The sequence below is a fragment of the Vipera ursinii genome, assembly GCF_947247035.1.
Source record: "Vipera ursinii genome assembly, chromosome: 8".
Taxonomy (NCBI): Eukaryota; Metazoa; Chordata; class Lepidosauria; order Squamata; family Viperidae; genus Vipera; species Vipera ursinii.
In genome coordinates, this window is record NC_139519.1 from 10,824,560 (window position 1) to 11,112,917 (window position 288,358).

A 288,358-nucleotide genomic window follows, 5' to 3' on the forward strand; every position below is an offset into this window, starting at 1 on the left:
CTCAAGATGTTACTGGAAGCAGCAACATTTCTGGGACACTTCTTGCCTCTTCAGTAGATGTCATAAATATCCCTCAGAGGCTTCAGATACTCACTCAAGATCTCGTCACTTCATGGTTGGATAATTGCAATGCACTCCTCATGGAACTGCCCTTGAAGGCCACCCAGATGGTGTCCAGAAAACCTTGAAAACCTTACTCTGGTCTCATGCTTTTGATGTTTTTTTTTATCTGTTTTGTGGCCCCTGTTTTGTTTTGTTGATTTTGCTGTCAGTGTCAGGTGCAAAAGGATCAGGACCATATGTTAAGTTGCAAGTCAAAAGATTTATTCCTCAAGTTTATGCACAACAAACTAGTCAACTAAATTCAGTGCTAAATCGGCACCAGAGAAAGGACAATGGAATTCAAGAGGGGTTGGACTTACTGTTTGTGGTAACATAATGACTCTAAGCTGATGACACATTTAACTCCATCCCTCAGCTCTGCCTGACCTCCTACAGTTTATGAGATTATTTTAGTCTGGGCCACCTGTATGATATATGTTTATATGTTTTCTCTAGTTTTGTACATTGCTCAGAGTCCACTGGAGTTGGGCAACCAATAGAAGCAGATAGATAGATAGATAGATAGATAGATAGATAGATAGATAGATAGATAGATAGATAGATAGATAGACAGACAGACAGACAGAAAGACAGACAGACAGACAGACAGACAGATGAAATGTCCCTCATCAATTAACTGTAGGGTTGGATAAAAAGGCAGTCTGCATAGAATGTCTTCCTACATTTTCATGGAGACTTCACCTTGAGAGAAACAATTCCTGGGTTTCATCTGAGAAAACTTGCCCAGTTTCAATAGTTAATCACTAACAGCTTTGGGAATGTCATTGACAGATATCCAGTTACTTATGGATTAGTGCCAAGCCCTTTGTTTATGCTGAGAATCTCCTCTTTTGATTCTTGAGGATGTCCTAAGACCTCAACCCAGGCTCCACATAGATGTGGGGAGATATCCAAATATCCAATGGGTTTGACAAAAGCTGAGGCTGATTTCTGCAGGAGAGGATATTGATGTCATGTCTCCCTCTGCCTTCCCTGCCTTTTCCGACTTTTACAGCAGGAAGATGCTGAGTCATTCCTGCAGCATCAGCATCTCTCTTTAACTTCTCTCTGGCTCTCCGGATCCCATCTCAGCAAAAGGCAGAGAATTGGAAAGCCAGACATTCTCCTTTCTCAAGCGAGGCTCAGCACCATCCATGTCACCTTTTCCTTAGGACTGCCACATTTTTACCACTCTGTGAATTCATTAAAATAAAATAAAATCCAATTGAAATTAAATTAAAATGATTGATTATGGCCACCTATCCCACAATGGTGATTCAGGGTGGGAGTATAAAAATGACACATTTTTATTATGTCATAAATTCATTGAAAAAATAAATTAAAAGGGTTGAAATGGCCACCTATACCACAGTGACTTGGGATAGGTAGAGGAGTATAACAAGGAATAACAAAATTGCAACAGACCATCCTAGCACGTGAGAATAAAACAATAATTCCATTCAGAAAGAAACCTGTGAGCAGCAATAGAGATTACCTAGACACCTGATCCAAATGCTGGGGAAGCACCCAGATTTTCCACACCTTCAGAGAAATCTAACAGGGTCAAAGTCATCTAGCTCTGTGGGGGGGGGGGGGAGAATACAGGTGCTTGTACAGCATATCTGGGCTACAAAAATGAGAGTGTGTTTATAGTCCCATCTTTATTATTAGGCCTTTATTATAAATAACTCCGGGCAGTGAACATAGATTCTTCCTCCTCTTTTCTCCACAACAATAACCCTGTGAGGTAGGCTGAGAGAGAATGAGTGGTCCAAAATCACTCAGCTGGCTTTTGTGGCTAAGGGGGGGGGACTAGAACTCACTGTCTCCTGGTGATTGGTCCAAAATCACTCAGGCGCCTTTTGTGGCTAAGGTGAGACTAGAACTCACCATCTCCTGGTGATTGGTCCAAAATTACTCAGCTGCCTTTTGTGCCTAAGGTGAGATTAGAACTCACCGTCTCCTGGTGATTGGTCCAAAATCACTCAGCCATCTTTTGTGGCTAAGGTGGGACTAGAACTCAGTCTCCCAGTTTTTAACATGGTGCCTTAACTGCTAGACCAAACTGACTCTAGGTGACCAGTGGATGGGCAAAAAGAATTAAGAGTTTTATGTACTTCTGCCACTATCTGGTTATCTGGTTCCTTTTTCCCCTGCCCAGTTCCAATAGCCTTACTTTCCTGGGGGGGGGGGGAGAGAGAGAGAGAGAGAGAGAGAGAGAGAGAGAGAGAGAGAGAGAGAGAGATGGAGATGTTACCATTATCGTAAACCATTTTCCTATTATGGCTGTAACTCTGCCAAACACATTCATTCCCGATCCTCCCTTCTCCCCCCTTCCCCATGCTTTTCTTGGAAGGTAATAGATTTTCTTTCTACTTTAGTATGCTACAGTAATTTATTACTATTGTCTATATTCTAGGCCTTTGCTTCTTTTCTCCTGCTTTCTCTTTTAACAGGAGGCCTCTAGGGCACTGAGTTGAAGTAGAAAGTCTGGAGAAGGCAGCTTAGCCTGAAATTCTGAAAGGACACAAAGCTGGCGAGAGGGTTCTTGGTCATGCAGGGTCAGATCTTATGCGACTCTTGCTGTTTTCCACCACAAAACTCTGATGGATCATTTCAGTTTTAAGTTTAGCTTCTTCCTCCCCAAAAGATTCCTGTCTGAACGATTTCAGTAAGATACAGAAATGTGTTGGACCATCTGGAAGAGAATGCAAAATTAGCTTAAAGTCTGCTTTACTGATTCCTTCTTCACTCGTTTGCAATTGAGGTATAGGTATTGTGGGAGGACAGCATCCCCCTCCCCCGAAAGAAATATTTGGGGGAATATTAAAAGGCAGAATGCTATATTTCCCCAAAGGATCTTGAAGGCAGAAAAGCAGGCCCAGTTTTCTTAATAGCCCCAGGCAGAAATGTAGAAATGTAGATTTGGTGATTTGTTCAGGAAGACTAGAGTCAGGAAGCTTGGAGCTGATGAGATTAGAAAGACAAAGACCCCTAAAATCTACATCCAACCTCCCAAACTCTTAAAAACATGACCTTTAGGGAAATAGGATTAACCCACCACCATCAGAATACCAAAAGGAAATGCTCAGAAGCTCAGGTCAAAGTTCATGCCACAGGAACAGGAAACAACCTCAAACACAAAAGCCCAAGAAGGTATAAAAACCCACCAGTCCCAGCTACATATGGTCAGCTTTCCCAAAGCCACATTTCTGTCTGGTTCTGCCCTTCAATAAACTACCACCTTTTTTCTAAAGCAGTCTCCATTTTGTTTATTCCCAGCTTGGACTGCACCCTGATGAAGATTTTTCTTTCAACAGTATCTAGATTCCAAAACACCTTCAGTATAGTGCCAGGAACCCTTTGTGCCCTTTCATACTTTATAACCTAACCTCAGATGGATTTCTTCTGTAGGAACAAATGTGATAGTACTATCTTTTTTTTATCAAATCAAATCATTATTTTTTATTTATGTTGGTATTTGGAAAATTTATATGGTATGCCTATTTGGTCATGATGACTCAAGGCAGCTTATAGGAAATAAAAACACAATATAAAAGAAATAAAAATAAAATAAAATATAATGGTGATAGCAATAGTAATGGCACTTAGACCTATATATTGCTTCATAGTGCTTTACAGCCCTCTCTAAGCGATTTACAGAGTCAGGATATTGTCCCCAACAATGTCCTCATTTTACCGGCCTTGGAAGGACAGAAGGCTGAGTCGACCTAGAACCAGTCAGGATTGAACTGCTGAACTGCAGACAGCTGGAAGTCAGCAGAAATAGCCTGCAATGCTGCATTCTAACCACTGCACCACCACAGCTCAGCATAATGCTTTTATTAATTTTTATTCAGCTCTTCTTTGAGCCTGTTACTGGAAGTCCTCAACTTATGAACATCTGTTCAGCAATTGTTTGAAGTCATAGTAATGTCATTATGTCACTTAGCAAAGACAGTTCCAATCCCAATTGTGGTCGTAAGTCAAGGACTACTTGCAATTATTTCTTCTGCTGTTTTATAGTTGTTGAGGATTGCATGTTGTTTAAATTATTGGAAACCCCTAGGAAACATTTGCTTGTTATCATGGTATACTTTTAATAAATACATTCACTTTTAGTATTTTATTGTGCACATAGCTACACATGCACACGAGTGGAAATGCATTGCACAGTGTCTGAGCATGGGGAATTTCAACTACCCATTAAGAGTGTCAATGAATCTTCTGCTATTAAGCTAACGGTCAGACTGATCCTACAATACAGTATGTTGCCTTTTAGTAGGAACATTAAAAACCTGGCTTGCCTTATAGAGCCATTTATCAAAGAGCCAGCATTTTCATTTTGAGAGGAGGAGGTTTAAAACTCAAAAGTTAAATTTCAAAGATTCCAAACCAGCACTGATGTCATTTCCATTCATTGCATTAAAACCATAAAACCATATTATGCCAGGACCTTGGCTTTTAGACTGCCAAAGTCTCTCTGTTGTTACAAATGCATATTATGATCCATAAACAACAAGTTTATCCTTTGGTATAAGCCATAATTATGTAATTATGGTTTAGCCATTCTGCAAAATGCTAGCCTTTTTTTAAGAAAATGCAGATTAGATTAGATTAGATTAGATTAGATTAGATTAGATTAGATTAGATTAGATTAGATTAGATTAGATTAGATTAGATTAGGATAGATAGATAGATAGACAGACAGACAGACAGACAGACAGACAGACAGACAGACAGACAGACCGACCGACAGACAGACAGACAATAAGTAGGCAGGCATGCAGACAGACAGACATGGACACAGCTTGCCTGTCAAGTATACAGATGAGATATAAAATCCATGTCTTCATAAGTAAAGATGGAACTTGGTTGTGTACAAAGTTGGAAAACACTGGGCCATTTAAACCTAGAATTCCGGAGATGCTGTGAACCAAGACTAGGAGAAACCCAGATCTATCGTACCCCCACTAATTTCAAATTAAAGTTTGGAATTTCCGGGATAAAGGCAAGTCCAAGTATGAGTAAGGAGAGGATCTTTGTTTCAAGAAGATTCTATTTTGATGTGGTTTTCTTGGTATAAATGCAGGAAGGGTTTACTGTTGCTTTCTCCTGCTTGCTATGAAATGAATCCTTGGCCATTATCACTTAAAGAATTATTCACCTCCAGCATCTCTCCACATTGCTGTTGCCTATTATAGAGACCTGCTAATAGGATCTAGCTAGAAATCTCTGCTGGGTTAATTTGCCTGAAGCGTGTTGTTGTTAAGGCAACAACAAAACTGTGAAATAACATCATTACAATAAACCTGAAACAATAAGTGGACCCATTAAACCAAGGTACATATTAAAAACGAGAGTTAATGTAGCATGGAATCTTAAAGGCAGTCTGAGAGTTGTCCTTATCCTATAAACGTTTTGGAGAGCAGTGATACCTTTTTCAATTTTTTGAAAGCTGCTGGACACCTTACAGCAGGGGTGTCAAACTCAATTTCATTGAGGGCCACATCAGCATTGCGGTTGCCCTCAAGGGGCCAGGTGGGTGTGGCCAGGGTGGGCATGGCCTACTGGGTGGGCGTGGCTAGAGTGCATATGGCCTACTGGGTGGGCATGGCCAGCTCTACATCATTCGCATCAAGGGTGCCCATGGGGGCCCGGGCAGGAGTGGGACAGATCTGAGGGTCTCTGGCAGAAGGAGGGTCTCTGGGCCAGGGCCAAGGCAGTGGGGGCCATTCCCTCACTGTTTCCAGGATGGCTTTGCGGGCTGCATGAAACCACTTCACGGGCCTGATCTGGCCCCCGGGCCTTGTGTTTGACATGTCTGCCTTACAGGGTGCTGCTACTGAGAAGATACTATTCCTGACCACTGTAGTGTCAGCCAATTCCCTCTGTAGATCTTCGTGCAGAATATTGAAAGAGGCTTTCTTTTAGGTGCTTGGATCCTAAGCCTGTTGATCAACATCAAGAGTTGAAATTTGATCTGGTGAAGCATTGGTAACCAAGCACAACACTTTTCATACAGTACCAGGTTTATGTGGTCCCACTGAACAGTGGGAGAGCTGTGTTCTGCATCAGGTGTATCTTCCATAGTTGTCCCATCTGAAATGCACTGTGGTTGCCCAACTGAGAGGGAGTTTGAAGATGCATTGAGATGAGACCAGATAAGACCAGAAGCATCAAGATGAGACCAACTCAGAGTTTTTCAAACTTGGCAACTTTAAGATGAATGGACTTCAACTCCCAGAATTCCCCAGCCATTTTCAAGTTGCCAAGTTTGAAAAACAATGAGCTTGCTTAAACCAACTAATGGAGCATCAGCCCAAACTGGACATGGTACCTTCTTGGCAGTCAGAACTTCTGTGTTATAGAAACAGCCTGGATCAATTCCACTCCCACCATGCCTTAACAGATGGATTTCCTTCTGCCGCTCCTCAAGTCATTTATTCTCCTAAAGCACGGGAAATGCCAGCGCTTGTTATCCCCTTTTAAGAGATGGCCTGGAGAGTCTGCCTTTGATAATGAAAACTCACCATCCATCAAGCATGCATTACGCTGTCAGGCTTTCAAAGGCTGATATAATCATCTTTTTCACATTCCTTGCAACAGCAAAAAAAAGCCCACACAAAGAAAGGCACAGAAGTTTTTAACATGTGCATTTTTTTTCCTGATTACTAAGCAAGGTTTGCAAAAGGCATATTGTTGCTTTCACAGTGATCATCTTTGGAAGTGCATCAAGCACATACTCATTGCACTTTCCTTATGCAAAGCAGACAAAAAAGAGTAAAAAGAATTGAGGAAAAGAAATTAAAGGCAGGAATGAAAATAAATTAAAATTATATTCTCCTTCTCCTTCTCCTCCTCCTCCTCCCCTTTTACCATTTTGGATATTGAGGGAAATACAAAGTTTGGTTCTTGCATTTCCAATGGCCTCAACTGTTATTATTTGATGCTACTGTTGCGTAGCATCTTTGATATTGTTTTTCCATCTTCGTCTGGGTCTAATTTATAGCAACACCTTTTACACCAACTATGCTTCTCCATATCTTTCCAGACTTGCAAATGATCTTTCCACCATTCCCATTCATAGCCTTGGTACATTGCCTTTTGTTCTTTAAACTACTTACTTCTATCTTTCAGAGGATCTCAGCAAATGTATCCAACCCCTAGTTCTTCCTCTCAACCTGCTCATCCTTCTTTCATGTATTTCTCTTGTAATGTGATCCTCACTCATGCTTTCTCTGTCTGGCCAAACCACCTTTGCATAAAGGAGTACCCAGCTTCGCTGCAGCGTTAGCAATGGACTACATAAGCCAAAGGCAAAGCTAGAACATTTCTTCTTACAATGGTTCTGCAGATTCTCAGTGCTGCCTATTAACAGCCATGAATCATGGGTAACCTAGCAACTTCCTACCTCTTGCCTCTGAGCTTGAATTGATCCGGAGCAATAGCACTTTTTCTTTTTCTACTTCTATATACAGTCTTTATTTGATGAGCTAGAGCAGAGGTCTTCAAACTCGGCCCTTTTATGACTCATGGACTTCAACTCCCAGAATTTCTCAGCCAGGCATGCTGGCTGAGGAATTCTGGGAGTTGAAGTCCATGAGTCATAAAAGGGCTGAGTTTGAAGACCCCTGAGCTAGAGGAAAAGATGAAGCAGCAAGTGGAAGACATAATTAGCAAGCTCTTTGGACCATTGTCTCCATTGTCTCTTGTATTGGGAGGATAAAATTTCTGGTTTGATCCTTGGGCAAGTGTAGAAAACACCATTAAGTTGGCAGTCGTTGACTGAAGTCGCACCCCATTAGGCTACAAAGCAATGCATTGTGCACATAGCCACCCTAGTTTATAAAACAAGTGTTTCTCAACTTCTACAGTTTTAAGATATGTGGGCTTCAACTCCCACAAAGCATGCTAGCTGGGGAATCCACACATCTTAAAATTGCAGAAGTTGAGAAACATTACTGGAAACTGCAGTTTATGGATTCAACTTGCTGGAACTCCTCCAGCTTCAAAAAAAAAAAACAACCAACTGTTACCCAATTGTCCTACGACTATCAAAATAACTAAACCTCCAAAATAATTGTGCATAAAACTGCATATTAAATACATACGTCTCAAAAATAAGATGTATCACAGAAGAATATCTCTTATTGTTGCTCTTTTGGTTTGGTTTGGTTTGGTTTAATTTGGTGGCTTAAAGTTAAAAGGCAGGACAACAAATTGACATTGTTAACATGGCAGAAGAGGAAAGTAATTCAACACATGAGTACCGAGAAGCCAAATAAATTATATTTCATTTTCATTAAGCTGAGTTGAAAGTGCAATGAAATCAAGAGTCACTGGAAGTTGGACAGCATGTAAATTTAACAAATAATGGGAGAGAGTTTGGTGTAATGGTTAAGGCACTAAGCGAGACAGCAAGAGATTGGGAGTTCAAATCCCACCTTAGACATCAAAGCCAGCTGTGTGACCTTGGGCCAGTCACTCTCAGCCCAACTCACAGAGTTGCTGTTGTGAGACAATAACAGGAGGAAGCTGTGTTAGATATGTTCACTGCCTTGAGTTATTTGTAAAAGAAAAGATGTTGTTGTAGTTAGTTGTGAAGTCATGTCCGACCCATTGCGACCCATGGACAACGTTCCTCCAGGCCTTCCTGTCCTCTACCATCTTCTGGAGTCCATTTAATCTCACTACTACTGCTTCAGTGACTCCATCCAGCCACCTCATTCTCTGCCATCCCCTTCTTCTATTGCCTTCAATCTTTCAAAAGAAAAGATGGGATACAATTAAATAACTTATTATTATTATTATTATTATTATTATTATTATTATTATTATTATTATTATTATTATTATTATTATTATTATTATTAAATTGAAGTTCTGTTCTCTCTGCATTCTGGAGGACAGTTCTACTCACACCCCAGTGTGTCTCTTGTCTCTAGAACAGGGGTCTTCAGACTTGGCCCTTTTATGCTTTGTGGACTTCAACTCCCAGAATTCTTCAGCCAGCGTGCCTGGCTGAGGAATTCTGGAAGTTGAAGTCCACAAGTCACAAAAGGGCCAAGTTTGAAGACCCCCCCTGCTCTAGAACAGTTGCTGCTGTGATGATGTGTGAATCCAGTCATTGGGGCTTATTTAAACCATGGTCAAAAGAAATGGGTATGAACATAGTACCTTTGCTTGTCAGAGAAGCTCATATGTTCAGTACATACTCATGAATAAGAAATGCTCTCTGTCTTGATGATTTATATGGATTTGAGAATTAAAAAGGATCAAAGAGGAAGGGGGAAAAACAAGGTGACAATCAATATAAAGGATAAAAAGAAGGGCTGGATTTATAATTCTATGTTTTCTTTCTTTTCACTTTTATTTTCTCATCTAATTTTTTATATTTCTACGGTATTGAGAAAAAATAATTTTAAAAAAGTAATGTTCTTTCTCAAATACACACATATTTTACCTCAGATGCTTTTTTTTCAGGAAACAGACATTTCCCCCCCTAAATCTTAAGGGAGAATTCACAAAGAACCTGTGAACCGGTGCTAGGAAAAGGACATTCTCTCATTTGATTCCCCCAACCTTATATTCAAGGTCACAGTATAAAAAGTCTTTGTTCCAGAAAAAAATTGCTGTATCTCTAGAAATAGGTCCACCATCTAGCCAGTATTAATATTGTTTCCTTCCTTTATTTTTTCCTGGGTGTTGCTGAGTCAAGTCTTCCCTTTCCATACACAGAGTTAATTCTGTGTTATTTCAGCCTTTACCTATTCTTCAAGCTGGGTCTTTGTGTTTGCATTATCATCTTCTGATCATTAATTGAAACAACTCTGTTTTCTCTCTTTGGAGAAATTTCTAGTTGCAGCTCTCCAGTACCACGTTGTGGTCTGCTTGGAGCATTACGTTACTTTTTGCATTGTCTTGCTTAACAAACCAATCCCAGGGAGACAGGTGTTTGTTGACTTGTGGACTTCGACTCCCAGAATTCCTCAGCCAGGCAGCCATAAAAGGGCCAAGTTTGAAGACTCCTGCGCTAGACCAAACTGGCTCCAATTAAACGTATCCTGGGTCTGGGTGAATCAAGTCACTTGCTACCAGGCACATTTCAACAAAGTGTCCAAACAAAGCTGCTCCAACTCCAGCCCTTAATGTTCATCGGTGCACTGTGCTATTTTGTGGCATGCAAGTAATAGCTTTTTCATCTTTGAAACTATTCAAGTTGATTCCTGTCTTAATAGCTCATAACATGCCTTCCCTGATCTGGTCAACTGCCAGAAGTACAAACTCTTATTTCCCAAATTCCAGCAACGATCCAGAGGTAGGAAGTCTAGTGATGAATGTTGTGATTTAGCAACTTGGTGAGTGACAAGGTCATCCTGTCTATAGCATTCAGTTTAATTGGCAACTTTGGAGTTCCAGAACTTATTGTTTTTGTAATTCCAAAGGAGAAGACTCTGTGTCCCCAGTTGTGGGAGTGAGCTGTCTTCCAACATGCTGTTTTCTCTCTCTCTCTCTCTCTCTCTCTCTCTCTCTCTCCCTCCCTCTCTCTCTCTCTCTCTCTCTCTCTCTCTCTCTCTCTCTCCCTCCCTCCCTCCCTCCCTCCCTCCCTCCCTCCCTCCCTCCCTAATTACTTCCCAATGCCACTGTGCAATGGATAAGTAGCCTCTGGGAATTTCTGCTGGCTGAAAAGGCAGCCCTTATATCAAAAGTAACCTTGATTTGATATCACCAGCAGATGCAACTCCTTTTTCCTGTTGCTTTGGTTCAATTCCTAGCATGCTATATTTTATTTACTATGTTCTACAACCTTGCTTATGCAGAAGGTGAGAAAATGTGGCTTTCATTGCTGTTGTTTATCATTTCAGGACATTTTTCATCTTGTCCTAGGTGTTTCCTTCTCTATCTCAATCTTCACTAAGATAGTATCTTCAATCTTTCTGATCAGCTGAGTCTTCTTATCATCCCTGTTAGTCAGTGGTGAGTTCAGTTTGTTTTGCATCCCTACCGTGTTAGACATTTTCTCTTCTTGCCATCAGCCTTATAAATTTGTGGACTGGTAATCGCTGGTGCTGTAAGTGTGGGCGGAAATACAATTGCAGCATGTATATGGCTTGAAGCTAATCAGTTTTTGCTTTTTCCAACAGCTAATAAATTAGATTTATTGCATTTGCTGTAGCTATGTGCTTATGTACTGTACATTATTTCCCCTGGAAAAGAAAGTCAACTGGAAAATATAATAGCCTTCATTCCCTAAAACTGCTTTGGATTTAAATTGGTTTTCAGAGTCTCACTCTGGTCTACAAAAGATGTCTGTCTTCCTTCCCAACTGGAAATTTCATTAGGATATACCACTGATCCAACCTGGATTACAGTTCCTATCATGCCCTGCCAGATGGGTTGACATGGTCACCCAAGTTACTTGTTTGCCACTTGGACCACTAAGTTACTTGTTTGCTCAAAAGGCCACACTCTTGACCTGATTTTTTTATCTAGACGGTGGTTGGATGATCTTGGTGGGGGCTCTCCATTTATTATGCCCCTGTCATGGACCGATCATCATCTCCTGCGGATGGTCTTCCGTTTTGCCACCCCCCGCCATGGGGATACGGAACCAATTAGATGGTACCGCCCCAGACGCTTAATGGATCCTGATAGATTCCAAGCGGCGCTGGGGTCCCCACCTGCCTCCATTGCTCACAGCTCGGCGGATGCCTTAGTGGAAACCTGGGAAGGGCAGCCACTGAGGCACTTGACCGGGTTGTACCCTTGCGGCCCCTGACCCGGCGCAGATCCCAGCGAGCTCCATGGTTCTCCGCGGAGCTCCGGGAGATGAAGCGTCGGAAACGGGGCCTAGAGAGCTGTTGGAGGTCGAGCCGATCCGAACCCGACCGGTTGCGGTTAAGAACCTATATTAGGTCTTATCTCGCAGCGATGAGGGTGGCGAGGTGTAATTACTTCTCTACCCTCATTGCGTCCGCAGATAATCGCCCGGCCGCCCTGTTTAGGGTGACTCGCTCCCTCCTAAATCAGGAGGTGAGGGAGGATCCCTTGCAGGGTCGTGCTGAGGAATTTAGTCAACATCTGTCGGATAAAATCGCTCGGATTCGGACCGGTTTGGACTCCAGCTGGGCAGAGTCAGGCGATCAGGACACGGACGGTCTTGTCAATGTTATCTGGGAAGAGTTTGATTCTGTGACCCCTGATGAAGTGGACAGGATTATGGGGAGGCTGAGCTCCTCCACATGTTTGTTGGATCCGTGCCCTTCCTGGCTGGTTTATGCAGCTAGGGAGAGGACACGAGGCTGGCTCCAGGCGGTTATATCTGCTTCTTTGAGTGAGGGTTATTTCCCCACCGTCTTGAAGGAGGCGGTGGTGAGACCTCTCCTCAAGAAGCCTGCCTTGGACCCAGCTGTATTGAACAACTTTCGTCCAGTCTCCAACCTTCGCTTTCTTGCGAAGGTTGTTGAGAGTGTGGTGGCGCATCAGCTCCCTCTGGTCCTGGATGAAGCGGATTATCTGGACCCCTACCAATCGGGTTTCAGGCCCGGGTACAGCACGGAGACGGCATTGGTCGCTCTGGTGAATGATCTCTGGAGGGCTCGGGACAGGGGATATTCCTCTGTCCTAGTCCTATTAGACCTCTCGGCGGCTTTCGATACCATCGACCATGGTATCTTGCTGCGGCGTCTCAGGGGATTGGGAGTGGGAGGCACGGTTCTTCGGTGGTTCTCCTCCTATCTCCTGGGACGTTCGCAGTCGGTGTTGGCAGGGGGGCAGAGATCGGCCCCTAGGTCTCTCGTTTGTGGAGTTCCTCAGGGGTCAGTTCTCTCGCCTCTCCTGTTCAACATCTACATGAAACCGCTGGGTGAGATCATTCGTGGTTTTGGAGTTGGGTATCATCAATATGCCGATGATACCCAACTTTTCTTTTCGACCCCAAACCACCCCAGTGATGCCCTCGCTGTGATGTCCCGTTGCCTGGAGGCGGTTCGGGTCTGGATGGGGAGGAACAGACTTCAGCTCAACCCTGACAAGACTGAGTGGCTGTGCATTCCAGCATCCCGGGACATTCAAAATGTTCCATCTCTTTCTATGGGGGTTGAGCTCTTACCCCCCGTGGATAGGGCTCGCAACTTGGGAGTCCTCCTAGATTCACGGCTTACCCTAGAAGATCATGTAGTGGCCGTGACTAGGGGGGCTTTTGCCCAGGTTCGCCTGGTGCGCCAGTTGCGGCCCTATCTGGACCGGGATGCCCTGTGCACGGTCACTCATGCGCTCGTGACCTCTCGCCTTGACTACTGTAATGCTCTCTACATGGGGCTTCCCTTGAAGACCACTTGGAGGCTCCAACTGGTACAGAATGCGGCCGCGAGAGTTGTCTTGGGAGTTTCCCGGTACTCCCATGTTACACCTTTGCTCCGCGAGCTGCATTGGTTACCAGTTGTCTTCCGGGTGAGGTTCAAGGTCTTGGTTATGATCTTTAAGTCCCTACATGGCATGGGTCCGGGGTACCTCGGGGACCACCTGCTGCCGGCTTCAACTCCCCTCCGCCCTGTGCGTTCCCACAGAGAGGGCCTCCTCAGGGTGCCTCCGGTCAGGGAATGCCGACTGGCGGCCCCCAGGGGGAGAGCCTTCTCTGTGGGTGCCCCGGCTTTGTGGAACCAACTGCCGGTGGAGCTCCGGACGGCATCGGACCTCCGAACTTTCCGTCGTGGTCTGAAGACCCATTTGTTTGAATTGGCCGGTCTGGCCTGATGGGGGAGCTGGGTTTTAAATTGTCATTTTAGATTGTATTATTGTTTTTTAATTGGGCATTGATTTAATCTTTGTTTTAACTTTTGTATAGTATTGTACTTTTATTTATATGCCCTGTGAACCGCCCTGAGTCCCCAGGGAGAAGGGCGGTATATAAATTAAATAAAACGTAAAACGTAAACGTAAAACTCTTCCTAGCTTTTATTTTCCTTTGCTAATCTTCAAAGTTTGTAATCCTCAACTTGTTTACTGTTTAGTCATAAAAGTTATTTCATACTTTTTTGCATGTGTCCTTAAGAATTAAAGAAGCTTTTATTAATTTTGGGCATTCCATGAGGTTTTGGTTACAACATTGGTTTCCACACAGACCAGGGGTGTCAAACTTGCAACGTCATGTGACATATTGCAACGTATCGTGGCTTTTTTCCCTCATTGCCGTCAATGGGGTTTCACTGTGATGCATCCGGCCCACGGGCCAGCAGTTTGACACTCCTGACACAGACATATCTGGTTGAGGATGAAAGAAACAGCTTCTAGCACATTCCACAGGTTGAAAGGTTAAGTGGGATGCTGGGGTGGGGGGCATGGAGAGGGAGCATTTGTTCCATGTGAGCCAGCATTAGACAAACTGGACTGAAATGACAGGAAATTCATGCAATATGCCCTTTGAAGATGTTCCCTATGTATCAGTGATTTGCTTAAAAAGGTAGAGTGGTGGTTCATCCCAAAAGAAGTTGGACCCAGATTTGCATGGAATGGGTATAACTGTTAGAGAAACGTAACAGAATATGGAAGAAGCTCTGGCTGGCTGGCCAGCATCCCAGACAGGAATCTGCTATATTGTAGTCATCAGAGGCAAAACACAGTGTCTTCTTTGGAAAAGAGTAAGACACCCCTTTGTCTTTTTAAGCATAGTCATCTCCCCTATGCAGCACAGTCATGGAACCCAGCTGCAAATCCTGTAAGTAAGGTTGAGAAATTGTCCATCTGCACATGTTGGTACACCATGTTGTCTTGGACCTTTGGCCCATGTTGGCTTGGAGATGATGGTAGCTGGGGTCCGGCAATATCAGGAGGAGCCCATTTTTCCTCCACCTCAAAAAACAATCCTGGGAATAGCTCACATTAAGCACTAAGGCAACATTTGAGTGCAATTTTTTTTTCTTCTAATATGGAATTGCTGCATAGGGCCAAGCTTTATTGTGGTCGTCTTGCATGGAAATGACGATGCTTGTGGGTCAACCCAACCACTATGGTTTGGGAACAATGCTTTATGGCTTTGCATAATTCCTGTATCCAGTCAATTAGGACTCGTTAAAAGAGAAAAAACAATCAAACCGTGACTTAACAAATTGGGCAAAAGAAGTCAGTCAGATGTCCCAGCGGATTTTACTCCACTAGTTGTTACTGACTCTACGGGGCAGGGCTTACCTCCATTCCAAGGCCATTGAGCCAGCGTTGTCCAAAGGCATTTCCATGGTCCTATGGCCAGCATAACGTCAAGGAGTGCTGTTATCTTCCCACCAAAGTGGCACCTTTTTATCTACTCACATTTGCATGCTTTCGAGCTGCTAGGTGGGCAGAAGCTGGAGCGAGGACGGGCGCTCACCCTGTCGCATGGCGCTCGGGTCTCAAACCTGGGCTGCTGGCTTTACAGCCAACAAGCCCAGGGTCTTAACTACCGTAAGGAAGTGGGGAAGGGAAATTTCCCTTGAAGCATGTCTCATTCCTGATTCACAGACACACCACTATGTTGGTCATCCCTCCCTGTCCCTGTCTTTTTTCCCCCCAAGCCATCTGTTCATGCAGAAAGAACTTTCAGGGTCTCTCTATGTCTGCTGTGGTGAAGATTAAGAGAATCGCCCTCTCTGTTTCAGGGTTTTGTGCTCAGAGATCAACCTCGCCCCCCCCCCTTTGTCTGATTTCCACCCGACCTATGCAAGTTAGTGCTGTAATCCAGACATTGCACCAAATGATGTCAGCCTTTCTTTTTATGTTCTGCCTCCCCCCCCATCCCTGCCCATGACTCAGAGAGATCTGAATTGATGGCTCTAAGAAATCAGGTGGGGGAGTCAGCAGGGGTGTGGGGGGGGAAGCTTTTGTCTGAAGGGCAGGCTGTGATAGCTGCGGCTTTACCAGGGTGTGGCCCGCCCAGCTATACTGCAGTCTGCTCTGCAGAGAGATTTTGCATCGTGGCTCAGCCCTTGCAGAATTTTTCTCCTTGGGTTAACTCTCTGTGCACCAGTGAGGGAAGAAAGAAAAAAAAAACTTTTATTCCTGAATCAAGTAATTGTTTCAAGGGTCAGAGACAAATATGCACACCTGGGATCAAGAGAGAAGGGAAGAAGGAGGATGCAGCCGTAATCAGAGATACTTGAGAACTTTCCAGTTGTCTATCACCGTTATAGTGACACGTTTACTAAGTTTGCTTAGAGGTAATGCAGGTAGTTCTCAACTTACAACGGTTCATTCAGTGACCATTTGAAGTTGCAAGAACACTAAAAAAAAAAGGGACCTATGACCGGTTTTCATGCTTATGAACGTGGCCGCATCTCCCCATGGTCACATGATCAAAATTAGGACCCTTGGCAACTGACTCATATTTATGACAGTTTCAGTGTCCCTGGGGGGAGGGGGGAGGGGGTGTCATGTGATTCCCCTTTTGCGAACCTCTGACGAGCAAAATCAATGGGGAAGCCAGATTCTCTTAAGAACCACGTGGCTAACTTAACCAATGCAGCGATTCACTTAACAACTGCAGCAAGAAAAGTCGTAAGATGGGACAAAGCTTACTTAACCGATGTTTCACTTAGCAGAAATTTGGGGCTCAGTTGGGGTCGTAACTCGAGGACTCTGTAATTGCATGTTAATTGAGTGATACAGAAAATTCTGGCAGAATGTGGCTTTTTTTCTACTTTGCTTTGACTGGGGAATTCCCATCCCTTTTGGAGATCGGTTGGCCCATGATTTTGAGAACTGCATTCTACTTTCAAAAAGTAGATAGATTGAGGTTCACCAAAGGGTCTGTCCATAGGAGAGAAAAGGAAGACCTCCAGGTTGGACTCCTAGATCTCCAAGGTCCCTTCCCAGTCCTAGGATTCTATGAATGTGGCTACTGAAATCCCCTTTATCAGATTCTCTGTAGTGGGATTAATAAAATAATAACCAGTGCATTGAAATTATCTCTATCCCTATCCATTTTATCGATTGCCCCAATTTTTAGTTGTGAAGCTCTTTTTAAAAAGAAGAATATAAAATACATTTTTCTTTCCTCCTATTAGTGGTCATGTTGCAGTGACCAATCTGGAATCTATGAATTGCTGGGATTCTTCTCAAGAGTTAGAAAGGCTTGGCTGGAACAAACAATATATATTTTCTTCTGTCAGTTTGCTTTCCACTTCAAATGGCGTTGGAGAAGAATGCAGTCCACTCCATTTGGGGAACTATAGTAATAGTTCCTTCTTACTTAGCTTCCCCAACTAAAGGGAAGCATGAAGTCTATGTGTTCTTCTGGAATGGTGTTCTTCAAACTTGGCCTATCTCAAAGGGTGGATGCATTCAAAAATGGGATTGAGTAATATATGCTGCATCTGAAGGTGGAAGTTCCACTGAAATTCTATAGCTCAGAGTGATTGGTCGACTTGCACTTCAGTGAAAAACATAGCCTCTGTAGGAGATGACCAGGCTGAGCCTGAGGGAGGGGTCAAGCATGTCATCAGTCTCGAGTCTCTGTGTGCCCACAAGAGAACCCATGTCCACCTTGAATTCCTGTGACTCTTTTCTGTGACCAGTTTGCTTGGGCCGCTAGTAGTTCAGATTCTTGTAGAGAGATTAAGCTTGCAACAAAACTTTATATCCATTTGAACTTCCTGGGTCGCCTGATTTCCCTGGAACTTGACAACCTCCTTGCCAAGATCAAAGTAAGATTCAACCAGGGTCCAGATGCCCTTTTCATGAAAGGTGAGGGAGACCCATTTTGGCTTCTCCTTCAAGCAACCCAAGGTCTCCTCTCCAACCAAATTTAGTAGCAACATCTTTCCTTGGTGGAGAACAGTTTGTGAGCCCAAAGGATAAAAGCCCTTGTCTGGGAAGGTCTCAGATTGCAAAAGAAAGAGGCAGAAAATTGCCCTGTGGACCTAATGTGGTCTGATCAATAAGTCTAAAGTAAGCTTCTCAAATAGATTGCAGAACAAAGAAGCCAGGAGCTTTCCAAGGTTAGAGCAGCAAATGTGTCCCTTTGGGAGAGAGCTGAGGTGGGTTTGGGTTGTCTGCATCTTCGGAAACCATTTTTCTTACCGAGTCTTTGGCAGACAGATGGGGGCAGTGAATGCATTACAAAAACCAAAGAATAATTTTGAAAGCATATTTGGCAACAACTGCTTGTTTTCTGTTCTGACTGTACAAGTGGGCATTCCCACAAAATGCTGAAGGTCTAAAACATTGCTGCTCAGAGTCTGAGCATCTCCAGTTGGACCAGTGAAAGTAGGACAAAAGAAAAATTATCAAAGAGAAATTTGAGGAAAATCCATGGTTCTCCAGGCAAATTTGTAGTTCAACTCCCATCAGCCCCAGTGAACAGGAAAGCTGGTAGTCTATCAGTTTGGCCCAAGTTTTACTAATGTGAGGAATTTAGAAATTGGAAGGCATAGTTTTGCCAGATGATGTTGCAAGAGGCCTAGTTTTTCCTCTCCAATATTTCAGTTTATGTGCTATAGAATGACTAAAATTCAGATTTGCGGTCAAAAATACATTATGTCAACATGCACACAAAAAAACACCTAGCATGTTTCCATATAATGGTAATCAAGTTCACTTACAACAGGGCATACCTTCTGTTAGCTGTCTGGAAACTGCTGTACATGTAAGCTTATATCCAGTCAGCTAACAGTCAATACTAAATTGCCATTGATAAAAGTTAATGGAATTTAAGGGGGCTAGACCTGGATCACTTGTGACAATGTAATTAGTCCAAACTGATAACTCTCTTAACTCTGCACACAGGCCCTGCCTCTTCTTCTCTATGATAGGCCTCCTTTGAAAATTTGTTTTCCATTTTAATTTCCCACAATGCCCTCAGTATCACCTCAGTCCAAAGCCTTGTGGCAAATGTCAAGGCTTATAGCTACTACATTCTTCCACCACTTTAGTGCTACCAAAGGAAATTCACCAATGTAATGCATAGGAGGGGGTCCATCTGAGGTCCTGAGCTGGGCTCCTCCAACCAAGAAGCATCTTGAGGATGGGTACCAGGAATATCCACAAAGGAGGACAAAACCCTAGGAATGAAAAATCCAAATGGGAATAGTTCCCAACTCAAACGCTTGAGTCCAGTTTGTATAATGGCTACCCTAAACCAAATTTGCACTAAGTTGGCTTGTTGGCTGAAAAGCAGCAGAACTTTCAGCCTCTTTAGAGCAAGGATCTATGGGCTTTGTGGGTTGGTTTGGTCTTTTGGGAACCCCCTTAGAGCAGGGTTCTTCAAACTTGGCCCTTTTATGACTTGTGGACTTCAACTCCCAGAATTCCTCAGCCAGGCATGCTGGCCGAGGAATTCTGGGAGTTGAAGTCAAGTCATAAACGGGCCAAGTTTGAAGAACCCTGTCTTAGAGCTCCCCACAAATTGTGCTGTGATAGTAAATTATAGTGAATTGTGACAGTGCAGGTTCCCATTGTTTTCACAGTCAAACAAATGGCGCCCTGTTTACAGCCTTGACTGTGTTAGTGTGTATTTTTAATCTTTAAAAAGAAATGGGGGGAAATACCCACCTTACCCCTCCAGTAATGTCCCTTCTATAGGAGTGTTGACTTGTTTGGTTTTGTTTTAAAGAAAGAATGCTGCCCTGTGTAGATAAAGTTGCTGATCTCTGCTTTACAGGGCTATTCTGACAAGTAAAGTGACTTTTCCATCACAGCAGATGGCATAAATCTCCAGCCTTTGCTGATTCATCTCTTCCATTTTTATTCACTTGCAGGGGTGTTACTGCCCTCAAGTGCCCAGCTGCAGAAAAGACTGGAAAGCATCTTTGACTAGCCTGGAAGAGATTTCATCCAGGGACTTGACTAGCAGTGAGCTACAGAACCAGGTAACTGGATAAACAGCTGTTTGGTTTCTTTAACAGAAGATCAAAATGGGAAAAATCTGAAAAGAATATCGCACTCAACAGCACGCAAGCAACTCAAACCTGAGCATGCTTAAACATAAAAAGTATTTCTTTTATTTCTCTCGTAATTCCTCCCTCTTCCCTCTATTTGCTGGCTTTTATTCGGTAAATAGTGTCCTCATTTTAATCTTCCTTTCCCCCCCCCTCTCTCTCTCTTCCTTCCTTCCTTTCTCTCTCTGTCCATCACTATCCCCTCTCTGTCTATCTCTGTCTCTCTCCATCACTCTAAATCTGTCTGTCTGTCCCTCTGTCTATCTATCTTACCTTCACCCTGATTAAAGTGAGGACATTAAATTGTTTTAAAAAGAAGACAACTGTGTTTATGTGTGTATAATTCTTACTGGAAAAAAATTAAAAGAAGAGAAAAACCAGTGCAAACTAATACGAAGTAAGTGGAGAAAGAAAAAGGAAGAAAATCAAAAACAAGGCCCAAAGTGCACGAAGGTAAAAGAAAAATAGAAAAGAAAGAAAAAAAGGTAACAGAGATGTGGCTTCTGATATTCTTCACAACAGTTGTAAGGAGAAATATATTTTAACCTTTTTCTCTAAAGTTGCATCATGATTCTCTTTTTTCTATAAAATATCCTGTCTGATCATCAAAGACATAAGTCACTTGCTTTTTTTTCATTTTTACACAAAAAGTTCTCTCTTTTTTTTTTTAAAGAGGCTTTTCTCTGATTCAAACTGCAGATTTTTTTTCTGAGGCCATTTGTTTGTACATGACTGGGTTCACTGTGTAAGTGTTTAGGTGATTTAATGAGAAATAATTCTTCTGCAGAAGAAATCAATTAACATTTATTCGGTCAACAATGAGCAAAATTGAAGAGAACAAAAACAGCGTGAAACAATAATATAGTAGCAACTAGTAGAATAAAATCACAGAATATAACATTCACTCCTCTGCAAAAGAAAAACTGCCAATTCACTCTCTAAAGAAATTCTCATTCATTCAACCCAAAGAAAAGCATCTTATGTATACAGATAGCAGATTTTGGGCAAATCTTGATTTAATGTTTGGGGGAAAAAGAGAGGAAGAATTGTAAAAATGCCAATGGGGATTAAGCATGTTCACTAGAGACTGATTGCCAGAATGCACACCGGCAGAAATATGGACAAACTGAATGTTAATTGAAAGTATTGCGCAGGTGAGCTCCATCTGGTTGGAGACATTAATTCAAAAACGGATTGTTTTTGCAATCCAATTTGACAAATTGAACCAGTTCGGGAAATGCAGTTTGCAAAACTGATTTCAATGATTTTTTGCATGCACGGACGTCTTCCTAAACCATCCTATCGATTGGAAGGCATCCAATTCCATCTGAATCAATGACTCACTTCAGAAAAATCAATTAGATTCGGGGATTAAATTGAATTGCCTTTGAATGCAATCTCTAAGTCAACATTTTTGCTACGGCTGAAATGCAGAGTTTCTGGAAAAGGATACGGCTGATTGGAAATACGAACAATGCATTTCTCAGGGTGCTATTGTGGCAGCTAGTTGTAGGTATTGTCAACGCCATCCAGCTAAAACGGGATCGGTCCTTGCTAGTCCTGAACCATGGCAGAAGCACAAGGTAGGGATGACATGAAGGTTGGCGTGTGTAGACTTATTTTAGGGAGGAGCCTAAAATCTCCACTGATGGTCACAGGTTCCAGAAGTTTCTATTACTTAAAGGTAGGAGGAAAAGAGCTTATTGGTTTTGAGTCATCTGCTTTATATATAAAACCTTTTCTGAAAGACAGGCAGGGTTTCTTGTAAAAGAGTCTTAAACAAGAAAGGTTGGAGAGATAATTATTATTATTGCAGTTCATTGCACAGTCAGCCAGATGTTCAGAATGGAGTCAGCATTTTAGTCCACCTATCGAGTCCTTTCCAAAGGGCTGGGAAAGGGAGATGTTAATGCTTGATGGTGTGAAAGGCCTTGTTGCAGGGTGTAAGCTTTTGCCAAGTAAAGCTGCCTTTCGCAATTGACAGATAGTGATTTTGTCAATGCCGATGGTATTCAAGTGGTGCTCCAGATGGTTTGGGATTGCAACCAAGGTGCCTGTTGCTATTGTACTATCTTTGCAGTTGTTCTATTTCTATTTGTAGAAACAAAATTTTGTATTTTGTTATCTTCTCCAGTTCCTTCTCTTCTATTTGGCTGTCTCCAGATACTGTCCACCATCCAGATTATTTTGTTGTTGTTGTTGTTTTATCAACAGTTGTTATGTCTGATGTGTTATGTGGCAGGTGCCTGCCTGTTTGAGGTCTAAAGTCTCAGACCATTGCAGCTTCCTCATTTTCTATGATTATCTTCTATTTTATGGACCTGCCAGTTCTTGCTTGTAGGCAAATGTTATGTCCTGAAGATCTTCCAATGCACTATTGTTGCTGCTTAGTCATACTGTATTATTATCATTATTATTATCAAATTTGTTTGCCATCCTGCTCGCTGTTCAAGGTGACTCTAATTTGGAAAGGTACTCACTAAAAGGCATATTTGCCCAGTCATGAAAGGAATTCAGCTTGCAATGTGACTGTAGTTCAGGGTTTTTTTCCCCTCTTCAGTTTGTGTATTATTTTCTTCAGATAAAATGAGTCTGAATTTCCAATGGCAAGAAAGAGATCTTACCTATTTTACAAACAGAGATTTGTTCTTACTTGGTAAAAAGGTAAAGGTTCCCCCGCACATGCGTGCTAGTTGTTTCAAAGCCGAAGAGCCAGCGCTTGTCCGAGGACGTCTCCGTGGTCATGTGGCCGGCATGACTAGATGCCAAAGGCGCATGGAACGCTGTTACCTTCCCACCGTAGTGGTCCCTATTTTTCTACTTGCATTTTTACATGCTTTCGAACTGCTAGGTTGGCAGAAGCTGGGACGAGTAACAGGCGCTCACTCTGTTACGCGGCACTTGGGATTCGACCCGCCGAACTGCCAACCTTCTGATCGACAAGCTCAGCGTCCTAACCCACTGAGCCACCGCGTCCCTTCTTACTTGGTACATGGAGTCAATAGCATTGGAGGCTGCTAGACTTCTGCAATCTAATATAGTGCCTTTAAGAATCCCTGTATTTTCAGTCTGGTTTTCTCATAACGTCCTCTAGTGTTACTGTTGTGCAACAAACTGTCTTTAAAACTACTGTATTGGGTCTGTTTTCACCAGCTTTTTAACTCAATGGTCTTGCCTACTGCCCAACATCTGTATGTCTCATCTAGTATTTTCTCCAGGAATTGACGTATTTTTCTGAAAAACTGGCCTCAAGCCACATAAGGATTTTCTCTGTATAATATAACTGAAAAATGAAGGTGGCTTAAAAAGTCCTTTTCTGGATTTTAACCCCATTCACCACTTTTGGCCATAATTGATAGCCTGATAAGTTCTCCTGTTCGATCAGGGGGCTGGACTAGAAGACCTCCAGGGTCCCTTCCAGATTCTATTCTATTCTATTCTATTCTATTCTATTCTATTCTATTCTATTCTATTCTATTCTATTCTATTCTATTCTATTCTTATTCTGTTCTGTTCTGTTCTATTCTATTCTATTCTATTCTATTCTATTCTATTCTATTCTATTCTATTGCTATCGCTATTTATTTTCTATTCCTATTTCTAATTCTATTCTATTTCTATTTCTTATTCTATTCTATTCTATTCTCAATAAAGATTCTATTTTTTCTATTTCTATTCTATTTCTTTCCTATTTCTATTTCTATTCTATCTCTTATTATATTTCTATTCTATTCTATTCTATTCTATTCTATTCTATTCTATTCTATTCTATTCTATTGCTATTTATTTTCTATTTCTATTCTATTTCTAATTCTATTCTATTTCTATTTCTTATTCTATTCTATTCTCAATAAAGATTCTATTTCTTTTCTATTTCTGTTTCTATTCTATTTCTATTCTATTTCTATTTCTAATTCTATTCTATTCTATTCTATTCTATTCTATTCTATTCTATTCTATTCTATTATTATTTTTCTGTTTCTATTTCTGTTTCTATTTCTATCCTATTCTAAATCAAACTACCTGCATGCTAAAGGATATACTCTGAGAACTTCTAGGGAGGAGCTGCCTTGATCTCCCAACCAACTATCTAAACTTTCCTGTCTCTTTCTCTTCTGGAATGCAAGCCCTCCCTCCTAGGAATCCAGATTACATTCCACTGCAGGCGTGCCTGATACAAAGACTTGTTCTTAATCCCATCTAATCCTATCGTTAATGTTTACATATACCCCGATACATAAATTAACCACAAAGAGTTGAATTTGTTCCACATTTGAGATTAGTGTGTTGGATATAAAGGTGTCTGGGCAGGGACAAATTTTAAAAAATGTCAGCATGACAACTGTATCATTGAAGTGTCAATCTTTTCTGTTTTTTAATGCGTATGTGCAATACATATAAAGGAGCATGCAAACATGCATTCACTTTATCAATTGTGAACCCTATCCTTGCACATGCTCTAGTTGCTTAGTTTATAGCATAGTGATTTGTGATTACTTGTCATGTTTATTCATGTTTTATTAGAGCTGATGGAACTAATCTCTTGGGTTTCTTTGGGTTTGCACATCTTTCCAAGTCATAATCAAATGGGAAACCTAAAATTAGGATTACCAGGTTGAGCTGCAAAATCCAGAACCCCAATGCCTGTCAAAGTTTTGTTTTGAGTTGGGTTAGGCTGGGGTGTTGTTTTTTTTGTTGCCATCTGCTGATTTCCTGCTCAGGGGGTTGGACTAGAAGACCTTCACGGTCCCTTCCTGCTTTGTTACTCTGTTATCCTGTTATTCCCTCTGTTAGTCTGATTATCTAAATTTTGGCAACCTAGGTTCAGCTAACGTGTGACTGGCCAGTTTGTGACTCATTGTGCATGCTGAGGTTTCATATAAGAATTGTTAAGAGAGAAATATTGTACATTTCATCAGCCACCAAGACTGGACCAATGCTTATTGCTCCTTAATCTTGAGTTCAACCTGAGACCTGTTTCCAAATGATGTCTTTAACCAGCATTTAGTCAACTGAATGTGATTTTCCTGCTTTGTTCAACAGGCAGGGTCACAATGCAGTTACAATTGTGGTTAGGCTGTGTTCAAACAACTTGATTTAAACTAAGTACTGAATTTACCTATTTTCTTCTCAAGTTCAGTCCTCTGAGCCTTTTTTATCCAAATGTCCACCACAAAAAAAAAATCTAGCCAACATTTAAATTAGCCACATTTTTTTAAATACACATCTGAATCTAACGTAGGCAATGAAGTTACCAACTCTTTTATAAAGTTTTGAGTATGCTAATTACCATTTGTGCTGCACCATCATACTAAATTGGTAAGATTGATTGAGGCTTTTATTCAGACTCAGCAAAGATGGTCATTGGGTTTGATATTAAAAGGCTTATATTCCAGAGAAATATGATGGCAATAAAGTCACCATGTGTGCCAGGTGGCAAGTCGATAAATCATAAACCTAATTAGATAAAAGCCAGTGGTTAAATCAATACTGTCTAGTTTTTCCCTCTTGTTTTAAGCTCTGTTAAGTGAGGGGCTTTTTAGATGATTGGTTTTAGTTTCTGCAAATGTGGAATGTTGATATATAAGCAGAATTAAATAAGGAGATTTATATAAAATGCTGATGAGAGTCAACTGATAGATCAGGCACTCTGATAATGATAAGTTATAGCTTAGGTCAGAAATGCAGTTAGCCCTTGACTTATGACAGCAGCTAAGGACAAAATTTCAGTTGCTGAGCAAAGTGGCTGGTAAGAGTCACACCCAATTTTATGACTTTCTGGGCATACTTGTTAAGCAAATTGCTGTAAGTTGTTGAGCAAATCACATGGTCATCAAGCAAGCTCCCATTGGCTTTATAGGAAGCTGACTGGGAAAGTCGCAAGTGGTGATCCCATGACACTAAGAAATATATCCTGAAGATAAGCCAAGATAGTAAAGGATCCTCAGTGAACTGTGGGCTATTTGAATGAATGAACCTTTATTGTAAAAGTACAACCATGTATACATTGAGATTGGCTGAGCCTCCCTTCGTGCCCCACCACCACCACAACTCACAGTGACAACAAACCCCACCATCTTGTTACACCGTGAGAGCTAATTGCACAGCGCACCGGCCTCGCAAGTCAATCATACATAGAGTTATTTCCCATTCAGGAGCCTGACAGCCCATGGATAGAAACTGTTCTTCAGCCTGTTGGTACGGCTGGCTATACTCCTGTATCTTCTACCCGATGGTAGGAGAGTAAAGAGATACTGACCAGGATGTGAGTCGTCCCTGAGAATTTTCCTCACTCTTCTAAGGCAGCGAGCCCTGGCAATGTCAACCAGTGGTGTCAGGGGACAGCCCACAATGTCTTGTGCTGTGCTCACTACCCTCTGTAATACTTTCCTGTCCGCGGCTGTCAGACCAGCATACCAAACCACAATACCATACGAGAGGACGCTCTCTATAGTAGACCGGTAAAAGAGGGTCATTAGCTGTTGTTCTACCCTGTTCTTCCGCAAGACCCTGAGAAAGTGAAGCCTCTGTTGGGCCTTTCTAGCCACATGAGTTGTGTTAACTTTCCAGGTCAGATCTTCACAGAGGTAGACTCCCAGAAATTTAAAGGAGAAGATTCTCTTCACACAGCCCCCCCGCCCCCCAATGTAAAATGGGGCAGGTTCCTCTCTCAACCAATTTGAGGAATGAAAGAGTGGCTTAGCTCAGTGGTTCTCAACCTTTCTTTCATCATGGACCCACTTTATGTATCTTTTGTGGCCATCAATCCCCAGGACTTAACTCAAGATTTAAATCATAATATTTTTGCAAGCCTTTGAGGACCCCCTTTGATTACATTGTGCTCCCCCCATAGGGGGCCCTGGACCAAAGTTTGAGAACCATTGGCTTAACTCTCAGAGAAAGCTGTGTCACCCCTGATCACTAGGTTTCTCTAGTTTTTCATGCTAGTGAGGCAATAGGAAATTGTGATAATATAAAATTTGTTTGCTATACAGCGGGTCTTAGACCATAAGTAAGCATCGGACCATAAGCAAATAAAGAGTTATAAAAGAGGCATGAAATAACATGCGTGAATCAAAAGAATTCTATAAAATGTAGCTATTAACAGAAATGCTGGGCTCTTTTTGAAAGTGTCTGGAAATTGCTATAGAAGGAAAAAAAGAATGTACTTTAAAAAGTAAAGAAAAGAAATATGTACAGAAATGAGGTCTTCCTTCATCACAACCAATGTATACAATTTTAGTAGCTTGTATTTAGTAACTCATGAGGAGCATCCGTCTGGAGCACTTGTGGGTAATCTCAAGTACTCTCCTTGTCCAGAGAGGAGTTACAAAGGACGAATCTATTCTCTCTTCTTTCCATCACAGTCAGCATCTTCAGTCATGTCTTCCTCAGAGGTTTTGGCACTCTTGGTTATATTGAACAGCAGAATGAAAGATGCGTCCTGTAACCAAGAGTCATTTGGGAATGGGCAATATATAAAGAATCAAGATGGCAGCTTTGACTGCATGAGAGAAACCTTGCCCCTTTTTAATGTGTGTAAACATGGAGAAAAAGGGTGGAACTTTGATCCTGGGAGCACCATCTCGACTTTTCTGTCCCTCTGTGGATGCCCCTGCAATCTCAGCCACATTGAAAAGTGAGCCAAAAATGGGAGAGAGAGTCAAATTATAATAGAGCAAAGATCGCAAGACTGTGAGGCCAATACACTTACCTGGAAAGGGAGTGTTTCTGACCACAAAGGCAAACCAATCCTTACCTCTAGGCCAGGGATAGGCAACCTTGGCTCTTTTATGACTCGTGGACTTCAACTCCCAGAATTCTTGAGCCAGCATGGCTGGCTCAGGAATTCTGGGAGTTGAAGTCCAGAAGTCCTAAAAGAGCCAAGGTTGCCTACCCCTGCTCTAGGCCATTTATATAACCACAGAGTCCCTTAATTGCTGCAATCCTTCATCCAAAACTTTTATATCCCACTTTGCTGGCAGAGTGGTTAACCGGTCAACCTGTTATTATAGTGAGGCAGACGAGACATGCACAAAAAAGAGGGAAAACAGGTTTTTAGTGTTTGTAAACTTGAATTTTATTACTTTTTAAAGTTGTTAGAGAAGCTAAAGATTTTGTTTGTAAACAAACGTAGCCTGATTCTTGTATTTCCTATGCTGTGGGAGGTGCCGAGCCATAAATAAATGAAAACTAAAAAAAATAGGATGCCACAGGTTAAGTAATTTTTAAAAAGCCTTTATCAACATTGGTATAGCACAGCCTCCTTTATGACCTGCGGAATTCAACTCCCAGAATGCTGGCTCAGGAATTCTGGGAGTTGAAGTCCACAAATTGTAAAGGGACCGTAGTTGCTCACCCCTGATGTAGCAATGGAAGGCAGTTGCGGGTTTGTGAACAAACTGGTTAAGTACCGTATGTTGTGTGAAATGAGCAAAGGGTGATAGTGATCCATTCTCTGATTGTCACTCTTCTGTTTTCAGTGGACAGGAATATCTAGGCAACCTCCCTTAAGTAGCTGATAACAACTTGGTATGTATGTTGTCCCTGGATGATAATGCAAAATATTCCCTTGGCTGCTTCCTTCTAAATCAGTGTTTTTTTAAAAAAACTTGTCAACTCTAAGTGTGGACTTCAACCCTCAGAATTCCTCAGCCAGTATGCTGAATTGCGGAATTCTGAGAATTGAAAGCCAAGCATCTTAAAGTTGATAGGGTTCTAAAGCCTCCTCTTCTTGCATTAATGAGTAATAAATGGTGCTTCTGAGCAAGGTAGGATTGTAAGAAAGGTAGGATTGTATGTGTATGACTTCAAAATGCTGATTGTGAGGACTTGTTTCAGGCTAGGGGTAGGCAGCTATGCCGACTTTACAACCTGTAGACTTCAATTCCCAGAATTCCTGAGCCAGCATGGAATTCTGGGAGCCGCTATTGGAATCTCACAGAAAATTTGTTATACTAATTGGTGTGTTCCATATTTCTGCCAGAAGGTGGCAGTACAGCCCTGCTTTTCATGCTTTGCAAGTCTCCAAAGAGGAAGTTTCAATGTTTCAGGCATGGAAACATTGCAAAGTGTACAGTAGGCAATATGCATTATAACATACATTCAACCTGAAAATGTACATTAAGTCCTTTTGGGGGAAATGTAGCTGATGGGCAGAATAGTAAATGTTTCATGACAATCGGTATTGTTTACACAAGTTGACAAAATCTTGCCAATGCAGAATATAGGATGCTGGCATAGAGGTCTTTTTTTTCCTTTCCTTTGGGAAAAAAAATAGGCTTAATGAAATCCTCCAGTGTCTTGGATACTGTGGAACAAAAGTTGTACACTTTTTGCAAATTCCTTTACACTCATTTGTTATTCTTATTTTTACCAGGGACGACCACTAGATGGCAGCAAATAAATATAGAGAATTCAAACTCAGCCCTGCTGTAGGGATGGCCTCCTAAATCTTTGTCTTCATTTCCCATCACACTCATCCCTGACCTGTACACAGATTAGGAATGATAAGAACTGACTGCACAGGGGAGCCCTTTTATTTATTCATAGATTTTACTATCTGCCTTTATCATGTACAACTCAAGGCAATGGACACTTTCTACATTGCGATTTCTCAACAGTCGTTTTAAGATTTTTGGACTCCAACTCCCAGAATTCCACCGCCAGCATGGCCATTGATAGGTATTCTAGTACAGGTAAGTCCTCGACTTACAACAGTTCGCTTAGTGTCCGTTCAAAGTTACCATGGCAGTGAAAAAAGTGACCTATGTCCTTTTTTCACACTTATGACCGTCGCGCCATCCCCATGGTCACGTGATCAACATTCAGACGCTTGGCAACCGACTCGTATTTATGACAGTCGCAGAGGTCACGTGATCCCCTTTTTGCGACCTTCGGACGAGCAAAGACAATGGGAAAAGCCAGATTCACTTCACAACCATGTGTCTAACACTGACGGTGATTCGCTTTAACAGCTGTGCAAAGAAAAGTCATAAAATGGGGCACAATTCACGTAGCGAATGTCTCACTTAGCAACAGAAAAGTTGGGCTCAGTTGTGGTCATTAAGCTGAGGACAGCTGGTACTTGACATCCATACGCTTAGAAATGGCTGAGGTTGGGACACTCTGCTCTTGAGCATGACCACTGGTGGAGTTGGTGGGGGGGATTTGTTTCATACATCTTCCTGTCACTTGGGCTAAAATAGGAAACTGGCAGGGCTCTTGTCAATGTTATGGGGTTGAAAAAGAAGAGAAGGCAATCAACCCTCTTCAGAAGGGAGCAACAGACCAGGAGACCCGGATAAAATACTGTAGCTGCGAAAGGCAGCGGTCGGCGATTAGAGGGGACATGGAAAATTGCAAGTGGAGTTAGCAATAGCAGAAGCACTTAGACTTATGTGCTGCTTCATGGTGCTTTACAGCCCTCTCTAAGCGGTTTACATCGTGCCCTCAACAATCTGGCTCCTCATTTGACCGAGCTCAAAAGGATGGAAGGCTGAGTCAACATTTGAGCCTGTCAAGATCGAACTGCTAGCAGTGGGCAGTTTGGCTGCAATACTGCATTCTAACCACTGCGCCACCATGGCTCTTAGGAATGGTTTAAGTCGGGTCCCCAACCTTTTGGACACCAGGTACTGGTTACATGGAGAGAGGTTTTTCCACATGGTTTTGTGTCCTGCCTGCATCCTGTGGATGGGGCTTTCCTTGTTTGGGTGGACTGTTTGCTGGCATGCTTTGGCCTGGTACTGGTCCATGGACCGGGGGTTGGGGACCCCTGGTTTAAGTTATTCAATCATTTGTACGCTCTGGATTAGCCCTCAGTGCAGCAAAACTGTATGTCAATCACTACTTCTGTGTGTTCTTGTAAGGTTACTTCTGTGTCCTAAGTAGTGACAGGATCTTCTGCTGACCTCGTTTTTCCAAGCATTGGAGATATCCTCTCTGCCTCTTTCCTTCACAACACGTGTCCTAAATATCGACCATGTTTTAAGCTCCATTGCCAAACTTGCTAACCATCCTTATTTCTTCCTAACTTGGGCCTCTGCCCATTGGCTCAAATCTTTTTCACCCAGAAAGCTATTTCCAAATTCTAAGCTCTTTGTAAGTATGCACAGCATGCCGTTCCATCTGAAAATACAAACAGATCTCCATTTTATCTGTTTGAGCAGTGTGTAAGAAAGGGCCTCCAACCCACTTCAGACTGTTTATCTTTCTTTTCTAGCATTGTCTCCTCCGGCCTACTGCAACCTGGTGACCTCTGAACAATTACATTAGATTCTTATCTACAGGGAACAAGGAGGTTTTGTTCAATGTGCCTGGGGGGAGGCACTGAACTTGGGAACACAGTTCTCTAAGTGGCAGGACTTTCCAGGAAACTACTGTTTTTCCTTCATCTATTAGTTAGGCCAGGGGTAGGCAACCTTGGTTCTTTTATGACTCGTGGACTTCAACTCCCAGAATTCCTGAGCCAGCTATGCTGGCTCAGGAATTCTGGGAGTTGAAGTCCACGAGTCATAAAAGAGCCAAGGTTGCCTACCCCTGAATTAGGCGATTTAGGTAGAAATGCTTGAGAAGGAAGGACACTTTCTGCAGGCAACGATTGTCTCCTGGTGAGCTCTAATCTCTTGATCAATTTAAGCTGATCCAGATAAATGTTCCATCTCGCTTCCTTCGTATGTAAATGCTGACCAGTTTGAGACCAGTCCCACATCTCATGAAGATGATTAGGGGACTGGAGGCTAAAGCGTAGGATGAACAGTTACGAGAACTAGGTCTGTCTGGAGACTAATGAAGAGAATAGCTAGGGATGACTTGATGGTGGTCTTCTTACGACTGAGGGGCTGTCACAACAAGAGGCTGGCCTATTCCTCAGAGCACCTGTGCTGGCTCAGGAATTCTGGGAGTTGAAGTCCACGAGTCATAAAAGAGCCAAGGTTGCCTACCCCTGGCCTAGCAGTTAAGGTGCCGACCTAGAAACCACGAATAGACTTGGGTGACTTTGGGCCAGTTAAATCTTCCTCATTCCAACTCAATTCACAGGGTTGCTGATGTGGGCAAAATTGGAGGATGAAGGAGTATTGGGTGAGGGGTCCCGGTGCCCTCTGAGCTTGCTTGCTTTCTTGCAAACATTTCATTACCCTAACTAGGAAACATCATCAGTGCTAGACTAGGACTGGTGATGTGGTCTAGTTAGGGCAGGGGTAGGCAACCTTGGCTCTTTTATGACTCGTGGACTTCAACTCCCAGAATTCCTGAGCCAGCCATGCTGAGGGGAAAGAGAGAGGTTTCCAAGCTGAGCCATGTTGGCTCAGGAATTCTGGGAGTTGAAGTCCATGAGTCATAAAAGAGCCAAGGTTGCCTACCCCTGAGTTAGGGTAATGAAACATTTGCAAGAAAACAAGCAAGCTCAGAGGGCACAAGGGACTCCTCATTTCAACCCTGAGCTACAAATATTCTCCTTCATTGGGAATATTAGGTACATTCACCACCTTGAGCTATTTATAAAAAAAAATAAAGATGGGATATACAGACTTAAAATAAATTAAAACAAGTCCACTGGAAATGTGAAGCTTTCCTGGTTTTACGAAAAGCTCACTCCTAACATCCAAGCTTGGGTTACCCCTTTGCTTTTTTTTTTTTAAAATGCAGCGTCTGAATCTCCACCTTCTGAAATATATCTTGTCAGTCAGAAATCCCAGTCAGGTGAGCCCTTCTAATCCTTAAATCCACTTTGTTTCTGATAAGGAGAGCGAATCAAGGAAGATAGGAACCACCACTTATTCTAAAGTCCAGATTAAAATGCAAAGGGGGGGAGGAGGGGAGGGAACTGGGGTGTTTTGTCTGATTTTAAAAAGAGCTGTTGGGTCCCGCGTGGATCAGTTGAGGCCAACAAGCAGCAGGCTACTTTGAAGAACCATGATGAGCCACTGCAATGAAAGCTTGCTTGTTTAATTAGGAACTGGGTGTATCAGTCCTCTCTAAGATGACTAATGCTGCATTCATGTAAGGTGCCCTCCAGCTATATTTATTTATTTTTTATTTTAATTCCATTTATATCCCGCCCTTCTCTGAAGACTCAGGGCGGCTTACAAGCTTAGCAGTGTGTGTGTGTGTGTGTGTGTGTATTCCTGAAACAACTGACCAAGTCTAGCAGCTGTATCTTTAAAGCTGCAGTGTATACTTTTTAAAAAAATGTTTGTTTTACATTAAAGCTGCAACGACTTTCCCTCTGCTGGAACAATGTAGCTGTTGGACATTGCTGACATTCCAAGCCACAAAACAAGATCTCCAACTCTTTTTCAGGTTACGGTGGCTTGTAAATGCAGCCTGTGTGCCATATCTGGTTTTATGCACATCAGGAAATGTGGTGGAGTAATCTATGGTAAACCTAGGTGTGTCTTGCACACATTGCCCATGGTAGGTGGTTCTCCGTAGGCACTAGACCAGATCTAAAATGAAATCAGTGTCTTTTTCTCGACCTGGTTCTCTTAAGCAAAGACCAACACAAGTTTGAAATAAGTTTAGAACTTTCCCGTATCTTAGAATATCGGGTAAGGCTCAGCTTAGACATTTGGTTGGGGAGGATGGGAGCTGTAGTTCAAAATATCTAAACTGGAGCAGAGCAGTGGAGAAAAAGATGCTAGGCACCAAACCAGTGCTTCTCAACCTCTGCCCCTTGTAGATGTATGGACTTCAACTCCCAGAATTCCCGTGGCTGGCTGGGGAATTCTGGGAATTGAAATCCACACATCTTCAAGGGGCTCTGGTTAATAAATGCTGTTCAACAACAAAATTATTTCCAAGGGCAAAATGAATGCAGGTAGTCCTAGACTTATGACCACAATTGAATTTCTGTTGCTAAGCGAGACATTGGTTAAGTGAGTTTTGCCCCATTTTATGACCTTTCTTACCCACAGTTGTTAAGTGAATCACTGCAATTGATAAGTTAATAACACGGCTGTTAAGTGAATCTGCCTTCCCCGTTGACTTTGCTTGTCCGTAGATTGAAAAAGGTGATCACATGACCCCCGGGGTACTGCAACACGTCATAAATATGAGTCAGTTGTCAGGCATCTGAATTTTGATCCCGTGACCCTTGGGGGCATGGGGGGGGAGAAGTGCTGCAACGGTCGTTAAGTGTGAAAAACGGCCCTAAGTCACTTTTCCCAGTGCCGGTGTAACTTTGAACAGTCACTAAAGGAAGCGTCGTCAATCGAGGACTACCGGTGTTGGCCCAGTGGCCTCGTTCCCAGGCAAGGGAAGGGCCAACAGGCTTGGAAGGAGGGGGAGGGAGGACCCCAAAGATGGCAGACGTCTCAGAAATGCCGGGGGAGACACCTCAGAGGGGGAACCCCAAGAGGGCCTCCTTAAGTAACACCAGCTGCCTGCAATTAGTGCAGGTTCGAGTCCCACCAGGCTCAAGGTTGACTCAGCCTTCCATCCTTCCCAGGTAGGTAAAATGAGGACCCAGATTGTTGGGGGGCAATAAGCTGACTTTGTAATAATGCCGCTTGGGGTGTGTGTGAAAGCCCTAGCAAGCAGGCATATACATAGAATGAAGGCTACTGCTAAGCTTGTAAGCCGCCCTGAGTCTTCGGAGAAGGGCGGGATATAAATGGAATTAAAATAAAAAAAAATAAAGCAGGCCATCCCCGTGGTCTTCTGCGCCGGCAGCTGGGCAGCCCGGCCTCGCGCTAACGTCCGGAGCCGGTGCGCAGCCAGGAAGGCGGCGTCCTGAGCGGCCGAGTCCTTCCCATCCCGGGCAGGGGGAAGAGAGAGGCCGTCGGAGCAGGTGATCCCGCCCGGCAGAGGCGGAGAGCGCCCGCCCTTTGCTCGTCTCGCTGCCCTCGGTGGAAGGCGGGCCGCTGGAGTTCCCAAAGCTGCCCGGGAGGCGGCGGCGGCGGCGGCGGCGGCGGCGGCTGGAGAATTAAAACTTGGGCAGAGAAGAAACGGGGAAGGCGCAGCGGCCGGCCGACCGACCAGCCAGCCAGGGAACCCGAGAAGCGGCTTAACTCCAACTATGGCAGGCGAGCTGGAGGCCAACGAGGCCGGCGGAGGTTGAAGCGCCTTGGCTGGGCGAAGCGGAGCCCGGGCTCGGCCAAGAGCAGCAAGAAGCAGCCGGGGCGGCGGGCTCGGCCAAGCTCCGCCCGCAGTCCAGCATCGGCATGGCTCGCTGGATCCCCACCAAGCGGGAGAAGTATGGCGTGGGTGAGTACCCGGGGGCCACTCTGAGCTCCTTTCCCCCACCCTCCCCGCGCGCGCCTCCCTGTTTCCCACGTGCAGGATGCGTGTCGCCGGCCCGTCCCTCGCCTGGAACTTTCCCCTGCAGTCCACAGATTGTCTGCGGGGCGGATCTGTCTCTCTCTCTCCTTCTTCCTCCCATCAGCTCGCCTCCGTCTGTTCCTTTTCTCTCCTCCTTCGTGCTCGGCTCGAGAGGGTTCAACTCCCGCTCGGATACTCGGCTTGAGGGATTCCGGTTTCGGGTGCCATCCTGGTCGGTTCGCAGCCGGGGAATGCGAAACGTGACCCCACCCTCCGCTGCTTTTTTTTTCCCCTCCCTCCTCTCCTGCACTTTCTCGCAGCCTCTCTTTATTCCCCCCCCCCCAAGTTTGCCAAAGCGCCTTCCAGATGGGCAGGGCCACTGTTCCCATCATCCCCAGCCAGCAGGTAGACAGATGGGAGTTGGAACCAGCTGTTCTCTCTCTCTCTCTCTCTCTCTCTCTCTCTCTCTCTCACACACCCACACACACACACACACACACACACACACACACACACAAACGGCTGTTTAGTTCTGCTTTAAAGTGCTTTTTATCTGTTGCGTAGCTCAGAAAGGGGAATAGATTATTTTGTCCATAGAGGGGAATATTTGTAGCCCAGGGTTAAAACTGGGGGTCCTTTGTGCTCTCTGAACCTGGCTGTTTTTGTGCAGATGTTTCATTACCCAAACTAGGTAACATCATCAGTCTATGATGCCCTGTATAAAGATAATCATATGCAGCCTCCTCACTGTGTCTGTGGTCTGGTTTGCTGTGCTTGTATTTTGCTTGTGCAAATAATTAATAATTACATTGTAACATATCCTGATGATGTTACCTAGTTGGGTAATGAAACATCTGCAAGCAAACTAGTCCAGAGAGTGCAAGGACCCCACAGATTTTGTTTTCCTTTTTTCCCCCACCCCATGAGATTTTTTTTTTTAGTGTCAGGGAGCTTCTGAGTCACCTTTGGGGCTGCAAAGAAAGAAAACAAAGGGGGGGGGGGTTTGGAATATTGTTTGTGGTGGCTTAATTAACCTCCAGTGCAGAGGTGGCACAGCCTGATGGGAGGCACTCAACCATAAGTATTCCATTACTTCAGATTAATTAATGGGAAACACAGACATGGGCTGGTTTGGGGTGGGGGAGGGTTGATGTGAAAGGGGGTGTACTCAAACAATGCACCCTTGACCTTGATGCTATGCACAAGGCCACCTTGCCATGTCCCTTAGTCCATCAGAAATTAAATCGCAGCTCAGCACTATCTTTCTCCTTAAGCCATTTTCGCAGAATAACAAGAGTTGGAAGGGACCTTGAGGTCTTCGAGTCCAACCCTTGCTCAAACAGGAAACCCTATACCGTTTCGGGCAAATGGTTGTTCAACAATCTCTTCTTAAAAGCCTCCAGGATTGGAGCACCCACAATTTCTGATGGCAAGCCATTCCACTGATTGATTGCTGTGATTGTCAGGAGATTTCTCCTTAGAAGAATTTTCTCCCCACCCCCCCACCCTGCTCCGCTATCAAGTGTTTTGTGTGCAATTCCTGGATCTAGTCTGATGAGCCATCATTATCTTGAGTTTTCCCAGAACTCAGGGTCACTTTTAGCCCAAACAAGACCTGGAAACTCCTCCTACCACTCCTTCTGTTTTTTTTCATTCACCATCAGGTTTACTTTATTATATCTGGCCTTTTCTTCCGAGAGCTGGTTACTTGGAAATCAAGGTGGGCAGCAAGTCAAGGTGTCAAAGTCAAAGTGAAGAAGATGTGTGCCAACTTCTGGTGCTTTCCTCAAATAAAAGATCCTGTGCCTTAGGAGCAGTTTCCAAGCCAGTAGCAGCCACTAATTGATGACTGAAATATTTCCAATGTCAGGACCTCTTTGATTCACATCTTGTAATGTGTAATAATTCCATTGAAAATCATGAATAGGCCTGAAGCTGCATATTCCCCACCACAAAATATATATATATATATATATATATATATATATTTCCATGTTTTCAGGGCTGAACAAGGAAGCCTGAATTCAGGTTCCTAATAAGTCAGCACTTGCTAGCTGATGCTGGGCATTTGCGGTTTTCCAGCCTGATCAACCATAAAGGGTTACAGTGAAAATCCAAGCAGAGTTGGAACAGCTTTTTTTGCTATGGTTGTTAAGTGAATCACTGCAATTGTTAAGTGAATTATATGTTTGCTAAGTGAATCCAGCTCCCCCATCGACTTTGCTTGTCGGAAGTCTGCTAAGAAGATTGTAAACGGCAATCCAACACCCCAGGATGCTGCAAGCATCATAAATATCTGCTGGTTGCCAAGATCATGTAACCGTGGGATGCTGCAAGAGTTCTAAGTGTGAGGACTGACTGTAAGGTCCCTTTTTCAGTGCTATTATTACTTCAAACAGTTGCTAAACAAATAGTTGTAAATTGAAGGGTCTGAAGACTAAACATATAAGGAACGGTTGCTGGAATTGGGTACGTCTAGTTTAATGAAGAGAAGGATGAGAGAGGACATGCTAGCAGTCTTCCAATATCTCAGGGCCTGCCCCAAAGAAGAGGGAGTCAAGCTATTCTCCAAAGCGCCTGAAAGCAGGAGAAGAAGCAAAGGGTGGAAACTAGTCAAAGAGAGAAGCAACCTGGAACTAAGAAGAAATTTCCTGACAGTTAAGAACAATCAGAAATTGTGAATGCTCCAACCCTGGAAGTTTTTAAGAAGAGACTGGACAGCCATTTGTCTGAAATGATATAAGGTTTCCTGCCTGAGTAGGGGGTTAGACTGGAAGACCTCCAACTCTGTTATTCTGTTACCTGTATCTTGCTATCTTTTTCCAGCAATCAGTCACTAGTACTTAACATTTTCTTTATGAAATTTTTCAGTCTTATTGATATTATTGCCAGGAGTGGGACTCTCCTTTGATTTCTATGGATCTTAGGAAAAAACACAAAGCCTTTTAATTCTCTTGTCAAAATGGCTGAGTTGCCATAATAAACAAGACTAGATGCATTTTGGTGTGTTGAAGGAGTATAATCATGAAGTCCTTAGAAAGTTTGCTTGTTTTGCCCTGGCTTGTTTTTGGATTTGGTAAACTGGAGTTAAGGTCTAGCGCATTATATGAATTCAGCCAGCATGGCTGGCCTACTGCTCCTTGGAAATTTGACATCCATACGTGAAGACAATCACCGTCTTCCATTGTTCTTTTCTACCAGCATCTGAATTAAGGTACCAGAACTGAAAAATTTCTACTGATCTCAGAATTGCTTGCATTAATAGTACAATCTTCTGTCATTTTCCCAACCCTCCCTTGGAATCATTTCTTTTTAAGGAGATACACTTGTTAGTTAAAGATGGAGTTCTGGATATCCCAAAATTTGAGTTATATCTTTAAGTATATATTTAGGTAACCTGTATAGATTTTGTGGACGGCTGCACTTAGTACACAGGTTTTCAACCTTGGCAACTTTCAGATTTGTGGGCTTCAACTGCCAGAATTCCCCAGGCAGCATGAATGGATGGATAAATAGATGAATGGGGAATTCTGGGAGCTGAAGTCCACAAGACTCCTCTGACTTAATATATCTTTTCCTTTCTGGAGAATATTTAATACCCATGGACAACACCTTTAGTTAATGGGACCGTTGGATTCAAAATGTCACAGATAAAATGTACATTCTATCACTTCTGTCACTTGACTGGAAAATTGTAGAAGGATATTTCTGGAAATCTGTATTTAGATTCTTTGTCTCAGAGTATATTGGTGATATATAGAAGATGTGGATCTTTGGATGGATGCTGAGATTTTTACTGTTGAACATTATTGGATGATAATGTTGAGTTTTTATCATTTCCTGTGTTATATATATATATAATTTGTCTTTTGCTACCATTTATACCTACAACTTCTGTTGATGTTCCATTTGGGGTAATTAGCATTTTCCAGTTTCACAGATATTGAAGTGATTCTAATTCTTAGGGAAGCTGCATTATTGAATCTTCAGTGAGTTTGTTTGGGAAATTCCCCATTAGAATTGTTGTTGTTTCCAACAAAAATTTTGTACTTCTGCAATTCTTGATTTTCCCTCCAAAGTTACTACTTACATTTCCTCCTTGTGTGTGAACTGGTGCTTTCTTAGCTTGGAAGGGAACAATAGCATGTACCATTGGTACAGCCAAAGCAGAAGAAAGGTCAATTAAAGAGTTAGAAACAGTGGTAGCGACAATTGACTTAAAAGGTCTTCAATCAAATACTCAGTTAAGAGCAAGTATGTACACTGGGTGAGTGGTTGATCCATTTATGCCTTAATCTGGATGATTTAGTTTTTGTGAGCTGTGTGTCGCTACCTATTACAGTTGGCAATCTGAGGTCTACAATGTAGCAGGTTGTACAAGCCCAGCCAATTCAGTAAGGCATGTTTAAACAAACCACGGTTCCATAGATTGTTTGAATGTATGGGGAAATAAGCAGTAACTAATGAAGGATCCAAATAGATATAGGTGGTCCTTGTCTTACAACAGTTCACTTAGTGATCCTTGAAAGTTACAATGGCACAGGGAAAAGTGACTTATGACCATTTTTCACACAACTGTTGCAGCATCCCCATGGTCATGTAATCAATAATCAGATGCTTGGCAAGTGACTCATCTTTATGACGTTTGCAGTGTCCATGACCAGCAAAGTCAGTGAGGAAGCCATATTCACTTAACAACCGTGTTACCAACTGAACAGCTGCAGTGATTCACTTTACAACTCTAGCAAGAAAGGTTGTAAAATGAGGCAAAACTCACTTAGCAACTGCCTCACTTAGCAACTGTCTCACTTAGCAAAAGAAATTTTGGGCTCAACTGTGGCCATACGTTGAGGACTACCTATGCTCCCCCCTCCCCCTCTGTTTTTGACAAATCAGGGTAGTAATAATAGCCCCAAAAACATAAGGACATATTGACAATAATCCAAAAAACCCCTATCAAAGTCTGTACTGGTTCACCTTTCTGATTTGTTTTTTTTTAAATACCTGTTTAAGTGGCTGGATAATGGTCCAAATAATGTTTGCCTCAGTAATATTATGAAAATTAGAAATTTCAAAGTATCTATTATCCTGTTTAAAAATATGAATTATTTCTCCCCAGTTGTGAAATTTGGGACCAATTGAATCATAGAGTTTGAGTCAGGATCATGCTTACGGCGGACACATTGAAATCAGTGTGGTAAATTAGTCACGGCTAACTGAAGTTCCATTGATTTTCAGTGAATATATTAAGTGACTAAAACTGAATCTAATATATAGGAACTTTGAAAAAAGAGGAACTCTTTATGTATTTAACCATCACTTCAAATTAATGTAAGAACACAAAGAAGAAGAAAGGGTTAGCAACGGAGTGTATTGATGTATTTTGAGATAGAGTACAACTGAAGTATAGTATTATTTAGATCCTCTAGTGAACGGTTCCTCAGCCTTGGCTACTTTAAGACTTGTGGACTTCAACTCCCAGAATTCCTCAGCCAGCAAAGCTGAAGACCACAAGTCTTAATGTTGCCAAGGTTGAGAACCCCTGCTCTAGTGATTAACCAACTGCAACTTTGTCTGGAGAAAACACTATCAAATTCAATGGAATTGCATCCCAACACCTATACAGGGAGTCCTCAGCTTATGACCCCAGTTGGGCACAACATTTCCAGGGGTGTACAATGTGTTCATTAAGCAACTCACATCTAATTTTTGGACCTTTATTGCCACAGTTATTAAGCAAAACCAGCTTTCTCCACTGACTTTGCTTGTCAGAAGATCTGACAATCTTGTGAGCCTGGGAAGATCACTGATAGGAATCATGTGACCTCAGGACACTGAAGCCATTGTGAATGCATGCTGATTGGCAAGCATCCAATTTTATCATCATTGCAACAACGGTTTTAAGTGGAGGACCAGTCCGTAAGTCGCTTTTTTCAGCACTGCCGTAACTTCAGATGCTTGTTAAACAAACAGTCTGAAGTTGAGAACCATATATAAGATTGCAGTTTGTGAAATCTCAATCTATTTCTCTCTTTCAAAACTTTTTGCCATTTTTATTAGTTTATAATATAAAATGCAAAAATACAGAAAAATAGGAGAGAAAAGGGAGGGAAAGGTGCAAGGAGAGGTGTAGAAAAGAAGAGAGAAAAGAAATTCTTTTTCTCTCTCAAAACTTCTGACTATAAGAATGACAAAAATAGAAAATATGAAATAGCAGAGGTTCTGCTAACTACAGCTTAAACAGTTCATGCTACACACTAAACCAAAGAGAACACAAGGGTTTGGTTGACATAGTATCATTGCCCAAAGAAACAAACCTGCATTTGTTGGGGGCAATAAGCTGACTTTGTAATAATGCCGCTTGGGGGGGTGTATGAAAGCCCTAACAAGCAGGCATATACTTAGAATGAAGGCTATTGCTGAGCACATTGATTTGTGCTTTAAATTGTAAGCCGCCCTGAGTCTTCGGAGAAGGGCGGGATATAAATGGGATTAAAATAAATAAAATAAATAAATAAATTAATGGAATTGACTAATTGAACAACATGCTAAGATAAAGGCAGGGTTCCCACACAACACCAAACTACAAGGTCATTTAAGCCTCGCTAGTGTGTGTACAATAACTGTAGAAAAATGTCAGTATGTTTCAGTTATATTATATTGGAAGCGTGTTATTTCTCGGTGCCTATTTCCCATCCTTTTAGGTTGGGTGACTAATATGGGAATTTTAAGTGGAAATTTGGTGTCTTTCAGGGAAAATTTTGAGTACCGGTAGATAAGTGCTTGCCCGCAAAAGGAGGAAAGTTTAAAAGATTACGTGCTGTCCCTTAAATTTGTGGCCAAATAAATGTAATCTGAGCTGATTTTTGAGCAGCCCTTGGACTCCTCTTGTTTTGATGACAAACCAAAAAAAGACAAAAGAGGAGAATTGTGTTAAGCTTCCTATTACCATTTAATGCAGTTCCGCAGTGGGAGAAATGAATGGAAAATCCTTTTTTTTTCTGTCTTGGTGATACAAGACTTTGACTGACATTTTTTAGTGCATCGTCTGCAGTTATAAAAGCTGCCAACTTCTGTTGTTGAGGAATATGAACTAGCATCTAAGTGAGAAAACGTTTGTTTGGCTTGATCAGTCTTCAGATTTAGCGGTCAAATGTTGATGTCTAGCTTTTACTTCAGAATGACCCCCTAGGTCAATATGGATGAACAGCATAGTTTCTCACTTTCTCTGAGCTTACGGTATGTTGATTCAGTAAAGATGCCCTGTTATCAAGTTCTGAACTTACTTTCAGTGTATATATGAAGATGGCTCGCTGCCTTATCTAAATGGAAACAAAAACCATATTTAATCTGCACACCTTCAAGTTAGTCTTTGTCTTCCAGTGAGTCATTGATTAGCTGGCTTTCCCGTATGGCTTTTCAGTTTTAATTAATATTGTTGGTATATAGTTAGATGCTCTTGGTATGGTGTCATTGGAGCTAAGGTATCCTGCCTCGGGCAGGAGATTGGATTAGAAGACCTGCAAGGTTCTTCCACTCCTATGATTCTGTGAATGAATGAGTGACCTTGGAAAATATTCCAGTTAAATGGGAAATTGGTTGTCTCTTTGGAAGACTAGAACAGCAGCAGCAGAAAAAGTACAGCTTCACAGTGCCTTACAGCCCTCTCTAAGCAGTTTACAGAGTCAGCATATTTTCCCCCAATAATCTCAGTCCTAATTTTACCAACCTTGGAAGGATGGAAGGCTGAGTCAACCTTGAGCCGGTGAGAATCGAACTGTCCAGCTGCAGTCAGCAGAATTAGCCTGCAATACTGCATTCTAACCACTGTGCCACCACAGCTCTTATAAAACCAATCATTAATTGCAGAAAGAAATCAAGATCTGCTTTATATAGTGAATGAGTTTAAAAAGTAGAATTCTGGGGCACTACTTTATTTCTCCCAGGACATGCTGATCAGGCCATTCTGGGCTCAGTTTAGCAGCTTCTGGATATAAATCTCCTCAAAGTGTTTCAGGGTACTCCAATATGGTCCCGAATATTTTACAAATTGCTGCTAATGAAGCTTTTTAATAGTATTCCACAGTAATGTCACCTCTGGTTGTAAGACAGGATTTTCCCCATCTTTGTAATTTGCTTATTCTGTTTACTTTAAAAAAAAATATCTGTTTTCTTGATGGAGATGGATCCAGTGAAGTCTTTGCCACTCGATTCTGTCAGAAAGAAATAAAACAAAAGAATTTAATTGGAAGCTTGCTTATTACTCTAGAATCTACAATAGACAATTCAACCAAAGCAAGAATAATATACAGCGTAGGAATGATTTGCTGCTCAGAGACTTCTCAATATCTTTCCCATCCTTGAAATTCTGAAATAATCAGGCTAATCATTAATATTTATAATATTATCATTCGCAACTTTTGACTTGGAAGATAATTCTGACTTTGATCCATGGAAAATAGCTGCTCTATTTTAAGACTATATTCTAGCTTGGTGGTTCTTAAACCGGAGGTAATTTCACTTAAGAGCATAATTTGTGCATATTTTGGGGGTAATGGAGCAATTTGTAATTGCTAGTTTATGAGTTGAGGATCCAATTTGGAACTGCCACTGCTCAGATGCTTGTGTGAGTGAGACAACAATCTCTTATTTTTAGAGCACGAATGAAAAAGCAAAGGTATCTCAATGTATTCAAGAAGTTATGCTGTGACATGTTAAATGATGCAATTTGCAATGGCTCTAAATTTATGAGGTAGAACAAAGCTGTTGCCTTGGGGCAAAACGTGGGAGGTGGCCACACTTGGTGGGAAGGGAGATCCTTAAGTTGTGTTTGAACTTTCTTGGGCTCTCCAAACTACATGTTGGCCTAAAATGCATTGATGACTGTTATCAAACACTGCCTTAAAGAGCTTAGTAGTATTTTGTGCATGGAGTAGCAGATGATGGTCTCTTGTTCTTTGACATGTAAACAGAAAGTCTGGTATGACAGTATAGAATAACAGAATAGCACTTTGAAGGGACCTTGGAGGTCTTCTTATCCAACCCCCTGCTCAAGCGAGGGACCCTATGCCATTTCAGACAAATGGCTGTCCAACCTCTTTGTTAAAACCTCCAGTGATGTAGTGCCCACAACTTCTGAAGGCAAATTGTTCCACTGAGTGATTGATCTAACTCTCAGGAAATTTCTCCTTATTTCCAGCTTCTGTCCATTTCTTCTTCTGTTTGGGAGAATACGTTGACCCCCTTTTCTTTGTGGCAGTCCCTTAGATAGTGGAACACTGCTATCATGTCACCCCAGTCCTTCTTTTCGTTAAAGTATTTTACGTCTATACTAGGCATCCTATGAGGATTATCCTTTACGTAGGACATGTTCTACTTTATTTTTTGGAACCCCCTACCCTAGCTCTTTCTGTTGATTGGGGAGGGCTAACCTCTTCTCCTCTCCCTCCCCCCCCCACCACATATCCACAACCACAAATCTGACCTTGATGGTATCACTTAAAGCCAAGGCATAAAGTAGAGAAGAATATAGCCTATGTAATCAACCTGGGAGTGTTCTTATCTTAAATCAGAGTAAGAGTGGATGGAAAGAGAGTGGAGATACCATTGTGTAAGGCAAACAACAGAGTACAGTACATCTACAACTAAATTGGAACCCTGGCAGTATGGTATAATTACCCAGGAGGTTCCCACTGCAGAAGAAGATTCAACCCTAGCTTTGCTCTATATCTTGTTTTCATGACCTGCGGCAAAAAATGTTCTTCTCTTCCAAACATTCAATATTTTACCTAGGACAACTTCTCCTCTCTCATTGCTCCTACCTCATTTTATTTAATTCATTTTGCATTATATTCAAAACATAATGACAGCTGTCATAGGCCACTTTTTACGCGGCCGCACTGACAGCTGTCAAAAGACTACGCATGCGCAGCCGCCACGCGGCCTACAAGTACACGCGGCCGTTTGACAACTGTCAAACGGCGCGCATGCGCATTGCAATTCGAGCTGTCAAAACCGCGGCAAGCCCTCAGCGGCTGCCGCAAGCTGTCAAAGTTGGCGCATGCGCAGTGGCGGCGGCGAGCTGTCAAAACGCCGGCCGCGCGCCAAAACCAGCTGACGGGATCCCCTGCCTGGCTAACTAGCTAGCGCTGTCGCTGGGGAGATTCTGCCCTAACAGCTGACCAATCGGCCCCCTGTTCTTGGCGGGAAAACGCGCCCAGCTGATTCACTGTCCCGTTTGACAGCTGCCTATATAAGGCATGTTCTTCCCTGTTCTGTTGTCCGGGCTGACTAAATAAACCTGTTAATGAAGACGCGTCTCCCTTGTCCTTCCTGCCGATAATCTACATTTATTTATATTTTTAGTCCACCCTTTATTGTTTTTTTTATAGCAATAGCTTTTAAACATATACCACTCTACACTATAGTGCTTTATAGCACTCTCTGAGCAGTTCACAACATCAGCATATTGCCTCCAACAATCTGGCTCCACATTTTATTGACCTCGGTAGGATGGAAGGCTGGTTCCTCCCTCCCCTTATTTTTCCCAACAACAGCAACCCTACCAGGTGAGTTGGGCTGAGACAGAGCGACTGGCCCAAAGTCTCCCAGTCAGTTCTTATGCCTAAAATGGGACTAGAACTCACAGACTCCTGGTTTCCAGCCTGGCACCTTAACATTAGACCAGACTGGCTGTTTAACATGTACTTCATTAAAAAAAATATCATAGCAATTCAGAGTTGATTCCAAGTCCAACCCAGGGTGGTTTGAAAGGTTCCTTGCACCTTATGCATTAGAAGTGGAAAGGATTCAGTTGCCCTGTGTTTGCGGCTGGTAAACATCATTCTCGTCGTTTGGCTTCATTCTTCATTTTACCTCCCTCTCTTGAATCTCTCCATCTTACTTAGATGTTGAGTTGAACAAATTAATGATAGGGCATGGTTGCCTTCTCTCTGGCAGGCCGTTAAATTGTGGCTCCACAGGGTATTTTGTTATCTCTCAAACTGCTTAACATCTAATGGGCAGTGTTGAGTGATTTCATACAGAGATTTGACTTGTTGTTGTTGTTGTTAACAACATATTGATGTCATTCAACACCACCTTCTTTTTTAAAAAAAATCCCTGTAAAGTAGTGGATATTCTGAATCCGTGTCTGGGTGGGGCAATCAACTGGATCAATAAACACCTGGATTTACCTTGGAGAAAATCCCATCGGGATGATCTTTCTTTGCCAAGCCACGTTACCCAGGGCTCTTGGCTATGGCACATAGGCTTCATTTGGTTGTTTGGCTTTCACTGCTTAATTTTTAAAGCCTCTTGTTTACGAAGCAGTGCAACGCTATCTGCAGAGAGAGGAACTCCGGGGTTTGTAGAATTATCTCTTTTTTTTTTAACAGAAACTCTTGAAGAAGGGAACTAAAATAGTCGTGTGATGATTAAGCACAGCTAAGGATAATAGAGTATTGACTTATTATAATGTGAGTGATGGGTAAATAGTAAGAAATCTGTTGTAAATCTAAACAATTTCATTTTGCTCCAGATCCTTTTATTAGAGGGTCATTTATTTTCCCGTCCTTCTGATTGCTCTCTTTTTTGCTCAGCAAGTTTTTGGGGGGAAAAGTAAACTGGAGGGAAGCAATGGGCTAGTGTGCAGTCCAATTTTGAACAACCAAATTCGTTTGATTTAGAATTTGGGGAGTTGAAATTCAGTGATCTCCACAGTACTCAATTAAGGATAACTGAGCGACATACAGATGACTCCAAAACAGCTGGATTTTGCTTGAGGGAATTATGTACCCTGCTCCCTTGCTACCTAGACAAAACAAAGGCTCTGTGTCAGTGTTTCTCAACCTTGACAAATTTAAGATACATGGACTTCAACTCCAAGAATTATATATTTTGTTTGGGGACAAGTGGTGTTTGTTTTTTCACATTTTGTTTTCCCCCATTCTTACTACAAGGCTGTAACCAGCCTTCCTTGCACTTTTCATTCTACTGGCAGATTGTGGGAAATGAAGAATTTGTGTGCGTTCTATCTGGCTAAGAGAAATTACTATAGTATCTTTGTTGCACCTAATTCTGACTGTCTCTTTGAAGTACTAACGTGGTAGTTAAATGCTCTGAATAAGGAGGAGCATTGTTAAACTGAAATACATAGCTGTGGTGGTGCAGTGGTTTTTGCTGGAAATTGCCAGTTCTAGGCATGGCAGTTTTTAACAATGTGATTTTAAGACCTGTCCACCTTCTTCTGGATGTATGTGTTTTCACTGCATCTCAGTTCTTTGTAGAACTTGGGCTGTTGATTAAATCAACTTTCTATCAACATATGTTGCTAAAACTTCTGTGGGCAGCTTTGCTTTTATGGTAGCTTCTTGGTGACTTCTTAGCCTCTTTTTCTTTGGAAAATTTTTATTAGTTTTTATAGGGTTGGGGAGGGGGGTTAGGGGGTGGGAATTAGGGTTAGGGTACAGGGAAGGTTGGGGGTAAGTGTTGGGATTTCACCCAATAACATTCAATATTTGGCAAACAGCATATTGTCTGGGGAAATATATATGAATAGAAATGGTAAAAGTAATAATTGATAACAATAATAAGCATAGTAAATTATCATAAACAATACTAAGTTTTCAATGTATAGTATTTTTCTTACTCAAATAAATTCAAAGTTACATATCACATTCCTTTCTCTCTAACTCGCGTATCTATCCATTGATGAAATTTATTCCAAGTTCTATAGTAAACTGAATGCCCTTTTTCTTTAATCTCTAAAGTTAATCTATCCATTTCTGCACAATCCAATATTTTCTTGATTAATACTTCTTCAGTCGGTAACTTTTCATTTTTCCAGTATTGGGCACACCTAATTCTCGCTGCTGTCAATACATGTAACATTAAGTATCCGCTCTCCTTGTCATAGTTGGGGCCTATCATTCCTGACAGAAACAATTCTGGTTTCAATTCTATTTGTTTTTTAATCATCTTGTCCAACCATAAGTGTATCTTAAGCCTTCTTAGCCTCTTTTTGTTACAGATTGTTAGCTGTACTGCCTTTGTCCATTTTCAGTTTGCGGTCGTTGTAAATATGATATGCTTCTCAACAATACAACATAAGGGGTTGGCATAAAAACAGTGGGGTGGTATCTTTAAAAAAACCATACATGAATTGCAGAGATCTGAAATAAAATAGACAGGAAACAAATCGTTATAAGCAAGTTTAAACACGGATCCATGCATTATGAAAGACATTTAGAAGGTAAATGAAGTACGTATGCAAAACCAAGGAAATGAGTTGTTCAGGACAATTTTAGTAAAAAACAAAACAAAAAAACCCCCTCATCATCTCTGACAATTGGGTGTGTTGATTGGGCGGGACAGTTACTGTAGTGTAGTCCAGGTTTTGATGTGATCCAGTCAAAGTTAGCTCCTGGCAACAACATATTTTTGGTTGCTTAGAAGGTGAGCCAGAATTGGCGGACCTATCGGAAGGCTAAAGAGGCAGCCCATTCATTTGCTTTAGCCTATTTGTTTTATGAAATAATACTTTGTGTCTGATCCTGACCTCATCTCCTTCCCTTTCCCCCCACCCCCCCCCCATGTAAAAGGTTCCTCCTGATTAACTGCTTCTCCTTTAAATAGCACACTATCTAAGTTTAATTTGGCACCCTTTCAGTTATTCTTTTCCTCCCAAATTTGTATTTGGATCCATTAGACTAGAGCATGGATTCAACTGACACTTAATTACTTTTAGGATAAGCTGTTTAACATGCCTTTTGGTGCTGTCCATAGGGTTTTCATGGCAAAGATACTGGAGTGGGTTGCCATTTCCTTCTCCAGTGGATCACGTTTTGTCAGAACTCTCTGCTATGACCTGTCCGTCTTGGGTGGCCCTGCACAGCATAGCTCATAGCTTCATTGAATTACGCAAGCCCCTTCGCCAGGACAAGGCAGTAATTCATGAAGGGGTGGCTGGATGGAGTCACTGAAGCAGTAGGCATGAGCTTAAATGAACACCAGAAGATGGTAGAGGACAGGAAGGCCTGGAGGAACGTTGTCCATGGGGTCACGGTGAGTCGGACACAACTTCGCAGCTAACAACAACAACATTTAACATGCACCACTTCTGAAGTTTCTTCATAACTTGTTGTAAGACCTTTCAGTGATTATACAAATGTTTATAACGAAATAATGCCACATATTTTAAGCTTTCCTTTTACGTGGAGGAGGCTGGTGATTTTCTGGAGCCCCACTCTGGGTTCATGGTTAACTGAAGCCTTGCAAGCTAATTTCCTCAGTTCAAGTTGAACATTTTTATCGTATCCATCACCCCAAGTGCCCCCCTCCCCCGTTTAACAATCTTCATTGTCTGCTTCTCTTTGTGGTTTGCTTTTTCTCCTAGACAATGAATTCCCTATTCAGCTTGATTTTTTTTTCCTATGCTTGGCATAACTTTGAGCAAAGGGAGGAATGTAGCAAATAAGAGGCTTTTTTGTCTGGGAAATTTCAGTGCTGCCTAAAATGTGCTGTTTTCTTCCTTTTTGCTCTGTGTCTTCACAAGATTTTGTACTTCTCCATCCTCATGGCTGGTTTTACTAGCACTCTCATCATAAAAATTCATGCACGGCCTAGGATCCTGTCTTTTCTTCAGTTTAGAAGCGTACATTTATGCTGGCATCACTTTTATCTGCTAGAGCTAAGCCATTGTGGTCTTTTTCTCAGCAAGAAGCTGGTAATGGATCCACAGTATATATAAGAGAGCATCCAAAATATGTGTGCAACTTGATTAAATCTGAAAATGCTCTATGGACTTGTTAAAGTGTACACACATTAATGCCAAGTGTGGACTGACTGAGTGATTGATCCATGTATAGATCAAGAAAGGAGAATTTTGAAATAAGGGCCATGATGCGTGAATTGAAAGGAAGGGCCATAGAGTCGCCACGCAAAGTACCAGCAGTAAATTTTCCACAACGGTAATAATCGAAGATATCATATGAGCTTTGATTCTTGTTTTTATTACCCTGCAAAGCGGATAAAGACAGAAACAAGTAGCTAACTATTAAATATTGCTAATGCTACTTGACTTTCGATTTGCATAGCATGCTGGGGCTATTCTTCAAAAATGCACGGGGTTTTTTTCCCCCTATCTTGCCCTCTTTGATATGGTTAATATCTTGCCATGGCATCTCAAAACTTCCCCAGAGATCAAAAGGTCTTTGTAGCAGTGAAGGACCTTCTCTTTAGGCGTTGCTTAAGGGTCCTCTCCTCTTTCCACTTCTTCTCAATAAAGTCCCTGTTGTTTTGCTCAAAGCTTGGCAAGTAGGTCGCATAGCAGCTCTTTCTTCCAAAGGCAGCCCAAATACCACTTTTAAATTGCACAGCTCGAAAGAGGGCAGTTCTTTATCCCATGCAATCCTTTGTGATTTTCTTTTCTCTCTTTTTTTTCCTCTCTCTCTCTCTCTCTCTCTCCTCCTTTTCTGTTCATTCTTTCCTTTTCTTGCCCCAGCCGTGTAATAAGGCTCGAGCGGTTTGGTTCAAGGGCAATCAATACAGCTCTTTGTTCTGCTCTGAAACTAAGGGAAGGCCTTCTATCAGGTTACTGGCTTGAGCCAAAATGCCACTAGAGAGGCGGAGTGGCTTGCTGAGAAAATAACTCTTCTTGTAGTTGGCTTGAAGATTGCAAGGGGAGGGGCGGGGTGGGGTGGGGTGGAGAGATTTCTAAGCCAAGTCTAAGTTCATTATTTCATTCAAAGAGCTCCCACAGATTGAATGCAGGCAGACACGCTTCTTGTGTTTCAAAGCCTTTGGGTTCTTACCAACCCTTAGGGGGATAGAGGTTGTTAAATCTTCGCTTCTAATTGGAGTTGACCCACACAACTTGCTGCTTACGTAAAAGGAAAAGAGAGGGAAAAGTAACATCTTTTTTCCCCCAATCTAAAATAAACATTTAAAAAGATGTAAAGGGGTGTTCATGATAGAGGGGGGGGGGAAATCTCTAGGGAAATAATGTAGATCAATGTGAAAAAAACACTTGTGTGAAACAAGCAATTGATAAGCTGTATACGAGCATCACTTCCCTATATTTGTGTCATATAAAAGAGCGGTTGGATCTCTGGTCTGTTATTTTCCGTCAGAACAGGCTGGCTACTTTTTTGCAGCGGGGTACATCTGTTTGCAGCTTTACATTTTTTTTGTTTATTCTGTCTGCAAGAGCAACAGGGGAGGCAGGTAGCAGCAGAGTGCTGTTGGGCTAAACGTGAGAATTCTGGGGGTCTGTATTTTTTTTTTAAGTTGGGGAACCTTTAATAGGCAAAATACTGCATTCAGGACTAAACGCACTCATTCTGACCCTTTCTTTAAAGGATTAAAAACTGGGAATATGATATAATTAATGTAGATTTCTTCTAGGAAATACTAGGATGCTACGTGAGAAAAATCCTGAGAGATGGTGCAAAGAGGCTCTGCCTAGGCCAGGGATGGGCAACCTTGGCTCTTTTATGACTTATGGACTTCAACTCCAAGGTTGCCTACCCCTGTCTAGGCAGATAAGAGAGTGCCTAGCCCACAGCTACATAATGGGTAGAGAATGGAGTTCAGAAGCAATCCTTCCTAGCTTCTCATGCTGTAAAGGAGACAGTAAGAGATTTGTACTTTATATTTAGATAATATGCAATATTCTGTAAATGTAGGCTTTGCAATAAAGTAAAATTAGCAAATCTGGTCATGTTTCCTGTCTGGTTTTTCTGGAAAGCTTGTCAGGAGCAATGTAAGAGCTGCCCATCCCATCCCTGCCACTTATCTGTTGTAGGGTCAAGAGAACTCAGAGCAGAATGGGAGAAGCCCAATAGACTGATGGATTGGACTGATGGTTTTTATAGTTAAAACATTGATGTTGAGACTCTAGAATGAGTACAGAGAAGAGCAACAAAGATGATCAGGGGACTGGGGGCTAAAACATATAAGGAACGGTTGCTGGAATTGGGTATGTCTAGGTTAATGAAGAGAAAGACGAGGGGGGATTTGATAGCAGTCTTCCAATATCTCAGGGGCTGCCACAAAGAAGAGGGAGTCAAGCTATTCTCCAAAGCACCCCAAGGCAGGACAAGAAGCAAGGGATGGAAACTAACCAAAGAGAAAAGCAACCTTGAACTAAGGAGAAATGTTCTGACAATTAGAACAATTAACCAGTGGAACAATCTGCCTCCAGAAGTATTTTTAAGAAGAGACTGGACAGCCATTTATTTGTCTGAAATGGTATAGGGTTTCCTGCCTGAGCAGGGGTTTTGACTATGACCTCCAAGGCCCCTTCCAACATCATCATCATCATCATCATTACCATCACCATCACCATTATCATTATTATATGGGGGTGGGTGGGGATGTTGAGTAAACCGTGCATAAAAAGCTGGCAGATTTTGTTGGAAAAGCTGAAAAGGGAAAGTTACACTCAGCTCTTGAAGTCCTTTTGAGGGGGAACCACTATAAGCATTTGAAGATACAACCAAAATCAGGGTTCTTGCACCAAATTTCGGAGTGGGGGTGATCTGGCCTGTTATATTGGTGCTGGGGAAGACAGATACCAGCTACAGACTGCTTACCGCTGTACTAGAAAGAGCAGCAATGACGCAATCATGGAAGCTGTTGCTGCAGGCTGTTATACGTATGTGGAAATAGCCACACCATTGTTTGCTTACTTATTTATTCGCTTAAAAGATTTAAACAACCACCCAGCTTATGTGACATAATCCTACATAGTTCACAAGAGTAATACAAGAGTAAAAACAATAACAAGCATAGAAAACAACAAACAGAACAGATAACAATATTATAACATTAGTATAAGTGGTTTTCCCACCATGAAAAATAGACTGCAAAGCCCTTCCCCAAGAATGTTGTAAATCTATGTTTTTCAAGACACCTCTGGGATGTGTGGACTTCAATTCCCAGTGTTCTCGGAGTTGAAGTCCACACATCTTAAAGGTGTTGAGGTTGAAAAATACTGTTGTGTTGTAAATGAGTACCTTTGTATAGTGGGGGAAACTTAAGTTTGCAAGGAAGAGAAGGTAAGGAGAGTCAAAGAGGGAATATAGTCAATAAAATCCTATGTAATCATGTTTCATTTTCCATTGGGCATACCTTCAGTCGCATAAGGGACCATCTCTTGCTCATTGCAGGAATCCAGATTAAATCATCTTTGACAGATGCTCGTCTAGACCGCAGTTGAAGAAACCTGGTACCTCTCTGGCTAATTGCTTCTACAGTTCAGTGGCATTTCTTATTGGACCATTTCCCCTAACATTTAACAGAGGCGTATTACTCAGTGGCGTAGCGTGGGGGGTGCAGGGGGGGCCGGCCGCACCGGGCGCAACATCTGGGGGGGGCGCGCTCGCACTGAGCTGCTCAGGGAGCCCCAAGGGCTGCACAGAATCGGCTTGGCTCCGCTCTCGAGCTGCTCTTTCTTGCAAAGCGAAATGAGTCCGGCAGGTGAGATGGGCGGCCACATAAACTGAATAAAATAAATAGAAGCGGCCAACTCTCCGCCCAGGCTCAGGCCAACCGCAAGCGCCCCGCAGGCGCCCCGGCAGGTTTGGCCGAGCGAAGACGGACCCGCTGGCCGGCCGGCCTAGCTTTGTGCGCATGCGTGGCTTTATTTAGTGGGGATCACGTGCGAGCTTGAATGCAGCGGCTCTTGCAGGTCGGAGCCCCACCCAGCCGCCCTCGAGAGGGACCCGGAAGCATCCCGCATGCGCGCGACTCTTCTTGGGAAGTCTACGCCGCTGCGGGGCGCGTCTTTTCAGCAGTGCCGTGACGTCACCGCCCGCCCGCCCCTCTATTTCCGCTTCCGGTTGCCTTGCCCCGGGTGCTGACAACCCACGCTACGCCACTGGTATTACTTTTCCCGAAGCATTATTTTGCCTTTGTGATATTTGGCAGAGATGGAAAACCTGAAATCCATCATGTATTAGTACATTGCAACTCCTCAGGAGGCTATGATGAACCGTGTTACACTCTCCTGCTTGCTTGTGCTCCTGAAATTCAGCAGCAGGTTCATGATTTTGAACAGCAAGATGTTTAACTAATGTGTAAGAACAAGCCACGAAACAGGTGAATTCTAGGAGAAGAACAGGCCACCCATTAGGTTGTAGCACAGATGGTTTATTCAAGCCTAGACACGAGATTCTGATCAACTAAAGTCCAGTACTAAATTGGCATCAGATAAGGGCCAGCGGAATTTAGGAGGGGTTAGACCTCTGCATTGTGTCAGGAAAGCATCCAGCCAGTAAATGCTCAGCTCCATCCAGTCGCCCTGACTCTGAATTAAGGGATTACAGGATTGTAAAAAAAGGAGAGTTGGAGCACTTGTGTGGGAATGCAATGATTCTAACTGATGATACGTTTAACTCTGTCTCCCGGTTCTGCCTGTTCTTTTCCTACATGAATCAATCCATTAATATCTTTAATACACCTAAACTATTTTACTCAAACTCCAAATCTATAAAGCTCCCCCCTAACATGCCCAAACTAGTTAGACCTAATGACCTAATCTCATCGCTGACCTTTTTATATACTTTGGTATATGTATTTTACTACCTGTCAAGAATGAAACTTTGGCAGCTATGTGGCTCTTTGTTTCAATTTGCCATTAGAGTAAGGGGCGGGGAGGTGTTGCTTTAGAATGGGTTAGATGGAGAAACGAAACCTCTATGATTCTGCTGAAGACCATGAGAGCTTGAAACCTTTCCAAGGACCCCGCAGCAGGTGTGGAGAGGAAGCAAATGGTTCCCATAACAAAGTGAAATGGTTTATATGGACTACGTGAGAAGGTGGCAGTTTGGCTGGAGAAATTATATTTTAATTTTATGAACTGATGTCCGGGAACCTCAGAGTTAATTTTGCTTCGATACTATCATCCAATAAACACTAAGATAATATTTAAATGCCATTTTAAAAGTTTATCAGTTAATACAATTCAGGCTTGCGGAATCTAGGGTATAATACAAATGTTGAATCCTTAGCCCTGCCCAAATTAAATATTAAACCAGTTATAATCCGAGGAGAAGAGTAAAATATTTTCAAGTAAAAACACAGTAGCTTATGTATGAACCAGGAAGTTCCTGGCAAAAATCTCCAACTTGTCATTCAATGACCGTTGAATTAAGTCAGTTGTTATCCTCTTAACCTTCCCTTCCAAGCCAGGTGACAGCAATGAATGAGCCTGTTAGTTTCACTTTCATGAAGAACTTCATAAATTTGAAAAAGTTTCAGATACAAATGAAAGAAAAGTCTTATCTGCCTGCCAAATTCAGGAGGTATGTAAATTCAACACCATATAATATTCTTCAAATCTCTTCCCCTAGATCGGGTAGGCAACCTCGGCTCTTTTATGACTCATGGACTTCAACTCCCAGAATTCCTGAGTCAGCTATGCTGACTCAGGAATTCTGGGAGTTGAAGTTCATGAGTCATAAAAGAGCCAAGGTTGCCTACCCCTGCCCTAGATGATGAATTGAACTGTTCAATTTCCTCCTGTTTTTTATGGTCAACACTTTTCTATGATATATCATCTTGATGCATTCCTAGGAAATGCACTCAATGTTATCTTCTTAACAATTCTGTAGGTAGGTAGAGAAAATGAAATTCATCTGAAGTTCATTCAACGGCATCATAACTGAGTGAAGATAATAGCAAACAATACTTGTTTTTCTTCCAGTTTGGCTTGCTCATGGACGATGGGTTTTTATTTTGCAAAGGTCCAGTTGACTTTCAAATTGACTTTTCTTGTTAGTTTGGTAGAAGAGTACTTTGATTAAAGTTTTTCTGCTTGGATATGCCTCAATAAATGACTATCTCTACCCTTTATCATACATCAACAGGATTTTTTTTAAAAAACTGTGACCCTTTAGAAAAAGAAATGACAGCTTTCATTAACAAGGAGGAAGAAGAAAATTCTTGTTACCATCTTGAACAAGATGTATGCTTAATTGGTATAAATGCCGATTGTATGTATGTCCAGTTGTACTGAACTGATACTGTATTGGAACATTAGATCAGGATTCATTATTCATTACTGAGAATTCTTTCTGATACAGTGGAATGTATTGGTTAGAATGCAGCCCACTGTTACCTTCTATGAATATCACAGAACTGGACTTTCTTTTTTCTCTTTGAAGACGTTTCGCTTCTCATCCAAGAAGCTTCTTCAGGTCTGTTTGGATGTTGAAGAATGTATGGACTTATATTCCTTGCAGACAGCTTGTCATTTGCCATCTATGTCAAAATTGAACAGCCCTCTCTCAACCGAGGAGGAGGGATATGACATCATCTATCTCCAGTCTACAACACAGTCCTTTCAACAGTTCCAAGAAGGCTCCACACCCATTTGCACTACTCAGGTGACCCTGAAGACACAGATAAGCCTCCAGGTAGCTTTAATGATTCGCTAAAAGAATACAAAGGAATAGCTGTCAGCAGGAGTATAAATCTTTCCATTCCCCACCATCTAGTCAGAGCTGAAGAAGCTTCTTGGATGACGAGCAAAACGTCTTCAAAGAAAAACAAGAAAATCCAGTTGCTTCAATGAAAAAAAGCATCTTTGGTACGATCTGCATCTTTTGAACTTCATATCATTCTCTTTAAGACTGACAACCAGATTTCAAGAAAGTTGAATGGTACATGAAGGTTAGAATTATAGAGAATCCTGGCTCACTATTACAGAACAAGTATATGTTTTGCTTGCTTGTCCCTATCAGCCAGTGCAAATAAACAATCCAGGAATTGATAGGAAAAGGAAATGCAATATAGTGTTGTGTTTAAACTAGTAAGTCCATATTTGTTGTATTTGGGGTATAAGGCAGGACAGAATAATAGAATTTCACTGGGGAAAAATTCTTTTCCCATAATTCCAAATAAGGTGAAAGCAAGTGTCAGAAATCTACTGGCATTCTTTTTCCAAAATTAAGCATTGGGAACAGGGAAGAATATCTGAAACAAACAAACAAAAACAAACTACTGAAAATTTGACCAAACAGGGACAGTGATTTAAAAAAAAAAAACCCATACACCAGGGTAATTTCTTTTTTCAAACCAACACAAAGTGACACACATGCACAAAAAACACAAAAGCATATCAATTTGCATTTTTTTAAAAAAAAGATTCTTAAATCATTTTATTAACAGTTGTAGAAATAAGTTGTTGTACAGAAAGGCTTTGTTATTCAACATTAGGACTGTAAATGATAAAAACCCTCCTGATTTGAATAGCAAAGTACTAACACTTACAATAAAGCAAATGAATTTGTGGTGATTCATAGTCCCTAATCAGAAACAAACATTGTTCTTATTTTAGCAGTTCTAGTTTGTCTGGGAAGCAAAAAAGCATGGAATCCTTGTTCCAATATAATCCTAAGCGTTTTCTTTCAGACTAATTTAGCCTAGTCTTCCTCAAACGCCATGTCCAGCTAGAGCAGGGGTGTCAAACTCAATTTCATTGAGGGCCGCATCAGCATTGCGGTTGCCCTCAGGGGGCCGGGTGGGTATGACCTTGGTGGGCGTGGCCTACTGGGTGGGTGTGGCTAAAGTGCATATGGCCTACTGGATGGGCATGGCCAGCTCTACATCGTTTGCATCAAGGGTGCCTATGGGGGCCTGGGCAGGAGTGGGACAGATCTGAGGGTCTCTGGCAGAAGGAGGGTCTCTGGGCCAGGGCCAAGGCAGTGGGGGCTGTTCCCTCACTGTTTCCAGGATGGCTTCGCGGGCCACATGAAACCACTTCGCGGGCCGCATCCGGCCCTTGGGCCTTGTGTTTGACATGTCTGAGCTAGAGGACAAACAAACAAACAGACTACTAGTCTGTTCATGAGCCCCATAATTAGATTGAGTGAAACAGAATGAAGCTACAGTTTAGAAGTTTTAGGAACTTTTGGGGAGTGATTTCTACAAGGCTGTAGAAATAATCAGTGGAACGACTTGCTTTCAGAAGTTGGAGGTTTTAAAGAAGAGATTGGACAGCCATTTGTCTGAAAGTTGGGTTTCCTGCTTGAGCGGGGGGGGGGGGGGTTGGACTAGAAGACCTCCAAGGTCCCTTCCCACTCTGTTGTTCTGTAATTCTGCTGTTTCAAGGGACATAACTTTGTGTCTCTCTCTGCAATATGCAATTGTTTAATGTTTCAACAGACATTTCCCTTGATAAGGAGTTTCCTTGAAATGTGTGGGGGGAGCCATATCTGTTGGCACAGCTGACTTTTTAAACTCTCTCCCCTCCTCACATGGTGGTTATTGATCCCTTGTGTTTGCGTTCTCATGTGAATCTGCCCCGAGCATATGCTGAGCCGATGATGGATAAGGAAAATACCACCTGCACGGCTCTTTTCACACTGACAACATTAGTCCCAACTGTAAGAACAGGGCTAGAAAACTCTTTGTTTAAAAACTGAGGATGCAGGAGAGGCAAAGAAGAAGGCTTAAAATAGACCTCTGTTCATCCCACAGCCAGTTCTCGAAATATCCAGTAAACCTTCGAGTTGCCGTTTATTGCAGTGTTATTTATAGTCGCTATAGTTGAAAGGGAACATTGCAAGTTTATTATTTCCTGTGTGGTAAACTATGACCACTTTGTTTATGTTGGCATTAGCCCAGGAAGTAATATACCTAATTATGGATGAATTCAGTGTGTTTCCTGGTTAAGTTCTTATAAACTTACGTCTTCACACACACACACAAACACACACACACACACACACACACACACATACACACACACGGAAAAGTATTTCATAGATGTTCTCAAGCTGGATAGCCAGTGTCATGTTAACATTAACAGAAGATAGAATAAAGATCACATGAAGTACTAGTGCTGCTTTATAAAGCGTTAGTAAGACCACATCTGGAATACTGCATCCAGTTTTGGTCAGCACACTATAAAAAAGATGTGGAGACTTTGGAAAAAGTGCAGAGAAGAGCAATGAAGATGATTAGGGAGCCTGGAGACTAAAACATATGGAAAACGGTTGCAGGAATTGGATATGGCCACTCTAGTGAAAAGAAGGACCAGGAGATACATGATAGCAGTGTTCCAATACTTAAAGGGCTTCCACAAAAAGTGGGGGTCAACCTGTTTTCCAAAGCACCAAAGGCAGGACAAGAAACAACAGATGGAAACTAATCAAGGAGAGAAGCAACCTAGAACTAAGGATAAATTTCCTAACAGTGAGAACAGTCAACAGTGGACCATCTTGCCTTCATCTCCATCACTGGAGGCTTTTAAGAAAAGACTAGACAGCCACTGGTCTCAAATGGTATGGTTGTCTCCTGAGCTGTGGGTTGGACTAGAAGACCTGCAATGTATCCTTCCAATGCTGATATTCTATGTCTGGGGTTTGGGGAGACAATTTTCACCATTTCCAGTTATTGGCCATGCTGATGGGGATTGTAGTTCAGAAGATTGGCAGAGCACTAGGCTCTTTGGCCCATGATCTACAGCACAGAAAAGTTATTTTAAATGTCTTTACTGAGGTTGGTTAGGTATAATTTTTAACGACAATGTCTTTGACTGTATACCTCATGTGAGTTCATTTAGCATTATTCCTTCTTGAGTCGTATAGAAATGGGCTGGAGCAACTTTGCAGACAGAGTTAGTGAGAAGAGAGGAAATCCAGGCTCTTTTGTCTTTCAAGAGGTCCAATTTTTTTTCCTGCCTTTTCTCCAAGAGTTCATAGCTGTTCAGTTACATTGATCCTCTCAATGGTTTTATAAGCTTGACATTTCCAAGCCTTAGTTTAACTCTTTATCTGATGGACATCCCAAGTCTGCAAAGTATCTACGCCAGGGGTGCCCAGCACTTTTCACTTTAAGATCTGTGGACTTAATTCTGGCTGTGCATTTCTAGAAATTGAAGTCCACAAGTCTGAAAGTTGCCAATGTTGGACACCCCTGATATACTCCAGAGATGATTATTAGCCCAAGGAGCGTGATGGCTATTTTACACATTGATCTTGAACCATTTAACTGTCTTTAGTGCAATTTAATCCGCTAGTGTGAATTAGTAGCTTGAGCAAAACCCCCTGATGTGTTTTATTTAATGGGAGGAGGAGGATGCTATTGTAAGTATTCCTTTTTGAAATTGTATCCACCTAAGACGCGTAACTGCTTTGAAAAATACACTAAAGCTTCCTCCTTCTGTTACGTATTCAAGATGGACAGTGAATAACATTTATATGTTACTTATATGTAAGGGTGTAGGTCTACACATATGATGCATATAGTATGTTTTAAATGTGTTGTGTATGTGTACACCTTGAGAGGAAGCAACTAATTTTCATTTTTAATATGTGCTCTTGTGCCCACAGGAAAAAATGACAATAAAGGCTATCTATCTATCTATCTATCTATCTATCTATCTATCTATCTATCTATCTATCTATCTATCTATCTATCTATCTATCACAGAGACCTTATGTTAAACTTTGGTGAAAAGTGAACAGTTTGGGCACCATTTACATAACAAGACTGGTTCTTGACTTGCCTGTTCTCTCTAGAGTTGCCTTTAATTTTTTTACTTGTTTATTTATAACATTGTGTCATGACAACTCAGATTAGCAAAATAGCACTTAGACTTTTCTGTCACCCCCATAGTGTTTTATATAGCAGTCTCTTGGTGGTTTACAGAGTCAGCATATTGCCCCCAACAATCTGGGTCCTCATTTTACTGACCTCAGAAGGATGGAAGGCTGAGTCAACCTTGAGCCCCATCAGGATCAAGCTCCAGGTTGTGGACAGAGTTAGCCTGCAATACTGCCCCCAACAGATTAATAGGTAGTCTATGGCTAGGCAGCCAGTAGCCCAATAAGAAAATGAGATGGATGGTAAGATGTCTAAAGCACATCCATTCCATTTCTAAATGTCTAGGAACTTGAAGGGAAGGTTTATCTTGCCCACCTTGCTTATGGTAGACTTGTGTGAGTCTTTCAGAAGGATCCTATGTCCTGGGAGTTACTTAAGGGTGGTAGTTGAAGATACTAGCTTTAATCTCAACTAATTTATGTCCTTCCCTTTTCACCTGTTCTTTTTGTTTTCCAGCCATCTACAATTACAAAGCAGTCCAGGATGTGGAGCTCTCTTTACAGGTTGGAGATACCGTTCACATCCTGGAGATGTATGAAGGTAAGCAGGCTCTGGATTGCCAAGAGGGAATGGGAAGGGCTCCTAGATCCAGCACCAGACTCTGAGGTTTATATTTCAAGGTAGGGATCAACACCAAGGTGGAAAGAGACGAGGGAAATCCCAGGTGATGAAACCCACAGTTATACAGATTATTACTGTATCAAGTTCCAGAATGAGTAGTCCAAGATCTGAAGCAGGAATTTCAAATATAAGAAGCTGTGAAGAGCAGTATTTTTTTTTCCCCAACATGGCCAATCAGTTGCTATATGATCTGGCTGCTCCTTTCTGCAACTTCTGTAGCTTGACTCTGCTGTTTTAAAATTTCATTGAGTAGAAGTGTATACGTGCTCCAGTATGCAGGTAGTCTCGATTTACATTTCATTTAGTGACTGGTCGAAGTGAAAATGGCACTGAAAAAAGGGCAGGACCGTTTTTCACACTTATGACTATTGCAACACCCCCATGGTCACATAATCAAAAATCAGACGCTTGGCAACTGACTCATATTTATGACGGTTGCAGTCTCCCGGGGTTACGTGTTCCCCTTTTGCAACCCTCTGACAAACAAAACTCAGTGGAGAAGCCAGGTTCACTTAACAACTGTGTTACTAACTTACCATCTGCAGTGATTCACCTAACAACTGTGGTGAGAAAGGTTGTAAAATGAGGACAAACTCACTTAACAAACGGAAATTTTCAGCTCATTTGTTGAGGACCAGCCTTGGTGGAGCAGTGGGCTAATGCCTCCTTAAGTAACACCAGCTGCCTGCAATTAGTGCAGGTTCGAGTCCCACCAGGCTCAAGGTTGACTCAGCCTTCCATCCTTCCGAGGTAGGTAAAATGAGGACCCAGATTGTTGGGGGGAAATAAGCTGACTTTGTAATAATGCCACTTGGGGTGTGTGTGAAAGCCCTAATAAGCAGGCATATACATAGAATGAAGGCTACTGCTAAGCTTGTAAGCCGCCCTGAGTCTTCGGAGAAGGGCAGGATATAAATGGATTTTTTTTAAAAAAAATTGCATTGTGATGATTTTTGGCCTGAGCAAAAGATGCATGTGAGAACAACTGCAACAAGGAGCAGTTCTGAGTGTCTCCAAAGTTCTTTGAATACTCAAAGGCAAATGTTGAGAAGTCCACAAAGCAGGTCATGATGGCCACAGATATAGGTACACTTGTATCTGAACATAAAGAAACTGTTGTGCTTTTGTAATTAAATGTAATCTTAAATCTGAGTTCACCTCTGGCATTCTAATCACTGTGATAATCTCAGTGTAGTCAGTCCAGCATGTGTGGAAGATGATCCATTGGGTCAATAGGGGAGACTAAATTGGATCCCTTTAGTGCAGGGGTGTCAAACTCACAACATCACATGACGTGTCACGATGTACCGTGACTTTTTTGCCATTGCCGGCAATGGGGTGGGCGCGATTTTGCTCTGATGCATCTGGCCCACGGGCCGGCAGTTTGACACCCCTGCTTTAGTGGAATTTTAACCCATTTGCCTGAATTTATATGGCATATTGTGTGCCTTTGGATTGATCATTAGTAATGGATCCCTTGTTATACAGCTAACTTTCCCTGCTAGAATGGATGAGCGACTTCGTGTGTGATTCATCCCATGCTTAACCTCCAGTGAATTTCATATACTTCTTGAAAGTTGCTATTTCATTCTTATGCTCCAGCAGACCAGAGAATACAATTTGAACTAATCCACCTTGGCTGAGTGACGTGAGGATTGCAAAGGGATGCTGAGTCTCCATTTTTATGATGCGCTCCATCCTGCCAGTGTTAAGTGAGGAACTGCATACTTTGGAGTCACCAGCAAGTCAAGCCGGCTGCTGATTTTATTTTCATGCTGGCTTCTTGACATTGGAGAGAGCCAGTTATAGCTTACGTGCAAAAAAAAAAGATTTTTGTTACGGATTCTGTATTTGCAGATGCATTGAGGGGAGTGGGTCCCTTTGTAGTGGTAAATTTAATACAGCAGAGAACCAGGGCATTGGCTGACCTTACATATGGGAAAGAGAGACAAACAAACCAACCTATTGATCCCATTCCTCAGGAGCCATTTAACCCAAATGGTTAAATCAGAATCAGCACTGCCTGTCAGGAAGAACAGCGACAATATTTTCCTCCTATCCCCAAAGCAAGGCAATGTGCTTTGAGGGCCAGTTTGGTTTAGTGGTTTGTTGTTTTTTTTAAAAATCCCATTTACGGTATATCCCGCCCTTCTCCGAAGACTCAGGGCCGCTTACAATTTTAAGCACAAACCAATGTGCTTAGCAATAGCCTTCATTCTATGTATATGCCTGCTTATTAGGGCTTTCACACACACCCCAGCGGCATTATTACAGAGTCAGCTTAATTGCCCCCAACAATCTGGGTCCTCATTTTACCTACCTCGGAAGGATGGAAGGCTGAGTCAACCTTGAGCCTGGTGGGACTCGAACCTGCACTAATTGCAGGCAGCTGGTGTTACTTAAGGAGGCATTAGCCCACTGCTCCACCAAGGCTCAATTTAAGTCACCGAGCTAGAAAGCAAGAGATTGTGAGTTCAGCTCCTATCTTAGCCACGAAAGCTTGCTAGGAGACTTTGAGCCAGTCACTGTCTCTCAACCCAATCTACCTCACAGGGTTAATGGCTGTGGGGAAAACAGAAGGAGGAATATGGGTTGAGTTATTATCCGCTTTGAGTTATTTGCAAAAATAATAAAGGTGGGATACTATTACTTGATGTTAATCCCTGCCTTGAGAAACTTGCCCATAAACAATGCTGTTTCAAAGTACTGCTGGGAAAAGTTTGTTTTTGTTTTTTTTTCCCCAAGACGACATACAATATTGGGAAGTCAAGGAGAATGTTTTGTTTTGTTGAAAAAAGGGGAGAGGGTCAATCTTTTGAGGAAGGGAAACTAATCTTCATTTTTTTCAACCAAGCAACATTTTTTGTGTCTCTTTCTCATACGCAAGATCAGTTCATCCTCTGTTTTTGTTTTTGTTTTTGGCATGTTCAATCTGTTGTTATGAAGTCATCCATTCCTCTCCACTCAAAGTGTTCAAATGGAGAGCAGTTGCAGGAGAATTCTCCAAGTTTCTTTTCCTGCAAAGAAAACTGAATTGAGACTGCAGCCAGCATTAAGGCTTAAAGCCCCTATATTTATCACTATATGTGATCCCACTCTTTTGGGTAAAGAAATGTACTCACATACAAGCCTGAGTTTTTGATGGACTTTTTAGAGAAGCAGAGCTGGAAGTCCTTCCTGTAAAGGTTTTCCAGTAGGTTGCTGGAGAAACAGTGCATCTAGATCGGTGTGTTACCTTGTAAATTGAGTATGTATGGGATACTGAACAATTTGGGGAGTTATCTTTAAAATTTCCACTTCATCGACTTTTAGCCAATGGAAATCTTGTGGATGGACTGAGTCATTCATACAAATGAATAAGGCCAAGGTTCGGAGAATTTGTTTCCTTATTTAGCTGGTGGTAGTTGCAGTGCAAAGTGTGAAGACCATGCAGTTAATGGCTAACCTCTCCATTAATACCGTAAAACCGGTCTCCGTTGATTATTTATTATGTTTGAACATTGTCAAATTTCATAGATCCTTGCTTCATTGGTACAACATTGGAAGCCCTAATGTGCTATTATCTATTATATCTGCCTGTCTGAAATTGCTTTTTTGGCAAATGTATATACTAGTAGGATACACCTTTTCTTAGAATCCTGATGCAGCTAAATTTATGATATCCACAACTCAGTGGTGGTTGAAGAGGAGAGGAGAGGGGAGGAGGAGAGGAGAGGCTTAAGAAAGAAGATAATGGCTCCAACAAAGAGGCAACTAAACAAAACATTGGATGCTGAATATCTGAGAGCAAATGAGAATCATACCAGAGGAATGTAATGGAGTCTTTGGAACAGGCACATCTGGCCAGCTGGGGACCTAAATAAGAACCCCTGATAGCATCTCTTGTCATCACATCTGTTTTATGTCTAACTTGCTTGGTTGAATTCCTGGGCTTTCTGATTTAGGAGGCTTTTCTGTATGTGGCCATGAGATGCTTGGAGCCACTGTGTGTATGTGTCACAATGGCTATTGTGGTCCATGGCAGAATTTATCAAATGAGCTGAAACTGGTACAGTTTGTTCCAGGCTGAAAAGGGCCGGAGCTGGCATGTGGCTTGTTTATTTCTCAATGACGACTGTTCACAGCAACGGCAGCATCCATCTGGGGCGACACCACTTGCCTTGTTTACAGCTTTGCGCAATTTCTTGAATTGAGTTGCATGATCCATGTTGACATCTTCCCCACCACCACCACCCCCTTCTTTGCAGTCCCAGAAACAGCAATCCAGCACAGGACCAATTCATACTCTGATTTCATATTTCTAGTTTATATATATAAAAGGTAAAGGTTCCCCCGCACATGCGTGCTAGTCGTTTCCGACTCTAGGGGCCGGCGCTCATCTCCGTTTCAAAGCCGAAGAGCCAGTGCTTGTCCGAGGACGACTCCGTGGTCATGTGGCCGGCATGACTAGACACCAAAAGCGCATGGAACGCTGTTACCTTCTCACCGTAGTGGTCCCTATTTCTCTACTTGCTTAAATTTTTTGGATTGCTAACAAAGAATTAAAGGGAGACTGATATGCATTTCAAATGCATATCAGTCTCCCTTTAATTCTTTGTTAGCAATCCAAAAAATTTACACACACACACACACACACACACACACACACACACACATATATATATATATATATATATATATATATATATATATATATATATATACACACACATACATACATACATACATACACATACATACACATACATACACATACATACATACATACACACACACACAATGTCAGCTGGTTATATTGGGGGGTGTAGCACAAATTTCATATATAGTGCTCCTTCCTCCGAAAAAAATGTCCTTCTCTCTGGCTAGCTAGTCACGGGAGTGGCTTTATGTTTCTCAAAGGCTCCTTTATTATATTAATTTTCCTTCCCTTCCAACTTCGGATTCTCCTAATTTACAATATTGATATTTCCCAGTACAGATAGTCCTTGACTTACTGCAGTTCTTTTAGTGACCATTCAAAGTTATAACAGCACTCAAAAAAGTGACTTATGGCCATTTTTCACACTTACAACTGTTATAGCATCCCCATGGTCACCTGATCAATATTCAGATATTTGGCAACTGACTCATGTTTATGATGGTTGCAGCGCTTTTTGCAACCTTCTGACCAGCAAAGTCAATGGGGAAGCCAGATTCACTTAACAACTGTGGCAAATGGGACACAAAACTTAACAAATGTCTCACTTAAGAACAGAAACGTTGGGCTCAATTGCGGTTGCAAGGTGAGGACTGCCCGTGTTGCATTCTTTATTCTAAGAATTTTTCACAATTGCTTAAGAATGATCTCTGTGTTTTATTTTATTTTTTTTAAAAAAAGCAGTTTAACTACTTTAAATGTGGTTGGAAACAACCCATATGCTGTTTTATCACAAATTATTTGGGTTTGTTCTAATTTCTGTACTCTCAGGAGATTAGTGATCAACAAGATGTTCTTTTTCAGTAGACTCCTAATTAAGAGATTCTCGTTTTAGGTATTTTTGTCAACCTGGCTAGTGGATTGGATCTTTGAGACTACAAGCATGTTATTAGTGTTCTCCAGACTGGTTTCCTCTGGATAGATTGAATGACTGCCACCATAATCCCCAGCCAACATCTGAATCATAAGGGATGTAATCCAAAATTTATAAACAAAGTCGCAGAAAGAGCAAAGCTCCATATATGACCTTTTAAAGAATTGAATTCAGACATGAGTAGAATTGCAGTTTAAATCTTGTTGAATTTTAACTGTAATTTAAATTGCTTGCCTGCAAGAGATTTTATCCGAATGTTGTTGAAACTGGTTCCATGTTTATAAAGCGCACGTTTGCAGAAACTAAATTCTGAAAAGAATTTATGATTGTAAAATCATTTTTTGCGTATGTTTTCTTCTTCCCTGGCAGACTGGTACAGAGGCTACAGTCTTCGAAATAAATCCAAAAAGGTAGAGTGGCTCCAAATATTTTTTTTCCTCTTGTGTCTATACATTAATTCCTCTGAATCTTTGCTCTTAAAATTTATTTGGCATTCCTGACGCAACTTCATCTTCCAGCGGTATTTGGATACATCTCCTTTCTCTCAAGCTTTTCCTAAACTCTGGTAGCATTTTAAAAAGAATATTTCTGGGTGTCATGCATTTGACATTTTTGTGATCTTGCTGCCTACCTAATAGCTTTTCAATCGGTACTGAAAACCTCTCAGCACTTAGCCACACAATAATTCAATATTAATTAAGCAGAAGGGAAAGAAATCTCTGTGCTTCTGGCCTTTCTGATTTAAAAAGCTGGTTCTCTGACGTCTTGAGGACACTATTTGGTGAAAGCAGCAAGAAGATCATCAAGGAGGCATACTTATGGTTAATGCATAATGTTATCTGGTTCCTCAGATCCCTTGAAGATTGGTAGGAACTAACAGATTATGAAAAATAAGGATGTAATGAAACTATCCTGCAGATTGAGTTAAGAGTTAAGCGTTAAATCTTGTTAACGTTGTGCCAATCTAACAGCAAGCGCTTTTACCAGGAGCACATTCCAAAACAAGTGTGTAAACAGCAAAAGCCTGGATTAGAAATAGAACCAGTTTGTGGATAATTGGATTATGCTGAATGTTTACAGCATTCAATCTATGGGTCACGTGGAGCCAAATTTTGAGGTCACCGTTCGGTTAATTACTATGGAAGATGTGGGTGTGTTTAAGTAAGTCACTGTAACTGATTTTAAAAAAAATATGATGCAAAATGAGTTCATATTTGTGTAGCCTTGATTGTGACAAATTCAGTTTTGCATGATGCAAAATTTATTTTGATTTCTTCCATCTTCTTAAGGCAAAGAGTGAAAAGTTCTACCAATGAGGTATTCTATACAGAATGCAGAAAGGGAGCAAGGCTTAGTAAGACAAAATAATGGAAGGCAAGAATTAAGAAAATATATCTAGCTAAATCTAGTTTTTTTATCAACACTACTTGCTAAACATCTCTATCTCTTGCTCTGTTTTCACAGCATCTTTGCTTCTATATTGTTTCTATATTGCTTGCCATTTCCACCTTTAAACCTCTCACTTGAAAGATCTCATCAGCTTCAGACAGTCCTGACTTTTTCAGGGTTCTTGATCCTTCCTTTCCTTCTGACCCATTCTCCTAACTTTGATAGGGTTCAGTATGTACTGAGTGCTGTCAAAATTCCAAAAATGAACCCTACCCCCAAAGGTTGCCTATCTATCTTAATGGCGATGCAGCAATTTTCAGGACTGATCCTACTAAAGTATGGGGTGGCCTACAAGGGTATGGAAGAAAGAGGGGACTCGAGGCCACAGATTGCCCACTCTGGACTTTTGTTCAGTTAATAGGAGTTCTGGGTTCAATGACTATTTCACTCAAATTTTGACAAGTTTCTGAAAGATCCATAGGGCTTCCCTATCCCCATCCATAATTGTGATTTTTTTTAGGGCGCAGTATTAATTTCCAATTGAATACAATTCACTTTGGGAGGCATGATAGAGAGAAATGGTTTTGTGTTTTCCAAATTCCTTTTCTATGAATTATATCCAGATCCCGTACAAATTGGAAAGGTGCCTTTAGATTTCCCTGGCACGCTAGCAAGCCAGAATCTAACTACAGTAGCTACTTTGCACTCTTGGGTATCCTCCAAGTGGAATAATCAAAGCTTTAAACTGCTTTGGAACCATTTCTATATTGATGCTTGGCGTGAAATGCATCAAAGGGTCAGTAAGTCTCTCTTGATCTGTGGAAATTGTTCACCACAGCAAAGTAAACTTTGCAAGTGGTTGGGTATCTCATTCTCAATGTTTTCCTCAGAACTTTATAATTCACAGTTCATTTATCTTCCTGGAAGACTTTCTTTCTGAGGGAGGAATGGAGGAAACTCCATCAGTCTTTGAGCTGTTGATGTGCATTTTCTTCCGCTGGCAAAAATAATACTTAGCTGGGATATCAGAATGAGGGATCACTAGAACCTCTTTTTAAACACCCTCAGCCAATCTTTTTCTGATGGGGGCCAAAAAAGAAACTAAGAAGCATTATGGAATCTGAAATGTACAATTTTGGGGAAGGACGTTGATTTTTCAAAACTGACATTATTAAAAGAAACATACAAGTTGATCCGCTTTGTGTGTTATTTATTCCCCTAAATGTGAAAAGTTTTCCTGTTTGGGTTCTGAATTTCTGTAGCTTGCTTTTGGGAAGGATTATAACCTCAATTCGTATCTGTGGATTTATCCAGAACAAAGCATATGCCAATGGGAGTCACTCAGTGTGACTTGGGCAGCCACGTAACTTTTAAATGCTGTATATTAATACAAAGGAATAGTTGCTTGCCTAGTGGTGGCATTAGCTTTAGAGCTTAAAAAATAGAACACATTTCAATCTATATTTGGACATCAAATTGAAGCATGAAAACTGATCTTTTAATTCAGTAGAAGTTTGTTGATTTGGATAGTTGGTGCAATCAACAAGGAAGGTGACTGTCTCTGCAATTAGACTGTCTTGAAAACCAGTGAAAAATTGGAGGCAGAGTTAATTAAAAGAAGGAATGGGGAAGCTGCATGGTTTAGCCGTTTATTAAAAGTTTTGCTGCTTATGAATATACTTCCTCTAGGACTTACATATCATGTGCATAAAATTAAGACCAGCAGTGGGAACTGGAATTCTCTAAAGCTTTCAGAGGAAATGATTTCTTCTCTTCCCCTCTTCCTCTTTTTCAAATTACCATATTTATTAGCATGATCCTTGCATTAGAGAGATTCTTCTTCTTAGATTAAAACTGCTGGCACAGCTTCCTTGTGCATCATTCTAAAAGCTACCAGTGCTAATCAATTAAGATTGCATTGAAAGGAGTTCTTTATGGAAATATTCCCCCTTCTCTGCCAGAATATAAATGAATATAAAACCATCCCACAATGTTTTTTGTTCTTGTTTTGAGTCGTTCAGTGATGCTGCATGCTAGCTTTCCTACTAAAAATGTTCAAGATGATTAGGATATCAATAGAAGGCAATATCTCTTGTAGCTCTCGTGCTTTGGATCCTAAATGTAAGGAAGATAGCATCCTATAGGTATTCCAAGAGGCAGCTCTAGCGTTAGGACCAACAAGGCAGGGAAAAAGCAAAGGTTTGGAAGGATATGAAAAGAAGGAAGTGGACCACTTTGTCTCTGACAGTTCAGAGAACTTCACATAGCCAATATTGTAGTACCAATAGAAGAGAATATTTGTAACTCAGGGTTGAACTGTGAGGTCCTTGGGGTTCTCTGTGCTTGGTGGTTTTCTTGCGCTTATGACTTACTACTTTTCTTCCTTGTTGTAGTAGAGGAAGAAATTGATCGTCGAGATCATCCTAAAATCAACCATCTTTGAAAATGGTAATTTGGAAATGGTAATGATTTTGCAATCCATGATGGTAAATAGAGCTGTTGGGCTAGAGTTCCTGCAGTGATTGAAGGTTGAACCTCAGACTCTTGCTTTCATAACTCTCTACCCTTTTGATAAAGTCACCATTTGTTTTGTCTTTTGTTTAGGGTATCTTCCCATCAACCTACATTCATCTCAAGGAGGCAACAGTGCAAGATGGTGGGTGAGTAGCCAAGATCATTTTTTTTTAATTTTCAACAAATTCTGGAGTTCCAGACGTTTTGAGTCGTAAAGATTCCATTTTGTGAATCAAGTTCTGCAAACAGTTGTCTGCATTTATTTCTTATGGTATTCACAAGTTTTGTTTATACAGAATAGTTGAGGACTGATATGAAATAGTGCCTAGGAGGTGGAGAGGTGAGGCTGAAGAAGGCTTCCTTTCGATAGCCCCAGACCACATCCAGAATGAGCCAAGTTAAACTTTGGGAACTATTTAAAGCAATAATTGATGAATATTAATAAATAAGACATGCCTAATACAGTATGTGGACAGACAGACAGATAGATATAGATATAGATATAAATAGATACAAATATAGATAGATATAGATGTAAATCTAGTAAGTCATAAAAATAGTTTGTTGGGTAGACCTTAAATGACCAACAAGAATTTCAATCACTTTTCCATAGACAAAACGAGACGGTAATTCCTAGTGAACTTCCATTGGTCCAAGAACTCACCTCTACTTTGCGAGAATGGCTAGTCATCTGGCATAGGCTTTATGTGGTAAGTACAGAATCTCTCTATTGGGCCACCATAAGCTCCCTCCCAAAGCAAATAACAGGTTCAGGTGGGTAAGCCTTATTGGCTATTATAAGCATAGGAACAATTCTGGAAACCATAAAGAAGCCTATTGGAGGTGGCTACATTTTGATTTATGTCCTGCCTTTCCTTCAGAAACTCAAGCTGGCATGCATAGTTCTACGTCCATGTTTTCCTTTAACAGCCCTGCAAAGTGAACAATGCTGGCTGGAAGTATACTTGGGTTTGCTTATATCTTCCTGCCTTTCCAATTTATCTTCAACACTCCAGTGTGATGGAAGTATGCTTGGTATACTTCCATCAAAGTGGAATGTCGAAGATCAATTGAAAAGATAGGGAGATATAACCAAATACATCCTATGCAATGATCTAATATATGGGTGATTCATTTGGATTTAGTCTAACCCTTTGAGAAATGAAAAAGTGGAAGACTATGAATTTTCTGTAGGGTCCTTTATGCTCTTTGAGCTTGGTTGTTTTCTTGCAGATGTTTCATTACCCAATTAGGTAACTTCATCAGTGTCAGAAGATGGGTAATTCTCCGCTCATATACAAGTGGCTTGTCCTATCATTGTTGGTGGGAGTGTTCTTGGTGGTTCCTTGATTAGGTTGTTGTTTACTGTTTGATTGTTGATTGTCTGAGATGAGAGTTCCTTCATTGGGATACTGTTTGATTGTTGATCTCATATTAATCCTGGTGTTAAACTGCATAACTGAGTGTTGATTGCTAGCGTCTGCAAAAAATAACCCAAACCTGAACTCAGAGAGCCCAATAACCCCATAGTTCCACCCTAAGCTACATATATTCTCTTCTATTGGTATGAGTTTCCTATTAGTACAGAATGGCTTTGTTGTGTTGTTTAATTTTCTGTTTCTCATTTCTCATCTGCTCTAGGAGAACAAAAGCTCTCTCTTTCGCCATGTACAACAGATGACCTATAGTCTGATTGAATGGCGATCCCAGATCCTATCAGGCACTCTTCCCAAGGATGAGTTGGCTGAACTCAAGAAGAAAGTCACAGCCAAAATCGATTATGGCAACAGGTAACATGGGCTGTCTTTTTCAGGCTTCAGTCACATCCTCAGATTGAACAATCAGAGGTGCAAGTTTGAAAAGAAAATGTTCTTGGTCTGTCTTCCTATGATGGGTCAATTCATTGAGCTCAGAGTCTCCTTGATCTCATGAGCCCAGTTCTAAAATTGGAATTAATGGACTTATTTAAAAAGGTGAAGTTTGGGCTCAGGCATTTCATTAGGATATATAGAGCAGTCTAGTTACTTGAGTGTATTTTGTTGATTTGCTCCATTTTGTTTTCTTGATTTTCTTGCTATTCATTTACTTTTTATATTCATATTGTCAGCTCCTGTTATTCATTTCATAGATGCTGAGAATCCAGTAGAAGCCCTCTGGTTGCAAAGTGTAGACTCTACCACCAGCTAAGATCCCTCTCTGTTCTTCACAGTTGTGGATACCAGCAATGTACTGGATATCTGAAACTGTATGTTTTCAGTCCTGGTTCTTTGTAGAAACTTTTTTTACCACCCACACCCCACATCCTATTTTGCACATAGCATATGTTTGTATGCAGGATCTTCAACTATCTAAAGTCACAGATACCATTTAAATAAAAACATACCTATTTTTATCAAGTTGTGAATCCCATTTCTGTGTGCACACCATTTTATTTTATCTTGCCATTTCATCTTGGATCCTTCTTTTCTTTGTTCTCCTGCCCTTTTCTAAATATGTCCTTTACAGTTGATACACCAAGCATGATTTCACACTAGATTATGGGACAAGTGGCACATTGAGTGAATAAGCACAGTGTTGTCCATATGTCAGAGCTAGTGCTTGAGGAACAGGTGCTGGAGATTTTTACTCTCAAAAGCTGTAGAGGATGGAGATACCTCCACATTCATCAGGCACCTATTTTCTTTTGTGCAGAAGAAACGTGCTCCAATAGCTTGGCACTTTTAAAATATGTTGGACTTCATAACTAGTAGGAGAACAGAGCTGATCTGGAAGCCAAAGACTCAATTCCTGTAGTCTACACCCCTACCTTCTTTCATTCATTCATTCATTCATTCATTCATTCATTCATTCATTCATTCATTCATTCATTCCTGTGTGTGTGGTTTTTTTTTTGCATGTGTGAGTGCGTGCGTGCAAAAGAAAGAGAGAGGCTTGTAAACTAAGCAGAATCAGGCTTGATTATAGTTGGATGACCATGAAATGTCACAGATTTGGACTGTGCTGGAAAGTTGCAGAACTTCCTAGAAATGTCAATGGCAAACTACTTCCATGTGGCTGCCAAAAAAACGGCCGGATTGTCGAACTTCCCTTGACTGATACTAGACTAAAAGCCCTGCAGGCAGGGATTCCAGAATATATGTACTCTATTGTACTGTAGCTCTTTTGGTAAGGTGGTTTGTTGTAACAGCTAAGAAAGCTTTTCAGGAGTAAATCCAGCAACTACCAAGTATAAAGTGTAAATGCTGTTTAAAGTAGAAGCAAACTACAATTTTTGCACCTCCTCCTCTACTTGGATGGTGGGTGAGAATATATAAGCTTTTGGAGGTGAGGAGCAGTGGTCATCTGGGTCTTGCTATTGCAATGCATCATTCTGGTCTTAGGCTATTTATTGCCCACCTTGAGAGATGCAGTCCTCATATAGATTGGCTCTAGAGATGTCCAACATTTGAATCACAAGAAGGCAAGGGTGCTTTGAATCCAACACTAGCAATATCCAAATAAGCTTTTGCATCATTCAGTTACTGCACGTTTTAATGCCCATCCACACCAGATGGCTCTGGATGTTCAGTTTATGTGGGGTCCTTGGTGCTTTCAGAGCTTGGTTGTTTTCATTAACAAATGAGGCAACATCTTCAGTGCTTCATTCTCTTCTATTTAGTTTATGTCATGTTTTAGTTTGGTTCGTATTCACTGCTTAGAGTGACTACAAGTGAGGAAAGCTGTTATTGTTGTTGTTAGTTGTGAAGTCATGTCCAACCCATTGTGACCCCATGGACAAAGTTCCTCCAGGCCTTCCTGTCCTCTACCATCTTCTGGAGTCCATTTAGGCTCACGCCTACTGCTTCAGTGACTCCATCCAGCCACCTTATTCTCTATCGTCCCCTTCTTCTATTGCCCTCAATCTTTCCCAGCATTAGGCTCTTCTCCAGTGAGTCCTTCCGTCTCATTAGGTGGCCAAAGTATTTGAGTTTTAGCTTCAGGATCTGGCCTTCTAAAGAGCACTCAGGGTTGATCTCCTCTAGGACTGACCGGTTTGATTGCCTTGCAGTCCAAGGGACTCGCAGGAGTCTTCTCCAGCACCAGAGTTCAAAGGCCTCAATTTTTTGGCGCTCAGCCTTTCTTATGGTCCAACTTTCACTGCCATACATTGCAACTGGGAAGACCATAGCCTTGACTATACGCACTTTTGTTGACAGGGTGATGTCTCTGCTTTTTAGTGTGCTGTCTAGATTTGCCATGGCTTTCCTCCCCAGAAGCAAGTGTCTAAAGCTGTTATACAAATAGTTTAAATGAATAAAATGTAAAAGAAACCCATAAATTAGGAGCATCCTTTTTTGGCAACTTTAAGACTTGTGGACTTCAATTCCCAGAACCCCCCTGGGAGTTGCTTTCCACAGGTCTTAAAGTTGCCAGGTTGGACACTGCAGCTTTAGATACTAAATTTATTTGTAGTAAGAACATTTCTTCATCAGCACCATTTGCCGAGCATTTCGGGTCTTGTTTGAAGCTTCCTAAAAGATCCCAGAATTGAGTAGGGATAACTCATGCATACAGTTACCTTTAAAGAGGGATCTCTGCAGTAGGTAACTTCCATGCTTCCTGTTCCAGATTTTGTTATTAAACGTATTGGGATTTTACTTGAACTGTTCACGTGTCTGTTTGAATGCTGCTTAAGGTTGCTCAATTGGTGTGTCTAACGGTCACTGACTAGCCAGACTTGCTATCCCCAAGAAGTTCATTGGATGATTTGGGACGGGAATGGGTTCCTTTAAACCTATTGGCCACCGCCTAGTGGCCAACCGTATAAGTAGCTGCGCAGAAGCCTCTGATTCAGTTCTGTTCCTGTTTGCCTCAATAAAGGAATGTTCCTGTTTGCAACCTCTCATCTTGCTTATTGCCAGCAAAGAACTCACTACACAACAAAATTATTAAAGTATATGTACATTTCCTTTAGCTATGAAAAATTTGTTCACATTTTCCTTGAATCTGGGTAATGTTACTTTCCCTTATGTGAAGTGTTTAGTTAGTTTTCACTGAAATGCTGATAAACGAAAGATCTACTCTGCTCTAGGATTCAGGTTCTTAGTTTAATTGAAAAAATATTGTCTTTAAATTGCAGAGAGCATATGTTATCTGTCCAGGTTTTTTTAGATCTCCGTGTTTCCTCTTGTCCCAAAGGTGTTGTTTTTCCCCCCTAAAAGGCAACAGAACTTAAGTTATTTTTTTTCTTTGAAGATGTTTTGCTTCTCATCCAAGAAGCTTCTTCAGTTTTGAGTGAATGGTGGAGAATGGAAGGATTTCTATCCCTTGCAGTCATCTGCTCTTTAGTACTCTCTCTGAGCGTCATTGAGGCCTCTTGGGGCTTTTATCTGTGCCCTCAGGGACATCTGAATAGTCCAAATGGGTGTGGAACCTTCTTGGAACTGTTGCAAGGGCTGTGTTGTAAACAGGAGATAGGTGGTGTCGTATCCAGGGCTTTTTTTCTCATAGAAAGCTCAGAACGGAGTTCCGGCACCTTTTTTGGATGGAACCTTGTAGGGTAGGCAAGGCGGTTGTATGACATGTGTGAGTTCTAGCACCTTTTTCTTTTACAAAAAAAGCACTGGTCGTATCCCTCCCCCTCTGTTGAGAGAGGGCTCTTACATTTTAACAAAGATGGCCTCTTTGACCCCTCTTTCAAACCAGTGGTCTAACTAGTGGTCCCCTCTGTCCAGAATGTGGACTTTGTGCTGTCTTCAACAGAGTAGCCTTTATCTTTGTCTTTCAAATGCAGATGGACTGCTGAATTTTGTTCTGATGGGTTTGTTCTCCTATGTTTTTTTCTTCTGTGTCTCCTCTTTGCTCTTGATTACCTCCTTGTTTTTCTGGATTATTGCAAGGATTTTGGGACTGGATCTAGTGGTGCGAGATGATATTGGGAACATATTGGATCCAGATGTTGCCAGCATGATTTCACTCTTTAAAGCACATGAGACAGCATCCAAAAGAATTGATGAGAGGATTCAAGAAGAAAAGGTATGGTTTTTAGCATATTGTTTCCTGATCAGGAAGCTGGCTAGAAATAACTTTATGCAATAATGGAACCGAAAAGAGATTCACAGTGGTATGAAATGATGTGACAATGTGGTGAGGCTATGCATCAACAAATAGAACTTGTACTTCCTTCTCAACATTTCAATATCAGTACAATCAATAATTGCTGTGCTTTTTTGGGAGATGGTGAGCAGCCTTTCTGTTTGCCTAGGATTAACCTGGAAATTTTACAACAACTTTCTTTTTAAGGGGAGAAGAACTAGAATCACCTTCTGGGCCTAAATGAACATTTCACCAGTGGCAGCCCTTTGAAGGAGTCCCTTAGGTGAAAGAGAAAGACATCCATTGCTTTATCTGGACTGGAGTTTAAAGGCTGAACTCTTATATAGTGGAGAATTACGTGTCGAATATGCATTCACCAATGGCAGAGAAAAGATTAACTTCCTCAGATTTTCCCTGTCCTGTTGAACCCTGATTGCTGTTTTAGTTCAGTCTTTAACGAGTTCTGTAGACTTGATTTGAAGCTCAGCAGATTTAATTCATCAAACAGCAAAAGGGAAATTCTGATATTGGCTTCATAAGCATGTTGCAAGCATGAACAAGATAGAGCTGTGTTTAAGGCACGTTAATAGAATAATCATGCTGTTTAAGCATTGCTAATAATCCATGAAGGAAAGTTTAATTACTGCGCTGTGATGAGATAAAAACATTGTTTCTGGGAGTTTTCTTTAATAAATCTGTTGATTTAAATTTGCAGGTAGAACAATATTTTGGAAGGGGAAAGTGTGTACTTAGAAATGTAGAAAACTGACACAGAAAAAAGACCTAGTGGTCCATCGAGCTTCCTTCCTTCCTTCCTTCCTTCCTTCCTTCCTTCCTTCCTTCCTTCCTTCCTTCCTTCCTTCTTTCCTTCCTTCCTTCCTTCCTTCCTTCCTTCCTTCCTTCTTTCCTTCCTTCCTTCCTTCCTTCCTTCCTTCCTTCCTTCTTTCCTTCCTTCCTTCCTTCCTTCCTTCCTTCCTTCCTTCCTTCTTTCCTTCCTTCCTTCCTTCCTTCCTTCCTTCCTTCCTTCCTTCCTTCCTTCCTTCCTTCCTTTCTTTTTAATTTTTTTAAATTTTTAATTTTTGTCTGATGATTGACATGCATTTATCTCAAACATGTTTAAGCTCAATTACTGATGTTTGACCCATGACACCCACTGGACGTTGGTTCCAAGCTTCTACTACTGCTTTCTAACCCTACTTTTGAACTTCCCATTTACATCATGGTTGATATGTTGTGGTGCCTGGCATCATCTTAGAACTGAGAAAAGAGAGTCTCTCTTTATAAGATAATGCTTGCTGGCTCCAGCTTTTATAAGTAGAATTTGAATTGTAAGCCAGAGTCACTGGGTTGAGTTGGGTGGTTATAGAAGTTGACTGATTGATTGATTGATTGACTGAATGAATGAATGAATGAATGAATGAATGAATGAATGAAATGAAATGCATTGACTACTGAATGTATGAGTGTGTATTCAGATAACTGGATGCTTCTTTAGGTTGATCACATAATTCATTTAATCACAGCCTTGATTCTGCATACATGTTGCCATGGTGTGTGAGCATGCTACACTTTCAGTATTAAGGAAACTAAAACTGTCTTACTTAAATATTGGTAGGGAAAATAGACAGTTTTATTGGATAATTCAGCACATTCTGACTTTTCCTTTAATCTCTTCTTCCCAAAACAAGTCTCTTCAGCAGAATGTAGACCTACGAGGACAGTCTATCTTTAATACAACTCACACTTACAGCCTGTACATCAATTTCAAGAATTTTGTCTGCAATATTGGTGAGGATGCAGAGCTGCTTATGACCCTTTATGATCCAGACCAATCCAAATTTATTAGGTATGTTGTTAGTAGAATATTTTTCTAAAACATCTCTTAGAGAATACTAGTTGCATGTTGCAACTAGTATTAAGACATTATTGGTTAACAATACAGGTAATCCTCAATTTACAGCCACAATTGAGCCCAACATTTCTGTTGTTAAGAAAGACAGTTGTTAAATGAGTTTTTCCCCATTTTACAATGTTTCTTGCCACAGTTGTTAAGTGAAACACTGCAGTTGCTAGGTTAGTAACATAGTTGTTAAATGAATCTGACTTCCCCATTGACTTTGCTTGTCAGAAGGTCACAAAAGGGGATCACATGACCCCAGGACATTGCAGCCGTCATATGAGACAGTTGCCAAGCATCTGAATTTTGATCATAAGTATGAAAAATGATCATAAGTCACTTTTTCCAGTGCTGTTGTAACTTTGAACTATCACTAAATGAACTATTGTAAGTTGAGGACTACCTGTAATCTCATGCAGGCCTGTTATGAAGATGAAAGGCTGATTTTTAGTTTGAAGAAAACCACTGTCCTTTTTCTTTAAAAACCCTGTGGCTTAGTCATTGTAATTGAATAAAATTACATTTTTGCAATAAAATTTTGTTGCAAACAATATACAAGTGCTTTAGATCTATCTCTTCTATCAGTTTTCCCTTCTTTGTAAGCAAAACAAAGGAGTCTCAAACTCTGTAATTTCCATTTAGGGTAATGCTTCATGCCTTTATTTTTTTCTCTCTTTTTTTTCTTTTGGACACTGGCTCATAGTATGTTGCAATTTAGAATCAGAAGGACTTCCTTGTTTTATTTCTATAAATGCCAAAGCACCTGAAAGTCTGTTTCCTTTTGACATTCAGCTTGGACATAAAATTGCCTTGGCATTGTTTTAATGCTGGGCAAAGTGATTTGCATGTCCTGAATAGCATAACTATTGTCCATTATTAGGGTTTAGTTAGCCAGATTTTCAGACTGGATTTGGCATTTTTTTTCCACCTATTATTATGGTTCATCACACAGTCAGCCAGATGTTCAGACTGGATTTGCCACTTTAGTCCACGTATAGAGACTTTACCGAGAACCTGGGACAGGCAGATGCAGATGTTTGATGGACCAGTGGTGATTTTGTCAATGCCAATGGTGCTCCAGTTCTTTTGGGATTGCACCCAAAGTACCTATTACTATTTGCAATATTAAAAGTACTACCTTTGCTTTCTTTTGCCACAGTTGTTCTATTTCTATTTGCAGGACTTTTGTTATTGTATTATTATTATTGTTGTTGTTATCATTATTATCATTATTATTGTTATTATTTTAGTGAAAACTACCTGGTTCGTTGGGGAAGTAATGGAATGCCGAAGGAAATTGAAAAGCTTAACAACCTTCAAGCTGTCTTTACGGTAAATTTTCTCTTTGCCTTCTGGGTTCTACCTACTGGTAGATCACTTCATTTTTATAACTCTGTTCCTTTGATACCTTTGTTGTGATAGCATCATTGGGCAAGGAGCCATGGTGTGAGTGGGAAGGGTCAACACAATCTATTTCATTGTCTAACAAGCACAATGGTTTGGAAAGATGTCTCGGATTTATCTCTATAACAAAGCCAACTAACTTTTTTAAAAGGTCATTTTGACATCCAACCTATACCTGGCTGCTTTGATTATCAGCCACACCTTGGATAAGAGCTTCTTCCAACCACACAGCCACCCAGTCTCTTTATCTCTGATTTTAGTGTGTTCCTTCGTGGGTATCTCAGGGTTTTCCAAAGTGGCTAACATCGAATCCCAAAAAAGTCAATTGGATTATACCACTGTTGTTATTCAGAGTGCTTTCAGTTAAAGTAGAATTTATTAAATATGTTTTCATGTAATCTTTGGGAGTTGATGAACAATCAGAATAATCACGAAGGGGCTGATGAGCAGACGGGTTTTGGTACCCCTGGCATATGTGCTGGGATATTTGGTCTGTTTTGTCCACTGGTCTTTGAGTTTGGGGGGGAAAAGCCTACCCAAGACCTTGAAGCACTGCCCTCAGTGGTAGCCAATAATGCTTAAAATAGGTTTGGGGAAATTTAGCCACTTTAAAAGCTAGTGTGTACAGAAATGTAATCATTAGGCAAGGTTCTGTATTCTAGAATTAGTTTTATTGACCACACCAACAGTGGCGGCTATTGAGCATTCTTCACATCTTGTTCAAATAATGCAGTCTTCTCTAGAGGGAAAAAAAGATTACAGGCAGCCCTTGACTTACAACAGTTCATTTAGTGAGCGTTCAAAGTTTCAGCAGCACTGAAAAGCAGTGACTTATGACCATTTTCCCCACTTGCGACTGTTGCAGCCTCCCCACAGTCACGTGATCAGAATGCGGACACTTGGCAACTGGCTCACATTTATGACGGTTTGCAGTGTCCTGAGGTCATGTGATTCCTGTTTGTGACCTTCTGACAAGCAAAATCCATGGGGAAACCAAGATCACATAACAACCATATTACAAACTTAAGAGCTGTAGTGATTAGCTTAACAAACATGGTCAGAAAAGTCATAACATGGAGCAAAACTCACTTCACAAATGTCTCTCTTAAGCAGCAGAAATTTTGGGCTCAATTGTAGTCGTAAGTCGAGATGCCCAATTTATTTGGGTCATCTTGGCAACCAAGACTACCCCCACACATACACACACACACACACACACACACACAGTCACCTCACCCCAACTTCTTTCCATCCATGGAGCCACAGGGGAATTGATATTGCTTCACAGTTGCTGGAATGATGTCCTTTCATGTTTGCAATTTCACTTTGGCAGAAAGTCCAAGAGACAGAAGTATTTCCGCTGCAGCAAGCAAGAAGAGTGAATTTACCTAATCCAGCCAATAGAGATGACAAACATGAAGTAGAAGCTGGTTCTGCTGATTCATTTCCCCTTGGCACAAAAATAACTCCTTGCATAAATTTTGATTATTTGAACACTCCTAATAAAAATTGGCATAAGAGCCCATTTGGCATGATGGTTAAGGCAGCAGTCTAGAAACCGGGACACCGGGAGTGCTAGATGGGTGACAAAAATAGCTGGGTGAGCTTGTCCTGGTCCCTCTCTCCCAGCCCTAGGAAGGAGGCAAACCACTTCTGAAACCATGCCCAAAAAATTGCAGAGACTTGTCCAGGCAGTCACAAAGCTGACCTGAAGGCCCCCCCTTCAAAAAGGTACATATCTTCATGGGTTTTGGACTATATAATATACATACATACATATATACAGACAGACCGATGGATGGACGGACGGACAGACAGACAGACAGACAGGTAGATAGACAGACAGACAGATAGAGAGATAGATATGATGAAGACCACACCTGGAATACTGCAGCCAATTTTGGTCAACATCTCAAAAAAGATGTTGGGAGTTTAGAAAAAATTCAGAGAAGAACAACTAAGATGATCAAAGGCCTGGAGGTTAAAACATATGAAGAACAGCTGCGGGACTTGGGTTTGGCTAGTCTAAAGAAAAGAAGAAATAGGGGAGACATGATAGCAGTGTTTCAGTATCTAAGGGGCTGCCACAGGGCAGAGGGGGCCAGGTTGTTCACCAGAGCACCAAAGGGAAGGACAAGAAAGCAACCTGGAATTAAGGAGAAACTTCCTGACAGTGAGGACAATCAACCAGTGTAACAGACTGGACAGGAAAAGAAAAGACTGGACGATCACCTGTCTGAAATGGTGTAGGTTATAAGAGAACCAGTTTGATCTAGTGATAAAGGCACCAGCCTGAAAAGCAGGAGACGATGAGTTCTAGTCCCACCTTATTAATGAAAGCCAGCTGGGTGACTTTGGGACTTCCTCAGCCCAACTCACCTCGCAGAGTTTTTGTTGTGGGGAAAAGAAGAGGAGGAAAGAGTGTGGGATATGTTCGCTGCCTTGAGTTATTTATAACAATAATAAAGGGATATAAATAAATAAGTGATATTCTTTTCCACTTGTTCATAGGCCAATTCAATATACCTCAAGTGGTTTTATACGTAAGTGATTGTTTCTGTTGCCTCACCAGGATCTCAGCAGTTCTGACCTGATCCGGCCTCGGGTCAGCCTGGTGTGTCAAATAGTCCGAGTTGGCCACATGGAGTTGAAAGAGGGCAAGAAGCATACTTGTGGCCTCCGGAGACCTTTTGGAGTAGCAGGTACAAAGGCTGGTTATTGGTTTCTTCCTTTCAAGAAATGTGTGTACTGGAAAATAGCAACTGAAGTCCTGGGTTCAGTTCTTCATCTGGCCATTGGCATGCTGAGGTTCAAGGCGATAAGAAGATGAAGGTGAGATGAAGGCCCTTTCTCTACAGCAGAGTTGAAGTGATCTTCATCTTCCTTGATCCATCAGGAAACAACAGTGACATGAAACTGGCTGTGCTTGTCTTGCTTCTGATTTACCTGTTGCTCATCGTTGCTCATCTGAATTTCCCTCAAGGAAGGGAAGACAAAGATAATTTGGGGGCACTTTGAGGTGGCTTTTAGATGATACCAGAAGTGGGGGAAATACTACTTTGGCCCTGGTGTGTATAAGGACAACTTAAAGTTGCCTTCCTCGTGATCTGTGGGTGGGATCATGAGGATATGGCCAGGGTTTAAAAAATGTAGTTAGGTTAAGTAAGCAAATTACTGCTGTCCTAATAGTTATTATTTCCTATGTCCTGTAAAACAAGGCTCTCCAATCTTGGCAACTTTTAAGACTATGGATTCAACTCCCAGAATTCCCCAGACAGGATGTGCTGGCTGGGGAATTCTGGGAACTGAAGTCCACGAGTCTTAAAATTGCCAAGGCTGAAGACCCCTGTCTTAAAAGTATTTTGGGGGCCAAAAAGAGAAATAGTGTAAGCAGGAACCTACTTTGTAAGGCCATTCCAAATATAAATGTGGTAGTATGCCCGTAATAAAAGATGTGAAGTCATTGTTCCAGAATACTTTATTCTAAATCTTTCATGCTAGGAGAAGACCTTGAAGTTTGTAGATCATCTGGATCTATCTTTTTTGTAACTGACCAAGAGAACAGATCAATTTTTGTGGAGGTTGTCTTTTGGTTTGGTTTTTCTGTTCCCCATGTAAAGTTGCTACTGTGAGATTGGAGGCCAGGTTAATCATTTAAACAAAAAAGGAAGGAACCAACCAGTAGAGCATGCTCAATACTTTGTGTAAATTATTTCCAAAGCATTTCATAGGTAGTTATATCTGTTTCATGATTGATAGATGTTCAACCAACCAATGTTTCCTGAGTTTGGTTTAAATCTTGCTTTAAACTAGCTTTTGTGATCTTACACACATTAGAGCTTTAGAATTCCTAGCCAACATGGCCTTTGATAATGTTGATGGGATTTCTGGAAATTGATGAACCAGTACATTTGGAAGGCATGAGTTTTCACAGGTTTGAAATTTATATAAAAAGTTCCCAACCTATGAAGACATTTTTGTTGTAATCAGTAAACTACTATTTTTTTCCCCTTAGTGATGGACATTACAGATATCATTCATGGGAAGGTGGATGATGAAGAGAAGCAGCATTTTGTTCCCTTTCAGCAGTAAGTAGTTAAAGTTAAAAAAAAAAGAATGCACAATTTTGGGGGAGCTCATGGTCATGTACATATGCTTTCCAGAAAGTGGAGAGGTCCAAGACAAAGGTGGGATAAGCTAAGACAAAGTCTGTAAATTAAATTGCAGCAGTGAATGTGATTCATCAGAAGTGATTTCAGTGAGCTTCTGCCACAGGTCTATACAGAGTCACTTCCTTCATTGATTGGAATTACATTTGATCAGAATTCTCAGCATGGAAAGAGCTGTAGTTTAGTATTCAGACCAGCATGCATACAAGTTGTGTTTAGACCTTCCCTGCATGGCATAGGACTAAAATAAATAGGGATAAAATAATGCAGGGGTTGCATGTGCAGAGACACAGGAAGTGGCACACAAGTAGTTACAGTTCTGTCCCTACCCCCAATATGGTTTTCATCCTCAGCCATTCATATGAATGAACAAATTATGCTTGTTACAAGACCAGAAATTTTGCCCAATCAGCTTGAAGTCAACAGAGATCTACCAACTATTCTTATTCTACTTCATTCGGTCCCTGCAGCATTTGAATTATGTATGTATGTATGGATGGATGGATGGTTGGATGGATGGATGGATGGATGGATGGTGTGCCATCAATTCATTGTTTTACTCTAAGTGACCACATTGATCGGGTCAGAAAGGAAGATCAGTTCCGAACCTGGTCTTTCAGATCTTCCTCCTGCAAGAAGAATCTTCTTATTTTTTTATTCATAATCCAATAATGTTGACAATCTGGAAATGTACCTCTTCTTTTTCTCCTTTCCTCTTCAGGATTGCCATGGAAACATACATCAGGCAACGGCAGTTAATCATGGCACCTTTAATGACATCTCATGTGATTGGAGAGAATGAGCCCCTCACATCAGTCTTCAACAAAGTTATTGCAGCCAAGGAAGTGAATCATAAAGGGCAAGGTACACATTGGAAAGATAGCTCCTGGAAGCATTGGGAAGAGGAGAGTGATGGAGAGAGAGAGGGAGGGAGGGAGGGGCAAAAGGAAGGAGAGACATTCCTTTCAGGTGAAAACTCATTCATGGTTTTGGATGGTTCACTGGTCAAGGACATTGACATGGGCTCCTTCCTGCAAGGCTGCTCAGAAAATCTTTCATCTATTTGATTCAGTTTTCCTGATAAATGGGGAGAGCCAGACAAATTTAGCTGGTACACTGATGATGTGTAGGTAACAAAGTACAATAAAATTATGTCAGCGGGCAATTGCAAGAGGGGTTGGAAGTATGGCATGAAAGAAACAATGCTCTCAAAGGAATAGAAATGGGAAAAGAGATCTCTAAATCAATCCTGCTTGGTATGAGCAAGAAGGACCAAAAAAAAATGCCATTAAATCCCCAGGAGTCAAAATAAAACATGGAGGAGCCTGCCTGGTTATGTATGTTGCCATCCTGTAAAGTTCAACATCTACCAACTCGGTGTTTCTCATACTGGCTCTCTTCTGCGCATAGATTATGCTGTTTGTGATACGTAAACACTCATTTTCATCTTTATACTGTACTTTGAAAATCCTAAGAACAATAATTAAGTACAGACCCCATTGGAACCATTTTCAAACTACAGGACTGAATTTGTTGCTGAGGTAAAAAAAGGTCAAATCATGCCCTGTGAAAATTGCCACACTCCTGCTAAAACATTTGCAAATATGTTGTACACGTGTGCTGGGAACGCCTTAAACACCACACTATTTTCTATAGAAACAACCCCAATGCTTATTATTCACCCCAAAATGGAAATGGAAGAATAAAGCTCTAATAAACAACAAAAAAAAGACCTTTGTGTTTTAACCTGCAACTCATTTGGGAGATCACAATTCTATTTCCTTATCAAATCTGCACGGATTGCGACTTTTTTCCAAATAGCACTAAGGCTGCTTTTTTTTCTATTCTTTGCTCTCCGTCCCCTTTTAGGCCTCTGGGTTTCTCTGAAACTGCTGCCTGGTGATTTAGCTCAGGTTCAGAAGGATTTTTCTCATCTCATTGACAGATCAACAGCTGTTGCCCGCAAAATGGGATTCCCAGAGATTATATTGCCTGGTGAGTAATTTTGCATCAAGGAAGGAGAAAAATGAGATTACATCTTTCTTTCTTCTTTTTTTTTTGGAGGAATAATTGAGTCCAGATGTCCTCCAAATGGTGGGCAATTCCCGGAGAAAAGAGTCAGGCCGTATTCTAATTGTGAGAATCCTTGGTGCTACTCTTGAGTTTGGTGGTTTTCTTGCCAATGTTTCAGTACCAACTTCAGGTAACATCTGGAGTTCTAGAAGGCTTCAAGCACTTGTGAAGTTCCCTAGTTTGGTAATGAAACACATCTGCAAGAAAACCACAAGCCGAGAGGGTACTAAGAACCTCACAGTTCAACCCTGATCTACAAATACTATTTTCTACCTGTATTCTAATTTCCAAGTTGGACAAAATAATGCTCTTATAATTCTGTTTTAATTGCAGGTGAAGTTCGGAATGATATCTACGTCACTCTGTTGAATGGAGAGTTTGACAAAGGCAAAAAGAAGACTCCTAAGAATGTTGAGGTTACTATGTCTGTTCATGATGAAGATGGAAACATTTTAGAGGTAGGAAGGGGTTTCCAGAATAGTCAGTTGGAGATTAAACCAAAGAAATCCATAGATGTTCTGTACCTCTACCCAAATGACTTTCCAGAAAGCCCTTCCAATCCTTGTGACCATCTACAAAATCCTTAAAATGTGGATTTTTCAGCCGGCCTGGGATGGTCTGGTAACAGAGACCCAATGCACTGGCTGAATCATGTATGATATTCTGATGCATTCCCTCTCGTGGTCTTTTTTTTAAAATTTCTATTTATCTGTGCCTTGTAGAATGTTTTCATTGTTGGTTTTACTCACACCCTGGACGGTATCTCTTTACTCTCCTACCATCCGGTAGGAGATATAGGAATATAGCCAGCCGTACCAACAGGCTGAAAAATAGCTTTTATCCGTGGGCTGTTAGGCTTTTAAATGGGACATAATCTTATGCAGAATTGACTTGGGAGGCCGGTGTGTGGTGTAGTTGGTTTGCATAGTGTGGTGGGATGGAGGGTTTTTGTCACTGTGTGTTAGGGGGAGAGAGCACGGGGGGAGGCTCAGCTAATCTCAATGTACACATGTTGTACTCTGACAATAAAGGTTTATTTATTTATTATTTATTTATTTATTTATTTTATTGTATGCTGCCCAGAGTCACTTTGTGTGAGACAGGTAGTCATATAAATTGGACAAACAAATGGGAAAAAAAACAAATATTGTGCAGGAACTTCTACAAGCGGATGCTTTGATCATCTAATAAAATACTTTCACTCACAGAATGCATGCTTTAACTCTCGTTTCTCCCACCCCTGGATAATCTCTGGTGTATGGACTTGAGTTCATTAACTTAGCAGTTTGTGGTGTTGTATTTTTTTTCTTTCTTCCCCCTGTTTGTAGCTGCATTCGAAATAATAAGCACCAATAAAACAGGTGAAAGTTAATATGCTGTCATTTCTGTGTGACATATCTTAGTTTTGATGGAAGACAACCTTCAGAGGTTGAATTTTGTGGGGTCCTTGGTGCTCTCTGAGCTTGGTGGTTTTCTTGCAGACATTTCAATTACCAAACTTGGTAACATCTTCATACCTAGTTTAGTCATGAAATGTCTGCAAGAAAACCACCAAGCTCAGAGAGCACCAAGGACCGTATACATTAGTTTGAAAGGACTTTGAAAATTTGTGGAATATTTTGGCCCTCTTTGGAAGTTATGTGAAAAGTAGTTTTATAACTGAATGCTTTTCTCTCCCATCATTGATTAAGTCTCATTTTCTGTCATTTGTTCCTTTTTGCTTTTTGTTTTGGATGTACTCCAAAGAAAGCTATCCATCCAGGTGCCGGTTACGAAGGTATTTCAGAATACAAATCAGTTGTCTACTACCAAGTCAAGCAACCTTGCTGGTATGAAACTGTAAAGGTGAGATTATCTAATGGGAAATTGACTTGGTTAGGATACTGTACATCCTTATGTTGTTATAGAGGTGAGATATATATCTCATATACAGTTAGCAACCTCAATTATCTTAATGTGGGTTCTTGTGCAGCTAAACAAACAACATTTAGAAGTAAGGGCTTGGGGGAGTCCAAATATTTGGAAAAATACAACAAAGTCTTTTTAAAAATATATAAAAGAGAGAGAAGCAGCTTGCAAGCATGTTCAGTGGCCATTGGAACATTAATCAATTAAAAAAAGTGACTTTGGGGTTGTTTTTCTGCTGTGGTAAAAATTAATTCTCCCTAACTTGTTCTTCTGTTTATATCCCATAAGTTTTGTAACGGAAGAACAAGTGTTTCCTGAATTCCTTTTGTTAAAAAGACTATGACTAAAAAAAATGGTTGCGGTCAAGTCATTTCTATAAAATTATTACTCATTTTCTTGCAACATACAGGTCTCCATAGAAATAAAAGAAGTTGGTCGCTACCATTTAAGGTTTACTTTCCGTCACCGTTCATCACAGGAATGTAAGCATGAAACAGTGACAATGTCCTTTTGATTTACTAGCACAAAAGGGTTTGGAGGGAAGGGAAAAGGGAAGAATAGATTATGGGTTTGGGATTATTTTTTACCTTTCCACGCCAAATTGTACTTTTCTGAATCATTTGTTTGCAAAAGTTTATGGAGATTGTCAGTCATCCAGGTGTTCTGTACCAGCCTGCTACCGGCCCTGCAGAAAAGGCAGGGACAACCCCTTTTACAAGAAGGCAAGAGGCTGGAATTAAGCCTGCCAAATTTATTAACATAAAAACATAGAGCAAAGAGAGCAAACATGAACCATGAAACAGGAGCTTTTCAAGCGGTTGCCTTCAGCAAACCAGCCCTCCCACGCATTCCCCTTTTATACAGTTCAGGGCGTGGCTTCTCTCTGCCTCCTTCCGAGGTGCCCCATTGCCTTCCTCTGTTTACTCCTGATTGACTGCCTCCTGCGTCGGGCGTCCTTGAACAGGGCCAGCTGTGGGTCATCTTCATCCACGCTGTCAGGCTCACACAGCTGGGTCTCCGTCGTGACCAGGTGGGAGGGGCCTGGCTGAGGGCTCTGCGGAGCCTCAAGGCCATCATCATCAAGCTCTTCAACACCCCCCTCCTCCTCCTCTGAGTCGTCCGACCCAACTGCCGAACCCACAGGCTGACCCTGAATCACAACACCAGGTCATGGTTGTCCCAAAGGTGCTTTTCCAAAAGGCAACTGGACTTTCTTGGGGTTTTTTCCCCCTTGAAAATGTTTTGCTTTTTATCCAAGAAGCTTCTATAATTCTGAGAACTGAAGAAGCTTCTTGGATGAGAAGCAAAATGTTTTCAAGGAAAAAAAAAAGAAAGTCCAGTTGCGTTTTGGAAAAGCACCTATGGGACATTCATTTACAAATAAACTCTTTATTTAACAAAAGCAGCACCCTAATTTGGCTCCTTGTGTGTGCACAACTTTGTTAAATCCTGAGATGATATCAGGACATTCTTTAAAAAAACCCAAATAATTTTGTATCTCAATTTTGATTAAAAGAAGAAAATTGCAATTTCCAAACACTTATGGTGTGAAATTGCATTTGGCTGTTCTTTTTGAAATCCCTTAAATCAGCTAAGGGCTCCAAAGATGCTGAGCCTATTTTTATCAAAACTGTCTTTGAATAGAAGCCTTACAGCATCATCCCTTCTATTTTTGGCATTCAAATTGCAAACACCTTTCCTTGGTGCAACCAAAATAGTATTTATCCACACAGGAGAGAAGTATTTAGAGGTTTGGATAAATAAACATCATATCAGAAAAAGCAATAATCCAGTGAGACGAGGATATCCACTAGCCACAATTGCTACTCTGAGCTCCTGCACAAAAGGGAAAAAAAATCTAAATTAAATAAATAAAAGGTAAAGGAATCCCTGAGGTTACTCAGCTAGTCATTGCCGATTTTAGCGGGGTGATGCTCATCTCCATTTCAGGGCCATTGAGACAGCGCTGCCCAAAGACCTTTCTGCAGTCATGTGGTCAACATGACATCAACGGAACATTGTTACCTTCCCACCATAGTGATACCTATTTATCTACTTGCATTTGCATGCTTTTGAATTGCTAGGTTGGCAGGAGCTGGAGCGAGGACGGGAGCTCACCTGTCATGTGATGCTCAGGTCTCGAACCAGAGCTGCCGGCTTTCCTGCCAACAACCCAGCATGTTAACCACTGAGTCACCATGTCATTCCTAAATTAAATAAATACAGATGCATAAATGTTTATGATGAGTTTTGCAAAGAGACAGTGCAAAAGCATTTTAGAAATTACCTAAACTGCAGCAGACTACAATACGGTTTTGTAGCTTCATGTAGAGGAAAATATAATCCTCACCACTGCCCTAATGCCTTTTGTACGTGAGAAAATATCGGCCATAAAATTGTCGGGTGCATTATATAGTGGGAGGGGGGGGAAGCACTAGCAGGAGATTTCTACTAATGTTTGTTTCTCTGTAGCAAGAGATAAATCCGAACGGGCTTTTGGGACGGCCTTTCTGAAGCTGATGAATGTAGATGGTACCACTCTGCAGGATGGCAGGCATAATTTAATAGTCTACAAGGTATGGTTCTATTTGTTTATTTACTTGCTTACTTATTTTAGAAGATCTTGATTCTTTGATCCATTCAAACCTCTTTATGAGAGACAGGCTGCCCTACAAAATAGCCAGCACCTGGGCTGCTGATACCCTATCCATTTAAGACCTCTTCCTAGACAGTCCAACAAAGTGTGGCTATAAAAATTGAGCAGGGAGGCAGCTGGGTATGGCAGTGTTGTTGTGATGGTGTTAGGGTTTGGGAGAGTGAGCAGGAGGTGTGTATGTGTTCATAAAATAGCTTGAAGCAGCCTAACAGGAGATAGAAAGAGAAACTACCCTCCAACAGTAGGATTCATAAGAAGTAGTAGTTGGAGGAGTAACTGCTGGTGTAGTAAGAATGAGAAAGAGTGGAGTAGTGAACAGTATGTACTCGTCTCGAGTACGTGTGTGTGTGTGTGTGTGTGTGTGTGTGTGTGTGTTGTGTTATGACCCATGTGTTTGTGTTGGTTCTCTTGAGTTTCAGGGCCCCTGGATTGGGTATACGTAAAAGAAACCATGACACTCTTTCTTACATTGTTCTGCCTTAGAACAAACTGTTGATGCTGGATTATTAATGATTAATACCCAATACTGTTAATAATTAATACTGTTTTTGGTGTCCCTTGTTTCCTGTTGTCAGGGTGAGAACAAAAAAATGGAAGATGCTAAGTTTTACTTGACACTTCCCAGCACCAAGATGGAGGCAGAAGACAGAGATGTAGTTGCATCCAAGCAACACATGACCAATTTTACTCTCAATAAAGATAGTACCAAGGACAGCTTTCAGATTGCAACACTCATCTGCTCGACAAAACTGACACAGAATGGTAGGTTGAGCTGTGGGCAAATTGGAAAAGTAGTAGGCAGGTTGTGATTGGACAACTTGAACTATCCCATGAAACCACTGGTCATAAAATTGGGTGTAGCCACTGCTCGCTGTATTTTCTGTAATTCTGCCCATACGACTTTCGAAGCAGTGACCACCACTGCACCTTGTGGCAGCTAATTTAATTTTTAGTGTTGTGCTGTGCAATGATCTCCTTTTTGTTAGTCTAGAAGGATAGCAAAGGACTTTTTGTTAGTCCTTTAAGATTATTGAATAATCCCTGTTTAAATTATAGACACACAGGGAATTTTGCAGAAATTGTACCACCATCAGGTTGAGGGCTATGTACAGCATTCCTAGCTTGGCCAAGGCATCCCTAATTTTCATTTTCCAGCATGTTATAAAGCATAGGATGTTGCAAAGAGACTGTCTTGGAGCACTTTTTTACTTCTTTCTTATTCAGAAAGAGGGAAGAATCCATTGCAGTTTGTAAGATATTCAGCTATGTCTATCTTCTGAGTATATACCAAAAGTCTGTGTCACTCTTTGTCTTCTGAGACTTGACTTAATCTTCCCTGGTTACCCTCATGCCTATCCTCTCAATCCCCCCAAACCTGGAAACTTGCTTGTTCTAAAACAATCCAAAGGGATGATTTTCAGAAAAGCAAATTCTCATTTCCAGTACTAAAATACGTATGTCTTTTCCAAAAATGCTGTTCAATGTGAGAAAACAAGTCTCTTGTGGGTACTTCTTATTAAATAAGATCATTGCTGGAACTCAGATACCTATTGCTTATTGTGGTCTGACTTTTTACTCCTTTGTTTTTGACAGTTGACTTGCTAGGATTGTTGAATTGGCGTTCAAACTCTCAGAATATAGGACACAACCTGAAGAAGCTGATGGACGTGGAAGGAGGAGAAATTGTTAAGGTACAAAGGGGCCACACGGGAGCAAACCTTTCGGATGGGCAAGTCTGTAAGGACCAGGGCCCCATTTAACATATTTTGGGAGCACAAGAGGAAACTAAGTACTCTCTTGGTTTGGAGGAGAAATGTAGTATTTTTCTTGGCCAAGCCTATTTTCATCCCACAAATTTTATCTGTGTTGCTAGTATCAAAACACCAGACTTTTTTTTTTTAGTATTGATGTGAAGTTTCTCTAAGAACAATCATGACTGGAAAAAAAGGCAAAGAACAATACTCCCTGTACTCAAATTAATAAAATTGATTAGGAAAAAGATTGAAGAGATAAGGCAAGAATTCCAGCAGGTAACTTGCATCTTTTCTTTATCTTCATCTTCCTTCTTATTCCTTTTTCTAGTTTCTGCAAGATACACTTGATGCGCTATTCACTATAATGATGGAGATGTCTGACAATGAGTCCTACGATTTTCTTGTATTTGATGCATTGGTAAGTTTCCCATCTATCTGGATGCCTCTCACCATGTCTTTATTAACCAATAGTAGCGTAGTGTAGATTCAGACATTTGGCCTAATCCCTTTCCTTATCATCCCCGAAATTAAGTGTTTGCTTTAACAGGTACTTTATTTTTATTGATGTTTTTCATTGATAGACAATCAAGGCCACTACACATCAGGTTTTTCCCTAATTTTAGGCCGTGAAAACAAATTTGCCATTGAAAGAAACGATCTGAGATGGAATTGATAGGCAGAGAGATGAGGCCAAAAGAATCTAGAGCTCATTTGTTCAAATCCAATATCCCAGCCACTTCACTTACACTTCCCATCTCAGTGTTTCTCACTCTTAAGATGTGTGGCCTTCAACTCCCAGAATTTCCTAGCTAACCTGGTTTAGGTTGAAAAAGTTCTATTAATTTGACCCAATCTCTGAATTTTTATGCATCCTCAAGTGAACAATTAAGAGACTTTAGTATTATGTGTATTTGAACCACCTATCAGTAATTTGAGGATGGATTTATGAAGGACATCACTAACAAATCAGGAACTTATACTTTCTTGAGCTACAATGTGGGGCCAATCCGTTCCACCCTCACCCATATAAGCTGCCTGGAGAAAAGGTGGGATATATAAAAGGTTGCCCTCCGGGTGAGATTCAAGGTGCTGGTGATGACCTATAAAGCCCTAAATGGCGAGGGTCCGGGATATTTGAGGGAACATCTGCTGCCAGCATCAAGCTCCCTTCGTCCAGTGCGCTCCCACAGGGAGGGTCTTCTCAGGGTGCCGCCGGTTAAAGATTGCCGGCAGGTAACACCCAGGGATAGGGCCTTCTCAGTGGGGGAGCCTGCCCTTTGGAACCAGCTGCCAGTGGAGCTTAGGACTGCCCCCGACCTCCGTTCATTCCGCCGGGACCTGAAGACCTGGCTCTTCGAGCTCTCTGGCCCAGGCTGAGAATTTTTTAATTTTTAATTTTAACTGGGTTTTTATTTTTCTCAGGGTTTCATTTAATCTTTTTTTAATTTGTTTTAACTTTTGTATTGGTTTTCTTTTAAATACCCTGTAAACCGCCCAGAGTCCTTCAGGAAAGGGCGGTATATAAATCTAAATAAATAAATAAATAAAATCTAGATGATGGTGATGATGATGATGCACAATCATGAAAGTATAGTAAAAAAAATGGATAGATTAAACTCTCAAAGAATATTATTATCCAGCTGCTTCAAGCAGTTTAGAAAGGAGGAAAGAGAGAAACCAAAATCAAATATAGCATGCCTATTTTGCTAGGTCAAATCATTGACCTAGCAAAATAGGACGGCGCCCGATCTGCGCTCCTTTCGCCGCGATCTGAAAACATACTTGTTCGAGCAAGCCGGCCTGGCGTGAGGGGGATTGGTGGTTTTTTTTGTTTTTTTTTTTTTTTTTTTTTTTTTAAATCATTTTTTTATTGGGGTTTTTACTATGTATTAATTGTATTTTAATCGGGCATGTATTTAATTATCTTTTAATTTTTGTACATTTCTGTGTTTTATTCTTGCCCTGTACACCGCCCTGAGTCCTCAGGGAGAAGGGCGGTATAGAAATATTAATAAATTAAATTAAAATTAAATTTATGAATTTTAAAACAAAATTTCTTGTTTTAATTAGGTATTTATTATTTCCCTGATTGGAGATATCAAGTTTCAGCATTTTAATCCAGTACTGGAAACCTACATTTATAAACACTTTAGCGCCACCTTGGCCTATGTGTAAGTATAGTGTTTCGTGAATGGCTATATTTCGTACCCCAGCTAGAGTCATTTGGTGCTTACCATTCTTCTAGGCTCTTGATAAATAAGTTATAATGTTCTTACAGGTGAAGGTTCTGTTACAAATGCATTCACACTGAATGCAAAGTAATCTTACTTACAGTGAGCAAACCACTTTTGTTCAAATTCTTCTGATCCTTGTATCCCCCACTTTGCATGCCCTTTGGGATAGAAAGGTAAGAAAGAGAATAAATCCCCAAAGTAAAGAAATGATGGAAGTACAAGCATTACTTTGCGGCACCCTTGCTTCATGACTTTTTGAAGACCTGCACCCTGTGAAAAGCACTCCCCAAAAAGCTTGATTCTCCCTCTGGCAAATAAATATTTGTTGATGTTCTAGTTTGAGTTCCATGTGGTGACTTGCCTGCCTGGTGAGAAGATTGTGATTATTCGCCTGCAATCTATCTAGTCTTGTAGGTAAAATGGACCCAGGGCAGTGGTGGGATTCAGCTGTTTTGCACCACTTCGGCAGAACTGGTAGCTAATTTTTTTTGTTGCCCAGGCCCAGAATGGACTTCCGGAAGTGGCATCCACACAGAAGACTGGTTGTTCACATATTTGAATCCCACCACTGGTTCTAGTCCTGTGCTAGGAATGAAAGTCAGCTGGGTGAATTTGGTCCAATCACCAGGAGACTGTGAGTTCTAGTCAGTGGTGGGATTCAGCCATTTTGCACTAGTTCGGCAGAGCCGGTAACTAATTTTTTGTTGCCCAGGCCCAGAATGGACTTCCAGAAGCATCCACACAGAGAACCAGTTGTTCACATATTTGAATCCCACCACTGATCCAGGGTAGTACCAAGGAGGGGAGAAAAAGTAGCTAAATTCTAAACCTGAATTTATAATTTTTTTCTCTCTCTCTCTCTCATTAGAAAACTTACCAAGGTTTTGAATTTCTATGTTGGAAATGCAGATGATTCTACTAAGACAGATTTGCTTTTTGCTGCTCTGAAAGCTTTGAAGTACCTCTTCAGGTTCATAGTACAATCGAGAGTTCTTTACCTAGGGTAAGTGAGAAAACAATAACTTGACAAGCTCCATTCAAGTGTTCCCTTTCAGCTAAGACAACCATTATTAATTTGAATAAAAAGGTAGAAAAGGTTTCCTCTGTCCAGTTGTGTCAGACTCTAGGGGGCGTTGCTCATCTCCGTTTCTTAGCTGAGGGAGCCATCGTTGTCTGAAGATATTTCCATAGTCATGTGGGCAGCATGACTGTACACCAAAGGAGCATGGAATGCTGTTACCTTCCCACCGAAGTGGTACCTATTTATCTACTTGCATTTGCATACTTTCAAACTGCTAGGTGGGCAGGAGCTGGGACAAGAACAGGAGCTCAACCATCACGTGGTGCTTGGGTCTTGAACTGCCAACCTTCCAGTCGACAAGCCCAGAGTCTTAACTGCTAGGCCACTGCACGCACACGCCATTAATTTGGATGCTCTGACTACATTGTGCAAATGGCAAAATGCACGCTGGATCCCTGAAGGACGAGAATTTTGTGCCAAATTTGATTTTACCATTCGTTTTAACAACTTTTCTTATTACCACTATTGCTTTGGGTCTAAAAGTAGGCTGGACAGTGCATGGTTAACATAAAAAAAATGGGAGGCATAGAAAACACAGAATGGTTCAGCATGAATTGGGGTGTTATGAGGGCCAGTCCTATCATTAGTTGCTTAAAACAAGTGATTTTGGCTATCATTGAAAGGGCAGGATTTTATTTAATATATCGCCATTGAATGGCTACAGCTGCAGAGACTGAGGAGGTACTTTAGGGATTTTTTTAAATCACGCTTTCAAATTTCCATCACTTTCAGCCTCAAGATGCTGGCAACTAAAATAAATGAGCAGTGCAGAAATAAATAGCTGTGACCTGAAAGTAGATATTCTTACTCTTAAAATCTGCCAACCTAGGGGTTGGCACATTTATAAATTATAAATGATACTCTATCTCTGTATCAGCATAATTTCCCAAAACATGACTAGAATAAGATCGAATCTGGCATGGAAAGAAACCAGGAAAAGAAGAATCAAGATCAAAAAGTAGACCAGATTAACCTGAAATCTACAAAGGGGGAGGGTTTACACCCACTGTTGCACCCCCAATTCCCTTAGTGCATCCCTATGGAGAAGGCAGTTGAACTGCAGTTCGGATGTTAATAACTGTCCTATTCTAAATCCCATTCCCTCATGTGACCCAGCCTGCCCTATTCTTCCAGGTTCAGTTACACTGAGAAACATTTAACCTCTGCTGGTAAAGGGGTTGAAAGGAATTTCAAAAGCCATGCTCTTCATACTTTCCTTACTTTTTCTTTTTTTGCAGATTTTATGGCAAAAGCGAAGATGGGGATGAGTTTAACAATGCCATTCGCAAGCTATTCCTCTCCTTTAACGTCCTCATGGATAGACCACTTGAAGAAGCTGTCAAAATCAAGGTGGGTCGAAAACCATTTGTCTGAATTTATTCTGGCAGGGATAGCTCTGTTCTTGGGGAGAAGGAAAAGGGGAGATGCTTCAGGCAGCAGGTTGGGATGCATGGAAAAAGAGAACTGGTTTTTGATCGCACTTCCAACTGTTACTGGACATGTTTTTAAACATTTTTGCTAATCTCACTGGTGGTAGGTGCCATCTATAAAACAGTTTATATAAATTTTATTTATAACCAGTTGCCATTGTCACTTTATAATTTATGTCCCAAAGGCTTTGCCATTTTTCTAATTCTACATTGTGCCCAAATTTTTTTTGCCCACGTTATCATTGTTCCTTTCACTTTCGTTCATCTTCCATTTTTAAATTTAATTTTAAAAAATGTACAATTTCTTAATCAAGTCTCAGAATTCTCAGTTGGCAGAACCATACTGCTGGAAGTTATGAGGGTTGAGGTTTCAACATATTTGAGGACACCAGGTTCAGAAAGGCAGGCCCAGGTTTTAGAGAATAGAAACTTTTGAGTTCATAGAATTCTCATCTGGATCCACGTGGTAGAAAAGTTCACACATGTAGATAATCTTCTGTTAAGATCTTTAGCATGAAAAGTCAATTTTAATATGCCTTCCTTTTTGCCTCTTCCAGGGTGCTGCCTTGAAGTATTTGCCAAACATTATTAATGATGTCAAACTAGTCTTTGATCCAGTGGAACTGAGGTACCATATTTCTCACCCTTTATCGATGACAAGTAGATATCAAATTAAATGAGTTGCTGCAAAAAGCTCACAATAATGGTTGCGCCGTATTGCATTTTTCTTTTCTGACTGGAGGGGATTGGCACAAAGTTTTGGAAATGGGAAAATAAGATTAACCCATGATGTTTGGTTAAGGAATCCCTATGAACAAGGGCATCCATGGGGAGAGAAACAAATGACAAGTGCACCATGACATCATGGTGCAAATGATACAACTTACATATTTCGGCCACCAAATGAGAAGAGAGGACTCTTTGGACAAGACCCTGATGTTGGGAAAGATTAAAGGCAAAAGGAGAAGGGGATGGCAGAAGATGAGATGGTTAAATAGTGTCATCAACACAATGAATATGAATTTGGGCAAATGCTGGAGGACAGGGGATCTGGTGTGCTATGGTCCATGAGGTCGCTAAGAGTCAGACTTAGTGACTGAACAACAACAACAACCTATTTACATCAGATATCATGACATCATTACATAATTTCACCGTTTGTGTGACAATACCATGATGCATATGTTATTCCATTACATTACCCTGGAGAGTTATTTTACAGGTGTGTCGGGGGGGCTGCTTTCTAAAACTATTGAGTAAACCAGTTAATTCCAAAATATTAATGGAATAAAGTATTCTTTCGACCCCCTTTCCCTGAATCTATTTCAGTGTCCTTTTTAGCAAATTTATTCAAAGCATCCCTGATAATCAGCTTGTCCGTCAGAAGCTCAATTGTATGACCAAGATTGTGGACAGTGACCTCTTTCGTCAGTCTGGTGAGTTAGGCCTTGTTCTCTTTTTCCTCTTTCTCTCTCGTTCTCATTTTCAGTGTTCCAACGGTGTACTGAACCCACAGAATGCCAATTGCTCTACAAAACTCAGTGGAGCAAGCTCATGTCATAAAGGCATCTTCTACCATGGGCCCTAGATAAGCCAGTGTAGGCAGCCGAAGTCTGTGGCGCTCCTGACTGACAATTGAAGATTGCACTCTTTCCTTGTCTGTTTACCTGGCATTCTAAGTGGTGTAAGTGGAGGAGCAAATATAGCTTTCCATATCATTAGGATGTTCAGAATTACAACTCTGTACCTTTTGGAGATCTACGTTTTTCCTCTATTCCTGAATTAGGGACAAAATGTTGATTCTGTTTTTGGAGGTTTTTTTTTTTAAAGGAAATCAATACTTGACTCATTTCAAGCACAGTCAGATGTGTTGACTCGTTTCTATATTTTTTCTTCATTCTGTGTCCCAGAATGCCGTGACATTCTTCTCCCCCTGCTGGTAGACCAGTTAAGTGGACAACTGGATGATAATTCTCACAAACCGGACCATGAAGCCTGCTCACAGTTGCTTAGCAATATTCTTGAGGTACTTGATCGGAAAGAGGTGGTAAGTACCTGTTTTTTGCTTCCATCCTTCCTCAAGAGTAATACTGCCTACAACTTTGTAGAGCAGCTGCTTTGGAAATTAAAATGAACTGTTGCAGGATGGATGGATGGATGGATGGATGGATGGATGGATGGATGGATGGATGTGGTTTAATTTTAATAAAAACTGAACCAGTCTGTGTTTCTTCCAGATGTATTGCTGACTTCTAGTTTGCAGCTCTAGTCTTTTCAGGTGTATATTTTTCACATCAAAATATACATAAGGTTGACATATTACTTTCCAAGGAAAAGCTATGTCTATGTCATGAAGGGTATTTGATATTTTTAGTCTGTTGCTTCAGCAGGCAGTTTTTATCAGAAGGATAGCACAGATATAAGTGTTTTTAAAAACCCTCTCCGCCACTCCACAATTTTGACTGTCATTGCTTCTCTCTCTTTTTTAATTTCAGCATTTACAAAAAAAATCAATTCAAGAAACATAAAGCTTTCTCATGTAACAGATAGTTTAGATATGATGTTTTGAGGCAGGCTTTTGAACTCTGAAAATTGTACGGAACTGAAAATTGAAAGAGGACTCTGTTAAAAAATTTAGTAGCAAGGGGAAGGTTAGACAAGATGGCAAACAGCTGGAATATGTTTACATATAATCATACAATTATATATCTTCTCTCACTGTGTAGCTCCCTAGTCAATGCAGTGTGGGGGGGAAGTCTATAGAATATTCAGAAAAGACAAAAATAACCAAAATTAAGCATAGAGTAATTTGGTCTCAGTGACACCACAAGAGTTTTATAGGCTATCCTGGGGAAAAATCTTGTTCTGAACAGAATTCATCATGGAATAGAGAAGGATTTGTTTGCCAAATTGGGAATGGCAAAGAAAGAGACATACAGAGAAGGGAATTTCTCCCTTGCCTTTTCAATCTAATTGCATAAAATGTGGGGGGTAATCTTGCAGCCCTAGAACTTTGACAGAACCTCTTGTGACAAGGTTGTCAAAATCCTTGTGATAGGATCCCATCTCCCTTGCTTTCCATTTCTTTGGTTCCTTCAGGGTCCAACGGCAGATCACATCCAGTTGATAATGGAGCGACTTCTGAGGAGGATAAACCGGACCGTGATTGGAATGGGAAGACAATCTACTCACATTGTGAGAGCAACTTCCTACATTCTTCTGTGCTCGATTTATTGTCTCACGACTTTGGGGGTACATGTCCCTTGTTTGGAGACTTCTCATTGGAGTCCACCCATAGATTCTTCAGATGAGCTGGCACATTAGAGAGGGGTCTTTCTTCCACCCCTTGACACTTGATGGTCAATGTATCAAATGGCACAGAGGCATTGCCTTTTCCCCAGGCCTAAACATGAGGATTTTTTTACATAGACCAGAGATGGAAGACCTTCTTTATCTCATCTTCTTCCTTCAGTGCCTGGAGGCAACAGAAGGGAAGATAGACACTGTCATCACATTTCTGGAACGAGCGGGACCAAAATCCTGTGTTTTTTTTCCTTTTGTTGGAAAAACAAAAGTTAGAAAATAATTGTAACTTTTTTTTAAAAAAAAGAATATATTGATATATAGGGTCAGCTACTAGAGTCCCAGCAGTGTCAATCTGCCGGCCTGCGGGCTGGATGCGTCATCCCAAAACCACACCCACTCTATTGCCGGCAATCGAGAAAAAGCTACGATACGTTGCGCGACATCACATGAGGTCACGGGTTTAACAAGTCTGTACTAGACAGTTGTAGTTGAATATTTTATAGCTGAATATTTTGTCTCCTACCCAAGCATGTCTTCTGTGGGCATTAAACACTAACCTCTCAAGACTGATTATCTTATAAATCACTAAAGATCTCTGGTGGGCCACCTTGTCCCCATCCTAAATTTCAAAAGGGCCAACTAGTTGCCTTTTAAGAAACCCACAAGAAAAATCTTAAAGTATACATCTTCTCCAAGGTTCATGAATGTATTTATTTAGCATATTCCATAACATACATGGACTTACAATATATTTAAGGCTCATGGAAAGCATAACTAAAAAAGGATGTTTTTTTCCCCCATCTTGTTTCCAGGGTAGCTTTGTATCCTGCATGACAGCCATCTTAAGAAAAGCATAACTAAAAAAGGATGTTTTTTCCCCCATCTTGTTTCCAGGGTAGCTTTGTATCCTGCATGACAGCCATCTTAAGACAGATGGATGATTCCCATTATAATTACTACATCAGCACTTTCAAAACCAGACAGGATCTTATTGTAAGTCTGATTGAAATTTTTATTATTAGGGTTCGTCGTACAATCAGCCAGATGTTCAAACTGGATTTGCCATTTTTATCCACCTATTGAGTCCTTCCCAAGGACCTGGGATAGGCAGATGCTGCTTGACAGTGTTAAAATAACATCAGAGAATGAAACCTGTTCCAAGTGAAGCTGCTTTTTGCTGTTGACTGATGGTGATTTTGTCAATGCTGATGGCATTTAAGTGGTGCTTCAGATGGTTTGGGATCGAATCCAAGGTGCCTAATTACTATTGGTGCTTTCTTTATTATGATTATTAGCATTTGTTTATTTTTGGTCATATAGACAGTAGACAGGCATGTTTATGATATGAATCCCAAAGAGCAGAAAAACTCTTGAATGCATCATCTTAGGAAGTTCAGATTCAGTTGCAAAACAAAGTCCTCTCTGGTTGCTTGCATTGCTTCATATGTAATGAGAAATCCTTAATTCCATCTCAAAAGGATCCAAAAAGGAGGGCTACAAGGTGGGTCTTTCTCCTACATTGAGTTGAACTGCTATCTGCCACTCTTGGATTTGCCGGAAACTATATACTGTCATGAAATCCGTTCCCTGCATTTCTGATCCTTTATCTCCTTCTGTTCGTTGACATTGTAGTTCCCTAATTTATCTCCAAGGCGATTGCGAAGAAAGCCTAGCAGATTTTGAGATAACTTGAGTTCTGCCCTTGGATGATTAACACCAGTATAGCTAAGGACAGTTTAGGATTGTCTTGCTCAGTGCTTTTTTTTGGGGGGGGGTGGTGGAAAGGTGCCTGAATTCATGCACAGCTCCGGCTCCGGCTCCAGTCGAAACCCTTTACGGAACGAGGCCTTTTGCAAGCCTCCGGAGTTCATATCCATGGCCGCAGAGCAATTTTGCACCCCCCCTCCCCCCCAGTGGCCTGATCCGGGCTCCTGAGGCCTTTTACAAGCCTCCGGAGCTGATATCCATGGCCACAGAGCAATTTTGCGCCCGCCCCCAGAGGCCTGATCCGGGCTCCAGAGGCCTTTTCCAGGCTTGCAAAAGGCCTCCAGATCCTAGATCGGCCGTGGGGGGAGGGTACAAAATCACTCTGCAGCCATTGATCTGGGTGGCAGAGGCTTTTTCCAGGCCTCCGGAGCTTGGATTGGGCTGCTGAGGGTCCCCAAAATCGCTATGCAGCCATACCTGTACTCCTGCTGGCAGCTTAGAAGGAACGGGTTCTTCCATTCAAAAAAAAAGGTGCCGGAAGCCCATTCTATGACAAAAAAGGCCCTGATATTGGTTATATGTTGGGAATGAAATGAAGGCAGAGAAACATAGGAGAAAAATGACTGAATGGAAGTAGTGCATCCCCAGGGCATGTATGAGCCTTGATTAGGGGCAAATCTTATAGAAGAGCAGTTGTAGACCTCCACAACAGTCAAATGGAGCCCTGGTGGCACAGTGGTTAGAATGCAGTACTGCAGGCTGTTGGAATAGATTTATGAATCTGATGTAATCCAGATGTCCTTTGTTACTTCAGGGTGGTGGCCCACTGGCAGAACACCAACTTTATATGCAGGTTCAGTTCCTAGTGCTTCTGGTTGAAAGTGATGAGATGGATTCCTTCCCTCAGTCTATTCCTATTGCAATCAGAACTTTAAGCACTGGGTGTGCTCAGTTGGGTGGGGGGGGTGGTCTTTCTTCCTCCTTATTCTGCTCTTGGGGATACTGTGAATCTGCATTTGGCTGACTTGAGGCTTGAATAACTAAGGCCAATTTTGTAACAGGGAAGAATTTGTAACCATTGCCCAGCACAGCAGTTGGTGGAGCCTGGCATTTGTTTAACTTGCTCTTAAGAAGAAGCGGAATTTAGCTTATGAGTAGATTTTAGTGGGATATTGTTATTGTTTGTAGTTATGTTAAAGGGGAGTTATGTTTAGTGGGATATTTGTTTGTAGTTATGTTAAAGGGGAGTTAAAGCACATTATGAATTTGGTTAATTGTATATTATATTATGCATAATTTTTATTTAGAATATGATTATTGTAACTATAATCCTGTATTTAGCTCTGGGAAGTGGGGGGGGGAAGTGGGCGGGTTTTGGGAGGGATTTTAGTGGGAGGGATTTGGGGATATATTGTAAAAAAATTTTTGTAAAACACTTTAATAAAAAAAAAAGAAGCGGAATTGTGATGTTCTTTGCTATGGAGTTTTGCCAAGATGTATTTTTTTGAAGCCTCTGTATGGCACTTTGGGAAGCCGGCAATGGTGAACTCTTGGGATGGGCTTCCAGAAATGCCAATTTTGTATACATGCACATACGTGGGCACGTGTGTGTGTTAGTGTGTTTAAGTAAAACTATTTGCAACCAAGTCCTCGGGCCCCTCAGATTGTATAAGATATGTCTTTTGAGGTTTTCATTCCGAAATTTGCACAGCCAGGGATTGTGTTACTCAAAAGCGTCTTTGATGTGGATGCTCCTATTCACGACTGAGACGAGTTAACTTTGGAAGAGATGCCAGGAGTTGGGTTTATGCAGTCATCTTGAAAGATGACCATTTGCTGTTCGTGTGGGCTCAGATGTCACTTCCAACCTCACACATAGTTCTCTTGTAAGCATCCTTTCCTAACTTCAGTAGCTACTCATATCACTCTCTGACTGGTAATCCCAAAGATGCTTTTTCAAGAGACAACTGGACTTTGTGTTTTTTTCTGGAACATGTTTCGCTTCTCATCCCAAAAGCTTCTTTAATTGTGACTGAATGATAGAGAATAGAAGGATTAATATTCCTTGCAGTCATCTGGTCATTAGCATTCTTTCTGAGAGTCGTTGAGGCCACTTGGAGGTTTATCGGTGCCCTCAGGGTCACCTGAATAGTGGAAATAGGTGTGTAACCTTCTTGGAACTGCTGAAAGGACAGTGTTGTAAACAGGAATATAAAGGAATACAAATCCTTCCATTCTCCAGCATTGATCAGAACTGAAGAAGCTTCTTGGATGAGAAGCAAAACGTTTTCAAGGAAAAAAACCAAAGAAAGTTCAATTGCCTTTTGAAAAAGTACCTTTGGGACAACCATGACTGAATGACTGAGAATCACTGATTGGTAAATGATGGCAGCAGTGCTCCAGTACACACGGAGGGTCCTTGGCTGTGAAAAGCTTGAGATACCCATACATCAAAGGATAGGCAACACGACAATAGTTTTTCTGTTCCTCCTTGCCTTTTTTTCTTCAAAAAAGAAATAAATCTTGCATGTGAAATATGTACCTTTGAGCATGATGTTGATTTCCAAGTATAAGCATTTGTTCGGTGCCCATAGGAATTCTTAGACCATTAAAATGTTGGGGGACCAACATAATGCTTAATTTTCGGTTTGTGTTTATTTTGAACTAAGCCTTCTTAACAGCAATGAATCAGGATAGTAAGACAGCATATTCGGATCTAGGAAATGTGACAAGTAGCCAGTTGATCAAGTTGGGTTTCATATGAGCCCCATCATCACAGTTATTTGGTAAATGCGCCCACCATATATTCTGATGTGGGAGAGGGAATGAAAGATTTGAATAATAAGATCTGAAGACTAAAGGCACATTTTGCTTTGTCTTCCCAAAGGCACAGTCTAGTAGCTATGTGAATTGATGCAGAGCCCTTTTTGGATTCTCTTGGGGAAATGTGATGAAATATTAATCTGAATAATCAATACATTATATCTATATATAAAACAAACGGATGTTTTCATTCTGGCCTTTGTGGTCCAGACATCATATCTGCTTAGCAATTTGGGGTAATGTCATTAAGCTGGTCGTTCTTAGCTTGATGGTGCCTCCCATCTTTTCAACTAGAATTATATCATTTAAGGGATGATTTAATTATGCTTGATCCTATTTTCTTTAGCAGATAGACATAGCCATGTCTCCTTCTGTAGTCTTTCAGTCATGCCCAGCTATGTATCTTGCTGTACTTTTCATATGAAAATGACCTTTTATGTGGCATTCTTAGCTATAATGTCTGAGGTTGTCTTGGCTGTTCCTGCTTGATCTCATAAAGTCTTGTTTATTTGAAGGTCCTTGAAAATTTGAAATGAAATCCATATAAATATCTCCTGCCATCCCAAAAAGTGCCCTTTAATGATAAGGCTGGCCACCTATCCCTTGCATTAAATGCTTGAGTGTAGTTAATGTATCCGTTGTAGGATTTATTTTTGCTCTGACCTTGAAAATAGCTAGAAAATAGTGCATTGGAATGGAGATCGTTCTTTCAGCCTACAAGGGATTTTGTCAATAGGAGAAGGTCCAAAAATTAAAATGGTGACTGCTATTAAAGGTAGCCCTTGACTGCTTACTTCTTAGTGACCTTTTGAAGTGGGTTCTTTTGACCTGGAATTGAAGTTCTGATGGCTGACTGCCTCCATTGTCGTGTGACCGCAGTCCAGGCACTCAGCACACAGGTTGCATTGTGACTGTTTGCAGCATCCTGCTGTCACATGCATTTTAAGACAGCTTTGCCAAAAACAATGACATTTACTTCTGGTTTTCAGCAAAAGCGCTGTCAGACCTGCCACCACCTAAACCTCTAAATAGAAATGATCCTTGACTCCATTGGTTGAGAAAGGCATAGTTTTATTAATGTATGGCAATATTTCATACATTGCGAAGCACAAGCAAGCATAAGGTGGCAACTGACAAGCATGCCCATAGCAAACAATTGCCCCCTTAATGACTGCAGTGTTCACTTAGCAACCACTGCAGAAAAGGTCATAGTATCATCATGACCCGCGTTACGGCAGTCACAGATCACAAGCATCATGGGCAGGCTCCATTACAGTCGTAACTTGAGGACTGTATGTGATCAAATCCCTTTCTTCATATGATGTATGCACAAGGCATATTAAAAAGATATGGCTTCAATCCCATGGTTACATCTCAATATTTTTCACCATCTTCCAGTTTGTAGACCCTTCTTAATTGCACTCCATAAAAAGGCATGATAAAGGAGACCAGCAAAGTAAAATAACTATTATTATTTTTTTAAAAAAATAACCCTTGCTGCAATGATACAGAAATATTTAAGGGGAAAAAATCGAGTATGATTAGACTTTGGACTCTTAAGTCCTAATTGCGAGGATAAAAGCTCCAACTTCAGGTTGCCAAGAGGGTGAGGCCATTCTGGATTTCACAGCAAAACCTAAATCTGTCATTCTCTCTAGAAGCATCTCTGAAAGAAAAAACGCCAGTAGCACATTTGGAGAGAAGACCTGTTTTTCATGGGATTCTGGCAGAGAGGAGAAAGTGTAAACAAGCCCTTTCCTTGACAACAAAAGGAAATGATTATCTGATTTTCAGTAATTCTAGAACTGCTATACTAGGTGTGAAAACTAATTTGCTTTAGTGTTGAAGACATCAGCTTAGAAACCAGGAGACAGTGAATTCTAGTCCCACCTTTGGCACAAAGCCAGCTGAGTGACCATGGACCAGCCACTTCCTCTCAGCCCTAGGAAGGAGGCAATGGCAAAGCGCTTCTGAAAAACAGAATAACATAGGGACCTTGGAGGTCTTCTAGCCCACCCCCTGGAAATGGGAAACCCTGTGCCTTCTCAGACAAATGGTTGTCCAATCTCTTCTTAAAAGCCATGCCAAGAAAACTACAAAGATTTACAGAATAGAATAAAGCTGGAAGGGACCCTGGAGGTCTTCTAGTCCAGCCCCCCCTCCCCCCCTCCGCTTAAGCAGGAGAACCTATACCATCTCAGACAAGTGACTGTCTAGCCTCTTCTTAAAAGCCTCCAGTGATGGAGCGCCCACGATTTCTGGTGGCCAGCTGTTCCACTGGTTGATTGTCCTCACTGTTAGGAACTTTCTCCTTAATTCCAGGTTGCTTCTCTCTTTGTTCAGTTTCCAACCATTGTGCTTTCTGGTGCTTTGGAAAAGGAAATCACTGAGAATTGGACATGATTAAAGAGAAGAAAAAAACAAACGTTAGGTTCATTGAAAGGCAAACAAGGAAAATGGAAACAAATATTAAAACAATACCTAACTGTCTAGATATGTAGTGTTTGTATGTGTGTCTAGCCATGAATTTAAAAAAGGTGGAAAAGAAAAAAAAATCATAGCATGATGGAGAAAAAGAGGATATTGTTTAAGGGTTAGTCTAAGACTATTTAGAGCAAGCTTTGAGTTCATTTTCACTCATGAAACCCAGAGTAACTTTAGGCCAGCCTCTGCCGTACATATACATAGATAGCTCTCATAGTTATGGGATTTGGGGGGGGCATTTTTATGGGACTGAGCATACTATCTTGGTATAAACTTCTTGTTGTTGTTAGCTGTGAAGTCGTGTCCGACCCAATGTTCCTCTAGGCCTTCCTGTCCTCTACCATCTTCTGGAGTCCATTTAAGCTCACGCCTCCTGCTTCAGTGACTCCATCCAGCCACCTCATTCTCTGTCGTCCCCTTCTTCTCTTGCCCTCAACCTTTCCCAGCATTAGGCTCTTCTCCAGTGAGTCCTTCCTTCTCATTAGGTGGCCAAAGTATTTGAGTTTCAACTTCAGGATCTGGCCTTCTAAAGAGCAGTCAGGGTTGATCTCTAGGACTGACCGCTTTGAACACCTTGCAATCCAAGGGACTCGCAGGAGTCTTCTCCAGCACCATAGTTCAAAGGCCTCAATTCTTTGGCGCTCAGCCTTTCTTATGGTCCAACTTTCACAGCCATACATTGCAACTGGGAAGACCATAGCCTTGACTATACGCACTTTTGTTGACAGGGTGATGTCTCTGCATTTTAGTGTGCTGTCTAGCTTTGTTTTACTCCCCAGGAGCAAGCGTCTTTTAATTTCTTGGCTGCAGTCCCCATCTGCGGTGATCTTGGAGCCCAGGAAAATAAAATCTGTCACTACCTCCATTTCTTCCCCATCTATTTGCCAGGAATTGAGAGGGCCGGATGCCATGATCTTGGTTTTCTTAATGTTAAGTTTCAACCCAACTTTTGCACTCTCCTTCTTCAACCGCAACAAGAGGCTCTTTAGTTCTTCTTCACTTTCTGCCATTAGAGTGCTATCATCTGCATTAGTATAAACTATCTTGGTATATTTAAAAGTAAGCATATCTTTGGGAGGAAACCTGGTTGTTGGACAGTATTTCTTATAGTTTCTTTTCTTTTTTTTCTTCAGTGTAGTATTGAGGCATCAAGTGCAATCTGGTCTAAGATGAGATTCCCACTTGCCATTGATGTAGTAAAACTTTGAGTTTGACTCCAAAAAATAGGTAGGGCCCAACTGAAACTAAAGTCAGGTTTAATTGAGTTGTTGACATGTGCATTTAAAAAGTTTCCTCTTGTACCACTTTTAAGAAGAAGTTTTTATTGGCAATGCTAGGAGGTAGAGGGTGGGGAACACATGAAGCCATCATAGCCTGGTGATCTCTGGAAGGATTGGGAAGACAGTTCCAAGAATTCCCAGTTAGTATAGCCAATTCTGGGAAGTAAGAGTCCAAGAACATCTGGAGAACATTATATTTGGAAGGCTGATCTATAAGCTTCTCAAGGCTAATATAAATCTGGGTCACTCTCCTTCATTCTGATTTGTTACCTTCCCCGTAGGATTTTCTGATGGAAACTTTCATCATGTTTAAAGACCTAATTGGGAAAAATGTCTATGCAAGTGACTGGATGGTGATGAATATGATGCAGAGCAGGTAAAAAAAAGTCTTATTATCTATAACCCAGAATATTATTTTTCCTCCAATTCTTTGGGTTTTCTTCCATATTTTTAGCACAATGTATCAATCAATGGCCATTTGTTTCAGGATTCTTGAAGTCTGGTCTGGATTAAAAATAAATGCGATTGAGAGAATCTCTTCTGCATTGCTCAGCTATTCATGGTTGTTTTATTTCTCCATCTTTAGTAGCTTGCTAACTTGTAAATTCTCTTGACTGTGGTTGCCTAGAACCTTCTAAATCAAAACCTTTCAGTTTGAGAATACAGACATATGTATGGAAATTGGCACCGTTGCTTTATGAGCAGTAAAAATACAAATTACGCCAAAGAACTTGTGAATGCACAGCAGGCACTTCCTGCGGTTTCACAGGGATGAGGAGGCCTTTTAGGCTCTGCCTCTTTCCCAAGCTGATATTTCTTTTTTTAATGGCTTTTTCCCCCCCTGCATTTTTCCAGAATTTTCCTCCGAGCCATAAATCAGTATGCCTCTGTGCTCAACCGTTTCTTTTTGGATCAGGCAAGCTTTGAGCTCCAGGTAAGGGAAGACATCATCTCTCTTTAATCACATAGGGCCTGGTGGTTATCTGGGAGGTGAGTCTTTATAGTTTGCCAAATTTGTAAAAAAAAACAGACATCCTCGTTAATTGAAATAAGAAAGCACATTTTTTAATTTAAAAAAAAAACTATCAAATTCGAGAATTTGCTTGGAGAAGTCGAGAGATAGCCGAGGGATCCTCTTTTAACATTTATAAGGCATCAGAAATCATGGTAGGTGGGGCCATATAACATGTCAGGTTTTCTTAAGGCATTCCTTTGTCTCTTAGCTACAGTGCATTGAAATCTTATTCTACACATAGACCTTGACTTACAATTGTAATGGAGTTTCCCCATCAGTAGTGATAAGTCATGAAAGTCATAAATCAGATCACTCACGTGACTGATTTTTTTTTTTTTGCAGCAGCAGCAGCAGTTGTTAAGCGTTAAAATGAATCAATGGTTTTTTAGGGACCGATTTTGCCAAAATGCCCATTTTTTTGGCCAAACCACCATACAATTTAATTTAATTTAATTTATTAATATTTCTATACCGCCCTTCTCCCGGGGGACTCAGGGCGGTGTACAGGGCAAGAATAAAACACAGAAATTTACAAAAACTAAAAGATAATTAAATACATGCCCGATTAAAATACAATTGATACATAGTAAAAACCCCAATAAAAATGATAAAAACCCCACCAAGCCCCCCTCAGGCCAGGCCGGCTTGATCGAACAAGTATGTTTTCAGATCGCGGCGAAAGGAGCGCAGATCGGGCGCCGTCCGGAGCTCAACCGGTAGCTGGTTCCATAGCTCCGGGGCGCCCACAGAGAAGGATCTCCCCCTGGGGGCCACCAGTCGGCATTCTCTGACCGGTGGCACCCTGAGGAGTCCCTCTCTGTGGGAGCGCACAGGGCGCAGGGAGCTTGATGCCGGCAGCAGATGTTCCCTGAGGTACTCCGGCCCCATGCCATGGAGGGCTTTGAACACCATTACTAGCACCTTGAATCTCAATGTGGTCATTTGACCACTGGACACTGCAAACAGCTGTAAATGCAGACGGATGGCTGAGCATTCAGTGTGCAGACACGTGACTACATTGGGAGGGGTGGCATCAGAAGCTTTGGAACCTCATTGTAAGTACCCCCCAAGTGTGGTTTGTTGTAACTTTGAATAGTCACTATGTGACTGGTTATAAGTTGAAGACTACCTATAGAGCAGAGGTCCCCAACCTTTTAGGCACCAGGGACCAGTTTTGTGGAGAAAAGTTTTTCCGCGGACCGGAGAGTGCGTGGCTTTGTGTGCTGCCTGCATCCTGTGGATGGGGCTTTGCTTGTTTGTGGGGACTGGTTGCTGGCATGCTGCGGCCCGAAACCAGCCCACGGACTGGGGATTGGGGACCCCTGCTGTAGAGCATCTGGGTAGTTCTCACCTCATATTAACAATTGCATTATGATTACAGTGATTGGAGAGAAGAAAAAAACGTTTCAGAAGATTCCATAAAACACTTGGATTTCAGATTGCTTATCTCCGATTTAGGCCAATGCAGATTGTGTCAAGATCATTCTTACATGCTTCAAGGCGTAGTGAATAATTAAAACCCTAGTGTAGGAGAAAGAGAAGCAGCGACTAAAGTTCTTAGGTTCCCACAAGAGGCTTAAGTCCAACCCCTCTTGAATTTTGTTAATTCTTATCTAGCACCAATTTAATACTGACCGTTAGTCAACTAGATCCTTGTATATAGGCAGGAGCAATATATCAGCTTAAGTGGAACTTAACAAGTGCTCCTGTTTCTTCCTGCCTGACACCTGGTTGTCAAATTCAGTGGTTTTTTTTCTAGGATACCTTGCCTCTCCAATAATTGTAAGAGCAGAGGAGTAGATATGTAATATCTGGGCTGATGGACATATCGCACTAAACTAAAATTTGTTGAATACATCATAGTTTGTTGAGTTCAACCATTGCTTAACATATTACATGAAGTCAGTCCTTAAAGATTCAGAAGCACATTTAGATCCAGCAGTCCAAGAACTTTTCAAGTTCTTGTTGGAGCAGATGTTTTGAGAGTATACATTTTAATGACTCTCCTATCTTACATGTCATTGTATGATTTCATCTTATTTTACGATTAGTTTGATCTGATTTCTGTCTCTCTCTCCTCCATACTCCCATAGTTATGGAATAATTACTTCCATTTGGCAGTAGCCTTTCTTACTCATGAATCCCTTCAACTGGAGACTTTCTCCCAGGCTAAACGGAACAAGATAATGAAAAAGTAAGTCTTCACCTGAGTTTTTATTTTTACTTAAGTTCTCCCACCACATATAAGTAAGCATGTTATCTGGACTGAGTTCGACCCTGTTTCCCCTGATGATGTGGACAGGATCATGGGGAGACTGAGCTCCACCACCTGTTTGTTGGATCCGTGCCCCTCCTGGCTAGCTTATGCGGCTCGGGAGGGAACACGAGGCTGGTTCCATGCAGTAATAACTGCTTCTTTGAAGGAGGGTGTCTTCCCTGCCGCCCTGAAGGAGGCGGTGGTGAGACCCCTCCTCAAGAAGCCTGCTTTGGACCCGGCTGTTTTAAACAACTATCGTCCAGTCTCCAACCTTCGCTTTCTGGTGAAGGTTGTTGAGAGTGTGGTGGCGCATCAGCTCCCTGATTATCTGGACCCGTACCAATCGGGCTTCAGGCCCGGACACAGCACGGAGACGGCATTGGTCGAACTGGTGAATGATCTCTGGAGGGCTAGGGACAGGGGTTGCTCCTCTGTCCTGGTCCTATTAGATCTCTCAGCGGCTTTTGATACCATCGACCATGGTATCCTGCTGCGGCGTCTCAGGGGGTTGGGAGTGGGAGGCACCGTTCTACGGTGGTTCTCCTCCTACCTCCGGGGCCGCTCGCAGTCGGTGTTGACAGGAGGGCAGAGATCCGCCCCGAGGTCTCTCATTTGTGGAGTTCCTCAGGGGTCGGTTCTCTCACCTCTCCTGTTCAACATCTACATGAAGCCGCTGGGCGAGATCATTCGTGGTTTTGGTGTGGGGTATCACCAGTATGCTGATGATACCCAACTTTTTCTTTCCACCCCGAACCAACCCAGTGATGCCCTCTCCGTGATGTCCTGGTGCCTGGAGGCGGTTCAGGTCTGGATGGGGAGAAACAGGCTTCGTCTCAATCCTGCCAAGACTGAGTGGCTGTGCATATCGGCGTTTCGGGTTAACCATGTTATTCCACCTCTAATGATGGGGGGTGAGGTGTTACCCCCGTTGATAGGGCTCGCAACTTGGGCGTCCTCCTGGATTCACGGCTCAATTTTGAAGATCACATAGGAGCCGTGACCAGGGGGGCTTTTGCACAGGTTCGCCTGGTGCGCCAGTTGCGTCCCTATCTGGACCGAGACGCCCTACGCACAGTCACTCATGCGCTTGTGACCTCCCGTTTGGACTACTGTAACGCTCTCTACATGGGGCTGCCCTTGAAGACCACTCGGAGGCTTCAACTGGTGCAGAATGCGGCCGCGCGAGTTGTAATGGGGGTTTCCCGATACTCCCATGTAACACCTCTACTCCGCGAGCTGCATTGGCTTCCGGTTGCCCTCCGGGTGAAATTCAAGGTGCTGGTTATCACCTATAAAGCCCTACATGGCCTGGGTCCAGGATATTTGAGGGAACACCTGCTGCCGGCATCAAACGCCCTTCGCCCAGTGCGCTCCCACAGGGAGGGTCTGCTCAGGGTTCCGCCGGTGAGAGATTGCCGGCGGGTGACACCCAGGGATAGGGCCTTCTCAGTGGGAGCGCCTGCCCTCTGGAACCAGCTGCCGGTGGAGCTGAGGACTGCCCCCGACCTCCGATCATTCCGCCGGGGCCTGAAGACCTGGCTCTTTCAGCTCTCGGGCCCAGACTGAGGAGGAATTTTTAATTTGGGGTTCTTTTTAACTGACTACAGGGTTAATTTAATACTTTTTAATTTGTTCTTAATTTTTGTATTTTGGATTTTTAATTCCCTGTAAACCGCCCTGAGTCCTCAGGGAATAGGGCGGTATATAAATATAACTAAATAAATAACTAAATAAATTTTAATTACTTCCATGCCATCACATTTTCCTAAATGATTGATACTAAAATCTGAAGGGTGGGTATATCTAAAAACATGCATTACTGTTATATCAGCCCATAAAGCTTAATTGATTACTTAGTTAAATATTTACCTGTTAGATGCACATTCTGATTTTTGTCTGGGAATCAAAGGAAGTACAGGTGGTGCTCTTAGCCCCAATTTATCCCCCCAACAATGAACCTGTGAAGGATGTTGGCCAGCAAGAGAGTAGCCACCTATAATAGTTGGTTTCCTAGTTGATTTGGAACTAGGAGATAGTTACGAAAATACTGTGCCTATCTTCTCCTTTCCTATGATATGGTCTTCTTACCATGTCATAGGAAATTGTTAGAAAGATCAGAAAGTCTTCACCTTAATGAACCCTGAAATATATTGTCTGTATACGTATATTGGTTATTTCTTTGAATTTCCATCCTATTCAATTCAATAAATGCTGCTAAAGTGACCTCCTGTGACATACAGACTGTGGAATCAAACTCAGTATTGTTTTTAGGAAGCTACTAAAGAACATGACACCTAGAAATCTGGTAGCCCTCCACAGTTAAGGGGATACTTAAACTTAAATCTTTTCAGTCCTGCTTCAACATCCTTAACAGCTACATCCCATAGGCTTCCATCCTTTGTAGGCACAACTCTGACTTTTTTTTTAAAATTCAATTTATATCCTGCCCTTCTCCGAAGACTCAGGGCGGCTTACAAGCTTAGCAGTTGCCTTCAATTTTGATCAGTTATTGGTGGTTTACTGACTATTGACATGTTTTTAGGTAAATGGGATTATTATTTATCCTTGGACACCAGAGATGGTGGTCGTGGTATATGTAGTGGCTTATCAGTTTTTCCATCTGGGTAAGCTACCCAGAGTCACTCATGTGATTAGTTGGCTAAATAAATCCTGTAAAGAAAATAAACAAACAAATAAATGAAGCATTAGTTACACTAATGTGAATGCATGTTTGAAGGGACATTTCAGACTTCATCCCAGAGGTGATCCTTGGGGTAGCATTGGTCCAATGATTTATTTTGTTCCAGGAGATTTAAGCAAAATTATTGAACACTCCCTCTTTCTTTCTTTCTTTCTTTCTTTCTTTCTTTCTTTCTTTCTTTCTTTCTTTCTTTCTTTCTTTTTTCTTTTTGGTTTGTAGATATGGAGATATGAGGAAGGAAATTGGCTTCCAGATAAGGGACATGTGGTACAACCTTGGTAAGCAGTGAAGCAAATTGAGAAAGCAAATTGGCTTACAAAGTTGGGCTCTGCGGTCATGGCTTCTTGGATACAGAAAGAATGATTGGGAACGTCAGTTCTTTTGTTCATGTTCAAAAGAAGGGAACACTAATCACTACCCACAAGGAGGAGTCACTTTGACTAATAAAACGGCAGGACAAAAGGGGAAATGGAATGTGTTACCCTTATTGTGTGAAGGGGAAAAACATACACATATTGATCCAAAGATGCTTTTTCAAAGACAAGTGGACTTGCTTTGATTTTCCTTGAAGACATTTCACTTCTCATCCAAAAAGCTACTTCAGTTCAGAGCTGAAGAAAAAAAAATGACCACTCTAATAAAGTTTTTTTAAAATATATGTCTTGCATGCTGTACGAATGCGTCTACGAGGAGGTCAGTACCTGTGTGAACTGAATAAGCTTCCTAGTACAAAATCTGAATAATCTGGCGCAGTCTTTCCAAATTTAAGCAGATCTTTAGCCTTCACCTCCCTGTAATCGCCAAAATGACCATTGCTGAAAGTTCTGTCTCCACTGCTATATTGGTATGATGGCAAATTCCTATAGAATTTTGTAGGAAATCTAGAGAAAATAGAAAGAGGATGAAGTCACAGGTCTCTGTTGGGCTTTCTGCCTATGAAAGACTTTTAAAAAATGAGCTGAACAAATGAGTTGAAAGGGATTTGTGGCTGAACAGCACCTGCTGTGTTAGACAAAGCATACCATCTGCCAGATCTTCACTTCGGTTCTCCCCCTCCCCTTTTCTGTTTTCTCAGGGCCCCACAAGATCAAGTTCATCCCTTCCATGGTGGGCCCAATTCTGGAAGTGACCTTGACGCCAGAGCCTGAGTTGCGAAAAGCAACCATCCCTATCTTTTTCGACATGATGCAATGCGAATTCAACTTCAGCGGGGGCAGAAATTTCCGTATGGTACAGAATTGGCTTATAGAGCACAGGGAAAGTTTGAGAACTAGTTGCAAGGAATTATGAATAAAATGATGAGACCTGCAAGGGAGGGATACCCGAAGGGAAAACCTCGGCTTGTTCTTTAGCACAGAGCATAATTCTTTGGCATATATGAACAGACTTCAGCAGCTGGTTTGGCTAAATCGGTATCAAACCATGATTGCCTAAACTGGACCGTTCTTCAGCTTCCAATACAACTGGTTTATCTAAAATGATTGGCTGAGATAAAAATAGGACTGATTGATCCATCTATCCTAAGGCTCCTCAAAATAATATCAAGCCTCAAGGGTCAATGAGACTATCCAATGGGTCAATAAATATCTGGGGTCAGTAGATATGAAAGGGTTAATAGATGATTGATAAATGATGAAGGGTCAATTGGGGTCAGTTGATCTTCTTGGGTCATTTGTAGAACTTCATACCAATCTCTAGTCCTGTATGGAAGGTGGCTAGCAGTGGGACAGTGTTACCAAGGATTGGATGGTCAGCATCAGCAATGGTAGCCTTGAATTGTCTCATTATTATTATTATTATTATTATTATTATTATTAGTAGTAGTAGTAGTAGTAGTAGTAGTAGTAGTACTGTATTATTACTTAAAATAATATTTGTTAAATTATTTTCATATTAAATAGGGGGGGTCAATGAACAATCTGAAACTTTTTGAAGGAATCAATAGGCTGAAGAGTTTGGGGACCTTTTTAAAAAAAAAATAATGGAAAGCTGTTGAGTATTTCTCTTTCTTTTGGTCTTCACACTGCAGTTTGAAAATGAGCTGATCACTAAACTAGACCAAGAAGTGGAAGGCGGTCGAGGAGATGAACAGTACAAGATCTTGCTGGAGAAACTGTAAGTGTGTGAGTTCTTGATTATCTTCCAGGTAATGTTTTGTAATGTGTTGCTTTCTCACATTCCATTGCTCAGGGAATGTGTCAGCTTGCCAAGCATCCCATGCAAGTTTATCAGATGAGCAATACAAATATTCCTTTTAATCTTGAGCATGGACATTATTTATTAATATACACAAAGATGTAAGTAAATCTGTGCGTTGGTTGAATTTTCATATAGGTATAAGCATTAGGGCTGAAACGAAAGGTGTATTTTTTTTACAGTTAACAGAATCATAGAATTGGATGGGGCCATTTAGAGGTCAAGCCTTCAGCCATCCAATGAGGAATTTAAACATCTATTTGAACACAACTCAGAAAAAGAGGAGCTTATCTCCTACATCAGTAACTGATTCTATTGTCAAACAGGTTTTAGGAAGGATGCTCCATTTTCTAATGTTTAGCTGGAATTAAGTACAGCATTTCATATTTACTAGCTCTGTTTGCTAGCAAACTTTAAGCTTCTAATAGCAAACCACAATGGGTCTGTTCACAAAACATACTATGCCGATGCAGCTAATCCTTGCCATAGACCATAGTTAGTATGGGAATTTCCACTGCTAAGCAAGGCAGTTGTCCTGCTAAATTTTTGTCACAGTTGCTAAGCAAAATCACTACGGTTGTTTAGTGAATGATGTGGTCACTAAATGAATCTGGCTTCCCCCAGTGACTTTCCTTGTTGGAAGCTGGCAGAGAAGGCCACAAATGGTGATCCCATGACCCTTGGATGCTGTAACCATCATAGATAAATGCCAGTTGTTAAGCACCCAAATTTTGATCATGTGAACGTGGGCATGCTGCGATGCTTGTAAGAGCAAGGATTGCTCGAACACCACTTTCTTCAGTGCCATTATAACTTTGAATGGTCACCAAATAAAAGTCTCTAACTTGAGGATTACTTGTACAAATAGCCCCATTGTAGTTTCATGTGAATGACCTGTTTTCCACAACATGCTAAGACAGCAATTAGCTATATATGTACACACACACACACACACACACACACACACACACACACACACATATATATATATATATATATATACACACACATACATACACACACATACATATACATACATACATACATACATACATAAATATCCAAAAGATTAATGCAGACGGTTGGTCACAATATTTCTCTTCCCTATAAGCTGTTTTACTTATATGGCTTTGGATCTAATCCAACATATTATTTAAAAACAGGTGCTCTTGTTTTGTCTTTTTATCTGACTCTCTCTTTTCTTTGACTCCTCTCCTCTTTTTGGATGCCATCAATGGAAATGTCTGCAGCCTCCTGGAGCATTGCCGGAAGCATAAATATCTATCAAGCTCAGGCGAAATCTTTGCCCTGTTGGTTAGCAGTTTGCTTGAGAACCTTTTGGATTACCGAGCGATTATGCATGATGGGAGCAAGGAGAACCGCATGAGTTGCACTGTCAACTTACTGGTATGGGGAGAACGTAGAGCTGGGTGCAAGTCTTGGTTCCTATGAAACCATTTTAGACCCATAGACCCACTTTGGACCTGCTGCATCAGAAGCTCAGGAACAGGTTCCACCTATTCTGTTAGCTGTTACAGGGACAATACATGTACTGATAAGTGGAAATTATGAAGTCAGGATTATAAAAGAGCTGGCATGCTTAGAATACAAATTTTATGGGGTCCTTGCTGCACTCTGAGCTTAGTTCTTTTCTTACAGACATTTCGTTACCAACAAGGTAACATCATTAGCACTAGTACGATGATGTTATCTAGTTTGCTAATGAAATGTCTACAAAAAGCAACCAGGCTCAGGGTGTACCAAGGACCCCACAGTTCAACTCTGACCTACAAATATTCTCTTCTAAAAAGAATTTTGAGGGACATAATGCAGAAGCTGGCCAAAGAATTAATGGCATGGGGGAGGGGCTGCCATTAATTATGTGGCCAGCTTCTGCATGATGTTTAATTGTGTTTGTCAAAAAGGCCCATGTTCTAAATGCATGCCAGTAGCCAAGTGCTCAAATTGTGATCACATGTTTGCATGGACACTGCGATAAACATAAGTGTGAGAACTAGTCTCTCTTTTTCAGTGGTATTTTAACTTGGGACAGTAGTTAAACAAAAGTCATAAGTCAAAGACTTTATAGCAAATAAGTAAATGTGAACCCTGGCCTTGGAAAAGAAATGGCAAAGGAAAAATCAAAGGATCTGCTAAAGGAGGGGGAGGCAGGTGGTCTGGCTGGCTCACTTATTCCCTAAATTGTTTCAGTTCTATTATGTAAGGAGAACATCTGCCACCCATGATAAGAGATGACACATTGAGCAGGACATTTTCTTACTTGCGAAGTGCTTCTCATCTTTGCTCACCTTCTCCACTACTTTGTAAGGAAGGTCACTTTTGTTCCATTTTACGGAATGGGAAAGTATGGCTTCCACGGACCCACCCAGTGAGTCTGTTGGGAGATCCTTTGTCACCCATTGTCACACAGACCCACATTGGCTTGGGTGTGGTTTCCACTGTAATTACTTCTGCAGCAACTCTCACAGGAAAAGTGCTTTGCGAGCTCTCTGTATAGTTGTGTTGACCACCAATCCTATTAAGGCAGGCAGTATTCTTCCCATATTACAGATGGAAGTTAAGGATGAGTGAGTCACTTGTACCAGTGATCCTGGGGCTCAGCAATATGAAGCAATTTGTTTTATTCGGTATGGAGTCATGTGATTATCATTTGCTGCCATTTTTCACTCTCGAGAACCTTACGATGGCATGTTCCTAGGGTTTCCTTGCATGCCAGTTTCCAATATTAATTAGTCTAATTGGCCAATAGCTTGTAACTAGCCTGAATCAGTTTTATCCTTGCAAGGATTTGGATCAAAGGTTACATTAGTGCTAATTGAACACTGTTTTGTTGTGTGTCGTATGAACTATGTGTAGAATCAGTTCAAGCATCACATCAAACCACAGGCATGGAGATTGAACTATACTTTATGGTGTCTAAGTTGGCAAACAGTATTTTGCAGAGTTTGATTTACATCAACTACAGTTTGAAAATCTGTAGCTTGCCTATCTGAATACAGGCTCAAAAGCTTAGCTTAGATTCTCAGCTGACAAGCTTGGGGTGATGTCTGAGCTGGATCAAAAGTTGTACATGTGTTACATTCTATTACTGAAACCATTTGGTTATTCTCAAACTTGTGTTTTTTTCTTTTTGCAGAATTTTTATAAGGAAAAGAAAAGAGAAGATATATACATCAGGTAAACATCAGCAGATCTTCAGACTTCTGAATAGGCTGTCACAAAACACTATAGTACTTCTGCATCTCTTATGCTGTTGTTTTCTAGGTACTTATATAAGCTTCGAGATTTGCATACTGATTCTGAAAGCTACACTGAGGCAGCCTACACACTCCTGCTTCACGCAGAGTTACTTCAGGTAAGTGTGGGAAATCTTGAAGAGTAGGTCCCACGTACAACACTTTGCAGTAATCAAATTTGAATTTGGTTAAGGCAGCATTTTTCAACCTTATCAAGTTTAAGATGTGTGGACTTTAGAAAGGGTACAGAGAAGAGCAACAAAGATGATTGGGGGACTGGAGGTTAAAACATATAGGGAACGGTTGCTGGAATTGGGTATGTCTAGTTTAATGAAAAGAAGGATGAGGGGGTGACATGATAGCAGTGTTCCAGTATCTCAGGGGCTGCCACAAAGAGGAGGGAGTCAAGCCATTCTCCAAAGCACCTGAAAGCAGGACAAGAAGCAATGGATGGAAACTAACCAAAGAGAGAAGCAACCTAGAACTAAGGAGAAACTTCCTGACAGAACAATTAACCAGTGGAACAACCTGCCTCCAGAAGTGGTGAATGCTCCAACACTGGAAGTTTTTAAGAAGAGACAGCCATTTGCCTGAAATGGTATAGGGTTTCCTGCCTGAACAGGGGGTTGGACTAGATGACCTCCAAGGTCCCTTCCAACTTATTATTATTATTATTATTATTATTATTATTATTATCTCCCAGGACTCCCCAGCCAGTTCTGAGAGTTGAAATTCATACATCTTAAACTTGGCAAGGCTGAGAAACCCTGTGTTAAGGTATGGCTAAGCTCTATCTATACAGCAAATGAAATCAGATTGTGCATAAAACAGCCCAGACAATTTTTTTTAAAAAAAATCTTGTTTCATTTCTCCAGTGCTCCTGGAGAATCCAAAACAAGGGTGGGATCAAAAGCAATTCAAATTGCTACACCTGTCCAAAACAAGTGGAATCTTGCCTCTTTGGCCAAACACCCACCTATCAAAAAAACCTCAACTTGTCTAGGTTGTTATTATGTTTTCAAATTACAATTTACATGCTGCTGAGATGGATGTTCAAAACGTCAGCAGCAACTAAGTCATTAACCGTGGAAGATAAAGAGATTACTGTTCTTCATCTATCAAAAGAACACTTTCTGATTCCTCAGATCCTTAACTGTCTTGTAAAAGAAGAGCTAGAGCAAAATTGCACACGATGTCCTTAATCCCATCTGGTCTTTCTTTTATCCCAGTGGTCTGATCAGCCATGTGCTCAACATCTGCTTCAGAGGGACAGCTATTATGTCTATACACAACAGGAACTCAAGGAGAAGCTTTACCAAGAAATCATTGTCTTCTTCGACAAAGGCAAAGTGAGTCTGTCTCAGGCACCTTGATAGGAACGGGATGGACATGATTGCTGTTTTATTTACTACTGGTCTTGCTGGAATTTCAAACTAATAGGATGGCCTCTCTTAATCATTTGTTTTCACAATTATTTATTGATAACAATGTGTATCATCAAGTTATAGTCAACTCCTAGTGACCACATGGATTTTTGTCTATGATGATCTCTCCCTAACCTGGTCCTTCAGCTCTTCCAGCAGTTGCTCCGGTAAATTGAGTCTTTCCACCTTTGCTCTGGTTGTCCTCTTCTCTTCCTTCAATCTTTCCCAGCATCAGAGCCTTCTCCAGAGAGCTAGGAATGGCAGACATGCCTTCGCCTTTTTTTTTTTAATCCACAAAGGCCTTTCTGATCCTACCACTGGGGCAGTCTCCTGTTATTTTGAAATGGAAAAAAAGTTCTTTACTCTTGAAAAGATAAAGCAGTATATTTTTTACAATTTAAAATACTGAGTACCTATGATGCATGCGAAGGACTAGGAAAACGTGAAAGTCCTGAACTTATTCTGATGCATATGCTATCTATACAAAGGCTTCATTTCAATGTACATGGCCATCCACGAGCACAAAGATGGAACACGCAAGACTCACTGGAAAAATGAAGGGAGGGCAGTTTGTTTCAGCCCTTAGAACCCACCAGAATGAATTTGGAAGATCACAAATGGTATTAAAGTAGAAGATCACAGATAATATTGAGTAGCCATACAGAATATGCTTTAATTCATCCCTTTTCTTGAAGGAATTATCTGTTTTATCTTTTCCTTTTAACTTCTGGAAGATGTGGGAGAAGGCCATCCAGCTAAGCAAAGAACTGGCTGACATGTATGAGAACAAAGTCTTTGATTATGAGAGCCTTGGAAATCTCTTGGTAAGAGAAGGAGGTCTTTAACTGTCTACTGGGTGAGAAATACCGAGAGGAATTGCCAATAGTATGGGTCCCAAAGGCATTTCTTATGTTCCTGGTTGAGAGACAAGGAATGTGTTAGAAGCTTGGGATGGCAGTAGTGCAAATGGGTGTTTAAGGTAAAGAAACGTAAAAAAAATTAATTTTAAACACTACCCAATCTACTCTTCTTCTTTTTAACATGTACATGCAGAAAAAGCGGGCCACGTTCTATGAGAACATCATGAAAGCAATGAGGCCTCAACCAGAATATTTTGCTGTTGGGTATTTTGGCCATGGATTTCCTTCCTTTCTTCGGGTAAGGATGCTAAGAGGATCTCAATGATGGTCCTGAATAACCCTGGGATGTAGCCTACAATCCTGTAATTATGACTAACTCCCACCTTTAATCTCAATTGACTGAAGAATGTTTGATTTGGGGTAATCCAAAGCTTCATCTCTGAATGAGCAGCACTGCCTGTATACATTTGAACAATTGGAAATGTTGAGAATCTGTTTTAGACTCAAGCCACCCCAAGCCTGTTTCATCCACACAACTCCATTGCTTGAAGGGCCCGTTCTGTTTTCCTATTTTCCCCAACACTGAGAATGTTGTGGTTCACCCAATTTAATTTGTAATACTTGCCTCTTTTAGAACAAGATGTTCATCTACCGTGGAAAGGAATATGAAAGGAGGGAAGACTTCATTGTCAAATTGCTCACCCAGTTTCCAAATGCTGAGAAAATGAGCAGCACCGTCCCACCAACAGAAGATGTCAAAGCTTCTCTTAAGCAATGTATCTTTTGGGAAGGAAGAGAATATAGGAACTAACTAGACAACAAAGCTGATAGGGAGAGTAGAAAGCTGGCAAAGTTGATGATGGGAGGGTTGATGACCATTTACCATTTACCTGGCTCACTTCTGGTATCAGAAATGGACTATACAGTGTATACAGCTGGTCTGTTTGCCATTGAGATCCAAATGGTTTGCCTGAAGTCCAGCATAAACTAGGCATTAAAGACAGGTTGGGTGCCTGGATCCAAAGCTAGGCTTGGAAACCAACTGTAAACCAATTTTGGATTTCATTTAGGTTCCCTGCTAAGTTCTGAGAATTTGAAAAATAAGTCCAATTTCCATTATTCTGTTGCTCAAAACAGATTAATGTCATAGATTTCATTGTTGGGCTTTTATCTAACCTGCTTGTGGGTTATCAATTTTTTTTTCAAATGCCTCACTTCCCCACTCTTTTTCCATTTTCTCAAGGTCGACTATTCCTTGAGTTGTCATCTAGATTCTTTATCCTGCACATTGGTTGATATTTCCAGACTACAGTATTTCAGGTCTCCTTCATATTCCTTAGAAAGTTAATACTGTAAGGTATCCTTATTGTAGGTACATCTGTAAACAGAGCATTAGCTCAGATTATTTCTCCACCTGGCCCAGTATTACAACCTTAACTTGGCAATGATCATTTTCAGCATATGTCTCACTTTTCACCTATGAAAAAGAGAGAAACATATCTTTCTCTTTTTTTAAAAAAAATAGAAATACCAAGGAAAGCTTGCATACAGTACATTTCTGCGTACACAATTAGTGTGATCAACCATATGCTAAATACAACCTCTCAGTCAGTATAAAGTATCTACACCAGCCCTTTCCATCTTGATCTCTTCAGATGTTCTGTATTACGACTATCCCAAATGAGATCTGGAAGTGTTCATATTGGATAAAGATATTCAACACAATTGCCAATAAGTCAGGTGCCTTACTCACTCAGCTTTTGGCTGTATTTACACAAGACGCTTAACCTGGTTGCCAAGGTTTTGCATTCTTGTATCACACTGAAATAAAAATTAGCTATTAGCCTAGATTCACACAATACCATAAAACACATTCTAAAAGTAACCATAGTTGAAATTTATCAAGCTTAGCATGTCTGAATGCCATCACTAGGATTATAACTTACTTGGTTAAATGCACGGAGAAAAACCATTGTGGTGATTGTAACCCTTCCCATTTAAATATTCATTTTCTTCTTAATGAGATCATAGGATCTGCGTATCCACCTTCTGGTCACCTTCTCATTCCTTTTTTCCTTAATTTGTACATGCAGACATACAGTGTTTTTTAGTTAAGCCTGTCATGAACCTTCCTCCAAGCTACAAAGACAAGCCTGTTCCAGAGCAGATTCTAAAGTAAGGATTCACTCCCAATTTATCTCTGCATCTAGAAACAAATTACTTAGCTAAGGGCTGCTTTGCCTGGTTTTCATAAAAATCAAAATGCAGAAAGACTGACTTCTACATTCTGGGCCATGGTGGCACAGTGGTTAGAATGCAGTGTTAGAATTAGGAATTCTAACCTAATTCTGCTGACTGCCAGGAGTTTGATCCTGACCGGCTCAAAGTTGACTCAGCCTTCCACCCTTCCAAGGTCAGTCAAATGAGGACCCAGATTGTTCGGGTCGATATGATGACTCTGTACACTGCTTAGAGAGGGCTGTAAAGCACTGTGAAGTGGTATATAAGTCTAAATGCTATCGCTATGTGCTAGTGCTATTGAGCTGAAGGCATGAATAAACCTGCCCCCATTGAAGAGAGGTCTGGTTGTTTCATAGGGATATATCTGGAACTATGATTTTGAAATGTTTAGATGGAGCATTATACAGTATCATATCATTTAAATACCCTGATTCTTATATGGCACTAAACCACAGGTCTGCAACCCGTGGCTCCGGAGCCGCATGTGGCTCTTTCAGCCGTCTCCTGCGGCTCCCAGTCCTCTGCCATGTGCAGTCCCCCCAAAAAAATGTGGGACTAAAAAAGTTCAAACAATCAATTCAAATATGCAGGGTAGGTGCATATCTCGCCTTGGCTCCACTCTTCAATCAAACCCTGTTCTGCGCATGTGTGCATGTACGCACATGCGCACACATTTTTTTGCGGCTCCCAGTTTTTCCTTTTGTGAGGGAACCGGTTCTGAGTGGCTCTTTCACTGTTTCAGGTTGCTGACCCCTGCACTAAACCATAGTTTAACTTTTTTTGTTGAATAAAATAAGTAAAATAAGCTCCATCACTGGAGATTTTAAAGAAGAGACTGGACAGTCACTTGTCTGAAATGGTATAGGGTCTCCTGCTTGAGCGGGGGGCTGGATTTAGAAGACCTCCAAGGTCCCATTCTAATTCTATTCTATTCTATTCTATTCTATTCTATTCTATTCTATTCTATTCTATTCTATTCTATTCTATTCTATTCTATTCTATTCTATTCTATTCTATTCTATTCTATTCTAGTTCAGCCATATTTAGCCAAAATTGAACAAACCACAATAATATAGGAAGTTGCGTGAAGTATCTGTTTATTATGCATTCATGTGCTCTACTGTTTTCAACATCCACTCGCCTGGATTGTTAACAGTGCTGACATCAGACATAGATTTTGGGTGTTGGCTGAGATTTTATTTTAAGTTGTTCTCATCTGCTGCTTTAGCTTTTATAGATCCAATGAAGTGCAACAGTTCCAACACTCGCGGCCTTTCAGAAAAGGAGAAAAACATCCTGAGAATGAATTTGCAGTGAGTCATTTCTTATCTGCCGTCCTTGTCATTTTTTTCCCTTTACGACGTGCCACGCCATGCCGTTCAGATGTTGGCTTCTCTTGTTTGATTCTTTGGTTCCTCAATTTTGGAGGTTAAAACCCTTGCATTCTGGTGCTAAACATGTAGCAAGCAATAGGACATAATATTCAACAGTTATATGAACCCTAAAATCTCTACTTATACAAAGCCCTTTGTCCAGGGATGGAACACAAGTCTAGGTTATTTTTGTTAGTTGGCTTGCATCTTTTGGGACCTTAACTAAATTAAATGGTATGATAGTAGAGTGAGCAGGGATTAGATAATAGCATAGCGTTACCTCCAAAACATAAATGATCACTCTAATTTCAGAAGAATGGAGGGGGAGGGAAAACCTATTTTACATCATATAGGAAATGTGATCCCCTTATTCTTGGGACTACAACAAGTTGTTCCGCTTGAGTATTACTTACTGTTGCTTGTGCTGACTAGCAGTTGGTCTTGAGTATTTCAAATGAAAAACATCAGAGAAACTTTTAAATCCAACTTTTAGAACATCCTCTCTCCTAGTCCTAGTCAAGGGACATAGGGAAGTGCTGGTATAAAATAGGTGATCCTTTCAGTATTCAAGATCAAGGCATTAGGTGGTCTAGGTGATTGAAAAATAGACTAGAACAATGTTTTTTCCAATGGATCTGACCTCAATATAGCCTAGGTCTTTACATGAGGACCACCCAACTCCTTGCTCTTCCTGATTTCAATTTATTTGGGGGGGGGGGTTGGATTAAGTAATGAATATGAAGCTAGCTGCAGATATAAACAGTAAGATATAAGAAGTCCAATGACATTTTTAGGCAATGTGTGGAACCCCCTCAGCCCCGAGATATTTTTGGAAAAGGGAAAAAGATAAGATAGTAAGACAACATCCTGAAAAACTAAGCAGTTGTTCCAGTTTTCTTCTGGATAAATGTTGGGCGGATGACCGCACCCAACTTGGTAGTCAATGTGGATGAAAGCATCATCCCCTGTGCAAAATGATTGACAGTCCCTGACCTCCAGTAAGGCTGTCATGTCATGTCATGTTAGGAGTCAAGCTAGCAAAAAGAGCCTTGGTGGAGCAGTGGGCTAATTCCTCCTAAAGTAACACCAGCTGCCTGCAATTAGTGCAGGTTCGAGTCCCACCAGGCTCAAGGTTGACTCAGCCTTCCATCCTTCCGAGGTAGGTAAAATGAGGACCCAGATTGTTGGGAGCAATAAGCTGACTTTGTAAAATGCCGCTGGGGGGGGGGAATGAAAGCCCTAATAAGCAGGCATATACATAGAATGAAGGCTATTGCTAAGCACATTGATTTGTGCTTCTTAGATTGTAAGCCGCCCTGAGTCTTTGGAGAAGGGCAGGATATAAATGGGATTTTTTTTAAAAATGGCATTCTTGCATACTGTACTCAAACAAACCATGTTATGACTTCATCCAATTACCTGGTTCCCACTACTTCATGAGCCACATATTCAATTTTAGCCTAGACTAACATGTTGTATGAACCCAGACACAAATTCTTGCATTAGATTGATTTGAGAAAAAAAATAGTTTCTGATTCTCGGTGCCATCATTCTGCTGAGGAAGGGCTAGGAGAGAACATTCCTTGCATAAGTATAAATATAAAATGTACATATGTTTTATGTCTTTTTTTCCTTTTGGGGGGATTTTGTCTTCTTAGACTATGTGGATAGAACGTACCACCTATACAACAGCCTATTCTTTCCCCGGAATCCTCAAATGGTTTGAAGTCAAGCAAATCACTATGGTGAGAACTGGAGGAAAATTTCATTGCCAACTCTAATTCAGCCTTCCCAACATGGTAGTCTTTAGATGTCTTGAGAATACAATACCTCGTATTTTCAGCTAATCACCAGACTTTGTGAGCTAAGAATTCAACATTTCTGGAGATTGACAGACTAGGGAAGGCTTGATTTATTGTGACATTTTTTTTCTTCTACACCAGACATGTCAAACACAAGGCCCGGGGGCCGGATCCGGCCTGCGAAGTGGTTTCATGCGGCCCGCGAAGCCATCCTGGAAACAGTGAGGGAACGGCCCCCACAGCCTTGGCCCTGGCCCAGAGACCCTCCTCCTGCCAGAGACCCTCAGATCTGTCCCACTCCTGCCCGGGCCCCCATAGGCACCCTTGATGCCAACGATGTAGAGCTGGCCACGCCCACCCAGTAGGCCATACGCACTCTAGCCACGCCCACCCAGTAGGCCACGCCCACCCTGGCCATACCCACCCGGCCCCCTGATGGCAATCACAATGCTGATGCGGCCCTCAATGAAATTGAGTTTGACACCCCTGCTCTACACCTTTTCCTTAGAAAAGTCCAAGGAACTTTCATTGATTTCTTACCCATGTCCCCAAATTTAACATCTCTATGTGCCCATGAGGAAGTGCTTATGCATAAACAAGCACTCAAGGGCAGTTGGATACACAACCCCACTTTGCTTTTAGCATCAGGGTTTTTGCATTGTTCCCTTTTTGAATGAGCTGCTGGGGTGACTGGTAATTAAAGGAAACAAATGTCTCCCTTTTTATTTCCCTCTGCAAGTCATTCCATTATTGACTTGCAAAGTTTGCTAAGCTAGGCTTTCCTCTCACCACTCCCCCTACGTTTAATCTTTAATGCCTGTTTGGCAAATATATGGACATATCCATTTAGTAAAGTGAGATTTTCTAACTCAGAAATGGGAAACTGCTACCCTCCAATCCCACAGAGCAAGCCACAGTTATTTCTTTATTACAGTTTATTTTAGTCCTTCCTCTAAATCAGGGGTGTCAAACTCAATTTCATTGAGGGCTGCATCAACATTGCGGTTGTCCTCAGGGGGCCGGGCGGGTGTGGCCTGGGTGGGCGTGGCCTACTGGGTGGGTGTGGTCAGAGTGCGTATGGCCTACTGGGTGGGCGTGGCCAGCTCTACATCGTTCACATCAAGGGTGCCTATGGGGGCCTGGGCAGGAGTGGGACAGATCTGAGGGTCTCTGGCAGAAGGAGGGTCTCTGGGCCAGGGCCAAGGCAGTGGGGGCCGTTCCCTCACTGTTTCCAGGATGGCTTCACGGGCCACATGAAACCACTTTGCGGGCCGGATCTGGCCCCCGGGCCTTGTGTTTGACATGTCTGCTCTAAATGTACATTTATTTTGGTCCTTTCTCTAAATGTCTGTGTAGCATCACAATCCTTCAAGGATTTGATTTGGCTTAAGGTCACTCCAATGGGCTTTGGCTAAGCAGCAACTTAACTTGGGTTTGTGCAGACTTAGTTTTGTTACATTGAGCACTGAAACTGCTATCCTCTTACCCTGAGTTTAAGTCTTTTATAATTGACAACTGAGTCATATGTATATACTTGAAAGTGAAACTAGGATAATTTGTTAAGTTATTTCCTGAAACTGGCTGTTGACAAGAAAAGAAAAGGGACAACACATGCCAGAGACAGGCCTTGAAAACTGATGTTTTCCTTTTTCAAAATATTATGAGATTTTGGTTAGTATCCCCTATGAAATTGAAGTAGTAGAGTTCCTACTTGACCTTTCAAAGTTGAGTGAATGACCAGGATCTAACTATGAACATTGCCTAGTGAAGGGTTTGGAGTGGGGAAAGTTAATTTTCTGTTGAAATTTTCATTGCCTAGCATCCATTATTTCATTGTAGTCTTGACCATAACTCATTTTGTGGTGCATTCCAGGAGGAAATCAGCCCATTGGAGAATGCCATTGAAACCATGGAGCGGACAAATGAGAAGATCAGCAACTGCGTCCAACAACATGCTTGGGACCGCACTCTGCCTGTCCATCCCCTCTCCATGCTCTTGAACGGCATTGTGGATCCAGCGGTAATGGGTGGTTATACCAACTATGAGAAGGTTGGTTGTCTCCTTGCTCTCTGTAGTAGGTCTCACACCTATCTCGGGAATGGGACAGTTGTGTGAGCTTCCTCAAAAAGGGGAGGCAGAGATCATAGAATCAAATACCACTATCTAGCTACATGAATAGTACTATAGAGAACAGAGAATTTGGAAAAGAACCCTTGCAACAGCTGCACTAAATATAAGGGTGGAAGTCAAAGGATTTGGTTTACATTCATTAAAGCATTCCTTTTCTGTAATAATAGGTACGTTTTGGTGAGCTGTGGATCTCATTCGTTTTATAATAATAACTTAATAAACTTTAATCATACAGTAGTTGAGGTTCTGGAATTTTAATTTAGAATGAAAGGGAACAAGGAAGGAATAGACTGTATACAAAGATGAACTATAAAGAAAAAGGGCAGGTATGGGAGGTCTTGTTTAACCTCCCCCTCCTCCTTCCCCCCCCCCCGCTTTACTGAAATTTCACCAAATGCTGTCCATTCAGACATTATATAGATAGTGTCCCAAAGGTGCTTTTTTCAAAAGGCAACTAGACTTGCTTTGTTTTTCCTTGAATACATTTCACGTCTCATCTGAGAAACATCTTCAGTTCTCAACTTCTTGGATGAGAAGCAAAAGTTCTTCAAGGAAAAAACCAAGAAAGTCCAGTTGTCTCTTGAAAAAGCACCTTTGGGACAACCATGAGCTGGATTGACTGAGAACCTCCACAGACATATACAGATAGTAATAATCCATTGTGGATTACCTACCCATCATTGAAACCACAATCTTTTAATGTACTTTTCAAAATAAAACTATTTTAGAGAAGAATTAAGAACTCCTGCATTTTACCCCCATCTTAAGTATCCAGATTTTTTCAGGAGCACACTTTATGAAGCCCACCTAATCTTCAAGTCACAACCATTTATTTAGCAACCATTTGAAATTATAGTAGCACTGAAAAAGCGACCTAAAACTCGTTCTCACACGTATGACCATCACTCCATCCCCATGGTCAGTGGATAAAAATTATGACAGTTGCTGTGTCTCAGGGTCACATGATCACCATTTGCAATTTTCCCAGCCAGCTTCCAATAAGCAAATCAATGGGGGAAGCTGGGTTTTCTTAATGACCATGTGATTCACTTAAAAACAGTAGTGACAGCAAAGGTCATAAAATCAGGCACAATTCATTTAACAACTGCCACTGTTCTGCTGTTTGTAGGTCAAGGACTACCTGTACACATATTACATCACCAGCCTATCCAGGATCAAAGTCTTTTCCTTCTCAGGATCTCAGTTATGATTGGTGCGGCAATGCACTCAACCAAATGTGCTTCCAGAGAACAGGACTTGTATTGATCTTTGGGTTAGAGGTGTGAAGATCTTTGCAAACCCCTGTACACATGTGGAAGTTAGGATGAGTGGAACATCTTAACGTTTGTGTCTCCCTACTACCACCCATATAAGCAGGGTTTACTTCTAGCTAGAACATATTACTATCACTTCGATGCACAGCGGGTGCCTTTGGAGAGGAAAACTTTGTGATACAGGCAGCCAGCAAATGCTCCAATTGTGGTATGGAGGAAGGATCCATTTTCAGCCCAAGAAATATTTTGAGCTCCCACTTCTCTCTATTTTTGGTGCTAAAGTTAGATTTGCAAAAATGGAAAAGCTGTCACGGCTTCCAAATGGGGTTGCCACATCTGAAAGCTATCAGCCTTTTTTTAATTTTTATTTTTGCTCACTTTTTCCTCTCCCTGATTCAACTTGGGTTAGGGAGTTGGGCTTTTGTGGGCACTCCATAATAATCATCTAAATCTTTCTTTCACATTAAAAACCAGAAATCAATGTCCTGCACAAATCATTTGGCTTCCCTTGTTTGGGTATGTGGTTTTCTGATGAGGCTCAGCGCTTCTGATTCCAGCTGACGGAATGTTGTGGGTTTTATCCTATTGCCACAACACTTTCTCCCCTGCTAGGCAGGGTTTTACTTATTTATTCTGAGAGAAGAAAACGGCTTCATGGTTTAGCTTTCTACTCCAAAAGGAGATAAAACTTGCTTATATATTGTCCTCTGCTGTTGTATATGTCTGAGTAGTACTGGAAAATATGTGATCTTCCAGATGTTCTTAGATTATCCCCAGTATGCCCATTGATGGGGAAAGAATAACTAAGTTGGGAGGGACCTTGGAGGCCTTCTAGTCCAACCGCCTGCTAAAGCAGGAAACCCTATAGCATTTCTAGGATTAATATCAAACATCGGGGAAGTCAGGAGATTCAGGCAGTTCAAATAAGTATAAAGATTTATTGCAAGCTTAAGCTCTCTGCAAGAATCTGAACTACTAATGGTCAAGGGAAATTAGCAGGCGCTAAGAAAGGAATTCAAGGTGGGCTGAATTTAGATGTCTTGTGGACACTCATGGACTCTTGACTGATGACACATTTAACCCCTCCCTCAGGCTCAGCCTGGTCATCTACAATTTATAAGATTCTAGGAAAGCCAGGATTATAATTCTGCAACATTTGTAAAGCCGCACATTCCCCATACCTTCCTTTGAGAATCAATTTTGCTCCTGTTTCTGCCTCTCTAGCCCAAGTATTATTTGTTTTTTTAATAACATTATGGAAATTGGCTTAGGTGGCTGCTCATCTGTTGAGATGAAAGGGTATTTCTGCTGTGTTAGAACTGCCCAAGGACACCATTACGTTGATGGTTTATTTGCCACCTTTCTATTTTTCTCACAGCTGTTTATCCTGCTCCTTTTTTCAGTCTGTGATCATAAGTTAGATTAGGAAGGCAACTTCCAAGCCAAATTATGGGACTAAACCTGAGTCAAAGGATACTGTGCTGCCTTTTTCCCCCCCTTCCATTCAATCGTGTCCAATTCTTGGAAACTATCTGGACATATCTCCGCAGATTTCAGTAGAGATTCTGCACTCATGTCAGAAGCACCGAGGCAAACTGAGGCTCAGTTGGGAGCTCTTTTCATGTCCCAGGCAGGAGCTGGAGTGAAGGATGGGAACTCAACCCCGCCCCACAGTAGATCTCAGGTCTCAAATACTGGTCCACCAACCTCCTGCCCACCGTTCCAACCCCCTCAAGCCACCACGCTCAGGAGAGACGATTCTGGAAAACTATGAATAGCTGCTGTGTGATTCCAGTCTGGGTCCACCGTATTTCCAAGAAGCAGGGTTTTTTTTAAAAGAAATAATAATAATAACAACAACAAAAACCATGGTATTTATTATGATGTTGTTCAAAAATTCCAGAAACTGAAAAGTCATGCATTGAAGGAAAATAGTGAGTAAGCATCTTGAATACCAAAAAAAAGTGTTATTTCCATGGAGAGTGTGGAATGTTTGTGGATAATATTTTCTTTGGTTTTTCCTCAACTATAGTATGGCTGTGGCTGACTCTTTGTTTCCATTCCATCCTTCTACAAGGCAGTCAGACAGGCTGCAACTAGTACTCATTATCCTTACTTTATGTCTTGTTTCTGGAGAGAACTGTTGAGTTCAGTGTATTGTGGAATGGATTAGGAATGTCACAACCACCAAATAGTACTATGTTATCCCATACTTCCTGAAAAAAACCTAGAGCATAATGCAATTAAAAAAAATCTTACTGATGTTTAACTACAATGTGCAGCAAGGATTAAAACTTTTCAAGGCCTAAGAACCATTATTCACTCATTCTTAGTGAGCCACAAAGAACGTGGTGAGATTTTGCATAGCATTAAAATAAAAATACACAAGATTCTAATCTGTGCCTTTAGCTTTCTTACTTAAAAACTAGTTTGTTCATAGTCGGAAGTTTTTGTAGAATCGTTATGAAGTTGGAGAGGACCACAAGAATAATCTAGTCCAACCCACAAAAACCAGTGAAATTATCCTTGAAAGATAGCTGTCCAACCACTTCTTAAAAACTTAGAGATGGAGAACTTTCACCCTTCATAGATAGAGACTATTAATCATATCTTATTCTACTTCATCTTAAAAGGGAAAAGGTGAGGGGAAGTGTCTTCCAATCAGCCATAATTTGTTGTCTTTTCCCTAATCAAAGAAGTCAATTTAGCCATCTCTGAAGCTCCATCATCTTCACCAATCATTCCTCATTAAATATATGTTAAACCTTTTCACTTCTGAGCATAGGGTAACCTTGCCGAAGTTATCAAATATAAAAACAAACTTCCAAGAAGTTTTTCTTGCTGTGCAAATAGCTTAATTTGTGTGTGTGGGGGGGTTCATTATATGATCAAATATTTAGCCTATATTCTTTTTTTTCCCATTTCATTATCTGCAGGCCTTTTTCATTGAAAAGTATATTCAGGAACACCCGGAAGATCAAGAAAAGATTGAATTACTCAAGCAACTAATTGCCCTACAGGTACCTACAGGAATGCAGATAATGTGGAATGATGTCCATAGCCTGTTTTGCAGAAGTAATATTATCATTGCAGTATAACATTTCCTGAAGTAGCACCTTGGAGATGTTGGGATTTCACCTGGCCAGGATTCTACCTGCTGTTGCTGTAGCTGGGTAATAGCAAGATGACAGACAACCAGCACTGACCATAAAAAAAGCATTAGTAGTAACACTAAAATGAAAGCCAGTTGGGTGCAGTGGTTAAGGCATCAGGCTAGAAACCCAGAGACTGTGAGTTCAAGTCCCTTTGTAACCAGTGAAACCAGCTGGATTACCTTGGGCCAGTCATATTCTCTCAGCCCTAGGAAAGAGGCAATGACAAACCATTTCCAAAATCTTGCCAAGAAAATAGCAGGGACTAATCCAGGCTGTCACAGGAGCCAATAATGATTCAGAGGCACACATGCACACAACACTAAAATGCTTCCCAGCCTTCCATCCTTCCAAGGTAGGTAAAATGAGGACCCAGATTGTTGGGGGCAATTAAGCTGACTTTGTAATAATGCCGCTTGGGGTTGTGTGTGAAAGCCCTAATAAGCAGGCATATACATAGAATGAAGGCTACTGCTAAGCTTGTAAGCCGCCCTGAGTCTTCGGAGAAGGGCGGGATATAAATGGAATTAAATAAATAAATAAATAAATAACAACTAAGCATAGTATTGCAACAAGATATAGAAAGGCATAATTTATTGCCACATTTGATATGGTTTATTGGTTAAGCTAGAAGTGATCACAAAAGCGCTAAGGAAATTATTGAAGGCAATCATATTAAGAGACAAAATAATGTTCAGTGAAAAACCATGAGCTCTGCACACAGAATATTTCTGACTAATAGAACAACACAGTGCTTCAAATTCATAGACCAAAGATGCTTTGAAATAAATGGGGGCGTGCACATATCATTTGTGTGCAACTTCTTAAACCAAATATGTTTTTTTCTTAGAATTATGCAATCCAGGTAAGTTTAAGGACTTGCAGACAGGTGCTATGTTCACACCACCACAGACCCTTGAAGCATCTTTTTTTGCCCTTGAAGCCAAAGTTTTGCACAATACTAATAATCAAAAACACTAACTTAGAAAGAATGTTTGATTCTTGATGGGGACTGTATAAGCTGATCTATGTTAACAGTGATACAAAGAATCTCTGGGACTGTTTTTTTTATTCCCAGTCTAATGTGTCTTGGTGATTTATGGTTAGTCAAGTCTAACAATGCCTAACCTTTTCACTTAGGAAAAAAACATGAAGACACCCACAGTCAGTTGCTGACCAACAGACTAAATCAGAGATTTGACTCATACCGTGTTAAGTCCCAGTGCAGTTTGTTTGGTTTTGACTTAGTGTGTGATGTTGGGTGAACCTAGCCGTTATAACTTGCAAACCAGCAATAAGTTGTGGTTTAGAGCTTCTCGGCCAATTATGCTTCATTATTTAGAACACATTTTATCTTGCTGATGGTTAAACATAACTCCCAACCAGGATGCAATTAAATAAACAAAACATGAAACCATAGATCAGGATTGTGACAAAAATAGAGTTGAAATGGCTTTGGGATTCAAGCCCATCTTCAACCGTGGAAATATGGGAGTGAAAATGGATTTAGAATCCTAAGTAAACTCACCTGAGCTGGAAAAAAGGTGAGATTTAAGTGCACTCCCATCAACATTAACAAGACAAAACCCTTGTATGTAAACAGAGAGCAAACCCTATTTTCAGCACTGATGAGATTACCTAATTGGGTAATGAAATGTCTGTAACAAAACAACCAAGCTCAGAGAGCACCAAGGACTCCAACTGATTTAGGTTTACCCAAATAAGCATGATATACAATCTAGATATGGCTAAGTCTGGCTTGGCCTCATTCGTAAGCTGAGCCTTCTTGTTTTCCAAATTACATTTGAAACAACAGTGGTACCTCAGTACCCATCAGCAATTTGTTCCAGAAGATGCGCCAAATACTAAAACCATTGAGTAGTGAGAAAACCAGGAGAAAGATGAGTCCCGGGACATGTTTTCTGCTTCAGAATATGTTGAATATTGAATTCGATGAGTTTTGAAGCAGTCAAGTGCCAAGGAATCAACTGTCTAACTCTGTGCTTACTTAACCTTCTGATTCTGGTTTGCCTCTTGCAGATGCCTTTGCTGGCTGAAGGGATTAGAATCCACGGGAAGAAACTGACCGAGCAATTGAAGCCTCTTCATGATAGGCTGACCTCTTGCTTTAAGGAGCTGAGAGAGAAAGTGGAGAAGCTCTACGGTGTGATCACCCTGGTATACACTGCGTCTTATTTATGAAAAGTCACTAGGAATGAGATCATTATAGCAAGGACAAGGGGATAAGCAAATCTGTGAATTTTCATTTCTTCCAGTTTCTCATTTGGGTGAATATGCCAAGTTCTAGTTATACAAATTGATTTTTTTTAAGTTTTAAATTAAAGCATTTAATGAAATTAAATGCTTATTTCTCCAAGACATATTTCTTATGTCTAACTAATGCATGCAGTTTTTGCAAAACCGTGTCCCTAATTCAAGGCATGTTTTTATGATTTTCATTAGTGTATTCACTAATAGACTAGAGACTTTTCCATGTGTGTGCGTGTGTGTGTGTGTGTATGAGGAACTGGGAATTTCAAATGAGAATTATGTTTTGTTTTAAATATTGGGAGTGGCGCAAAGCTGGCAAAGACAAACCAATTACATGGTTGTTTTGAGTTAGGTGAAGAAATTCAGCCATTTGTTTTCCTCCTGTGCCAATGTGATCAGCTATGGTGGGAAACGGTTGTTCTTATTTAATGAGGAACTGGCATTTTCTTGATCCTAGAATATATTGAAGGCATATACAACCACAAATGAAAACAACAGACAAGGAAGAAATTGTAAAGCGATAGTTCATATCTATCTGGCTTTGTGCCCAGACCTAGGGCCTAACATGTGAGTGGGGGCCCATATTTGGTTCTATTAATGATTATGGGATATGATATTTTCTCAGTTGCTATGTATTTTAATTTTTGTATTGTTGCAAAAGGAAAGAAAGAAAAGGGAGAGGGAGGGAGGGAGGAAGGAAGGAAGGAAGGAAGGAAGGAAGGAAGGAAGGAAGGAAGGAAGGAAGGAAGGAAGGAAGGAAGGAAGGAAGGAGTTAATAAAACACAACCAGTGGTACCCATATTTAATCCACTCACTAAAATTTTAAAGGGAAACAGCTTGGGTGCCACCACCCCTTTTTCCAAGTGAATCCCAGATAGCAATGTACTAATGATGGGATAACTCACAAGGTCTCCTCCAGTGATTTTAGCTATCACATGAGCCTATACGGGAAAAAGCAGTTTGCCAAATAATTTGTTCCTAGGGTTTATATTGAACCTTGCTCGGAGCTAATGGCCATTTTTAATGTAGTTAGAAGACCTTCAACCAGACAGCTGATTGCAAACGAGCAAAGGTACTCCTGAAACGGTGGGGGTCACCAGATCAGATCCCTATTGCTCAATCAGGCTCCTTATTCCAGAGCTAGGTGACCACCAGGGGGTGGGGACTTAAAAAGAAATTTCAGAACTTAACATCTCTTCCAAAATGGTTTGGGAAAAGAACCTCTAAAGTTTCAGAAGATGTAGATTTGTTCATCTTCTCCGGATGAACAAGTACCTTGGATTTCTTTCACAATCTTCTTTGTATCCTAACAATAGCCTTCCTCACTGACGGAGAGAAAGCAGAGCAGGTCCGGTTCAGTGGTTTTGCCATACATTATGTCCTCCACATTGAGAAGGCTGTCAGTTACCTCTGTCACTTCTTCAGTCGGATCCACTTCCTCTACATCATCTGACAGTGTTTCCTCCAGACCAGGATCTGATGGGTAAGTTGATGGGTTAGGGTAGAAAGGGTTCTTGAGTCTATGAGGGAAATGCAGGCAGGAGAATTTCTATTGCCTTGAAGACGTTTTTATTTGTGGGGGTTTTTTCTAGTTGGTTTTTTTTACACCACCGTTAATGTTGGGTGGCTAAATATAGGTGGTCCTCAACTTACAACCACAACTGAGCCCAAACTTTCTCTTGCTAAATGAGTTTTCCCCCATTTTACACCCTTTCTTGTCAGAGTTGTTAAGTGAATCGCTGCTCTTGTTAAATTAGTAACACGGTTGTTAAGTGAATCTGGTATCCCCGTTGACTTTGCTCGTCAGAAGTTCACAAAAGGGGAATCAGGTGACCCCGGGAGACTGCGACCGTCATAAATATGAACCTCTTGCCAAGCATCCGAATGTTGATCCCGTGACTATAAGGCAGACATGTCAAACACAAGGCCCGGGGGCCGGATCCGGCCCGTGAAGTGGTTTCATGTGACCCACGAAGCCATCCTGGAAACAGTGAGGGAACGGCCCCCACTGCCTTGGCCCTGGCCCAGAGACCCTCCTCCTGCCAGAGACCCTCAGATCTGTCCCACTCCTGCCCAGGCCCCCATAGGCACCCTTGATGCGAACGATGTAGAGCTGGCCACGCCCACCCAGCAGGCCATATGCACTCTAGCCACGCCCACCCAGTAGGCCACGCCCACCCAAGCCACACCCACCCGGCCCCCTGAGGGCAACCACAATGCTGATGCGGCCCTCAATGAAATTGAGTTTGACACCCCTGCTATAAGGGATGCTGCAATGGTTGTACGTATGAAAAAGGGTCACAAGTCACTTTTTTCAGCGCCGTTGTACCTTTGAACGGTCACTAAATGAATGGTTGTAAGTCGAGAACTGCCTACAAATTCAGTGAAACAAATAAATAATAGGAGGCAACCACAGAGAAAAAAAATGATCTCTTGTCACATCACGTCTCCAGAAAGCAAGAATTTTTTTTTTCAGGCTGACCAGAAGAGACAGGGTATAATTCTTTATGACGGTATTTCTGTGTGGGCTACAGATCTATTCTTGAGCCACTGATGGAAAGGAGAAGTTCAACAGCCTCTAGGATGGAAGAACAGCCTGCCAAAGATGATGGGGAGAGTCGGGCTAATAAATTCCGTCGGAAAGACTGGAGTCTCAGTAAATCTCAGGTTATTGCGGAGAAGGAGCCAGAGGCTGAGTTGGCTTCCAAAATGGTAAGGTAATAAATGTATCAGAGTGATGCGTTTCCCCTGGGAACATCTGTCATTTTCTCTTAGCCGTGCAAGCTTAATCACATCATTGTTAAAAGAGAAGTTGGGATGGATTCAAACAGCAAAATATTTTGATGATCACCTCAAGGGCAAGTTGTCTGCCTGTGTTGACCTCTGTTAATTCTTCTGAGCTCTCAGTTGCAAATATAACCATAATCCGCGTTCCAAGTCTCTCTAAATTCTCTACTAATCATCCTACTGCTAAGCCCATTTACATTTTAGAGTTTGATTTGGGGCTCCATTTGAGTGGGACGGCATCTACCATCAATCCCAATAGCATGCTGTAGGAGGGAATTATAATCACCACAAGTAGAGGCCATCAGATCGGTCAGGGCTTCCCTAAAAGATGATGGGTTTTAATACTCCTTCGTACCCGTGTGTTTCACTGAAGATCTGTTTAGTTTCCTTGTTTGTTTTGAGTTTTCTTTTCTACACAAAAGGCTTCTAAAAGTGCTTTAGTTAACTTTTCAGGAAAGTAGCTGATTTACAGCCTAATGTCCAGGGTGGCATCACAAATCACTTCGGTAAGGATTTATTCCTTTTCTGCTGTACAGAATGCAACAGGAAAAGCACCCAGGCCAAAGAGCTTGCAACTGGGGGAAAGCAAACTAACTCTGCTTCAGAACTCATCCCTTCAACAAGCCTCAGCACTCAGCCCACCACCCAAAACACCGAGAACTCAAAGTATGTTGAAGCAACCTCCACTTCTTCCTATTCTTTTAAAGCAGGGGAGGGCAGTTAATTTTCCCATATGAGAAACGGGGATTGTTGTGGAGGGCCAGAACAATGTAACCTGATTTGTTGCCCTCAGACACTGTCACCTCAACCCCTCAGGCTGCTCCAGGTGGGTGACCACCCAGCCGATTGAAGGAGAACACAACAACTACACAGAGCCAGACCCAGCTCAGCTTCTTCTGTCCCCTGCGGCACACTTATTTACAGTTGATTTCTAATTTCTGATTGACCTCACATGAGCCAGACAGGGACAGCCAAAGGGCTGGATGTGGCCCAGGGGCCATAAAATGCCCAGGTCTGTTTTAAAGTATTGGCAGAAAAGGTTAGTTCAGCCTTCACCCAATTGCCATCCTCAAGATGGGCGGAGATACCAGCCAGCTTGGAATTTCTTACTGCATTTTTCTTGGAATTCCCACCATTCTCCAAATTCAACATAATTTGACAAAACTTGGTGGTGGTCCGTAAAATGACAGTTCTGGGAGTTTGGTAAAAACAGCTACGGTCAAGAAGGAGAGGGTATACACTTTCTATGTGACTAGATTACAATCATGCTGGACATTTTAATAGATCCATAGGAGTAAGTCTTGTTGGTATCTAAGTGCTTCTTAGAATCTGTCGGGATTTATCTGGATCCAATTCAAGCCTAGAGACAGTTTCCTGAATATGTTATAAATGAAGGGTGAATGTCTCATTTTAATTGAGATTTTATAAGATGGCTTTGCTTATTTTTGGCTGAAATTTAAAGTATGAATATTGGGTTTTTCCCCCCCAGATATTTAGAGGTTTAGACATACATGTATGTGCACCCGTACAGAGAGAAGCACAGGGGTACACATGTACATGCACACATTTTCAAATGGAAATGAACTTTGCATATCCCAGATGTAACTTTAGAAGAAACATCCACGCTAAAAAGGGAAACTGAAACATGACTGGTTTATATTTTTTCTCTAAAGGCTAAGGCATTTCACCTCCAAGTTCACGAGAAGTTTGGGTGGGTTTCTTCATCCTATCAGAAGAGAGTTCTGGAGACTGCGATGCATAAAGCCCAACGTGAAACCAAAGCTCACGGAGCCTGTCTGGTGTCATTCTGGATTTTGTTTTCTCTGGTCCCCAAGCGTGCATTTTTCACGTGTGCTTGGGTTCATTTGCTGTGCATGGATGAAGCTTCTGCGATAACAGGGGTCTGGGGAATGGCAAGTGGGATTCCAGATTGACACATCTGTTCACAATCAACTGGTAAAAGAAACAGGCATGCCTGAAAGTAGTGGTGATGCAAGTGTGCTTCTGTTAGAAACTATTTCCCCCACCCACCCACCCTAACCATGGCCACCATCTGTCTTTCTTCTCCTCTCTACCACACCAGGTTTCCCTTCTCTGCAAGCAGATGGATTAACAACCGTTAACTTACAGAGTTCTCCTCCCCCACCGCCGCCCAAATGCAAGCCCTATGAGAATAGCAGCTCCAGAAACTCCACCGAGGTACAGAGACGACATTTGGATCCTATTACCTGAGACAGGAGCAGCATTGCAAACATTCCCAGGGGCTTTTAAGGGTTGTACCTGGTTGGTTGGTTGGTTGGTTTGTTTTGTTTTTGGCTTTAAGTATTTGGTTAGTTTAATGGCTTTCTCCCTGAAACTGCCAGAGAGAAAATGATTTTCTTTCCTCCCTCCCGAAATGAAAGGGGGTAAAAAAGACACCCGTGCAGTAATAATGTAAGATTCTCCTTCTCCTGTGGCGGCTGGAGCTGTCTTTCTGATTTTGGCTGGGAAGATTGGCTTCTTTTTGTTTCTTTAAACCTTTTGTTTGTCAGTCTTATTGCATTTTATTATAAGGTAAAAATGCAGGAAGAACAAAAGTTGGGGAAAAAGAAAAAGAAAGAAAAGAGCAGAGAGAGGGGGAAAATGTGATGTCTTTTGGCTTTTTTCAGTGCAGTAAAATAAATATATATACATACAACAGCCTCAACTTTTTGCTTTACATTTCACAACCTTTCAATTCATCTCTATAATAACAAAACAGTTCTAATCATGAAAACTTAAAATCAAAGAGTTTCATATTTACTTATTTTTTTGCAGGCTGGAACAAAAAATCCAGACCAGAGCGTTTTAATTAAAGAGAAGAATTTTATCTAGTTTTGTGTCTTGTTTCTTTAAATCTGGAGCTTTTGCCCAGGGGCCTTCCTCCATGCAAAGTCTGTCACAGATGTTAACAACACAAAAACCTCATTGTCACATCCCTGGAACTCGCCAGTTGCCTTGGCACTCTATCAAATGATATCACTAGTCCTGCTCTAAAAGAGATTATTGTGGGTCCCGCATTTCCCATTCTCTGTATCACTGGAGTTGGGTTTTGTTTTTGAGTCCAACTGTCTCTTTCTATGTTCGCATTATTGTAGGTGGCTCCGCCTCTACCCACCAGGAGAGAAATCAAGCCGCCGCCACCGCCTCCTAAAGCTAGGAAATCCAGTGTCCTTTCTTTAGAGCCAGAACTACAATGAGGACTCTACATCATGTTATCTCCTTGCATCTGGAACTGAATGTCAAATGCTTTGTGGACATATCTAGTTCTCCAGAGCTTCTCAGGATTGGCTTCTTCCTGCTGGACAGCTTCACCCTCCATTCCTGCACAAATTTCGGGGATGGGCACAAAATTCAGCTGCTAGAAATTTTGGCAAAAGCTGCTGTTTTGGCTTGCCTGGTTTCTGATTCTCCTATTGATGTCCCAAGATATATCTTCTCATCATCTACGGCATATCAGGACTTCTGCAAGACTAAAGAAAGCAGATTGTGTCGTCCATCAGTCCTTGTTCCACCACTGATAAAACATCAGCATTGCGGAAATTCTCTCAGTGGAATCGCTCTGCTAACAACTAAGTTCTTCCTCGGTCTTGAAACAGTTGAGCGGCACACTGTGAAAACACACACTTGCCCCTAGAGCGGATTTGCATGACAAATTCAAACCCACTTTATTGCACTTGGACAATGGAGATATGGTTTCCATCACTCTCACCGGCCAGCAGTAAGAGACCTTGGAACAGGATAAGCCTAGTATAAGAGGATTCTTTGGCCTGCTTAGCATAGGCACTCTTTGCCTAGTCATTCCAAACTTGCAACAAAAACCACCCAACTTCCCAGACCTCTGTTGGAATATATGGATTTGTACATGACAACACAGAGCACTGGACACACCTGCAGATTCATGTTGAGATATTACTTTATATCTACATGCTTTGCTTTTCCAGCAATATGAAAATGGATAAAAAAAGAAAAGAAAATGGCATCCATCTATTCCCATAAGTTGACCAACCGTGTCCTTGAAAGTCTTGTGGTCTCCTCTTCTTTCAAGTGTGTGCAAACTCTGTCAAATACACCACTAATTCCTTCTTTGGCTGCACACTGTTCCAAAGTTTTGCATACAGATGGAGTGGCCTAACTACTGTACCTTTGGAGACTCGTTTAACTGAATTCTGGATATATATTTTTCTTGCATTAATGTGCTGATAATACATAAAGGTGTAATTATCCTTGGAAGTTTGAAGAATGGACTGCAATGTGAAAGTGCTCCATGGTTTTCCAAACTAGAACTGATAAACCGGGACTGGATAGCAACTTAAATGTCTTATTGAACTCTTTGCTAAAACATGAGTGGAGGTATAGCTGACTGTTGACTTCTAGATTCTGACTATATCTCCCTTTTGTATGTCTTATTGTTGAATGCTGCCTCTGTGTTTACTTGTTTATAACAGAAGCTCAGGGCTCAGCCCCCACGGGACTCGAAATTATCTCAGAGATAATTCACATAATTGGATTATGCTATCTCTGTCCATCTTAAGTTATGGATGGAAGTTATGAGCTAGGTTCATATATCACATGATGCCATGCTTTGCTTTAACAATTATTTCCAAACCTCTATGTCTGACAACATATGAGGTTTAGCCAAACACCACTGTATTATGGCTTAGCATGGTGCATGAACCCAGCCGCAGGGTAGATATTTATTCATAGTGTAAATGCATTGCACAAGACTAATGGTGGGTAGTTGGGCATCCTTGCCCACAGATTATGATTTGATTGTATTGATCATTGCTGAATGGCAAGCACTTGTCCAAGTGCTTCAGAACATATTCGTTGACATTCATCCTTATGGTTGCATCATGCCTTCAAAGTTTATAGACTGATTGTTTGTTTGCTTTTTAAAAAGAATTTAGAACATCTGTGATTGAGGGGGGAAAAAAAACGACAACAACCTAAGATGCATTCCCCTGATGAAGCAGTGGGCATAGTCATTGAATTAGCAGACTACAGCTGTTGAGATTAGCCCGTGGATTTGACTCTGAATGTCAGCAGATTAACATTATAGGGCAGATCCAAACTATTAAATTGGCATACAAGAGGAAAAAATGCATTTATAGAGAAATGCTTGGCTCTGTTTATAATTCCTCAAACTTATGCACTGTCTGATCAAAAAAATCACCAGCAGAAATTTAATGCACTCAGTGGTAAAGCTAACTTTGTTTACTGAACCCAGCATTTTGTGTGTGTGCGCGCGTGCGTAACTTCCCAGCTTCTCAGTAACTCGGGTGTATTTGCCTTAGGCAAAACATCTACCCAGAAAGCTGAGATTCACATTTTAATGTTGTACATAGTTCTTTTCTTCTTTGTCTCATCTTATTAGTTCTACTTTTCTTTTGACCACCATTGCTCTCTGATCTTTTTCTACTATATCTTACCATTCCAGGTTGACAAAAATTCTAGTGGGTGCAGTTAAAAAGATTTTCTCATTTTTATGACTAGCTCAAAGTTATTAAGCTTCCCTTGGCCAATGTTCCAGCTAGGAGCCTCACAGGCAAAGATTCAAGAATAGAGCTCTCCGTGAGGTTGTTTATTGCAAGAACTAAGAAAATCCTTATTCAGGAAACTGTCAAGAGGAAGATGCAAACCCTATTTATAGTACAAGCCAGGTTCTGGGATTCTGTCTCCCTTCTAACAATGCAGCCGATTGGGGGGGGGGGACGGGGACGGAGACACAGTCATTGAATTAAAGCTGTTGAAATTTGCTGTTTGAGTATGAATGCCCAAAGGTTAGCATTATTGGGTGTCTCCAGACTGTTTAATTGGCCTATATGGAGAAAAAAAATGCACCTGGAAGAAACAAGAAGCTTGTTTTGCTTGCTCACAAAACAGCTGTCCTTCAGCGATAAAACACACACACTTTGCCTGTAGATGGTCAGAGATCCAGTCCTTGGTATTTTTTGGATTTTTTTTAAAAAAGGGACAGTATGTATGTGAAAGAAAAAAAATAATCTGAGATTTGGAACTGCAGAAATCATTTTTGAGGTGGGCCAGGGGCGCATACAGCTCCAAAGTCTCCTTTTTTGTAATCCATACAGCCTCACCTAATCATAATGGCTAGAAAGGTAGAGCATTAATTATTGCCGTCTTAATTTAGGAGACCCATAATAGTTATGTTGTAAGCTCTGAAATACAGTAAGTATGCCTTTAAAAATGAAAGAATATCTATCTCCAAAGTCCTTGCCATCCCACATCTGTGATCTGCCTGTATCCCTTTATTGAGGCAAAGGGATAAAAATGTGTTCAGATCCAGCAAGCATCAGCTTTAGAAGTTCCCCTGAGTCAAGAATGTTAAATAATTATACTGGTAGAAGGCATAGCCCTAGGGCAGGGGTCAGCAACCTGAAACAGTGAAAGAGCCACTCGGAACCGGTTCCCTCACAAAAGGAAAAACTGGGAGCTGCAAAAAATGTGTGCACATGCGTGCATGCGCAGAACAGGGTTTGACTGAAGAGTGGAGCCAAGGCGAGATATGCACCTACCCTGCATATTTGAATTGATTGGTTGAACTTTTTTAGTCCCACTTTTTTTTTCTTTTTTCTTTTTGGACTGCACATGACAAAGGACTGGGAGCCGCAGGAGTTGCAGACCTGTGCCCTAGGGAATGGCCTTGAAAGACAGGAGGAAAGGGCCCTGCCAAGACAAAAGTCAGATGAGAGGGATTTGAGCCTAATTCAGATAAAAGATAAAAGTGAGGGAGGGGAAAAAACACATTAAGATTTGCAAGATCCTGTTTCTGTAGCCATGACATTAAAAGTACTCCTGACCTACATGGCATCGGTTTCTTAGTTTTATCTTATGTTGTTGGCCTGACATAATTCTGAATGAATTACTGATCTTCATGACAAAGTGTAGTGGAGAAACACAAATGCCCGGGTCCTAGCCATAAACTCAGTGGCAAATTTGCAAGTTACCAAGTTCATCTTCTGGTCTCGCCATTTTGAAGAACCTAGGAGGGATAGATGACATAGTTGGTTGAGTCGAGAGTTGAAGCCTTGTAGAGTGTAGATCAAAGTATGCTAGATGGAGAAGTAATTTGATGGCAGCTTTCTGTGTTCTTGTCCCAAAGGCAGTTGGACTTCCTTTGTTTTTCCTTGAAGACGTTTCGGTCAGAAGTGAAGAAGCTTCTTGGAAGAGAAGTGAAACATCTTCAAGGGAAAACAAAGTCCTTTGAGACAACCGTGACCTGGATCAGTGAGAATCTCCATAGACATTTCTGTGTCCTTATAGAATTCCCATTTCTAAATGGGCAATAAGGGTTGAGGTGCTGGAATTAGTACCAGCCACACTCTTAGGATGCTGCCTGGGTTATTAGTAATCCTCTTCCCAGGCACAAATCACATAATTGTCTTAGGAAGGTCTATTGAAATCAAAGATCACAAAAGGTGATCACATGACCTTGGGACAATGGAACAGTCATAAATATGAACCAGTGGCCAAGCGTCTGAATTTTGATCACTTGACCACGAGGATGCTGCAACAGTCGCAAGTATTTTAACCTCAAACACTCACTAAGCGAACTGTGGTAAGTCGAGAACTACCCGTATGTTAAATCAGCAGTGCACTCATTTTCATATTTGGAGCAAACAATTTGTGGTCCCTTTTTTGTTGTGCAAAAAAATATATATCCAGATTATTTTTCCCTTTGGCTACAAAATGTAGCGTTCCTCTCCTTTTTCTGTAAAATGTTTATATTTCCAAAGCCATAAGATGGCAGTATTTTTTTTTTTTTTGCAGAGCCTACTCCCTGTTTGAGTTGGCATCTCTTCTCTTTGCCAGTCCCTTTTCTCCAGTTTCTCTCTGAATGTGGAATAAATTCTGCCTGCCTTTTGTTGCCTGCCAATTGGCTTTGGAAAACTCAGTCTGTGCACTGAGAAGGCTGGATGGTGGGAAATCTGTGTGGGAATATATGAATCTCACTATGGAAAAAATAGTAGATGTTCTCAGCTTTCCACAGACTTCCACTTCCAGCTGTGCTAGTTACCAGCGAAGATAACAAATGTCTTTAAAGCTGTGGTTTTCCTCTCTGCCCATCCCAGGAATTCATGGTGAATTCTTCTGGAACAACTTTCATTCTCCTCCCTTTTAGGGTTCCTGGAAGATGATACCAGCTCCTGATTACTCCTGCCTGGAGATGAATGCTTTGTGACTTAAAACAATCTGGTTTTGGATGGTTGTCTTCTAGGATTTCTGTGGGTGAAGTCAAGTACTCCCATGAGTACAAAATGGGCAGGAGAAAATGGTTAATCTGGGTATGGCTGTCACCTCCAATTCTTTTATCCATGTCCCCTCTGTACAATAAGGCACCAGACCAGTGATTCTCAATCTGTGGTCTGTGGATCCCTGGGGTGGGCTGGTGGGGGCATGATGTCATCCCAGGTGGTCCATGATGGCTTGAAGAAATGTTACGATTTAAATCTTGAGTTAAGTCTTGGGGATCTGTGGCGAGGGCCACAAAAGGTATTTAAGGGGTGTCCACAGTGAAGATTGAGAATCACTGCAGTAGATTAACCAAAAGGATGAGCAAAATCTGGAAGGACATGTTCTCAAGCCAATGATAAAGCAGACTTGCTCAGGTTTTAAGTAGGTTATGATCTGGATAGATAACCACCTAGGAACTTGTGTCTGAACTTTCTAGAGGTCTAAGTGAATATGAATAAAGTTTTAAAATATATGTAGTTCTCCAAGGAATATCTGAAATTTATATATGCCAGCTGTGCTCAGGTTTATCCTCTTGATAGTTTAACAACTATGGAGGAAAATAATCTCTGTGCAAGAAGCTGATTTGTGCAGTGTATGTCTTATAAGCCAACACTCCTTATGTATCCCAAGTCTGAGAACATAACTAAAGCCTTTCTCAAACCTGGCACCCTGTAGGTGCATGTAACCTCGACAGCTCTATTTGTGATCTACGTTTGGCAACATAGGCAATAATTCCACACAGAAGAGTTAGTGTGGAAGATTAATGGGTTTTAGGTAAGGGCTTCATTAGAGGGGAAAAAAATTCTGTGATCTGAAGGGCACACCCAAAGATCTGGTCGTTTGAAGCATGGGATCTTAGATCTGGCTGATTTTATAGCACTATCACATTGCTGTGCCTACTGACTGACCATTACATTATATTGTTATTTTCAGTACAGGATTTATTGCAGCAGACTTGCCTTATTTATTTTTATAATTGTAAATGAAAATATTAAAAAAATATGATTCTATGTTTATTTGCCTGTCTTTTTATAGGTACAGCCACACCCAAAGGATTTATTGGACAACTGCATACGCCAGCATTTCTTTTAATAAGGAAGCAACAATTGGTAAAAATAGAGTAATTGTTTTAGGTGGAATATCTTTTTTTTTCTTGCAGTCCATGCCAAATCTGGAAGCCGCAAGTAATATATTTATCAGTTTGGGACTTGACTTTTTTAAAAAAAAAGTTACAACCTGGCCTTTAAAAAAAACCTGCTTCCTGTTATGATGTAGCTATTATGTACTAGTTGCATGAATCAAAACTACAATTCTGAAGGTTAAAATTTTAAAATAGTATGCTTCCCTCAAAATTTTGTCTGTTCTCGTGTTTCAAAAGAACCTAGCAGTAAAGGGAGTGATATTTTTTTTAAAAAAATAATAATCTAGAATTTGACTTTAAGCAGTACGGTATTCTTAAATGCCTGAATGAACTTGGGATTCTAGGAAATAGGATAAAGAGGTCTTGAACAGAGAACAATCTATGTACAAAGTTGTCATTGTTAATACTCAAAAAAAAAATCCACAAAGGCAACATCCTTATTAGACAACCTAATAAGCTTTTATGATTTATTAAAACTCATCAACTGAGAAAAAAGAGTGGGGATTATTGCTGTATTGACCTGCCAGTTGCACTCTTGACTGAGAGAAGAGCTGCAAGGAATGAAAGTGAATATTAACCAGTATGGGCTGCTTTCAAGTGGGAGATGCTGAAAGACAGTGGCCAAAAGCTTTTGATTGTGCAGCTAGCAGCCCAAATCCATATTCCCCCATGTTTATATCAAATATAAAGGTTCATTGGTGGTAGAAAAAAATGAATATGAAATGAAAGCTATGTTCTGTTGTTGCATGACGTATATCAGCAGAGATCAGGAAGACCAGTCATGGCAATGATCATGTTGAGTGATGCCATTGGCATGCCAGACTTTTGAGAGAACGGCCTATGGGTAAATAACCCAAATTTTCTTGGACTGTTCTTGAACAATCACCCATGGTTAGGATATTGTGCCTGTCTTCTAGATCAAATAAGCAATGTGATCTGCAAGCAATCATAAGCATGTCTGACTTAACAAAAATCAGCGTAGGTGTGTTTACATTTCCCAAGAGAGAATTGCACTCTGTTGGCAGGTAGCTTAAGGAGATTTTATTTGAAGCTTAATAACACAATGGCAAACTAGATTTTTTTTCCCCTCTTGGCTTGGTTTACAGCGTACTTAAGTCAGATGCTGCAGTTAAATGCTTTGCAAAGGCTCCATTCTGCTTTATTTTTCATTTCGATTTGGGTAGCTTTGGATCTTCTTTTGTCCCTTCTTCCCTTCAGTTAGACTTGCCTGAAATACACACTGATGACAATTATACATACATTCAACATTTCAAAATCATTTTAATTGAAGTACATCATTTTGAGTTTTCAATACTTTTGTTAGGTACCAACGGTTTTCTTAGCATTGTAAAGATATTACAACTCGGTGTTGACAGACTCAAAACAGAAACAGATGCAAAAAGGAAAGAGAAAAAGTAACCGGGAAGAAAAAAAAGTAAATCAGGCAATAGCATTTCCTTCTCTGGCTGACATAATGTTCAGATTGGTCTGTCTTTTATCAGAATCCTTAGGAGGCAGGATCAAAAAAAAAAAAGTAAGATTTCTTCTGAGCTTTGAAATCACCGTTTTTCACATTAGTCTCTAGTTGGCCCATCATGCTCAGTGGTTACTTTAAAGAACTTTTTTTAAAAAGGTAAAGGTTTCTGTTGCCTTGTTGTGTCTGACTCTAGGGGTGTGTTGCTCGTCTCTGTTTCCTAGGCAAGGGAGCTAGCATTGTCCAAAGAAGCTCCCACGGTCATGTGGCTGGCATGACTACGTGCACACAATTCTGTTACCTTCCCTGGTGGGTACCTATTTATCTATTTGCATGCATAGGAAATGCTAGGTTGGCAAGAATTGGAGCAAGCACCGTCATGTGGTGCTTGGGTCTCAAACTGCCAACCTTCTGGTCGACAAACCCAGTGTTTTAACTACTAAGCCACCACACCCTAATGTAGTCTTTGTCTTAGTTAACTTAGCTAACTTAGAACTTAGACTTAGTTTATTTGTTTCCCCTTCTCCAAGACTAGAGGAATAGTTTAGATCAGCGGTCCTCGGCCTTTATGGCTTGGTGGTCTGGCGGGGTGGGGGAGGGGAACTGGCCCATGCAAGCAGTGGCTCAGTGTGTGGGCACGCCAGCTTGCAGTTCACAGGAGTAGAACTGCAGACGTGCCTGCCCGCCACTCATGCAGCCCACTTCCAAGCTGGTCACAGCTCGCTAATGGGCCACAGCCTGGGGGTTGGGGACCCCTAGTTTACACCTTGGAATTTTGAGATCAACATGACCTGAAGACCTGGGACCTGAAGACCTGGCTCTTCGAGCTCTCTGGCCCAGGCTGAGAATTTTAATTTTAATAACTGGAGTTTTATTTGTTCAGGGATGGATATAATTTTTTTTAACTGTTTTTAACTTTTGTATTTTTTGTTTTAATTACCCTGTAAACAGCCCTGAGTCCTTCGGGAAAGGGCGGTATATAAATATAATAAAATAAAATAAAATGATGTCCAGTATCTTAGTCTAAATATTTGGAATGGATGGAACAAAGTTTTTAAAGTAAAAGGCAATGGACTCCAAGAAGAGCAGCCGCAGATGGGGTTTGGAAGGCTAAATAACGATATAAATGAAGTTGCCTTCATTTATATGAAGGCCCCAAGAGAAGATTATGCTATTGTGCAGGACAGCTGAGAGCAAAAGGCAAAGGTTGAATTCAATGGAGTTAGTTTCGGTTTATTCACGTCTTAACAATATTTGGGTCCCATATGTTTACTCTGATTAAAATAAATATAATGTCAAGTGTAAACCCAGACCCACTGATTTGTCCAGTGAGCTACAGTAAAACTATTGTTTAGTGTGATATATGAATCCAGCCATATTAACTGAGAAAAGGATTTTTTTTTGTTTTTCCGGAGTAAAACACTGAAAGATATTAAAATTATTAAAAAGCTACTGAAAGGGGGAAAATGACCAAATCGCTGCAGGAAGATAATTATGAAAAGTGGGCAATGACGCCAGTCTTCCCCTGAGGCTGAAATATTTCAACCCACCTTTTTTAAAATAAAAGATAATCTCTAGTTTTCTCATCTATCTTGAAAAAAATAATAATTGGCATTCTCCTTAGCAATATTTTGAGCTTCAGATTACTACTATAGAGAGTGAGAAAGATGACCTTGATGGAGAGAGACAAGCTCCATTACCAAAACAACAAAGGGGGGGGGAAAAACCTGTCTTAGGTCCACAACACATAGAAAATATTCAGAAGAGATTTGGATATGCCTCTCACTACTTCACAGGAACATAAGAGGAGGAGATAGAACACAATCAGATTTGCAAGACTTGGCTTCTATAGTCCATCTCAGTAAAGGTAGTTCTAGCTTTCCCATGGTGGTGATTTCCTAGTCTGATCAACCTGATGGGGCTGACAATTACATCCTTAAATCACTGGGACAGAAAATACTGCAAAGTTGAAAGTAACATTTAAGAGAGAGCTTACCTGTACGAACACCTTTCAGTCCTCTGAGTGTGAAACGCTGGCGTGGCACATTGCATTCAAAGGGCTGCATCTCCCCAGCTTTGTCCATCTCATTTTCAATCTGCGTTGGAGAAAAAAGGACTCAGATGAATGGTCTGAAATTATGGAAAGTCAGTTTTGCGAGGGAAACATCAGAGGCTGTGCGGTGGAATCGTTTAGTGCCTTCTTCCACATTTGGAGGATAATCAGTGGGACATATTCTGGTGCTCCAAGTACCTTCCAACAGTAGCATGTGAGCGACATCTCCTGTTCTGATAAGAGTTTCCAAAGGAAAGCTCATAGAAGGAAGCTGGTGTTTAGTTGCCCTATTCCAGAAGCTGAACTTCTCCCACAGAAATATCCCTAGATGGAAGGAACTGGTTCACATTATTAGATGCCCCCTCCAGCGATAGTTCTGTTCCTTATAAATTAATACTAGAAGCTCCCTTGATCTTCAGGGAATAGAAACATCCAATTTTATCATGTCACGGATCCAACGCATCACATAACGTGGTACAAATATTTTTATTAGTTTATCAAAACACAGAAATACAAAGAAAAATGAAAATAATGGGAAAATAGGGGAGGAAAAGGGGAAGATGAAAAAGTGTAGGGAAAAGGGGAAAATAAAAAAAAGCTTCTGACTCCTTGTGACATAGTAGAACAAGGTAAGAGCATACAACCTTGACTTTTTATTTTTACGTAATAATATACTGCTCAAAAAAATAAAGGGAACACAAGATAAGACATCCTACTATTAAAAACAGTACATTGTGTTGTTTAAGTGTTCCCTTTATTTTTTTGAGCAGTATATATACATCATTTCTATAACAACAAACCTATCTAACCAGCAAAACCCAAAATCAAAGTTTCATTTTTTCCACCTCAAGCACAAAGTCTAAAAGTGGTTTCCAAGTAGAAATAAAATTAATTGTATTATTTTCTTTAATCAAAGCAGTCAGTTAAACCATCTCTCCTAACTCTTATCAACCTTCGCAGCCATTTGTCCATTGTGGGAATCAAAGTAGCCTTCCATTTGCATTAAGTATTCTTGCTGCTGTCCGCATATACTGTGTAACATCAAAGTACCAGATTTTTTCCCCCAAGTTCTTTATCCACTAAGTCTAAAAGAAAGATATCTGGATGTATCTTTACATTCACTTTAAGAATCTTCTGTATTAAGATGTGAATGCTACTCCAATATTTCTTTGCATTGGCACACGTCCACCGTAAATGACAAAACATCACATCATAATGTGATTGGAATTACCAAAAACTAACTTACCTCTTGGAAGGAGTCTCTTAGGTTTTCCACATCTCTCTTCCCACCAGGTTGGAAGCCATACGACCAATGTTGGGCAAAGCAGGTTGATAAACAGATGAGCAACAGGAAGAAACTTGAAATTAGCATCCTAGTCTTCTGCATTTTGTCACAATCTGGAGACCGAGAAGGAGCTCTGCTAATGCAGAAGAAATGAAATAAGGAAAAATCTTAACATGTTTCTCTGGATAGTTATAGACTGAAGATGCCAACATGCATTGTACATATGCTATAGATTACCTGATTGGTGGTCAAAGATGAAAGTGGTTCCTCTCGAGACCTCCTTTGGTGTGGGATAATGTGCATCGTTGCCTTATAAATATCTCGCTTCTCCATCTTTGACGCATTTGCCCCAGGCAGTCACATTCCTATCTGTCTCACGCTGACTATAATTGCGGTCTTATCTAAGTCATAACGAGAAGAAAGGATTTGGACACCCTTCCTGGGTAGCTGGTAAACACAGCTGATTTTTTTCTCTTTTAAAAGCCTTTCTTGAATCTGGAAGTTGAGTCATGCCATTAGATTTTCTTTTTTTAGTTGGAAATACTTCCCTGCTTATCCAAGTAGTTTCTTCTTCAGACTGATTCAACTTCCAGGCAAGTCTACTTTGATGACTGAGAATCTCCATCAACAAAGTTTCTTGAGAGATGTTATACAAACTGAGACATGCTAAATCCAGGTGATTTTTAGTAGTATAACGGGGAAGTTATACTTCCTTGGTGGAGCAGTGGGCTAATGCCTCCTTAAGTAACACCAGCTGCCTGCAATTAGTGCAGGTTCGAGTCCCACCAGGCTCAAGGTTGACTCAGCCTTCCATCCTTCCGAGGTAGATAAAATGAGGACCCAGATTGTTGGGGGCAATTAAGCTGACTTTGTAATAATGCCGCTTGGGGTGTGTGTGAAAGCCCTAATAAGCAGGCATATACATAGAATGAAGGCTACTGCTAAAGCTTGTAAGCCACCCTGAGTCTTCGGAGAAGGGCGGGATATAAATGGAATTAAAATAAAAATAAATAAAAATAAATAAGTCTTTTTTAATGAGCAACTGGTTCGTTTCAAAAGTCTTGGCCTTTTTATCTATCTGTTCAGAAGATGGAGATGGAATGATAGCTGCAGTGGTGCTTCCACCGTTGGGTATCAAAAATAGAACCTTTGAGTCTAAAGGTGCAGGACAAAAACTTTCTCAGAAGCATCCTCACAAGATCCTGCCCTATTCTTCTGTTCCTATCTTATAAATGTGTTGCATTTTTATATCTGTTGCTGGATATACTGTATAATCCCTTTATTTTATCCCTGTGTGGCACTTTCAGCAACAAGGAGTCCGTAACTGACGGAAAGACATCTGTGAGTTTCCATGGTCAAAAATGGATTTGAGTTTGATCCTTCTTGTTTTACTCCAACACTTTAACCACTCCACCACGTTAGATGATGTATATCTAGTTAAGCTGTTAAGAAAACCAGATAAACAGAAACCTTTGAGGGCCACCAGTGGTTGAGGGCCACTGGTGGCTCAGTGGGTTAGGACGCTGAGCTTGTCGATCAGAAGGTTGGCAGTTTGGCGGGTCAAATCCCGAGTGCCGCGTAACAGAGTGAGCGCCTGTTACTCGTCCCAGCTTCTGCCAACCTAGCAGTTCGAAAGCACGTAAAAATGCAAGTAGAAAAATAGGGACCACTACGGTGGGAAGGTAACAGCGTTCTGTGCGCCTTTGGTGTCTAGTCATGCCGGCCACATGACCACGGAGTCGTCCTCGGACAAGCGCTGGCTCTTTGGCTTTGAAACGGAGATGAGCACCGGCCCCTAGAGTCAGAAACGACTAGCATGCATGTGCGGTGGAACCTTTACCTTTACGTCCCACCTAAGCACTGAAGATATTTTTAATATGATGACAATGCTGCTGTAAAGATGGCAAAAATTGATTGTAATATCTTGAGGCCAAATAGGAACCATACAAGAACCCAATTGCAAGAGTCAGGTTAAACTGCTTAAAAGTCAGGCAGCCTCCACCCTGGTGACCTTCTAGAAGAAGCTAAAGCTGTGAGGTCTTCCAGAAGGTGCTTGGGCCATCACGACTGGGGTGAAATAAATGAAAAAATAAAGGAGCTATAATGAACTACTGCAGAGTGTTCAAGAGAATTAGCTTCAAAAATATTGTCAACCATGTCTTAAGATATGAACAAGAAAACTATTAAACTCCACGCCACTGAGATTTTATAAAGGTTTTACTGCACTTTAGCGGTTCCCTGCTGCTTCCTTGGGGTGTTAATGGATAAGGGTAATTTGCAGAAAATATTTCATGAGGATTTATTAAAGGTTAATGCGTTTTTTCCCCCCCTTCAATTTCATGGCGTTGGCAAGGACTCCTGTAGAACTCTTACAGGGACAGGGAAAATTCATGCTGTGAAAACCCGTTTATTGACAATTAAAAGAAAAACAGGGCAAACGAGCGACTGCCACATGCAAGTCGGATATTTGTTGCCTAATACTCTGTGCGTACTTTGGATGAATTGGTTGGGTGGCAGGGTGAGTCTTCCAATGGTAACTCTGGCTACATTTGCTAGCCCCATTCCGCTGCTGAAGTGGTCCTGGAGACGACATCTCGATCATACAGATTTACTTGTTAATTTTTATTTGCGTATTATTTCTTTATTTATGTCCCACCTTTATTATTTGTACAAATAACTCAAGGTGGTGAAGATACCCAACGCACTTGGGTAGAGCTGAACACAGTACGTTTAAAAAATAACATTGGAAAGCAAGGTCAGAGTAAATTGTGTGTTTCCAAGGTTTTTAATTTCAGAAATCCCTCTCAACACCCTTAACTGCAAAATATCAAATTACTCTTAAATCCAAGGGCTAATTGATTAAACGTCCCAACCTAAGCTTAAATAGTGTTATTTTCCAAATTCAAACAAAGGTTTGCAAGTTTCTGAAGCTCTTTATTTATTCCATGATTTGTTCAAGATAAATATTTCTTATGCATAGGTGAACATATTGTGACTATTTAAGCATTTAGCTTCAGCAAAATGAGTGTAACTGACACACAGAGAATTAAGAAAAAGGTGGCTTGATTTCTTCAAACTCTAAATCTTCATTATATCCTGGTATAGGTTAATTTGGTACCCTTGAAACAATGTCATTCTTTCTCTCCCCAGGCACCAGGTGAAATTATAAGCACCAGGATTTTGTTGTTGTTGTTATTGTTATAATATCCTATATCCAATTAGCCAGAGCAACCCAGTTCACAAACCACTCAAAATGACTTAAACTTAAGCAAAGTTTCCACCATATGGAAGACTGAATTCATAATAGACCATTTGCTGCTAGCTTTTCATTCAAGGGTCACAAAAGTACAGTTCACTCTAAAGCCCTACCGATTTGCTATTATTTTTTGTAATTTAATCATTCCTCCCTCCCCCCCCCGCTTTTTTTTAAAAAAAAATTGAATGAGAGGCATCTTTCAGCATGGACTATCCACTCAGCTTCCATTTGTGGCTTAGCATAAAAAAGAAAGGGCTAAGAGTTTGTTCACACTCCCACTATCAGATAACAGAAGCTTTTTCCCTAGCTTAAATAAGGCAAAAAACCCATGTAACCAGGTAACAAAAAGTTTCTGTCTCTTTCAATCTCTTGATTCTATTTGGCTAGGGTACACCCATGCTCCCCAACCTGGTTCTCTTCCCCATCCACAAGCTGAATGAAAAACTATGTTAAGTAGGCTGGATTCTACCTGCAGGCATATATCAACCACCAAGGAGAAACTTCCTGATAGTGATGACAATTAACCACTGGAACAACTTGCCTCCAGAAATCAAGGGTACTCCATTACTGGAGATTTTTAAGAAGAGGCTAGACAGTCACTTGTCTAAGATAGTATAGGTTCTCCTGCTTAAACGGGGGGCTGGACTAGTAGACATCCAAGGTCCCTTCCAGTTCTGTTCTATTCTATTCTATTCTGTTCTGTTCTGTTCTGTTCTATTCTATTCTGTTCTGTTCTGTTCTGTTCTGTTCTGTTCTGTTCTATTCTATTCTATTCTATTCTATGCAGATACTCAGTGTCCATGAGCCTCACCCAGCCAGGAACTGATAGGCCAATGCCTCTAAATGCAACTACAGTGGAGGATAGATTTTAGCCCCCTAACATTTCTAGGATATAATTCTGGAGCCATTATTTTCCTTCCATTTCTACATTTTGATGTTGACTGTAGCTCTGAGCCTAAGGTAAGTGCTCACTCAATTTCATTTACATCTGGGTGTGCACAATCTGGCTATAGGTTCACAGGCACAGAGATCATTGAAATGTTCTGTATTGACATCTCAGGGAATTTGTAAGCCATAACCTGCTTTGCATGACTGAGTGTGCTATGCACATTATCCAATGTGGGCTGAATTACAAGCCCACAGTTTAGCATGATTTGTGGTCCCAATCATACTTTCTCAGCCCATTTAAATCATGTTTGCCCTGGCTACTTTTAACAGGAAGATCCACTGCTTCTGTTTCTGTAACTCAGCTAGAAATGTGCACAGGTTAAGGGTTTGCATATAGCCACATGCTGCCGTGGAGCTTGTAAGAGTTATAGTCCATAGTGTCCAAAGAGATCAGATTCCCTAATTATATTCGAGCAGGAAAAATATATCTGGAATCTTATTTCTGTTGCAGCTGAAACTTGTTTATCTAAAAGGTCAGATTTATATAGATGGTATTAAATTACCTTTCCCAACAGACCCAGTGAGTTGGCTAATGACAATGAATGATGAGAACTGCAATCCAAGCATGTAACACCAGTTCCAGATTTATAGGCTGAAATGGACATCAGCTTCCATTTGCATTTTTAAACAATCCTTATCCCTTGATTTTTTTTTGCCCCCCTATAAAACTAGGAAGGTGGTTCATGTTTTTATTTGCATAGGCACATATAAAGGATTGGGAGTGAGGTAGGGAAGTACCTTTAAGATCAGCTCTTAATGTTGCGCTATCTGGACTGGGTTAAATAAAGTTAACTTTGTTTTGTTTCTTGGGATGAATGACTGCTGAGTTTGTCCTTGTTTCATATTGGCATAACTGGAACGGCAGAGCTGAACATTTCGATTGCTTTTTGGAGACTTTGTAGAGTTATTTTTCCATTTTTTTTAAAAAAAGAACAACCCACAAGAATGGTGGTGGTGGTGTGCAAATATACTGTAGTATGTGTATTATCTCTAACTTTCTTTTCTTCATAACATTTCCTAAGCATCTTTTGGCTGTGTATGTTCCTAGCCCTTTATTTCCTAGTACTGATAAAAGAGAATATTGTAGAATTGTGGAATCCTTGGTGCTCTCTGTATTCTTATGGATGTTTCTTTACCAAACTAGGTTTACATCACTATGTAAAGTAGCCTGAGCTATTTCTCATCGCTCCCTATTTTATCCAGGATCCCCAGGGTAGCTCACTCAACTTTTGACCAAGAGAATTTGATGAAATCGCCGACAAGGCATTATTCACTGTGATGGAAACCTGTAACAATACCAGCCTAATTAAAAAGTTCAGGATGTACTTCCCCAATGCCGATAGAAGAGGAATTAGCTCATTTCTAATGGTCCTAGGCCACATGACCTAGATCAGGGGTCGGCAACCTTGGCTCTTTTATGACTCGCGGACTTCAACTCCCAGAATTCCTGAGCCAGCTATGCTGGCTCAGGAATTCTGGGAGTTGAAGTCCGCGAGTCATAAAAGAGCCAAGGTTGCCGACCCCTGACCTAGATGATTGTAGGTCCAGTGACAGTATACCTTAGCAATTTGGGGCTCACAGAAGCCTTTGCACATTCAATTCCCAACTGTTAGACATGAGCAGTACGTCTTTAAAATGGCTCACTGAGTATCCTCCTTTTGCAATTAATACTTATGACACTGTTTTAAGTCAAGGAACACACGCATATAACAGTATTCAGAGCTATTTTAAATCAGTGCATTAACAGGCTTAAAATAAGACCCCAAATCTATCCATGAGGTCACTTTAAGAAATACAGCTGTTTCTGTTTTGCCAAGAAGATTTAAATCTAGACACCTTTCGACCCTCCCATTCCTCCCCTTCCCACATTTAATAAGCCACTGTAAATAAAGGTCCACCAATCCAGGCTGAAAGCTACTACGTGTGAACTGATCGTATTTTAAAAACCCACACTGGAAGTTGAATAAATATAAATTGCATATATTGTGCTTTCATAAATATTTTTTTTCCTAGAGGAGCATTCTAAAGCGAGAGAGAGAGTCAAGAGAGCAACGTCTTTGGGAGTTATCAGCAAGCTTCTTGTCCCAACTGGATTCAATAGCTATTCCTATACCTAAGACAAGGGAAGGCCCGTCTCTCCATCCAGCAGCAGCTTCTCAGATACCACTGAGGAAAACGTGCTGTGGAAGGAACGTCATTTCCCCCATCGAGCACCAAGAGTCTTCAGCCGGGCAACCTATCTGACGCTCTGTGACATGTGCAACGGTGTCAACATCTCTTCAAAGATGGCTCCTTTCACATTCGACCCTCTCAGGTTGGCCTCTTGTAGATCACAGCCTGACAGGTCACAGTTCTGAAACCACAGAGGAGGTTGTCAGCAGAGGTTCAGATATTGGATGACTCACCTACAAAAGCAGCACGGCTGTTTAAAGTTTAAGGGAATGCCCAACGATTCCCCCTGGTTTAAACTCTTTGGGGTCCATCAAAAATTGGAAGATGAAGCTCTCACCTCTAAATCGGTTCCTGCCAAGGTTGCTCCTCTCAAGTTGCAGTTTTTCAATTTTGCGTTCTTTAGAGTGGCAACTCGGAGATTGATGCCTGTCATCTGACTTCCTTCCATATCCACACCTTTCAGGTTAGCACCTGTAGTCACAAAATTCAAGCCCGTCAAAAAAAAAAAGAGTAGAACTTCCTTTCATTCTCACTATGCTATTGTAGCATCCTATTACAACAGGGGTCTTCAAACGTGGCAACTTTAAGACTTGTGGACTTCAACTCCCAAAATTCCTCAGCCAGCCAGGGCTGGCTGAGGAATTCTGGGAGTTGAAGTCCACAAGTCTAAAAGTTGCCACGTTTGAAGGCCCCTGTATTACAAGATATACAAAAGATGCTAACTTTTATGTTGGTTGAATCATTGGAAATATTATACATGAACTAAATTATGTCATGTTCTTCCTTTTCCAGTAAACAACAACAATAATAAAAAAACCTTACAACAGCACAGTTCCTTAACAAAGGTATCTAACTATAAAAGCTTGCCATGTTTTATCTTCCTGTTTTATTTTATTGTAATTTCTTTACTTAATGTTGCGAGCCACCCAGTCATTGAGACCCAGATGGCTTTAATAAATTATTATAGTCGGTTGGAAAATCAGCCAGATGTTTAGATAGGATTTTGCATTTTTATTCACTTATCAAGTCCCAAGAGCTAAAACAGATATTGTTAGCATTATTATTGTTTGTTGCACAGACGGATGTTCAGACCGGATTTGGCATTTTTGCCTGCCTATCAAGTCCTTCCCAAGGACCTGGGAGAGGCATATGTGGATATTTAATGGTGTTACAGATATCATCAGAAGATGTAAGCTGTTTTGAGTAAGCTGCCTTTTGCAATTGACTGATGGTGAATTTGTCAATGTCAATGGTGCTCAAATGGTGCTACAGTTGGTTTGGGATTGTACCCAAGGCTCCTATGACTACTGGCACTATCTTTGCTTTCTTTTGCCAGTCATTCTATTTCTATTTGCTGCTCTTTGTATTTTGTTATCTGCTCTCCTATTTTGCAATCTCCAGGTACTGCCTTATTATTAAGCGAAGTACAAGTGTATAAGCAATGGAAGTCACAGCCCTTCAGATATTGTTGAAGAGGTTATGAAGTGCAACAGTATATGTTATGTGAATGAATTTCCAGCAAACATTGCAGACTACAGGAACCATTTGCATTTCAGTTTGAGATGCAGATGACACAGACTCATCCCCAATATCCTGCGCCTGTTTTCAGCAGTGAAGGGACACAGGGCAGAAAACATCCTGCAGCCAAGAAGGCTCCACACGCATTTGGATTACTCAGGTGACCCTGTGGACACAGGTAAACCTCCAAGTGGCCTCAATGACTCCCTAAAGAATGCAAATGACCAGCTGTCTGCAAGGAGTATAAATCCTTCCATTCCCCACCATCCAGTCAGAGGTGAAGAAGCTTCTTGGATGAGAAGCAACATGTCTCGTGAAAAAGCATCCTTGGGACACATTCAGTCATTTCTATACATAGAATGAAGGCTACTGCTAAGCTTGTAAGCCGCCCTGAGTCTTCGGAGAAGGGCGGGATATAAATGGAATTAAAATAAATAAATAAATAAATAAATTTCCTGAATGATACTGACAGCATTACATAAAAACAAAAGGCCCAGTCAGTGTTTACCTTCCAAGTTAGCTTTAAGGCCAGAAGGATCTTCAAAATTGCAGCTTTTCAGGGATGCTCCCTCTGCATTTGAGCACAGCATCTTTACACCTTGGAGATTGGCATACTGCCAAAGAAAGAGGAAAGCAAAAAATCTCAGATGAAAAAGAAGCCACATTTCAATCTGATATAGAAATCTGCAGGCTATGTTTGACAAATGGCGGACTGATCACATTTGCTTAAAATACTCCAACGAAGAAACTTCCACAGCCTTTGTTAGCCGAATCTGCAGGTGACAAATCACAGTGCTTTACCCAAAGGACTTTGCCTTTATCTAAACTCCGAAAACTTTAGCTCTTGCTTCATTTCACGGTTAATAATCCTTTTCATATTTTCAGGTCTATCCTGCCAAATGCTGATCAATTACTGTACGTTCCATCTCTTCTGTTTCTTGGTATTTCTTTGCAAATAAATCCAAATTAATAGAGAGACATGGAACATTTCCAGAGCTAGAAGATGCCACCAGGTGGATGACCAGACATTTTAGCTTAGCACTGCTCACACTGATGGGTTTTGCTATGATTGACAAGGATCTTTAGTAGTCATATCTTAAGACAGACATGTCAAACACAAGGCCCAGGGGCCGGATCCGGCCCACGAAGTGGTTTCATGTGGCCCACGAAACCATCCTGGAAACAGTGAGGGAACAGCCCCCACTACCTTGGCCCTGGCCCAGAGACCCTCCTGCCAGAGACCCTCAGATCTGTTCCACTCCTGCCCAGGCCCCCATAGGCACCCTTGATGCAAACGATGTAGAGCTGGCCATGCCCACCCAGTAGGCCACATGCACTCTAGCCACACCCACCCAGTAGGCCACACCCACCCTGGCCATACCCACCCGGCCCCTTGAGGGCAACCGCAATGCTGATGCGGCCCTCAATGAAATTGAGTTTGACACCCCTGTCTTAAGAGGTTTATTTCTAGGCCATGCATGCTCCACAGTGCAGCTACTTTGCAGTTCCCCTTTTATTAAAAGGTGTACTAGCTAGTTTGGGCACACTGCTATGGAACAGAACAATCCATTTTGTCTAAGCTTGTGCAAGAGGTGTGCATTTTATTCTTAGCCCTTATCCAAATAACACCCACATCTAGAACAGATCCAGAGAGATCAGCCCGTTCGAGGTTTGCACAGCAGAGGTTTGCATGAGCCAGGTTGCATCGGCTTAAGTTGGCCATCTTGAAATTGATGTACCGGAGATCTAAACGAGAGAGGTCGGCACCGCTAAAATTTAACCCCTGGAGGAGAAGAGAGCAGTGGTCAAGTTATCTGAGTTCAAAACAACTGCTTCAACTAGGTGGTTACATCAAGCTCAAAACAACCCATCTGAAAGTGAGACTTTGGTGTGGGGGGGGGGGCTTGTTCCACCCGTTATCTACATTTTGCATCAGCTGTGCAAAATCAAGGTTGACTCAGCCTTCCATCCTTCCGAGGTAGGTAAAATGAGGACCCAGATTGTTGGGGGCAATTAAGCTGACTTTGTAAAAATGCCACTTGGGGGGGGGGGAAAGCCCTAATAAGCAGGCATATACATAGAATGAAGGCTATTGCTAAGCACATTTGATTTGTGCTTCTTAGATTGTAAGCCGCCCTGAGTCTTCGGAGAAGGGCGGGATATAAATGGGATTGAAAAAAAAATCCAGCTCAAAAATCCAAACACAACTGCTTGGACGACAAAGTGTCTAACGTAACTCAGAGGAGGAATGCACTCAACATTTATGTTATTTATTTGTTCAATTTCTAGAGCCGCCAATGTCAGTGAGTGACTCTGGGCTATTTACAATTCAGAACATAAGTTACAATTAAAAACGTATAAAAACATTTAAAAAATAAAAACAATAAACAATAGTAGAAAAATATATATTAAAATGTGATCCAGGTTCCTCTAAAGCATGGTTGTCCACAACCTTTTGTTTTCCCAGGGTTAAGCCACATATAAAATATATACTGTAGTATACTGTAGTATAGTTAATGTGTATAAATAGCAAACTTCCTTAATTTTTCAATATTTTTTATTATCTTGTGGTGCCTCATTATTAGCTATCCAGGACTGCAGGCTGCCTGTGATGGTTTTTAATATATCAGTGTAAACTTTTCTCTTTACAAGTTGTGCAAAACAGGTTCAAAGAAACCCACAGTTTTTAAAAAAATTTCATTTTCTCACGGTACCTGACAGCGTAGCTCCGACTTGGTTGAAGTTGCAAGGAGGAATCTAACAAATTCCTTTCGAGAAATTGGGGAGTGGTCTTCTGCAGGCTGGGAATTCTGTCAAAAAGGGGAAGAAGAGTTTAAGCCCAAACAATACAAGATGGAATAGCTTTTAAAGAAAAGATTGGACAGGCACCTATCTGAAATTGTATGTGAGCAGGGGGTTGGACTAGAACAGGGGTCCCCAACCCTGGGTCCGTGGACCAGTACTGGGCCGCGGCATGCCAGCAACCAGTCCGCACAAACCAGCAAAGCCCCATCTGCGAGATGCAGGCAACACACAAAACCACGCCCCCTCCGGTCCACGGAAAAGGTCCCTGGTGCCCCAAAGGTTGGGGACCTCTGGACTAGAAGACCTCCAGGATTCCTTCCAGCTCTATTTTGATTGCTTGATTGCTTGCTTACATGAGGTGATATACAGCAGCGTGGGATTTTTTTGAAGCAATTTTCAAGAAGGGTATTTACAAGCTGTTGGGGATGTTGACATTGTAGGCTTGTTACCTCTAATTCTGTCCCTTTCCTCTACACCACATTCAGAAGTCATTGGTTTTTTTGCTAATTTACATATTCTGGCTTCTCTCTATGCTTGAGCTCATTAATGTTTATGTCTGAAGAACAAATCAACATTAATTGTTGGCATGTTAAGTTATGGGGGTAGAGCCATTTGAGTGTACTCTTCATGATATCTAAGAAAATTAAGTCCACTCAGAATGTTGCCAATTCAATGTTACTGGCTTTTGTTCACTTTTTCATACTTTTTTAATTATTATTAAGGATTCTCATAAAAGATAATACCACTTAGTATCAAAAAGAAAGAAAAATACAAAGTGCCAGATTTATTTCTCTCGACAACTTCAAAATGTTTGTTTTTAAGAAACAGAAACATTTCCAGGGCACAATGTAACATAATGCCCAAGATGTAACATAAAAACCAAAACAAGGGCAAATGATCAGAAAGTAATCAGATACAAAAATTAGCATTACCTTAATTGCTAGTTCAAGGTGTTCAATCAGGGAGTCAATTCCAAAGAATCTTGCTTCCTCTGAGACACCTAGCATAAGATGATTGACACAATAGAAGCTAGCGATGGTTAGGAATAATGACAAGATTCACTACTCAACCTTCCTGCTCTCTAATTCAGGTTGTAGGAACCATGCACAGGATCAGGCAGTTTCACTGGGCCGAGATTCTTTGCCAGAACTGGTCTTAATTATAGCTAAGGTTAGATGTCAATCATGATTTAATACTTAAGATCAACAATGGTTTGAAGATGAATTGTAAGACACGATTACCCAGCTTCATACAATATGCTGTTTTGTTGCATGCCAGGTTAGCATCAGCATGTCAACAACAAAATCTATCTAGTAATCTTAATCTTAAATCCCTTTTCCAGATCTATCCGATTAAAAATTCCACAACCTCTACTTAGCCATCCGTTGATTGACTGATTAATCCTACCTTTCCTCTAAAGCAGTGGTTCTCAACCTTTTTTTTCACCACGGACCCCCTTTAAATACCTTTTGTGGTCACGGACCATGGCCACGGACCCCCAAGACCTAACTCAAGGTTTAAATTATAACAATTCTTCAAGCCTTTGCAGACCCCCTATGATGACACCACAAACCCCACAGGTCGAGAACCACTGCTCTAAAGAGCTCAAAAGGCTGTTCCCATAATTCTTGTTCCTCCAATTTTCTCCCACAACTCTATCAGATAGTTTGGGCTAAGAAAGAACAACTGGCCCAAATCATCCAATGACTTGAACAAGTGTAGTGTAGTTGGCTATGGTGTTGGACTCGGACTGGAGAAACTCAAGATCGTAACCAAAATGCCAAAAGCTTGCGTGGGATTTCCACATCCTTGGTTCTATTCAGGAAGCTTGGCTTTAGAATTGTTTTAGAACAAGCATAGTTGTGCAACAAAGGCAACACAATGTTTTATAGGTCCTAGTACATACCTAGCAAGTTAATGCCATCGTTCACAATTAGCTGTCCATGCCGCAAATAGTTTAAGATCGGTTCAAAATACTCCGGACTTCGGTCAATCAGGAAAGCTCCACTGTGGTCTCTCTTGTTTCCCCAAGCATCTGTTGCAGATGGACACATTTTTTTTAAAAAAAAAAATGCTTTCATTAAGGGTCAATTTCTCACCCTCCGCATCTCCATCTCTCCCCAGCAGCTTAGATGGATCATCTGCAGGCAAGTTTGGAAATCAGACTGAAGTGCCTCTCGTGGCCCACCACAAATTTAGAATGAGAGTATAGTAAATAAGGAGGAAAGGACATCCTCTAAACCAGGGGTAGGCAACCTTGGCTTTTATGACTCGTGGACTTCAACTCCCAGAATTGCTCAGCCTGTATGGCTCAGCTTGGAAACTCTCCCTTTCCCCTCAGCATGGCTGGCTCAGGAATTCTGGGAGTTGAAGTCCACGAGTCATAAAAGAACCAAGGCTGCCTACCCCTGCTCTAAACAATAAAGATGTGTTCCATTAGCTCACAGGTGATTCTGTTGGGCAATAAAAAACAATTTACATGCCGTGGATTTGCAAATTGAGTACTGGATAAAATACTGGATAGACCTTTCATATACGTAACTTAAGTCATACTGACCTTTATCTTTAAACATGTGGGCCAGCATGCTATCCGGTTCTTTACTAACTAAAGTACTCCTAAGAAAGAAATGTAGAGAAATTAATGAATAAATTGGCCACATTGGCATTTGGAGTAGCATTCAAGTGGGGATTTTAAAAAAAACACCAAAAAAAACCTCCTGGCTTTTATGTGATAAGCAATTTGGGTAACAATGTTGGCTTAAGTAAAGGGAAATGTGGCTCCACACCGGACTGACAAATTTAATAAAGGTTTAATTTAATAAAGGTTTAATGTTAATCTTTAATTTGTGGAATTGCTTAATTTTCTGGGGGAGGGGGGGAAAGGAACTAAGAAAAGCCAAGATAACATCATATTAAACCATCATTTTAAATCATGGATGGTTGAAAAACCATTTGGTCTGGGCTGTACATAATAATAAGCAACAATTGCCTTCACCTAGCATGCTACCCAAACAGCCCTACAGTTTAGCCTGAAGCCTGAATCCAACCGCTGCATTGAAAAGTTGTTAACAGCTTTATTAAATGAACAATGCATTTAATACTTAGGAACATAATATTTCCAGCGATAAACTTCACAAGAAGAAAACCGATTCTTACCGGGTAGTTGTGAAATACCGTCCTCCTACATTGAGTGTTATCCAATCCGAATGAGATCCTGTTAATGTTTCTAAAGAGTTGATATCATTCTGGGGATCTATGAACATGGAAAGCACATCATCATACAGTAACCACTTCCTGTTACTTCCTGTTCTTCTGGAGGAAAACAACTTGGTGTACTTACCAATGAATGGTTCGCCTTCGCATACAAAAAGAACGTCATCATCTCTATTGATTAAAGGAAAAGAGAAAGAAAACCAGGGATTCAGAATAAGCCCGACAAGTGTTTTGGAAAACAGTAGTTGTTCATTCTAGATTCCAAGGTTTTAGAGCAGGGGTCTTCAAACTCGGCCCTTTTATGACTCATGGACTTCAACTCCCAGAATTCCTCAGCCAGCATAGCTGGCTGAGGAATTCTGGGAGTTGAAGTCCATGAGTCATAAAAGGGCCGAGTTTGAAGACCCCTGTTTTAGAGAGACTAAACTCGATCTTACCGCATTGTGATAATAGTTTAAGTGACGGAAGATCTAAATAGCAATTCAACTATGTTAAGTGGCTTCACATGAAGGAGTTTGAGCTAGTGCTTTTATGCAATAGTCGTTTATGGATAGTCGGTATATCAGACTTGCTCTGAAATGCAGCGTTTGAGTAAGAACAGTTTTTTTAAAAAAATGTGAAATCTCTAAGATTGTTTTCTCTTTTCAAAACAGGAAATGAGCACCACAATCTAAAACCAGAGTCTGATTTTTATTTCTTTACACTCCACTGTTTCAATTTCAGAAATACACACACACACACATATATATATAAACAAACTCTCCATGCTCTAAATTCAATTGCTTTTGCAGATGGTTTTGATCCAAATTCCTTAAATGCAATGACATTTGTGTTTGGGAAAGTTGGAAAATTAAGAGTCAAGCTGAAGAGTTAGATTCATATTTATGCAAAGGTACTCTAAGAGGCTTTGTTTACCGCATACTTCCCAACAAATTCAATAAGCACAGGACACTTGGAACAAACAATTTTAGTAGAAAGTATTTGTTAGAAGGCAAACTATAGGATGGGGGTAGCAATTCTCTGGCCAGGGGAGATGGAATGCAAACCTATTTGTAACCATTACACAGTGGAATCCACGTAAAATCCTGTCCCAGTTGAGAAGCTATATAAATCTTATAATTTGACTCCGAAGCTCAGGCTTTTTCTCCCTCTGCTTTTTCATTTATTGTAATCAGAGTGTGCAACAAGGATAAATGCTTGATACCCTCCAGATGCTTTGGACTACAGCTCTCACCATGTCCAACCAGCATGAAAATTATATTTCTGGACATCTGGAAGACATCAGGTCGCCTAGTCCTAGTTCACAATAATTTTGAATTCTTCACTGACATTTTACCTAAGTCATTTCCAAATCAGAATCAAATCGTGGTTTGAATGGTGTTGAGATTATGATTTACAGAGTGGGCTTTTCAGATGTCAGAGTAGACCCTTGCTTTATGCTAAGCCACAGTTGTGGATTATTTAGATTTGGGCATGGCATTCAGTCAAGACAGGACACCTTGGCAACCACATTATATTGCTGAATATTGTGTGTGAAATGAGACACCATGATGCGCTCAACGAACTGTTATTTAAACCAGGGGTGGGCACCATTTTGGTTGCCAAAGGCAATATTTAACATTTTTCAGGATGGAGGTCTATCACATAAGCAAGAAGGGATGGTGGGGGGAAGAGTGGAAACGGAAGAATACAGAATAAGTTGGAAGATTTTCTAGTCCAACCCCCTGTTCAGGCAGAAGGCCCTACACCACCAGTTTTATTGAAAACCTCCAGTGATGGAGCACCCACAACTTCTGAAGGCAAGTTGTTCCATGAATAACCATTCTGAATGTCAGGAAATTTCTCCTTAGTTCTAGGTTGCTTCTGTCTTTGATAGTCTTCCCTCTGTTGCAGAAGAAGATGGAGCTATAATATATTCTCCATAGACTAATCCTTGTTGATGACTTTGTAGGAAAGGGGTTCATGGCCATTTCAATATCAACACATTGTATCTATCTAATGTGGTATTCTTGAATCAGCTTTTATTCCATCTTCCAAGCAGTTCTCACACCTATTAGGCTTATTCAAAAGGACTCTAAACACATTTTCAATATGGGCTAATGCCGCTAATCTTACCTAATTAAGGCAATGTCATCGATGAGTCCACCTCTTCCATTGTAGACGCTGGTTGCTTTTATTCCAAGCTTATTACTTGCGACAGAAAGCAAATCGGACAGTGTTCCATAAACAGCCACAACCTATAAGAGAAAGTTAGTCTTTTAATTCAATACACAGAGTTAGCTGCTCTGGAATTTTCATCCATTTATATTGTATACTAGTATACAAATCCACACACTGTGCAGCGCTCTTGATCTTCTTCAAATTCAGCCCAAGATAAATTGCACCATTTTTTTCTGCAGAAGTCTTTCAATCTTAGAAAATCTGGGCTTCTTTCTCCACAATGTAGATTGCAACAAGGAAATAGTTTTATCTACACTTGAAACTTAATATATTTAAGGTATTTTAGAGAAGAGTCATGTTACTGGTACCTTTTTAATTAAATGGAGCCAATTTCTACATTCGTATTGGATCCAAACAGTGCAACTGTTGAATTAAGGGGCCGAGTTTGTACATCCTGCCATTACAATGTGGTTTATTTGTTTCAGTTTCCAGTAATAAACAACAATTGGTTGGGTTTGTGTAATAAACCATACAAGTAGTTCTTGTTTAGTGTTTACAAGTGGAACTGGTAACTTGGTTATTTTAAGCAAAGCAATCACAAAGTGAAATGCAATTCTGCTTAGATCTTATTTCGGCTTTCTCAGATTTGGAAAGGTTGTAAATGCAAGAATTGGTCATAAAGTTACTTTTTCCTCACTGTCATAACTTCAAATGGTCAATAGGTGAAGCAGTTACTAAACGAGGCAGTCACTAAACAAGGACTGCCTTATTTCACTGTGGTTCTGACAAAGCATAATCTGCAAACTGAGTGATTTTATATAAATGTGCGTAGAACTGTACCTTTACAAACAGAATCTTAGAGATTCATAAGTGGCGGCAATGTGGCAGAGTCTTATATATATCCAGAACTGACTGCATCTATTGACCATAAAAAAGTAGGATATTGTGCATTTTAAATACATTGTGAAGCCAATGTTGCCCTCCGGGTGAGATTCAAGGTGCTGGTGATGACCTATAAAGCCCTTAAATGGCTTGGGTCCGGGATATTTGAGGGAACACCTGCTGTCGGCATCAAGTTCCCTTCGTCCTGTGCGCTCCCACAGGGAGGGCCTTCTCAGGGTGCCGGCGGTAAAAGACTGCCGGCGGATAACACCCAGGGGGAGGGCCTTCTCTCTGCCTGTCCTTTGGAACCAGCTGCCCATGGAGCTTAGGACTGCCCCCGACCTTCGCTCATTTTACCGGGACCTGAAGACCTGGCTCTTTGAGCTTTCCGGCCCAGGCTGAGAGTTTTAATTGGGGTTTTTATATTTCTACTTCAGGGACTGAATTTAATCATTTTTAATTGTTTTTTTTAATTTTTGTATCGATGTTTTAAACACCTTGTAAACCGCCCTGAGTCCTATGGGAAAAGGGCGGTATATAAATCTAATAAAATCTAAAATCTAAATCTAAGTCTAAAAGCAACCAGTGGAAGTATTTCCAAACTGGGAAGTTACCAATTATTTCAGAACATTTCCATAATGAATTGAAGGAAACTGGGCCACTAGGCAATCGAAAGACAAAACAATTCCAAAACTGTTAATAGGCCACACCAATATTAGATGATGGGATGGCAGAGATTTAATCACCTAATGCAGAATTATCCGGCTTTATCATTGGAGATCGTTTTCTCTTTCTTTTTTCCCCTGAAATGTTTATGGCTTCCAATATTTTATGTTGACAACTTCAGTGTATTGCTAGAGTGCCACGAAGTCTACCACGACAGATGCTCCTGTTTTATTTTGTGAGACTCTCAAGCACAGCTGGGAAACCACATCCTGTGGGTTGTCGTTTGTTTTGCGTTCCCAACAAGGTAAAGCACAGATTCGTATGTCAAAGGCCATCGTTTTAAAAAAGCCAGTCAGTTCATAAACCCAAAGCAACAGGGTTCCACAGGTGCTGGCTGATCTGATGCACAAATTTAAAGAAAAGGGGAAAAAAATTGCCAGTCATCCGTTGTTTATAATCCAGAGTTTCCATCCCTGTTCCCAATCATGGTCCTGCCACCTGTTGTTAGAGTGAGCAGAAACAGCAATAAGGGGAAAACTTTTGATCGGTCCAAACGTCATTCCACCCTTTCCTAGCCAGCCCTCCTGGGTCTACACTCCATCAAAATGAGCGAAAGTCAACCGAAAAGGAATATCTGGGAAATTTCAAGGGGCAAAGTTCTCCAGAAGTTCCTCGCCTGTCCTAAAAAATCGATCATAGCTCGAGCTGTACATTATGTCAATGACAAAAAGGACGCTGTTTCTTTTTTTACTTGGCGTCTAAATTTCCAAAAGATTTCCATTCTTGGCCAAACATGTTTGAATTGAAATATTTCTTGAGGAAAGGAGGGCTACAAGTAACTTAAACCCACCACCCCAAAGCTTTTTTAAAAAAAAGATTTTATGGAATATTTTATGTATTGGACGTCACTACTAAACTTTTTTTTAAAAAAAAGATAAAAGTCTTATATTTTAAAGACAGTACAATTTAATGTTTTCACACAATATCCTAATCTGCACAAGGCACTAAACGCGAGCAATACTAACTACTGATTTATTGAACTACAACTCTCAACTTCCACAACCAGCAAAACCAAAATACAGGAAATTGTCAATTTATGGTCAGAATTAAGACCAGAATTTCCAAAAGCCATTGTTAAATGAGTCATCCCCAATTTTACAACTTTTTGCCATAGTTGTTAAGCAAATCACTGAAATTTGTAAGTGACATACCGGGTCCATTAAGCAAATCCCACTTCTCTCATTCACTTTGCCTGTCAGAAGCCATCCGGGACAGTCACAAATGGTGATCATATAACCCTGAGATGCTGCAATTGTTGTAAATACAGGTAGTCCTTGACTTACAATAGTTCATTTAGTGAATGTTCAAAGTTACAACGGCACTGAAAAAAAGTAATTTAGGACCATTTTACAACTGTTGCAGCATCCCCATGGTCACATGATCAAAATTTGGGTGCTTGGCAACTGGTTCATATTTATGACGGTATCCCAGGGACTAGTGACTTTCTTCTGCAACCTTCTGACATGCAAAATCAATGGGGAAGCCAGATTCACTTAACAAACTGTGTTACTTAATCACTACAATAATTCGCTTAACAACCGTATCAAGAAAGATGGTAAAATGGGGCCAAACTCACTTCACAAATGTCTCACTTAGCGAGATGAATGTTGATGTCATCATAATTTCAAACGGTCACTAAAAAATGATTCAAAGTCAAGGACTTCCTGTATGATGGTGGTTACAATCCAGGATATTGCAAGGAAGCCAGTTTAGGAAAAAAGTTTTCCTAAATCTTGGTTTAGCTTTCACAGTCTATCTTTACACACTTTTGCTACAGTCATAAGCAGGAACACAGAAGCTGCTATGACTGTTTTGGATGAATCACAGCTTAGAGTCACATTCAAATCCTAAACTCTTGGTTCATTTGTGAATCACAAGAGATTGAGTGGAGGAAATGAAATTTAGACAACCAGCAGCTGTTTGCAAATAATTAGTCCTTAATGCACAATATCAGAAAAGGAATTTGTGGGAAAGAACACTGTAATACCAAAACATTGGAAATAACAAAGACAAACTCTGTTTTGTGTTCAGATATTAACCCTCCATACAATTTTGCTTTTCTCCTACCAGCTTGTTATTTGATTATGACAGCAAAGAAGTAAATCTTATGGATTATTTACACTACATTGGCTACTCAAAAGAGTTTCTAGGACAGGTTCTTGTATACTGTACTGACTTGTAATAGGGTTTGGTTGTATGTTGATGTGTGATCCCAATCATTATGGTTTGTTAATCAGGGAGACATGACTTAGCGTCTTGGGTAAATCCAACCATGATGTTTTCTAACAAATTGAATCCAAAAGAATACCAGTATCTGGCACAGTAAGGCAGAAAATCCTTGTTGGGATCAAGAGGATCACAATTTGTTGCAATTTACTGGACAAGCCACAACATTAATACACAATGCTAGCCATAGGAAGAAAAAAAAGATAATGCAGGCAAGCAAACAGTTGATTGAACAAGTCTCCAGACTATTTCAAGTATGACAAAATATAATGGCACAGTTCACACATTTTGCTAAGCCAAAATCTAACCACAAGCTTTCCTATGATGTGTGAACCCAGTCATACTCTCAAGGGATTTGATAGAATAATTGCTGTTAGAATAAAGCTACAACATATTCCATGCATGTCCAAGCGGCACATTGGTAAATGAACGCAACAGCAATCTTTATTAGTCATGGACCAGTACCACAAACAAAAGCATTTTAAAAAAAATAACAACAGGAAAAAAATTAAAATATATGAACACAAAATATTGCAAAATGTTGTAGCTGTTTTGGAAAAATTCCTATTTGGGTATGCCCTGGTCCTTTGGAATTTTTCACTGAAACTGGGAAGATGGGGCAAAACATTACCCTACTGATTGAATATAGAACTGCATTCTCCTTCTTAAAAACAATGTGCAGAAGAAGAAATATTTTGGGAGGAAACCTAGGTCCATTTTATCAAAACAAATCTACACAGGCTATTTGTACAGCTGGGTGCTGACACAGATCTTTTAAACACTAAATCCTGAGAAAACAGCATCTCTCCAAATAGACTTATAAGAGTACGGCATTCATTAATTTATGCCTGTCCCTTGGCCCAGTAAAAAGTGATGCAAAGCTTGCATTTTCATTAACTTGAAAGGGACTTTACACTGACACACAATCAGTGAAGTCACCGGCTAATTTCAGACACAGCTCTAAGACAGAACAGGCTAATCTGGAATTTGCTGTTAGGAAATTGTCCTAAATAAAAGAACCGACACCTTAGACCAAGTTGACCCTCATCCTACTGTAATTACTCCTATCCCTTTTCTCCTAAATCGTGATCCTGTATCATTTTTTATGACCCTGTAATCCCCTTGTATCGGGGTGGAGACGGGGCAACTGAATGGAGCTGAGTGTTTACTGACCGGATAACTTTCCTGATGCCTACACAGAGTTCACAACAGGTATTTTCACTTTGTGCCCTGATAAAGAAACATCTGTCGCTGTCCAGGATTGAACTCTCAATCTCCTGAGTATGAGGTGAGCGCCTGCAAATCTAGGACAATGCACAGCTCATGATCCTATATTAATTAAACCTATGATAATTCAATGCAGTCTTTATATTTTGTATATTTAATCCAGCAGTGCTTCAGGGAATGAGAGTAGGCAAACAATGGAAGGAACTATCTTTATGAACCTTTATTATCAAAGTACAACATCTGTACAGTGAGATTGGCTGAGCCTCCCTTCGTGCTCCCCTCCCACAACTCACAGTGACAACAAACCCATCTTGTTACACCATGTGAGCTAATTGCACAACACACCGGCCTCGCAAGTCAATTCTACATAGAGTTATTTCCCGTTCAGGAGCCTGACAGCCCATGGATAGAAGCTGTTCTTCAGCCTGTTGGTACGGCTGGCTATACTTCAACTCTGGTTAAGGGTGCAAGCCATTCCTAACTAGGAGAATTAGAAGACGTAATGGTTTTGTCAGCATAATACATTATGCTTAGTTGGAATTTCTGTGGCTCTATGATTTGCATGCACCAGTCCACTTAATTTATGCATTGTGAAAATGCAGGAAAAAATCATTAATTCATTAACAGGTTAAGAGTGCTGTGTGAATGCAGACTCTTTTTGCAATAATTGGTATTAAATTACTGAGTGCCCACTAGGTGGAAGGGAAAAATTTAAATTTAATTGTTAACAATCAGCATCGGTTAATAGCACCTTTGGGGAAGATAGTTGGCACTATTGTACATCACAGTTCTGATGATTTGCATTTTTACCAAAGCAATCATTTTATGGATTTCATGTACTACAGTACTGTGCATCAAAAATGCTTTAAATACCTATTTCTACTCTGAAGGTCATCGCCCAGTGAAATACAATGCAGTCACCAGAAAACCTGGTAAATATTAATGACTTTATTTGTGGGCTAAACATCAAATTGCTATGAAGCCTACTAAAAAGAGCACACATATCCGGTCTGAAAAAGTGAAGATAGGCATTAAATGGTTGTAAAGAGTTTTGCCTTCCCTCTAGTTTTCCTCCAGATTTTGACAGATTGGATACCATAGCCACTATATAGGCAATGACTCTATTTCCATATTCTTATGTGCTCCAGTTCTGTTGAACAATACATTTCATCACCCTGCATAGGAAATCCAGGGGGTTTCAAGTCTTACCAAATTAAGTGGCTGCCCTCAACTGACTAATCCTGAATTCCAAACAGGATGAGAGCTGGTAAATCCTTTGGGGACAGGAGACCACCAAGAAATCCTAGGGCTGTGGCCAAGATCAGAAAGTTTGTTGTTTTTTTTTAAAAAAAAGGGAAGCCAGTCACCTCCACCTCCAAGAAACCACATCAATTTCTCTGTGAAGAGAGACTTCCTCATCCCCTTCCTGGGAAGGTGGCCAGCTCAGAGTAGGGTGAGGTGGAATTCCAAGCAACCCTGGAGGAAGTAGCTCAATGATTCTGGGGAAGAAGAATCCCAAGGAAATTAAAATTCACACTTGGGTTTGGCTGTAGTCCTTTAGCATCAGCTCGGTTCTGGAAATGCACTACTCCAAGGGGCATCCAAGCTTGGCCACTCGAAGACTTGTGGACTTCAACTCCCAGAATTCCCCAGCCAGCTATGGCTGGCTGGGGAATTCTGGGAGTTGAAGTCCACAAGTCTTCAAAGTGGCCAAGCTTGGACACCCTTGCACTACTCCATCCCTCTTTCTGAGCATTTCCAATCTCATCAAATCCAGTGGGAATTGCTCCCATGGAAACTGGCCAGGGATTCCCAGGGAAAAACCTTCCATCTGCAGCTCCAGCCCGGCTGTTCCCTGTTGGAGACCGCAGGCTCTCCGGGAGCCAGAGACCTCGTGGTGTCCCTGATGCAGACCCCGAGTCCTGCTGTAAAGCCACGCCAAAGCGGCTTCTTCCCCGCTTCCCTTCGGCCGGCTTACCTTCCCATTTCTGGGGCTGCCATTAACAAACAGGGTGACTCTCTTCATGTCCTCCCTCCGGAGTTGCCTGACCCAGCCTGGCTACAAACCCGGAAGAGTGGCTTCCTTAACCAACAGGCCCACCCACCAATCCTCCCCCAGCTTCTTTTCCCTTTGCCCAATCGGATTCGAAGGGAACGAAGTGGGCGGGACTTTTGGGGCTGGGTGGGCGTCCGTCCGCGCGATTTGCTTTTCAGAAACAGAAAGGGCGGGGTTTTAAGGAGAAAGGCGGGGCAGACGAGCGGGCGTGACAGAGTCGCCTCTTTCTTCCCCCCTCCTCTCCGAAAGGCGAGCCTCGCTCCTCATTGGACACGTCGCTAACACGTGATCCCTCAACCGTTCTTTCGTCGTTCTGAACGAACAACCCATCCGCGGGGCTGGGATTTCTTCCAAGGGGAGGGAGAGGGAGGAAAAAAAAATAGTCCGCTGCTGTCCTCTTGATTTGTCTCCTTCAGCAGGGGAGGGGAGGGCAGGCCTCCCCAGTGGGTTACGTATTTGAGGCCGCTTGACCGGCTCATACTCCGTTGAGTGGAGAGAAGGAGCCGCCTGGTGTGGCGGAGGGATACATGGCTCTGGCAGGTGGTGAGAAAAATCTTTTGAATGAGGGGCGCGAGAGGAGGCCCGCCGGCGGCAGTTCGTCAGCGCCGGAGTCGGACTGCGAGCCCAGGGCGCGTCCTTTTGCGTATTTACGGTAAGCCCAACAGCGACCCTGAAACCTTCGAAGGTTTAAAATTTAATTTGTGGTCACGTAGAAATTCAACAAGCGAAGCTCTAGACCAGGGCTCTTCAAACTTGGCCCTTTGATGACTTGTGGACTTCAACTCCCAGAATTCCTTAGCCAGGCACGCTGGCTGAGGAATTCTGGGAGTTGAAGTCTCACAAGTCATCAAAGGGCCAAGTTTGAAGACCCCCTTGCTCTTGAAACTTGTGTGTTTCAAGCTTGGCTACTTTAAGATGGATGGACTTCAACTCCCAGAATTGAAGTCCACCCATAAGTCTAGGCATTCCTTGCATATGCCAGACAATCCTTAAGGAGGAAAAAGCCAAGCACCTTCTTTTCTTTGGGAATGCACGTCTCCCATTGGTGTGCAGATGTGCAAGAGGGAGTGTGGCAGATGCAGAAGTTCAGACACACACTTGGTCCAAGGTGGCAAAGGTCAGGGGTAGAGCGGTCAATTAATTTTCCCAAGGGGCCACATGAGAAACTGGCACTGTTGTGGAGGGCCAATCCCACAGAACTGTGAAGGTGCGTAGGTATGCATGCACATACATAAAATTGAAAAACGTCACTCGCAAAATAAAAGCAATGCAGCTGTACTGCATGCATGACAGTTACACTTGTTTACATTTGATCTCTAATTTCCAAAGGACTTCACGTGGGCCAAACAGGCACAGCCAAAGGCCTGGATGTGGTTTGGGGGCTGTAAAATGTCCAGGTCTGGTTTGGGAGACAGGAGGAATTGCTGCAGACTAGACAATCATGCAAGAGATCTCAGCCCATAGAAGGAAGCAGAGCATTGAAAACTTTGACCTTCCCTACAGAGGTTTTCTGGAGAGTAAAAGGAAAGAAGGGGGAATTGTGCTTGTTCTGTGCCTTGTTGAACTTTGACTTCCTAAGCTTAAGAAGCTTGAAGACTATTAAACATGGAGCAGCTCATGTGCTGTATAGGAAACCAGGCAAAGGACTAGTTATCTGCCTTGTCTAACATTATCCTTTTCTTTCAAAAGAAAGATATCCAGACCTCTGTAGTACAATACTGCTTAAAAGTCCCAATCTGAAGACCCAACTATTTCTCAAGAAAGCAGCAATATCACTGATGAGTTGGCAGCAGCAAAGGCATTCCCAATGGAGAATCAGAATGCTAAAGAGGTACTTTCCGAGTGTTGTAATACACAACGCAACTTATATTTGGGGCGTGGAAACTCAATCAATAGCCTGAAGAAGATGGACTCTCTCTTCACAAGTGGTTCATCAGATTCTCCAGCAGCAAATGTGTGTACAAGCCCTGTCATCTCCAAGAATTTGGGAAGCACTCTGATAAACGATCGCCCCAACGTCATGAATGATAGAGATGATTTAACAACTCCCAGGAGAAAATCAGAAGAGAATACAAATGTTGAAATTGCAAACAACAAGGTTACACCATCTAGAGGCTTTTCTGACAGTACTGCAGTTGATTGTAGAATTGTGCCAGATTTTTTTACAAGCCAAAATAAAGGTAAGGATTATGGCCGTCAGGGATGGTTTGGAAAATACCATCAAGCAGCTGGCATTCTGAAGAATAGTATGTTCATAGCTTACCACTGCCATGCAACAGAATTAGGGTTTCAATAGAAGAGAATATCTAGTTCAGGGACGAACTGTGGGGTCCTTCATGCTCTCTGAGCTCAGTTATTTGCTTGTAGATATTTTATTACCCAATTAGGTAATGTCATCAGTGTGAATGAGAGTGGGCTTTGCTTCCTGTCTGGTGTTGATCCCTAATCAGATTCTTATCTGAATGTAAGCTGTTGTCTGGGGTGGGGGTTTGTTTCGTTTCTAGGTATTTTAACTCCCTTTTGAATGGTGTGTGAATATGGCATATCTGTGTGTCTACTGTTTTGATGATTTGTCTGTATACCAAGCTTCCACTAATTGCCTAGATTCTTGCAGTTTGGCTTGATTTAAGATTTGGTTTGTCTAACGTGCTAACAGTTGCCCAGTTGGAATTTTGACTGAGTCTGTCCAGAGTTAATCTGAAACTCCTTAACCTCACTGGCAGGGCAAGCTATTGAAACGCCTCCAAACAAACGCCTAAATTCAGAGAGCACCAAGACCTCCACAACGTAAGGATTGACTGAAGTAGGAAAAGTAGTAAGAATGTGTTGTTGTGGCTATTTTAACTCTGACCATCCCCAAAAGAAGCAGAATACTAGAGGTCTTCCCTCAATGAAAGTGGGTTTTCAAATTGCTTTTTCTGTTTTATCTTAATTGGGTGTTTCTTATCGCCTGTCTTTATTTTAGAAGAATTCAAAAATATATTGAAAAAATTAAGACGACGGTCTACAATTGGAGCACGAGGTTCTCCAGAAAATGATTCTCTCATCCGATATATTGCTCAGCAAAGGAGAATGAAGGTGCAAGAAACTTTGTCACAGGTGAGTGTGAGGGAACTCAGAATAGGAACATTAAACTTTTTTTTTTTTTGGCAGAATGCAAAAAATGTTTCAGGTCAAAACGATTAATATCTGGGATGCAAAACTCTAGATGACTGCTAGATAGGAAAGGAAATAGATTTTTGTACCCCAGATCAGGTAACTATCCACGTTGGACTGAGTCACTTGGATGATAGAATCAGGTCCAGTTAGGGGAAAAAAATTAGTTTGGCTATTTTGACAAAATATTTTGAAAGCCTGTGTTTTCAAAGAAGTATTGATTCGTGTCTGAATTCTAGCAAAGGCTAAAAGCTTTGAAAATTCAGTTGCTGACTTTTAACAAGGGAGCACTTTTGGAGTTTTGACTGAGGCAAATTCAGATTTTGGTGGATTACTAAACTTTCGGTTTGCCACTGGGTGGCGATGGTGTATTTGCTTCCATGCAGGAGGTCTTCTGCTTCCTTTTCCAAGTAGGTGTTGACAGGAGATAATCCCTTGTTGCTCTGGAACTGAGAGGCATTTCAGAAGTCCTGGAGTACCTAACTGCATTTTATCCTTCCCTGGCTGGATATGGGTTTTGTAAGAAGCCATAACGTGGTTTGTTCAATTTTCCCTTAGGATAACATATGAATCTAAGTCTAGTGGTCTGTATATCATGGCTTATAATTTGATGTTGTAGATGAAGCCATCTACCAAATGTAGATTATCAACCAACAATTGTTTAAAATCTGTCTCCCATAAATAAATAAGTGCATACATATATACATACATATGTGTGTCTGTGTATATCTGTATATATAATGGTCTATATATTTTTTTTTTTTATTTTAATCCCATTTATATCCTGCCCTTCTCCGAAGACTCAGGGTGGCTTACAAGCTTAGCAGTAGCCTTCATTCTATGTATATGCCTGCTTATTAGGGCTTTTGCCCCCCCCCCCCCCCCCCAAGCGGCATTATTACAAAGTCAGCTTATTGCCCCCAACAATCTGGGTAATAAATAAACAAAGAAATAAATCTGGGTAATAATAAATATTGTGGCTTATAATTTAATGTTACCAGTCAGAGTCTCCCAACCTTTCTGGCTTGGTGGATTGGCAGGGTGGTGTGGGGAATGGGGATGGTTTTGCACGCGTGCATGCATCACTGCTATCACAAGTACAGCTTGTTGTGATTCAGGGTCAGCCTGTGGGTTCGGCAGTTGGGTCGGATGACTCAGAGGAGGAGGGGGGTGTTGAAGAGCTTGCTGATGATGGCCTTGAGGCTCCGCAGAGCCCTCAGCCAGGCCCCTCCCACTTGGTCACGACAGAGACCCAGCTGTGTGAGCCTGACAGCATGGATGAAGATGACCCACAGCTGGCCCTGTTCAAGGACACCCAACGCAGGAGGCAGTCAATCAGGAGTAAACAGGAAGGCAATGGGGCACCTCGGAAGGAGGCAGAGAGAGGCCACGCCCTGAACTGTATTTAAGGGGAATGTGTGGGAGGGCTGGTTTGCTGAAGGCAACCACTTGGATAGTTCCTGTTTCATAGCTCCTGTTTCATGGTTGGTGTCTTATCTTGCTCTGTTTTATGTTAATAAATTTGGCAGGCTTTATTCCAGCCTCTTGCCGTTTGTAAAGGGGTTGTCCCTGCTTTTGCTGCAGGGCCGGTAGCAGGCTGGTACAGAACACAGCTTTGCAAGTGTGCACTCACTCACCACTTCTGTGGCCTGGTTCCAAAGGGGCCGTAGCCCATCACTGGGTCATGGACTGGGGGTTGGGGAGCCCTGTTGCAGATGAAGCCAGCAAAATGTAGTTTATTCAATCAACAATTGTTTAAAATCTATCTTAAATACATACATACATACATATATGTATATAAAGTAGACTTTGAGTAAGTAATGTGACATACTGAAATAAAACTTAAATATTTGGATTAGTTATATATCATGCAAACCTCCATATGGTTAAACATATGGAAATTTGTTTACAGACTTCTCAGGTTTGCCATGACATGGGGAAGTAGGGGAAAAGATAAACTATTTTGTAATATACCTGTTTGGATATTTCCTTGTATTTTGAGCAGTCCAGCCCTTCTCAGCATCGGAACACGTTGCTGAAAGACAAAATAGCTGCCTTCCAAACCTCATTTAAAGCCCTCGAAGAAACTGAAGAAAAGGCCATCCATATTCACTCTATTTGTAAGTAACCCACATCAGATCTCATTTATAAGAAGCATTTTATTATTCAACAAAGAAAGTTGGTTAAAGAAGTACAGAATGTTTTAGCCAAAACGTGTTGGGGTTTTTTCTGGCTTAAATTATGATTTATTTATTTTTTTGGAAGTGAAGGATATTGCAGTGAGAGAAACTGAATGATGAGTTGCACTGTAAATGCTTGTATCACTGAAAATAACTCTGCTTTACAGTGGACATTATTTAGTAATGTTTACATCTGTGTTGAATGCAGCAAACACAAGACTTCATGAGCCAACAGTGTTAAGCCAGACATGGTCACCAGAGGATACGAACAATGCTTTCGAAGAAAACTTAAATAATAAATTTATGAACAGAGATGGTATTTCAGTTGATATCCAGATGCACAGTCCCAGATTTCCATCATGGAAACCCCTTCTGTCTGGCACAAATGTTATGTCTAAGGTATGAATTATAGATATCTGTAGAGTTAGAGGTATCATTGGATGACTTTGCCGACTGTGCTCCTTATACAATATGGTATAGATAGACTCTTAATAGCCTCAGGCTATATAAAAGAGTAGTGATATTGCAATTGTTTCCCTTTGAATTCATACAGTCTTGCCTGTCAAACCCATCTATATAGGAGTTGGCCAGCTGATTCCTGTTCATGTTTGTTATCCATTGAGCACAGCACCCGTTTGGACTGTGTTTCTTTTTAGCCTATCAAATATCTAGTCTTGGTTATTCCATGGAATAGAAGTGTAGAAAAAGAAGCGGGTTTTAATTTATTTCTCTTAGGTTTTCCTATAGCCTTCATCTTAGAAGCCAAACCAGCAGCAGATGGGTTGGTAGCACAGCAGCTTCTCTGTTTCCCCCACTCCCAAGGATTTTTCTCCATTGTTTTGAATGGCCAGGCCCCAAAACCTAGAGACGGTCATTCATCATCTATGCAAACTAAAATGATGTGTCAAAATAGAAACTGGACTTGTATGTTCCCAGGCTGTTCCGGTCTCACCAGCGAACACTGTGGAGTCTACAAATGTGTCTTTGGTAGCTACTCCAAGTACGGGCATATCAAAGAGTGAAAGCGGTAAGAGTTAACTTGCATGTTAAGGCTTTATTTTAATACCAAAAGGCGTGGAGATTTTCTTTCTGGTTGAAAGCAAAGACGACAATGGTATCCATTTTGATGACAATTGGTTTTATAGCAAGTCTCATGAATTGTGTTTTCGGAACATTGGCTACAAATATGAAAACGGTGCACCAATAGTTTTGAAATGCTGACTTAGTACTTCAGATTATCTTTGCAAGTTGATGCATTCTGCCGATTCTTAGAAACAGTCCCCTTTCCAAATATATTCAACAACATCTGCAGTTGTTCCTGCCAATATGTTCAATGATGACAGATTAGAAATGGCTGCTTCATAACAACAAATTAGTTAAGTTAAATTCGTGTACTGGTAGTCCTTGACTTACAACCCGATTGAGCCCCAAATTTCTGTCGCTAAGTGAGACAGTTAAGTGAATTTTGCCCCATTTTATGACGGTTGTTAAGTGAATCACTGCAGTTGTTAGTCACCTTGTTATGTGAATCTGGCTTTCCCATTGACTTGCTTGTCAGAAGTTCGCAAAAGGTGATCACGTGATTCAGGGACACTGCAGTCATAAATATAAGTCAGTTGCCAAACACCTGAATTTTGATCACGGGACCATGGGGATGCCGCGACAGTCATTAAGTGTGAAAAACGGTCATAAGTCGTTTTTTCCAGTGCTGTTGTAACTTCAAAATGTCACTAAACAGATAGTTGTAAGTTGACGACTACCTATATTATGTTACTCCGTGCAGTGCACACTACGTTCTAGTCACTTGAGTCCAAAAGTTGTTTACTGATATTTAATTCAAAGGCAGCATGAAGGCTGATCACACATTTTTAAGCACGTTGTTGCTTATAAGCTGCAGAGGAAAGAGATGGCCTTATTTTAACAACGGACACGTGATTCGTGGAGTTATTTGTGGTGAGTGTTGTCTTAACTGCTTGCAATGTGGTTTTTGTTGTACTGTGGAGGTGAAGACAAAGAACTGAGCAGAAACGACACCTCTCAACCTAGCAGTAAGAAGGTTCGGTTTTCAGAAAAGCAGAGCTTGGAAATCTTTGATGAAAGCAAACCACCCGTTACACCTGTGGGAAAAGGTGATTCATTTCCCAACTCCCTTCGTTCTGCTCTGAAGAAAACACCAGTCAAAATCGTGTCAGAAGGCTCGAAGGTTGGTGTTTAATTATTTACTAGACATTTTCTCTCGCAAATCTTCAATAAATACCTTGAAGTCAATGAAAGAGCCTTCTTCAGGTTGGAATAGAATAGAATAGAATAGAATAGAATAGAATAGAATAGAATAGAATAGAATAGAATAGAATAGAATAGAATAGAATAGAAGAATAGAATAGGACCTTGGAGGTCTTCTAGTCCAGCCCCTTGCTCAAGCAGGAGAACCTATACCATCTCAGACAAGTGACTGTCTAGTCTCTTCTTAAAAGCCTCCAGTGATGGAGCGCCCACGATTTCTGGAGGCAAGCCGTTCCACTGGTTAATTGTCCTCACTGTTGGGAGGTTTCTCCTTAATAACCTGATGCTTGACAGGTTGTTTTCTTGTTAAAGGATCTTCAAGGATCATCAGAGAAAATGGGCACACCAATACGGACTGGATTTTCTGATCCTGAAGGTGAAGATGTGTTCCTTTTTTTTTTTACAATTTGTATTTTAGTATTGGTCTGCTAGACAACCAGACTGTAAATATTAGTGCTGATATATCAAACACTAAACAGCATAGGGTCAGGTTCCTGAAGAGTGTTTTTTATTTTACTTTTTATTATTGCATACTACCTTCAATTCCTTTGGCAATTGAAATGTCTGATTGATTAAATAGATAACTATCCGCCTACCAGAAACTGCTTTTTGGCGGTGATAGTTTTGTAGCAATATTTGTCTCACAGAATAGCCTCTGTGTTGTGCTGCACCATGTGCATACAGTATGTGCCATGTGTGTTTGTGTCCGTTTTGACTCCCGGAGACCATCTGACAAAACTGCAGATTTCAGAAGTGGTTTGCCCGTGCCTTTTTCCTAGAGCTTAGAAAGAGTGATTGGCCCAAGGTCACTCAGATGGCTGCATGCCTAAAGTGGGACTAGAACTCACAATTTCCTGGTTTCTAGCCTGGTGCTTTAACCATTATCCCATACTGCATCTCATATGCGCCTTAGTAAAGGTAAAGGTTCCCCCGCACATGTGTGCTAGTCGTTTCCGACTCTAGGGGCCAGTGCTCATCTCCATTTCAAAGCCGAAGAGCCAGCGCTTGTCCGAGGACGTCTCTGTGGTCATGTGGCCGGCATGACTAGCACGGAACGCTGTTACCTTCCCACCGTAGTGGTCCCTATTTTTCTACTTGCATTTTTACGTGCTTTCGAACTGCTAGGTGGGCAGAAGCTGGGACGAGTAACAGGCGCTCACTCTGCTACGCGGCACTCGGGATTTGATCCACCAAACTGCCGACCTTCTGATCGACAAGCTCAGTGTCCTAACCCACTGAGCCACCGCGTCCCTTCATATGCGCCTTAGGCATCTGTTAAACTTTATCTTCTTATATTGTTCTTTCCTAGCCATTACCGCTATGTAATTTTTGCATTCTCTTATTTCCTTATTTAAAAACTGCTTTTATTTCAAACTGCTCTCGGATTTAAAAAATAAGAAATGCTTCATGCTTATAATAAAGCAATTATCGTACATGTTGCTGAAATAGGAGCCAAAGATTTGTGCCTAACTTAACTTTTGTTCACCTTTAGAAAGAAAAAATAATTCTCCTGACCATCAGGCTCCTTTCATTAGAACCACTCGAAACTCCACTAAAAAGAAGGTATAAATAAAAAGGAATATTTCATAAGTTGATAAATATAAATGAACAGCTTTGCTGCAAGTTTCCATTCACTTTACAGATACCTGTTTTTGAAATAATTATTTTTCACTATGGCTATTTGGCAAATGCAAATGAGAATATGAAATCTATTGCATATCTCTTCTGTTTTGAAAATTCCAAGTTGTGTGGTACTGTTCCTGTTTTTATAGTTCCATATACTGTATAAGATATAATTTCTGTATGGTAGCAGACCCTGTTTTTTAATATAGATATTTCCCAATAGCGTGTAGAAGGAAAAAATCTTGCAACCAAAATTGAAGCCCAGAATCAGCTTAACCAATTGCAGAAAGCCAAAACTTCAAACAAATCCAAAAAAAATCCGGTAAGTAATTTACGTTATAGATGTATGTAGTTTATAGTCATTTGTTTGCTTGCTTGCTTGACTTGTTTGCTGTTCATCTTTGCCTAAAGGTGACTCATAGTAGTATTTATGGTGGTTGGTTTCACACATTGTCCTGGTTCAGAATTTTTTAAAAATACAGTACATTTGTTAAACACTTTATTATTTGTTTGTTTACATCCCACCTTTTGTCTCCTGGTTGCTAGACTTAACTGCTAGACCAAACTGGCTCTCTATCAAATATCAACTCTATACATTCTATCACTTTAGCAACCGTTCAAAGTTACAACAGAGTTCCTCCCCCCCAAGCTACTTATGACCTAGTTTCACAGTTCTGACTCCGTGCAGGGGGACCCCCAGGGGCACGTGACTACATTTTGGGCACTTGGTAACCAGCCCACATTTATGGCCGTTTGCAGTGCCCTGTGGCCACTGCAATTCATGACATTTTTGTCAGAAACCCGAGTTTAATTCCAATTTAGCAAAAAAACGGTAAGCATGGGAAGTGTCTTGAAGGACCTTGTCAGCCCACTGGGATCAGCCCATACTACTTGAGCCAGCAGAGGAGGGATGCTGTGGGTCCGGTCAGCCCAATAATTCCAGCTGACAGGATCCAGGAGGAGGGCCTTTTCTGCTGTGGCTCCTGCCCTCTGGAACATCTTGCCCCGTGATGTGATGTGGCCCCAACCCCCCTGTCTTTTTCGTAAGGCCCTAAAAACGTGGCTCTGCGAGTCGGATTGGAGAACCAGTGGGGGAACTGCACAATGGAGGAGGTTGATTGAATAATAACAGATCTCACCTTCCCCCCTCCCCACACACACACACACTCCAGCCCCACCCTCCCCATGTGACTTTGGTTGGAAGGTCTGACTTTAACTTTTTATGCTTTAGCTTAGAAGTAACTGTAAGCTGCCCAGAGTTACCCTATGGCAAGATGGGCGGCCAATAAATTTTATAAATTAAATAAATAATAGCAACTAATGGGTTGACTTTATGACCGCCACGTTCGCTTCACGACCACCGTAAAAGAGGATGATAATAATTGCGGGGCTCAATGAGGGTTGCAACTGGAGAACTACCTGTACTGCCAACATTTAACATCTTCCGTTGTTATCTATATCCTTTGCTGCGATTCAAGTCAACTGGATTGTATGTTAATATTCATCCATATTGTGTTAAGGTTAAAAATAGAAGCAAGCAAAATAAAAACCCAGGCCCCTTTATGGCCTGATTTCATATGTAAATTTGGTTTCTGAATCCATAATGAAGTGCCTAGAAATATTGGCAATCTTTAGCGCTGGATTTCTGGAGTGTCTTCCCATTTATTTTCAGGCTGCCCAACCCAAAATGGTGGGGAAAAGGAGAAGGAGGAGGAGGAGGGAGAAGAAGAAGAAAGAGGAGCAGAAAGTATTTTATGGGCCGCGCGAGAGAATATCGAAGAAACCTCTCTTAAGTCCGATCCTAGAAATAACAGAAAATGCCTCCTTTTGTTCCTCCTACCCAAATACCCCGACATTAAAAGTTTTCACCTCAGGTACGTAAAGTTTCCGGGCTGCCTTTCATCACCTTTTCTTTAACTGGTGGATTAGCAAGGCTCCTTCCATTGCCAAGTTAGAATAGATGACAGGTAAAGTTAAAATAATGAAACATTAGAGGCATGAACTAAAATTTTGTCCGATGTGTGTGGACATTATAATTCATTGCAATAGATCTATTACGGATGACAGTTTAGACCTACGATAAATAGGAATGTTTACGTCATCTCTCTTTTGAACAGTTTTTTTTCCAAAATGCATCTCCTTTCTCTTAAGCATCATGGATTTATTTAATTAGCAATGAAAAAGAAAAAAAATATCATGAATTATACGCGTAGGTAATTGAGATGTTATAATATAAGTGAATTTGTTTTCCCCAAGATCTTAGGATGTGTGGGCCAGTCTATTTAAAACAGCCTAGCCTAATGCAGGGGTGGGGAACCTTGGCTCTTCTATGACTTGTGGACTTCAACTCCCAGAATTCCTGAGCCAGGCTGGCTGGCTGAGGAATTCTGGGAGTTAAAGTCCACAAGTCATAAAAGAGTCAAGGTTCCCCACCCCCTGGCCTAATGCATTACTGGTAGTCCTTGACCCATGAGCACAATTGGGGCCACAACTTCTCTCACTAACTGATGCAGTTGTAAAAGAGTTATCATGTGGCCAAGCCTGATTTTACCACCGATTTTGATGTGATCATTAAGCAAATCTTGCTTCCTCTATTGACTTTCCTTGTTGGAAGCTGTCTGGGAAGTTGTCTATGACAAATCACCACAGGACAACTCGCTGCGGGACAAGAGTTACTCTAATGTCAAAGAAATGGTGGAATAGAATCATTAAAGAAAGGATGCCAACGGAGGGACAGAATGAAATGTGAATGGCAAAAATTAAAATACTGTTTTTTATTTATTTTAAATAGTTAAATTGAACTGTTATATTGTCCCACGGCGAGTTGTCATAGCGGAAAGTTGGCCGGGGAGAGTTGTCCCATTCTGGCCTGGGAAGGTTGCAAATGGAGATTGTGTAATCCCGCTGCAACTGTCATAAATACATGCCAGTTGCCAAGCGTCCGAATCACAATAACATGACTGTAAAGACACTGCGACAGTCATTAATGCGAGAACTGGCTTCTTTCAGCACCATTGTATGGTTGCTAAACATATGGTTATAAGTCAAGGACTTCCTGTATATACTTTACATTTGCTACTAAATGAATTTAAAGTACAGAATGACCAGGACTGCTTGCCTATGATAATAAAATATTTCAAAAAGAGACAAAAGTAGACAAGAAAGGGGCCGATTGCAATGAACTGACTTTGGTAAAAGAACAAGACTGTCTAACATGTTAAACTCTCGTGCAATTTCGTAGAAGTAAGAAAATAGGGGTGAAATTTAAATAATTTTATAGCTGGAAGGAGGATATTACAAGACAAAATGTCTTTAAAGCAATGGGGTTGAGTACCTTGTGCTACTCTAGACTAGCACAGCTAGATGAAATCACATTCTCACTTGTTGGTTTGAAACTTTGTTTTAGACGATTCTTTAAGTGACCTGCCTGCTACGTTTATAGAGGAAATGGCTGAAGACGAAAAGAGTCTACCTCATGCTGTAGGAGTGGACAGCCATGATCAACATTCTAGCCCTCAGGAAGAAGACGGCGTATCGAGTTCATTCCTGCAGCTTCAAGAACTTGCTCTGAACAATAGAGAACAATGGCTTCCTGGATACGTGCCTGAAAAAATCTCTCCTGAAAAACGGAAGAATTCTTTAAATGGAAATGAACAGGTGGTAGGAAAGGACTGTCTGTCGAGTAGGACAGCAGTGCAGCTGGAGGAGTTACTGAACATCTGTGGACCTAGTAAAAATATCAAGGCTAAAGAAAATTCATTTTTCACCGCAGATTTTGCAACGGAGGTAATGAGTGAAAGCAGCAAGGTGAACTTTGAAAGGAACCGAAGAAACAGCAGAAAATCGAGGGAGGACTTTCTGAACACTGAGGGCGCCCAGCCAAACAATCCTGGAAACGGCACTGGCGTTCCTGGAGGAAGCCTGGGAGGGTTGCCACCTTGTTCTTGGACAGCAGATGATATTGCACCTCTAAACCATTTTGAGGAAAACAGGAACATAACGAAAAAAGTAAGACGCAGCATGAGGGGTCAGAAAGATGCAGAAGCTGAAGGCCTTGCCTGGGTTGAGATCCCTGCTGCTGATTTAATCCCTCCACAGTCGGCTTGCAAAGTCCCCAAAAGGCTGTCATCTGCTGGTCCTCAAGAATCAAAGCACACTGTGAGCAGCCCTTGTGGACCAAGAAGACGACGGAGCTTCTGCGCATTGGATGCTGATAAAGATCCAAGTGTCACCTCCCACATTCCAAGGAACAGAAGAGCCAGTCTGGGTTACAAAAGTGACCGCGGCTATCGAAAAACCTTTGAAATGAGAAAAATCTTGAAGGATCAACCTATTCTTTTAAATTAAGATTGATACCTAAATGTCCTTGTTTAGATGCATTTTGTTAAGCAATGCATAGACCTTTGACTTCTTCCCTTTCCATTTTTTCCCCAAAAGGCAGTAAAGAGAAAGAGTGGGTGAACTAAAAAAAAAACAGAGAAAGGAATGCCAAATAGGTTCTACTCTGAAGTAATTGGAAATTTAAGATTGCACCTAGCTGTCAAGGCTGATCCGTTATAGAATGCGTGGTTCTCATTACCAACTGTTGGAGTTAAAAACCAAGCATGTATCACTGGAAAGGGGTCTCCAAACATTTTGAACTGGACCTCATTACAGTACTAAAAGAACATCTTGGGTGCTGCAGGGCAACCCCAAATGTTCTGTCTTCCTCCTTTTTCAAGACGTGTATCTGCATGAGTTTTATACATCTGTAGTGACGGGTGTTTCTAAACACTTTTTTTTAAAGTGATTGGACCTTTAATTTTGTGAAAAGCACTATATCACCACACTGGGAGTTTTATTTTTGCTTTAAAAAAAGAATACTAGTGAAATGATAAGATTCAGGTATACAGACGTATTTTAATCCTTTTCCAAGCAAGGCTGGTCTGTGGCAATCAAAGCGGAGATTGTTCTAATTGTCTTTAGCATCAGTTTCAGAAATTAAACTCCCGGTTTAATGCTACTATTGACTTAGCAGACACCTAAGAAGACATCGGTTGGATTGAACTGCAACCAGACTGAAGTACAGTAACAAGTTAAAGTGTGATGAAATATTTACTGGCTAAAATAGAATGAAGCAAGGGCATGTTTAGTGGAGAAATCAACTTATACTCTGAGCTGATCATTTGTTGTAGATGAATTTAGCTATGTTTGGCCCATTTCCCCCCACTATTTTGGTGTATTCTTGTTTCTTTTTTTTTTCTTTTTTTTTGCATCACCTAGAACCTTGAAGGCGATTTCTAGAAGAAGAATTTTGATTATACAGACATGAGATGCCTTGAGAAATAAAATAGCAGGGGTCAGATTGGCATTGAGCCTCAATTGAGCAAGATCTGCACGCAGCTCACTATGGGCTTAAAGAGTAACAAGAGATGTTTACCAGATCCCAGGTTCTTTTTAATTGCCTGAGGTTTTGGATCAATGCTTCTCAACCTTAGCCATTTTAAGATGTGTGGGCTTCAGTTCCCAGAATTCTTCAGCCAGCATGCTGGCTGAAGAATTCTGGGAGTTAAAGTCCACACCTTAAAAGTGGCTAAAGTTGAGAAATACTTCTTTTGATTATATTGCCTATTGTTTATATAGCATACCCACTGGGGTAGACCTTAGGATTGCTCGAAATATCAGTAAAATACCCTATTGGGCATGTTGCTTTGTATATAAGGTTAGCAAAGATATGGCTCCACAATTGCCCGTATACATAGAGTATGTCTTCTCCCTTGCTCTTCTAGAGACGATATAAGGCCATTCTTGTTGCACTTATGATCAAAGTACTTCCATCTCCTACCTTCTCATCCCCACCCTGATTCACTGCAATTGTACACAGAGCTGAATGGGCTACTGTTTTTATTTACCAGTCCAGGAAGTTGGGCAGTGCTTGGATTGTAGCTGCCTTTAGAATAGTAAAACCTAGCTCTGATTTGTAATTTCTAGCTTGGTGGGTCGGTGGGGAATCTAATTTTGATATTACCAGTTCGGAAAACTTGGGGAGGATATTTGTCTTTATAAAAAAATAATTTCTGTATATTTTAGTTTTGTAGGTTAAGCAGTCAATGACCCAGAACCTTTTATTGCTGCCAGAAGACACAAAATAAATACATTTCATTTCAAAACGTGGTGTAACATTCCAGTTCTCATGGTCTGTAATGTGCATTAGCTTAAATCATTTCACCTTTTGTGTTTCAGTTTTATGGATGCTGTGAAGCGCTCTTGACTGTTTTTGTACTGAGGAGCAGTAGGTAAAACTTGGGTGGGTGGGGGAGAGGTTCACACTGTGTATACATGATTGAATGATAGATTGGGATCCATGCATCAGTCTTGATTTGCTTCTGCGGCACACCCACCTTTGGCATCAAAAGACAGTCTGCTAATATATAAAGAAAGATTGAGAGTAAATAGCAAAGCAACAAACCCAAGATGATTTAGGGGATGTTAACAACTATTGTTTAGCCTTTCAGTCCAAGTAATAATTGAAAGCTAGACATTGTAACCTGAGCAAAATTAGGTCTTGAAGCATAAATTAAAGAGTAAAGCAAATTTCACTGAACACTTAGCAACCTTTGGATCCCTTTGGTTTGAAAATTGGCAAGAGGTTATTCATTTCTGAACTGTGTAAGTAAAACACCATGCAGTGACTGTAAGCCTCTGCATCTCTGAGAAATGAACAATAGCATATTTTAGAGCAGGGTTTCTCAACCTTAGCAACTTTTAAGGTGGGTGGACTTCAACTTCCAGACTTCTGGGAGCTGAAGTCTACCCGTTTTAAAGTTGCTAAGGTTGAGAAACTGCTATTGTGGGTTTGGAGTCAAAAACATCTGCCTCCCATTTGGAAAATCTGGATGAATGCCAGAAGGGCAACATGAATTTTGAACATTAACTGTTTCAAGCGCAGTTTCATTTTTCCTCTACTGGGAGAGAGATTTATATGCAGGAAAACTTGCACTGTACTACCAAGGAAAAGTTGCTAACCTCAGGGTCACAAAGGCTAAATTCAGCTAACAATACACAGTTGAAACTCATAGCGTGTATATGTTTGCATATCAGCATGTTGACATGCAAGCTTGCTTCCTTACAGTTGATCAAAATCTTTCCTGGAATTTATAGAAGGCCCCTGTTTTTATTATTAGTATCTCCAGTTAAACAGATTTGGATAGAGATTGGACTTTATCTGCTATTGAATATTTGGACTGGAAGCAATTCATCAAAGCATTAAGGCAGAATTTTCGCATTCCCTTCTGTCCTTTGCCTTTTATCCTTTCAGATGCCAGTGCAATTAGAACTGAGCAGATATCTATATTTTGACTTTAGTATAGCATTCATAACCAGCCAGCTTCTTAGAAAGTAGTTGGACTTTATTTGTCCAAATAATGAAAGATAGAGAGATGATAGATAGATAGATGTGTTCAGATTAACTTATAAAAATGTGTAGAAAAGAAATTCCATTGTATGTACAAACCTTTAATATAATGACAATATGACTTCTTTAATGCATCATTAAATTGTTTCTATCAGTTCAGAAATGATGCCATCCTGATTAGGGGGTTGAGGGGCTGACCGACAACTAAAGGTAATTTCAAAAGGAGTGGGCTGAATCTTTTGTTGCTTTTGTAATTCTGAGATACAGCCTAGTACAGAAAAAAACCTAGTACAGTATAACCAAGAACGTATAAACCTAGTACAGAACAGTTCACACGCAGAGTTCTGTGCAAAGGACAACACTGATCAAGTGCAAGAGTTATGTAATAATATGTTACACAAAACTAGCATGTTTTTCACATATAAATTCTATTTTCCCCAAGCATTGTTATTTAGCAAGCCAATTTAGCATAACCAGAGCCCAGCTTTTTAGGAAGTGCTACTTCAAGTCTCTATTAATTTATGCCTGCAATTGTTAAACAGGCCAGCAGCAGAGAAACCTAAGACCATCTTCCACTCAGCTCCCAAACAGTTGTAGTGACTTTAGGTCAGTCTCTTTCTCTCAACCCAACCTACCTAACAAGACTTGGTTCCCAAATGAGTTGGAAACCTTTGTGTATCTACTTGAGCATCCCAAGAGAATGCAGGAAAGAAATGTCATAATGATTAAATAATTGCAACGTTCTTTCTCTCCCCTCCACGCTCTGTACAGACCCCTGTCTTTTCCAATGTCAGAATTCGCACTCACGCTGATGTCTGAAGACTGCTTTAACTGCCCCACAGGGCTTAGGGGAAGGCATAACTTTGCCTTTGACACTTAGACCAGAAGGTTAATGTATTAGTTTTGTAATTAAACCTTGTAAATTGTGCATAACAGAGCAATTAACTACTTGAGCTAGTCTTTGGAGAACTCGAGGGAAATCTAGTATGTGATGGAAATAAAAATATGAAACATATTCCCTAACCGAGACCCAGAAGGGGGAAAAAAAACCTCAGTGTTGGTCTATTTCCAGTGACCTCTTGCCTCCTCACTTCCTGCTCCCTGCACAGATTTGAAACTGGTCAGCCTTTTTCTGTTTTGTTTTCTTTTTTCGGAAAGCCAAAAAGACAGTTATAATGAATGACTTTTATTGTGCAATATTTCAATAGCATTTGACTGCTTTCGGATGGAATGGAAACCGTTTCTACCCTACGAGGCTGCCAAAACAAACAAAACGGAGGTCCCCAGCCCTCGACGTGTCCTTCACTCAAACTGGCAGGAGTTACAGTTCTATGCTCAGGCTAGATATGGTGTTGGACATTTTCAGCCCCAAACGTTAAAGCCAAAGAAAACATAGGGCGGGGGGAGAGATTATATTTATCCTCTGCAGGTGAAACTCAGATAAGATCAAGACTCATAAAGCGCTTTTTGGAATACTTTCAATTGGTAGGGTTTATTGAAACGAGCCCCCATGACTTAGAAGGTCCTTCTTTTCTAAAACACAGTTTGAACGTCACTCCTTGATGGGCAATAAAGCCAAGCAGAGAATCAAAGTTCTGAATTTTAGGGAGTCCTTATGCAGCCAAAATTTCCGCTTAAGTTGGGCAGATTTCACAGTTAAACACTGACGGCAATCAAATCCCTTGATAGATGCTTTCTCTGGACTAGTTTCCAAGTTCGACTTTGTTTTAAATGCCCTCCTTGTGAATAGTCGTTAAGGCTCTTTCTGCCAGCATAAATCACTTTGGTGAAGAACGTCTATGGTTCAATAATCATAAAAAGGTATCGCACAATGCAACATCGGGTTTTATGGCATAACAACTGTATTGATAAAAACTTCTAAGCTTTTGGCAGGGAGCCTACAAGGGCATTTAGGCACTAAAAAAAGGGATGCCAAAAACTCCATGTTTTAGGTAAATGTGTTTCTAAGATGAATAGCTCACCTTCCCAATAAAATCTTGGGAAAATAAAAAGTTAAGCAATTTAAATGATTTTAACCAAAAGAAAAAAAATCTTAATTTCACTTAATTTAATCTCCAAATTTGTTGGCTTTGTTCAACTGTATGATGGAAGGTACTGTAGTGTAGGAGATGACCGGGCTGAGCGTGAGGGAGGGGTCAAACGCGTCATCAGCCATGAGTGCCTTCGTGCCCACAAGAGATCCAGCCCACCTTGAATTCCTTTCTATTCTTAACTCCTGCTAATTTCCATTGAATGTTAGTAGTTCAGATCCTTGTAGAGAGTTTAAGCTTACAATAAATCTTTATACTCATTTGAACTGTCTGGATTTCCTGATTTCCCTGGTATTTGACAGGCAGTGCAAGCAAGTATTGGCATGCGCTCAGAATCTAGCCTCATCTGAATGTTTGGGAATTCCCCTTTAAGTTTAATTTCCATGGCCAATTTGGAAAGGAGGAATTATTATGGCAAGGTAATAAATCAGAGTGTATTTCTCTAAATGCTCATTGGTACCTATATTTATAAGTAGATGAATTCAATCTATGTATAGGCACAAACGCATGGACATGTGGGGAGCTTATGCAGGCATGTCCAGTGCAGGCAATCTGTTTAGCAACTGCCTCTAGTAACCGTTTGCAGGTAGGATGGTGATGGAAAAGTAACTGCAATCAGTTTTTGCATTTATGACCTTCACAGGTCTTTAAAAACCAAGGAAAGTTGAAGCAAGACCGTAAGCCGAGTCACAATTTCACATAACTATTTTGCTTAATGACCAAATTGTCACTCCCAATTGTGGTAGTTAAAGAAGGACTACCTATATGAGCATGTACATGTCATTCTAAGTCACAATTTCTCTCACAACATAATTGCATGTTGATTACTTGCCCGCACAATTACCTGCAAAATTATATTCTGCGACTTAAAACCCAACCAAGATTCTTGATTGCAATTAATAATTACTATCAAGACCATTGGTTGGGTTTAGGTCACAGAATATAATGTTTATTTAGTAGGAGTTAGTTATACTCACTGTTATTCGTGGTATTTCTAGCAGTGTCAAAATGGCCTCTGTGCTGAAATTTTCATTTCTGCCTCTTGATATTCTCACCATTTTGATGGGAAGGGAAAGAATGTCCCTTCCTCCCCTTAACGCCCCCCCCCAAAAAAGATGTGCAGTGAAATTTTCATGGTTGGCATGTTATAAGTTTGAACTTATTTCATCACAAGCATGGAAGGACTCAAGGGTAAAATATCCTGTTATTCAATGTTTAATCTTCTCTCTCAATAAAGGAGAATATTTGAAGCTCAGGGTTGAAATGAGGGCTCCTTGATGCTCTCTGAGCTTACTTGTTTTCTTGCAGATGCTTCAGCACTAATGATGTTGCCTAGTTTGAGTAATGAAACGTCTGCAAGAAAACAAGCAAGCTCAGAGAATACCAAGGACCCCTCAATCTTCTCTCTGGTGTGCAGACCCCCTGACTTCTCATGGTTTCAGTGGAATAATTTGGAAGAAACCCATTTCCCTCTGGTTTCCATCCTTACCCTCTCCAACCTTCTCATCTTCCCCGCCACGGAATCAAGAGATATAAGAAACCAAGGAAGCTGTTGAGTGCTACAATGATGGGCAATCGGACAACACTTTCTGTTGCCACACAAGTCAGCCAGAACAGCACCATCAGAAAAAAAGAAAGGAAGTCTATAGTCCCTAGAGAATGAGTAAGAAAAACAGATAGATCACTTTGGTCCACTGCCTTAAACTGAAACAATGCTTTCTTTCAACTAGTAATTTCAAAATTTGTATCTCTGCTGGATACGTCTGGACATCTTGCAGACTCACAGAAAGTTCTCTCTTTTTTTAAAAAATAAGCTTCCTTTCCTGGACTGCAGTCTCCTTTTTTTCCTTTTACTAATATCATGTTGATGATCTGTCAGCAGATGCTACTCAAATTCTGTTGATGGTCAGAGAAGGACTGGTCAGTTGGAAGGAAACGGGCTCTTAGAAATATAATTCTTGACCAAGAGTCTCTCTTCTGCTAGGTAAGCATTGTTATTATTATTATTTTAATTTTATATCACAAGATTATTAGCAGTAGCACCATTTGTTTAATAAATCAGAAAACTGTAAAACTAGTAGTCATCATAATTCTTGGCTTAGGCTACATCTGTTGTGATTCAGTGTCAGCCTGTGCTCCCAGCAGCTGAGTCCGATGAATCTAAGGAGGAGGAAGAGGGGTTTGGAGAGCCTTTGGTGAGAGAGGAAGGCTCTGATGCACTGCAGGACTCTCAGCCTGGCCCCTCCAGTCATGTTCCTCATGAGGCTCAGCTGTGTGAGCATGAGGTGTCGGACTTAGATGAGTCACAGCTGAATCTGTTCAGAGATGCTAGAAGCAGAAGGCAATCCAGCAGAGCAGAGCAGAGAAAAGCAATGAGGCAACTCAGTGAGAGGAGAAGGCAGTGAGAAGCCACGCCTTGGGACTGATAATAAAAGAGGAAGTTGGGGGGGGGCGGCTGGTTGCTGAAGGCAACCATTTGAAGACATTCTGAGAGATTCCTGGTCTGTTCTTGTTACTTATGTTTAACTCTTGTTTGATATTTTGATTCATTTATTCTATTGCTTTTTTGTTTGAACTGTAAATAAATTTGGGCTGGGTTTTTCCAGCCTATTGACTGTAAAAAGGAAAAAGGGGTTGTCCTTGATACACAGGGCCGGTAGTAGGCTAGAACAGAACAACATCTTGACTGCATAAACAGTTGTATATGTGTGCATGCACACACAAAGAGGCTGAGCATTCTTTTTTTCTTTTCTTTTTTTTGCTAGTGTTCCTATCATCTTTAGATTGCAAAACTACGATTCAACACTATGAATCAGAGTCCTTACCAGAATCAAAGATCTTTTTTCATAAACACATCGGTTTTTTTCCATAAAATTATTCAGTTCTGCAATAATATTAACGATAAGCTGAAGATACAATGGATTACCTACTTATCTGCTGCAAGAAGATCACATTGAGTGATTACGAACAGTAGCATGATAAAGCAGCAACAATAGTGCACTGGAAGATCTTCAAGAAATACCATTTGCCTGCAAGCAAGAACAGGCCTGGTGGGACCCACAAATAGACAAAATAACAGAAAATAAAGAAGCTAAATTGCTATAGAATTTTAGAATTCAAACAGACAAGCACCTGCCACTTAACACCCTAAACTTAATAACTGTTGATATGAAAGACAAAAAAATGTATGGATACTGGACTTAGCACTACCGGGAGACCACAGAAGAGAAAGAAATGGAGACAGTAACAGAATATAAAGACCTGCAAAAAGAAGTACAATGACTATGGCAAAAAAAGCAAAGATAGTACCAATAGTAATAGTAATAGGTGCCTTGGATGCAATACTAAAACAACTGGAGCATCACTTGAACATCTTTGGCATTGACAAGATCAGTCAATTGCAAAAGGCAGCTCTACTTGGGGTAGCTTATTATTTAACACCATCAAACAACATCTGCTTGTCCTGGTCCTTGGGAAGGACTCAATAGATGGATACAAATGCCAAATCTAATCTAAACATCTGTCTGACTGCGACCAACAATAATACTAGTAATGCACAAGCATTCAAATACATTTTCTCATGCACTTCTGACATATTCTGCATTGCTTTTCCATGCACACATTTTACAAACAGGTTTTTAATTGGCAAATAGATTGTCCTTATGTTAGTTCTCCCCACCCCTTGCAAATCTTTATTATTTTTCTCATATCACCCCAGCTGGCAGCTGGTGATAAACAAAAAAAGGCAGCTGAGAATCTAAGAACATTGTTAAAACTTTCAACTAAATAAGTAAAGTCAAGAATAAGATTTTAAGTAGGTTTCTTGTCTATGATATACAATGTAATTAATATAGCCAACAAAGGTAAAAATGTTTTCACAACTGAGCAGTTATATTTCCTTTTGCAGTGGCAACTTTAGTAATTAAAAAATATGTACAGTACAGACTACAATATGAAATTAAATATAATAAAGAATTAAAACAAAATTATTCCTCAACACAAAACTGCAACTAGTCGGGTTTTATAAGCAAAAAGCTAATTGGGTCAGTGTACTCAATTATGTATCATATACAATCATATATATGCAAATAAAATTAATAGCTATCATAATATGGATTAAAAGAACTTCATTCTTCATTAGCTTCCACAGTATTGTTAAAAATGCTTCACAGTTATTATTAAATCATATTAAATCACTATAAATAGTAAGCATCAAATATCAATTTTTGACCTTTTATATTCCATCAGGTTTTAGGACAAAAGACAGAGAATTTCACAAAAGCAGCAGCTTTCCAGCCCTCCCCACCAAAAAAATAATAATAATGTCTGAAGTTTCCCTGCTCACAGATTGGACATAAGAGATTATGTCCAAGCACATAAGAGATTAATAGCAATAGTAATAGAGTTTGAAGGGACCCTGGAGGTCTTCTAGTCCAACCCCCTGCTCAGGTAGGAAAACCTATACCATTTCAGATAAATGTTTGTCCAGTCTCTTCTTAAAAACTTCCAGTGTTGGAGCATTCACCACCTCTGGAGGCAGGTTGTTCCACTGATTAATTGTTCTAACTGTCAGGAAATTTTTCTTTAGTACTAGGTTGCTTCTCTCTTTGGTTAGTTTCCATCTGTTGCTTCTTGTCCTGCCTTCAGGTGCTTTGGAGAATAGCTTGACTCCCTCTTCTTTGTGGCAGCCCCTGAGATATTGGAACACTGCTATCATGTCACCCCTACTCTTTTTCTTCATTAAACTAGACATACCTAATTCCAGCAACCTTCTTTATATGTTTTAGGCCCCAGCCCCCTAATCATCTTTGTTGCTCTTCTCTGTACACTTTCTAGAGTCTCAACATATTTTTTACATCGTGGTGACCAAAACTGGATGCAGTATTCCAGGTGTGGCCTTACCAAGGCATTGTAAAGTGGTATTAACACTTCACTTGATCTTGATTCTATCCCTCTGTGGGGCATAAAAGGGGCAGAAGAGACTATGAGGAGAGTGAGATGGTGAGGAGCGTGGATTGGGAGCTAGGGAAGAAACTACATCTAAAGAGTAGTTTTTAAACAATGGAGAAGTTTCAACAGCTTTATGATAGTCTTTTGAACCTAAAATAGTAAGTTAATGGTGGAGGATGAAGCCTCCAAAGCAGGCTACAAGCTATTCAGATGTCCTGTACCAAATGAGGAAGCTGTATTCTAATCTTTGATTAAAACAAGGCCATAGAGAACTTCTGCAGAGAGTCTTCAGGAGGATGAAGCTTAGAGGTAAGGAGGCTGGAAAAAAGCCAGTTTGGTGTAGTGGTTAAAGACATTTGGCTAGAAGCAGAGACCTGAGTTCTACTTCTGTTTTAGGCATGAAGCCAGCAAGATGAACCTTTTGCCAGTCCCTTTTTCTTAGTCATAGGAAGAAGGTAAGGACAAACCATTCACTTCCAAAAATGTTGCCACAGAAATTACATGGACTTGTCAAGTCAACAAGAGTCAAGACTAACTTAAAAGCACAGCCATACATGAAAAAAAGGACAATATTGAGGGGGTTGGTTGAATGCGTGGAGTTGCTTACAAGTAGTCCTTAACTTATGATCATAACTGAGCCCAAAATTTCTGTTGCTAAGTGAGACATTTGTTAAGTGATTTTTACCCCATGTTACAATCCTCCTTGCCATATTTGTTATGTGAACCATTACAATTCTTAAGTTAGTAACACAGTTGCTAAGTAAATCTGGCTTCCCCTTTGACTTTTCTTGTCAGAAGGCCCCAAAAGGGGAGGGATGCCATGACCCTGGGACGCTGCAATCACGTGGCCATGGGGATGCTGCAACGGTTGTAAGTGTGAAAAAGGGTCACAAGTCATCTTTTCCAGTGATGCTCAAATTGTTACTAAACAAACTGTTGTAAGTTGAGGACTACCTGTTCTGGATCTAGTAGAAGTTAAATCTAGTGGTGGGATTCAAATATGTGAACAACCGGTTCTCTGTGTGGATGCTGCTTCCGGAAGTCCGTTCTGGGCCTGGGCAACAAAAAAATTAGCTACCCCCCTCTCCCCATAATAGGAATATTCCTACTGATCTTAGAATGGTGAGTCAAGCAGCACCGTCCAAGAAATACGGTCATGACAAAAAAACAAATTTGACTTAATTCATTTGTATTTTAAAAATATTTGAACACATCTTTGTTAGGATTCAATAGGATTTCCATTCTGTTGCATCTGGCTGAAAATGACACTTTAATGACAGCATTTATAAAGATTGCAGGGGTCACACCCAAGGTTCTTGGGACCCACAAATAATCTAGATTGCAGACTTGAATGGCACAACGTGCTTGCCCTGAGCATTTAGGAACTCCTTTTCAGCTTTTTTCAGGTTTCACAATTTGAAGCCACCAGCTAGCAAACACCCAGAGCGATTTAAGCAACATTAAGATGTTTACTCCAGTCTTCTCCCTAGAAAGGCACACTTTTCAGAGGAATGTCTTTCCCTGGGGCATTACATCATGAACTGGTTCAGTTCTCAGAGCAAGAAATTGGACCAAATGGTGGAGGAGATCTCCTGGGGAAGCATACTTCTGCCATTAAGTATTCCCATCAGAAAACTTTAGAAACTGCTTACATATTACTATTCTGTCCACATTTAGCCTTTCACATTATTGCAGCTGAAGATGCATTTTTTTCTTCTTTTCCTTTTCCAAAAGAAACCCAAACTCTTTGCTGTCCTTGCTGAGGTCGCCCCTTTTCATATCTTGACAGTGAAGTTGAAAGGAAACTAGAATCTTAAGAGGGACATCATTAGGTGGGTTCTGTTGGACAGGCTGATAGTTCATGAAATTACAATTACAAAACAGTCATTCCTTGGGAATAGGGAACTGCCTTAGATGAATGTGGTTTTTTCCCCAAACTTTCTGCCTAGGGTGTGGGAGACGTGTGGGGTTAGGGCAGCAGAAGAGCGATAGATGGAAGTGGATTTATGGAACAGCCAATATACAAAAATAAACTCAAACTTGCTTACGCCATCCCCTTCCAGAGGAAACAGATGGGGTTTTTTTTTCCACCTCTCTCATTAATTTGAGAAATTGCACTGTATATCTTACCCAGATGAACTCATATTTTAACATGAAAACTTCCAACTGGGAGCATGATGTAGTGATGGGCAGACTAAAGACTGGACTCACCCAATCAATGAATAGTTTACAACTGGCTTTAAAAAAAAAAGAATAGTCCTAAAGTTACTTGCTCCTTGCTTCTCTGAGCACTGCAAAATTCCAGAGGCAATACTAACAAAACTTGGCTTCCTTTTGGTAGAGAGCTCTCTTGAGACTAGTGGCATGTTGTTTTTTTTTAATATTTAATCTTAGATCAGCTTCCCTTTTTAGCTGGGATTGGGGTAGATGAGTCACCTTTTCTCAAATGAATGGCTTTCTGAGTCACATTCCATGGTGATCCCTGTATTTCTCCCATCAGTGAGTTGCCATCCATAATCCATCTGGAGATGTTAATTCAAATTTTCTGCTAAATGATCATCTCCCTGCCAATAGAGAACTGCTTTCAGTAATAACTAAAGGACTTCTCTTTCACTCTCTCTCTCTCTGTTAATTCATTGGATTCCTTGATCAGATACAGATTTGTTTCAGCTACTGTGATAAGCTTGGGTTTGCTTAAAAAGGCTCTGTTAAATAAACCGTAATTAGTTCAATTTGCACAATATGCTAAGTCTGGCTTGTAAAATATAGTGGTAGAGCCCGTTCCTTTTCTAATATTTCAACCGGGAATGGCTATTCTTGGACCTCATGAAGTAACAGTCAATTTTTGGAGAAACTGTTTTTCCAACTAGACTCCTTGAGAATTTTTTAAACTACAATTTCCAGAAATCCCAGCTGGGAGGGAGCTCTAGGCATTATGATCCATACTCTTCAGGAGGGAATCAAATTAGGGAAAATTTGATTTATTTAATTTAGAATTGCATGTCATGCAACATGTTTGCCCGATGGACTAGGAAAAGGATTTGTTTGCATATAAATAAAGGGAAGGATGGAAAAACAATGTAGAAAAGAAGGAAGACCAAGGAAGAGAAGAAAACATCAGGGTTTCTGTTGTTATTTAGCAATGAAAAAGCAGGATGGATATTTTATAAATAGGTGTATTAATAGTAAAAGCTCAGGTAAAGATTTCCTTGTCCGTCTTGTCCTACTCTAGGGCACGGTGCTCATCTCTGTTTCTTGCCCAGGGGACCCAGCATTGTCCAAAGACAATTTCTGTGGTCATGTGGTCAGCAAGACTATACTCCAAAGACACACAGAATGCTGTTACCTTCATTCCAAAGTGGTACCTACACTTACATGCTTTTGAACTGCTAGATGGGTAGGAGCTGGGCTAGTAACAGAAGCTCACCCCGTCGAAAGCTCTGGGGTCTCAAACTCAGGCTGTCAGCTCTCCAGCAAGCTCAGAGTCTTTAACCGCTGAGCCATTGCACTCAGTGGTTAAAGATGCTGAGATTAATATTAATATCAATAGGCAATCGATAAATAGGAATTGCTTTGCTCAGTTGGGTTGGATAGGAAAATGGAGACTTTAGTTGATAGTACAAGATTTGAAAGAGTGATCGAAAATTTCTCCTCGACTTCCTTTTCCCTTTTCACCTGCTCTTTCTGAGGAACACCAGGGGTACCGGATGAAAGCTTATGGGCAAAACCTCACCCACCCACCCATGTATTTGGCTATGTTACCAAAACCGATATAAAATTCGGATCTTGCTTTCTGAAAGATTACAAAATATCTGAAGGGTTCAGCTGCCACTCAAGGGTGATATTTCGCCTATTTTGGACATGGATTTTAATTTATGGAACGGTGCCTTGCCTGCAAAGCGTGTCCTTTAACGGTTACAAGAACGCTTTCCTATCTGAGATGAATGAACAGCTTCATCCTGACTGAGTTTTAACAGGACAGGGTAAAGGGGAAAAAAAAATCTCTTGCCATTGCAGGAAGTATGTATGGGTGGTGGGTCATCATTGGAGAGCTGGCATCAGGATCGTTTCTGCATGGTCCTCCCAGAAAAAAAAAAAGCTTTTCCCCTTGAAGTTTAAGAGGCAGGTGGTGCTATTGAGGAGCAGACCCTTCCCCCCTTCCCCCCAAAATCGCCTCTTGCAGCTCTGATTGATTTATTTGATCATAGCGCAGTTGGCAGCAGGGTCTGAAATATAACATAAGCACTTCCTGAGATGTCAGGACTCCAGCGTTCATGGTCTGAACAAGGATGTAATTCATATCTGCAGGTGCTTATTCTGGTATCAAAACATTTCAGTAACATCATGCTTGTGGAATTCAGAGCTCCCAGTGGCCTCATTTGTATTCCGAGTTGCCCAAGCCTATGTGTGTTTGCCTTTCTTAAGGAGCTCTCATTTCCTTCAATAGGATATGTTTTATTTCATCCTCTTTCCTGCATTCACTCATATTAATGTCACCGCATGCCCTAGTAATGACTGGGTTTGGAAATAGCCCGTAGATCCCTAAAAACACAGAGTCTGAAATGTAATGTGGGCCGAGGGTGGGGGGAGAAGGGGGCGGCGAGGAAGATCATTAAGAAAGAATGGCTTGGACAATGGGGAGAGGCCATCAGTTTTTCTTAGGGTTGTAAGCAGCTGGAGCAAATTGGAAGCCATCCTGGGAAGTATATTTTTTCTGCTCCTTCGCATTGTTGTGCTTTGCTGGTTTGCAGCATTTGCACAGTATTGCAGAAAAAAAATGGTTTCTCTGGTCTGCTGTATTCTCAGGCTGCTTGGGAAGGTCTTTGGAAGTTCTTGGGGGTTGCTGTTGAGCTGACGTTATAGTCAGGAACATTTTCCATTAGCCAGTGCTTTTTTTGTAAAAGAAAAAGGTGCCGGAACTCACACGTCATACAACCCGCCTTGCCTACCCTACAAGGTTCCATCCCAAAAAGGTGCTGGAACTCCGTTCTGAGCGTTCTATGACAAAAAAAGCCCTGGCCAAAACTATGAATAAATTACAATAATCCCATGTGTTATGTTGCACACTTGTTACTATGCAATTGGAACCTTTCTACTTTGCTATTCTAAGAATGAAAATATTTTAAAAATAGAAACACATGTAAGGTTTTCCACTTAGCCTCACAATTGTCCCAGCCTTACCCAGGAATTTAAAAGAGCCAAAAGAAACAGTGATTTGTTGAACACTGCTGGAATATTTTTCTGAATAAAGAAAAACAAAGCTGGTTGGTTAATTCTGCAAGTTGTTGTCCTACCCTGTCTGGAGGGTGCAACTTGGTGGAAAATGTTGAGAGGGGTCTCATTAAAAGTTATTAAAATCTTTATGATGGGGATATAAATATATTGGACATATTTTAAAAACATTTAACTGTGGGTAGGGAAGAGTTCCAATAATAGCAAAAGGAAGAAATAGTTTCAAATTTGAGTCCATTTCTTTCACTGGGCAAGACACTATGTATCACAAACACTACTGTAACATTTTAGCAGAATCCCTATAAAGCAAAGTAAAAAAACAAAGCAGAACAAACCAGTCCTGGATTTTTTTTTCTTAAAAGAAAAAAAGACTGAAAAAAATAACAAATTCAAAATAACCAAGGGCTGCCTGACAAGATTGTGACACGGTGGAGAAGATGCAAACAAAAATCAGATAAAGAGCTTTGAATTTTAGGTGGAGGGGACAACCCACCAACCAGAAGGGCAATCTGTTGCAAAAGAGGCAATCCCCATCACCACCACCCCCAAGGCCGGCTAATGGGACCTGTAGTCCAAAGTATCTCCTATAGTACTGTACATATAACCATAATTTTATTTTTATTATTTTTTTGGTATGTATTACATTTTTAGATTTTTTTTGTAAAAACTGAGCATTTTAAGCAGGGGGGAACCTGCTCAACAGGAACAAAAAAAAGCACTCTGTTGCAAGAAGGGACCATCCCTATCAACACCCCACCACTCCGGAGGTGGCTGATGGGACTTGTAATCCAAAGCATTCCTCGGTAGAAGCCCAAAATCACCCTCTGGATCTCTCAATCCTAAAAAGCACTGCTGCAAAAACGATGGGGATATTTTAAAAACTGGGCCTTTGCAACGGGTGGGGGGAGGAGGCAACCTCCAACCCTACTCCGGCCTCTCAAGCACAAGGGGAGACCCGTCGGCTGCCGGACGGATGGGATTTGTAGTTCAAGGGTCCCCTAGGTGGGGCGAAGCCTTGAGGAGAAGGCATTACACACACTCAGTGTCGCAGCCGCCTAATCGCCTTCACCTGTGCGGCCGAGGCCCACCTGGCCATGATGAGCTTTCCCGCGCGCCTAGGGCGTCTCCATTGCAACCGCTCCGCGAGCCTGGGAATCACCCGAGCGATCACACCTGTGTTTCAGCACGCGCCTTTCCCGCCTAGCGCCCTCGGACCGCCTCGCGGGCACCTTTCTGCCCGCCCATCTCTCCCGTGATTGGCTGCTCCGATAATGCTTCCCTCGGATTGGCTGAGTGGTCTGTCCCCTCTCCGAGAGGCGGGGACATTTTAAAAAGTCGGCGGGCTCCTCAGGCTGAGTGGAAAGCAAAGTGAGCGCCTGCCGCGTCTCTCGGTCCCCGAAAGGGACGATGCTGTGGGGCGCCGGAGGGCAAAAAAGTCTCTCTCCGGTGCTCCCGCGGCCCAAGACCTCGAGCTCGAGGCTGGGCAGGGCCTTTTGAGCTTTTGAGGTAATTCTAGCGGAGACTTTTTATTTTCCTTTTATGGATGCGGAGGGGAGCGCGAGTTCTTTAGCTAATTAATAGCTTGTTCTCGGGGAGTCAGGATAGCACCTGTGGTAATTTTAAGCGCGGCGTGTATTCTTAGGAGTAAAACGCCAGCGGTGGCTGAGGTAATAAGGGTGCTTTATTCAAAGGACGCCGATACCACAGGTCACTAAAGATACTTATCTTTAGTCTTTCCCTCGGGGAATAACGCAAACCGCTTGTCTTGAATTAATTCTAGTCAAAGTGCAAGTTCTTAAAATTTTGGTGGAACCTGAGATAACCTCAGCCATGTCCTTTTAAAAAAGACCAAACTACCACAGGTGAATAAGAGTTAAAATTAGCTTTAAAGATAAAATTGCCTCAGGAGCAGACCTTCCTTTCAGGAATAAAGTGAATTCTTGGTGCCTGAGGGAATTTTAGCCAGGAGTTCAATTTTTTAGAATAAAATTTTAGTGGAAGCCATGTCCTTTTTTTTTTTTAAAAAAGGCCCAAACCACCACAGGTGCATAAGAATTAAAATTAGCTTTGGAGTAAATCTTATCCATGTCCTTGCAGTAAGATGAGGCAATTTTAGCCAGGTGTAGTTAAAAGGGCTAAACTATCACAGGTGAACCAGAATTAAAATTAACTTAAAGGCAAAATGGCTTCAGTCCCTGGAGTTGCCCTTTCTTGAATACAGTCAGCTCTTTGGACCTGAGGAAGTTTTAGTCAAGGCTCAAATCCTTAAAAGAAGCAAAACATGTAGAGGACTAGTGGTTTCAAGTAACTAAAGGCAAAAGTTAACTAAAATTACTTCAGGTCCTGGAGTTCACCTTACTTTCTTGAAATAAAGTCAGCTCTTGAAGCAATCTTGATGTAATTTTAGCCAAGATGCACATTTTAAAATATTGGTGGAATCTCAGCCATGTCCTTTTAGAAGGACCAAACCACCATAGGCAAGTCAGAATTAAAAAAAGTTTTAAAGGTAAAGATAAAATTACTCAGGAGCTGACCTTGCTTTCAGGAATATAGTGATTTCTTGGGACCTGAGGTAACTTAGTTGGCTCAAGTCCTTAAAAGAAGCAAAATAGGTTGAGGACTAGCTACTTCAAGTAACTAAACAAAATAGTTAAAATTACTTCAGGTCAGGGAATTGGACTTATTTTCTTGAAATAAAGTCAGTTCTTGAGTATTGATGTAATTTTAGCCAAGACTCAAGTTCTTAGAGCAGGGGTCTAACTTGGCTGGCTGAGGAATTCTGGGAGTTGAAGTCCACAAGTTATAAAAGGGCCAAGTTTGAAGACCCCTGTCTTAGAGTAAAATATTTGTGGAACCTGAGATAATCTCAGCCATGTCCTTTTAAAAGGACCAAACCACCACAGGGAATAAGAGTTAAAATTAGCTTGGGGTGAAGTCTGAAGTAATAGCCATGCCCTTGCAGGCTAAAAAGTACTTCAAGTAAGTAGAGGTGAAAGTTAACTAAAATTACTTCCAGGCCCAGGACTTGGCTTAACTCTCAGGAAATTGCTTCAGTACCTGGACTTGCCCTTACTTTCTCCCAAGTCAGCTCTTGAGACCTGAGGAAATTTTAGTCAAGGCCCTAAAAGAAGCAAAACATGGAGAAGACGATTAGTTGCGTGGTCTGAGGAATTCTCAAGGGGACAATGTTCCAATTCATTGTATATTGTCTTCTTTCACTCATAGGATAAAACATAAAAAACCTCCTTTGATTGATTGCTTTTCTAGTCTCTTAACATAAGTTGGTCATTTGGTCATGTTGATGTTTTTATTTCAAAGGCATGAATCCATATAGACGAAGAAGAAGACATCAACAGTAAGAGAGATGGTTTAATTCACTCCAGTGTGTCATGAAAATGTGGAAGCCTGGCAATTTCTGTTTGAAACATGTTTATTCCTGCAAAAATGTTTACAAACTATCAGTGGTAAAAAGAGCAGTGGTAGAGCATTCCACATACCAACAAGCATGGCGATGGTGGTGATGCCCCTATGGCAGAGGTCTTTCAGTCCCTGAGCTTCCACTCTGTGACACTCACACTGAATGAGCCAGGGAGTCAAACTGCTACCTGCCTCATTGAGTCCATGAGCAAACACTGTGGGGGACTCACACTGGAAGTCCTCTATGGGGTCACCCGGGGTGACCCTTTCAGTCCCTGAGCAAGCAGTGAGGGCGAATCACACTGGAAGAGTCAACAGCGTGCAGCTACAAGCCTCCTCCAGTGCGTGAGGACCCCCTCAGTGAGACTCAAACCGGAAGGCAATCCTTTGGGATTACCTCACAGTTGAAATAAGGCGTCCTTGGTGCTCTCTGAGCTTGGTGGGTTTCTTGTAGATGTTTCATTACCCAACTAGGGAACATCATCAGTGTTAGTAGTATGTTTGTCTCAATTTATGTTCAAATGGCTTCTCTCCTTGTTGAAAATGGTCTTGGAGGTCCTTTGTTGCACTATTAGTTATTGGCTTCTTTGACCGTTCCTTGATTGCGGTATTGTTTTCTTGCCATGTTGATGGTTTTTAGAACCAAAAATAAAACCTCAATGGCCCTTACTAATGTTATCTGTAGCCGTTGATCTATAAAAGAGGTTAGGGTTTTCTAGCTTTGCAGACTGAGAGGAGGAAGAATTGCACACCTACTGCCAAAAGTTCCTCGAAGGAGACAAGACTTGCTGGGCACAACTGTGGAAGAAACAGAAGAAGAACGAAGAGAGAATGACAGTTCAAGACCTGTGATGTGGCCTTCTACGCTGTGAGGTAAGTTTAGCCAAGTCTTGTATTCTTCAAAGTTTTAGGATAGGGAGGGAGGTGGATGGTCTTCCACTACTTGATGGTCTTTCCTAGGTAAGCAACACCTGCAACTGAGCTAATAGTAAGCACTGCAAGCTGTGCATTCTTAAGAGTAAAACCGCAATGGCATCTGACCTAATGTTAGGGTTTTTTTTAATCTCAAAGGCTTTTATTCTACATCACCTTAAAGACTGAAGACTCAATTGTCAGCCTGCAGTTTTGATGGAAGAGGAAGGAATGGAACGCAAGAATGAATATGATCTCCATCAAGAATGCTACTTCACCAAGTCAATCCCAGCTTTCTTTTAGATAATAGATTTTAGAGCATTCTTGCCTGCTGTAAATTTAGCCAGGGCGATGGATATTAGAACCAAAAAACCCTCCTCAATGGCCATTTTTAATCCTAGGCGTGGCTGTTGATGAATTATAGAGTTTATAGTTTTCTGCCCGGCATATCTTTAGCCCTGGCAATGGTTCTTAGAACCAGAAAGAAAACCTCATTGGCCCGTTTAAATGACCAGTGTGTGGCCAGTGCTTGGTAATGGATTTTATAGTTTTCTGCTGGTGTAAATTCAGCCATGGCAATGGTTATTAGAACCAAAAAACCCTCCTCGATGGCTATTTTTAATCCTAGGCATTCCTGTTGATGGATTATAGAGTTTATAGTTTTCTGCCCAGCATACCTTTGGTTCTTCGAACCAAAAATAAAACCTCATTGGACCTTTTAAATGACCAGTGTGTGGCCAGTGCTTGGTAATGGATTTTATAGTTTTCTGCCTGGTGTAAGCTTAGCCCTGGCAATGGTTCTTCGAACCAAAAATAAAACCTCATTGGCCCTTTTAAATGACCAGTGTGTGGCCAGTGCTTGGTAATAGATTTTATAGTTTTCTGCCTGGTGTAAGCTTAGCCATGGCAATGGTTCTTAGAACCAAAAATAAAACCTCATTGGCCCTTTTAAATGACCAGTGTGTGGCCAGTGCTTGGTAATAGATTTTATAGTTTTCTGCCTGATGTAAGCTTAGCCATGGCAATGGTTCTTAGGACAAAAAATAAAACCTCATTGGCCCTTTTAAATGACCAGTGTGTGGCCAGTGCTTGGTAATAGATTTTATAGTTTTCTGCCAGGTGTAAGTTTAGCCGTGGCAATGGTTCTTAGAACCAAAAATAAAACCTCATTGGCCCTTTTAAATGAACAGTGTGTGGCCAGTGCTTGGTAATGGATTTTATAGTTTTCTGCCTGGTGTAAGCTTAGCCATGGCAATGGTTCTTAGAACCAGAAAGAAAACCTCAACGGCCCTTTTTAATGCTAGGTGTGTCCGTTGATCTATAGAAGATTTTATAGTTTCTGAGTCTTTGAGATTGAGGGGAGGAACAATTTATCCCCTACCACTCACCTCGGCCTGTTTACAGGCAGCTTTCTTCCTCCTGCTGCCTTCCCCCAGCCAGTTACCACAACCAATGGGCCTTTGGCCCTCTACCCTTTGGCCCGCCAACCCACTGGACGCTCTTTGTCCTAGGCCTTTGGCTACATGGGATAAGTAGCCCCCAGCCAATCGGGTGGCTGGCAGGAGCCATGGTGCTGAGGAGACAGTGTCTGATGGGTGATTGCAGGGCCAGTGGGCTGCGCCTGCTCCGCAACCTTTGGGCCCTTGCAGTTCTGTCACCAGGACCGTAGGGAAGGGGAGTGGTGGCAGGAGTCACAGCTTCTGGGGCCAGTGGGGGGGCAGTTAGGTGAGTGAATGTTGGGTGGGACCAGGGAGGGAGAGGCGGGTGCCTCAAGGGGGCTTCACAGAGACTGCTTGGCTTGCAACTCAAATGAAAGAGGGAAGGAGGACCAAGGCCAGTGCAGTGAATGGTGGGCTGGGTTGGGCACACAGGCGAACAGAGGACTGGGGGGCTTCTGCAATTGCGTTTAGCATGGGAAGGAAGTGCAGGCGAATGGCAAGTGCTGGGGGGGCTGCTCGAAGTGCAACCTACTTGGGAGGGAAGCGTGGGCAAATGGTAAGAGCTGGGGGGTGATGGAACTGTGACTGTCTTGGGAGGGAAGCATGGGCAAATGGCAAGGGTGGGGGGCTGAAGGAACTGCGACCGTCTTGGGAGGGAAGCATGGGCAAATAGCAAGGGCGGGGGTGGGCTAAAGGAACTGCGGCCATCTTGGGAGGGAAGCATGGGCAAACAGCAAGGGCTGGGGGGGCTGATGAAACTGACTGTCTTGGGAGGGAATTGCGGGCAAATGGCAAGTGCTGGGGGGCTGATGGAACTGCGACCGTCTTGGGAGGAAAGCGCGGGCAAATGGCAAAGGCTGGGGGGGTTAATGGAACTGCGACCATCTTGGGAGGGAAGCATGGGCAAATGGCAAATGCTGGGGAAGCTGATGGAACTGCGACCATCTTGGAAGGGAAGCGCGGGGAAATGGCAAGGGCTGGGGGGCTGATGGAACTGTGACTTGGGAGGGAAACATGGGTGAATGGCAAGGGCTGGGGGGGCTGATGGAACTGTGAGTGTATTGGGAGGGAAGTGCAGGCAAATGGCAAGTGGTGGGCTGATGGAACTGCGACCGTCTTGGGAGGGAAGCGTGGGCAAATGGCAAAGGCTGGGGGAGCTGATGGAACTGCGACCGTCTTGGGAGGGAAGCGTGGGGAAATGGCAAGGGCTGGGGGGCTGATGGAACTGTGACTTGGGAGGGAAACATGGGTGAATGGCAAGGGCTGGGGGGGCTGATGGAACTGAATGTATTGGGAGGGAAGTGCAGGCAAATGGCAAGTGGTGGGCTAATGGAACTGCGACCGTCTTGTGAGGGAAGCGTGGGCAAATGGCAAAGGCTGGGGGAGCTGATGGAACTGTGACCATCTTGGGAGGGAAGCGCGGGCAAATGGCAAAGGCTGGGGGGGTGATGGAACTGTGAGCATCTTGGGAGGGAAGTGCGGGCAAAAGCTACATTGGCCTTGCTGTTTGCCTGCGTTTCCCTCCCATGCTAAATGCAATTGCAGAAGCCCCCCAGCCCTCTGTTCCCTCCACGCCCTCCCAAGCCCACCGTTCCCTGCACTGGCCTTGGTCCTCCTCCCCTCTGTTGTTTGCGTTGCGAGCCAAGCAATCTCTGTGAAGCCCCCTTGAGGCGCCCGCCCCTCCCTCCCTGGTCCCCCCAACACACACTCGCCTAACTGCCCCCCCAGTGGCCCCAGCAGCTGTGACTCCTGCCACTAGTCCCCTCCCTCCAGTCCTGGTGATAGAGCTGCAAGGGCCCAAAAGTTGTGGAGCAGGCGCAGCCCGCTGGTCCTGCAATCACCCATCAGATGCTGCCCCCACAGCACCTCGGTTCCTGCCTGCTGGCCAATTGGCTGGGGGCTACTTATCCTGTATGGCCAAAGGCCTGGGACAAAGAGCATCCAGTGAGTTGGCGGACTAAAGGGCAGAGGCCCAAGGGCCATTGGTGGTGGTGACTGGCTGGGGGAAGGCAGCGGAGGAGCAAAGCTGCCTGTAGAGGGGCTGAGGCGAGTGGCAGGGGGCAAAGGAGGTGTGGCCAAGGGTCTGTCCCTAAGCATCCCATTCAGCTCCTGAGGGCGGGGTCTTTCAGTCCCTGAGATACCACTCTGGGACACTCACCCTGAATGAGAAGGCGGCCAGTCGGCTCCCAGGCTCATTCGGTCCCTGAGCAGACAGTCTGTGAGACTCACACTGGAAGACTCTCTGGGGTCGCCCTGGGAGACCTTTCGGTCCCTGAGTGAGCAGCTAGGGTGAATCACATGGGAGGAGACAAGAGCCCCTGGCTGGAAGCCTCTCCCAGTCCCTGAGGATCCCCAAATCAGTCTCAAACTGGAGGAGAACACCTCTGGCCAGTGCTTGGTGATAGATTTTATAGTTTTCTGCCTGGCGTAAATTTAGCCATGGCAATAGTTCTTAGAACCAGAAAGAAAACCTCAACGGCCCTTTTAAATGCTAGGTGTGTCCGTTGATCTATCAAAGATTTTATAGTTTTGGAATCTTTTGAGACTGAGGGGAGGAACAATTGGACACCTGCTGCCAAATGTTCCTCAAAAGAGACAAGACTTGCTGGGCACGACTGAGGAAGAAAGAGAAGCAAAAGAAGAAAGCATGAAAATATCTCCAGCTCAAGCCCTGTTAGCATTCAGCTGTGATGTGGCCTTCTACACTGTGAGGTAAGTTTAGCCGAGTCTTGTATTCAAAGTTTTAGGATAGGGAGGGAGGTGGATGATCTTCCACTACTTGATGGTCTTTCCTAGGTAAGCAACCCCTGCAACTGTGCTAATAGTAAGCACTGCGTCCTGTGCATTCTTAAGAGTAAAACCACAATGGCATTTGACGTAATGTTAGGTTGTTGTTTTTTTATCTCAAAGGCTAGTATTCAACACCACCTTAAAGACTGAAGACTCAGTTGTCAGCCTGCAGTTTTGATGGAAGAGGAAGGAATGGAACGCAAGAATGAATATGATCTCCATCAAGAATGCTACTTCACCAAGTCAATCCCAGCTGTCCTTTAGATAATAGATTTTAGGGCATTTTTGCCTGCTGTAAATGTAGCCAGGGTGATGGATATTAGAACCAAAAAACCCTCCTCAATGGCCATTTTTAATCCTAGGCGTGGCTGTTGATGGATTATAGAGTTTATAGTTTTCTGCCCGGCATATCTTTAGCCCTGGCGATTGTTCTTAGAACCAGAAAGAAAACCTCATTGGCCCGTTTAAATGACCAGTGTGTGGCCAGTGCTTGGTAACGGATTTTATAGTTTTCTGCTAGTGTAAAGTTAGCCATGGCAATGGTTATTAAAACCAAAAAACCCTCCTCAATGACTATTTTTAATCCTAGGCATTGCTGTTGATGGATTATAGAGTTTATAGTTTTCTGCCCGGCGTATCTTTAGCCATGGTGGAGGTTCTTAGAACCAAAAATAAAGCCTCATTGGACCTTTTAAATGACCAGTCTGTCCAGTGCTTAAGCTGACTTTGTAATAATGCCGCTTGGGGTGTGTGTGAAAGCCCTAATAAGCAGGCATATACATAGCATGAAGGCTACTGCTAAGTTTGTAAGCCGCCCTGAGTCTTCGGAGAAGGGCGGGATATAAATGGAATTAAAATAAAAAATAAATAAATAAAAAACAGATTTTATAGTTTTCTGCCTGGCGTAAATTTAGCCATGGCAATGGTTCTTAGAACCAGAAAGAAAACCTCAACGGCCCTTTTAAATGCTAGGTGTGTCCACTGATCTATAGAAGATTTTATAGTTTTTGAGTCTTTGAGACTGAGGTGAGGAAGAACTGGACATCTGCTGCCAAATATTCCTCGAAAGAGACAAGGCTTGCTGGGCACGGCAGAGGAAGAAACAAAAGCAAAAAGAAACAGACAGCAAGAAAATGTCTCCAGCTCAAGCCCTATTAGCTTTTGGCAGTGATGTGGCCTTCTACGCTGTGAGGTAAGTTTAGCCGAGTTTTGTATTCTTTAAAGTTTTAAGATAGGGAGGGAGGTGGATGGTCTTCCACTACTTGATGGTCCCTTTTAGCTAGATAAGTAAGAATAACACCTGTGTCTAAGGTAATAGTAACCACTGTGTATTGTGTATTGTGAGGAGTAAAACTCCAATGGCAGCTGAAGTAACATTGCTTTTTTAATTCAAAGCGATGAATCCAAACTGACCTGTAGACGAAGAAGAAGACATCAACAGTAAGACAGATGGTTTAATTCTTAGAACCGAAGGTAAACGTGATGATGCATTTTAATACGGGGAATACCAGTAAAGGAGAATATTTGTGGCTCAAAGTTGAAATGAGGCGTCCTTGGTGCTCTCTGAGCTTGGTGGTTTTCTTGTAGACGTTTCCTTGCCAAACTAGGGAACATCGTCAGTGCTAGTAGAAGGGAGTGTGGTTTGCTTTCAATTTATGCTAGAGTGGCTTCTTTCTGCGTTGTTGAAAATGGTCTTTGAGGTCCTTTGTCGCGCTGTTAGTTGTTAGCTTCTTTGACCGTGATAGTAATTCAGAGTTGAAAAATAAAATAATTCTTTAAACCCATTCCTATCCTATGTTTCCTGGAGGACAAGTGGGAGGGAATGTATTGCTTCCTCCATTTACTATTTGTTTATTACTCTTTGATATATATAACCTTTTATTACCATTATATCTGCTGAGAGATAGAGACTGATGTTATTTCCTACGATCAAAAGGGGGTGGTGGTGATGTATTCTGATGTATTCTCGGACTAGAATGTAACCTTTGAGGCCCTTGCAAATGGGCTGAAAGGGAGTGGGGGTATCGCGATAGGAATGTATATAATGCTATGGATTTGAACATTTGGGGGTGGTCTCTGTTTTTAGATATTTCCTGTTGAAGTATCTCTTAGAGATCCACCGCACCTTGCAAACTGCTTTTTCTATTATCTGCAGAATAAACTCTTTTCTTACCAATCCAATTTTGTTTGTGTTTTCAATGCATTTAATTTGATAGTAATACAGACGTTTTAAAATAAAATAATTCTTTAAACCCATTCCTATCCTATGTTTCCTGGAGGACAAGTGGGAGGGAATGTATTGCTTCCTCCATTTACTATTTGTTTATTACTCTTTGTTATATATAACCTTTTATTACCATTATATCTGCTGAGAGATAGAGACTGATGTTATTTCCTACGATCAAAAGGGGGTGGTGGTGATGTATTCTGATGTATTCTCGGACTAGAATGTAACCTTTGAGGCCCTTGCAAATGGGCTGAAAGGGAGTGGGGGTATCGCGATAGGAATGTATATAATGCTATGGATTTGAACATTTGGGGGTGGTCTCTGTTTTTAGATATTTCCTGTTGAAGTATCTCTTAGAGATCCACCGCACCTTGCAAACTGCTTTTTCTATTATCTGCAGAATAAACTCTTTTCTTACCAATCCAATTTTGTTTGTGTTTTCAATGCATTTAATTTGATAGTAATACAGACGTTTTAAAATAAAATAATTCTTTAAACCCATTCCTATCCTATGTTTCCTGGAGGACAAGTGGGAGGGAATGTATTGCTTCCTCCATTTACTATTTGTTTATTACTCTTTGTTATATATAACCTTTTATTACTATTATATCTGCTGAGAGATAGAGACTGATGTTATTTCCTACGATCAAAAGGGGGTGGTGGTGATATATTCTGATGTATTCTCGGACTAGAATGTAACCTTTGAGGCCCTTGCAAATGGGCTGAAAGGGAGGGGGGTATCGCGATAGGAATGTATATAATGCTATGGATTTGAACAGTTGGGGGTGGTCTCTGTTTTTAGATATTTCCTGTTGAAGTATCTCTTAGAGATCCACCGCACCTTGCAAACCGCTTTTTCTATTTTCTGCAGAATAAAGTCTTCTTACCAATCCAATTTTGTCAGTGTTTTAAATGCATTTCTAACAAATGTTCCTTGATTGTGCTATTGTTTTCTTGCCATGGCGATGGTTTTTAGAACTCGAAATAAAATCTGAATGGCCCTTTTTAATGTTAGCTGTGGTTAGGGTTTTCCAACTTTGCAGACTGGGCGGAGGAAGAATTGGACACCTGCTGCCAAAAGTTCCTCAAAAGAGACAAGACTTGCTGGGCACGATGGAGGAAGAAACAAGAAACAAAAGAGCATTAAAATGTCTCCAGCTCAAGCCCTGTTAGCCTTTGACTGTGATGTGGCCTTCTACGGCTGTGAGGTAAGTTTAGCCAAATCTTCTATTCTTCAAAGTTTTAGGATATAGAGGGAGGTGAATGGTCTTCCACTACTTGATAGTCCTTCCTAGGTAAGTAACACCCGCAATTGAGGTAATAGTAAGCAGTGTGTACTGTGCATTTTTAGGAGCAAAACTCCAATGGCATATGACGTAATGTTAATTTTTTTTATCTCAAAGGCATGTATTCTACACCACTTTAAAGACGGAAGACTCAGTTGTCAGCCGGCAGCGTTGATGGAAGATGAAGGAATGGAACTCAAGAATGAATATGATCTCCATCAAGAATGCTACTTCATCAAGTCAATCACAACTGACCTTTAGATAATAGATTTTAGAGCATTCTTGCCTGCTGTAAATTTAGCCATGGCAATGGTTATTAAAACCAAAAAACCCAACCAATGGCCCTTTTTAATCCTAAGCGTGGCTGTTGATGGATTATAGATTTTATAGTTTTCTGCCTGGTGTATGTTTAGCCCTGGCGATGGTTCATAGAACCAAAAAATAAAGCCTCATTGGCCCTTTTAAATGACCAGTGTGTGGCCAGTGCTTGGTAATGAATTTTATAGTTTTCTGCCTGGTGTAAATTTAGCCATGGCAATGGTTCTTAGAACCAGAAAGAAAACCTCAACGGCCTTTTTTAATGCTAGGTGTGTCCGTTGATCTATAGAAGATTTTATAGTTTTTGAGTTGTTGAGATTGAGGGAAGGGACAATTGGACACCTGCTGCCAAATGTTCCTCAAAAGAGACAAGATTTGCTAGGCACAGCCGAAGAAGAAAAAGAGAAAGAAGAAACAAGAGAGCATGAAAATGTCTCCAGCTCAAGCCCTGTTAGCCTTTGGCTGAGATGTTGCCACCTCCGCTGTGAGGTAAGTTTAGCCGAGTCTTGTATTCTTCAAAGTTTTAGAATATTGAGGGAGGTGGTCCTTTATGTCTAGATAAGTAAGTATAACACCTTTGTCTGAGGTAATAGTAACCACTGTGTATTGTGCATTCTTAAGAGTAAAACCCCAAAGCCATCTGACGTAATGTTACATTTTTTTTAATCTCAAAGGCATTTACTCTACACCACCTTAAAGACAGAAGACTCAGTTGTCAGCCTGCAGTTTTGATAGAAGAAGGAGGAATGGAACGCAAGAATGAATATGATCTCCATCAAGAATGCTACTTCACCAAGTCAATCCCAGCTTTCCTTTAGATAATAGATTTTAGAGCATTCTTGCCTGCTGTAAATTTAGTCATGGCGATGGTTATTAGAACCAAAAATAACCACCTCAATGGCCATTTTTAATCCTAGGTGTGGCTGTTGATGGATTATAGATTTTATAGTTTTCTGCCTGGCATTTCTTTAGCCCTGGTGATGGTTCTTAGAATCAGAAATAAAACCAGTTGTGGCCAGTGCTTGGTAATAGATTTTATAATTTTATGCCTCGCATAAATATAGCCATGGCAATGGTTCTTAGAACTAAAAATAAAACCTCATTGGCCTTTTTAAATGAACAGTGTGTGGCCAGTGCTTGGTAATAGATTTTATAGTTTTCTGACTGGCATATCTTTACCCCTGCTGATGGCTCTTTGAACCAGAAAGAAAACCTCAACGGCCTTTTTTAATGCTAGGTGTGTCTGTTGATCTATAGAAGATTTTTTAGTTTTTGAGTTGTTGAGATTGAGGGGAGGAACAATTGGGACACCTGCTGCCAAATGTTCCTCAAAAGAGACATCAAGAAGAAAAGGCGAAAGAAGAAAGAGAGCATGAAAATGTCTCCAGCTCAAGCCCTGTTAGCCTTTGGCTGTGATGTGGCCTTCTACATTGTGAGGTAAGTTTAGCTGAGTCTTGTAGTCTTCAAAGTTTTAGGATATGGGGGGAGGTGGTCCTTTATGTCTAGATAAGTAAGTATAACACCTGCAGCTGAGGCAATAGTAAGTAGTGTGTACTGTGCATTCTTAAGAGTTTGCATTTTTTTATCTCAAAGACATGTACTCTACATCACCTTAGAAGACAGAAGACTCAGTCGTCAGCCTGCAGCATTGATGGAAGAAGGAGGAATTGGAACGCAAGAATGAATATGATCCCCATCAACAATGCTACTTCACCAAGTCAATCACAACTGACTTTTAGAAGAATCGGTGAAACTCTAAGAGACTTTCATTAACAGATCACCCTACACATTTTAATGCTATCTGTTGCAATTGGTAGATAATATGAAATTTCACACATGACCACTGATGATCATTCTCAGTGCAGTCTGTGAATCAAGTGAGTCAAAAGAGATGCACTATTCCTGATTCCACCTGTGCACACAGCCAACCCCCGTTTAGGCATGAACCCTTGGCACTCCATCAATTCACCTTGCTCATGCCACAGGGGTTCTCCTCCAGTTTGAGACTCATTTGGGGATCCTCGGGGACTGCGAGAAGCTTCCAGCTGGGGGCTCTTGTCTCCTGTGTGATTCGCCTTGGCTGCTCACTCAGGGACCGAAAGGTCTCCCAGGGCGACACCAGAGAGTCTTCCAGTGTGAGTCTCAAAGACTGTCTTCTCAGGGACTGAATGAGCCTTGGAGCTAACTAGTCACCTTCTCATTCAGGGTGAGTATCCCAGAGTGGTAACTCAGGGACTGAAAGACCCCCCCCTCAGGAGCGGAATGGGATGCTTTGGCACGGACTCTTGGCCACACCTCCTTCACCCCCTGCCACTCGCCTCAGCCCCTTTACAGACAGCTTTCCTCCTCTGCTGTCAATCACAACTGACCTTTAGATAATAAATTTTAGAGCATTCTTGCCTGCTGTAAATTTAGCCATGGTGATGGTTATTAGAACCAAAAAAAACACCTCAATGGCCATTTTTAATCCTAGGTGTGGCTGTTGATGGATTATAGATTTTATAGGTTTCTGCCTGGCATTTCTTTAGCCCTGGTGATGGTTCTCAGAACCAGAAATGAAACCTCATTGGCCCTTTTAAATGACCAGTTGTGGCCAGTGCTTGGTAATAGATTTTATAATTTTCTGCCTCGCATAAATATAGCCATGGCAATGGTTCTTAGAACTAAAAATAAAACCTCATTGGCCTTTTTAAATGAACAGTGTGTGGCCAGTGCTTGGTAATAGATTTTATAGTTTTCTGCCAGGTGTACGTTTAGCCGTGGCAATGGTTCTTAGAACAAAAAATAAAACCTCATTGGCCCTTTTAAATGACCAGTGTGTGGCCAGTGCTTGGTAATAGATTTTATAGTTTTCTGCCAGGTGTAAGTTTAGCCGTGGCAATGGTTCTTAGAACCAAAAATAAAACCTCAACGGCCCTTTTAAATGACCAGTGTGTGGCCAGTGCTTGGTAATAGATTTTATAGTTTTCTGCCAGGTGTATGTTTAGCCGTGGCAATGGTTCTTAGAACCAAAAATAAAACCTCATTGGCCCTTTTAAATGACCAGTGTGTTGCCAGTGCTTGGTAATAGATTTTATAGTTTTCTGCCAGGTGTACGTTTAGCTGTGGCAATGGTTCTTAGAACCAAAAATGAAACCTCATTGGCCCTTTTAAATGACCAGTGTGTTGCCAGTGCTTGGTAATATATTTTATAGTTTTCTGCCAGGTATAAGTTTAGCCGTGGCAATGGTTCTTAGAACCAAAAATAAAACCTCATTGGCCCTTTTAAATGACCAGTGTGTGGCCAGTGCTTGGTAATAGATTTTATAGTTTTCTGCCTGGCGTAAATTTAGCCTTGGCAATGGTTCTTAGAACCATGAAGAAAACCTCAAAGGCTGTTCTGTCCCAGCCTAATTGAGCTCCTTGTTAAGTTCACAAGGAGAAAACCCCTTTTCAAATCAAGCAGACAGAAACCAGAGGGCAAACCCAAACCCCATTTATTTACTCTCAAACTTCAGGAAAAACAAACACAATTCATGGCAACTTGATTCTTAACCCAAAAGGTTGCCTTCTGCATCCAGCACCTCCCACTCCTCCCCTTTTATTATGCATCCAAGGCATTGCTTCCCTAATGCCTGCTCCTTTGCCTCTGGAGCCGCCCCATTGCATTCCTCTCTCCTGCTCCTGAATGTCGCCCAGCTCTGAGTCCTCAGCTGTGTCTGAGACTGAGCTGAGCTCATTGTAAATCTTGTAGCTCCTTAGCGCCTCCCTCTGACTCTGATGACACTCCAGGCCCCTCTTCCTTCTCTGACCTCAGACTCAGCTGCCGGATCCACAGGCTGGCGAGAAATCACAACAGCGGCTGTTTATAATGTTAGGTGTAGCCAGTGATTGATAAAATTTTTCCACCTGGGAATAATTTTATCCTTGGCTGTGGTTTAAAATGTATAAGTTATGTTATGAATTGTAAATAATCATGACACACAGTATGTGGCTGTCACTTCAATAATTTTGATTTCTTCTGTCACATCTTTTTGTTTCTGAAATATCTCTAAATGGGATTCAGACTTGGTAACATTCTGTTTGATATGTACTTTTTGTAATAAAGTTGAGTGTTACTCCTGATTTACTGTTGTTAAATAGTTGTGATGCTTATGGTAGACAAAGATATTTTATCTTTTGCTTGTTTTTATGTATCTGTTCTTATCACCATCTCTTCACCAAGAGATACCTGTTGTGATATACATGTATTTAAACACTAAAGTTGCATTTTCTTTCTTCTGAGAGAAATCTTTTGATGACAATTGTTAAATGACCAGTGTATGGCCAGTGCTTTGTAATAGATTTTATAGTTTTCTGCCTGGCATAAATTTAGCCATGGAAACAGTTCTTAGACCCAGAAAGCACCAGTGCTTTGTAATAGATTTCATAGTTTTCTGCCTGGCGTAAATTTAGCCATGGTGATGGTTCTTAGAACCAAAAATAAAACCTCATTGGCCCTTTTAAATGACCAGTGTGTGGCCATTGGTTGGTAATGGATTTTATAGTTTTCTGCCTGGTATAAATTTAGCCATGGTGATGGTTATTAGGACCAAAGAACCTCTTCAATGGCCCTTGTTAATCCTAGCCATGGCTGTTGATGGATTATAGATTTTATAGTTTTCTGCCTGGCGTAAATTTAGCCATGGTGATGGTTCTTAGAACCAAAAATAAAACCTCATTGGCCCTTTTAAATGACCAATGTGGCCATTGGTTGGTAATGGATTTTATAGTCTTATGCCTGGCGTAAATTTAGCCATGGAAACAGTTCTTAGACCCAGAAAGCACCAGTGCTTTGTAATAGATTTTATAGTTTTCTGCCTGGCATAAATTTAGCCATGGCGATGGTTATTAGGACCAAAGAACCTCTTGAATGGCCCTTGTTAATCCTAGTCATGGCTGTTGATGGATTATAGATTTTATAGTTTTCTGCCTGGCGTAAATTTAGCCATGGTGATGGTTCTTAGAACCAAAAATAAAACCTCATTGGCCCTTTTAAATGACCAATGCGGCCATTGGTTGGTAATGGATTTTATAGTTTTCTGCCTGGTATAAATTTAGCCATGGCAATGGTTCTTAGAAACCGAAAGAAAACCTCAATGGCCCTTTTAAATGCTAGGTGTGGCCAGTGATTGATAAAAGATTTCTATTTTTCTGCCTGTAAATAATTTTATCCCTGGCTGTTTTTTAAAATGTGTAAGTTGCATTTTGACTAGTAAATAATCATGACACACTGTATGTGGCCATCACCTCAATAATTTTGATTACTTCTGTCACACACGTTTATCTTTTTGTATCTGAAATATCTCTAAATGGGATTCAGACTTGGTAACATTCTGTTTGATGTGTATTTTTTGTAATAAATCAAATTTTTACTCCTGATTTACTGTTTTTAAATAGTTGTGATGCTTATGGTAGACAAGATATTTTATCTTTTGCTTGTTTTTATGTATATATATCTGTTCTTATCATGATCTCCTCACCAAGAGATACCTGTTATGATATTCATGTATTTGAACACTGAAGTTGCGTTTGATTTCTTCTGGGAGAAACTGACAACTGGTTGTTTTTTTACACCTCACCTTTTTACCAAAAGTGTCATTTTAAATTAGTGAACTATTTAACCCATCATGGTATTGTATCATTGCTTTTGTAACTTTCATCATGGTATTGTAACATCGTTTTTGTAACTTTCATCATGGTATTGTATCATTACTTTTGTAACTTTTACAATGATTAAAATGTGACTTTTTAACCTTAAAATATTGGATGATATTTTTATATATTTTGTTTTTAGGACTGTATTATGTTTTGAATTGTATGAACTGTTGCAGCTGGGTTATGCTTGGAAGATGTGGTGCTTGTGTTAAACCATAAAGTATTCAAGTCTTCCTTGACTATATTTGTGATCCTGCAGTGAGGAGCTTGGACCTATTGGGCAGCCTGTGCTTCTGCTCTTCGCTGAAGCCACCCGGGATCATGTTTGGTAAGGATTTTGGGTTTTGGTGTATCCAGAAATGTCCTGTTCTACCAAAATAAACTTCCAATGAAATTAGTTTTGCACTTTTCATAAAATGATTTTTGATTTCTCTCTGTCTCTCTCTTTCTCTCATGACCCATTATTTTTCCTTGATTTGGAAACTCCCTGAATGCCTACATTTCTCAACCTACCCAGAGGAGACATTTTAAAAGAGGCTTCCTCCTGGGATTTAATGGGAATGTGTGAAGGTAGGGAAGTTGAAGTCCCAAAGTGGCCCGAACCAGATACACACACACACACACACACACCTTTGCTATTTTTCTTTCATTAAACTGAGTGAATAGGTTATTTTTCCCCCCAGTGGATCCCATTGTATTTCTTGCTCTAATATTTTGTCCACTTTACTGTAGCATTTACTCAAGCCTTATTGAGTGAGTATATATGTTCCAGGAAGCATATTCACTCTTTTTTATGCTGCTCTCAGTTCTCTCACCTTGCCTGAAATTCTTTCCTCCTTCACTGTTCATGCGTTTTTGCTAAGGGCTGGCTTGGTTTCTTATGCATAGATAATCCAGTTTTCAAATGATCATAGGCTTATTGCATGTAATATGAAATAGAAGGATGGAAGGCTTTGAAATCTGAGGTGCAAATATATAGATGGCCATTAGAGGGCAGCAAAGAGCTAGAGTGTTTTGTATCCTTTGGGTGCCATCTGTCGATTTTTGCAGACCTGGTATGGTAGCCCTAAATAATTGCACTATTTGCATGTAGGTCACTATGTGCTTTCTAATCTAAAAATAAGGCCTAAGAATCGGAGATGTAAAAAAGAGAGACAAAGAGAGCAAACTGAGGACAAACAAGAGATATACTATTGTTGTTAGCTGCGAAGTCATGTCCAACCATCGCAACCCCATGGAAAATGTTCCTCCAGGCCTTCCTGTCCTCTACCATCTTCTGGAGTCCCTTTAAGCTCACGCCTTCTGCTTCAGTGACTCCATCCAGCCACCTCATTCTCTGTCATCCGCTTCTTCTCTTGCCCTCAATCTTTCCCAGCATGAGGCTCTTCTCCAGTGAGTCCTTCCTTCTCATTAGGTGGCCAAAGTATTTGAGTTTTAGTTTCAGGATCTGGCCTTCTAAAGAGCAGTCAGGGTTGATCTCCTCTAGGACTGACCGGTTTAATTGATTGATTGATTGATTGATTGATTGATTATATTTATATGCCGCCCTTCTCCCTAAGGACTCAGGGTGGCTCACAACAATAAAAACTAAAAAAGAACATGAAGATAAAAAATTTAAAAAAGAATTAAACAGTAGATATGTTCAATACATAGTAATTTAACCCCATAAAACCAAATTTAAAACTATAGTCAGTCCAGGCCCGATTGTTGAAACATCCATGTCTTCAGGTCACGGTGAAAGGACCAAAGCTCAGGGGCCATCCGCAGCTCCGGAGGCAGCTCATTCCAGAGGGTCAGCGTGCCCACAGAGAAGGCTCTCCCCCTAGGGGTCGCCTTGCAGTCCAAGGGACTCGCAAGAGTCTTCTCCAGCACCATAGTTCAAAGGTCTCAATTCTTTGGCACTCAGCGTTTCTTGTGGTCCAACTTTCACAGCCATACTATACAGATATACTATACATTATGTAAATTTAAGTATATGTGGCTGTACAATATGCAGATGAGGGGATCTTTTTTTCTGCAAGTGGTTGCATTTTTTTTAAAGAATATAATACATCTAACATCAGCACTACAAAAAGTTTGATCTTTTGGAGTCCCAAAAGATTTAGAGAGAACACCAGTTTGGGAATAGCAAGTATGCATTTCTTTCTAAATTTAAACTCTCTGTAGACAATTAATTGAAGCTCCTGAAATCAGTGGGGTGTAAGGAATAGAAAGGTTGATTAAAAAGAGAAAGTTTTCCTGTTTGGGGCTTTAACTCCTCCAACAGCTTCTCACTATTGTATTTCTTCAGATATTTGATCTAACCGTAACCTTTAGCAGCCATTCCATCAATATGCATCAGCAAAATAAAAGTAATACACTGTAAGATTTTCTTGAACTTCTGATCAATTTTTACCTTGTTTGTTATGGACCAGAAATATTAAGCAAAATATTTAATTCTACCTTACCGTAAATTAAACTCCTGATAGAAAGTATGGAGTTTATGCATATATAGAGAACAAATTCTATGTACTGTAGTTCTGTTTCTGAAAACAACTAAGCTATTTTAAAAATGGTCTTATACCTGAACACTCAAAGGGCTTTTTTTGAACATGCCATGTCTTTCACTTCTACTTCTGCTTTTGATGCATCTCTCAAATGCCAGCAAGCAAACATCCTTAAATAACTCTCATTAGTATGACATCTATACACATCCCTGACATGTAATGCAATGGTTTGTTGAAACTGCATCAGTTCTATCATAGGAATTTGGTAGGTGCTTAACTCTGCATTGATCTTGGACGCAAAATAAACCTTAGCTTATTCTCTGATTTCTTTTTCCCAAGAGTAACTAAGCATCAACAGAAGCTACTTGGATAAACAGTGAAAGGCTTCAAAATAACAAGAAGTCCAGTAACCATGACTCAACTTCCAGGTTCTTTGATTGGAGTATTGTTTACTTCTTGATTGTTAGTGTTAATCTTGGTGTTAGTCTCTGCCCATCTGGGTGTTGATCACTTCATGGTAAGAGGTGTTTCCTTTTGGGTTTTTTGAGTGTCTCTCTTGAATAGTATGTAGAATATGTAAGTCAGTTTCTACCACATTCACGGACAAATGTTTTTTGGGTTGGGAAGGGGGAACATATGACAGGGTGACGGTCACAAAATCTACTTTTTGTATATTGTAAGGTTCTCAAACCTACCGCCATTCTGATGTATCTTGTATCTTTTATATACAAGAAAAGAAATGGCAAAGAAAACCCATAAAGATGCACACAGGCGCACACAAACGTATCTTTCCTATACAAGCCAAAACTATTTATCTATATATTCACATCTTGTTATACGGTTAAATTATTAACATTTAAGCCACTTCACATGAGACAAAGAGAGGAATTAAAATGAATTCCCATGCAGACCTAAGCATGTTTGCTGGATGTTAGCTGATTCTTAATGAACTATTTCTTTACAAGTAAGTACATTTAAATGTAAATTGAACACCTTTAGTCCTTTTGCAAATATCTATCATAGATTGCACTTCATCCCTCACTGTGCTTCCTCAAATTCTCTCTCTCTCTCTCTCTCTCTCTCTCTCTCTCTCTCTCTCTCTCTCTCTCTCTCTTTATTTTCTGACTTTATTATTTTTATAAATGACTCAAGGCAGCAAACATATTTAATACTCCTCCTTCCTTCTATTTTCCCCACAATAACAACCCTGTGAGGTGAGTTAGAGACAGAGGGGGGGGGAAGGAGGGAGGGAGAGAGAGAGGGAGGGAGGCAGAGGGAGGGAGGGAGACAGGGAGGGAGGAAGAAAAAGAGAGAAAGAGGGAGGGAGAGAGGGAGAAAGAGAGAAAGAGATTGGCCCAAGGTTACCCAGTTAGCTTTCATGTCTAAGGCAGGACTTGAACAATCATTCTAACAACTGTTTCACAAATGGGAGTTGAATGCAGTATCCATGAAATTTCACAGCCTGTCTCCATCTATTAGTCTGTCTACACTCCAATAGAATTATAACATTTCCCTAAATTTTCTCTTCTCTCTTTTTTCCATATGTGTTTATAAATAGTCTGGGCAGTCAGCTAAGAGCCAAGAGGAAGAGGATTAAGTTGGATCAGCTACTGTACAAGAGACCAAGGAAATGTGACTTCCTCTGCCTTTTAATAAAATTATCTCTTCCAGGAGAAGGGTCTAATTCATTTTCTCCCTTTACCAAATATATCTGACCCGAAATAATAATTAGAGGGTTTCAATCTACCTACCAGTGCTGGAAGACTCTGAATAGGAGTTGCGCACTGCGTGGCATTTGCCAAGAATCTCTGTTTAAATGGGGCAGAGTATTTTCCCCTCACTGTGACTGTGGTGCCCCTCGTCAGACATTCCAACATCCCATCCCATCCCCAGTTCTGAAAAAGCTTCTTGGATGAGAAGCGAAACATTTTCAAAAACCAAAAACAAAGTCCAGTTGCCTTTTGGAAGGCAACCCTTTGGGGCAACACGACCTGGATGATTGAGAATCTCCATAGGTATCCTCATCAGACAGTTGATCACATAATGACTAGCTGGTATTTGAGAACTTATACAGGAAGAAAGGCAGACTTTCTCCAATTAACAAATCCTGAGCTTAATTGGATAGCTAGCTATTAATACCCAGAACACTTATTCCATTCTCATGAACCAACATAATTCAAAATGTAACCTCGAACTTCTTGAACTCCTCATACAGAGACAGACACAGATACATACTTACTATTGTTTATCCATGTTCTCTATGCCATAAGTAAAATAAATAAATAAATAAATAAATAAATAAATAAATAAATCTCTCTTGCTGCTGACCTTTAATCTGTTCCAGCAGATTCAGGTCAAGTCACATGGGTAGCTCGACTTATGACCATAATGACTTTTGGCTGGAAATGGGGTTCCAGTTCTGGTTGTAAGTTGAGTACGACCTGTAGGAGGGTTTTTGAAGGCAGTTCAGGCCATGTCCCAGCAGTGCAATGGGACAACTTGGCACAGCCAACTAACCACGGGCCAGTTTGCTGCCGGACAATTCAGCAAATCAATTTAATTATTTGTCATTCGCATTTCGTTTTGTCCCTCCTTTTGCATCCTTACTTTAACAATTCTATTTCACCATTTCTTCGATATTAGTGTAACTCTTGTCCCATGGCGAGTTGTCCCAGGGCAAGTTGGCCAAGGCTAGTTGGCATGGCATATCAACCGTGGCAAGTTCTCCTTGACCCATTCAGGAGTGGGAGGAAGGGGATTCATATGAAAACATGGAGACAAGTTGGGGATTATTGCAAACGTTGAACATTCTATTTCCCCCACCACTAAGCAAATACTAAAGGATGAAAAAAGACCAAAGAACTGGAGAATCCCAATGGATGGGCAGGAATTGAAATACACAATCAGTCCATTTTTAAAACTATACATTCCTTTTGGTAAATTTATTTTGCTGGTGTTTGGGAGCAAATATTAATGAATGAGGGAGTGCATTTTACTTTATGGTTCTTTCAGTTTGTTCATTTCTTCCTAGGGTTCTCAGGAGTAAAAACTAATTATGAAAGTCTTGATTTAATTTGAGATGGAAAATTGGATAAAAATTCCCTCCTCCCATCTTTCCCGTTTCCTCTCCTCCTTATTTCTTTTCTTCTAGTTTCTGCCTTTCTTCTCCACTTCCTCTGTTTCATTGTGTGGTGCCTCCAGTTATCTTCCTTTGATGGTTTCTCATGCAATGAAAAAAAGGAATCCTTAAAACGCAGGCAAATTAAATGTCTGCATTTGTATGTATTAAAAAAAATCCCTTTCTTCAATAGTGTATCTTCGTTTTCCTTGTATGTTGGTTTTCACTTATGTTTGCCTCTTTGGGCTTCTACTGTAAGAAGAAGTCCTAAAAGACAGTGACACTTTTCAGAGGGGGGGTTAACTAAACAAAAGGTATTACAGGAGGGTTAACATGGGTCATAATATGAAAATTTGAAGTCACCTAAGAAAGTGGAGAGATTGGAAATTTGGGACAGATAAAAAGAAACATTTGGAGCACTGTATACGTAATTCAAAAAAGGGACGCGGTGGCTAAGTGGGTTAGGACGCTGAGCTTGTCGATCAGAAGGTCGGCAGTTTGGCGGGTCGAATCCCGAGTGCCGCATAACAGAGTGAGCACCTGTCACTCGTCCCAGCTTCTGCCAACCTAGCAGTTCGAAAGCACGTAAAAATGCAAGTAGAAAAATAGGAACCACTACGGTGGGAAGGTAACAGCGTTCCATGCACCTTTGGCGTCTAGTCATGCTGGCCACATGACCACGGAGACGTCCTCGGACAAGCGCTGGCTCTTCGGCTTGGAAATGGAGATGAGCACCGGCCCCTAGAGTCGGAAACGACTAGCACACATGTGCAGGGGAACCTTTATCTTTACCTTTTTATAATTAAAAAACAAGTCACTGCCAGCTGATGCAATGATTTTCATTGAACTAGAGAGCTTTAAAAGAGGGATATATAATTTTGTGAGGGATGAGGCTATGGTGGCCAAAGATTATATCTGTGGGAAATGGAAGGTGGGACTGCTCTTGGCAGTTAGACTGGGCTTGGAATTAGCCACCCTGAGGACAGAAAGCTGGACTTGATGGCCTTTAATCTAGTTCAGCAGAATTTTGCTCCTCCTGCATTCTATGGATTTGTCTTTTCCCCGCTCAAGTCTTTAAAATTGGTCCTCACCAGCAAAGTTTTGTCATAACTGCCCCCCAAACATTGCTCAAAGGTAACATAGTTCCCGAGGAACCTTATCATAGAAATCAGACCTATGAAATAGTAGCAGAAATGACATATGTGTATACTTAGAAATCTATTAGGTAATACGCCTGAATTCAAGTATCTAACATCTTTCTAAATATTGAATCTCTTCTCTTTCTATGTCAAGAAAGGTAATCGTTTTGTCACCAGAATTTAGAAGCTCTTCTTTTATTCCCTCCACCCCCAATGAGAAGATTCATAGATCACTTTTTAATTAGACCCTCAACTCCTGGATTTTGGGCTAAGTTGCTCACATGTTATTTTTCCCAGACAGGTTTTTCCCTACCACTTAGGAATGCAGTTCAGAAGGCTGAAATCAGAGGACCAAGAGGAATGAAGGAACTCCTTGACTCTTTTTTCTGGTTTTCTGATATCCTAAGGGTAAAAGGAAAGATGGCTATTTCTATTTCCTTATGAAGAAAAGAAAGAAAGAAAAACAGCTTCCATGATGAGATAGAAGTGAGTCCCTATTTAACTGGCTGTAAGAGAACAATCTCTATTTTGAATGCATCTTGTGTTTGAAGGACGACCTTATCCAAATCCAGTTTCAATAGCAGGAATCATATTATTTTATTTTAGACTTGGACAACTGATAGAAACAGCAGCCATAGAGGCCATCTGCTTTTGCAATCTTCTCCACCTCTTGCATTTCTGACTGAGCATCCCTGTGTTATCCTATGCAATCTTCATGTAAATATTCATCTTTCTGGATTTGTTTTGGTACAATGTCTTCTCCAATAATTCACCACACTACTGATAGGAGGGAGCAATTGTGAGTAGATCAGTAGTTAGCTGACAGTAAATACAACAGATCATTTCCTCCCCCATCTCAATGACTCCAGGAAATGTCACTCTTCAAATATATATAATTGCATTGTTTGGCCCTGATTATAACTTGATTTCTCCCACACACCCCCATGCATTTTTTAAAAAGAAATCATTTAGAACATCAAGAAGTAGCCTCTCTCTCTTTTTTTAATTCCTGTCTATCTTGGGCTGATATTTTTAAGAGAACTTGGAGATAAGTTTGGAAAAAGATAATCAAAACTCTGAAACTTCTAGGCTTTGTTATTATCTTCTTTCTCTGCAGCAGCCTTTTTTTCCTGTTTTATATCACTGGGAAAAAAAAACTAACAGTACTGAATGGAAATCAGCCAGCCACCCATATATACTGCAATTTCTCAGGCAAACACTCTGAAAAAAAAAAGCAAACCATATATTGCAGCTCGGGAATATGTAACTGACATTCTCTGGGCCATACAAAACATCTGTGCCCTTTTCACAGAGGTCATCTCCGTAATCATGTTACTCTTTACTTTTAGAGAAATGTCAGACCGTTTTTTTTACACAAGACTTATGACAGGGTGCTGTTTATTGTATCACAAAGCCGCTATAACTCCACCATAAGGAAACTACTATTATTTGGAGAATATATATCTTTCTGACTAGCAATAAAGATGAAAATTAAGAAGAGGTTGTTCCACTGAGGTCAAGAGTGTCTCCTTTAATAACTCTGACATCTTCTGCAAAGCTGAAACCAGAGAGAGTTTGCTCAGGGCCCCTGGTCAAACCAATTAAAACTTCAGCACTTTTAACAGCAAAGAACAGGTCTCAAACAAAGCCTATATTAAAGGGTGACCTGCTCAGGCTTTGGGAAGGTGGAAATCAGAATTCAGATACGGGTTTACTCACTGATCTTAGGCAGTTGGACATTCAGGAACAAAAAACAGGTATCCGGATTCCTTGAGATGTCAAAGATGAAGGTGATGTGTGGTATGAATTCAGCTCTTAAGGATTTCAGAGTTCACATGACCACAAGACCTGTATCAAATGGGGCTGTGGCAGAATGGGAAGACGGCAGAAGTGAAACCTGGATCCTTTGGGTTGAACGAGATCAATTTTAACTCTGCCAAAGAGGCTGAAGAACGAATGACAAAACCCTGAGCTCAAAACTCATCTATGAAATCATTACACAAGCTTCTTGTCTGAAATGCCAGCCCTTCAAGTCCAGACAAGGAGCACAAACTGTGAGCACTAACACTTTATTGTAAGGTTACGGTAATGAATTTTAATTCATTTACATTTATTTGCTCGTGGTCTCATCTAACAATCTTTTTAAAAAAGAAGAAAATATGTTGCCATATTTGCAGAGCTGGTTCTTTTCCAGTCCGTGTATTCATTCTGAGAGGAGGCCCGCTTTGGATTCTCACCTCAAATGAGATTTGGCAAGGTGAGACTCTAGAAGGAGGCCTTCTCACCGGCAGCCCAGATATTATGGGACATTTTGCTCCCTGAGGTAAGAGAAATCTCCCAGTTTGCTTACATTTTGCAAAACAGTGAAAATTATCTCATTCTAGTGGGACATTGGGAAGACTGAGCTTTCATTTGTAATTTTAATGTGTATGTTCCATAAATTGCAAGTGTTATAAGATGCAGAATGGTATAGAAATGGTTTAACTAAATAATGCAATTTCCACTGATATTTATAAAGGGGAATATTTGTAGCTCAGGGTTGAAATGAAGGGTCCTTGGTGCTCTCTGAGCTTGGTTGTTGTTGTTTTTTTGCAGATGTTTCATTATCCAAACTAGGGGACATTATCAGTCCTTCTGGTCCTTCTTCTCAGTCCAAGCACTGATGATGTTACCTAGTTTGGGTCATGAAACGTCTGCCAGAAAACAACAAAGCTCAGAGGGCACCAAGGAACCCACAGCTGTCTTCTTCCTCCACCTCCTCCTCCAACCTCTCTTCCTTCTAACACTGATGATGTTACCTAGTTTGGGTAATGAAACATCTGCAAGAAAACAACGAAGCTCAGAGGACACCAAGGATCCCCCCCCAGATATCTGTAATGGTGAGAAAAAATAATCTTGTGGAACAAGAGGAAGAACTCCAGCAATTCAACTGTCAGATAAAAGAAATCTGAGTCCCATGTAGAAATGTAATTAAAGAAAGTGCCTCAGGCATGACCTTCCCTAATTTTCATGTCTGTTACTATAATCTTAAGATAAAAATATTTTTAGCATTCATAACTTTGGCTTCCTAGTCTGGTCAGATTTGAAGGGTTGACAATATCGTACATTCCTTCTTTCATCTTATAGGAGTATAGGAGAATCCTTATTTACCTTCCATTTTTCTTCTTCCATAATGACAATTAGTTCAGAAGGGAGAGGGATCCTGAGAGTTTCCCTTCCTGGAACTGGTTCAACTTTCTTCAGTTCAGCTTTCAGAAGACAAACCTCCTTTAGACTCTGGCTAGAACTGTTGCCTTGCATCCAATGTCTCAATCTACAAGAGCTTTAGAAAGAAGGGGCAGATTTCTTTGGCAACCCATGGGTTAGATCAGCCGCTGGTCCTTACTCAGATGTAGGATTCCACTAGGGCTAATAATGCTAGCACACATTTCTATAATTTAGCATTGATGTTTGAGTGTATGATGAAAGGAGCTGAGAACACAGTTAACATATGCTGTGCTCTCTGTTGAGGGCAACACTTAATTTCCCAAAGGATACCTTTTTATTTTTTTTATTTTTTTTTAATGTTAAACGACAGAATGTGGGTTTCTTTATTTGGAGATGGGGGGGGAAGGAACTAGTTATTGCCCCTTCTTTTTATTTAAAGCACCCATTGATGTCTCTATCAAAACACATCTGCTGTTTGACAGATTGCCCAATGCCTGGCAGAACATCAGCTCTGAGCTGGCTGGCTGGCAGGAGAGAGATGCTGTTACTATTCTGAGTCATCTCCATTTTTGTGCCCTTCATCATTCCTTCTCAACAGGACCAAACTTATAATCCAGGCTAGTGAAGCATAGGCTCTCCTGCCGTTGTTTAACCGGACAAGGAACATTCTCTGACATAATAACCATATCCAATGAAGGAATGACCAACCCAGACAAGCAATCAAACAGTAAACAATAGCCTAATCAAGGAACTATCAAGTAGAAAACCACACTGACAGGGCAAGTCACTTGTCTGTGAATAGCAAACCCCACTCCCTTCCAGCAGTGATGATGTTACCTAGGTGGGAACCCTGTTCCTTCCTTTCCTTGGGGGAGCTTTTCCTGGCTTTTGTCCACCGGGCTTACATGCTTGCTTCATCTTTAGGTAAGGCAGCCTAGTCTCACACCTGTTTATTTGGAAGCTCTTCAAGCTAGCAGAGCATTATCGTATTATCATTGTCCAAACTTCTCCCCATATATTTTCTTCATACCAGGTGAAATTTTTGATAAAGACTCTGCTCGTGGGACAGCAATTTTGGGGTCTTGTCATAAGATTTGTCTATTAAATATTTTAATTTCAAGAAGACCCAGATTGTTGGGGGCAATTAAGCTGACTTTGTAATAATGCCGCTTGGGGGGTGTGTGAAAGCCCTAATAAGCAGGCATATACATAGAATGAAGGCTACTGCTAAGCTTGTAAGCCGCCCTGAGTCTTCGGAGAAGGGCGGGATATAAATGGAATTAAAATAAAAATAAAATAAGAGGGCTGCATGAGTTTCTTTTAGATTGATCGGAATATTGAAAAACTTGGGTCATTACTCATGTCTCCTCCTAGACAATTGTCATTTGTCCTGATCTAAAAAACCCATTTTCATAGTCTTTTCCCTTGAAAAGGGCTCCTTTCTTCAAAAGTGTTGGCACTTTTGAATTCTATGAAAAATTGCACTTGAGTCATACTGGTGGCTTCATGGATCTATCTATGCAACGATGTTGACAATATGGAAGAAACTTGCATTCTTTTGGGATTTTATGTTTATTTACTTCCTAGTTAACCCAATGCTTTAATCTTTCTTCGTGTTCTCATACTAAGGACTAATCAAAACTGACCATGCTTATCTTTTCATGGGTAATCAAGTTGATTAGGTGGTACACAATATCCTCTTTGAGATGTACAACCAGAATTATATACGTTCTGTATTCATATATATATATATATATATATATATATATATATATATATATATATATATATATATATATATATATGTGTGTGTGTGTGTGTGTGTGTGTGTGTGTGTGTGTGTCTGTGTCTGTGTCTGTGTCTCTGTGTCTCTGTGTCTCTGTGTCTCTGTGTGTATATATATACATATATTCTGTATTCCAAGCATGGCTGTATGATATATGAATTTATATAAATTGATGCACAGTTTGCTAGGGTTACCAAATCTTGGTTGTAAAAGTATGGTCATCCACTGGTTAACAGCAAAAAGATTCAGACAATTATCTCTGCTTCCATTTAGCAATTGTCTGGATTTCTACATTTCTAGGTCTAGTATACCAAATTTATGAAAATAAATTAAAAATGTGAGCCTGCAAAGTGGGAGGGAATGATTACTCGTGTGATGTATGCAATTAACATTATATCAGGTACAGTATATATTTAGCATTAAATTCTTCTACAATTAAATTGCAATGCTCCAACATCAATGTTCAATGGTGTAGTAGAAATGGGCCTGCTTAAGCGAGATGTTTTGGTTTCTATCCCAAATGGAACAAAACAATTTAGGTATGTTTATTTGTTCTTATACTTGAGTGTAGTAAAATCCTATTTTTCCCCACTACAACCATGTGAGATAAGTTGTTCAGCGAGAGACAGACTTAGATTCTGGGTCAGCCAGGGACAATCTGTTGCTAGAGGTGGATTAGAATCTGGTATTCCCCATTTAATATCTAATATTTCAGTAACTTCCTTACTGGGACTCTCGTGTTTCTCGTTGGGTTTGAACAAGTCACTTTCTACATGTCAAGCAAGTATTACAGTCACTATGGTATTGAGACTCCTATATTTGAGGAATGTGAAATCTGTCATCATCTGTCTTAGACCAATTCCAGTCTCATTCAGAGTTTCTTATATCCTGCAAATCACAATCTGAAAACTGGAAATATCGAATTGGAAAGCAAAGAAAAAGAACGTGATCTGTTAGTGAGATGTTATTTTATTACTGCATGTATATACTTATTTCTATAATACTAATGCTCCCTCTTTTGCATGCATCCACTCCTTCTAATTTAATCTCTCTCAATCAGTGTTTCTCAGTCTTGGCAATTTTAAGATATATGAACTTCAACTCCCAAAATTCCCAAGCCAGCCAGTTCACTGGGGAATTCTGGGAGTTGAATTCCACACATATTAAAATTGCCAAGATTGAGAAATGGTGCTCTGGATGATTGTTTTCCCATGATAAGCAATCGCCAGCAATATCACCTGCAGTGGAATTGCAAATATTATTTGCTTTCAGATAGATTTCCTATTTCTGAGTTAGTGCAATAGGATTGCCATAAGATGGCAACAGAGAGCTACCTACTCATGTTCTCATTCTTATAATTAAGGGTGAACTTCAACAGGGGAAAAGTTGACTTGTATTTAAAAGGTGCAATCCTATCACTGACACTTTGAAGTGTTATTAGTCAATAATAGGATTCTGTTGCTGCCAAACTTGTTCTCTTTTATGTTAAATTAAATTGAAGGATGTAAATAGATTGAAACTTTATATCTTGGATAACATTGGTAGGTCCTTATCTTGCTTCAGTCCCAGAATTGTATCAGATTCTACAAAGCCTTGGGTGTGGGCTTCAGAGACCTCCAAAATTTATCACAGGTTCTAAATTTTAATGTAAATGAAAGAAGGCTTTGTGAATTTCATGGCTGAAAAATGTTCATATGAGCTGGATTTAATTAAATGCAAAAGTGAACTAAATGTAGGTTTTGTCCCGAGTTAAAAATATTAGTTTTAAGAGTACAGCTTCAGGATGTCATTCAAAAGCAGAGCGTTGGGCATCTCTGCTTTGGAGCCAACAGTAGGCAATGTTTCTGGGGGGGAAAAACACCTGAATTTTCTACCCCTATTTAGATCCTGCATTATTATTTCCTGGACCCCAAGCAGCCATTCACTTGAGTCCTAGAAATCTTCTACTCAAAGAGTAAGGATGAGGAGTAAACAAGAGTCTATGGATGCTCATCCCACCTGATTTAAACTTTATTTAAATGAGAAGCTGACATCTTTATTTAGATAAAATGACTTCCCCTCTTTGGGGTAACTGCAGTTTGGCAGTTTGAGTCTCACCAGCTCAAGGTTGACTCAGCCTTCCATCCTTCCGAGGTCAGTAAAATGAGGAGCCAGATTGTTGGAGGGGGGGGCAATAGGCTGATTCTGTAAACTGCTTAAAGAGTGCTGTAAAGCATATGAAGTGTTATATAAGTCTAAGTGCTATTTCTATTGCTATTACAAAGCATTCATTTCTCAGAAGTTAGGGAGTTACCAACAGATCTGGAACTTTGCTCCTTGCTGTTGCCCTTTATGTCCTGACAGGGATGCTTTCACCAACCAACATTCTCTCTCTCTCTCTCTCTCTCTCTCTCTCTCTCTCTCTCTCTCTCTCTCTCTCTCTCTCTCTCTCTCTCTCTCTCTCTCTCTCTCTCTCTCTCTCTCTCTCTCTCTTCCCTCCCTCCCTCCCTCCCTCCCTCCCTCCCTCCCTCTTTCTTTTCCTAGGCAACTAAGTGTATTTCCACCCAAAGCTTCAAGCCCCTATTCAGTTGTGTCAATTCACTGATTTAACATTCTTTTAAAATGTTAACATACACATTCAAAGGAAAGCAAAAGATAAGCTTACATTATGCCGTGACTCACACCCTTAGATACTTATGTCTGATGTCAGAATGCAATAGGAAAGGCCAGGGTTTGCATCAAGATGTCATGGTGCACGATTTATGATTATTATTTTTCCACCACTTTGCTTTTTATTTGGTGTGTTCTAAGCCACATTTTTCCCAGTTTGGCCATGGGTTGTTTTTTGTTAGGATTTTCAAGATCTTGGATGTCTAAAAGATATGAAATATTGTGTCTTCAACTTCTCAGTATAATGAACCGTAATGGAATCTGCCCTCTGACATAAATGCACAGAAAGGCACCTGCAAAAATAGGAAAGTTCCATGTTGATTTTGATTAAGTGGTTTGTTATATTATTTTCTACGATATAATTCACTTTAAAAAAAAGCAATGCCTCAGCTGTGTGCAGTGGAAGAATCTGTCTCATTGAATAGTTTCTGAAGCCAACTGCTAGTTTGGCACATAGTTCTATTTTATTTATTCTACGAAATAAATTACCAAAATAAATTTGTGGGTAGTCCAACACTGGAGGTTATTACGAATAGATTGGACAACCATTTGTCTGAAATGGTATAGGGTTTTCTGCTTGAGGAGGAGTTTGGACTAGAAGACCTCCAAAGTCCCTTCCAACAGTGTTCTTCTGTTAAATTTATTAAGGCTGCGCTGCCCACTCCAGTGGACTCTGAGTAGCTTCATCCCAGAAAATATGAAATCTGAATGAGATTTTTTTTCATCTATATTGGATATAGATAAATTAGTTTCATTTAAGACATACTAGAACCAGTAACCTTTTATGGAATCCAGAACCAGTTCAACAGGGCACTGTTTTGTTTAGGCTACAATCTTGTATCAATCCATCCATTTCCCCAGCATAGAATCTGATCCAGCAGGAAAGACTCTTAAAGGAAAGGCATTAAGATTCACAAGAATAGAGTAAGTTGCTGCAGCTTTATCAATCACGGGAGTTCTTTTTCTGAATCACTAAAGGTCTGCATCATTCTTACTATCATTGTCTAATCTGTGAGATTCTCCTTCCTATTTCCTGAGGTCCTTCAGAATCTAACGTGTGTGATCATTCAGAGGCCCTTGGTGTGCTTGTGTTCTTCTTAGAGCTTTTCTGAACACTGCATTGGAGAATATAAATAGATACCCAAGGTGTTATATTCATATTAATTACAATTTAGGGTTTTAAAATATTGGGCCAAGCTACCTCTTTCTTCTGGATTCACTTACTTCTTGCCCTCTGGCAAGTTACTTAAGAACAAACCTCAGTCTAAACAAGGCTGGAAATCTGGATTCTACTCAAAGAGAAAACTAATTGATTGACTTTTCTACTTAGAATAATTTCTTAGTTGGTAATGAATTTTAATCCCAGAGCCAAACTTAGCTACTGATAACTGACTTCTGTAGGTTCAACAGCTGGCTTTGTTGAAAGTGGACGCAACTTGGGGAATCACAGCATAGAGGACAAATGGCTAGGAAAGACATCCATGAGCACAGAGAAGAGGGCCTACAGTTTGTGTGTGGGTGCGTGTGTGTGTACATGTACGTATGTGCGACCTACAGCTAAGCAGAGCAGGACGTGCAGTTTATAAGCAACAGAAAATTACCCAGATTTTCTGGGCACATGCTGTATTGGCTACATGACAGAAGGAGGGGTTGCTAGCATCACCATTTACTTAGGTGCCGATGAAAAGTGTGAGGCTGTAGACCATATGCACTGCAATAGCACATCGGAATTGCTTGTCTTGCTGGTGGCAGGATTGGAAAATGTGTAGCTTCTTCTCTGTTTACAACAACACTGTTAACTGACTGCAAGCCAAACACTTCAGATTCTGTCATTCTTGGGGACTGGCAAAGAGATGCCAAGAGACATTTTCTTATTTGGTTTCTTCAATATCTCATAACATTATATTTCTGTAGGTGTCGTGCAGGATACCTAAGGAAAGCCGGGGGGGGGGGGGGAAAGCAAGCAGTAGCAATCCAATCCATTTTTTTAAAAAAATGGACAAAAGATCCCAAATACTGGACTGTAAATGAGAAGAGTTAATTTTAAATGAGAGATTTTAATATTACTCGCAAGGATAAAATAGTTAAAAAAAACAAAAAGGCCAGGAAAAAATGAAAATGTTTCTCTCGGAACAAAAAAAAACTAGAATTGAGATAGTGGAAAAGATTTTTTTTATTAAAAGATTTTTTTTTAAGAAAAAAAAAGATAAGAATGATGGGTGGCAAGGAGGATTCTGTTGGGAAATCATTTTGGTACCATATGACCCCCGCAAAAAAAGCATCTCTATTTTTTTTTCATCCCCTTTTGCACATCAGAAGAAGAAGGCATTTCAGGAAGGGCTTTGGTAGATGACCTTAAGAAGAGAAAGAAGTTCACAAATCTATGTCTAACATATAAACTGGCTTAAATCAACGAGAAATCACTGTGTCATGGTTCCGATTAATAAGACAAATAAAAAAAATGCAGGCATATTATTTATCTAAAAAGTCTTAGTAATGAAACGAAACATTGGCACTCATGGAGGGATGCCAGAATTTGAAATCTCCTCCCCCCCAAACCCATCGTAACACACACACAATCCCCACCCTTATCTACACGTCATAAATCACATTATCCAACTAGTTTCACATATGATGTCTCTCCTCCCATTCTGTACGTGGACTTCTTATCTTCTCAAAATAGTTGTTAGAAAATTCCCTCACTACAAGATCGAAGTGAAGCAGTTTAAACAAAAGGCTGTCTCTTACATTGTCAGTGCAAAAATATGTCAATGTTTGCAGCATGGACACACTGCTTGTATACAGAATAGCATGAGTGGGCTTCAGGTGAAGGTAGGTTTAATTGTGTTTGTGGAACAGAAACCAAAATAGGCCAGAACAGAACAGGTAGTATTCTTACAGTTAACTCGGAATGGTGACTATGGCACTGGAATAAGTAAAATGGCTAACCTAGTCTATTGTTTCTATGATTTAATGGACAAAATTATATAACAGCCTTGCTTGACTAAAGCCATAATAGGTAGTGGAGACTAATATTTATTGGGCCCATCTTGAGGTTATCATGACATACTTTCTAGCATACACACACACACACACACACACACACACACACACACACACACATACTGTCATTATTGTTATAAATAACTCAAGGTAGTGAACAAACCTATTATGACTAGAAATGTAGGAGACATAAATGGTAAATTGACAATAAGATGAATGAAAGAAAAATAGATAAGATAAGTTATTACCTGTTATGTGCTTATGAAACTAAAAGAACTTGGAAGAATATAATGCACATGAATGACGGTGGTAAGATATTGTAAAGAGGGTTAATAGATACATATGGGAAAGTGCATGAAAATATAAGTTAATTACGACTAAATGTATATTGAAAAGTACAAATAGATATCATCTAGTATAGGTCGCCGTGAATGTGTCTTAAAGTAGGAATTTATAGCTAGGTGACAGTTGCCTGTTATGCTCTAATGAACGATGATAATTGGAGAACTAGATCATTTTGAGTAAAAACTGCACGTTATTTAAACAAATGTGATCTCGGGTGAAAAATTCTTTGGTCACATGACATGAGATGAGAAAGGACAGAAAAAATGTATGGAACATTCAGAAACCCAAGAATGAACAAGATGAGGATTTCCTTAGGAAAAATTCCTGTTTGTTTTAAGCACTATTTAAACATAAATCCACTCATGTGCGCATTGCATGGGATTGAATACAAGTCTAAAACCTGCTTGCTTTGGCCCTTTCTGACAAACAGTGGCAGGTAAGTGTGGGGTGCAAAAGTAATGCAAAATTCTGAATATGAGACAGAGATTATTTTTTTTATAGTTTCAAAGAGTAGAACTTTTAAAAAATGGACATGGAAGAAAAAGAGTAAAGTGAAACTAAAATGATGGCAGAAAAGATTGTAGGGGGCCTATAGGGAAGCAATGGAAATAATTTAATTTCCTTATTGGATAAATGAAAAGGGGTCCTAAGGAAAGAGGATACAGAAGAGTGAAAATAATTGTGCTACAGAATGCAACCAAAGAATGGGGACAAAGCTAATAGGAAGTCTGAATAAGAGTGCTTGGTGGAAGGATAAATTGAACCAGGCTATGGATGAGAAATGAATGAATGTAGAAAACTGCCAATAGAAAGAAAATATTTGTAGCTCTTGTGGGATTCTGGGTGCTCTCTGAGCTTGATTAATTCATTATTCAGTTGGTAATATTATCAGAGCACTGATGATGTTACCTAGTTGAGCAATGAAATGTCTGCAAGAACACCATCAAGCTTGGAGAACACCAAGGACCCCACAACAGAGAAGAACATTGTGGAGCCTTGGTGGAGCAGTGGGCTAATGCCTCCTTAAGTAACACCAGCTGCCTGCAATTAGTGCAGGTTCGCGTCCCACCAGGCTCTAGGTTGACTCAGCCTTCCATCCTTCCGAGGTAGGTAAAATGAGGACCCAGATTGTTGGGGGCAATTAAGCTGACTTTGTAATAATGCCGCTTGGGGTGTGTGTGAAAGCCCTAATAAGCAGGCATATACATAGAATAAAGGCTACTGCTAAGCTTGTAAGCCGCCCTGAGTCTTCGGAGAAGGGCAGGATATAAATGGAATAAAAAAAACAGAGAAGAACATTGAAGAAAGGTTGAAAGGTATCATGTTTAGAAAAAAAGATAGCTTTCAAGAATATCATGAATAATAACAAGAAGCTATTAAGATTTTAAAAAGGCAGATAAAAGAATCATTTTCAATTTTTTGATGGAAATAAAAAGATATTTTGGGAGTGTGAGAAGAAAGCAAACAAGAAATCAACCGATGAATGAGTGGAATGAAAAATCAAAGTGATGAAATAATTTAGGGAGAAGCTGAGATGAGACAAAGCTGGAAGGAATTTTTTTGGAGATTGATATGGGAGTGATTGTGTATGCTAAAGAGAGGAACAGAAAAAAATGCTATAAAGGCAACCATCCAGAACAATATGAAGAATACGAAATCATAAATGCTCTGAGAAAGTTGACAAACAGTAGGTTTTCAGGAAAAGATGATGTAATTGGAGAAAGATTAAAATATGGATGTAGTTTCCTTACGGAGTGGCTGTACGACTTGTTCAACATAATGTGTGAAGGCTGTATTGTGCCTGGCAGTTGGAAGAATGCTGTTATTGTTGCACTAAAGTAAAAGATAGCAACAGTGAAGACAAAGTATGAGAAGACTATCGTTTTAAAAGTTCCTGGGAATATATTTGACAGAATTTTGATTGAAAGGCTCGAGGTGGCATTAAGCAAAATTGTGTAAGGGACAGCTGTGGTTATTTATTTATTTGTTTCTTTATTAAATTTGTTTGCCAGCCATCTCACCACAAGGTGACTCTGGTTATTAGAGGTTAAAGAGGTTGTTGTTTGGGGATGTGAATGTGTTTGTATGTTTATAGGCAGACAATGCCGTGAGGTCATCTGAGATCCCAAATGAGTATCAGTCAGTATTGTACATGCAGTGAAAAATATGTATCTTAAATGTAAAGTATATTAAAAAAAACAGGTAATTGTGCTGGACAGTGAATATTGACTGAGTAATTGCAAGTTATACATAAAGTAAATGGTAAAAACTTAGAAAAAGAGGACGAATGTTGTGTAAAAATGGGCAAATGGAATAATTTAAGGTTTGCCAATGTTGATAAAAAGGTAGTGTGTGTTCTGCAATGAGGCATGGCTGTTTGCCAAAAGGACATGTCACAAGACCATGTTTCTGTCCACACTGTTATATGAAAGTGAGAATAGGCTATGTAAGTTGAGTGTTTGAAGAATGAGGAACTTGCTGTAAGTTCTGTAAGGTAACAGAGGGTTAAAAATTAAAGGTTGCTGAACTGATGCAAAAGTGACTGATGAGGAAAGAACAGGGATATAGTTTAATCATTTAGACAGAACGAATGAGGATCAAATTGAAAAACAAAAAAAAATCTTTTTAGTTTTGAGTTCTGTGATTATAATTCTCTATTTGTCATCTGTGTTTGTCTGGTTCTATTTATCTTTCTATCTATCAAGCAATCATCTATCTATATCTGTTGAGTGATGGCTCATCTTTTTGATCATGTCCATGTTACTGTGCCCAATGCAAAAATAAATCCCATTTATTTAAAATGGTTCAGAAGTTCCATTTCATCAACAGGAAAAATATTTCCCACAGAATGGATTGCCCACAACATCGGGTTGCGTCTTTTCACCTTTCTGCTCTCCTGTTCCCCTTTCTTCTTCTTTAGCAAGCCGTGACACTGGTGGAACTCAACCAACTCTAAGGCTTGTCACATCTTCAGAAAAGTGTTGTTTTTCCATGCCTTTTGCATTATTGCAACTGATGAGTGGAAGACACTGTCTGATGTTAATTCTGCGCCTGGCTGCCAATTATAATCAGAGCTAGTCAAAATAAACAAATTAAACAAATAAACATGTCAAAACAGCTCAGACGTAGCAAAGAAAGAAGCCAAGACTGCAATCGGTGTGGCAGGAGAAACGATAGGGCTGCATAGTGTAAAACAATCTGTTGCATTTTTCACCTTTGTCAAGGAAAAGAGAAGGAAAGTGAAAGACTTGAGTTTCCTTCTTCTGCTGCTCCTTTCCCTCATGTGTATATTATATTGCCAAAGATGGAAATAAGATTATATATCTACAATAGAAGAATGGCTCTTGAAACTAATGTATTAGCAGAGATGGCGAAATTGGCTGCTTGCTTAGAGATAATAACTTGCTAAATTTCTTGCAACTTCGAGATCATTGTTGGATTTTATTGGTATCATATTATGATTATTATTCTGTTGGATTACGTATACATTGAGAGCTTCTGCACTGGAGACAAATTTCTTGTGTATTTAATCACACCAAATAATTCTATTCTATTCTATTCTATTCTATTCTATTCTATTCTATTCTATTCTATTCTATTCTATTCTATTCTATTCTATTCTATTCTATTATTTTCCCTTCTCTATTGTATTCTATTCTATTCTATTCTGTTCTATTCTATTCTATTCTATTCTATTCTATTCTATTCTATTCTATTCTATTCTATTCTATTATATTTTCCCTTCTCTATTCTATTCTATTCTATTCTATTCTATTCTATTCTATTCTATTCTATTCTATTCTATTCTATTCTATTCTATTCTATTCTATTCTATTCTATTTTTCCCTTCTCTATTCTATTCTATTCTATTCTATTCTATTCTATTCTATTCTATTCTATTCTATTCTATTCTTAGAATTAATAAGTGGGAGGGTACAACTAACCCCAATCTTGTTTTGGTGAATCTCCTATGATTATCTTGTGCCTGCTCTTGGAACAGAATACTGGATTCATAGAATAAAGAATAGGATAATAGGGATGGAAGGGACCTTAGAGGTCTTATAGTCCAGCTCTCTCCTCAAGCAGGAGACCCTATATCATTCTGGGTAAACTGGATAGTCTCTTCTTGAAAACCTCTAGTGATGGAGCATCCACAGCTTCCAGAGATAAGCCATTCCCCTGAGTCATAGGTCTTTGGCTTATTAATACTGATTAATATTAATATTCATAAGTAATAAATAAAAGAAAACAAACGGAATAAAATAAATTAATAAACATTTATTATAAGCCAAATAAGTGTTCGGTTTATTTCACTGAGTCAATAAGTCTTGGGTTGAAACAGCACAATATTTATCTCCTTGTTTTCAGTTAAAATAAACAAAAGCAAAAACCGTACGGTTTGCTAACTCCTTGACTTCACTGTCTGTCCAAAATGGTACAATAGGACAATATTGTATCCTGCTTTTCCTTATTATTTTGGGCCTCTCACTCACTACTGGATGATCACAATGCCTGATCCATCTGATCCAGTCCACCCTACCTGGACGAAGGGTTTGATGCCTAATGTGAAAACTCTTGATATGACTCGAACCTCTGCCACCAACAAAGGCAACGGAAACTTTACCCAGTCTCAGCTGATCAAGGAAATAAAAATTTATACAGAATAGACTACCAATAAGGGCTATGATTATTTGAAACAGGCAGAACACTTGAGGCTGGGAGCGGGGGGGGGCAATCTTAATTTTTACTGTTAAAAACTGGGGGAGGGAAACCCCACTGCCCTCCTGCTTTTTTTTTTTTAAAAAAATGGTAAATTAACTTTAAAAATATGTTCTGAAGTTAAAGGAACTAGCTGTCATTTTGGACAGGTGGTTCTCGTAAAGAGGCAGTCTTTTACAGTGGAGTCTCAAAATGTCAAAAACTGCATGTCTCAGTGGAGATAAAGCTATAACGCAGGTTCAATGCACCATTTCTTCTGTTCTTTCTCAGAGGCTTTCAAACTCTCCAAACCAAGAGTAGGATTTAGGAGGACCAAAAGATTAAGAGGTCCAGTACCTACTTAAGTATTGCTTTACAGAGCTAGAATGCCTGCACAAACTCAGTTTAACAAAGGTGCCTGTTTCCCCATGGAAGGATCATGTGGAATTCAGCATAAAGATTGTGCATCACACCAATCCAAGATTCCATTTTGCTGTCCTGAACATTTTTATTTTAAATTTTACACAAATCCCAAAGCTTTAATTTTGCTCTCTGAGATTAGTTTTTCATGGTCAAGGCTCAGGGATTTAACTTTCCATTTAAAAGAGAAAAAAATATCTGCAATTAATGGCATATTTTTGCTTAAGAAACTAATTTTTATTGTGCGGAAGGACCTTAATGGCTCTAAGCAAGTCTATGTATGACTAGTGTATATGCAAGGAAACAATGGATTTGAAATATAATTGTAGGAGGTGACCAGGCTGAACCCAAGAAAGGGGTCAAATGTGTCATCAGTCATAAGTTCCTTTGTGCCCACAAGAAATCTAAGACCAGCCCACCTTGAATTTTTTTCACTGTTACCTACCACCAATACCCCTTGACCGTTAGTAGTTCAGATTCTTGTAGAGAACTTAAGCTTGCAATAAATCTTTATGCTCATATCTGGATTTCCTGATTTTCCTGGCATTTGACAGTAACCAAATCATAATAAATAATATAAACACATGAAACTTCCTTCTCCAACATTTGGAGTCCCGGACTGTCCATTTTGACAATCAACATTTTTTCCAAAATTGTTGCCTATTTAATTCAAAGGACAATGATCTTTGGGGGCTAATAAATTTTTGCAATTTGTCAAGGATGCTCTAACATCCATGACTTATAATAGCTCAATCGCATAAGCCTAGCCAGTTACAGAAGATGTACTTACTAGAAGTCAAACGGAGGACTTCATTCCTCATTCTCTGTAGCCCAGGTTCTGGTCTTGTTTCTATCCAAGTGCCTTTTCTCCTTCTGGAGAAACGTTTAATGGTCAATATTATTTTTTTTAAAGAAGTGCACCTCATTAACTCTTTCCAATTGGTTAGTGTTTCACTTGGGATGTTTTTCAACCAGGTTGGTGATCAAGGGTGAGAACCGAAGATCAAGGAGTGGAGAGAGAAGCAACACTGAGTGTCCCACATTGATTTTAGCAATAGATTTTGATTCCACCACTGCCTGAGACTCTGACACCCTGAACCCAGTTGGAGGGAGTGCCTGTAAGGCAGCCACAGAAACCCAAGGCTGAAGGAATGCAGAACCTCTAGGATGCTGGAAGTAGGCAAGTACTCAATCTATCTGCGCTTGTTTTTTTTCAGGGTTCACTTAAACCCATCTGTGCTTATCCCTCCATGTAAGATGCTGTAAGTGAACCTGAGAAGTTGAATTCCCCCAACTTCTGACAACAGGAGAGAGGCAAAAACTCCTTCAAGTCAAGCTTGATTCCTGGTAACTACACATCCATGCAATCCATCCCTCTTGGCAACAATAGGCTTTCCAATTTCCCAATCTAGTCTATAATCCAAGATTTCTTGGCAGTCTCCCATTCATGTGCTAATCCTAACCTCTTTTTTTTTTACATAGATTGTCACATGCTGCCACCTGCTGTGACCTTCTAAATAAAGAGGATGCTAATGGCTGATACTTTGCAGCAAACCAGTTTCCCTTTCATACATTATAAGTTACAGTCAGACACAGCAATAGCCTGGCGAACGGTAACAGAGATATTCCTAGGCACTCTGATTGCCCGTCTATTTCTAATTGGAGATATTTAGATGTAATCCAAAAGCTATCACTGCCCAGACATAGAGATGTTCCAGGACTTAATTTCATAGGTGCCATTAGAAAAAAAAAGGATCTTGAAAGTTGATTTGAACTCTTGCTTTTTAGGCCTTGAAACGTTGACTTTTTCTTTGTTTTTGTTCAAGTTCTTTGCAGTTTAAATTATTGTCTCGGCATAGGCTTTGAGCTGGGATCAAACAGGCAGCAGTTAGGTGTATTGTTACCTTGATTCTCAGATGCAAAGGACAATGCCTGGATAACACTGCCAGTTCTTCTGTTCCTTGCAGTTCTGTGGTGGTTCAGAAAATCCCGTGAAAACATTTGGTGTGAATTAGCCCCAACCTGCTATTGATTTATGTCAGGAGTTGTCTTACAATTTGCCTTGGGAAGGTGATGCTGAGTTCCATCTACCAAGACCCTCTTGGGTTATTACTATTGTTGATGACTTTCCAAATAGAGATCGCTGACAAATGAGCCAGGAAAATCTTTCAACCAACATAACAGCCTCTTCTGGTTACAAATTACATTTCCTCCAAGCATATACTCAGTTCAAGTAATTTTAACCAATTAGTCCATACTAATCAATTAATTGTAGGAGGTTCTCTTAAATCTGCATAAATTGGCCATGAGCGAAATACCAGTTCTAATCAGTTGGTGTTTTTTTTTAAAAATGCAATCAGTGTCCTCAATCACTTTTTTTTCCAGTTCACAGACAAATCTGGATAAATTTTTCACACAGGCATTCCCGTGAGATAGACCTCTTTGTGTGCAGTTCGCTCCACATATTTTCCCACAATTTCTCCTAAGACATACATTTCTGCATATATTTGTAATAGGTACTCTTACTTTCCAAATTTCCGAAAAATATGGATTTCATCATACAATTGTATGTCATTTCAGCTCTAGGGTTTGGGAAGTGACAGAGATTGCAAGACCAGGATAATGATTGCAGGAACTAGGTATATCTAGTCTAATGGGGGGGGGGGGAGAACTAGGGGTCACACAATAGCAGTCTTCCAATATCTAAGGGGTTGCCAGAAAGAAGAGGGGGGGGTCAACCTATTCTCCAAAGCACCTGAAGGCAGGACAAGAAGCAATGGATAGAAACTAATCAAGGAGAGAAGCAACCTAAAACTAAGAAGGAATTTCCTGACAGTGAGAACAATTAATCAGTGGAATATCTTGCCTTCAGAAAACCTCAGTGGAGGTTTTTAAGAAGAGATTGGACAGTCAATCTGTAGCAATGAATTATTGTAATCAATTGTGCATTATCTGAATAAGACCCTCCCTCCCTCCCTCCCTCCCTCCCTCCCTCCCTCCCTCCCTCCCTCCCTCCCTTCCTTCCTTCCTTCCTTCCTTCCTTCCTTCCTTCCTTCCTTCCTTCCTTCCTTCCTTGTCAACTGCAAAGTGAAATCAATAATAATGCCAATTACAGAATGAAATCACTAACCAATGGAAACTTTTTACTTCTGACAGTTAAAACACCTGTCAAGATTCCTTCTAGCTTGTGAGATATTAATGCACAATGACCACCACGACCTCCAATGCATTTATGAGGGCTAGAAACTTTAGAAGAAGGAATTCTTGGTTTGCCTGGGAATATAAGAGCTCCCAGCCCAGGAGGCCTACTGCACAAAGGATTGTTTGTGTTTTCTCTAAGCACATACCCACCTCCTCAAAAAATATACCGAATTCTTAAATACAGCTCCATCTTTCTCCCTTGTTTCTCCATTCTTGGGGAGAAAAGCAAGAATTTCAGTTTTGCCGAACACCATCTATATAATCTACATTATTAAAAGGGTCTCACAAGACAATTATTTTTGGCGCAACCTCTGCGGAGGCAACCTCTTCGAGTCAAGCTCATTTATTCTGTGTTTCACTGTCCTGCCATTTCCTGCAGGGAGACAGGAAAAGTGAAACCACATGTTTGGAGGAGCAATATAGGAAATCCCACCGAAGACAAACGGCTGCTCCTTTCCCCTGGCAATTAGTCAAAACCTAGGCTGTATGCCAGCCCAGGTGTTTCTGACTGTGTATAAATTTGCCCAGAAACAATGAAAATAGCAGTTGATTGTGCCGACAGACTTTTGGACTAATTTCCGGGTGTTTGGCATTGTTTGGTGACTTCCTCACAAATAGCCATTCCGGACCCGTTCCGAGACCTTGAAACTGAGCTGCTTGACCTGGAAGTCAAGGCACTGTGTATGAGCGCCAGTGTGTGGGTGTGCATATAAATGTGCGTGTGTGTCTCCTGTCCACTTCTGCAACGTGCTTCCATCCCCAAAGCCCAGAAACCCAGATGTTCAAACTGAATCCTCTTTTGCAAAATTCATATTGTAATGAGCCAGAATTGGAAAAGTATTTGCACCTGCATGGGCTAAAGTTTCTTGGCAATGCGTGGAACATGATTATTATTGTTGTTTGCCAGAATGCACGCTCATACATACTTGGTCTGCAAATCCTGGAACTTGGAGACCTTTCCTCACATATCTCTCCTTGTCTTTGGAATTGAATCTGGCCAATTGGCTGCTTGTCGAGAGCATCTGGAGTTTCTCTCTCTCTTTCTCTCTTCCCCCCTTTCTTTTTCTCCTGTGCTTCCAAACCCATCCCTCTGTAAAATGTCAGGCTGGCTACAAAACTCCAAATGCTTATAAGTGCAGGACACAAAAGAAATAGGTTCAATGTTCTTTTTAATGAAAATGTACAACACTTCATACCACATTTGTAGCAGCGCACAAACAGCTGCTTTTAAAAGGTAGAGTTTTCCAAACATTTTGAAGGATTTTTGAGGCCAAACAGACCCACATAATGTAACAATGAGGGGGAAATATGGATGTATGTATGAGCAAAGCATAAAGAAATTCCAAACAGAAATGCAGTTCCCCAATGCAAACAGGTTAATAAAATCAGTTAAAGTGCACACAAGCTTAATGGATGAATATAGAAAGTGAACTGGATAAACAAGTGCAATTTTAATGGCTGGTCGATAAAGCCAGAGGGGAGGTATCTAAGGGTAAGTTATTACAAATGTGCATAATCCTAAAAATAATCTACAAATTTGTGAGGTAAAGGAAAATTAATATGCTGAAAGTTGATGTGTATTATGAAGTGAGTAGACAAATGCATCAATTTTCTTATAATTGTAAAAGACATATTCTCTGATTGGTGTGTGTGTGTGTAGAAAGGAGAGGAAGCAAATTTTTAAAATCTGGAAGAAAAAAAAGGGAAATTTGATACTGACCAATTCATCTTTCACTGCTGACAAACTCTTACTTTCACTTGGCAAACATACAGCAAACTCACGTTTTTTCAAATGTTTTCTGACTTATTCTTTTAAATTCCTAACAGTCGATAAGGAGCACACTTGAAGCAGATTTTCCCTCGCTGATTGCTAATCTCTTGATTGTTGTTTTTTCTCCATTTTGACAGCATAATACCTCCTTCCTCACAAATAACTTTCAAATTCAGTTAAACCTAACATACACAAAAATTCATGATATCTATTTAATATGCAACTTGACCTGTACCTTGACCCTCGCTATATATTAATTGGCTGGGATTTTCTTACTTTAAAGCATAGCCATTATAGATGTCAATAACAGAGCAGTTCACCACCTGTGTGTTATGATGTCAAACGCCAGGGAAATCAGAAGGTCCAGGCAGTTCAAATGGGTATGAAGATTTATTACCAGTTTAAGCTCTCTACAAGAATCTGAACTACTAATGGTCCAAGCAAATTAGCTGTAGGTAAGAGTCAAAGGAATTCAAGGTGGGCTGGATTTAGGTCTCTTGTGAGCACAAAGGGATTCATGACTGATGATGCGTTTGACCCTTCCCTTGGGCTCAACCTGTTCATCTCCTACATCACCATGCAAATGATGAGACTCGTATAGTTACATCAGACATCATGACATACGGTAACTGCATAATCACATTTGCACAATGACGCCGGGATGTATATGTTGTTTTTCTCGTGACATTGTGGCTTATTATGGACTGCTATGGCAACCAACTGGACACTTTAAGAAAGCCATTTCCAAGTCAAAAAGGCAACAACACCTTCAAGTTAAACTTGATTCCTGGTGATTACATTTATCTTCCAGCCCTGGAATTTCCATCAGGTCTTCCATCTGAATACTAGTTGGGCCTGATCTAAGGCTTGCCATGGTTAGTGGCTACCTCTGAATAGTCCTCCCATTGCTTCTCAGAAACTGACAGTCCAATCCTCACACATCCTCTTACTGAGACAGATTGTTCTACTTCTTTCCTTATCATTGTTTTTCTGTGTTACCTTTTTGGGGGAACTTTTTTTTCCTTCTATTTTCCATATTCACACCTCCTGCTTATCATGGCAACATCTGGTAATGTGATTTGCATGCAGGGTTTTTTATAGTTTTTTTTTTTTAAAAAAAACCTAAGGTATATTCAGTTTCTGAGAAACTTAATATCTCTATTTCATTTTTTTAAGAAAAAAGGGCAATTTTTTTTCTTTCACCTTCATTTGGTAACTTTAGTGGATCACTGTTATAGCTCCTAAAACCTTTGGAGGCTATTAAGAAAACAGCTTCCCCTGAAAATTGCTGCCCGCTCCTGATTGTTTTATCCACTTTTTTTTTAAAAAAGGTGGTTGTGATGGCACACTTAGTTCCTTACACTGTATTCTGTAAACCAGCAAATAGTTTAAAATCACTTAAAATGTGTTGTGAGACCATTGTCAATTTGTAGCAATGAATTATTGTAATCAATTGTGCATTATCTGAATAAGACCTTCCTTCCTTCCTTCCTTCCTTCCTTCCTTCCTTCCTTCCTTCCTTCCTTCCTTCCTTCTTTCCTTCCTTCCTTCCTTCCTTCTCTTGGCATTTTCAATGAAAACAGAACTTGAATTGAAACCAAACATACATAAAACAGGAAACAACTGCAAGTTTTCTTAACCTGATGTGTTTTAAAGGCCTACTTGAAAATTGATTAAAATGTTAATTTCCTCAACTCAGGAAGACATTTATTCCACATTGGCTTCCAACTGTCCAACCAGTTCCACTGAGTGAACTGGGAACTTGGGAGAAACAAACATACTCTCAGACTATCTTCCTTGCCATTTAGACCAGAAAGAGTTAATCCAAGCAATAAGGTTTCTCCTTACTTGCATTTATTAGTAAGAAGGTTAAAGTTGCAACATAAGAATTCCAGCAAGTGCCCTACCTTCAAATGAGACAGGTTTATATAAGCAATTTATGGAGGCAAAACTCTTGTCTCTTTCCTCCCTCGTTTTCTATGAAGAGGGCTGGGAACTTGTGAAGGAGGGCAGTCTACATCACTTCACTGTTTTGATAACTGTTATTTCAATCAACATGAATGGTAACTCTCCCACCAACCTTTTCAATTTACTTACTCCAGAGAATGCATAATTTGATAAACTTCTGTCTGTGGCAGTCAGCGCTTCCTGGAGGTCTTCGGAATGAGGTTCATTGGGCAGTGATTGGGCCTACTCTAATTCTGGGTTTTCTGCATCAAGCAGGGGATTGATTAAATAGCTTTTCAGGATCCTTCTGGAATTCCATACCTACTATCAAAATTCCATGAAGCAAAGGCAGAACCCCAAATGGAATGAGTAAAAACTAAAAAGCCAATTGCAGGATCCAGTCTGGGGCAGTCACCAGGACCAGAGGTTTAGTCTTCTGAGCTGGAGCCCATTCTCAGGGAAATTCTCTCTCACACAGATGGCATTTTTGTTTTATATCCAGTTATGATTTGTAAAAACTTTTTTAAAAAAAATAGTTATTGGCCAGTTTTCCATTCTTCTCTGGATCACCACCCTATCGAAAGGTTCAAGGCAGGGGAAAAGATGGCCAGAACTGGAACGAAGGCACTGATCCTGCATTTATAAATCGATAAAATATGGCAACTGTTCATTTAGAAAAAAAATGAACAGATTTTTCTCTGAAATGTGTGTTCTTGCAAGCAATTCCACCCCCCTTGCCTTCTGTAACTTGAAGCAGATGTGTGTAGGAGGCATTCTACTAAAAATGTTCATGCATTTTTCTGCCCTTTCTCCTTTTGGAGATAGGCAAGAAACAAACAAGTTCATAGGCCAATGATCAAAATCTCAGGTAGGTCATCCCAATATTATGGATTTCCAGAGATTTAAGAGATTATTCACGGATCATCAGGAACATGAGACCACTTTCTGCAGTTTATATAGCTCAAGTTGCTATTACTGTAGCACAGTCAGAGAGTTTTGTGTGTGCCGCTTTGAAAGAGAATCCAACTGATTGATCAAGCTTCCAATAAAAGCTTGGGAACAGCCCTTGTTCATTGAAAAGTTGGCATTAATTTGGAATATAATACGATATTAGAGTACTGTATGAAAAACAAGAAAAAGAACATTTTTGTGAAAATTATGGTGAAAAACTCAGAAGCAAGGGAGCTGTGCTACTTCAGCAAAAATCTTTGGAAGTATGTTCAATTCTAACCTTTGCTGGAGCAGACCATGTCCTTGAAAGTTTCCACAGCCTTAGTGTAAACCTAGTCATTGATTGTATAGCAGATTTTGCAACACATTAAAGGTAAAGTTTTCCCATTGTGCCGGACTCTAGGGCATAGTATTCATTTCCATTTCTTGGCCAAGGAAGCCAGCATTATCCAAAGACATTTCCATGGTCATGTGGCCAACATGACTAGATACACCAAAGGAGCATGTCATGCTTTCACCTCCCCACCAAAGTGGTACCTATTAATCTACTCACATTTGCATGCTTTCAAAGTGCTACATGGGCAATGCCTTTAACTGCTGAGCCATCATTTATTTATTTATTATTTATTAATTTAATTTATATACCACCCTTCTCTCAAGAGACTCAGGGCGGTGAACAGGGCAATACATAAAAATTAGATACAAAAATTAAAATTATTAAAACATGATTAAACAATGCCCATAAATAATACAAATTTAAAATTGAAGTCATTTATAAAAATCCCACCCCATCCCATCAGGCCAGGCCCCGTGATTTGATATCTTGATCTCAACACATTACTGGCTGATAAAAAGCCATTCTTGTAACTATCAATGTTCATATTAATAATAGCCAGGTAAATTCTCAACTCTGTTAATGGCGTGTTACTTATAGCTCAACCTTCTATATTCATTTGCTTTATAAAAGAGACAAATAATTTCAGGTCCTCCAAATGTTGCTGCATTTTCAGTTCCTAACATCCTTCAACACTGGCCATGCTGGCTTGAGATTGCTGGGAATGTCAGCTCAACTCTAACATTTGGAGCACTAAGTGTTCCACAACACTGCTTGAAAAACAACTATTTTGGGTCAATTGTTTGATTAATAATGCATTAGGACAGCTTGTTTATTTTTTCTCAGCAGGGCTGTGGTCCTCCAACAGGAAGAACTGTGATAGATTATCTCTGAATATATACCATTACTGCAGCATCATACAAGCTGGGGGATGATACTTAGGGTTTACCCATGCTTTTAGGCAATAGACAAAATACACCCATTACTAGCTCTAATTTTTAATTTCTAAATGCCCTGGGGAGATACTGGATCCTGAAGATTCCATTCATGACTACAATATATTAACAAAATATTTCACAAAAGGTAAGTCCAGGAACAAAATAAGAATAGTTTGGACTTGATGCAAGAATTAGGACCTAACTAGTTGGGAGTCATAATTAAGGTGAGGTGCTTAGAATACATGACAACAGATTTGGAAGGAACTTTGGAGGTTATTTAGTCCAACCTTCTGCTAAAGCAGAAAACCCTATACCATACCGGACAAATGGCTGCTCAAACTCTTCTTTAAAACCTCCAGTGATACAGGGCAAGCCATTCCACTAATTGTTCACACTGTTGGGAAATTTCTCTTAGTTCTGTGTTGGATCTCTCTTAAATGGGTTTCCATCTACTTCTTGTCTTCCCTTGGGTTCTTTGGAGAAGTTGTCGCCCTCTTCTCTTGGAGAGCCCCTCAACTAGTGGTATTGTGGTCAGATTTGGACCACAATAACCCATAATTTCCACAAACAATCCATTTCTTCCATGTCATTCTGGAAACAAGGTGTAAGTCCTGCATACAGGAGTTGGCATGGGGTAGGTCATGGGGCAATTTCCATAACTCAGTTGGTGTATATAGAGTTTTTTTTCTACAGAAATTCTGGAAACTAGCCGTCTCAGAAGAGAGGAATAAATTGTGCTTGGCAGCATCATAATGCTGGTCCTAATTACTTTCTCACTGAAAGGATAAGAAAGACGTCCAAGCACAATTGATTTTTTTTAAAAAAAGATATTGTATTAAAGATTAATAACCCTCCTGGACATTACAGAACACCACCATCACCTTCCATCCCCCATATAATGTTCCAGAATTAGGAGTGAATCAAGACAAGTTATCATCAAGCTGAGTTGGTGATAAATTGGTTACTGCTGGAACACTGGATCTGGTCCTTAAAGTGGGTCAGACATTCTCTAAGTCATACAATCTATTCAGTCTAGGCACACTGCCTAGAGACCATCTGGCCTAAGGAAGTTAGAGAAATTGTATTAATAAAGTCAAGTCACAAATATGTGTGAATGAGACCTTCGGGGGACAACGGCTCTTAGGTTGTGTACTCCTACCTCTTTACACAAAACAAGAAAGCCAATTAGCTTTGTAAATCAGGTGGACAAGCTGCTGCAAAACAAATTAAATACAGTGTGCAAGTTAGACACTGCAGAATTTTCAGTGGCTTATCTCACTGATGCTTGCAACCTTTTCAAAAACATTTTTGATGAGGAGTACCAAGGTTTTTCTCAAGTATGCTTTTTTTTGCTACCTCTGCAGTCTTCAAGGGTGTAAGATTTGGTGATCAGTAAAATTGTAGCTTTCATTCTTTTTGAAAAAATATATATATAGAAAAGTGATGAGTAGATAAGTGTAAAAAAGTAATGCAGCCCTTTTCCAGATGTTAGGCCTGTACACAATAAGAAAACCACAATGAATGTGATGGGAAGCCATACATACCTTCTAGCAACTCATAGGAATGCTTCTATGTTTGTTCCCAAAGGCTCTCATATGAGCAACATGGCTTGAGCCGGCCTTCTCCTCTCTTTAACTGAAAACTGTATTCTCTTTCCCTCCAGGAATCTGTTTTTCGTAAGATCCTTTTTGAAAAGTGGTTTACCTTTCCAGCTAAAGGGTGATTCAGTCAAAGTTTCATCTCTCTAAATCTCCTTGAAATAGCAAACTCAGGAGTAAGTGTGGAGAAGGTTGTTATCCCAATTGTACCACCACCACCATCATCAAAAAAAGAGAAAAGAATAGGAGAGGTTTATAGCAGGCTTCTTGCAATGTATGGCAGTGAAAGTTGGACCATAAGAAAGGCTGAGCACCAAAGAATTGAGGCCTTTGAACTCTGGTGCTGGAGAAGACTCCTGCGAGTCCCTTGGACTGCAAGGTGATCCAACCGGTCAGTCCTAGAGGATATCAACCCTGACAGTTCTTTGGAAGGCCAGATCCTGAAGCTAAAACTCAAATACTTTGGCCCCCTAATGAGAAGGAAGGACTCACTGGAGAAGAGCCTCATGCTGGGAAAGGTTGAGGGCAAGAGAAGAAGGGGACGACAGAGAATGAGGTGGCTGGATGGAGTCACTGAAGCAGTAGGCGTGAGCTTAAATGGACTCCAGAAGATGATGGAGGACAGGAAGGCCTGGAGGAACGTTGTCCATGGGGTCGCGATGGGTCAGACACAACTTCGCAACTAACAACAAATAGCAGGCTTCAGGGAGATATGAAATTTGCAGCAGTACTGAAAATTAGGCAACCCAGGTACAGAAACGGGGTGGGGGGAGTAGAAGGATTTGGGGAAAGACTCCATAGAAAGAACCATTGACTGAAACTGTTGATAAGGTAGAGTGCTGAAGTTAAAATTATAAGACTAGCACGTCACCATTTTAGACAGGCACAAGAGGTCAGAAGACTTAAGAGTTCCTGTTATCTCTCTGTTGCAATCTAAAGATTGTTGGGATGTTTGCAGCCTTTTTTTAATCTTTGCATTTTGAATAAAAAAAATATTTTTTTTGCCTCTTTTGACATATACTGCTCAAAAAAATAAAGGGAACACTTAAACAACACAATGTACTGTATTTAATAGTAGGATGTCTTATCTTGTGTTCCCTTTATTTTTTTGAGCAGTATATTTCGACCCCCTCCCCAGTGATTGCTTAGGTATTGAGTTCATGTTTTGTTTTGACTGGAATATTAGGTAATTTTTAGAAGGTGAGGCTCTGCTAGAGGTCCCATTTGCCTATATAATTCCTTCCGTGCAAATATATCCAACACTGAATTTTCCAAAGAAGAGACTTACAAGATGCATTTACAAAATAAAAAATAGTAGTCTGTCTCTCTATCTCTCATTTAGCTATCTCTCATTTAGCTATCCGCCTCTTCCTTTTTCTTCTTTTCTTCTTCTTTGCTATAACATATCCCCACCCCCCCCAAAAAAAGTCTATCTCCCATTCATAAATTCAGAACTCACACTCCTAATTTAAAAACAGGAAAATTCAGAGCATAAACACATCATTTAAGGAAAGAATCTCCCAGAGCAAAAAGATGAAAAAAAAATCAAAGCTTTTGTTTTTATTCATTTAAAATTCAAGAAGAGAATGGTAACTTGGGAGAGTGTATTTTAATCCCTTTTCCATTTTTTTTTAAAAATAATTTTTTGCCATTAAATAAAATACATCTATCAGCAAAACTGCACAGATTATTGGAAATGGGAGGAATGCCACATAGGAATCTGGCATTTGAAAATTTTCCCTTCCCTTCCTTCTTCTTCCCTTCCCTTCCCTTCCCTTCCCTTCCTTTCTTACCCCAAAATGCATCATTTCTCCCATTTAAATGTCATGTGAACAAGAACCTCATGATATCTAGCTAAAATAAGGAAGATTATATAAGTGGCTGAGGCCTGCAACTTTCAATAAGCCCTGCCAAATTTTCTCCTCAGCAACCAGGGACATGGAAGGTGGGGGAGAAATGTGGCACCTTTCTCCTTAGCACGATTTTTCAATTATCTTCCTTCACTTCTTTCCTACAAATGGGATGGTTTTGAAATTGATTTATTCAGCCCAGGGTTGCCTGGATGCCTGCCTAAGATTCCTAAATCACAGTGTAAACAATGCACTAACATCTGAAGCAAAAACGGAAAAAAAGAAGGCATACTGAGAAACTGACTGGGTTCACTCATTTTTGCTGTGCCACCCTGTCTTGGTTTGACAGAATACATTGTCTGAATTCAGCATGTAATAGTGATTTAATATGATACGATAGGCAGGTCAGTTCTGTATATGCTGAGTCTCTCGGACGATAATGATGACGACGATGATTTAGGGATGATTTCACTTTGATCGGTGCTATTCTGTTTACTTTTAATTCTTTCGGAAAGACATCGGTATGGGTGTAGGCAGAGTAATGATTCAGATGGTCTGGGACATCTGTGGGGCAGGTTAAAAAAAAGGGGGGTGGTCACTACTGCATGACTGAATCCATACTTCTTTTTAACAGGAAAACAGTGGCAGCGTTTCCACTATGTCAGGGGTAGGCAATCTTGGTTCTTTTATGACTCATGGACTTCAACTCCCAGAATTCCTGAGCCAGCATAGCTGGCTCAGGAATTCTGGGAATTGAAGTCCATGAGTCATAAAAGAGCCAAGGTTGCCTACCCCTGCACTATGTGATAGCAAATATCATCTTGACAGCAGATGCTCCTTTTTAGTTGGGTACTTTTATACAAAGTCAGAAGTTCAGTGGTAGAGCATCTTTGATGCCCATGGAAATTCTGGGGTTCTGTTCTCAGGAGCTAGATCTGAAAAAAACAAAACAAAAACCCTCCTGGGTCACTGTTGAGCCACAATCATTGACAATGGACCCATTCAGTTTTAAGAGAAGGGGAGAAGCTGGACTTTTAGCAGCTGATAAATGAAGTATGTCAACATAGACCTGGTTAAGGTGGACCAGAGGACTGACACAATATAAGGCAGTTTTCTTTGCTTGAATTTATATCACATATGGACAGCCATAAGCATATGCATGACGGATGTCGGCAAATGACAACCATGGAAATTGCTAGGCTGTGAGTTAGATCACATGCTGCTTAAGAGACAGAAGATATTTATAAGCTGGGAGTGGGGGGGGAAGAGTCAGAAATGTGGCAGAAATGGAAAACTGGTAATTATATTCAGGCCCCTGACGATAGACATAATTCTTGATCAGCTGCCGAAGCTCCAGCACCACATTGATTCTATTCTAAAACCTGAATTGGGTTAAAATGTGACAAAGACAGGGAGTCACCAACAATTATTTTCCAGGACTGATACAGGCAAACCAAAGTACTTATGGGATATTAAATTGGTGCCCCCAAAAGTCCAATGCTGAATCAGAATAAGGCATCTGTCAAATTTAGAAGTGGCTCTGTTTAACTGGCTTTTCGGAACTCTTGAAAACCATCTTGAACAACTGGCTCTTGAAATGTTCCTGGATTGATAAATACTCCACAATGCTCTTCTAGAATTTGGTGTTCCATCTTGCTTACTTGCAGAGTATACTGTAAAAACAAAATTCGGCAGTGAGCATATTTGCAAGAAGAGACATCTGGATCTGCCCCAGTTCTTTCCATAAAGATTTTTGCCTTCTTGAAAAGCGACATATTGGGGACATTTCTTAAGCAGAGAAATGGGTTTACTATTTTTGGCATGGATGTTACATTTTAAAACTGGAGGTTTGCATGCTACTTCCAGCATAAATATTTTCCAAATATTTATTTGGTATGCCAGTTTAAACGCAACAGACCAACCGGTCTGCTTTGGCACATGGAACCAAGCTCTTTTCATCTGTTTTCATTCCGTGTGATGTTCCAAACATTTTACATAACCCGCAATTATTGGATTGAAAACAAAACAATTCCAATAATTGGTTAAATGCATGATTCATATATCAGTATCCGCTTGGCTTTTAGCTGTAGAGATCTCCTATCAGATTTCCTTCCACAGTCTTGCACTATAATATCATTAGAAATTTCCCCAAAGCTTCTATATGCTTTCCCCAAATTCCTTCTATTAGTACTGATAGTTTTCTTGTTGCACCTGGTGTCATCTATGGCCTTTCTGAGGGGTTCTATGGATTAGATTGCTGATCTAATTCCCAAGATCAGAGAGCTCCAGGTTTCTCCTGGAAACAGTGATGCATTAAAAAAAATCCCTTAGTTGGGCAACCCTTTGGTTTCCTCTCTTAGAATACAGGGAGAAGAGCTACCAAAAGGGAGAAATTCAGTAGCGAAGCAAGAGGAGGATTGTCAGTCTGAGAACTAGAACTCCTTAGAGTAATACCCTACTCCCAAGTAGAAACACTCCAAAGAAATCTCAGATATTTTACCAGCTGTATCTGGATAGATCTTGGTGAACCTTGAGTATGTCTAGTCTAATGAAGAGAAGGATGAGGGGTGACATGATAGCAGTGTTCCAATATCTCATCATCAACTGCCACAAAGAAGAGGGAGCCAAGCTATTCTCCAAAACACCTGAGGGCAGGACAAGAAGCAATGGATGGAAACTAATCAAAGAGAGAAGCAACCTAGAACTAAGGAGGAATTTCCTGACAGTTAGAACAATTAATCAGTGGAACAACCTGCCTCCAGAAGCTGCGACTGCTCCAGCACTGGAATTTTTTAAAGAAGAGACTGGACAGCCATTTGTCTGAAATGGTATAGGGTGTCCTGCCTGAGCAGGGAGTTGGACTAGATGATGATGATGATGATGATGATGATGATGATGATGATGATCATCATCATCATCATCATCATCATCATCATCATCATCATCATCAAACCTGAGGATAAAGTGTCTGGAGGCTAAACCATATAATGGACATTGAAGGAACTAGATAGGTCTAGTTGAAGAGAAGACTATGGGTGATATGAGTACTGGACGATGATTAAAGAGAGATCCAGCATAGAATTAAAGAGAAATTTCCTGACTGTGAGAAAAATTAATTAGTGGAATTGCTCACCTCTAGAAGTCATATCTGCTCCATAACTGGAGGTTTGCAACAAGAAATTGGACAGCCATTTTTCCAAAGTGGTATAGAGCAGAGATTCTAGATATTCTAGCCCAGATCAAGGCATGGATCTGCCATAAAGATTTGGTCCAGATTCTCTTCAAAGAGAAGATGTTTTCAAAAGAAGAGGCATGGCCACATAAAATTTATGGGCTATACTAGGTTCTCTCTGTAAACATGTTGGATTAGAATTAAGAATTTACTATATGAATTTCATGTGCTCAAGTGCTGTCTGTTCAGCTGGCCACATATTATTTATAACCATGTGCATCTATTATCTCAGTAATCCTTCTAATAATGGTATAATGTAGACTCAGCATTGTTATTCTAGCATTAGGCTGTTCCAGACATCATTTTGAAGGGAGTTTGAGCAGCTTCCAAACATTGTGATTTAAGCTAACTTTGAAAAGAAAGCTCTCTGGCAGGCTATTCCAGCTTTTGCCTTGTTCTCTAGTCCTTAGAAAATATATTTTACAGATGATCTGATCCAATCCAACAGAAATCTTGGTATGATTTTGAAGGTTGCATCTCCTGGAAAACTCAAAATGCATCTGGAATCTGGCCTCCATGTTTAGACTGATGTTTTTAGCAGACACATTTTGGCATTTGTTTTTTTTCCCCACCAGTCTGGTACTGAGGACACTTGGAATGTAACACCTTCATCGGATGCCAGGCTGTTGGTCAAAATTTTATCAGCAAAGAACTGCTACTAGTAGAATTTCTTCCCATAATATGTGAGGCACTCTGATGATTGGTGCCATGACTATGTCAAAGATGGTTTTGAATCTACTGAATCTCACTCCATTAACAGGTTCTGCGGCTGGGCCAATGCATTTCAGTAGAGTTGGTCAACAGTCTTACCCTATAGAAGCAAACCTTAAGGGCTGATTTGCATGAAAATGGTAGCTGAAGGATTGATTGATTGATTGATTGATTGATGTTTGAGCACACAAATCAAAAGAGTGGATTCTGCCAAACTAATTTTTACCCCCTTTCAATATTTCTGATACCATCTTCTCTCATTTGTCCTTCCTAACAACAAACATCAAGGGCAAAGGCTAGATTACTTGCAAATTGAAATTAGACAGAAGTTTACATTCCATAAGATTGGGCTGCATGTGGGCCTAATGCTGAAGGCTGCTCTGAGTGAAATCAATCGAGAGTTGATTCACCCTAACAGAATTCCGTGGGCATAAGAAATTTTTTGAAGATCATTGAAAGAATGAAGATCTGCAATGAACATCTTCTGTGAAGATCTTCGATGCATTTTGGTACAAGGAAATAGAATTCAATAATCTGTCAGAAGTCTCTGTTAAATTTGTGAGAAGAAAACGTGATTGCATGACTTCTCTGTTTTTTCCCAGAAGGACTGTGGGAAGCAACAGACAGATTTTTTTCAAAGAGAGAAGCAATCTAGAACTAAGGAGAAATTTCCTGACACTGAGAACAATAAACCAGTGGAACAGCTTGCCTTCAGAAGTTGTGGGTGCTCCATCACTGGAGGTTCTCAAGAAGAGACTGGCTAGATATTTGTCCACAACAATATAGGGTCTCCTGCTTGAGCAGAGGATTGGACTAGAAGACCTCCAAGGTCTTTCCAACTCTGTTATTCTATTATTCCATTAAATAATTCTCCTGTAATTTCATAAGCCAACAAAATTGCTGTGGAAAACAGCCGTGGAATTTCTCCACTGTCGTCTTCTCCTTTGAATACATTCTCTTTTCTCAAACTGAACTAGTAGCGAAAAAAATAAATAAAAGTAGGATAGGTTTTCTGTCATGCATTTTAAAAACATCCTTCTCTGGCTTCATACTTGAGCATATAATACTTTATAATTTGGTCTGGCACTTTATTTTCTATTTCATTCACCTTGGCTTGGATTTCTCATGCCTTTGGAAAGCATGCACATTAACTGAGAAATCCGGAGAATGATCGTCTTCACAAGGCAGTATTTCTAATAATATTGAAGTGACAAAGCCCTGACTTTTGTCACATGTTCTCGATAATCTCCATTCTATTTTAACTAATTTATTATATTATATTTGGGCACAATTGTTTAATCTGTTTTTAATTTTTGTATTGTATTTTTGGTATTTTATTGCCCTGTACACCGCCCTGAGTCCTTCGGGAGAAGGGCGGTATATAAATCAAATAAATATAAATATAAATATATAAATATTCCAGAATAATAAAGTTGGAAGGGACCTTGGAGATCTTCTAGTACAAGTCCCTGCTCAAGCAGGAGACCCTATGCCATTCCAGACAAGTGATTGTCTAGTCTCTTCTTAAAAACCTCCAGTGATGGAGCACCTATAACGTCTGAAGGCAAGCTGTTCCACTAGTTAATTGTTCTCACTCTTAGGAAATTTCTCCTTAGTTCAGGTTGCTTCTCTCCTTGATTAGTTTCCATCTATTGTTTCTTACCTTGCCTTCTGGTGCAAGATAAAAAGAATCTTTTCTCTGGAAAATAGGTTGTGTCAGTCCCTCAAATATTAGAACACTGCTATCATGTCACCCCTAGTCCTTCTTTTCACTAGACTAGACATATCCAATTCCTGCAACTCTTCTTCATATATTTTAGTCTCCAGCCCCCTAATCATCTTTGTTGCTCTTTTCTCTGCTCTTTCTCAACATATTTTTTTTCTAATACGGCGACCAAAACTGGATGCCCTATTCCAAGTGTGGTCTTACTAAGTCTTTATAAAGCGGTACTTGTACTTCATGTGGTCTTTTATTTTTACATTCTTTATTTATATTCTTTGGTTTATGTGTTGGTGGGACAGCTGGGCTGATAATGTAAGGAGTTTTTCTAATCTCTTTATGCTTTGCTTATTGATTCTGTTTCACTGGTGGATGAAGTGACAATGTGGGACTCCGAGGACAATCTGTTTTCCCTGGTGGAATGGAGATTCTTGTTTTTCGTGAGAATTCCTCCTCCTGCTTCTGAAATAGTGACTCTTGATGGATTGAGCTGGATAAATTGCTATGCTTCTCCAGATGCTCCTGCTTAGGGAATTGGTTTGGACTCTCAACAACACCCAGCCCTCACCAGCCATACACAATGCTTCTCAACATCTGCTCAGATGGTGCTGAAGTTTTTCCCAGGTTAGGATTGGAAAGCTATTCTTTAGATTAAGGAAAGTGTCAGAAATAATAAAAAAAAAGATAAAGTTGAATCCATTCTTCTAATGGCTGACATGAAAACTGGAATAGAAAATTAATTTTTTGGCTTCTTTTGACACAGTTCACTCAGCTTTCACTTTCCTTACCAATTCACCAGCTCCCAAGTAGACTGTTGGTATTGGTGTTTTTTTATTTTCACCCAACCAAACCCAGGAGTGATAATGTTGCAGATAATTGTATTTTTAATTATAATTTCTTGGTGCTTGGCGGTCAAAGATGGCGTAATTAGAATAGCAGAATAACAGTCCAATCCCCTGTTCAGGCAGGAAACCCTATATCACGGGTGTCAAACTCGCCAGGTCAGGTGACGTATCGCAATGTATCACAAGTTTTTTTGCATTGCCGGAGCTGGGGTGGATGCGGCCTCTGCATGGGGTGGGTGCGGCCTCTGCATGATGCAACCGGCTCGTGGGCTGGCAGTTTGACACCCCTGCCCTATACCATTTCAGACAAATGGTTGTCCATCTCTTCTTAAAAGCCTCCAGTGTTGAAGCATTCACAATAATCTGGAGGCAAGTTGTTCCACTGGTTATTTCTTTTGTCAGGAATCCTCTCCTTAGTTCTGGTTGCTTATCTCCTTGATTAGTTTACATCTGTGCTGGACCAGTATATGTTCAGTTGCTCTATTTTATATCTAGTTTAGGAATTAAGAACTGTGTTAGTGTATTCAGCATTTGTAGGGTTAATACTAGAAGCATTGTATGTAAGAACATGTAGCATTTACAGGGTTAAACGTTATTTCCTCAAGAGATGCCTTATGGGAATGGTAGTTTGACTGTTTAGTGAATACCATGCTTACCTAGTTAAGTGGGTGGAGTTTAAAGTTTTATAGCAGGATTTCTTGCCTTTGTCTTTGTACTATCTCTCCGGATGAACCCTGGCGTGGCGGGGGATATCACGCTCCAATCTTCAACATGTAACTTTGCACAGGATGGAAAGTTCATCATTTTTTCACCTAATGAGATGGGTTTCAATTTCAACCTTGCATTCCGGATGGACCAGTGCTGTAACCGTGAGTTATTGTCATTGGAAGCATGTGATTAAAGTTATTTGAAAATTCCTATTTCATTTGAGTTTATTCTGGCTGTTTCAAGAGGGATCAGCATTCACATCTCTACAACATCCATTCCTTCTTGTCTTACCCTCAGGTGCTTTGGAGAATAGCTTGACTCCCTCTTCTTTGTGGCAACCCCTGGGATGTTGGAAAACTGCTATCATGTCACCTCTAGTCCTAGACCATGGGTGTCAAACTGCCAGCCCGCGTCATCCGGAAGCTGCGCCCACCCCATTGCCAGCAATGGCAAAACCGTCCCGATACGTTGCGCGATGTCACGTGATGTCACGAGGTTGACATGTCTGTCCTAGACCCTACATGTCATCTCTAGAATACAGATGGCATCACCAAAGGGATTGAGTCAGAATGTTCAGCCCTTTATTTCATCAGGGTATTTTCTCTAGGGCTTAAATAGATGTGCTAAATGTGTCAGAAGATTAATATCCTATTCATTGTACCTCCCATTTGGGCAAGGTTTAGTCAAAAGGTTGTCAGTTTAGTTTACCTAAATGTAATTTCTGAAGTCTTCTGATTTTGTGCCAATCCGTTGCCAGTCCTAGGAAAGACTTTTCTTTCCTTGGACCGGCACAAAATCAGAGGTCTTCAAAACTATGTCTTTGTAAACCCAAACCAACTAAACTTTTTGTCCATCTCGCTTATATTTTTCCAACTTTTCAAAATATAATTTTAATTAAACTCACCTCACATTTGACTTATAGGACATAAGCTAGGATAGACAAAAGAAAGGGACAATGGGCTGGAACAAATAACTTTCTAATTCAAACTTTTTCAAGGTCTGGCACGGTCCATCTTCCTAACCCTTCCCCAAAGGTATTCCAGGAAATTAGCAATACTTTTTATTGTTTTAAAGTATGTCAAACCTTGCCAGTCAATTCTGGCAGTAATTATTTTAGCAGTGTATTAAGGAGAGGGCCTCCTGCATATGCCCTATAAATTGCCACTTCCACTTAAAAAAAACCAGTGGGTTGGACTAGAAGACCTCCAAGGTCCCTTCCAACATCATCATCATCACCACCACCACCATCATCATCATCATTCATGAACTTGTTTCAGCCATTGTTTGAAGAGGTCTTGCAAGGTAGTTTTCCTTCTTTGCTTGAAAGCCGGCGCATATTTTCACATTGCTCCTCTTTCAGAAACAAATAAGAGATACAGCAATTTCCCATGTTTTCTGGATTTTTTGAAGAATTGGCTAGCCACTTTAACAGGCATTCCTGGATTTTAGTTATGAAAAGCAGGCTTGGATACTTAGGAAATGTTTAAACACACCCGCTTACACACTTCTTCTGTCTTTCGCTTTAATCCATTTCTCTCCAGTTAAGCCTGCTCCATCCACCTGGTTTCAATCATTCCAAGGAGAGTGCTATTTATTATGTGTTTGTCTGGGTCAGTGTCAAAAGCTACAATGCCTAACCATTCTTTTCGGTTCATAGGCACATCAGAAATCCAGGTGGGCTTTAAAGAACTCCAGAGAATCAGCAAGAAAGAATCTATTTATTACTCGTTTGGAAATTGCCAAAGAAATTGCCAATTAAGGACAGAAACTGACAATATTTGGCAAGGTTTCACCAATTGCAAGAAGAGGAAATATCAGTATTAAGAGGAGAGAAAGATCAGAGTCAAGTAACCAAGGTTAAATTACCTTAAAAAAAATTAAATAAAAACGTCTGGAATAACTTACAAAACACTGGCTGCTCTGCTGACCTTATTCCTACATTCTTCCTGTTCTTCTCTTCCCTGGTCCACCTTTTTGTTTGTTTAAAAGTCTGGGTAAAGTGAAAAACTTTTTCTCAGATGTCTGAGATACAGGTGTCCTGATATGTGGTCATTTGTGAGTCTTAAGTTTTATTTGGCAAGAGTACAAGAAATCAGACTTCCCAAAGTGGATGAAAAATATGCATACATTCCTTTGTCTTCCTCCCTGATAAATTATTAGTTTGCAATTCCACTTGTGGAAGTTTAGAGGAATTCTGGAGGATGGAAATTATTTCAAGTACAGGTGGGAGGGCGCTGCCAATTTCTCCCCCCCCCATGCATTTGATAAGGGACGTGGTGGCTCAGTGGGTTAGGATGCTGAGCTTGTCGATCAGAAGGTCGGCAGTTTGGTGGGTCGAATCCCGAGTGCCGCGTAACAGAGTGAGCGCCTGTTACTCGTCCCAGCTTCTGCCAACCTAGCAGTTCGAAAGGACGTAAAAATGCAAGTAGAAAAATAGGGACCACTATGGTGGGAAGGTAACAGTGTTCCGTGCGCCTCTGGCGTCTAGTCATGCCGGCCACATGACCACGGAGACGTCCTCGGACAAGCGCTGGCTCTTCAGCTTTGAAACGGAGATGAGCACCGGCCCCTAGAGTCAGAAACGACTAGCACACATGTGTGGGGGAACCTTTACCTTTACCTTTATGCATTTCATCCCATACCAAAACTCTTCCTATGGTTTTTGCCTGCAGTTGGTCCATTGGAAGGAACCTTGAAGGATCCTGAGTAAGTTTTATGGGCTTCTATTACATCTTCTCTATGTTTATTTTTAATTTAAGGATTATTTTCTGATCTGGCATATTTCTAGGACTTTGGAGGCCTTCTAGTCCAATCCCCTGTTCAGGCAGGATATTCTGTATATTCCAGACAAATGGCTATCCAATCTCTTCTTTAAAATCTCCAGTGATGGAGCAATCACTACTTCTGGAGGTAAGCAGGTCCACTGATTAATTGTTTTCACTGTCAGAAAATTTCTCCTTAATTTTAGGATGGATCTCTTTGATAAGCTTCTACTCATTACTTCCTGTCCTGCTGTCAGGTGCTTTGGATAATAGGTAAACTCTCTCTTCTCTGGGACAGCCCCTCAAGTATTGGAAGATTGCTATCATCTCAGCTCTAGTCCTCTTCATCTCAGGCACAAGAAATCGGAAGCCAGGATTAGATCTGAAATGAGTACAAATTTATTCAGGGTAGCCTGTAAACAAGAATCTGAACTACTAACAGTCAAGACAAATTGGTGGTAGATAAGAGTCAAAAGAATTCAAGGAGGGCTGGATTTATATCTCTTGTGGGCATGAAGGGTTGACATGCTTGAGCCCTCCGTTGGGCTATGCTGGCTCAGGAATTCTGGGAGTTGAAGTCCATGAGTCATGAAAGAGCCGAAGTTGCCTACCCCTGGACTAGACATACCTACTTTTGTCAATTGTTCATTGTATGATTTAGCTTCAGACCCCTAATCATCTTTGTAATTCAACAATTACTTTTTAATTTTTTAATTACTGAAATAAGCCAATCAAGAAACAAGAAAGTCATAGTGGAATAGAGGAAGGGAAGGATAAAATAATCCCCTGGAAGTGAAAATCTGCAGGAAACCTTAAAGTTCTCTCCCCGTGTGTTGAACACTGAAGTTAAATCACTGCAGACATTTAGTTTATAGCAAAAAGGCTGATATTATCAATAAGAATCCATGGGTTTTATTTTAGTGGGTTCTCTCTTTGTGTAATTTATTATACCATTTCATTTAATTTTGTGTGTTTTGGTTATTGGTTTTACAATTATTGAATAGGGCAGGGCTGTGTGCAATTTCAGTTTGGAGAATACATGCCAATTAGATTGACTCTTTGCATGAATTGATTTTCTGAATCAATTGGATTATTTGATTCAGATCAAATCACCCACTTCCGTAGGAGACCTCTGAATAGATCTGACCATCTGAATTCAGAAAATTGAATTCAGCTAATTCGATTTTCTAAATGAATTCAGCTAATCAGATCAAATTAAGGCTCTGAATTAACAATATGATTTGGAAGTGACCTATACATTCTTAGCTTGTTAGTTGATGAACCATTAACTCACACATCCTTAGCATGCAACCTTTGGAAAAAGGTAAATTAAATACCAGCATCCTGGGTATCAACCAGGTACCTCCTTAAAATGTAAGACGTTCCGAGTAACACAGTATTTTGTAGCATTGCTGGAGTTATTGCAGGAAGCTGCAATTTCTTGATGTATTTTGAAAAGTTTTTGGGCATAGTTCCCAGTGCCCCAGTGACAATGGGTATCACTGTTACACATTTCATCCATAATTGCGCCATTTCAATGGCCAGGTCGCAATATTTCATATTTTTTTTCTAGTTTTCTTCGACTCTGTCATCTCCTGGTACAGCAATATCAATCAGCTGTATGCTTCGGTTCTCTACAACTGTGATGGTGTGTTGTGTTCCAAGTGGTGATCTGTCTGTATTCAAAAGTCCCACAAGATCTTCACCTGCTCATTCTCAACAACTTTTTCCACCCTATGTTCCCACCCTATGTTTTGGACACAGGCAAGTTGTATTTTTTACACAATGCCCAGTGGATTAATTTAGCAACTCGGTCATGTCTAGCTTTGTAATCAGTTGTTGTTGCTGTTGTTGTTGTTATTATTATTATTATTATTATTATTATTATTATTATTATTATTATTATTATTATTATTATTATCTTGCAAGACTGATGATATTCTTTCAGTTTCTCTATTTCAAAGAGTCCCTTTGTGTCAATCAGTGGCCATCTGAACTTTCAGCAACAAAAGGAAAACACTCTTTTAAGGCTGAATCTAAAGTTTTTAGGATCTGATCTTAGTCGGTCACCAGGAGCAGAGGTTTAGTCTTCTGAGCTTTCCTGGATCCTGGATCACATCCTCAGGGAATGTCTCTCTCGCCATTCTGCAGGAGTCCGTAAGCTTAGAAGACTAAGCCTCTGGTCCTAGTGATCAATCCAGATTAGATCCTGCAACATTATCCTGGAAATATATACATACATACATACATACATACATACATACATACATACATACGTGTGTGTGTGTGTGTGTGTGTATGTGATCTGACCTTTTGGATGAGTTGTGTCTATATATTAATGTTACAGTACAGAATAAAGAAACAATACAGGAATGGGCAAATGACGGTTAATTCCGGCCCACACTAACGGATAATGGCCTGAACTATCCTGCAGAAGGAAATATTTCACTTTCTCCACTGCAGCTCATGTAAAATCTCTGTTTGTTTTCTGCTCACCAGGTCAAAATCTCTGGAATTGTCTGTTCTTTTTTCTATTCCCATTGCGGCTCCCCACTGTAAAATGCTGTAGACCCACACTGCTTTTTGCTGCTATTATTCCCATCCTGCGCATTTCCTTGGATTACCCCAGAGACGTGTTGATCGCTCCAGTTTTCCAGAAAGGCTGTTGTTTCATTAATTATTTTAATCCTCTGTGTGGGCTTGTGCAAAGGCGCACAGGTTGTGTGGTCCAGAAAACAACTTCAGCATGAGACTTCTGAAAAACAGAAAGCTGCATTGTTCAAGGGTTTGGCGCTTGTTTTCCATTCAACCTCGTGTCTCCCATTTATATAATGCCACCAATTTCTCATTAATCTATTTAAACAGGCTATTTTTTCCCCCTCCAAAGAAACAGACAGAAAACATCTGCATATTGAGTCATAGTAGCCTAACTTTGAGTCTCAAGTGAGACTGGCAATGCTCATTTATTACAACAGTGTCAGCTTAATTAGTTTGACATATGATTTGGACATGGTGGGGGGTGACGGTAGCTTTGGGATCTTCAGGACAGAGAAAAAAGAAAGGAAGGAAAAAGGGAAAGGGAAGATAGGTAAACTGTTGAGGTTAAAAAGAACATAGAGCACCCAGATTAATAGAGTTGTTTAAGTGAGATATTAAGTATTAAGCCATATGGCTTATGTTTCTGTCCTCCTCTTTTGCTTCCTACTTAGGCTGTCATGCCTTAAAATGATTGTTTTGATTCCTAATGCCTTCATGTATCACTCCTCTCTGTGCATTAGGCTAATAACTTGATTCCCTTTAAGGGCTGTGTCACAATCCATTACTCTCCATTTGACCGGATATATGGAAGCATATAATACAATTGGAAGAAGAAGGAGGAGGAGGAGGAGGAGGAGAAGAAGAAGAAGAAGAAGAAGAAGAAGAAGAAGAAGAAGAAGAAGAAGAAGAAGAAGAAGAAGAAGAAGAAGAAGAAGAAGAATCTACCAAATGAAGTGTTTATGAAGTCAAAACAAGCTGAAATAACTGGCTAAAATCTCAAGCAGCTGAACTGAAGTCTCCTGTGCATATGTGGAAATGACACCCATTTTTCATGCTTGGGAGGAAAATCAATTTACAGGCAATTTTAGGACACTACAAGCCACTGACAAGTGGTAGCATCTGGCTGACCTTGCCCGAACCTTTTACAAGGTTGGACCTGCTTAATATTTGGATAGGACACCACTAGGAAAGCTCAAGGCTGTGAATTAGAGTGAGGGATGGAGAAAATGTTCTGGAAGAAAATGGTGGCAGGTATTTCCAGCTTGCTAGCAAGAAAAGTACATAGATATGTATATAAAGTCACTATGAGTAGAGTTCCCAATGCAAAGTTTTATGGTCCACAATTTCTCCACGAATTACTAATTTTTATATTTTATTTTATTTATTTTATTTTATTTTAATGTTTTCACAGAGCTGCCCAAATCAAACAATGTGATTCTGTGTAGGCTACATAAAAATATAGTATATTTACACTATCAACTATAGATTTGTTAGATCCCTTTTCCCCCCCAAAAGCTCAAGACAGTTTTGATGGTTATCTCCTTTCATTTTTATCCCCAAAACAGCAACTTGGTAAGGGTGTTTCATTCCATTTCGGTCCAAACTTATATTTCAGTTATAGACTCATTATAACATATATATAGCTCAACAAAGATTGATAGAAATAAGCACTTGTTGTATGATTGGAAATTTCACAAAAGGCTGTACCCTCATCCCCCTAGGATGGCAAAACATATTGCAGATACGAAGAACCAACCAGCATTTAATTTGGTGCATGAAAAGTGAAGAGTTGCTTTTTCTTGATTTTTGAGCTAATACTCTGACTATAATGGTTTTGCAATTTTCAGAGATTTCTTTTCCCCACTTCTCCAAACTTGTCTTGAGGTTTTCCCTTGAACTGCTCTTGGAGACCACATTGAACTGAATTTACAATTAGAGCTGGTGGTGGGCCTCGCTGTTGATGCAGGTGTTTTATTTATTATATATTTTATTCAATATGGATGTTGCCTCACTCCAAGCAACTCTGGGCAGCTTGCAACAATAAGACTAACAAAATACAGAACATTTAACCAAAACAAAAATAGCTCCAAGATAAATCACAAGATGGCAATCCAACAATACAGCAAATGAAACATTACAAACAGGAGTGGTCCAGCCACACCTACCCTAAGGTCTGGGTAAATAATCAGGTTTCAAGGCCTTCCAGAATGTCATCAAGGTGGGAGCCTCATTCCAGAGAGAAGCCACCATTATAAAGAAGGCAAACTACCTGGATCTCAGAACATGATGCTGTTTGGTCAAGGGAATCCAGAACATCTCCCCTCTGATAGATCATATTGGATGAGCATAATTCATGGATGATGGGTTTTCTGTTATAGATCTTTCCAGCATCCTGAAACTTCCTTGCCTGTCTGTACTTCCCAAGAATTCTGGTGTCTTCCTTTGAGAATGAGTAAAAGTGTAGGAAAGCAGGTTTACAGCAGGCCACTGTAGATATGACTCTACAATGTCTGAAGGGGCTGTGATGGGTTAAAGATGCTGAGCTTGTGAGCTGGAAAACTGACAGTCCAGATTTGAGAGCTGAGGGCCAGCACAGTGCTAGGCTGCATTAGCAGAGGGATAGAATCAAGATCACGTGAAGTGTTAATACCACTTTACAATGCCTTGGTAAGGCCACACCTGGAATACTACATCCATTTTTGGTCACCACGATGTAAAAAAGAGGTTGAGACTCTAGAAAAAGTATAGAGAAGAGCAACAAAGATGATCAAGGGAGTGGAGGCTAAAACATATAAGGAATAGTTGCTGGAATTGGGTATGTCTAGTTTAATGAAGAGAAGGATGAGGGGGGGGGGGTGACATGATAGCAGTGTTCCAATATCTCAGGGGCTGCCACAAAGAAGAGGGAGTCAAGCTATTCTCCAAAGCACCTGAACTCAGGACAAGAAGCAACAGATGGAAACTAACCAAAGAGAGAAGCAACCTAGAACTAAGGAAAAATTTCCTGACAGTTAGAACAATTAATCAGTGGAACAACCTGCCTCCAGAAACTATGAATGCTCCAATACTGGAAGTTTTTAAGAAGAGACAAGACACCCATTTGTTTTCTGCCTGAGCAGGAGGTTGGATTATATGACTTCCAAGGTCCCTTCGAAAATTGTTGTTGTTGTTGTCACCAGCCCCTGTCAACCTAGCAGTTCAAAAGCATGCAAATGCCAGTAGATAAACAGGTACCACACTGATGGGAAGGTAACAGAGTTCCATTTGCCTCAGTGTATAGTCATGTTGGCCACATGGCCATGGAGGTGTCTCTGGACAACACTGGCTCCCACTGCTAACAAACAGAGATGAGCACCACCCCCTAGAGGCAGAAATGACTGGACAGGGGAAACCTTTACTTTTATATATACACAAAGTCCCTCTTTTAACCACCTTACCAGAGCAAAAATCCCACATTCCATTCTGCGGCATTCATGTTAGAATCCAATTAACATTCCTCAGAGTGCCTGAAAAGTTACACCATCTTTTCTAACATTCGCTATTTCCACAGGCAAGAGGAAAGAAGTGCAAAATTTTGCCAGTCCTCCTGGGCTTTCAAGTGGTATGGGAAAAACAAGATTATTGTTATTCTCTGATCACATCAATTTTTTACAATTAGAAAACAAAAGCACTGCATCTTGGTGGCACAAAGCTGAAAGGTGTGACGAGTCATTCACAACATTAAAATGACCCACAGTCCTCAGGGAGAAGGTATGTGTTTGGCATATACTGAAACAATTCAGACAAGATTGCAGTCGAGAAAGTGTCAATACCTAATGTGACAAAAATGGGTTTTGGAATATAATTTATCTTGAGATTTGCCTTTATGTAGGCTGGGTCTTAAAACTCTGATGTCTCCTATGGGAAGAAGAAATTCTGAAGATGCGATCTTGAGCATTTTTACAAAGAGGTAAATCAACTGGGCTTACGAAATGCAGGGTGGTGTGTCTAAACATGCTTAGTTGCAACTACATACAGATCAATGGGATTTATTTCCATAGAGCATTGGGTAGTAAGAGCTAAGATCAGAACTTAAGAGAGATTCCAAGCCACTGGGGAAAATTTCTGACAACTTTTATTGTTTGGGTTGATAGACTACCATGAATTTGCCTTCATTCCCATCATTTTATCTGAAACACATTTTTTGTCCACCCAAAATAGCTTTTAGTGTAGATAAGCTTCGCATGAGCTCAACTGCCAAATTAAAATAGGGATTTTTGCACTGGTTCAATTTCCAGTACACTTACCGTATTTAAAATTTGCAAATAGCTACTGAAAATGAAAAAAAGAAACGTCTTGATTATATGTTACAAATGGAACACTGTTAAAAAACAACAACCAAAGCTGGTTATATTGTGGAATTGGAAGGGACCTTGGAGGTCATCTAGTCCAACTCCCTGCTCAAGCAGGAGACCCTATACCATTTCAGACAAATGGCCATCCAGACTCTTCTTAAAAGCCTCCAGTGGTAAGGCACCCACAACCTCTGAAGGCAAGCTGTTCCACTGGTTAATTGTTCTCACTGTTAGGAAATTTCTCCTTAGTTTTAGATTGGTTCTCTCCTTGTTCAGTTTCCATCCATTGCTTCTTGTCCTGCCATCAGGTGCTTTGGAGACTGATCCCCTCTTCTTTGTGGCAGCCCCTCAAATATTGGAATACTGCTATCATATCTCCCCCAGTCTTTCTTTTCACTAAATTAGAGACATATTTAATTCCCGCATCCCTTATCTCTAGGGTCTTCAAAGAGGTTCAGTCTGTAACTTCATAGAGGATGTGCTTCTTCTTTTGGATTGCAGCGTGATTGCAGGAAAAGATTTGCCTTATTTAAAGAGTTACAGGCACATGCTATGTGTAAATTGCCCCCAAATCCTGATATCCTGGAAATGAATTCACACTTACGTGAAAGCAAGTCTCTGATTTATATACCTGTGAACTAAAAACAACATCAACGCTTTGTTGTGGTGGTGGTGGTGGGTGGATGGCATTTTGTGACATAGAAATGAATCAGTACAAATATGCAAATGAAATTAATTTGAATATTTAATGTATGGGGCTTAATTTAGCCAGCTTCTAGTATAATTTATGCAGCTTTCTTTTCTAGTTATATGGCCTGCCTTTGGCTTCTCTCTCATGGCTTTCTCCTCTCCAGTTCATTCCCTGGCACTACAATGAAGCTTATAATAAAAAGGCTTCTTTTTAAATGAATCAGGATAATTTTCTCCTTGTTATGTTTTAGGGAAATTATTATTTTGTTTGGGGTGGGGGGAGGGCAAAGAAAGTAGGAAGAAAAGAGACCAAGAAAAGGAGGAAAAATTGAGTACAATAAAGGGTGGAATGGTGGGAGGGAAGGAGAGAGGGAGGAAGAAAGGTGAAATAGAGGCAGGGAACAAGGAAGGAAGGAAGGAAGGAAGGAAGGAAGGAAGGAAGGAAGGAAGGAAGGAAGGAAGGAAGGAAGGAAGGAAGGAAGGAAATAAATATAACAGCTCTGTTAGCACTCCATTTAGTTGTGGGTCCCAAGTACCAACTCCAATCTTCTCTAGCTTCTTTCTCCAGCCCAGTTAATGTTGCCCCCAAGGCAATGTAGCTCTCAGCCAGGAAGATTTTCTGCCCCATGTCACAGAGACGAGCATTCCTTTTTTAAAAAGTTTGGTGTATAAAGCACAAAAATGTTGACATCACGTTTCACCAGGCAAGACGCTCCACTTGACATTGATTTGATTTCCATTCTATCATGAATAAAATGGAAGAGATCTGTTAACCCTGACCTGGCTCTTAGAGAACTCACATTTTAGGAGCTGGAATAATACCCTGAAGCAAAGTATTTACAGGAAGAACATGGACAGTAGCTCCTGTATAATCTCTCAGGCTATGAAATGTGCCAGCCTTCTTATCTAAGGCTCCATCTCTCCCTCCTTCTTCCATCTCTCCCAATTAATGTGCTGCTTCCCCCCGCCCCCACCTCTATTTTTTGCTTAGTTGGGAAGGATGGGGAGTGAAATGAAAAACAATAAAATAAAAGGGGAGGTTTGAATAGCTCCTTCCCAAATCTGCATTGGGGAAATAGAAAGAATGGGGCTTTCTTTACTAAACATGCAAAGGTTGGTGGGTTATCTATCTGTTTCTCTTTGATAGGAAAATTGCCCCGTGCAAACTTACAGAGTTGTGCAGCTCTTTTCTACACTACGTTAGAAGCCCACAGCATTTTAACATATCTTGCAATCTTGTGAGGTCCAAATCAAGAGTTGTTCCACCAGGTTCCACAGGGAAAGAATGTTGTGTATGAATATCTGGTTTTCTCGGGGACTTCTCGCCTGCAAGATCAGTCAAAGAAAGCTTTTCAATCCCTTGTGATTTATTTAAAATCTTCTCTGAGGAAGACATTTTAAAAATGCCCCTTTTGCAAAGGAACAAAGAGTGACTTTAAAGTAGGATGCAGGTTTCTGAAGAACACAAATTCCAATGCCTGCTTTGATTGAATACTGCCTTCTTCCAGTGAGGGCTTCCTGATTCTTGAAGATAAAATCTGAAAGTTGGAAAAAACTCCAAGTTTAGATTTCTTCTCAAATGAGATGGTAAAAGTTTCCCCCGCAGATGTGTGCTAGTCGTTTCCGACTCTAGAGGCCGGTGCTCATCTCCGTTTCAAAGCCGAAGAGCCAGCGCTTGTCCGAGGACGTCTCCGTGGTCATGTGGCCGGCATGACTAGACGCCAAAGGCGCACGGAACGCTGTTACCTTCCCACTGTAGTGGTCCCTATTTTTCTACTTGCATTTTTACGTGCTTTCGAACTGCTAGGTTGGCAGAAGCTGGGACGAGTAACAGGCGCTCACTCTGCTACGTGGCACTCGGGATTCGACCTGCCAAACTGCCGACCTTCTGATCGACAGGCTCAGCGTCCTAACCCACTGAGCCACCGCGTCCCTCAATGAGATGGTAGGGACTGCCAAAACTTCTTTGTTCATGCTCCCTAACTGTCTACAACTTCTTTTTTCCTCTCATTGGTTCTCTGCTTTATCTCTTCTGATCATTTCTCTTTCTTTGCTTCTTTAAAGAGACTCAAGGCCTCTGTTCTCTCATTTCTTCCTCAGAGTTCCTAAACAAGGGCAAGCTGGCTCTACTGTTCAGCCTGGACACTGGTCCAACTAAACACAAGATAGTCAATCTTTTGAGGCTCCCTTGATGCTTTTTTTTGGGGGGGGGGGGTGAAGGCTATACTGGTGTTAGGGGATAAGCAAAGATGCAATATAAGACAGATTGCATCATGCATATGGCTGAGAACTGGATTTTCGGTGCCCCCAACCCCACCCCCAATATTTAGAGTAGGCTGCAACTCTTCCTGGGCCAAGCTTACATTATGATTGCTGTAATACAACACAACTCTCAGAGAACCTTGTCAAAATTAGTTCTCATCAAACTTCCCATGTGTAACAAATTGATCCATTACGGCGTTTACCAGAGGAGGTTAAATATATTGTGTGAATGCAGCCAAGAGCTGTCCTTTGTTTCCTGAAAATCAGTGATTGTATAGAAATTTAGTATAAAAACTTATAAAAGAAATAGAGGGGAAATGTATGCCACAATTTACAGTCATTTTGCTGAATTGCAGTGGTGCAGAAGGAAAGAAATTTAAGGCATTGCTAAAAGGAGTTATGAGAACTCCAGGTCTAAAGCAATAGGACAAGTTATCCTTCCGAGGTAATTCTTTTTTTTAACTTTCTTTAACCTGCAACGTTTATTTATTTATTAAATATTTATGCTGCCCATCTTCTCTTTAAGGTGAAGAGTTGCAGAAGTTGTAGTTAATAATGGGGAGATGTAAATGGAAAAGGCAGGATCCCCTCCCCCTCCCCCCTCCTTCTTCTTTTGGAAGGTTGCACCTTCTTTTAATGTAAAACATCCAAGTAAAACCTTTCAGAAATTTAACATTTTGACTTTACCAGATAGGTAAATATTTGCTAATAATCCTGAAAGAGAGGCTAGACCAGGGGTAGGCAACTTTGGCTCTTTTATGACTTGTGGACTTCAACTCCCAGAGTCCACGAGTCATAAAAGAGCCAAGGTTGCCTACCCCTGGGCTAGACTGACAATCTGGGCTCAAATTGTTCCAATGAATTTCTAAGGCTGTTGGGTTAACATCATCAAAATGGTGAGCAAAACTGGGCAATCAAAGCCTCCTTTTAAACGTGTGTTGCCTGTTTGCTTTCTTAGTTATACTGTTATTTTGATATTCATAAACATAGACAGAGGGTTGGTATAAGAAAGTACAGAGACAGCCTTGAAAAGAGTATACCGTATGGCAACCATTGCAAAAACTATCACCTTGGAAAAGATAGGACAGGTGACGAAGAAACTCAAGATTGACCTTTTTTTGACTCTCAAGTACAGGGAAGGGAAGGAGGGGAGGAGGGAAAAAGAGAAGTAGAGAGGGAGAGGGAGAGAGAGACCTATCAGACATTCAAGATTCTTTTATTAGGTCAATAATAGTGAGTATAGTATATCTTGTTGGTATCTGTTTCCTGACTTGGTCTATTTTGCAGGTTTTTGTCTGGCATTTAAGCAGCACAACACTTTCCTATTTTTCAGCCTAAGAGCAGGAGATCCCAGAAGCTGCAAAATTGCCAGCAAAACAAGGATATCTAACCTATGACTTAGGCAGACAAATTCCAACTACTCTTTTCTTTCACATTTCAACATGCATATATGCACACCCTGCATGCCCCTTCCTCATAAGCAATCTACCTCTTATTTCATTTCACTTTGGAATATAACTTGCTAAGGCACCATCCATTTACAGTGAGTACAAGACAGCGCATCTGAAAGTCCCTTATTTGGGGACAATGATGAATTATTCCTTTCCTGTGGAGAGCACTTGATTCTTCATCTAGAAATGCACCCTCTTCCTTTAAAAGACCGTCTCTCTTTGCCCTCTCGCCTTGCTGTCCTCATGTGAACTTTTAAGCCTGACCAGTTCTTTCTTCAACTGTAATCATTTGGCCTCTCCATCTATTGAAGTTCTCCAGAGATATGGCCATCAACAGCCCTCCCAATTATCCCTTTCCCTTTGGGCATCACCTTTTAAAAAAAACCCACTGAAGTTAGCCTGGGAAAGTTATCTTGGTTACCTGGGCTATGGAAGACTCAGCTGGCAAGATGAGGCTTGTCACAATTTCCCATCAGGATAATTGTCACACTTTCCCAATTATGTTAGCAGAGAGATGCAGATGAGGCAATAGCATCCTTCTGGCTCCCTGCTCAGCTGCATCGTGGTCCTGGGTGACAGAATTCTCTCATCCCTAAACCTGAGCAGTCAGCAAGCTTTGGCTGCCCTCATTCTGTCACTCCTAGGGCACGATAATTTTTCGCATTCAGACATGCACAACAACTAGCATTAAGAGATCTCCCGTGACTTGGTGTCACATATGGATGAGAGATCTGGGCTGGGGAAGACCCTCTCGGTCCCCTGGTGACAAACGAATTAAGCAGCCAAAAATCCAGCTTGACTCTTTCTATTTTATTATTAATAGGTTTTGTGTCTTGGACTCCAAAGGGGATTGTCCTCGCTTTGAATTGCGATCGGAAAAGCATTCAAGCATTACTTGATATAAATGGCAGGAAACTTGGATGGAATGGCTAACGCTCCACTAGACAATCTGAGAGGCTTCTTTGCACAGCCTCTGCATAGCAACTTTAATGTCCTGCATGTCAATAGGTTTCTATAGAGGAATCAAACATTTGCCTAGGATATCTTGAGGAGTTTAATATTGCTCCTGTTAAGATCCAATAACAGAATAACAGAGTTGGAAAGGATCTTGGAGGTCTACTAGTTCTGCTCAGACAGAAAACCCTGATGATTCCAGAAAAATGATTGTCCAATCTCTTCTTAAAAACTTCCAGTGTTAGAGCACCCACAACTTCTGGAGGCAAGTTGTTTCACTGATTAATTATTCTAACTGTCAGGAAGTTTCTCCTTAGTTCTAGGTTGCTTCTCTCTTTGATTAGTTTCCACCCGTTGCTTCTTTTTCCTGCCTTCAGGTGCTTTGGAGAATAGCTTATAGGAACTCCTTAGATATTGGAAACATGCTATCATGTCACCCCGAGTCCTTCTTTTAATTAAACTAAAGGTAAAAGGTAAAGGTTCCCCCGCACATGCGTGCTAGTTGTTTCCAACCCTAGGGGCCGGTGCTCATCTCCGTTTCAAAGCCGAAGAGCCAGCGCTTGTCCGAGGATGTCTCCATGGTCATGTGGCCGGCATGACTAGACGCCAAAGGTGCACAGAACGCTGTTACCTTCCCACTGTAGTGGTCCCTATTTTCCTACTTGCATTTTTACGTGCTTTCAAACTGCTAGGTGGACAGAAGCTGGGACGAGTAACAGGCGCTCACTCTGTTATGCGACACTCGGGATCCGACCCGCCAAACTGCTGACCTTCTGATCGATAAGCTCAGCGTCCTAACCCACTGAGCCACCTCCAATTCCAGCAACCATTCTTTATATGTTTTAGCCTCCAATCCTCTAATGGGAGGGAGATTTTTTTTTAAAGGTAGCAATAACTATGGAAAGGAAAGATGAGACTGTTTCAAGGTGCAGAATCTGGCCAGAAATTTCACTATAATAGCTTCTACAATCTCTTCTCTCCAAAAGTTCAGCTACCCTTCTAACTTTCTATAAAGCTTTGAAGATGTGGTTTCCCCCCTCCACCCCAAGTGGCAAGATAAGAACCTACAGGTAGACTTTGTGCATTGCACACAAAACACACGTAAAAACAGCAAAGGTTCAATTGCACCATCCCAACTGTTATCTTAACTTTTTCTATCGTACCTTGTAAACACACCTCTGCATCATAGAATCCCTACCTCGTTTTCCACTCCGGGAAACATGGCATAAAGCTTTGACTTTGCATGCTCCTGTGTTATTATAACACATCTGATTATATCCATTCACAGTTTCCAAGACTGTGCAGCTCTTGTCCACAAAAACATGGCCCAACTCTCTCCAAAGCCATTAAAACTTTGGTATCATTGACCTGAAATGTTACTGAAAAGGCATGCAAATTATGAATCTGGATCTTAATATTGCCTTGTTTTCTTCAATGACCCAGATTAAGCAGATCAAGTGACATTGATAGTCACACAGACACAAGACACACAAACACACACAGAGAGACACAGACACAGACACAGACACAGACACACACACACACACACACACACAGAGAGAGAGAGAGAGAGAGAGAGAGAGAGAGAGAGAGAGAGAGAGAAATATGGGCACACACAAATATTTTCCTCCTGATTTTAACATTTAGAATCCATTGGGAAAAATACCGGGCACATTAAGACTTCAGCTGGACTGTATATGCTGTCTTGATTTATTCAGCAATTCCAGTCCAGCATTGCTCTCTAACACAAGAAGTATTAGTAAACTGGCTACAGTCATTTGGTAGCTTTAATTTCACAATGGATCATGCTTACTATGCAATAGCCATAAGCCAAACCCCATTTTCATTGACATTTGCTGTTTGGAACAATGGCTGGGGAGGGTGGAAACAACACAATGGCCTTTTGTGTTTCTTCATGCTCTGTGTGTCTGTGTGTCTGTGCACGCATGCACATGCACACATGCTAAAGTTCCTGAATCTTCCTCTTTTCAGAGGTTTGGCTTTAGAGGGCTACGTTGGAGGATGAAATCTGAAAAATTCCTGCACAGATGAGAACTGATTAAAAAATCCATGAAAAAGATAGTCCAGATTACAATGCTTTGGTAAGGCCACACCTGGAATACTGCATCCAATTTTGGTCACCACGATGTAAAAAAGATGTCGAGACTCTAGAAAGGGTACAGAGAAGAGCAACCAAGATGATTAAGGGGCTGGAGGCTAAAACATATAGGGAACGGTTGCTGGAATTGGGTATGTGTAGTTTAATGAAGAGAAGGGTGAGGGGTGAGGGGTGTTCCAATATCTCAGGGGCTACCACAAAGAAGAGGGAGTCAAGCTATTCTCCAAAGCACCTGAAAGCAGGACAAGAAGCAACGGATGGAAACTAGTCAAGGAGAGAAGCAACCTAGAACTAAGGAGAAACTTCCTGACAGTTAGAACAATTAACCAGTGGAACAACCTGCCTCCAGAGGTGCTGAATGCTCCAACACTGGAGGTTTTTAAGAAGAGACTGGACAGCCATTTGCCTGAAATGGTATAGGGTTTCCTGCCTGAGCAGGGGGTTGGACTAGATGACCTCCAAGGTCCCTTCCAACTTTATGATGTGTTCACTTGGTTGTAGAGGGATTCCATTTGCACAGCACTCCAGTCCTTTCTCAGACTGACACCACTAAGTTGTAGGGGGGTAGAAGATAGAGAGACATCCAAAGAAACTGTCCAAAAAGATGGCAGTTCTGGTCTTGCCTTTATTGGAACACCTGCCGTGAATGCCCCTGGTAAGACCCAAAGTGCAAATTTTCTAGGGAAAAAAAACCAGCACTGATTCCAGTATTCATTTGACAAATAATTCAAGAAAAATCTTGTTCCTTGGGAAGTGTGTACTCTAGGTAGAATCTGCCTGTTGATGTGGTCCCATCAAGGAATGACAGTATATGGACCAGTAAGGACAGGGTGCTGTTGGATGACCCTTTTACCATCAGCCTTGTCATTTTACTGTCCAAGATCACAATAATCATTACAAGATTGTAACGAGGTGAAAAAAAAATCCTCTTTCACAAGGCCTTTGGAATAGAGGGGACAGCAGTGCGTAGAAGTGTTGTCTGTCTCTTGACTTTATTAGATGCACTGTGGTCTTATGCTTGTCATAGTGTAATAAGTGTAAGGCACATAGAAACTAATGATAGGTGGCATACACATCCTTGCAAATAAATAAGGCAACTGGAGGAGATCCATGGGAAAACAGAATGAAGGAGTTCCTGTCCAAAATTTTAAATAATTTTAAGGAGGCTTTCAACCGGTTGATTCTAGGAGCCGCTGCTTTATTCCAGCCAACTGCTTCTTAAAGTGATTTCACCCCAATGGGCACTACTACAAACCCTGGTCCATTTGATCCAGAAACAGGAAATGTTACACCTCTCCTTGACTAAGAAGGTTCTAGCAGGACCAAGAAGAAAGGCCATCTCTGTGGTGGCTCCCTCCCTCTAGATCAGGCATGTCAAACACGCGATCCTTGGGCCACATCCGGCCTGCACAGTCCTCTCCCATCCCAGCCCCACAAGGGCAAAGCAAATCCTGATACGTCACAATACGGCCCGCGATGTGATTGGGTTTGATACCCCTGTTCTAGAACATCATCCCTAGATTGGCCCCACTTCAACATTCTTTTACAAGAATGGGATGGAGCCCATCAAGTGGCTTATTGGATGGATGGATGGATTGATTGTTATTGCCAGGGGATAGTGAGCTATTGCTTTTTATTGTTTCTATATTGAGTTATTATCTTTGTAAGCTACCCAGTGTAAATGAGAATGAGTTGGGCCACCATATAAATTTACATAAATAAATAAATACATAAATGCACAAACAAAATGTGAAGTAGGTGGGTTCCTCCAGAGGGAGGCAAGCAAGACTAGTGGTGATATAATAAGCAATGCAGTCCCTTCCCTTTGTTTAGAATTTCAGCAGGGTGGCAAACCGATAACAGTTGTGGAGTTCATTAAAAGGAAAATAAAAGTGTTAGCAGATATATTGTGGCCAAAGCTTTTAGGGACTACCACCCATCCTTTTTTAAAAACAAAACAAAACAGTAATAATGGGAATAATAGCTATCCTTCTCCGAATGTTCTTAGTTCTGTCAAAGTGGTCACTGGCTGAGGAAAATAAATGTCCTCAATAAAAATGGGAAAACATTACAAATCAACATCTGCTAATCCACAATAAGTCTAGTCGCTTCTTAAAGGTCCCAGCTCTCTTAATTTGGTTGGTTCTAACCCTGAAACGTGATGATTCACCTTTTGAGCTGAAATAATTAATTATAAGTAATAAATATTTTATTTGTAGTGAAATAATTATTTTAGCTTGTAAAGGGGAGGTAAGAGCACTGGGTGCATCCAAAAGCTAGTCACGTGGGATGTGAACACTTGTATGTATTGGAGAAAAGTAAGTGCAAATCTGAAACATTAGCAAAATGTCTGACACCCACCTATTAAATTCCCATTCGTTTGTAATAATCCTGTAAGAAGTTAATTTGGGATTAGCTTCTGTGTTCACCAAGGATTGAATAACAGAATAACAGAGTTGGAAGGGATCTTGGAGATCTTCTTCTCCTCAAGCAGGAGCCCCTGTATCATTTCAGATAAATGGTTGTCCAGTCTCTTCTTAACAACGTCCCGTGTTGGAGCAGCCACAACTTCTGGAGGCAAGTTATTCCACTGAGTGATTGATTTAACTGTCGGGAAATTTCTCCTCTGTTCCAGGTTGGTTCTCTCCTTGATTAGCTTACACCCATTGCTTCTTGTCCTGCCTTCAGGTGCTTTGGAGAATAGGTTGACCCCTTCTTCTTTCTGGCTGCCTCTTAGATATTGGAACCCTACTATCATGTCTCCCTTAGTCTTTTCATTAAGCTAGACATTGATCAAAGGATGGTATACTAAGAATGAAATTCTTGCACATAGGATATCAGTGCCCTGTTGCCAGATCAGTAACCTCCTCCTCTACTTCTCTTTTATCTGATTCGCCAGATCTCAATTGTTCACACGTCCGTTTTGTTTGAAATGTGCACTAACAGAGGATGCTTGAACATTTACTGCCCACATGGCATCTATTGTTTGGCTGAGTCCTTTGACAAGCCAACCTAATCCAACAAAGCAGGAGAGAGAAGGGGGAAAAATCCCAATGAGTTAATTAAGGGTGAATTGTCTATGATTTCCTTTTACCTTGCATGCTCTCCTTCTCTCCTGCATCCGTCTATGCAATCCAGCTGCCTTTTGCCCCTCATGCCAAAATGATTAATGGGAGGAGCACAATGAGGTCAATTAGCTGGGGTCCATTGGAAGCTGAAAGGTGGAGCGTGTTGCTTTATTGAACACTCCGTTTGCACTCCAAACCCTGACCTGGGCTGTGGTGATTTATTACCAGGGCTGCAGCCTGATCACTCTACCTTCAGCCCCTTACCTTGGCTCCAGCAATCAGGGTCTTTCAGTCGATTTTTTTTGGGGGGGGAGGGTTGGCAGGGGAAATAGAACTCTGTGTCCAGCCTCAAGAGAAGAGAAAGAGACAAAAGCAGCTGATTATTTTACATTGCAAAAGGACCCATTTTCCTTGGTCTTCCTAATGAGAAATTGGGCTGCACCTCCAGGAAAATGAGCCTAACTCTCATTCTGGTGTGCCAAAAGGAATCGGGATAGCAGAAATAGGAAAAGTAGTAGGATTAAAGGACAGATCTTGTGCCCAGGGCCTGCTGAATAATGAAAAGGAGGCGGGCGCACTACTATAAATTTTAATACAGTGCTTCCAAGGCACTAATGCTGTGATCCTTCCACTGTTTCCAGTTCTCCAAAGAAAATCTTAACGTTTTAATTTTTTTTAAAAAGTCTTTACTGGAAATCCGGTGGGCAGGTCCTCTTTATATAGACAGAGTCTCAGGTTCAAGTTTTGCCCCTTTCAATTAAAAGAATCAGGGAAGAGACAGTGTGAAATACTCTTAGTTGGAAACTATGCAGAGCATCTTCTAGCCAGTTTATACTGAACTAAATGGAGTAAGGAAACAGCACAGAGGTGGTGCAGTGATTAGGATGGGGTTTTCCAGGCTAATTCTGCCCAGAGCAGGAGTTCAATCCTAACCAACTCAAAGGTTGACTCAGCCTTCCATCCTTCTGAGGTCAGTAAAATGAAGACCCAGATTGCTGGGGGCAATATGCTGACTCTGTAAACTGCTCAGAGAGTGCTGTAAAGTACTGTGGAATGGTATATAAGTCTAAGTGCTATTGCATTTGCTATTGCTATGCCTCCAAAGGCATGAAAACTGGAAGAAAGTCTATCAGTTATGATCTCTCTTTGCTCCGTGCATGCTGATTCT

The 288,358-nt window shown here is 40.8% G+C and overlaps 3 protein-coding genes across 4 annotated transcripts; 2 read left to right on the forward strand and 1 right to left on the reverse strand.

Moving 5' to 3' along the window:
- Positions 1-34,932: 34,932 nt before the first annotated feature.
- DOCK5 (dedicator of cytokinesis 5) lies at positions 34,933-144,913 on the forward strand. Its single transcript, XM_083368543.1, has 52 exons — positions 34,933-35,222; positions 61,347-61,430; positions 67,451-67,491; positions 71,075-71,130; positions 71,598-71,694; positions 72,626-72,774; positions 76,864-76,999; positions 78,748-78,905; positions 80,207-80,288; positions 82,933-83,062; positions 84,376-84,448; positions 85,251-85,393; positions 86,399-86,524; positions 86,936-87,060; positions 88,349-88,447; positions 88,920-88,992; positions 90,983-91,086; positions 91,742-91,928; positions 92,760-92,857; positions 93,249-93,338; positions 94,991-95,091; positions 96,023-96,157; positions 97,474-97,585; positions 98,223-98,293; positions 98,995-99,101; positions 99,576-99,712; positions 100,765-100,860; positions 101,866-101,964; positions 109,547-109,641; positions 110,121-110,199; positions 112,374-112,474; positions 115,458-115,516; positions 116,314-116,468; positions 117,268-117,353; positions 118,685-118,841; positions 120,592-120,632; positions 120,720-120,810; positions 121,921-122,040; positions 122,850-122,939; positions 123,169-123,273; positions 123,610-123,751; positions 125,069-125,150; positions 126,445-126,529; positions 128,248-128,334; positions 130,265-130,441; positions 134,733-134,816; positions 136,989-137,126; positions 138,536-138,702; positions 139,754-139,931; positions 140,543-140,672; positions 142,090-142,205; positions 143,123-144,913. The coding sequence occupies exons 1-52, from the start codon at positions 35,180-35,182 to the stop codon at positions 143,222-143,224; spliced, it is 5,619 nt and encodes a 1,872-aa protein (XP_083224669.1). The 5' UTR covers positions 34,933-35,179; the 3' UTR covers positions 143,225-144,913.
- Positions 144,914-149,949: 5,036 nt separating this feature from the next.
- KCTD9 (potassium channel tetramerization domain containing 9) lies at positions 149,950-177,411 on the reverse strand. 2 transcript variants are annotated; one of them, XM_083368683.1, is made up of 16 exons: positions 177,345-177,411; positions 170,261-170,382; positions 168,273-168,316; positions 168,089-168,185; positions 167,490-167,548; positions 166,839-166,967; positions 165,865-165,932; positions 164,842-164,937; positions 163,761-163,910; positions 162,636-162,741; positions 160,947-161,080; positions 160,551-160,790; positions 154,471-154,634; positions 154,195-154,366; positions 152,892-152,991; positions 149,950-150,661 (listed from the first exon to the last, which is right to left on the reverse strand). In XM_083368683.1, exons 1-12 carry the CDS (start codon positions 177,390-177,392, stop codon positions 160,674-160,676), a joined length of 1,170 nt encoding a protein of 389 aa, XP_083224809.1. In that variant the 5' UTR covers positions 177,393-177,411; the 3' UTR covers positions 149,950-150,661; positions 152,892-152,991; positions 154,195-154,366; positions 154,471-154,634; positions 160,551-160,673. The 2 variants fall into 2 exon arrangements, with proteins under 2 accessions (XP_083224809.1, XP_083224810.1); XM_083368684.1 differs by lacking the exons at positions 149,950-150,661; positions 152,892-152,991; positions 154,195-154,366; positions 154,471-154,634 and adding an exon at positions 156,191-159,822 and having other exon boundaries at positions 159,966-160,790.
- Positions 177,412-179,611: 2,200 nt separating this feature from the next.
- CDCA2 (cell division cycle associated 2) lies at positions 179,612-191,138 on the forward strand (the record flags this gene model as incomplete). Its single annotated transcript, XM_083368885.1, has 9 exons — positions 179,612-179,627; positions 180,388-180,515; positions 182,584-182,698; positions 184,762-184,961; positions 185,354-185,417; positions 186,534-186,604; positions 186,888-186,986; positions 188,337-188,538; positions 190,071-191,138. 9 exons carry the CDS (start codon positions 179,612-179,614, stop codon positions 191,009-191,011), a joined length of 1,836 nt encoding a protein of 611 aa, XP_083225011.1. The 3' UTR covers positions 191,012-191,138.
- Positions 191,139-288,358: the final 97,220 nt, after the last annotated feature.

Coding starts and splice junctions, on each gene's coding strand:
- DOCK5 (XM_083368543.1), top strand. CDS start 35,180: ATGGCTCGCTGGATCCCCACCAAGCGGGAGAAGTATGGCGTGG. Junction 109,642..110,120: donor ATGAATATGATGCAGAGCAG/GTAAAAAAAAGT, acceptor GCATTTTTCCAG/AATTTTCCTCCGAGCCATAA. Junction 128,335..130,264: donor AAGTCAAGCAAATCACTATG/GTGAGAACTGGA, acceptor GGTGCATTCCAG/GAGGAAATCAGCCCATTGGA.
- KCTD9 (XM_083368683.1), bottom strand. CDS start 177,392: ATGAAGAGAGTCACCCTGTTTGTTAATGGCAGCCCCAGAAATGGGAAG. Junction 168,186..168,272: donor CGAAGGCGAACCATTCATTG/GTAAGTACACCA, acceptor CCATGTTCATAG/ATCCCCAGAATGATATCAAC. Junction 160,791..160,946: donor TGGCAGGAACCGATTTAGAG/GTGAGAGCTTCA, acceptor CTGTGGTTTCAG/AACTGTGACCTGTCAGGCTG.